We start from the raw sequence: 274691 nt of genomic DNA, 5'->3' as shown, positions 1-274691 counted from the left end.
CAACAATAAATTGTTAATAAGTATGTGAAATCCGTTGGGCGATAAACATCAAGAGTGTAACTGATAATGTGATGCACAGTCATCGCGTAATACAAGTTACATAATAAAAGATTCTCGCGTAAATCTATATAGAATTGGTGTTGCCTCCTTTGTATAAGATATTATACATCTCCATGTATTTTAGTAGTCATACGAGTATTATTGTGATACCTAATAATTTCTTTACCGTAGCAGAATTCCGCTTAGCCTCATTTGGCCATATATCATAGGTACCTATGTTTTTGTTTCTGTCGTCATTTATTGTAGGTAGCTTTAGGATGTGTGCTTTTATTAAAAGTCGCCTAGAATAATTAGCCTACTTATAGAAATGTACTGTTGTGGAAGTTCTACTAAAATATAGCCATCTAATAGATGATTTATATTTATTGAGAATCTCTATAGTATAAGTACTACCATATTTCAGTACATAATGTAGGTCTTTCAATCGTGATATTATTGTACGTAGTTAATAATTATTTAGAACTACCTAGAGAGATCGTTTATTTTTTCTTTCTAGTGATAAATTATCTTCCTGTGATTTGTGACTATTAATAATTTTATACATATTTTAGCTCAATCAACTAATAAGGTTGAACCTCTCGTGGCTATAATTTTATTAAATAAAGCAATATCTATGAATGTTCAACTTATTTCTTTTTGTCATTAATTGATTACCGTAAAACGAGGTGACTTTAGGAAATTTTGGGGATACTTTGATAGTTTTAAAACTGCCACTAAATTATCATTATTCATTATTTTCTCGAACTGTTCGTGTAACAAGTTAGATTATTATACATACTTGTTTACCTACTACTAAAAAATCCGAATAAAAATATGTAACGGCTGAAAAACTGAAATATCGAAGTCGCCCCTGCATTTGAAAGTCACCCCGGTTTACCGTACCTATTATGTGTCAGCCGGTGTTCATCGGGAATAGGTACTTACGTCACTGATATTCGGAATTAGATAAAGTGAACTGACGTTTGCCTGTTCAGAAAAGCATTTTTTAGGGTTCCGTCTCCAAGGGATAAAAACGGGACCCTATTATTAAGACTTCACTGTCCCAGGCTGTATTTCACGAACCGTGGTAGCTACTATTAGCTAAACAGTTGAAATTTTCACAAATGATCTATTTCTGTTTCCACTATAACAACAAATACTAAAAACAAATTAAAATAAATATTTAAATGGGGCTCACATACAAAAAACGTGATTTTTTCCGTTTTTTGCGTAACGGTACGGAACACTTTATGTGCGAGTCCGACTCGCACTTGGCCGGTTTTATTTCCAACTGTTGTTAGTTTACTTGGTCTAATATAATAATATACAGGCTGTAAGAAAAATAGTGGGGATCCGTGTAAGGGCATATTGGGCATCGTGTTCTGATTAGAAAAAAACCGGCCAAGTGCGAGTCGGATTCGCGTTCCAAGGCACATTAAGTCCCACTCACTCTTGACTGCACATTTATAATAGGTTTTCTTGTCTTCTATAGGTAAAGAACTATTTTGTGTATTTTAACTTTATAAAGAAATGATATTTGAAATTCTCAAAATGAGCTCTTTCATTTGATATTTAATACAATATAGGTACTTAGTTTAAAAAACTTTATTTTGTAACTCTCTCAAGCTTCGGGGCCTAAACAGGGCTCTCTATTATATCATAATACATAAAATCCTATTGTATACTCCCAAGGAATTATTAGATAACCGAACTGAAGAAATAACCGTCAAAGGACAGTCTATGCGCCGAGAAGAACGCAAGGTGCCGGGCATAAAGAAACCCCAAAGAAACTCCCGACTGACATGGTTTGACTAAACTTTACGAGTTTTGTACACTAATCGTATGGACCACAAAATTATTTATAAAAAAATCTTATCTTTTTGAAGTGAAAACTTCTTTAGCGGCGCTGGGCACTTTTTGAGGTGGGGAAAAAATGATAAACTCAAGACAGCGTAAGGCGATCACGTGACCGTAAGGGGCGTAAGGCGATCATGTGACCGTAAGCCCCGTAAGGTAGCCACTCATAATTTAGATGGCATTTAAATCAATAAAGAAAAACTCAATGTTATTTGACATTTATGTTGCGGACTCATTTTCAAGACTCTTTACCTATGTTCAAATTTGACGTTGTCATGGCAGTATGTCAATGAAAAAGTGTGATCTTATTTGAGAATGATAATAATATATAATAAATAAATAGAATACCTCCGCTAAACGTATGTATCGTGTTACCGGGCGTCGGTAACATAGTGAGGTGAGTTTTCACTTCTATCGGCACTCCCGGAGTGCAACCGTTGTTACTTGTTTTAGTAATTTTTCAACATCATACTCGTATGTATCTTATTCAATGGAAATCATACAAATTATTTATTGAACACGCGTTATGTTGGTTTAGATACCTACTAAAACCTAGTTAATATGAAACTGTTTCATTCGACTAAGCAGACCAAATAATTATATCTTGACCACTAAGATTAAACAGAATTATACGTTATTGAGTACAGGGTACTATTAAGTTTAATAGGTCTAGAGTTAGCGTAGAGAATGTCTATATTTACAACTATAAACATATGCACCGCCTTAGTATTTTTTTATGTATTTAAAGATATTAGATACACTATAACTAGACAGAAATACATGCATACAACATACAAGGTGTAACAAAAAACAAATCCAATCAACCTTTTACAAGCGGTTTACATTCTCGCGCGAGCCGAGCCGCGAGCCGCGCCACGAGACGTGAGTGTAAACGGTGGGCTCGTGGCTCGTCTCGCGGCTCGTAAGCTCGTCGAGCTAATATAATTTAAACACTAACGACATGGTATAAGGTTTATAACCGAATGACAAGCCGAACGCGAGTGTGTCGAGGCGAGCCACGAGACGCGCCGCGAGCCGAGCCGCGAGCCGCGAGTCTAAACTAAACCGGCTATTACATTACATTACAATTTTAGATTTCATTCACACACATTTCACTCCTCTCAACAAGCTTAGACACATTACAAGTTCATTGCTTATGCTTAATCCATACTTCCAGACGCTAGGGCTGTGCCAAAGAGAAGAGTCGTGGAATGTATGGGACCCAATACTTTCCACGACTCTTCTCTTTCCGAACAGACTGTGTGTCTGTCTGTCTGTTACCTCTTCACGCTTAAACCGCTGAACCAATTTACTTGAAATTTAATACAGATATAGTTTGAGTCCCGGGGAAGGACAAAGGGTAGTTTTTATACTAGAAGTCATCCTTTAAGCGAGTGAAAAGGGAGGTGGTAGTTTTAATAACAAAACTTCCGTGAGACACAGACATGCGCGGAGAGGTGCAGCCCGCAGTCTGCAAACCGGGGAATCGAAAACCGCTGAACCAATTTACATAGATGAAATTTAGTATGGAGATAGTTTGAGTTGTGGGGAAAGATATAGAATAGTTTTTATCCCCGAAATTATCCCTTAAGGGTGTAAAAAATGGGGTGGAAATATACATAACCATTTACGTTGCTAGAGCCTTGAGTTAAAAATAATAGAAAATAATCGGGCGAAAAATGCACAAAGATAAAATAAATCTTTAAATAAAATAAAAAGTGAAATCGACTTCAAAAAGTATAAAATAAAATATTATCCTAGCTAGCGCATATGAAACGCTAGGCTATTGAAACCTTTGAAGTCGCACTGCCCCTTTTTTTAGGAGATTTCCACGGCACGGGCCCAATCAGCTTATTTTTACCTAAGGAACAATCGTGCCAAGCGGCGTCGCCCGAGAAAAAAACGCATACTTTATGCACTTACATTGACAAGTGTTAGGTAATTAAGAAGATTTTTCTATAATTCAATGTTTTACATTTCCTATTCCCGTGACACTGACCACTGACTATAGTTAGTTGTTTTAAAAGGCAGCAAAGTTGTTGTTTTACCGTCGTTCTAATAATGAGACCCGAGCAAGGGAAAAGTGGAATATTAGCGTTGCGAGGGTTCCAATACAGAAAATTGTTATACACTTTGCTGCCGAGTGAAACACAACTATTTCACCTCACCACCGCGGAGAAAATACTACAGAACATTACAAATCAAATCCAAATTAAAGTCGTTAATGTTACCATTCAAACTGACCCCTTCAAAATATAATATATAAAGGAAAAAACTTGCACCAAATTACTTTGGAAGGATATATGTATTAAAGGATAAAATGCAAATTTGCACAGTGATTTTAAGGAATAAACAGTGTTTTTCCGGGCTGGTGTGCAGTGAAAAGGAATATTTACATCAAGAAGGATTAACGAACGAACGCACGAAGTGTCAGGATGAAATCAAGGGTAAGGAAGGGCGGGTGGAGCCAGAGCTGCAGGGTCCAGACGCCTGCTCGAGGAGTGCAGTCGGTGCTGCGCCGGCGCCGGGCACCGCGAAGCGCACCGTGGGCGAGCGGGGCGCGCGGGGCGCTTATTGAGGCCACTATTTAACCGCGCGACGGCCGCGCAGCGACCTGTTGTGATCCCGTCATGGCGCGCTCCGCCCGTGTCGCTACTCTGGCCGCGTGCCTCTTGTTCGCCTGCGGTGAGTCCTAACCTTTATACCTTTCGCCTCCACACGCCGCCCATCTCGCGACGTCACGGGTACGCGACGTCACACTCAATCAGTGCTTGCGTCAGTGTCGCACAAGTGAACAGTGAAATTGACCCCAACTCGTCGCGAGGTAGGCTGTGTTTCCGCAGAGTTTACTGGCGAATGCAGCCGTGCATCGCGCGGTTAAAGGACATCAACGCGTCGCGAGCGCTTCAAGGATATTCACACTCGACTCACATCTGCAAGTACCTATCGTGCTAGTCTCATGTAGGTATGCCGATGCCGGTGTGATTAACCAGTGAACTTAATTACTTAGCAACATTATTAAATGGGCTATTTGGGAAAACGTTATGAAATCAAAACATATAATTAGTTGAGCATTCAGTACATTAGATAATCACGATAACTCGACATCTATGCTGGTAGATACAACATCAGTGGACCTTTTACAGTTGCGTATGAAAGGTCACAAATGCAAAAAATTACTTCGGAATGTACGCGTCAAAACAGGGTATTAGTTGGGTAATGTTAGATATTTTGCAATAGTAAGTGTTTGGTAAAACAACTGTTTAGCACCTGGCGTGGCGTGCGCTTGCGCCGGACTGCGGGAACTTTCACATTCGTTCCGCGTTGGGTTGCGCCCGCGCGCGCGCCGCTGACGTCACGCGCGCGCCACGCAGCCGCATCGCCGGCAACCCTCGCGCCCGCACGAGCGGATTACACCATCAACAGCGTTCTTATCTTATTTATCAAATTCTATTGTAAAGCTCCGACTACTACTATTGACAGTGCTCACCAAAACACACGTACTTTTATTTTATACTAGGTGGGGCCTGATGACCTGGAACAAGGGCAAACATTTTGCTTGTACTTATTGCAGGGCATAATCTGAATTGAAATCAAAATATGAAACTAAAAGTGAGAAACTTAATCATACATTCAGGTTGTCGGTATCTTTTTATTATGTAACTTATTAGAAAAAGTTGATATTTATTTATACAGAGGGACATAAAAATGTACATTTTATTCTTAGGTCAAAACTATACACTATATCACGTTTAGAATTTAACTTGATCGTTTATTGTTTGCGTAATTATAAACCTGTTATCAACTTAGTGCAAAACAACCTAAAGTTGACTTACTAATCAACCTTGGTATAATGTAACTACCTACTTAACTAGGTAAGTAGGTAAATGTCAACCTAATTAGAAATTAAACTTTGAGTACAAATGTTGACATGACAACATTGATTGTCAATATAGATTCTTAAATCAAAAACGTTTTCCATGAACAGTACCTACTTGTAGAAATATTCACTACGTTTTACTATAATGGATACCTATATAACTAGGGTAAAATAAACTCCATTGATCTCCGGTAACAATAACATCTTACTTTACCCTGCAACTCAAGTTTAATAAATAAGTTTTTGGCAAAAATTTCATTTTTGGCACAAGCTTTTATCGCTGACTGTACTTTTCTTACGACAGACAACTAATACTCATCGAGACAATTCTAAAAGCCCCTAACACAATTAGGTTGCGTTGTTTCATCACAGAGTTCCTATGGCCACCTCCTGTCTCCATCATCAGATCAGTTAAACAGTACCATATTATTGTATTGTCATCAGAACTACATACAGCTGCCAATTTTCATGACGCTACGATCCTTGGAAGATGGTTAAATTAGTTACCTTAGATTCCATTACATAGTTACATACAGGTCGACCTAATAAAAGATTGTTAAAAATGTTTTCCATGAACAGTACCTACTTGTAGAAATATTCACTACGTTTTACCATAATGGATACCTAACTAGGGAAAAATAAACTCCATTGATCTCCGGTAACAATAACATCTTACTTTACCCGGCAACTCAAGTTTAAAAAGGGTTGATGCTACACGCGTAGTAACGTGCTACGACGTAGGCGTTTATGGCTCTACGGCTGATCGGGATGATATGAGCATCGCGTGTAGAAAAAAACTGCAATGTTATTCCGCCAGAGTGCAGCACTAGTGACTTAAGTATACCAGAGTAACTTATACATACTGTACCTTAAACTGTTTTTTGACAAGTTTTCACAGAAAATCAAATATGACATTGATACATCAAGGCGGTTTGTTTACAATGGGCCTACTGGAAAACGCGAAATCGAAACTCAGCTATCTGCCTCTTTATCGCTCGAATATGCAAGTGTCACTCTTGCATATTCGAGCTCTTGAGAGGTTAGATAACAAAATTTCGACTCTCTCGTTTGCGGTAGACCCTTAGATTGTCACTTATTGTCTTGGAGGATACAACTAAACGGAGTAGCCATTAACAGGCTTTCCCCTCTGTCGAAAATAGGCGGCCAACGGTCATACACAATGTATGGACTGACGTTTATCTGACATGGCTATTTTTATGTTACGCATACATTTGACGTTCCCCTCCCCCGCAAAAATCGGCAGACTGTTTTGTACAGAAAATTACAGACATGGCGTCTCCGTTTGATTATATCCTCCAAGCTTATTGTGGGAGTGGCGCCCCCTACGCACACATTCGCGTAATATTCCCTATTCGAACAATGATTATAAAATGTCACACTGATACGATACCGATATGTCACTTTTGACACTGACTGATCAGTATCCACTCGGTGTGTCATCTTTTAAGCATTGTTCGTATATTGGGCCATAGAGAAAAAAATACATAGAGTGCTTACTCCATACCATATCAGTTTTAGTACCAAAAAGACTATTAGCATCTAGCATCGAGTAGCGGAACTATCAGTACTGCTACTTGACAATAGATGTAGCCACCGACCGGAAAGTCTTATGCTGTTGAGATAAGACTTTCCGGTCGGTGCTACATCTATTGTCAAGTAGCGGTACTGATAGTTCCGCTACTCGATGCTAGATGTAGACACTGAAATTGTATGGAGTGAGCACTCTATGTATTTTTTTCTCTATGATTGGGCCGATAGTCAACTTTAGACATATGTATTCAAAAAACGTATTTATTCGATAGGTCATTGAACTATATTTGTATAGGGACAATATGGGGAGTAGAGGCTTTAGTTGTTTCTTGTTGTTGTTGTCTAGCTTCACCATGGTCCTCTGAGAACCTTTAAGTATGATAATATTGATAATATGTGACCGTGGACCATCTATGACGTTTCTACTCTTTATTAATATGGGGCATTATCTATGAAAAGGGACCTTATTGTCGATGGCGCTTACGCTGCACAGCGTCGCGCGGCATTGTATTTATATCGGAGCAATGGCGTAAGCGCCATCGACAATAAGGTCCCTTTTCACAGATAACGTCACATATTAGGTTCATTCATACTTTTATAACTACCACGGGACTTAATCGCGTAAGACTTACGTTTATTTATGGCCTGACGTTTCGAACGTGACGTTACGTTCGTGGTGGTAGGTTTGTTATAAAAGTATGAGTGATAATCGTGTTAATTTAAATCAATATATTAGGTTCATTATTTATAATACCTTACTTATCAGCCACTGAACCTAATCAAATAATTTTTTTACCACACCAGCTCGGAAAGGCTTACTTTGCACTTCAAAAACTGATAGCAAAGTTGCATTTTATTCACATGTGAGGCAAAGTAATCAAATGAAAATTTTGAGTTGTTTTCTTATGTTTTCTGGTAGAATTGACTTTTAAATGATGATTTTGGATGATAAATATTCAATAACATTCATTTGGATTTGATTTGGTTTGATTTTGTTTGATATTTTACATTTAATATTTGCTTCGGGTTGGTGTGGTGAAAAATTTTGTGTTTCACTCGGGGGAAATTTTGTTTAACCCTTGTGCTTTGAAACCCTCGCAACACTCAAGATTCCATTTTTCGAACCACTCGCTACGCCTGTGGTTCAATTTTGGAATCTTTCGCTTGCTCGGGTATCAATATTAGCACGGGTGGTTAAACAACAACTTTGCCCCCTTGTAAAACAAATAACTATTACTTGTAAGTTTACACCTGAAGATGAAGCAAGCCTACATATTTCTTTAGATAAAATGTTAAGGCACTTTAATTGTACCTATGTTTGCAAAATAACACAGCCGACTATTATACTTCGTCGATTAAATTAAATTGTAGCCTCCCTATACATTAATCTACAATTTACTGCAACGATTAATTATCTTAACCGTTACCAACGAACGACTAGTATAATCATAGCTTCCTAATAGGGATGTACCGACTAGTCGCCGCGCCGACTAGTCGGGAAAGCCGACTATCCGGCTTCATTTGTAGTCGGCGATTAGTCCGCGACTAGTCGGCAAAAATGGCCGATTAGTCGGCACTTTATAAGTGACAGACAATCAGGACAAAAAGAAATAAGCAGCAAATATTTACCATAAAGTTTCCCGTATTTTACGCAAATTCCTATTTAGGGTGCTTACGAAAACTTTTGTTCGAATTATTGACCGTGTGGTCGCTTTATTATGTCCGATTGTCCAGTTGTCGTATGAATAGCCTTAGTATTTTTTTATTTTTCTTTATTTAATTTTTTTAGCGTTACTATAATATGATGAATAGCGCGACGAAGGGGGAAAAAACGATTATTTTAGGTGATCTGAATCGAACATAGACGAAACTAATGATCCGGCCGACTAGCCGACTAGTCGGTCGACTAATCGGCCATCCGTGCGCCGATTAGTCGGCTAGTCGGCTAGTCGACCAAATCAATAGTCGGTACATCACTACTTCCTAGCAATCACAACCCAGCCAGGTTATTTGTGATTGTATTTTATTTTATGTCCTTAGTTATATTAGTCATACTCATACGTGATTTGTAGTCATAGTTTATGTATAGAGATACCACAACGCCGGGATGCATAGGTAGAGGGTATTCGAGAAGTGACTTGTTTATACTAAGGATTTTTTCGTAAAAAATATTTTCGTAATGTCGCATTCATTATGTTATATGTTTAACTTGATTAGCACCGTGTGTTATCTCAATCTTTTTTTAATTTCTCTAAATACAACTTTCTTTACAAGTGGCACTCCCCGCACGCGTTTGAAAGTCAAGTTTCTCGCGAGCACGTGTTTCTACTGACTGTTTGAAAGCTTCCGTCACGTATTCTAATGTGTCGATTTGTTTGCGTCATTTTCCTGTTATCAGTGAAATGCTCGAGTTCGAAGGGAGAACCTTTGAAAGGAAAGTAGAGAGGCACTAAATATTCATAAGGTCGACTGCGGTATGCTAGCCACGCACTCGGTCGACGTCCGCGCCTGTCGCATAACATAACTGTCTATTTGTACTCACTTGGTTCTGGAAGGTGCGCTGTCAACACTCGCTACTCACAACACGTGCGCGCGAGCAGCGGCCCGGCAGCGAGGCTAGGGTTACCAGACGTCAGGAATTTTCCTGACATGTCAGGAATTTTGGCCGTTTGTCAGGAATGCGGCCGGAATACGAAAATGTCAGGAATTTTAGTGAATTAACAATATGTGCCTAAAAAGGTAATTTATTCAAATTGACTTATCAAGAATACATAGATATCGCATACGGCTAGACACCCCCGTCGCCCGCCGATACGAGTGTCAGGAAAAAAATTCGCAAATCAGGAATTTTGTCAGGAAATTCCAAATTTGGATCTGGTAACCCTAAGCGAGGCGCGCCCGCGCCGCCCTATCACGACCCGAGACCCGCCATTAAAACATCTATTTAACTGCTAAAGGTCTCATCACGCCTATCTCTAAAGTGCAACTCAACCATTGCAGCGATATACCTATGACTTATCAATCTCTATTAACTAACTCTTTGACCTGCAACATTATGTTGATGAGGCGAAACTAGAAATATTCCGCTATCATTATTTATACCGTGTCTAAGTCAAATGTCAAACCTTTTTAGGATTACCTTATATTCATACATTATTAATTAAGTAACATGTTAATGTGTGTTATCGTCAACGTGATTAACCCTTTAACCGCCAGAGTCTGATATATAAGACATTACATATCCAGCTCATTTCGCCACAGTCTGATAAATAAGACAAAGATCTGATTTGGTTTTTACAGCACATTTATAACTCCCGTAACTATGCCGACCTTACTCTGCGTGGTACAATAACTGTGTCGGTGGCGACACGAGCACGCTCGATCAAAAATTGCTGGCGGTTAAAAGGTTAAACAGATGATACTTACCTTGGAATTCATTTTGAATTCACACAAAAGTTTTAAATACAGTCAACAATTCATATTTACGTCAAGACAAAGTATCTAAACATCTTTAGATCATTACCACTTGCTAACTAAATCAACGCAAGTGGACAAGTGCGCGGGTGCTGCCCTGGCAGTCGAGACTCTACACGATGGGCCAGCGCCGGCCACTCCAAGGGACGCATTTATGCGTTAAAGGGAGCAAGTGATATTGCTATCTCATTCTGCCGTATGGCTGCGTCCCTTGGAGTGGCCGGCGCTGCTGGCCCATCGTGTAGAGGAGCCATAATAGAGACGATATACGCGTTTAGGGTTGTGACCCCGAGCGGTTATTTATTTGTGTACATATACCATTTGTCTCTTAAACGTTACAGGGATGGTATATGTGATGTCCTACAGATGTAGTTTCAACTCGCATGAAGGCTTTGCTATGCTAAAACAAATATTCTTATTTGCGGTGTGCAGCAAAATAAATTAGTCAAAGATAAAAGTAGCAAACCACAAATTTGGATAGCCTAAAACTAAAACTCGTGGGTCAATTTCACCAAACGAGCATTTTTGTCTAATTCCCATGGAATTTTGAAATACTAACATTACACAAAAAAAAATATGCTGATAATTTGATCAAAAATATAATAAACATTAATTTTCTTATGGGGTAAAAATATTCATAAAACTATAAAAGTTATTTCAATTTAAAATTTTGGTCAGGGCACGGGAATTAGTGTGTCCATGGGAATTAGATTTTACTAGCACGGAAATTAGAACATGGCACAGGAATTGTTTTCTTAACTTATTTTGGTAGTTAAAACTATTATTTATGTATATTTTAATCTACAATAATATACTTTAACCATACTGAAGCGGCATCGAACATATTTACCTTCTTTAATTTTAGTTTCGGACGACTAATCTACGAAAGTATGATACACTAAAAACTACGTATTTGACTAATCGTTTCCTTGATTTTAATGGCAACTAATCTCTCTTTCTTAGTAAAATGTACATATTTCAAAACAATACCTACTTACATACATACATACATACATACAAAACTATTCATTAAATTAAAAAGTGTCATTATGTATCTGCATGTAAATAGGTACAAGGTGTATGATCTGGTATATGGCCGTATAGGAAATGATACTAAGAAATAAGTAAATAGGTGCACAGTGAGAAGAAGTTATTGTGTAAGTTAATCTGAAGAAATCGAATATGCTGCCTTCATAAATTCATAACACAAAAAATTGTTTGACCACATATGAGGTAAGGTGGGGTAAGACTATCACAGACAGACAGACATGACGAATCCATAAGGATTCCGTTTTTTGCCATTTGGCTACGGACCCCTAATAAGGTATCTAATAGTATTACGATTTTAATACCCCCTGGCACTGACTAAAATAACCGACTTGGTTTCCCATTACATCTCAAAACTTTTTTGTAGTAGAAGAACTGCGTTGCGAGACTTGCATCTTTTTACATGTAATGTTTTTGATACGATCCCATCTCTTTTTGTAGGCTGTCCTTCTTTTCAGGTAATCATACCCATACCATACTGATACTATGTATACACATATCATAACTATACACATCTTTATTCATACTCACATCGTACATTATAGTGTACCTTTACTTTCCCTACTAATTGTAAGAACTAAAAGGTAACGTTGTTATCGCATATATTTCTATGGGATTACAAACTTATTTATGCAGTTATTAGATCTTTAGAACTTGACTAATATTGCAGTATTATTAGATTTTTATTGGCTTAAAAAGCTAAAACCAAATTACGTTTCAAATTTGGGTATGCTAGAAGTACCTTAGAATAATGATGATCGTGAGTGATTGTGTCAGTGACAAAACTAAGGGATTGTAAAGTGCATTAAATGTTATTTTGATAGAATGTTATTGAGATTTGATGGTACGGCCGTGCCACTTTGTTTTGCTCGACTTGGCGGCGGCACTGCCGTGCCCCCAGATCCTTTGTCCTTCCCCGGGCCTCAAACTAACTCCATGCCAAATATCATCAAGATGATATTGGTTCAGCGGTTTAAGCGTGACGAGATAACAGACAGACAGACAGATACTTTCGCATTTATAATATAGTAAGAATAGGATATATATTTAATTTTTCTTGTATTAGAAAAGCTAATTTATAACAACTAATCTATTAAACGAGCAATTCTTGTATATATTTCGGGGATCTCGGAAACGGCTCTAACGATTTCGAATGAAATTTGATCATATATGAGGGTTTTCTGGGGTGAAAAATCGATCTAGCTAGGTGTTATCTCTGGGAAAACGCGCATTTTTGAGTTTTTAGGTAGGTATATGTTTTCCAATCAAAGCTCGGTCTCCCAGATATTTAAACTTTATACGGTATACGCTGTCAGCTGTCAAATTTACAAAAAAAAAACATTGCAAATTTGATTCATTTTGTTTCATGTAACCTTAGGTACAGGTATTATAATATGTAATAATTCCAGAAATAGTTTTATGTTTATATAATATTTTAATGTTATAATATGATCAATGAATAAGGTAAGGTGGGGCAAGACTAACAGTACAAGGATTCCATACAAGTGATAGTCTTACCCCGGTGTCGTCTTACCCCACCTTACCTTACGTATTAAAATTGCCCGGGTTATTCGGGTCCACCTTGTATGTACATAGTACTTATACTAAAAAACCGTTCACAGATTATTGTGCATTCTTTAAGATTTCCTTAAATGCAAAATAGAAAGATATACGTCATATTATTATTACATATAATATATATTCAATGCCAATATATATAAATGTAATAATAATATGACGTAAACATTGCCAATTAACTTAAAGTGCCCCCAATAAAAGATTTGTTGACAATAAATGTAATACTTTCTAATTCCCGTGCCACTTAATCAGCTGTTTTAGGTAAATTTGCTATGGGAATTAGGGCACGGAAATTAGAATTCGTAATAAAAAAATTCGCCAAAAATTTAAATCGTGTTTGACCAAACTGTTATGTTATCGCTTACATAAAGATACATACAGGGCTCCTAAATATGACAATTGTTATTGAAAAGCTATGTGGAAAATAAAATTTATAAGGGGCATCGAAATTAGAAAAAAATTGTCGCCCACCCGGATTCCGAAATACTTACGCGATTTGCTCGAACACGCCACGGCTTGACGTACATCCGTTTGCTTTGAAAGACAGCCGAATACTGCCAGTACAGGTGAGGCGGGACACGAGGCGGTTCAAATACAGACGTCGGCTGTCAGAGCCCTTTGAGTTTTGCCGACGAAATTGTACTCGCGCGCTCGGACAAAATTTAAACATCGATCACGAGTTATTTACCACAATGAAGTTAATAGTGTATGTGCTCAGTGATAGTAAATATCATCTAGTTTAAGTATTTGACACTAAATTAGTGATACTAATGTAGAATTTTTCGTAGGATTTTTCATTATGCTCAAAAGTAGATTCCGGACAGGGCACGGGAGCAGTAATTTGAGCCTTTAGGTATTTTTAAGTGTACTCTAAAAACCCATTAATCAGTGAATTCATATGGAACTCGGTGTGAAAGTGTGACTTCTTTATGTAAAAAAAAAATGGTAAGTATTATCTGATGCTAACCCGCGATTTTCATCACGGACAGAAAAAAAATCGTGTTCAGAAATTGACCCTCGTACTCCTGTAAAACTATGTAATCTAACAACAACAGAAACGTTATTATATTGTTATTGTTTGTAGGGCGAACGAAGCGCTGGTGGCCTAGCGGTAAGAGCGTGCGACTTGCAATCCGGAGGTCGCGGGTTCGAACCCCGGCTCGTACCAATGAGTTTTTCGGAACTTATGTACGAAATATCATTTGATGTTTACCAGTCGCTTTTCGGTGAAGGAAAACATCGTGAGGAAACCGGACTAATCCCAATACGGGCCTAGTTTACCCTCTGGGTTGGAAGGTCAGATGGCAGTCGCTTTCGTAAAAAACTAGTGCCCACGCCAATTACTGGGATTAGTTGCCAAGCGGACCCCAGGCTCCCATGAGCCGTGGCAAAAATGCCGGGACAACGCGAGGAAGATGATGATTGTTATTGTTTGTAGGGGATTATTCATTTTAAAATTATACTTATACATGTTATGTATTTTTCGAAGTTTGAGTACAGTGACAGCTGTCATCTCAGTACATATTTTAAGTCTGAAGGTTATAAATTGTATGCAGATGACAGCTGCAACTGAAAAAAACTGCTATGTTAAAAATACTATGAATTTGCAATAATTATCTAAACATGGTAAATCTGAAGCAATTTACCTAAATGTATGGATAAACCGGTGCTATTAGATCAATCTTGGCTATTTATAGTATTTACATAATTCGTGGCACCTTGTTCGGGCCGGGCCTGCTCATTGACAAATAACACAGATTTGTTTTAAATAAGCGACATTTCAGTTTAATTCCTGGTTTTGAGGTTTCTGGACTATGTGTTTATGTGAAATTTATCTACCGACTTCTTGTAAGTCACTAACAGAATAAGAACAATTACCTATTATTATATTATAAAAAAATATTGCTATTTATTCGCAAAGAAATTAACATTTTTGTTTAATAAACATAGAAACAATATACACTAAGTAAGTAAATAAATAAAAAGTAGTTTTAAAATCCTAAGTAAGTATACCTATAGGTACGGAAACAAGAGAAGCGCGGTGCGCGTGATAGCGCCCGCGCAGCGCCGCGCCCATTCTTCTTCTCCTAAGCTTTTTTCCCATCATCTGGGGTCCGCTCTCCTTGTCTGTCTTTTCCATTGACATAGATATCTAGGGATTGGCTTTACGGGCAACAATAATGAGGCATGACAGGGGCCAGTACAGCGGTGTGAAATTGCTACAACGCGATTGGTTGATGAGTTCGCATCACGCGCGCGATTGGTTGACGAGTTCGCATTACGCGCGCTATTGGTCGCAACTAGTCGCGTTAGACTGCACGATTGGCTATTCGTGGGTAGCACCGCTGAACTAGTACGATGTTTAGTGCCCCATTAGCCCGTCCTTAGATATTATATGGCCAATGGCCGCGCCGCGCTCGTTCGCTCGCGACCACGAGAAACCTAACCCTCCGTTTTTTTACGCTCTACATATTACACATTGCGCAACGTAATCAAGCCACTCAGTTATACGAACCTACATATATTATCTACTTTTTCTACTTCAGCGCTTCGATTCTTGTTAGTGACTTGCGGAATGAATGAAAATACAGTAATTATTGATCGACTGCCTCTCGTGTTACGTGTTATGCGAAGGGACGCAATGGGTGTATCACACATAATTTGTTTACTGTTGTTGTTTGCCTTTTTTTTTAACTTTGATATTATAATAAAGGTGATATTTTCAGTACTTAATTAAGTACAAAGTAAATTTGTCTTGCAAGATGATATTTCACATTTGTGAACATGTGTAAACATATACAACCACCACAACCATATAATGACAATAAAAACTTAATATCTGGGAGACAAAACATATAAAAACTCAAAATGCGCGTTTTCTCAGAGATAAGACCTAGCTAGATCGATTGTTCGCCCTCGAAAACCCCCATATAGTAAATCTCATCGAAATCGTTAGAGCCGTTTCCGAGATCCCCGAAATATATAAATAAACAAGAATAGCTCGTTTAAAGGTATTAGATTAGATAGATTACTAGTTATCACTATGAATTTTACTAAAGACACAATCACCGTTTCGTTTGCATAACTGTGCATAAAAAAACTTATAGAATAAAAGACTTCAACGCGCGTGCTGTTTCTATGCGGACGCTATTCTACATTAATTATTTGCTCATTGGTTCTTCATTGTTGAGTTTAAAGCGTAGATGAATATCCCATAGGATATGATAGGATGATTTTCCGTTTAAAATACTATTTTTCATTGATAGATTCCCTTTTTATAAGATTATATACTTTCCTGCTCAAGACATTTTTTTTTTTAATACTCTATAGTTTTGATAATAATATGGTATAATATCATTTTGAAATTTTCAACTAATAGCTACAGAATTAAATTTATTATTCATTAATATTAAAGGGTGAATGTCAAGAGATCATAATCAACAAGTCAAAGTTGCTTAGCACGTGGTAGATCCGGGTCAAAGAAAACAAGTTTTTTTTATCACATTTCGGACGGCAACTCATAACCTATGCAGTTTTAACTATGTGTATAAAATTATGTAAACATATTTATACAATCTGATGGATGTTAGCTCAAATTTACCTACATGTTTACCTACCTACATATCATTATGATTAAAAAAAATCTCATAAGTAGCGTGTTCATTTGACACGATTATCGTGTCGTGAATTTTAAATTCCTCAGATATAGGTAATTACATAAATATGTAATTATATAACGTTTTCTCAAGTTCTCTAATTTGTGTTCGAAATTTATTGAAGAAATATGATTGGGACAGCGAACTGCAGTTACTACCTACTTACTACAGGTTATGGGCACAAGAAAACTGACATAACTACACACATTGCAACATGAACCAGCAATAAATATAGGAACAAAGAGATATTAAGCATGCAAGAATAAAGCCTCATGTACTAATCGAGTGAGCAATCGAGCTGTGCTAGGGTCGGGGGGCAACCTACACAATGCTGCGCGAGCGCGGAGCAACACTGTTCTATGCCCGCTACTAATGAAGATGTAGGTACACGAAATTTATTCAATTACCTTTATTTACCGACGTTTCGACACAGGTTTCACTGGTCATGGTCGCGGCTAACTGATGTCCCAGCAAAATGTCAAAACAGAGATTTGTGCAACTACCCGACGAAAAGTGTGAAGTTTGGGGTAGACATCCCCAAGAAAGGTTTGGGCGTTAGACCCGTCTATAAATGTGAGTTAATATGTGTTCAAAACGCGAAGGTTTTAAATATTATAAGATGTAGGTATCCGGAATTCGGTGCTCGAAAGAATACTCGCGGCGGACAATGCTATATGTTGTTAAGCCCCGTCTCCATATCGCGCGGCAAACCATCGAACATTGGCTCGCGCAGCAGCCGCGCGCAATGGATACCGGGCTGCCGCGCGAGCCAACTCGATGCGCCCGGTATCCATTGCGCGCGGCTGCCGCGCGAGCCAATGTTCGATGGTTTGCCGCGCGATATGGAGACGGGGCTTAACATCTATCGCTGGAGCTTACTGAAATCACGTAACAGTTGATAAACGATATGGCTGAAGACTCAGTAAATAATTCACATATATAGGTAAAGGTTTGCTGGCTGCAACAAAATTATACGCTGAGTTAGTTATGTGGTCCGGGTCGGGAATAGTCCGTTTAAGATTGACAAAGTCAGCGGTCGTAAAATCATAAATAGAATACGTCACTTATCATTACGACGACTATTTTGTAAGGAAAGCTACATGTACTTAAAAAAGTACGAAGCAAATTTTGTGTTTAGAGCTGGCTTCTGGGTGTCGCTAGGGCTGGGCTGGGCTGCGGGCGCAGCGCGACGCGGCTAGACGCTCTCGCAAGCGAGACAGTTAGATAATATTGCGAGAGCGTAGTTTCCTCGTGTTACGTGCACGCACGCCCCATATCGATTTTTCTTATTGCCTATTAGCAAACGCCTCGGTGAGTTTTAATTGATAAAAACTGCGTCTCTTAGTAGAATAAAATGGAATGTGGGAACAAGGTTTTATTGGTTTTGCATAGTGCTGTTGTGTAAATAGTACCAATTTGTTTTTGCGGTAAGCAAATAATTAAATCAATTTGATAGACATTAATTGTGCTCCACGCTACAGACTTTAATCTTTTCCTAGATAATTAATATTAACTGATGAAAAGCTCAAGGATATCAACTAATCTATTGATTTTTAAACAGCATTCTCAACATTTCGTCAGTCGACAACCGCACAAAGGCACCAAATGTCATACATAATCTTACCATTTGTTATAACGAGAAGAACTCAGAAAGAGTCGTCCTTGTCGCTTGCCCAAGCGCTGACATTTCGATGCCAGTCAAAGGTCACGTACGCTCACTACCTTTGACATTTTACGCTTCCAAGTGACATTTTAGTTCTAAAACGAATAAAAACAGTAAATGAAATGTCAATACTCGCTTTGTTCAAGCTGCATTATTCGTGTGTAATAGTAATTTGCAATCGATTGCAACTAGGTATGCAACGTAAGTGTGTTAGGAAGGAGGTATTCGGTAATGGTGACCAATGCGCCTAACATGCATGCACGCTACGGACACGAAATCATCTAAAGCGAAACTGGAACAAATCGTGTTTCAATGTGATTTTAATGTGATTTATTTTGTTGGACAGCGGTTGCCGACGGGCACCGATGGAAGCGACAGGCAGACGAGACGGTCAAGAAAGACGAAAGCCTGGAGCAGGAGCTATGCAAGGACAAGGACGCCGGCGAGTGGTTCCGGCTGGTGGCCGGCGAGGGCGACAACTGTCGCGACGTCATCCAGTGCACCGCCTCGGTGAGTACCTATATATACATATACCGCCAACAGTAAAATACTACTTTTACACGCACACTCCACTCCCTCACGCACGACGATGACCTAGCTTAGACAGTTCAATAGTTTTATTTAATCCAATCATAGTTTTAAACGTTGTTATAGTTTATTTTCACTCAAAGACTTTTTATTCATTTATACTTAGAATTCTCTTGCCCTTGACATGCGTAACATTCTCAGTTACGCATCCGTTCACATTCCGCAAGTGTTTATCGAAACGATTTACTATACTTACTTATTGAAAATGTTATGCTTCATTAATCGATCAATTATATTTATAAATAATAACTTGCAATGTTATAGAGCCTTAATGATAATTATATTTAATCGTAGGGCATTCAAGCTATCCGTTGCCCGGCTGGTCTATTCTTCGATATCGAGAAGCAAACTTGTGACTGGAAGGATGCCGTTAAGAATTGCAAACTGAAGAACAAGGAGCGCAAAATCAAGCCTTTGTTGTACACAGAGGAGCCTCTCTGCCAGGACGGATTTCTGGCCTGCGGAGATGGCACCTGCATTGAACGCGGTCTATTCTGCAATGGCGAGAAAGACTGCGCCGATGGATCCGACGAAAACAGTTGTGGTAAGTTTAAACACAGTCTACCCGTCCAAGCGGCGCCAGTCATATTCAGGATGCAGCCAACTAGCCATATATATCAATGTGATATCAACATAAGCTCCAGCTACTTCCATATATGAATTAGTATAATAACCGTGATGACCTTACGACTCTCATTTCCTGCAGCTGCCGGCTGTTACAACAGCCCGCTATTATAATTTTAGGTAAGTACCTACCTACGTGTAGAAATCAATTACATATTGTAGGTTTCTAAAAACCCTGTTACAAATCCAGCTGGTTTTTAAGTCATGTCATGACACAGCACAGTTCACTGTGTTGATAAGTTTTCATAAAGTAGGAGAACACCTTCGTTTCAGCACCTATTTTATACCACATATTTAGTTAAGATTATGACTGTGCTGTGCAATACATATATGCAATATGTAGTGTAGTTCTAGAGTGCATAAGTACGTATACTTACCTATCTATTCAACAACATTTTGCCAAGTTTTGTTCTAAATAGGTATACATAACATAACATAGCGGTCTAATAACGGACCCGGTTTGCTTTTACTAAAATAAGCAAAATATTTTATTGTAAGTTAATATCTTTTACCGTACATTAATTTTATGCAAACAAATCTAAAACAAACATAGCTACTTTACAAATACATAAAAACTAGCCCGTAAGGCGTGACGACCGACCTGCCCGGAATGCCAATCACTTGGCCTAAAAAAACATCTCACTGCCATGTCGTAATATACCTTAAGCAAATGGGGTGTTATTTTATTCATATTGGATTTAAGATGTTAACGGGCGGTTTATTATCAGCCAATGATTCACGTGTTTCATTTTACCCCACGAGTTTTTGGAATGAGTATCCTTCGCTTCAGCATGACCGCAATACATTTAAATGCAGGCGTTCTGGGAAAAGCAGGTTCTACTTAAACGGGCTTACATCACAACAAAGCGCTGACTCTTGTCGCGCTCCAAGGTTGCTGGAACCAGTCCGCGCGATCTCTTTCTTTTGTATTTTAATAAAAGAATTAAACAAATCGCTTGTGTAAAAATTGTTAACTAAATCAAACACGAATTATTGTTCAACCTCTATTTTGCACAAATCACACAAGACTGTGTGTCACCGTTATTCCGATAGATTTTTGGACGAGTTTAGACTAATATTTTGGATTCGGAACTCGGAAGTTATTATTTTTTCTTAAAACCTATGCGGCAATTGTTTTTTAATTAGATTTATTGATAAACGTTTTATGAAATTACTGTACTTTTTAAAAATAGTGATCATAGTGACCATGGCGTAAACACTGTCTTAGAAGATTTTGAAGAGGTTTTGAAATCTTGGAACTATTCCGATTATGGAATAACCCCAATACACCTTAAACTTAGACAGTATTTAAATTTTATTGCAATTAATCAACTAGCATATAACCGAATCAAAAAGTGAAATCCAATCGGGTGTCAGCGAGTGATTTGATCAAGCGAAAGTACCCATACTGGTTCCGACTCTCGATCCGATACTCATACAAGTTTACACTAGGTACGCTCACGCCGACTGCATCTTTAAATGTTAAATGATGACTGCATCTTTAAATGTTAAAAAATTTAAATGTTATGTCTAAACCAACTGAACTCACATTTATATAGGCAAATACTTTATTTACTTACTTAGGTATATTAGTTATATGTAAATTAACAGTGGATTAACATGGCCTATAATTCTTAAGCCAATTAAACAGTCTAAACCTAAATCTGTAAAATATGATCTTGTATAACATACCGGTTTAATTAAGATCTGACTTGCAAATTGACCGTTGCGACTGCGTTGAAATAAAATTACAAAACAGTGTAAGTAGGTACCTAACAGTTATATGTTTTGTTGTAGATATCGACAACGATCCGAACAGGGCTCCGCCTTGCGACCCGAGCCAGTGCCAGCTGCCCGACTGTTTCTGTTCGGAGGACGGCACCACAATCCCCGGCGACCTGCCGTCCCGTGATGTCCCCCAGATGATCACGATCACCTTTGATGACGCCATTAACAACAACAACATCGAACTGTACAAAGAAATATTTAATGGCAAGCGCAAGAACCCCAACGGTTGCGATATCAAAGCCACGTTCTTCGTTTCCCACAAGTACACCAACTACTCTGCAGTACATGAGACTCACCGCAAGGGACACGAGATTGCCGTGCACTCAATCACGTAAGTTCACTTAGTTTTTTTAGTTTGTTTAGTTTAATCGAACTAAGATTATTTCAAAAACTAAATTTTCGTCGCTAGATTACCTCCATTGATATTTCCATTAGATTAGCCGCTATATCATATTATTTTTTCCTAGGCATAACGATGATGAGCGTTTCTGGAGCAATGCCACGGTCGATGACTGGGGCAAGGAAATGGCTGGCATGAGGGTCATCATTGAGAAGTACGCCAACGTGACAGACAACAGCGTAGTCGGTGTCCGCGCCCCCTACCTCCGCGTCGGCGGTAACAACCAATTTACCATGATGGAAGAACAAGCTTTCTTGTACGACAGTACGATCACTGCGCCACTCTCCAACCCACCTCTATGGCCGTACACCATGTACTTCCGCATGCCTCACCGCTGCCATGGTAACCTACAGAGCTGCCCTACCAGAAGCCACGCCGTCTGGGAAATGGTCATGAACGAATTGGACCGTCGCGAAGACCCCACCAACGACGAATACCTACCTGGTTGCGCTATGGTAGACTCCTGTTCCAATATTCTAACCGGAGATCAGTTCTACAACTTCCTCAATCACAACTTTGACCGCCATTACGACCAAAACCGTGCTCCGTTGGGTCTTTATTTCCACGCTGCGTGGTTGAAGAATAATCCCGAATTTTTGGAAGCTTTCCTCTACTGGATCGACGAAGTTCTCCAAAGTCATAGTGACGTATACTTCGTTACCATGACTCAAGTTATCCAATGGATCCAGAATCCTAGGACGGTCACCGAAGCTAAGAACTTCGAGCCGTGGAGGGAAAAGTGTGCGGTGGAGGGCATCCCCTCATGCTGGGTGCCACACTCGTGCAAGCTAACGTCAAAGGAGGTACCCGGCGAGACCATCAACCTGCAGACGTGCGTGCGGTGCCCCGTCAACTACCCCTGGCTCAATGACCCCACGGGAGACGGCCATTACTAGAGTTGAGACGATCTCGAGCCCACGCGCTCTAAATTAGTTCATATTCAATTGAAAGTGGAAATTGCATGGATAACATATTCTAAGTCAGAGCCAAAATGACAACATAATTTTCACGGAATGGTACTCCAATATGTTTAAGCTTTGAGTATGTTTTCATGTAAAGTCGAAGTGTACCGGGTCATAATCCCGTTCGTAGTGTAAGTGTACCTACTACCTAACTATATGTAATATAGCTCACATGAATATTTAATAGGACCGTTTAATACTTATGTGATTTTTCTTATGTAAGTATGTTTGATAAAAAATTAAAATATAAAATACAAAATAAAATTCTATTTCATTTTTCCTCTTAGATTATGTTCAAAATTGAATTTATGACTACGAAGCTACTTACAAAAACAAAACAAGAATTGATACCCGAGCTTACGAAAGATTCCAAAATTGGGAAAAGTGGAATGTCGAGTGTTGCGAAGGTTTCAGCAAACTTTACTTCTAAGTGAAACACAAAAAAAATTACCACACAAACGCGCGGGAAATACTAGTTGTGAAACATTACTAATTTAATCCATATTAATGCCAATAAATATTTAAAACCATTCAAAACCATCCAACCAGCCAACAGGCTGGAGGAAACAAATCAAAAGCATCAAAGTACTTTTCCACTCTTGTGGAGAATATTTATACAACGTAGATGTTTTTGAAGAATAAAGAGAGCCTTTCCGAGCTGATGTGATGAAAATAACTATTTTCCAGTAAGAAGGTAATTTTGGAATTTCTGTAATTGGTCTTGAATTTTGCCAATTGCCTACCAGCATATGTAATATTAACAGCAGTTTTCCTCGTCTGACTATTAAGTATTAGGTTCATAAAAACACACCTGCTTAAATGGACTCATCATCATTAATTTAAATAACCTACTTAATTATATGAAACACCATTAAGTCTGTGTAAAGTTGTACGCAACCTTGACATTCCCATTTGTAGAATTATATTAGTAAGCTAATAGTAATTATACAAGTTCTCGCCAAACATTTGCAACAACCTATTCCTTAACTGATCCGCAGCTTCTTTTTAATTGGGGTAGATAGTAGCTACTTTCCAAAACAGCCCGAAAAGACTGTATTTATTATTATCGTCTCAGTGACAAAAACTCCAAAATCAGCGATGGCGATAATATAGTAAAGCTGAACTTTAACATTCGTTCCCAGCGCTACTTAATCAAGATATTCAAGTTGTATATGACTGGCATGACTTAGTCAACAGTAACTTAACTATACAAACCATCAAACAAGTTCCGTTCAACTCAAACAATGTGAGTATTTATATGTTTTGACTAACTGTCGCTACCTATCTTAATTTTAAAATAACAACTGTACGTGGAAGTTTAAAGATATCTAGATAATTCTTTACCAGTGTCAAATTTAATAAGCAATATGGCTTCAAATAAAACACGAATCTAAAACAGCATTCCTTCTTTAAACGTAGGTATGCGAGGAGTAGGTATACCAGCACAAATACAAATAAGTATGTACCTACTTCGTAAGTATTCACAGCACATACCTATAGCATATTGAGGTAGTATAATACAACCTTCCAGCTACGTAGGTAGTATGGCAGTGTTAGTGAAGGAGGAAAACAAATTTATCTTTCAAAGGGTAATGACCATAAAACTTACTCGTGTGGTTTGGGGACATTGGGACATTAACTATACATAAGAGCAATGAAAATCTGTTCCCTTGCGTGGTAATTTCCATTAACAGTAACCCATTTTATTGCTCTAGAGTATATTTCCAGGTAAAAAAACCGGTATAACAAATTATGTAGGTACTGTTGCAACCTGTATTATGTTTGTTTTGTGACGAGACCACATTTTTTCGAAGGATATAAACCAAATATAACCACTTGACTGGTTATTTCGAGCCTTTCATTGTCACTTTTAATGTAATATTCCCGCGGTATAATAAGTTTATGGTAAATTGTATGTCTCTCTGACGCATTACAATGACACGCATGACAAGCCAAGCGGCAGACGCAGACAATAGTCGCGGGCGCCACCAACACGCCATTATGCACGACACTTTAGTGGGCGTGAGTTGCACATCATCACATTACAGCCATCTGCATACCTAGCACCAGCACTGACTAACTTTCCATCTGTTTTGCAACCCCGCGATGTAAATCTCAGCGAATAAGGACAAGTCGCGATATTAGAATGTTTAGCATCATCTAAACAAATAGAGAGTTGCAATCATTTAGTGCAATGACGTTGTACCTATTTAGTGGGTAGTGCGATGCAGACTGCTGCGTCTCCGAGAGTGAAAGCAGTGAAAGTCATCTGAAGGCGAACTGCGTCTTCGCAGTGGCAATGGCTTTCTTTTATTACCCATCTCTGAACAATTGTCAACTTTAGCTTGGATTTAATCAAACTCATAAATTACTTATACTGTGCTTCATTCAAAACAGACCCTAGCCCACTGAAGAATTCAATGCAATTCTCAGGGCACAATGGCTACCCACGAACCTAATTAACTGATAGCTAACTTTAGGAAGGTTCAATGTCAGCTCGCAAGGTTAACCTGTGTTTCTCATTCAAAGACATTTTTCTTGCGATTATTGGGACAGAGTAAATAACTTTAGGGCATTACCTATTATTTTCTCATTAAATATAGGTACTTATACAGGAAGTGTACATAGAGCCATGCGATATTGCAACTAAAATTTGAATATTAGAGGAATACGTATAGGTGACATATAACTTTTGTGAAGTTTGTATTAAGTACCTTTTCAAAGATCTATTCCGAGATGTTACTAACAGCAAATGTAGTACTTAAGTACTAGTTCACCTAGTTATTTAACCGTTGTTAGTGTTGTTATCGGTGGCAAAAAGTTGGGTGTAGAAAACTAGGTTTTTCTAAGATCAGAGTGTTGTTTGTTCATGTTAGGTACTTACCTAAAGATATCAAAGTATTTATATGCATTGTCGACGCCGCCAGTGAAAGGAAATGTTGTGAATGATTGTGAAGGATCTGAGTTGCGCGCGCCTGCGCTGTACGTGTGCTTCTCCACTAGGGTTGCCAACCGTACTATATTATATAGTATTGTACTATATTTTGGCTCTCTGTACTATATATTTTTGGAAAAATATATAGTACGCTAAAATACTATATTTCTGATTAAACGTATATTACACTTATGTTTAGTATTTTATCTAAAAGTACTATATTTTTTGAAATGTACTATATTTTTGATACGTTATTCTGGAAAATACTATATTCCACCAAAAAATAGTTGGCAACCCTATTCCCCACTGCGCTTCAGAAAGATCGTGGGTATGTACGGATCTATTCAATTGTATTCGTCGTATGACGTGACTATATTTTTTTTAATTTAATAAATCTTACAGCTAGCTTTACAGTTTCCCAATGCTATAGTTTAGGCTATTAACATTAAAAGATAATTACTATAACTACACTACTACTATAACGAGGTATATAGGTACTATAAGTACTATAACTAAGAATAACACAACACAATCTAACTTAATTCACTCTTTTTTTCACTCTCGGAACTATAAAATACGTCATTATAGGTACTGGCACTGTTTAAGAGCTTATTAAACACGGAATAGGGTTAACATCGTGAACCAATACTTAACCAATTTAATTCAGCAGCTATGCTGCCAGCCGCCATTATGGGCATCCGGGTACAATAAAACAAATAAATTTGATTTTCCTTTACCTATGTATTTATGCAAAGAAGCAATAACCTCGATATGTTTACAGTATGAGAAACAGCAATGCATCTACCCAGTCAGTGTCATTGCATAGTAAAGGAAGTTGATTCAAGACAGAATAGAAAGAGCTCCTACGTAATTCAAGGGCATTTTACAACTACCAATGCTTGAATGGTGTTTATAATTATCTGACGGGTGATAGCCTCGAGACGACTGCTAAGTTTTGTTTTTTCCGTGCTTGTTTTGGTCAGGCAGGGCACACCTGCTACAAAGTTGAAAATTACATTAATTTACATATGTAGGTATAGTATACTGTTGTGACTGTTGTATACAGGATGAATTCTTTATCGTGAATGGACATATTTTTATCCGAGTCCATACTCGATTAACAATGGCTTGCACCCTTAATTAACCCGATTGAAACATGTTTATTTTTTTTTTTCACTTTTAATTAAATTATCCCTACTTGTCCTAAATTCTTTGTCACCCTACATTACAATTCATAGCTGTCACGAAATTGAAGGAGGAGATATTCAAACTTCTTGCAAATTGCTGGCTGGGTACCCTTTTGGCATTAATTGTCAATCATGTCAACAATGTAAACATTGTCATTTATCAAAAGTTTTTAGTCACGTGGTCCGAGTAGGATGACCATAAAAGATGATAAGTGGGGATCAAAATTATTTTTTTAGCGCTAGTTAATTAAGTAGGTAGCTCGTTAATTACAGTAAGCCCTGGTGCATCGTCTTTGTCTTCAGAAACAGTTTCGGAAAATTTGATTACGTTAGGTACCAATTTAAAGCGATGAGGAATTATGGGGCAAAATTTAATCTTATGCCTTTTATATATATTTCGGAGATCTCGGAAACGGCTCTTACGATTTTAATGAAATTTGCTATATATAGGGGTTTTCGGGGGCAAAAAATCGATCTAGCTTGGTCTTATCTCTGGGAAAACGCGCATTTTTGTGTTTAATATGTTTTCCGAGCAAAGCTCGGTCTCCCAGATATTGTCTATTAAATGGTACACTCCTATTTAAGCATAAGCTCAATGCGTTTGTGTTTTTTTCATCGAGGAGTAGGTATATACCAGCCCTTATTTCCGACTCCATCATCAGATCAGCTACATATAAGCACGCCAAATTTTACCTCAAACACAGTGGTTCAAATGTAAGCTAACGTTTACTCATCTGAATCATTCGGCAGATACACAGCATGCAAGCGTAATTATTCCATGCTGATTTAAGTAAAACTATAGAACAAATTCTTGACGATCTGCAAGAGGTTGGCAAGAGGACCTTTGAGGTGTAATTATTAATCTCGATTTATGTTTTTCGGCATTTTATACCAGATGAAGAGCGAGAGGTCACGCAGTAGCGGTCGGTAGGTCGGCCGGTGCCTCGGGCCACGCCACGAGTCGCGACCCCGGCGGCGCCGCGGCGGCGCGGGCGCTCCGACTCCGCGTCGCTCGCCGCCCCGTCGCCCGCACCGCCCCAGCCGCGAACTCAGAGCCTCATTCTTGGAACACGGTTACATAACCAAATATACCCGGATATGCCGCAAGGCCACCCATCTTCCAAGTAACATTCGTAGACATGTTATATGTATATTTAAAACACTATACTATACCTAACCTAACAATAAGGTAAATTAAATAATAATAATTCTGTTTATTTTTCGTTTTCCTGCGTAGGTACCGTTAACTGATGATTCCGTTATCAAATTAGCTATTTATTTATATGCAAGATAAACCTATATTTTTTCAAGAGCGAAAAGTAAAGTGCTTCTGAAAAAAATACCTAATACTTAGTCATGTGCATTTCTCGGGATGTTTCCGATTTATATATGCTACTATTTTAATAAATTCCTGACATAAGTACATAAATAAAATACTAAATGGTAGGTACATATGTACTCATATAAGTACAGCAGCAGCAGCAGAGCGGGGTTCGCTAGGATTCCAGCGTCAGAGCTACCTAGCTGTACCTGTACCTACTTAACTTTTTTTATTCACCTTTTTAATTATTATAGGTATTATGTAGGTACCAATTTCATTCTATTAAGGATGACTCACGGGCCCGTGACAAGGCGTCCGACATGCCATTTTCTATGACGGCTGATCGGTGATCACGTGGACCTTTCCATAGAAAAAGAAGCGCCGGAAGCTCTAGCCCTGGCCCATCCCGGGCCCGGCCCGGTCTAGCTTGAGTCATCCTTTATTCTGTTAATGTTAACCGTACTTATTGTACCTACTTAAGTTATATCAGCATCGGGAAAGCAATTCCTACTCCAAAACATCAAAAACGTTTTGGTAAAGGATTCCTTCCCTTGAAAAAAAAACTCAGAAGATGTAAATGATAAGTACTGCAATCATTATTCCTACTACTTAACCCGGTTGATGCGGGCAGGTGTTAGTGTGAAATAGATGTCGACCTCGTGATATTACGAATATATTAACATTTTGCTCTGTACTGGAAATAGCACCGTCAATATTAATGTTATTAAAATCCTTTACTTCTTGTAAATAATATATATTTAGTTAAATTATATTAAAGATAGGTCACCGGGTCGTCCTTTGTCTTTGTCAAACGCGAAACTAGTTTTTGCTAAGGCAATTAAATTGTTAAACAAACGATGAATATTTTTCAAATATTTTTCATTTCTCATTCTCTGAACGTGTATGAAGTGTGCAGAAAGTTACACGTTTCTGCTCTAGGTCGTTTTTCTTACGAAGTACGTTTCTTTTCATTTCGTCGTTCTTTTACGATAACGATAAGCAATAAAAATTTGATTTTAATGGATTTTTGGTACAATTTATATTCTGATATTTAACTCCCCATTCCATAACGATACTTTACCTTTAAATTGTTAATTGAAAGTACCGTCAATTAAGGCAAGAAATTCTACAAAAGTTTATATCTAGCCATGTTTTTCTTTCAAATATACCTACCTACATGTATTTTACTTTCCTCGTATTCGAAATGAAAAGTACAGTGTTTAACTCGAGTGAAAGGCATAATTTCATCCCTTGGTTAACACCTTACCCTATAGGTAGTAATACCCTACCCTATATCATGAAAACCTGAATCATATCAACTTTTTTATTTTATTCCCGAAATATATTGTTCGATTTTTATTTTACTCTTTTGTATTCGAAGGAACACAGGAAGCTATACGGATATAATAGATTTCAACAATTCCACTACTGCTCAGCAGCAGTTAAGCATCATGAATCTCGTCGTAGCTATAAGAGGGTTTTGGAGTACAGTCCTAGCCCAATGCCGATTTGACCCCTGTGCCCCTGGTAAATATCAAATGACATTACGTATACTTAGGTACGTAAGTTCTGAGAAACTCAACCGAACGAGCCAGGGTCCTTGTCACGTCCTCAAGTTTGAAAGTCGCATGCTATATATATGTATACCTACCACTCGGGTATGACGCCCTTAATGAGTAGATAAAATTCCTAATTATAAATAAGCATTTATAAATAAAACACCTAATGCTAAAAAAATATTTTGTACCTAAGATCGTACTTAGGTAGAAAATCAATTAGGTCGTGGATAGAGTGTATCGAAAGCTGTCATTGTGAAATCGTATGAATAATTTTTGTTACTTATGAAATCATTACCTAATTTTAAACTAATTAGGTAACTATGTAGGTACATTATATAGTATTTTCATCATTGTCTGTAATAAATGAAAGAAAGTGTACCTATAGATCGTTAATAAAAGTAATAATCATTAGAGTCTGAGTATTTAGTTCACGGTAGCGTCTCCGACTGCTTATTAAAGCTTGCATGTCATGCAGGGGCGTATATCGCCGGGAGTAGCAGTGCGTCTAGGACGGGGCTGCGCCTATCAGCCTGTAGTGTAGAGACTCATGCCTAAGGTTATATAAATAGGTGAAGAGGGGCAGCGGAGAGCTCTTGCACTTTCCTGAGCGAACAGCGCGACTCGGCGGCCAGTCCTCGGCGAGCGTCATGGCTCGACACGCGTACTTGTGCCTCGTGCTATTGTTGCTTGCTTGCTTCGGTGAGTACCAACCTAACATATACGTACAAAAAAATAGCACAATTTATGATTGATCAGTGATTACACAATTTATATCCCTTTTGTTATAATTATTATTGTAGTTATTATCAGATTTTATTTATTGAATATTATCTTTATAGAGATTAAATTAATTTCATTCCCGGGTATAGGTACTGTTCCTGTTTAGTGAACTGATAAACTTATTTATTTCTAACTGGATTTATTATATATAAAAAAAGAATTAAATTCAGCTTAATTTAAATAGATTCGTTTTAATATTTAACTATTAACTAAGTTACCAAATTATAGATATTGTCTAGTAGTTTTTGCATAGTAAAAGTATTATAATAAAGTTCGCCAAATACTGAATACTGTAGGTTCACCCGCTACGTGGCCGGTTACTGGCGCTGACCTCGATTTCTTTTCGTTTCAACTTTCAACAACCATATCAACTTATTTATGGAATCGAATTGCAATTCTTGGGCTTACTTAAATATTTCACGATTGTTAACAAATTGCTCGTGAAGTATAGTTTCCTTCAGAGTCGAATACAGAACCACTTTCATTATCATGCTTACGTTTCACATCGCTGGCTGTATTACCAAAGGAACAGTACCTTCAAAACTAGTTTAAATTTAACTAGTCGTAACGACAACATAACGCTGCAGTGAAACGGTACCTACATTCCTTTACACGCGGTGTTGTAATCGCGCGCTGAGCTGCGTAGCGTTACCTAATAGGCGTTAAAGACTCAGCAGCCTTAACTTATGATATTTTAGTAGGCAATAAATATTTAAATACTTTTTCATCATGTACGTAAGCAATCACTTATATGTGTACCATCGTTCAAGATTCAGGAAAACTATAGGTATAACATCGCATCGACACATCATATACAGTATGTAAGATTAGCAGAAATTTATATTATACGTAGCTGAATAATTTTTGGGGAGATGTTAGCCGGGAACACGTGAATATAACGTTTTTCAATCAACCAATCGTTTATTGCACCATGGTAAAAACAAAAGTTTTCTCATATGTGTGTTGGTTGCAGTTAGCGGCGAGCGTGTGAAGCGACAGGAGGAAGACAACCCGGCGGACGATGCGACAGCCGAGCAGCTGTGCGACGGCCGCCCCGCCGACGAATACTTCCGGCTCACCGTCGAGGGCGACTGCCGCGATGTCGTCAGGTCAGGCCGACACCAATCACACCATATATAGTAGAGTGCAGGGGGCCGATTTTTGAATTTCGACCGCTCGATTTCATGTATTTCGTTAAATAATATCTCCACTGCTAGGCATCTAAATTCTACTAATAGAATTGAAATCGAGTGGTCAATACCACTAGATTCCCAATTTCTATGCCTCGTATTTCAAAAATTATCATTTCGCCGTTTTCCACAGAATTTCGAGTGGCGAAATCGAGCGATCGAAATTCAAAAATCGGCCCCCAGACGAGCTGGGCAAATCGACCGATTTAATCAGGAAAATAATTGGCGCCAATCTAATCTAGCGTCAACACGTACACAAATTTAATCACCAATTTGCATTCCATAGATACTAACTTCGAAAATTGCCATTTATGTGTCCGCACGGCCTGATTCGATCGTACAATTTCATCAGATTGGCGAAAAATTGTCTCGTCTGGACTCCACTTATCTCCGCACAGGTCAAACGACGCGACGTGGCGCTCAACTTTAATAATAGCGTTTCAGTAAAGCTGTTCAACAAAGAAGCAACTCGCACAGGGCGCACTGTGGCCAACCTTACTACATATTTTATTAATTAGGTTCTATCTTAAATCTTAAAAGTTAATTAATTATTTGCACACACATACTTGTTTTTCAACTCTAAACATAGAAGAGAAAACAAGTATGTAACCAAACGAGTTTCCATGGCCGGTATCTAAGCAAACCGGCGTTCAATCATCGGTGGGTATTAACTACGGCTATTAAGCCCTACTTACCTCATTAATTAAATTGCAAGTATTTATTACGCAATTTGGAAGATATACTTGGTCAACCAGATCTTGACAGTAGAAAAAGGCGGCAAATTTGAAAATGTAGGCGCGAAGGGATATCGTCCCATAGAAAATTTGAATTTCGCGCCTTTTTTTACTGTCAAGATTTGGTTGACCAGCTATACATATTACCCGCCCTATAGTTCGTTTTTTTTAGCATTAGAAATAAGGTAAACAATCTTGATGTGTCTTTTAATTGAAAAACACATTTTAAAAATAAGTTACGGCAAATATGTAACTATTATGAATCTAATACGATCATTTATATTCTTCTGCTTTCATAAGTAATAGTTACTGATTTTTAAAAAGCGTTTTTCAATTAAAAGACATGTCAAGATCGCTTACCTTCTTTCAAGTTTTTTCTAATGCAAAAAAACCGGCCAAGTGCGAGTTGGACTCGCGCACGGAGGGTTCCGCACCATCAACCAAAAATAGAGTAAAAAAATCGTGTTTGTTGTATGGGAGCCCCCCTTAAATATATATATTTTAATTTATTTTTAGTATGTGTTGTTATAGCGGCAACAGAGATACATCATTTGTGAAAAGTTCAACTGTCTAGCTATCGCGGTTCATGAGATACAGCCTGGTGACAGACGGACGGACGAACGGACAGCGAAGTCTTAGTAATAGGGTCCCGTTTTTCACCCTTTGGGTACGGAACCCTGAAAAAACGAACTATAGTCAAAAGTGGGAATTCCTGTTAGATTTTTTATAGCCACTTGTCTACTTGTATTGATTTATTTATGTGCACTTTTTAGTATGCAAGACCTTGATATAGCAGGCTTGTGAACGGAACGCTCACCATCGTGCCATGAATATAATTGGTTCGTGTATCTGACTCACACAAATAAGTGACTAAAAGTAACTCATTCCATCGTATCGTACCTAAATACATATATAAAAAATGTCTCTTGTGAGAAAGACCTTAATGTACATATATATACGTAAGTAGGTAGGTATCTATACAATATTTTTTTCATAAAATACGTTACGCTATTATTATGTTTTTCTCATAGAGTTGTTGATCATATTTCACAGTTTTAACGCGACTATGCAATTTATGGAAAATGCACACTACTGTACCTACATTACAGTGTGATTCAGTAAGAAACGTGAGCAGGATCAACCCTGCGAATTCATTAAATTATAAGCAACTGTTTCGTACCAGGGGGCCTAGCTAAGGTGAAAATCACCGATCTCACCACACAACATCTCAACTCGACAACCAACCATCGAATCGCTTTGTCTCTCTATCACTCTTCCATATTAGTGCGACAGTGACAATTTCGTTTATAATTGCGTACTTTTCATGTATGGGCTCCCAACAGTCCCAACTCAACTAGAATATTCATTTCGATACGCTGTAGTCAACTTTAAAAAAATACCAATCACTCGACGCCGCGCTTCCATATAAAAGACATAAACGGGCAACTATTTCATATGCTCATGAAATAGTCACGCGTTTAAGTCTTATGTACTACGTTTTGGCCTACTGAGATACTTACCTATTTTCATTAATTATTTAGATTTTATAGTAAAAAATATATTATTTTAGATAACTCGTAGAAAAAATATTGTATACTATAGTGATATCAAGGTTTCCAACCTCTCTTCTTCATAAATCAAAGTGCTGTCATAACGGTTAAAGAGGTTTTATATGTACTTATTAATTAATTAAGTAATGTAGGGTGACCATAGAAATACTAAAAACCGGACAAAGGTGTGATTATTTTACTTAAATATGATGATCAACGATCCATTAACATTTACTGATTGTGTAGAGTTGGTCCTGCTTACGTCTCGTGAATCAGTATATTATACAGATATATTATCCCCCTTATTCATAAACGCGCTACGAACCTCAATTAGCTAATAATAGTTTGTCCTTATCTGTCATTAAAAGGGGTAAAACATAATTTCACTAAATCAGGCCCGTAAAGTTTTATGAATAAGGGGGTATAGGTATAAGTATATACAGGCTTAATTTTATAGGTACCTTTAATATTAATACATGTAAATAGTTATTTGTTTTAATGACTGCTAGGTATCTGGGGTCACTCAATAGTTTCAACTCTAGTGTTTCGATTTTGATTCCGTTTACCTTGAGCTGGGCGGGTCCCACCTGGCCTGGGCCACGCACTGGGCCTCTGCGTTCACCGAAACCGCTAGAGTTGATATATTGGGGGTGACACCGGAAGGTGCCAGGCGGCCTAGCCAAGGGGACAATCGCTATCGCTTCGCCATCGAATCGCTTCGTGTCTCTCTATCACTCTTCTATATTAGTGCGACAGTGACAGTTGCGTTTCGATCGCTACGGAGCGTAAGCGATTGGCACGTTGGCTACGCGGCCAGGACTGAGAGCCTCGCTGTGTACAGGTGCGACAAGGGCGGCGAGAACGGCGTCACCAGGCTCGCCTCGGTGCGCTGCCCCGGAGGCCTCGCCTTCGATATCGACCGCCAAACCTGTGATTGGAAAACACATGTTAAGAATTGTGACAAATTAGAAAGTAAGTTCTGACGAATGTAGGAAGTGGTCTCGCGGAGGGCTAGGCTTCCGTCCCGTCGATTCCGGATTATACGCATCGCAGCCAGACATGGTAGCCTTCCGCATTTCCACTTCCTAGCTATTTATGTTGAATTTAATCGCGAATTTCTTGTCAACGCAGGTGCACTAGGTCAGGTCTTAAACAGATCACTTGCCCATCCGGACTGGCCTTTGATCTCGATAAACAAACCTGCGACTGGAAGGGTAAAGTGACCAACTGTGACAAACTCGAGAGTAAGTGCAGAAACAGATGCTATTGGCACATAGCGAGCAATCGGGCTTGGGTAGAGGACCGCTGCACAGTAGATTAGGTGTTCTGCATGAGGCCCCGGATGGAGGGCCGGCCCGGACGGACCGACCCGCTATACACGTGTCAACATTTCTCATAATGTTTTAACTGTTTTATAATCTGTGTTGATTCAAGAGAAGTCCCGCTTAATCAAATTGTCTACGTCAGTTTAATACTTATGAGATAATGTTGATGCATAAACTTGTAATTACAAAAATAATAATGTAAAAATTACACTAGCGAAGTGATTAGTAACGAATGATTTAAAAAAAAACTAACTTGAAACACTTTGCCAGTAGATCTGACAACAGTCCCCCGCACACGACAGGCGTGTGCCTCCTTACCACAGCAACACAACTCCCCCACACCTCGCCTACGAGAATCTTTCTGACACTAACCCCACGCTTTAAGCTTCATTATGTACTCTTCATAGATTCACCAAACTACCAACCTAATTCCACTTTTTCTAGTTTTCGCATTGAACTTTTTAATACCGATGGATGGGATACACTAAACTTAATTTAAGCTTATTGGCACTGATATGTATGATACACGCTTGAAGTATTAATAGATACCTACTAGCTTCGTTGTACATAACTATCACTTTATCCGAGTCCCTTTATGAATAAAATGTTATGAACAAATAGACGACTTAGAAAATAGCAATCTTTATTACTTATGGTATTGTGCATGCCTGTTTCAAATGTATAACTATTCGATACATAATATACTTATAATATGATTTTCATGTTTGACAACTTTATTCATAAACGGACAACCTAATTGCCACGTATTTCTCAAATAAAATATTCGAAGCACGTATAGTATAAATATGTATACCTAAAGCTCTACCACCTATAGGAGGTTCTTTCAACATCCTTCTTTCTTACAAGTATATGTTACCATTATCATCTTACAACTTTTCCCTCTTAATAAAATTCCTCGTGACTTAAATACTTAAGCATTAAAATGTCTCACCTATTAGACTATTACTTATTATTTTCTTGTTCACAATGAACCTGTACGTCCCACCTTTAAACAATGGTCACTTTCATGCTTTGCCAAGTCTCTCCCCCTTTCTTACTTTATCCCATATTATCCTTAAAACACATAGCGACAATATTATGAGCACCACAGACAATTTATAATGAATTATTTTACACTTGCACAATATGAGTAGGTACCTATGTAGTTATTAGGTAGTTACCCACTTCTACTACCGCTACTACGTAGGTACCTAACACCTAACGTATTCACATGAAAAGACCCTTACACACCGTCAAGATTTCGCTCAAATTTAAGTTTTGATTTATGATTTTCAGAACCAAGGAAAATTTTACCAATCTTAAAAACCGATGAGCCTATTTGCCCAGAAGGAAAATTGGCCTGTGGAAGTGGAGACTGTATAGAAAAGGAATTGTTCTGCAATGGGAAACCCGACTGCAAAGACGAATCTGACGAAAACGCCTGCAGTAAGTAGTGTACTAGTCAATTATAGAATTCCATCCATAATCAATACAGTTAATTGACTAAATTATTGTAGGAAGTGGATACAAAAGAAAACTCACTTTTAAACTGAACTTGCTATATTTAAAAGCATTAAAAGAAATTGGCAAACAAATTAACACAACGGCATATCTTTCTGCTGTATGTCATAACGCCGTATAACATTATCTTATTTACTTCTTGATCCTTGATTCCTTCTATTAGGTATGTATTTAGCACTAGTGGTTCGCCAAAAACGCTGCAAATGGTGTTAAAAGTCTGAAAATTGGTACGATTGATCGTTAGGACATTTGAATCGATTTGACCCGAAGCACCAACAAAAAAAAGGAGAGGAGTTATGACGTCATCTTTTTTTTGTATGGAAATAATTAAAAAAATGTTTAGAAACCTATCGTGTGTGATATTAAAAGAAGGGACTTTCTGAGCCGATTCTAAAAATATATCACATCATTACATTTCAGTATTTTATTTTAATTATATTAAAAATATTCTTCAAAACATACCAAGTTTAGGCTTCTCCAGATATAATACCATTCAACATTTTTTTGTTAATTATACCTCAAATTATACCTAATATCCTCATATCTAATCCTGATAAAGCAATTTTGAAAATATTGACATTTAGTATTTTTTTTAATTTTTCAATTTTACAAAGTGTGATAATACCCCGCTGTCGAATTACTCAATACGAGTATAATGTCATTTGGATAAAATAAGAGTATTGAAACTTGGTTTACATGTTCCTTTGGTTATATCTAAGCTTTAAGTAAGAAAAAGTTCTGATGAGTGGGGGGTGGCGAACTCGGGGAATGGGGGGGCGTTAAAGGTGAGTTTTATTCCGTTAATTCTTACATAGTCAATTGTTACTACGACATAGATTCCGAGATATAAGCGACTTTCTGAAAAAAAAATCGTTATATATTAATTTAATGCTTCCTTTTTAAATATTTTATTGATAGATCACATTTTGTAAAATTGAAACATTAAAAAAAACTAAATGTAAATATTTTCAAAATTGCTTTATTATGGTTAGATATGAGAATATTAGGTATAATTTGAGGTATAATTTTCAAAAAAATGTTGAACGGTATTGTATCTGGAGAAGTCTAAACTTAGTACCTATGTTATGAAAATTATTTTTATTATAATTTAAAAAAAAAATGACTGAAATGTAATGATGTGATATATTTTTAGAATCGGGTCAGAAAGCCCTTTCGTTTAATACCACACACGATAGGTTTCTAAACAATTTTTTTATATGTATATAAAAAAATGACGTCATAACTCCTCTCCTTTTTTTTTGTTAGTGCTTCGGGTCAAACTGATTCAAATGTCCTAAAGATCAATCGTACCAATTTTCATACCTTTAACACCATTTGCAGCATTTTACTGAATTTCCCGGTGTACCGCCAGCGCTAATTTAACAGCTAAGTAGTCTGCCATTTTCCCTCGTTTACCCAACTCTTTCATGGTAAATAAGTACTCTAAACGTGACGGTTAAGTGTCATTTTGTATGGGATTTTAAGTTTCAAAAACGTCCCGCTTGGCGCGCTGTTCAAATTCCCATACAAAATGAGACATAACGCAAACGCAAACGCATGTCACGCTATCTAATGAAAAGTACACTAGGTGTTCTGCTCTGTTAAAATGGTCAATTTAATGTATTAATGTTAATGCAGCAAATAACATTATTGTCCTTTGTATCACAGCTGTCGACGTAGATCCCAACAGAGCGCCCGATTGTGACCCTAATCAGTGCACACTGCCTGATTGTTTCTGCTCAGCTGATGGGACGCGTATTCCTGGCGGAATCGAGCCCAATCAAGTTCCTCAGATGATTACCATTACCTTCAACGGAGCCGTGAATGTTGATAACATTGACTTGTACGAACAAATATTCAACGGGAACCGCCACAACTCCAATGGCTGCCAAATACGCGGTACTTTCTTCGTCTCACATAAGTACACAAACTACGCCGCCGTTCAAGAGTTGCATCGTAAGGGACACGAAATCTCCGTTTTCTCGCTTACACACAAAGATGACCCTCAATACTGGACTAGCGGTAGCTACGACGACTGGCTCGCTGAAATGGCTGGCGCACGTCTTATTATTGAGCGTTTCGCTAACATCACTGATGCTTCCATTATCGGTGTTCGTGCTCCTTACCTCCGCGTCGGAGGCAACAAGCAATTCGAAATGATGGCTGACCAATACTTCGTGTATGATGCTTCTATCACTGCTCCTCTTAATCGCGTTCCAATCTGGCCCTACACACTGTATTTCCGCATGCCGCACAAGTGCAACGGCAACGCACATAATTGCCCATCCAGGAGTCACCCCGTTTGGGAAATGGTTATGAACGAGTTGGACCGCAGAGACGACCCCACCTTTGACGAATCTCTTCCCGGTTGTCACGTTGTCGATTCTTGCTCTAACATACAGACCGGTGAACAGTTCGCCCGTCTCCTGAGACACAATTTCAACCGCCACTACAGTACCAACCGTGCCCCGCTAGGTCTGCATTTCCACGCATCATGGCTTAAATCTAAAAAGGAATTCAGAGACGAATTGATCAAGTTCATTGAAGAAATGCTGGAGAAAAACGACGTCTACTTTACTTCACTCATTCAAGTCATTCAATGGATGCAAAATCCCACAGAGTTATCATCTCTCAGAGACTTCCAAGAATGGAAGCAAGATAAGTGCGATGTGAAAGGTCAGCCTTTCTGCTCTTTGCCCAACGCCTGCCCTTTGACTACCAGAGAGTTGCCAGGAGAGACACTGCGCCTGTTCACCTGCATGGAATGCCCGAACAACTACCCGTGGATTTTGGATCCTACGGGAGAAGGTTTCAATGTTAAGAAGTGATCTCTTAAATTAAATTAAAAGACTGTACACATAATGTAAATAATACTCAATACCTAATGTTAATAATAATTACATGTTTATTATGAATGTGTCAAAGGCCGATAACATTATGATCGTTTATTATATCTCTCAACTTGTAACATCTGACCCACAAGATAATATTTGAATAGAACTGATAACTTCATATCCGATTTTGGAATGCCTTTTGCGTGGGCACTAAGTTGACGTCAAACCACTGCCTTACACTGTCCTCAGCCAGGATGGATGGGCGTTAATATATATGTAATATTAGGCTTACTTATTACCTACATAAAAAATAAAGAAAGGAAATTTGGACATTGGTACATTTAATTACCTACCCTTCTTCCCTATATGTTAGATGGCAGATCACCACAACTACAAGCTGGAGCATTTAAGGTGCTAATATAAGTGCAGAGGCAGTAACAGTGCGTTATGAGCGCAAAGTCCCGCACATAGGCACAATATTAGCATTGTAAAATTTTAAGCCGCGCGAGCAGCGCTATTGAGTTGCATCCTAGCCAAAGAGTACCTAGTATATAATATAATCATAGAGAAAAAAATACATAGGTAGATTGCTCACTTCATACATCAGTTTTGGTACCAAAAAACTATTAATTTCAGTGTCTACATCTAGCATCGAGTAGCGGAACTATCGGTAATCCTACATCTATTGTCAAGTAGCAGTACCTACTGATATATAGAACTGTATATAGATGGTCAAGCAAATCTTGTCAGTAGAAAAAGACGCGAAATTCAAATTTTCTATGGGATTATATCCCATCGCGCCTACATTTTTCAAATTTGCCGCCTTTTTCTACTAACAAGATCTGCTTGACCAGCTTTAGCTAGTCAACCAAATCTTGTCTGTAGAAAAAGTCTTGTGTTGTCTTCGCGCCTTCCGGTCAACCAGATCTTGACAGTAGAAAAAGGTGGCAAATTTAAAAAATGTAGGTACGAAGGGATATCGTCCCATAAAAAATTTGAATTTCGCGCCTTTTTTTACTGACAAGATTTGGTTGACCAGCTATAATTAATTATATAGCTGCTTCAGCTGCTTGACCAAATATAGTTTGGCAAAGGACTGTCTCATTTCAAACATAGACAGAGAGAATCATACTATCTTTGTCTTACACTAGTACTAGCGCCCAAAAGAAAAGTATGAGTATAGTTTTCCTGGTTCTTACTGACTGACAATTTGGTTTGAACAACTATATGTTTGAGCTGATGGCCAAGTTGCCAATGCTCGTAATAAATATTTTTAAAAAAAGTTAGCTGTCATTGTTGTCATTCTGGTTGACAGCCGGATAAAGTGACACTGACACCATACCATGATGCCATGATGCCATAGTGATAGTGACAGTGAGGTGTTTTGACTGTTTTGTGATAATACTAACTTTTGGAGCTAGTACCAATAGTTATTGTTTTCGAATGTATAATTCACATTCAGTTAAAAGAACTGTATGATTCTCATAACACCTCTACACAATAATAAAATTAAGTGATCGTTAATAAAATATATGTTTAGACACAGGCGTAAATAACACGTCTAAAATGTCTACACCGCTAATTGATAGATTTAAACAACTTGATGCTTACGCAAAAACATTAGAAGACTTCAGAGTCAAAACTGCAACGGGAGCCGCAAGTAATTGTATAAATAATTTACACAATTTTAATTTATAACTTACCTTCGATTAAGTGACGTGGTTTTTCTTTGTAGTAACTGTTACCGGCGCTCTTGTAATGATTCTTCTCTTCCTGTCCGAGTTGCACACGTACATGTCCCCAAATGTGTCGGAAGAGCTGTTCGTAGATACCTCAAGAGGCCATAAGTTGAGAATCAACTTGGATATTGTTGTTCCCTCCATTTCATGCAGCTGTAAGTATACATTGATTTATTTTAAAATGACATTGATGTATTTTCCTTAAAACTTAAAATCTACTCACATTGTGCGAGTAAATCAATAAGCATACAATCACCCAAAAGCTCTCTCTAAGACCTATCTCTGTTAACACATTTGATGTCATCCTAATAGTGTCCCATCCAGAAGGAGCACAAAATGTGGTGTTTTCCCATTTGTCCCCTCCCCATGCTGCCATACATGAGGCCGGGATAAATTAGAATGATTTATATGAAAACACTTATCTGTGCCTGGCAGGGATATGTTTCTGTGTTAATAATTAACTTGTCTGGTACTGCTAGCATAGGTCCTAATGTATAAAATAAAATTTGGGAAAGCCAGATATGGCCAAGATAATGTTTAAGTAAGCAAAGCAATTTTTTGTTGTTATTCTGAGTTCTGACCTATGAAGGTAATCAATGACTGAATACTGAATATCATTAAAATCAGAAACTTAAGATGGTAGCACTTACATTTGACTGCTACAACACTTGGGATGCATCTTATTGCAGCTCCAAAAACAACTTTATTATTTAACATCTTTAAAACACACATTTTAGATTTAGTTCTGGATGCAATGGATTCTTCTGGTGAGCAACACCTGCAGATGGATCACAACATACATAAGAGAAGACTAGATTTAAACGGAACACCCATAGAAGAGCCACAGAAAGAAGAATTCATATCTTCCACAAGTGCTGTGCGTATTTTGAATGTGCTGTGTGATAATTTTGAAAATTGGCTTTTAACTGAATAACAGCAACACAAGAATAGATTTTAATCAAATTAATAAGTTTAGGCTTTTATGTCTTTAATTTAGTTATTTTTGTGTCTATTTTATTGCTATAGTGCCTTAATGACAATCAATTTAAAATAAGCTTTTGCCAAAAGCCTGTATCAGAGGTATATTATTAATTCTAGGATTATCTGAAACTCTAGCAAACTACCTACCAGGGTACCTAGATAGAACTACACTCAGCAACAATGATTGAATAGGTTCCTATGTGTTTGTATATTTTTTCCAGGTAAAGAAAAATGCCTCGGAAGTGGCCATAGTCACATGTGGAAGTTGCTATGGAGCTGCATTAAAGGAAAATCAGTATGTAACTATTTACCTCGAGTCAAAGCATATAATAACCAACATGTCTGATCTGAGGTCATCTCCTTTTATCCCAAGACAGTTAATGAAATTAGATGCAAATAATATTTTAAGACGAAAGTGGGCAACCACTTTTCCATACAAACATAGTCCCCATTTTCCTTTCTACACAATTTGATGTATATTAACTACAGCTATGTCCCTTTGTTTTGCTTTTTTTGGTTATTTAATTATTTTAAAAGTTAGGAGCTTCCAAAAATATAGGTTATCACTTTTTTTTCTAAACTTTTATAATAATTAAAAAATCAAATATGTCTATTGTTGTATATATAGCTATTGTTAAATACATCAAATTGTATAAAATAAAAATATTTTCCATAATGTCTATATATATCCCAGTCCAGAGAAGACAATACACTTCTTTTTTTGGGCAGTCATGTAAAAATTAGAAGTGGTTGTCCATTTTCCTCTTAACAGTTGGAACATCCCCACTACAGAATATCAGCATTACCTATCTTTATTTTGTCCTCCATGGTTGTATTGTATATCCATGTTTTATGATGTACTCTTGACTTTATCTTAATATTGATCTAATTTTGAATGGTTAGTATTTTCACGCAGGTATGTATGTATGTATTATGTATCCATATGAGCATAAGACTAATTTAGTGCATTACAAAAATACAAAGCTTTATTCTGTTTTGACATTGACTGTCAGCTCAAGCTCATTAAAACATCGATTTGCAGATGCTGCAACACCTGTGATGATGTTAAAGAAGCATATAAGTTAAGAAGATGGGCTTTGCCTGATTTATCTACTATTGAGCAATGTAAAGATGATGAATCTGTTGAAAAAACCAATATGGCTCTTAAAGAAGGATGTCAGATTTATGGCTACATGGAAGTAAACAGGGTATGTTTTCAATCTTAGCACTGTAAAATAATGCCTATATATTTTGCAATGAGATAAAAACCCATAGATTATAATGGTTCCATCTGTCTTGGAACCAAAGACATAGTTTGTTTCTTTAGATTTGGCATTTCTAAAAACATGTTTTTAAACTATTGCAGCGCCATCTGCGTCAAGCTTTGCGTGTTTATCCTCCTCATTGTGCGGCTATCAGACTCATACGTATGACGTATCTGCATACCGCACCAGTGTGAGCAAGATTTTACTATGTAATAAAATGCACGCCCACAACTGTCAATATACTTTATGTTATGTCTATCTGAAATACCTACCGCATTTTATATATTTTTCTTTTCTTTTCTAGGTTGGTGGGAGTTTCCACATAGCTCCAGGAAAAAGTTTCACAATCAATCATGTCCATGTCCATGATGTACAACCATATTCTTCTTCAGTATTCAATACAACCCACATCATTGAACATCTGTCTTTTGGAACAGATATTAAAAGTGCTAATACTGCCCCATTAGATGGTGTCATAGGTTTGGCAAAGGAAGGTAAGCATATGAATTGTAATCACTAGTGATAGAGATCCAACACAATAAAAAAAGATTTTAAACTAGTCAAAGTCCTAGTAGTTTGGCTTAAAATATTTATCTGTTTTCTAGCCACCACAGTCTCTGTTCGAACATGTCATGAATATGATGCATTTATTTAGAAAAACTAAATGATTTTTTCATAGAGTACTTTTTGTACCTAGGTACCTAGTGACTATACATAGTTTACATAGGCAAGTGTAAATTGACACACTAATGTCAAAGCCCCTCACCCTCAGATACATTGTTACCGAAGTCTTTCTTTACTACAAGAAAGTTTCTAATAATCAATTGCTAATTATTTTAGTGCATCTGTTACTATTGATAAAAGTTTTACCTGCATCATATTATACTGGAGAACAGTTATTTATCTCTTTGTTCTCTTTAACACATTCACTACCAGACCAAAAACGGCGCACTACTCCAGAAACCGGTTGTCTATAGCTGTGTATAAAACAACCCGCCCAGCGGGTTGTCCGGCATCTGAGCAAAGTTTACGAGCGCCCACCAGGTGGGTTCCTGGTAGTGAATGTGTTAATCCTTAGAGGCATGAAGTAAGTAAAGCAACCATCATAACAAACCTCTAATTTCAAGAGAACTTGGTTGGCATTTGTCTTGTTTCAGTATCAATATTGATACTTCATGCACCTAAAATAGTAGAATCCAATTTGATTGTTACTATTAGGTATCTTCAAAATTGCAGCAAGATTATAGGCTTTGTAAAATATGAAATCTGGCAGGAACCTTTTATTTGATTCCACTACTTTAAATTAAAGAAAGCAAAACTTTTAACATTTATATATATTCATTCTATTCTTATAGTATGTTAAACATTAATAAATTGCTTATATTGCTGTTAATTAAATTCAACATAACATGTTGCATCAAAATACCATACTTAGACACAGTGCCAGCCTGAGCCCTTGACCAGGGTAGAGCGAAATCGAGTTTTGGCGCCCTTCATTGAAGTTTCAAGCGTATTTTCCACTCCCCTCGCCACACTCGCGTCTTTTAAAACTTTTTGTTTGTCGTTTGCCATTTTGGCGCCCCCCTTGCCATCCGGCGCCTAGAGCGGCCGCTCCAATCGCTCTACCCTAGATCCAGCCCTGCTTAGACAGTATAGATAACATAAGATCACAAGGTTCTGCCAGAAAAGTTTCTATGTGATGATTATAAGTCACTCTAAAAATCCAAGAGTTCAAATCAATAAAAAAGGAGTCTTATTCTAGTTATGTATTAAAACAAATTTAACAATAAACTACAATACACTAGGTGTTCTCCGGATCAACAACGAATTCCAGTTCCAATTGCCATAAATGTACCAAATGTTCCACCTCCTTGCAGCATTACTTTTCCCACTGAGTGCACTAATTCTCGCCCTCTTGCACCATACCTACAAAAGTAAAATAATCATCAGGAATACGGAACATACCATTTTCAAGTATGTTCAGAAATCGATTGTAACTGCAAATAGTTAAAGGTGTAACGGAGAATTGTGTAATTTGTGTAAATAAATACAAACTTCTAACCTTAACGCCGTAAATCCACCAAAGAGTCCGCCGCTAGCCATACCAACGCAAAATCCGATCATGAAACCCATTTTCATTTTGTCGAAACAAGAAGGCCCTTGGTGTCCGTACATACCCCCGGGTACAGCAGGCATCGTTAATGAGTTTTATACGCCGGAATATCAAATATCAGTTTTATTCAGAAATAAAATAAGCTATTTTTTATAATGAATTCCTAATCAATTCATTTGACAATGACAAGTGACTGACAGGTGAGGTGACAGCGGATTTTTTTACATGCCACATTTGTGTTGCCAACTAAAAAAATAATGACGAATAGTTGGTCAAACCAATTTGTCAATAAATAAGAACCAGAAAAACTATACTCATCCTATTCTTTTGGGTGCTAGTACTAGTGTAAGACATAGTATGATTATCTCTGTCTTGTCTATGTTTGAAATAAGACAGTCCTTTGACAAACTATATAAATATACAGCTTGGCAAAAAAGAGTAGAAAATAAAAAGTGGCAACACTGTAGTGTCGTCCCGTTTTCTTATAGGCGGATTAGCCGGATTAGACTCTCGCGCGTGCCGCGCCACGAGACGCGAGTGTAAGCGGTGGGCTCGCGGCTCGTCTCGTGGCTCGCAAGCTCGTCGAGCTAATGTAATTTAAACACTAACGGCACGGCATAAGGTTTATAACCGAATGACAAGCCGAACGCGAGTGTAAGCGGTGGACTCGCGTCTCGTGGCGCGGCTCGCGGCTTGTCTCGTGGCTCGCGCGAGAGTCTAATCCGCGTATTATATAGCTGGTCAACCAAATCTTGTCAGTAAAAAAAGACGCGAAATTCAAATTTTCTATGGGTCGCTATCCCTTTGCGCCTACATTTTTCAAATTTGCCGCCTTTTTCTACTGTCAAGATCTGGTTGACCAAGTATATAAATCGGTTTGAAAGGGACGACACTACAGTGTTGCCACTTTTTAATTTCTACTCTTTTTAGGGTTCTGTACCCAAAGGGTAAAAACGGGACCCTATTACTAAGACTCCGCTGTCCGTCCGTCTGTCACCAGGCTGTATCTCACGAACCGTAATAACTAGATAGTTGAAATTTTCACAGATAATGTATTTCTGTTGCCGCTATAACAACAAATACTAAAAACAGAATAAAATAAAGATTTAAGTGGGGCTCCCATACAACAAACGTGATTTTTGACCGAAGTTAAGCAACGTCGGGGGGGTCAGTACTGTTAGCAGGGCGTGATTCTGGGTTGCTAACACAGCAGAAGGAAGTGGCGCGATAGCGAACAAAACTACTTCGTCCTTTAAACAATCAATGTATTTTCAAAATCCACAAATGTTTAAGTCGTCAGTAATTACATTATAACTTAAGATATTGTATGATAAATCTAATGCATATCTAATGAGATGTTAACAGTTCGATCCGTGAAAGCAAAGAGAAGGAATGACAGGGCATAGGTTGCCAGAGTCAATATTATAATAAAGACACCCATACATGTGCATGTCAATTAATAAAGTGTGCCATTGATTTTCCAACAAGTACTTGGATGGGTGACCGTTTTTTTGCTTGTTTTGCTCTATTTTTTGTTGATGGTGCGGAACCCTCCGTGCGCGAGTCCGACTCGCACTTGGCCGGTTTTTTTGCCAAGCTGTAGTTAAACCAAATTGTAAGCAAATAAGAACAAAAAAAACTATACTCATCCTTTTCTTTCGGGTGCTAGTACTAGTGTAAGACGAAGATAGCATGGTTCTCTGTCTATGTTTGAAATGAGACAGTCCTTTGATAAACTAGTACATATGCACTGGGTGTGCTATCAAAATCGTTGCAGACTTATCTTGGTCTAACTTCTACGCACATTCTTCGGTTTCATCTCTCTTGTGCCTTCTCCGCGAAGTAGCGCTGCGATTCACGCAAATAGTCTGGAGGGGGCTATTTAATAGTGTCCGACCGAAGGTTCGGTTTCGGCCAGTTTCGGCCGTAGTTTCGGTTTCGGCCAAAAAACGGCCGAACCTTTCGGCCGGGTCGAAACATACGCAATGGTACTTCGTTCTATGAAACTAAACTATGTGACAAAGACCAACAGTTGTGGAACTGTTGTCCTACTTGTTCCAAAGACCAAAAGACCAAACACTAAAAGTTGTGGAACAAGTAGGACAACAATATTAATACATATACTGATTTATGTATACAGAAATTAATCGGTTTATTATTAAACACAATTCCAATAATGATGGGGCCACTGAACGGTCGACGCAGTCTTCGAGGATAGCACTGTCGCATGTTACTGGGCCTGGGCAAGGGAATAATAAGAAAACTCATCATCTTCCTCGCGTTATCCCAGCATTTTGGCCACGGCTCATGGGAGCATGGGGTCCACTTGACAACTAATCCCAAGAAATAAAGACATTAGAACCGTTTAATGGTGATTTTAAGACCAATCTTTGCAATTATTTTCTATCGAGCCGATGTCGTTCAATCATGTATCGAGTGCGGCCACGGTCTTTAAATATAATAAATATTAACATAGGTATATAGTTATTTGTACAACAAGAGATCAAAGTTTGATATTTCTTCGAGTGCTTATTTTGAGTCCCGTGCAAGCGAAAGATTCTATAGTAATTTAGAATCTTGAGCGTAGTAAGGGACTCAAAAGCGCACGAGATGTAAATAACTTTGATCTCGTGTAGTTCACAAAACTTTTCACCTCAGCAGTGAGAACATAATTAGAGAACCCGAAAAATGTATTCCTTCTTCATCACTTACCTCTATTCACTCATGTTTTCTTAAGATATACCAACAATTAAGTTTTCACCCCAGCAGCTCGAACAAGGGTACTTTGCTACTTAAAAACAGTGAGCAAAATCGCAATTTGAATGAATGAATGAAATTAATTTATTCCAGAAATATTCCATATGTGATTAAAATATCTAACATATTTAAAACTAATAACATAATAAAATATAATATGATTAAATGAAATTAAGACGTACACAAACACAAAAATTAATTACTAAGGACCTGAGTTTCGGGTCACCCCGACCCCGATACGACAGGCTTGTGGTAGGCCCTCCATCGCTCGTGCAGCGGACTGGCGTCCCACTCTCTGACCGCCGACCGTAGCGTGTTGGAGGAGAAGTAGATCGCCTTTCTGGCGGTGCTCATTTTGTCTCACTCAGTGAGCAAAATGCGATTTTGCTCACTGTTTTTAAGTAGCAAAGTACCCTTGTTCGAGCGGCTGAGGTGAAAAATATATTTTATGCTTTACTAAATCAAATCGTTTTTCTTAAAAGGAGCTACCTGCGGTTTTCATCGATTTTTGACAAGTTTTGAATCGTATCTCCTACTTTTGCACTACAGATAGATTTTTATAAGACAAACTGCTATCGGTTCTTCAATCTCTTTATCTCCATTATTGTCTACCGGATTTTGAAAGAAATTAATACCATTTTATCATTTTTTTAAACATTGTCTAAAAGAACACTTTTTTTCGTATCTAGATTGCTGTGAAGGATATTATAGGTACTTATACGAAATCTACATATTTGGGTTCGTCTTTGACGTATCGTAAAACGTGGCTAGTTTTATTTTAAACGAATTAACACAAAAGTTATGGCCAGAAAACCAGTTTTTTGGCCTTAATGTTCAACTTTGATGCCAAATATCTCGAAGACAATGAACTTTGACGTAAATATGGAATACTATATTGCTTAAAGCCGTTGCTGTTAATATGACAAGCTACAAAAAACATAAGAAAACTAAGGGATTCAGATCGAAGGTCATTAGCGTGGCGGAGCCCCTTTAAGTAACATAAATTTCAAGGACATTGGGTGTTGACAGCCCCTTAATATAAGTTTAAAAGCGGTTTTATGACATTATTTTAACGATTTTAACAAGTCTTCAAAAGTTTCGGTTTCGGCCGAAACTAGACCCAAAGCCGAACATTCGGTTTCGGTTTCGGCAAAAAAACATGTTTCGGTCGGACACTACTATTTAATAGGTGTCAGAAATTACGCAAAGGAGGGTAATGTGTTTATCATCGGACCGAGACAACTAGGGAAATAATGTATACTTTTCTCTGTATCTCTCAACACTCTCAACAGAAAATATCCGACGAAATGGTAAGGCCTCAGTACACAGTGGCCAGTGGTGGGCCATGCTTGGCAATGCGCAACTGTAGGCCATCATCACGTACGTGGTCGCACAATGATGAACCATTGCTCATTGCTGCCTGGTGAAACATTTGCGATAGACGTGAAAGTAATTACGGCCGCGGTTATTTATTTGTGTACTGCTTACAACTAGGTACTATAAAAGTGTGCGCATCAAAGTAATTAACTAGTGGCTATGTGAGCCGTAGACCTCGCGAGCATAACTTCAAACTGAATGCATTTATGGCTCTGCCATTATCAAAATTTTCCAAAAACGGAATCGACAAAAGAATTCTGTTTAATCATTGAACCTGCTCACAAAATTTAACGAGAATCGGCTGAGAATGCGACCTGTAGAGAACATACGGACGTACGAAAGTATTTTGCCCGAAAAAACGGAGACCTTAGCTAACGCTCGGTCAAAAATGGCGCAAAAGACTGTGGTGGATGCTAACAATCCACATCAAACGTGTGGCACTGAAATGACTGTGACGACTGTGTGAACACCACAGGCTCGCGACGCCACGATTCCTTAAATTCCTTTGAAGTGTGCCAATAAAACCGACAACTTCCCGATTGCGCGCCACGATGGCCAATCGTCCGCCATTGTAAACCGTTGCCATTACTCTTACACAGCGATGGCTTGTGGTGGATCATTATGGGCCATTGTGTACTGGGGCCTGTAGATGTAATAAGCCTTTAAGTAGTATAGTCTGTCCGATTTCTAAGATCAAGTTCGCCAGACATTTACAATGGCGTACTTAATCTTAGAAAAACGGACAGACTATACAAGGTGTAATTTTGTTACAGGTGCTGTGATGTTCCAATATTACATAAAAATTGTTCCAACAGTGTATGTAAAATTAGATGGTACAGTTTTGTACACCAATCAGTTTTCAGTGACTAGACACCAGAAGTCTAGTCAAGTGCATTCAGAATCTGGAATGCCGGGGGCATTTTTCACTTATGAACTGTCACCATTGATGGTCAAATATACAGAAAAAGAAAGGTGATTAATACATCAGATTGTTATTGCATATTTAATAGTTTTATTTATATGACAGTTAATGTAATACAATGTTTGTTTCTTTCAGGTCTATTGGTCATTTTGCAACTAACATCTGTGCAATAGTTGGAGGAGTGTTTACTGTGGCAGGAATATTTGATACACTTTTGTACCATTCAGTAAATGCATTTCAAAACAAGATATTACTAGGGAAAACTGGTTAAACTGTGTATTTTATAATGTTTTAAGAAATAAATTATAATCTAAAATATTGCATTTTGCATACTGTTTACAAAACTCTGTATCGGAACCTTCAACCAGTTTTATAATTGGAACATAGTTTTCTTTTTTTGGGTCATACTGAGCTCTTCCAAGTTTCTGTAAGAATAGATGGCGCTGCTTGATTCTGAAGTTCCTACTTAACAGTACCGCTGGTTCTTCCAATATCCTTTGGTGAGATATTTGCATTGTGTTGTGTATGTAATTAAATCTTTCTAGAAGTGTCTTCTGACCTGAAACAATAAATATGTTAAAAGTCTATAACTCAATAACTAATGGATGAGAAGAGTGATTTAACCTCTCGTGTGCCATGATTATTTTTTTCTAATATTTTCCTCGTACGCGGATCCGCGCTCCGGCATATGACGGCTTAATAATGGTTAAGTTTAATATATTAAAGCCAAAAATTTGGTAGAGGTTTTATACTTACTGATCATATAAAGCCTTGGTTTCTTTAAAAGTAACTGCTTGAGTTCATGTTGTTCAAAACCCATCTCCTCTTTCAAGGCAAACTTATTAGTCCTAACATTGTGAAGACTATAGGTAATTAGTTTTGGCTGCTTGGATGCCACTAATCTCACTTCCTTTCCATGTAATAAAAATTGGTCTTGAAAAAACCCTAATCTTCTGTCTATTCTCGTTGTCCTGTAAAAATCCATGAAACATCTTTTAAATCATGTTTTCTAAAAACTAATTGAACAATCTCGTAATAAGCTAAATATATTTTTAAATTTACAGTAAAAAATACTAGTACTTACGTGAACATAAGCCAAAATGGGTTTCTTGTGATAATTTGCTTTATTTGATCCTCCGAAAAACATTTGGATTGTAAGTAATTTATCCTTATTTTAAGGTCTTCTAAAGGCTCACTAAGAATAAGTGAATTCTTTGTAATAAAGCTGCCGAGCTCTTCGAAATCAATAAAATCTTTAAGGAATAAAAGGTGTCCTTTGATATTTCTATCAAAGTCTAATTTAAGAAGCTTTTCTGCTAGGTGAGGTTTTTTTTCAATTTTGCTTAGATTGACATTTAATTGAATTAATTTCTGCAATGTTTCAGAACTATTTACATATCCGGCTAGGTTAAAAGACTTTGGATAGTATGGAGTTAATTCAGACAAATCTTGTGACGCCTTTTCTAAAGCACTTGGTTCTGTATCACAGTCATTAGGCACCTTATATCTTGTTTGTATTAAACTGCTAAAATGCTTAATTTGAACACATTGGCAAGCAAAACGATATAACAACACATTTTCAACTACTCTAAACATCTCGATATTTATAAAAAACACACTTATTGGGAGTCCCCTACATACATAAGTATTGTATTAACTAAATATAAACACTTTTCCGAAATCTTCAAGCAAAAACAAGAAGTGGTAGATGGTAATAAGAGTAAGAACATAGAATAGCGAAAATGACAAGTCTGTGGGTAAGACGTAGACCATAGATGGGACGAATGAAGGGAACTCAAAAGTCAAAATATTTCGGACTGACACTTCATTGACATGACTAGTGTTGCTAGTGACAGCGAAGTTAAAGCCATAACACACTATCGCACCGCACGCGAAAATACTGGCGTCACAAATTAATTGGTATTCTTGCGTCCGCACCCCATTTTATCGGTCATAATCGGCGTAATCGGTGGTTGAATTCGGCGAGCCAAATTGGCGTTTGCGTCCGCACGTCAAAGAATATAATACTCACTAGGAGCCGCACGTCCTGATTTGATCGGACAATTTCATCAGACTGGCGAAAAATTGTCTCGCCACTCTACTTAAGTTTCGCGCACGAGTGTGTCCCTTACGGAGGCACGCGTATACCACTTCTATAGGATCCTACCTTCTATGTACTATACATAGGTACACACATGGTGAGACAGAAGTGGGGTTCTACGAGTGTTGCCAACTTGGCATAATTGATGCCAGATCTGGCATATTTTCACACTCTTCGGCATCAAAAATTTCCATTTAGCATCTGGCACATATTTTAGCATAATTAGTGAATTGTGTCCCTAAGCCAAGTTTGATGCCTACTTGGCAGTGTAATCCATGGCACAACCGTCAAAGGAAATTTTATACATACGAGGATTTTATAAGCGGTAACAGACTACCTCGGTAATAGACGAGAGTACTGATCAGGGATGTTGCGATCATCCGCATCCGCAACCGCGGAACTTCCGCATAAAATCGATGCGGATGTCAAACAAGTCGGTACAGGAACGTCTTAGCGGCGGCGTAAGTGCTAGGTAATTTGGTCATTACCTATAACGAAATCGTCTAGATCCAGAAAAGTCGGCCAAGTTACTGTTTTTAAATATAACGCACCTATATTCTTGCTCAAATACTAAACTTTTCGTTTTTTTTTAAATGAAATAATACTAAAAATGTAATATTTGACGTTTTCTAAGTACCTAATCTTGACATCCGCATCCGCGGATGTCAAAAAATCTGCATCCGCAACATCTCCGGTTCCGGCATAAGAAATGTTGAGGCGAAAGTTGAATTCCCGAAGAAAATTGAGTGTGCCAGCCAGAGTGTAACTATATTTTTTGTTGTGTCTATTTTACATTAGCCACATCACATTAATTGGACAGCACAAAGGCTTGTCTTAAATTGTTTCCAAATTTTCCAATATATGCCATTCTTGTCACAATTAAATCGAGAGAATCGGACTATGCCTTCTCTGCATCAACAGCCGCAAAGTGTGGGGAGCCACTATGAACGCACGTTTCAAAGAAATGTATAGCTAACAAAATCAGTGCAAAGTTAGCTTGGTCTGACTCTATAAAATTTTCAGAAACAGCATTGTTTGATTTATGTAGAAGACCCTCATTTTTAGTTGCATATAGTGTTTTTAGCACATTACAAAATTACTTAATACAGTAGCATATTTCTGGCATAAACTAGACCAAATCTAGGCATACGTCTGGCATTTTTTCAAATTCCGAGTTGGCAACATTGGGTTCAACGAATACGAATACGTAGCATATCGAATCGGTGTGGTGCTGGTGCTGGTGCCGTGCTGTCGTTTATATCACTGGAAAGCCTAGCCTTCCGGACTCGGGAGTTACTTTCGCGCAAACCATATTGTGTGACGTTATCGGAGGTAAAATTTAATCATTTTAGTATTTTTACATTTTATTACCCTTATATGGCCGGCAGCTGTCATTCGAATACGGTAGTCCACTGCACTTTTTCAATTTGTCATACTTTTCCCTTTATTGACTTAAGTTAACTTAGTACCGCCCATATGGTATGATGTTAATCATTTATATAGATTCTCTAGTAAAGTTTTGAATTGAAACCTTAATTATTTCAACCCAAGTAAATTACAGTATAACCTTTCTAATACTAAGTTTTATCTGCATTACCTGCGTAAGCTGATGCAACATTACGTTTCCGTATGTTACTTATTATTGTTGTCTTTGATATGAATAGGTCGTATTATAATCATACCCTAGGGTTTTGGTTGCGGAATATTTTATACTGGCCATAAAATAGGTAAAAACTGTAATAACAGAAACTATTTTATAATTTATAAACACATTTCGACATTACTACCTGTTTTTAATTCATAGTTTGGTTACTATTTTACACTAAAAAAAGTTGTAAATACCTACATGAGGGCGTTCCCTGACCCAAAACCCCAGGAGGGTATGATAATAATTAATATACATTATATAATATAGGATATAATTTAAAAAATTACCTACCTTTGGCTTCTAACTACGACAAGGCTTAGCAGCATAATTTGTTCAGCTATTAAGCTGCCCACTCTGTTTCTGCTGCTTATTTAATGATGAAGTTGTGTACTAATAATTATGAACACTTGTTCCATCTAGTTAATTCTGCTGCTGACTACACCTACTAGGCGCTAGCCACTAAATATATTTGTTCAATTTACTATCAGATGGATTTATTAAAGTCCTGATATTTATCATTATTTACAATGTAATTCATCTATTTTCTCATTTTAGAAAAAAGCATCAACATGGACACTTCAATGACAGGAAGCCAAATTCGTGAGAAATACCTGCAGTTCTTTAAAGAAAGAGGTCATCGATATGTCCACTCTTCATCTACCATACCACTTGATGACCCAACCTTGCTGTTTACTAATTCTGGAATGTGTCAGTATAAGCCAATCTTCTTAGGATCCGTTGATCCTAATTCTGATATGGCTACTTATGTCCGAGCTGTTAACACACAAAAGTGTATCAGAGCAGGAGGAAAACATAATGACTTGGATGATGTAGGGAAAGATGTTTATCATCATACTTTTTTTGAAATGATGGGCAATTGGTCATTTGGTGATTATTTTAAAAAAGAAGTTTGTGCCTGGGCCTGGGAACTTTTGACTAAGGAATACAAATTGTCTGGGGACAGACTTTATGTAACTTATTTTGGAGGAGATGCAGCATCTGGACTGGCAGCAGATTTGGAATGTAAGAATATTTGGTTGCAGCTGGGAATTCCTGAATCCCACATATTGCCAGGAAGTATGAAAGATAACTTTTGGGAAATGGGAGAGACTGGTCCATGTGGTCCTTGTTCAGAACTGCACTATGATCGAATTGGGGGACGTGATGCAGCTCATCTTGTCAATATGGATGATCCAGATGTTTTGGAAATTTGGAATCTAGTCTTTATTCAATTCAATCGAGAAACAGACGGGTCACTGAAACCCCTACCAAAAAAACATATTGATTGTGGGCTGGGTCTGGAGCGATTGGTTTCAGTGATTCAAAATAAAAGAGCTAATTATGACACTGATCTTTTCATGCCCTTATTCAAAGCAATTGAAGTTGGCACTGGCTCTAGACCTTATTCTGGGAAAGTTGGGGATGAAGATGTAGATGGCATTGACATGGCTTACCGTGTCTTAGCAGATCATGCAAGAACTCTTACAATTGCTTTGTCTGATGGTGGTTGCCCCGACAACACTGGCAGAGGCTACGTGTTGCGTAGAATTTTAAGGAGAGCCGTACGTTATGCAACTGAAAAGCTCAATGCTAAACCTGGATTTTTTGCTACACTGGTGCACACAGTTATAGAAATTCTTGGAGATGTTTTCCCTGAGATAAAAAAAGACCCTGAATCGGTTAAACAAATTATCAATGAAGAAGAAGTTCAATTTCTGAAAACATTGACCAGAGGAAGAAATTTGTTGAACAGAACTATAGAAAAACTGGGTGACTCAAAAACAATTCCTGGTGATGTTGCCTGGCGCCTTTATGACACGTATGGCTTTCCAATTGATCTCACGCAGCTGATGTGTGAAGAAAAAGGTCTTAACATTGACATGGATGCTTATGAAAAAGCTAAGAAGGAATCGCTTCTTGCATCCCAAGGTAAAACTGCTGGACAAGAGGACCTAATAGGTTTGGACATTCATGCCATTAGTCACCTCCAAGAAAGTGGGGTGCCAGTAACTGATGACTCGCCCAAGTACAATTATGTAGCTTCTTCTCCTGGCAAAGATGCTCAATACACATTTGCACCATGCTCTGCTAAAATTTTAGCTTTAAGAAGAAATAAACAATTTGTAGAAGAAGTGTCGTCTGGACAAGAGTGTGGTATAATATTAGACAAAACTAATTTTTATGCTGAACAAGGAGGTCAAATATTTGATGAAGGATATATGCTAAAAGTTGATGATGATAGTAATGAATTTACTGTTAAAAATGTTCAAGTGAAGGGTGGTTATGTTTTACACATTGGTAAAGTAGAGGGAGTACTCAAAGTAGGTGATTCCCTGTCCCTACACATTGACACAGAGAGAAGACGCCTAGTAATGAATAATCACACTGGCACACATGTACTTAACAATGTGTTAAGAAAAGTACTTGGAAATGATTCTGACCAAAGAGGTTCTCTTGTAATGCCTGATCGTTTAAGATTCGATTTTACTAACAAGGGCCCTATGACCACTAAACAAATTAAGGATGCTGAAGATCAAATTAAAGCAATTATAGAAGATAATAAAACAGTTTATGCCAAACATACAAAATTAAACGACGCGAAAAAAATCAAGGGCTTAAGAGCTATGTTTGATGAGCATTATCCTGACCCTGTACGTGTTGTGTCAGTTGGCATACCAGTTGAAGAATTAGAGAAAAACCCAGATGGACCTAATGGCTATGAAACTTCTGTAGAGTTTTGTGGCGGTTCCCATCTTCACCAAACTGGCCATATTGGAGAATACGTCATAGTCAGTGAGGAAGGAATTGCAAAAGGTATTCGAAGAATTGTTGCTTTGACTGGTCCTGAAGCCATTAAAGCAGTGAGTAAATTAGGTGCCTTAGAAAATGATGTCAACAATCTTGCTAATGTAATTAAAGAAGAAGGCAATGGGTTTAACCAAAAAGATATATCCAAGCTAATTGTAGACCTTACAAATGATATATCGCAAGCTCAAATATCTTATTGGAAGAAGGATGAACTGAGGAATACCCTCAAAAACTTGAAAAAACAACTGGATGATAAAGAGAGAGCTGCAAAAGCCATTATTATCACTCAAGTGACAGAGAAAGCTAAAGAGATGTGCCTTGATGAAAAGACTACGGAAGTAATTGTCGCGGAGCTCCAGGCTCAGGGAAACACGAAAGCTCTTGATGGTGCACTGAAGCAAGTGAAGCAACTGCGTCCGACTACGTCGGCAATATTCTTTTCGGTCGATGAAGATGCCAATAAGATATATTGCCTTGCTGCTGTACCTAAAACTGCAAACGCAAAGGGATTGCTTGCGTCAGAATGGGTTCAATCAGTAGTTGAAGTTATTGGAGGTAAAGGCGGCGGTAAAGCCGAATCCGCCCAGGCTTCTGGAAACAACCCACAAGCCCTTGAAAATGCAATGAAAATTGCCAAGGACTTCGCTACTTCGAAATTGTTCTAGTTTAAAAAATTTATGAAAATTGCATATTTATTATTTACTACGGTTTTTCATTATAAATATAAGCAATAAATACCAGAGCATGGATGTTTTATTTAACCGTGGTATGTGCCATCCTATCCTATCCTATCCCGTCCCTCTCGTCAAACGCAACGGAGTATGGATTTTAAATAAATAAAGAAAATATTTTGGATGTTAAAGTCTGTGCGGAAAGAGGAGTCGTGGAATGTATGGAGCCCAATACATTTCATGACTCTCTTTCGGAACAGACTATCAAGAAAATAAAGCTGTGTCCAGACGAGCCAATTTTTCGCCAATATGATGAAATTGTCCGATCGAATCAGGATCAAATCAACAGGTGTCGACACAAAAATGCCAATTTTTGAAGTTAGTATCTATGGAATGCTAGGACAGTTTGTCGAGTGTGTACCCGGGGTACCCGGGCGCCATTTATTTTCCTGATCAAATCGGTCGATTTGCCCAGCCCAGCCCGTCTGGACACAGCTTATTATCGCTACATGCAAAGAAAAGTTGTTTCAAATTTAAACGATAATTGTTCGCGCCAAAAAGGCAGACGTCATAATAGCAGACGAGTGCAGGAAAGATTGTACATTCACGCCGACAAAGTGCTAAAATTAAAACTAGAAAAAAAAATGAATTTTGATCAAACTGAGCCGTAACGCAAATCCTACGTTTGACAGAAAAAGATTCAAATCTTGAGTACTCTCTTGTCCCTTGTGCGCTTTCAGACTTTCTTCTCGCTATTGTAATCCACTATGAAATAGTTACTCTCACATCTAGTAATCACACTGGGAGTTCTCTTTAGAGTACCTACAAGTAAAAAATCAAAGTGGTTTCAAAATTATTTAATTAACTTTATAGACGACTTTTGCTAGGTATAATTCAAACAAAATATACTTATATAACCGACATAATACATTAACGATATCTACATAATGCATAAGTAATTAATATAGTTTAAACAAAATATTCATACAAGTATTTGGTTGGTCTTTTTACGAAATTAAGCACCAATTCCATTGGTGAACAATAAAATTCCTCCCGTTGAGGTGGTGCAATATTATTATTGTGGTAATATTGTACATTATTTTATTTCGCTAATAGTAAATATAGGGATAAATAACCCCTACCACGGCAATGCCGATCACAGTAATAGCATTGACGTATAATATCTAAGGACGGGCTAATGGGGCACTAAAAATCGTACTATAATAGTTCAGCGGTGTTACTCACGAATTCCAGCCAATCGTGCAGTCTAACGCAACTGGTTGCGAATGCGCCCAATAGCGCGCGTAATGCGAACTCGTCAAACAATCGCGCGCGTGATGCGAACTCATCAACTAATCGCGTTGTAGCGGTTTCACACCGCTGTACTGGCCCCTGTCATGCCTCATTTTTATTGCCCGTAAAGCCAGTCCCTAGATATCTATGTCAATGAGTAATAGTGTTTTATTCTTGCCCGAAGCCCTCGGTTTCTTCGATGGCATAGTTCAGCTTTTCGCATAATTGTTCGTAACTCTTGTAAGGCGGCAAATCCAGTCTGTTGAAGCACGTGTGGGATCTAGGTAACCAAGTATCTTTCCCAACCTGTGAACAATATGCACGTAAATTATTAATTAGTGAATGTGGTGGAATGAGGAGTTTAGGAAATTTTACGCGAAACTCTGCGTAGGGGGCGCCACTTCCACAATCTAAGGGTAAGGGCAAACGAGAGTCGAAATTTTGTTATCTAACCTCTCTGCCACACTTGCATATTCGAGCGATAAAGAGGCAGATAGGTAGCTGAGTTTCGATTTTCGCGTTTCCCGATAGGCCCTTTGTAAAAAAACCGCCTCGATATATCAATGTCATATTTTATTCTGTGAAAACTTGTCAAAAAACAGTTTAAGGCACAGTATGTACAAGTTACTCTATCTATTGTTTACGATGGGAATGTGGTAACTACTGGGAAAAAAATTCCCGCTTAACTAGTGGGAATAACCCGTATTTAAGCTAACTTTGCACCAACTTGAATATAAGGGAGTGTCATTATTTTTCATAGATATTTGACAGTAATGATGATTGATGACATCACCACACTCTGTCATTACAAATGGCATACGGAGTTGGCTTTGGTACTAACCTTCTTGGCGAGGTTGCGGAAGAGTACTTCGGCGTTCCTGGGACCTCGCCTTATAGCAGCGAGGCGGCAACAGAGGGGTTTTAGTGGGTAAACCTGGGGTCTCATTAGCCCACAACAGGGAGTCCCACATAACCATCCCGGCCCGTCCCCGCGCCGGGTGGTATGCGTAAAGCATTTCCCCTCTTAAAAAAAAAAAAAAAAAATGGTACTAACCTTCTCTATACAAAACCGTTGCGGTCCGTTGGAGCCCATCAGCTCGGCGAACCCCCCCACCGGCACGCGGCACGTGCCCGTCACGAACTGGAGCAATCTCGCCCGCTTCTCGTTATCCATTTGACGAACAAACTGAAATAGTGGATTAGGATAAGTTACTAACTTATTTTCAATCATAATGGAACGCTACGACTATCTTCATAATAATGTATTACTTGCAATAATTATAAAAAAAAAGAAATAAACCTAATGAAAAAATATGGACCCTATATAATCAATGATTTATAACTCAAGATAGGTTATAGGCGTTCCAAAATTGTGACAAATTGGACAAGTTTCCTTTAGTCGCGGCTGGACAAGCGAGGAATGTGCATGTGCTAACGAGCTCCCGCACACCGAAAGAGAAAGGGTCGACCTTATGTTTAACAACGAGTGTGACAAAGATGGATGGAATGAGAAAATTAATCAAAAATAACAGATTTCTTCGTAGGCACAAATAAATATGGAAGTATTTTTTGTGCTCCTCAAGTATGAGTATAACCTATCTATGGTTATATAATATCATTGTATATAATGAAGAACCAGAGGCCCGTTTCTCATAAGCTTGTAAATTGTAATACAAGTGGAAGTCCCTTTCTAACAATAGCTGTCAAAAAGTGACATCCGCTTGTAATACAAGTTACAAGCTTTTGAGAAATGGACCCCAGATGGCATAATTTTTGACCAATAGATTTGGATTTATCTTTAGGACTCTCATATCTATTAAAAACGTAGAAAACAAAGATGGCGCCTATGTTTTCCGATACCGATTCACGATATTAGATTTCACAGCAGTTGATTTATATCTGCCAGTTAATTTAGGCGGTTAGTACAATTGTTGCACGGTGGTTACCCAGAAGTCAGCTAAGAATTATAATGTCGCAGAAATAAAGTAGTTATGTAACTATGTAGACAATGATACTAGTTAGTTTATGTATTTATTTTTATCGTAACAGTAATTTGGATCTTCCCACATATCTATATAAACTATATTTGAAGTATGCTGCCTTTGATGGTCCATAGTTGGTTACAATTGCTATAACTTCTGTAATGAAGTTGGTGGTATTGGGAAAACTACCTTAGTTAATAACTACACAAGTACATTTACATTTGTATACAAAAATATAATTTGCAGTTGCACGAAACGATTTAATATGGCGCAACAATTATATTATATAACTATAGATAGGTTTAGAATAAATTTTAAGTGGAAAAAATTACTGTCTTGGTTGAGACTTGAACTCACGGCCTCTGGATCGATACTCCAGCGCATAATCATCGCATCGGTCGCAGACGTTTCTGCTTGTTAAAAATTAAATTATAGGTAGGTTATACTAATACATAAGGAGCACAAAAATACTTGATTAATTTTCGCAACTCTTTGTCATACTCGTAGTTAAACATACGTTTGTCTCTTTCTCTTTTGCCTACGCGCGACTAAAGGTACAATTTGTACAAGGTAAGCACTTCAATTTTGGAAGGCCTAAAACCTATCTGGAGTAAAGGCTGGCGTCCACTAGACTCGCCGAGGCGAATCGAATCGCAATAATTCGCCTCCTATATTTTCTATGCAACTGCGTCCATTGACGAATAGCCGTGGCGCGCCGATTCGATTCGATCGAATTTCTGCGGCTACGCGTTTCGACTCGACTCGGCGAGTCTAGTGGACGCCAGCCTATAATATCATTGGCGCGCATTGACTAAATCACCAAGTGAGTCATTTGGCTATGTCGATAGCTAGATAAATCAGAAATAGTAGTGTTTACCTGCCAGAACCAGGCGACCTGCTTGCTGGTGCGCGTGTAATGGCGGTAGATGGTGTTGCGCTGCCAGTCGTCCACGTCCACCTCCTGCATGCCGCACAGCATCAGCTCCAGCTCGCGCTCGTCGAAGTACTTCAGCCACTCCAGCGGCACCACCTGGTACGAGCAAACGCTTATTTATCACTACATAGTATTCAAACAAGTCGCTTATATCCGCACCGTAGCAGGCGTGTCTCACTCCGCGATTTCGTCGCTTTGCTACAGGTAGCTAAAAGTACATCCGTTCGGCCCCAATTTTGGGGAAAGCCATAAGTCGCGCGTGGCGCTGTCGCCACCTAGCGGCCATGTGTGCTGATCGTAACAGACGCGTTTTGTTAGAGAGTGAGTCTTCTGTACTTAGTACTATTATTTATTCTGTGACCGTAGGTTCAACGCCAAAAACCGATTAATCGGTCACATATCACAGAGCAACATAGACCTACGTGCATATGCATAAAGTTCAATTTCAGTTTTGACACTTCGGTGACGTGGCGTCAGCGTGACAGCTTTTGTGTTTGACACGGCGTCGAAAAGGTTAAAACTACGCAACGGATTTTGATGCGGTTTTTTTATAGAGTGGTTCAAGAGGAAGGTTTATGTATAATTTATTAAGCCGGGGTGAGTCACTAGTAACATCATAAAGTAAAGTACGATAGCTACGACATAATCAGGGCGTGGAGATCATGATCAGAGCGTATTTCTAGCACTCAGGACAACAGAAACTTTTTATAATTAATAAGTATGTTTGATTTATAGATGATACATTCAACAATGGCTTGCAAACAATATTACCTCGTTAAATCCGTCAAGGAATGCAGTCGTCTGTTCTTCAATGCCTCGTGTCATGCGCCACTGCGTGACCAGTTGCAGGTACTGCTCTTTATTTGACTGTAAATTAAAAATTACATGGTCCGGTCAACATGCAGAGAAGTGTTCTACTTTGAAACGGTCACATTTATTTAAATGGTAGCAAATATTATACATGCCCAAATAGCACACAATCAGTATCCTACACCGCCTACATTTTTAACAAAACCAAGGCTGAATAAACCCTTATAAAACTTATATGCTATTTGGCATTATACCAGGCTATAGAAAGAATAATCAACTCACTTCAGATACGCGTTCCTTGTCTCCGCTGGGCTTGAGTTCGTGGTGTATCACCTGGCCCAACACTTCGAAATCCACGCTGAACCACATTTCAAGGCCACATTCGTCAATATTGTTATCCCTAATCCAGACCAGCGAATTGTAGAACTCCGGATCGATCGATTCTATGTCTTTCATCGTCAGTTTCTTATTTAACATTCTCTTGTAGAAAGGCATCGTGAAACCGGAATAAATAAATCTGCCGTGGTACAGGGCCATGGCAATAAATCTGCCTATGAATTTGAAGTAGAGGAGGTGGTCGGGGTTGACGTAGCTGGCGGGGTTTATCTGCAGGCTGTAGTTGTTCTTGTTGGCGTACTCGAACAGGCAGTACATGGGGTTGAGCACCTCGTGCGAGAGCAGGAAGAACCACTCCCGACTGACGCCGCCGTAGTCGAGCCCCTCCTCGCCGCGGAATATTATGTACAGGCGTCGGCGGAGCTCGTACGCGGGGAGCCTCATTATCTGGAAGATAAATACTTATTTTACTAACCTTATAACGTAGCAAATCTCGAGAACCCCTGAATAATGATTTCTTTGCTTAAACCTTCCACGCTAAGTGAGATGTTGACCATGAAGGCGCATACCTTCGATTGGCTTATATAAATAGTACATTTTTTACAAAAGCGTCCCCCCACAAGGCATGCCGTCATTTATACTTATAGGTACTGAAAAGCTTTTATACTGAGATCCTTCTTAATTTTTTTTTAAATAATAATATATTGTCTTGTAGATGTAAACTATCCCAGACCAGGTTAAAGAATGCACCCAGCTGTACATACACTTAACGTGTACCTACTTATTTCGAGAAAAGAGTTACGTATACGCTACACCTGGAGTACTTTTTTGAAAGGAACCATAATTAAGGATGACTCACGCTAGACCGGGCCGTGCCCGGGCCGAGGCGTCCGACACGTAATTTTCTATGACGGCTGATCGGTGATCACGTCGTGCTTTCCATAGAAAACGAAGCTCCGGAAGCTCCGGCCCGGTCTAACGTGAGTCATCCTTTAATCGGTCGGAACGGAACGCTCGCGTCACCTGGTGATAGGAGTCCTCGAAGAGCGTCTGCCTCGAGAGCGTGATCTTGATGTGGCTGGGCAGCGCGTTGCTCTGGCAGAGGTAGCGGAACTGGCTGAGCTTCCAGCGGAAGGAGCGCTCGTAGGCGCGCGGCACGCCGTAGGCGCCCTGCGGGCCCTTGGGCGCGCCCGGCCGCGGGTCCTGGAACGTGGTGGTGCGCGTGTTGTGGTCCACGAAGTACCGCGTGCCCTCCTCCGTGAAGCGGATCTCCCAGCCGCCCGGCAGCGCCTCCTCCAGCGCGCTCACCTCCTGACCCTGCGACCACGATATTATATAATCAAGTCGCTAATGAACTCTTTGCAAAAACAATAGGGATGATGACACATGTTGAATTTTATAACAAAATCTAGTAAAATAGATAGCAAACTAGCAATTTATCACAATAATGTGGATATTAGAATAAAATATTGAAAAATTACAAAATTACAGGACCGGAAAGTTTCAAAATTTAAGTTTTTTTTAACTTCCAAAAACGATAAAAGGGTACCATTCGATTCCTTACATTTCATCCAAAAAAATATTGTATCGCAAATATATACATAAACGCAATATTTCACAGACAAAAACGCAATTTTTTTGTTTTGTCCATACTACAAGATGGGCGATGACGTCACGGCCTCTGGCCGTTTTGTATAGGGCGTTTCGCGAGTGAAGTGCGACTGTCGGACTTTGACTACAATTTCTGACTTTTGTGTTACTTTAATGCAATGGGTCCCATATAGACATTTGATCCTAAAAACAAACCCGATCGATTGATATAAAAAAAAAATTAGTCATGTAGCCTATTCGGTGTGCAACAACTCCGGTCCGAATATAATAAGTAGGGTGTCACCTGCGTCCTGGGGTCCTCCCACTGCGTGGTGCGGTTCTTGTGGTTGACGTAGTAGACGCGGCCGTCGGGCTGCACTCGGCGCTCCCAGCCGGCCGGCAGCGCGCCGAGCGCGTCGTCGGGCGGCGCGGGCTGGGCCGGGCCGGCCGCTGGCCCGGCTGCCGGCCCGGCCGCCGGCCCGGCCGCCGGCCCGGCCGCCGGCCCGGCCGCCGGGCGCGCCGCCGCCGCGAGGCTCTCCGGCGGGGGGCCCGGGAGGCTGGCTCGACCTTCAGATTAAATTACCACTAGTAGTTCGCCCCGAACTGAGAACTCGCGGTTCGCCAAAATGTTACATTATTATTTTAAAATTGTAAATTTAAAAACTATATTATAAATGTGTAAGCCGAGCACTTTCGTTTGATACCAAACTCGACCATACTTTCTTGCTAAAAAGATGACCAGAATAGCAAGACTCCTCACAAATAGCTTTTTAGCCTTCTAAGCTCTTCTAGCTCAATAACCCCTTGATCGAGCCTGCTCATAATTTAATGACTAAAATACAATGCCCTCAACTACACGTTTACCCAATTTCATTTAAATTAGAACAAATTTACTTAAGCTATTGTGTATCAAACTATCCTCTGATAGTTCAGCTTAAAAACATAGAAATGCCGGGACGTGCCCCTAGCCAGCCGTGTGCTCCAAGTTGAATGTAAGAACTTCACTTCGCTTCGCTCGCTCGTTCGAAAATTGGTCAAATCTATAGGGTCATGATAAATGGGCGTTTTCTAAAATAAATATTGAAAACCCGATTCTCACAGATCCTGGTGTTTTTGGGTTATTTCAACTCAGAATCACTAGCATATTCAATCCTGATGATAAAAAAACTTGTCCCAAAAATTTGTATGAAAATTGTACATTCCATTCCACTACGCCACGTCCATGGGCGTTTTTTAAAATAGATATTGAAAACCCGATTCTCACGGATCCTGGTGTTTTTGGGTTCTTTCCAGAATCACTAGCATATTCAATCATGATGATAAAAAAAATGTCCCAAAAATTTGTATGAAAATTGTACATTCCACTACGTCACGTCCATATAAGTGAAATATTTTCTCATAATAAAACGTGACGTAATGGAGTGGACATTTTGGGACATCTTTTTTTAATGGAAGGGTGGAGACTGCTGTTGATTCTGAGTAGAATGAGCCCAAGAATGTCCAGATTTGAAAGAATCAGGTTTTCGATATTTACTTTAGAAAACGCCCAAATACGTCCTATTCGATGCGCGGTATTTACCATGTATATTTCAGTGCATGTAAATCCTCAAACATTTACGTAATGAATATGCAGAATATGCAAATCGATTTCACACCCATTTTTCCACACACAGGGTTAATGGCGCTAATTATAATAATACAATCCGCTGCTGCTCAAAAACAGCGAATGCGATGTGGCACAGTTCTGGACGCAACTACTTGGATGTGTCCAAATCATGCTGTTAAAATACTTGCTTACTTTGTACATAGCACGACATGTAAGCAAGTATTATATGCTTAAATGTCGGGCTATGTACAAAGTAAGCAAGTAGGTATTTTAACAGCATGATTTAGACAAAGAGTGGTGACATGAGAGCTTATAATGACTAAGGCGGCTGCGCGCAGCAATACCCCAAGTGTCAATGTTCGATGGGTACAAAATCAGGGTTCGTGATTTAGCCGTCCGTGAGTATTGCGGAACCGGGTCAACAAAAAATGCGAAAAGTATAGGCGTACCGGCTTGCGGCTCGTGTGTTTCGTCCTGTTGCTGGTGCGGCGGATGCGGCGGCTGCGGGTGCGGGTACAGGAACCGCTGGTTGCCCTGCGCCACCACGTGCCGGCGCTCGCCGCGCCAGTGCTGCAACGATAACAAATGCAAGTATTAATAATTTTAGTAAATTTACTTTTCTCAAAAATGGACGGCAAAGTCGACGTTGCCGGTTAAAAAATTGGTCGCGAAGTGCGTAGTTTATGGTCATTCAAAAAATTAAAAAGTTAAAAACATTGCAGTCTCGATTTCGGGACTGCAATGTCGCATACAAATCCCATTATTTAACGAGTTCCAAACTTTTTAAAACTTTAAATGGCCATATCAAATGAAGGCATAGGTCCCTTAAACAGCCAAACAGATGATCAGCACTTATTATTATAAAGCCTATAACAGACTATCGCACCGCACCGCGACCTTGGAGCGTCGCACCCATAAGTGAGAGCGAGAAAGAGATATCTGTTTCTCGCTCTCACTTATGGGTGCGACGCTCCAAGGTCGCGGTGCGGTGCGATAGTCTGTTACAGGCTTAATGTTGGTACCGCCACTATTTAGGTGTCTCAAATAGGTTGGCGTATTTTAAGCAGAAAAATACACTTCTTTTTTTTTTAAAGGTGGCAAGCAATTTTTTTTAATGGTTGTATTTTTTTCTGTGAAAATTAAAACGTTGCTTCTGTAAGTTCTGTAAAATATTTCTATTTCTTGCACCATTTTTGAGAAAAGCACTATATATGACTCGGCTGGAAGGCTACTTGCTGGCTTCGGATTCAATTAAACGGACTCCCAAGGTCGTCCGTTTAAAACGAATCCTCAGCCTGCAAGTAGCTACTTCCGAACCTCGACAATAATGTACTATTTCACACCTATTCAGAAAAGAGCTTTTTCTTCCCTGCTAGGATGGATCAAAGTGGCATAGTTAAGGTTTTAAGTAACAAAAAAAGGTCGAACCTTTTTTTGCTTGATTAAAGCATGAAACTTGGCACAGTTGTTCCTTATATCAAAATAAGCCGATTAAGATCGGTAGCCCGAGGGACCCCCCGCTTAAGCCCGAGAGGGGGGGGGGTCAAGTAGCGCCCCGCCCGGCTTCATTCTAAAAATTCTAACAGGCCCCGTTTAGCTAATAGGTCATATTTGGTATCAATTTCGGATAAATCAATAACGTAGAATTCATTTCTGGTATAAAAAATTGCAATTTGTTGAAAAAAATAATAAAAAAAACACAAAAAATCTAATTTTTCAAGTGTAACTTTTGTTTTTTATTTATTGTCAAAATTAAACTGCTTGGTTTTTCTACATACAAAAAATATGACGATAAAGACTATTTAATGTAGATTTTAAAAACATAACTTTTACTTACCTTTATGAAAAAGAAATTGCATTAAAAAAACATATATCGTCCCGCGCCGGTGAATATCTTGTTACCGACATAGGCATCGATATAGACAACATCCGAAGTACACACTCTGGAGACCGACTAAATGTGTTGTTTATTATTGTAGATCATATATTAAAGATAGAAAGCCGTACATAATATTTTATTAGAAAAAAATGTGTCGTTCAGTGAAAAAAGGGACCTTGGAAAAATTTATCATAGAGCCTCTCTTTTGTATAGAAGCATAGTTAATTTCAACCACTCCATGGACTCCATGGTCCCTGTTCTCAATGAATAAGAAGTAAACTGTAAGTATTATTTAATCTACTTACTTATTACATTATAGAATAATTTGCCAGTAACTGGCCGCTTTAATAACTAGCCGCTCTAAACTAAAAATGAATTATATTCACCTATAAACAGAATTCATTTTAGTATAAGGTTCCAAAAACTGGCCAGCTTTCAATAACTGGCCACTGGCTAGCCTAAAATGAATTTTTGGTTTTGGGTGGCCAGTTACTAAAAGTGGCCAGTTACTGGCGAATTACCCTACCACACTTTAATTTTGCGTCTTGTGTCGTAATAGAGTTCCTTCCCCAGACACATAAATGCGTACATTTCATCATTCATGTAGTTGCATCGCGTTTTTTATTCCGGTTTGCATTTACTTCTGGTCAGTTTCAACCATATTCTGACCAAAGCAGGTGTCAGACCAGTGTGGAACCCGTCGTCTGCTTCTTGCTTCCATTCCCAAGAAGTCTGACGGACTGAGCAAGTTTGACGACGAACTAACGTCTGAACCTAAACATCAACCCCTTGGTACACTGCGCGTAATAGGGCATTTATATGGCTCCCTTTTGTTAGAAGTAGGTATACATTATGGAATTTAATAATAAAATAATTTAGCAGTGACTTAATCTCATAGAACAGGTATAACATTATACAACTCTTCATTTCAATATCCCGGTATAACTTGCCTTCTTCAATATTGCACTTATTACCGATCATATAATAACATTTTAGTATTTTAGGGGAATGCTTTTAGCCACTGCTATTGCTCCATCTTGTAAGAGCTTGAATCCTTGTAGTGGTTTGGTTGAACTCTGAACAGATTCTATGCTTCGAATTCACTTTTTCTCCCCTTTCCACTGAATGCTCGAAACAGGGGTAAGACTTCCGCTCTTTTAGGGTAAATAAAAGATAGTTTACTTAGCTTATAGAATAGATAATTTTATTAGCTTAAAATATAATTCCCTGACCTGGATGCAATGGTGTGTCATGTGATATAATTGTGTTTTCCACTGTGTCAACGTGAGCCCACAATTCCTGTAGTTGGGGAAATATTCGTACGCATGAATCTAGTCTAGCTGCTATGACTACGTTCGTGTCTACTGTGCGTATCAATACCTTGCAATGACTGTTTTACAGCATCTGCAACTAGGGCCATCATATTAAATGAATCGGACTTTTCATGGTTCTTGGAGTATTCGGAATCTCACGAGGAACATTACTTGTGACATGTTTCTCTACACAATTTCGCGATGGCATAAATAAGGACTTTTAACTCTTCGAAGTTTTGTCAACACAGTGTCTCAAAATGATTTACCTAGTGGTAAAGAAATGAGTTTCACTAAAAGATCAGTGGTTATAAGTGAAGCTTACCGTCATGGTAAATTAAACTCTAATTTATTTCTATCGGGCCCTGAAAAACCAGGAGTCGTACTCGTATTCCAAGCATTCTCTCGATCGACCTTGTAATACTGTAAGCTCAATAAGACTTGTGATGTGGGTACTACATGATATATATCATATATATTTGATACATACACTCAAAACATCCATAGGTAATTCAGGAACAAGTATTCACGATAAACAGACAAATAAATGCCTTCTAGAATTTGAACCCGGGTTCCCCATTTAATATAAGGTGTATAAAAGTGAGATCTAAGCATGGACCCTTTTTAGCCTGGCCGATACAAGGATTCAAGCTCCTACAGGATGGAGCAATAGCAGTAAATAAATAGCATTCGCCAAAACTTTATTATACCTTTATATGATGATAGGTGAAATAACCTTGTAAAGCAAAGTAAAGTGATACTTACAGATAAAGCCGTTGCTAAATAATGAAAAAATGCCCGAAATAATTATTTACATGAATCGACTACTGAAATAGAAGCAGCCTTATCAGGATAGGATTATATGTTTGGGGTCAGACTTTAGTTCCTCTTTAAACTTGCTCAGTCCATCTTCTTGGGAATGAAAGCAAGGAGCAGACGACTGTTTCCAAACTGTTCTGACAACCCTGCTGTGGCCAGAATATGGTTGAAACTGACATATATACGTGAATGACGAAATGTACCCATTCATGTGTCGGGGGAAGGAACTGTATTAATACACAAGACGCAAAATTAAAGTGTGGTATAATGTAATAAGCAAGTATATTAAAGAATACTTACAGTTTACTTCTTATTAATTGAGAACAGGGACCATGGAGTCCATGGAGTGGTTGGCACTAACTAAATACGAGTATGCTTCTATACAAACACGAGGCTGGCTGTGATAATTTTTTTTAAGGTCCCTTTTTCACTGAACGACACATTAAAAAAAATTGTACGCTTTTCTATCTTTATAATAGAATCTACAACAATAAACAATACATTTAATCGGTCTCCAGAGTGTGCACTTCGGATGTTGTCTATATCGATGCCGATGTCGGTAAAAAGATATTCACCGGCGCGAGACGATATAAGTTTTTTTATGCAATTTCCTTTTAATAAAGGTTAGTAAAAGTTATGTTTTTAAAATCTGCATTAAATAGGCTTTATTGTCATATTTTTTGTATGTAGAAAAACCAAGCAGTTTAATTTTGACAATAAATAAAAAACAAAAATTACACTTGAAAAATTAGATTTTTTGTGTTTTTTTATTATTTTTTTCAACAAATTGCAATTTTTTATACCAGAAATGAATTCTACGTTATTTATTTATCCGAAATTGATACCAAATATGACCTATTAGCTAAACGGGGCCTGTTAGAATTTTTAGAATGAAGCCGGGCGGGGCGCTACTTGACCCCCCCCCCTCTCGGGCTTAAGCGGGGGCTCCCTCGGGCTACCGATCTTAATCGGCTTATTTTGATATAAGGAACAACTGTGCCAAGTTTCATGCTTTAATCAAGCAAAAAAAGGTCATTTCACTTAACACCCTCACTAGCACTTTTCCTCCCTGCTAGGAGGGATCAAAGTGGCACTTTTCTGTTCAAGCACGCTATTTTTACATTTTTTTGCACTAATCGAATTTAAACTGTTGTGAGACAAGTATTATATGCGTGCGACGCGGCGTGCCGCAGTACGCGATACACGGCCGTCGTGAACGCTGCTCGCACTGTTAGTGCTTGAGAAAGGAGACCTAGGCTCTCCGAAACATGTCGCGCGAGTGACTTAAAACAAGTGAGTCTAAACCGTAAAATTATTCAAATTTTTTTTGCACATTTTTTTTAGCTTAAATAATCTGTATAAGCATCAGATTGTGTCAACACTAAGATTTTTTTTTCCTCATAGTTGATGTGAAAAGCAGTATGTGTCACACGGTATCAAAATTATTTCGTCTTGGGCGTTAACACTTGAATCCCTCATCACGCTCAGGATTCAATTTACGCCCTTGACGGAAATATATCATTTTGATCCCTTGTAACACAAACTACTATGTAATCCTGTTTCCTTAAATAATTTAGTAATTATTAGTTAGCATTAGTATGCGGTTTACCCATTTTCTATTTTGCATAGCTTAAAACCTAATAAATACTTACGAGGGGTATTCAAAATATTCTCGGTATGAGAATGAAAACAAACAAGTACGAAAAGTTTGATATTTTTATTTTTCAATATACTCCCCCCCTATGTTCATACACTTAAAAGATCGATCAATTATTTTTTTTAATCCCTCGTAAAAATATTTTTTATCTTTCGTGTAAAAATGCTCCTCCACTGCCGCCTTCAATGCTTCATCGTCAGAAAATTTATTTCCACGCAGATCCTTTTTAAGATTGGGGAGCAAAAAGAAGTCGCTGAGGGCTAAGTCCGGACTATACGGTGGGTGAGTAACAGTTTTAAACCCACATTCAACAATAGCTGCCTTGGCAATATGAGCAGTATGGACGGGGGCGTTGTCATGCAGAAGCAGAATACCTTTGGTTAACTTTCCTCGCCTCTTTTCTTTAATTACATCCTTTAATTGACGTAGAATGTTAGCGTAGTACTGTCCTGTGATATTTACACCTTTTTCTTTATAATCGATTAGTAATACTCCTTCACAATCCCAAAATATCGTGGCCATGACCTTGCCAGCTGAAGGGATGACCTTGAACTTCTTGGGATGAGCTGAACCCTTAATGTGCCACTGCATGGACTCTTGTTTACTCTCTGGGTCATAATGATGAACCCAGGTTTCATCTCCAGTAACTATTCTTTGCAGCACCTCATCAGGATTTTCACCGCACAGGTCAATAAAATCGGAACAACAAGCTACACGCATGTCTTTTTGAAGCCGAGTCAGCATTCGCGGAACCCATCTTGCACTTACTTTTGACATATTAAGATGGTCATGTATAATATCATGTACGGTACCAATAGAGAGATTGGTTACTTGTGCTATAGATTTTACCTTCACTCGACCATCTTCCAATATAAGTTTTTCCACTTTATCAATATTTTCTTGTGAAGTAGCTACTACAGGCCGGCCAGGTCTAGGGTCATCTTCAATATTCTCCCTTCCGCGTTTAAACTCGCTTGACCACTTTTGAATGGTAGATAAAGAAGGAGCAGACTCACGGTAAACACAATCCATTTCCTCTTTTATGGTTTTTTGATTTTTACCCTGTTTTGTCAAGAATTTTATCACGCATCGATGTTCTAATTTAGTTAACATTGTCAATTCGCACATGATGTTCATGTTTGTTCAGCAATTGCAGAAAAACAAAAGACCATCTCGGTTCGAATTATACTTTTTTTTAATGTCAATGAATAAACCTTAGCGGCCAGTAACGAAAGAAATTTTAGAAGAGGTCGTAAGATATCAATACCGAGAATATTTTGAACGCCCCTCGTATATGAATCCCGAATTTAAATGTTATTTCTGAATTTGAATGCACAAAAAAAACATATTTTCGAACCGGCACCCAAAATTTTACGACGGTTGGTTGAGAAGTGCGCCGACCTGTAGAGGAGAACAGCCGGACGGAAATACGAATGAATTTTTGCCCTAGCTGAAACCGAGACACAGATCGGTCTCCCGATCAACCATAAACTTTACTATCAGTCAACATCCCATATCTGAGTAAAGTATCATAAACATTAGAGAGTCGAGCAATCTTCACATTGGATGCGGATCCGCATGGAGCTCCGGTGTGCAAGCGGGATATCGCTATGCACGTGCATAGCGCAGTCTCGCACACTCGCTGCAGCGGTGTCGAAACTCGAAACTGGCGTCTTTTGTTACCTGGAAGCGCGCGAGCCGCTCGGTGTCGGGGCGCTGCCAGGTGGTGGTGCGCGTGTTGTGGTCGACGTAGTACACGCGGCCGCGAGCGTCGCGCCGCACCTCCCAGCCCGGCGGCAGCGGCTGCGGCCGCTCCCAAGACGTCGACCGCGTGTTGTGGTCCACGTAGTATCTGTATCACATGACCAATTACATTAGTCAGCCAGTGAAGCCGGCCACACACACTAGGTTATAACCGATGGTTATGCCTGCACAGTTCACTTGTGCAGGCATAACTGAACGTGTGTATGACACGACTCCTTGCCTGCGCAAGCAAACTCCTTGCCTGCGCAAGCAAAATTGAAAATATCAAAATTTATATTTTTTGCCTGTCGGTTGTGCTTGCGCACCTCGCTTGCGCAGGCATAACTGAACGTGTGTGGCTGGCAGGCTTGATAGGCTTCAGTTATCCAGTGATTGCCGAGGGGATAGGTCGCACGTCGCACGTCACTGTGCAACAATGTCGTCTCGCAAACGAAATGCAATTGTACAGGATTTTTAGTAGATATTTAGGGTTCCGTACCCAAAGGGTAAAACGGAACCCTATTACTAAGACTCCACTGTCCGTCCGTCCGTCTGTCACTCTGTATCTCATCAACTATGCTAGTTAGACAGTTGAAATGTTCACAAATGATCTATTTCTGTTGCCTCTAGTACAACAAATACTAAAAAACCGGCCAAGTGCGAGTCGGAGTGGGGCTCCCATGATTTTTTTTCCGTTTTTATAGATAATGGTACGGTACCCTTCGTGCGCGAGTCCTACTCGCACTTGGCCAGTTTTATTATTTTTTAAGTGTGGAGTGGATTCATGGTTTGTATGCGTGTATGGCTGACGAAATATAAACCTAATAGCGCTATTGCGTCGACGTCAACCACCACTACCGGCGGTGCCATGATGGTTTGAACTGAGAGTTTGTGCAGGTTTGTCGTTACGTGTGTGTGCCCTATGGAACTCGGTCGTGCCTGTTGGTTTTGCTTGCACAAGCAAAACCGACACGCAAAACCTAGTGTGTGTGGCCAGCTTGAGATTCCTCTTGTTGTGCAGTTGCGTGGCCGCGAACTCCAGCGGGTAGCGGGACGGCGATCGGGGCTGTGCGAGCAGCGGGAGCGCGCCACCGCTGTCTTCTTTAGACGCCACTAGCGACGCCCCGATGCCCGCTGGTGTAGAGTCCGCGGTCTAATACTATTCTACACAATTTTCTAGCATTCGCGTTTGTGGTAAAGCGCTAGATTTTAACAATAAATCTTGTGGTGTAGTGACACCATTTGACACTTTCTTATTTACCTACACGCCACTCTTATTCTCTAAGGAACAAAGTTGTGTTAAACGCATTATTAATGCCTCTCCCGCTTAGCTATTTCTGCAGCTGACGCTAACGTCCCATATAGTTGGGATATTAATTACAACTTTATATTGAATACTTATACCTAGATTTGAGGTCGTAAAAAATTTAGTAAATAACAAACATGCGGCTCCGCGAGCGACGAACCCTCGCCGTCCGCAACCGCCAGGTGCAATACACCGATGCTCATAGCAGGCAGTGAGGACCCACCTTCGACCGTAGACGTCGTATCGCATCTCCCAGCCGCCAGGCAGCGGCTCCTCGGGCGCGGCGGCGGGCGCGGGTGTAGGCGGAGTGTCGGCGGCGGGCGGCTCGGCGTGCGACGGCCCCGCGCCGTCTGTCGCCGCCGCCGGGTGCAATGCACCGTTGCTCATAGGAGGCGGCCCGGGTGGCGGCTATAACAATACCCACATGTACTACTTAACCTTTTCAACGCTTTTCGTCCCATGCTAAAATGTGGCTTATACGCCAAATGGTTGCAATATGAAGAGCGAAAATAAACCTTATCTGTCAGCAGGAAAATTGCTTTGACAGCGTCCGTCATAGCCTTTTTAGTGGCTGTTGGCGTCATGGGCACGACAGCACTCGACCACTTTAGTGGCTCTTGGCGTTGAAAAGGTTAAGCAATGACCCTGCCTACGAAGCTGGAGACTCATTAGGTTCAAATCCCGGTAAGGCCATTTATTTGTCTGTTATGATTACGCTCCTTAAGTTATGGTTGTTTTCTATTATGTATTTGAGTGTTTATCTATAATGTTATAGATGTTATCTATCTATTTACGGTGTATCTTATCATATCATCTAGTAGGTAGGTACCCAGAACACGAGTACTATTTTGCTTAGGTACTATAGGACTAAGTATATGCCGATTAGATTATAGCATATTTATATCCATACAAAATATGCAATTATTTCACGTGTGTATGTCTGTGGCATCGTAGTTTCCCAACGGATGAACCAATTTGAGTGCAGCTTTTTTGTATCGAAGGTGTTGTCTGTCATTATCGAGTCGAGATGGTTCTTAATTACGTTTCAACTCCCTAGATGCCGCTGTTTTAATTTGAGTTATTTTTGGATTATTTGGGAAGTGGATTAAAACCAGCTGTCTATTACATTTAAATAGGTACCTGTAGTAAGTAGTTGTAGAATATGGAAATAGTAGGTAAAATATTCGTTTCAATAAATCGAGTCAAACAACTCCCTAATCAGAAATGTTTCTCTAATTAAGAACTTCTAAAAACAGCATATAATAATATTATGTACTTATTATGTTAATAAAATTATCATCATGATGAATTGTGTGATACGTCATATCAACATATTCAAGATACCTACTAGCTCTTTACAGTCGTCAGTGACTTACTAAATCCCGTCATTATTATAGGTATGTACTTACCTACCTATTCAAATCTCGTATCTTATCTACCTACCCATTGCAAAACCAAACTAAAACTCAGAATACAATAATAAAGGCCGTGAAGGAAAGTGTATGTAGCTAATTAGGTTGTTACCTGTGCGTCACATTTCACGTTATTTATTGAACGCTATTGACCTTGACGTTTTCAAGGTTGACTAACGCAAAAGGTTACTTATTATGAAACGCGCTAGTTGCATTAAATAACTACTAAAAACCTCTTTAGCGTTTCGTACTTCAAAAGGAAAAAACGGACCCCTTAAAATAGTAAATAAATATTTTTTAAGTTATTTCATAAGTGTATCCCCCCCCATTATCTCCGAAATAGCCAGCTAGGCCTAAAATAATAAAAAAAAGCAGAATTTCTTTCTTTAGATTCAAACAAATCAATATTAAAGTAAAGCTGAGCCATTTTAGAAAAAAAAAAATTGGAGCACTCCGAGTCCCACCCGCAATTGGCCGGCAATGATGGCAAACAAGCATTGATTTGCTGAAACAAGATTTGATGTCGACCGGTCACCAATAGTCCCACATTACTTACCCCATTCTTTGTAATATACGTCATTGAGTAACAATTTTTTTTTTTAATTAATCACATCCCCACGTATTTAAAAAAAAGCTTCTATATCAGTTCTGAGATAATTATGATGCTTATGACAATAGTAACACATTATCTAATTAGTTTCGTTTTCAACTGGGAAGATCATCTACATTCAATGATGGACTCACCCTTAAGGTTTGGTTTCGTGGGCCAGTTCTTGCAGACTCTGAGTTGGGGTTGTTGCGTGCTCTGATCCTGCCTCGCACTCCGTCATTAAGCGGACTACGTGCATTGCCACTGTTTGTTTCACCTAGCACCTCTTGACACTGGCTTAGGACAGAACTATCAATTTTTAAACCATCCAAATGTATTACTAAATCTGCCGCTTTTACTTCAGAATTACTATTTGCTGTGTTCTCCTGTGACGATACAGTTTTCATCAAGTCTAAAAACAATACAAAAAGCATAGGTAGTTTATATTTCATTGTTATACAAAACATAAAGTCAAGGGCAGCTACTCTATAAATACATGGAGAGAGTAAGGGTTGTCCCCATAACACACTTTCCCCAGTTAGGAAAAGAAAGCCACTCACATTGGAAGTGTCCAAGTGTTACCCTTTACTAATATAAAATGTATTACTTAGTATGCAGGTGCACTTGCCCCACCAGACAGGTTGACAAAATTAGATGAAATTTTCTTACCCATTGACAGCTCTACATTTTCTAATTTTCCATTGAAGGAAAGGAGAACCTTAAGAAGACTTATCCTTTTCTCCCCAATAATATTATCTTTTCTAAAGCTGTGGTGATCAGCAAGCCGAAATAGCAGTTGTGACTGTGCAGTCACAAGCACTGTGAATTCCTCTTTCCATTTTGGATGCAAAGTATTCTTAATGACCTCAGTTCTCCTTGAAATCTTGTCATCTACAATGACTTGCAAGTAAGGGTTTGGTTTAAAGAGTCCAGAACTTCTTATGGTTGCAGTTTCAACTGAAATTGACATGTAAATTATAAGCATCTTTACATATTAGTAATTTTTACAGTACAGTATACAGTAGTGTGGAAGGAAAGAAAATTGATGAAAAAGAAGAAAACAATTCCAACTAATGGTGATACTGTAAACCACAAATTTATGTGTGTGTTTTACAACAACACAGTTTGGAAATGCATATATTTCATGCAAATGTTCAACAATGCATTTTATATTAAAAATCTGTAAATAAGAATAGCTATTTATGAGGACCAGAATTTACCCACCACTGTGATGGTGGCCCTTGACCATGCCACGCTACCACAATGGAAGAAAAATTTCTGTGCCTATGTCCAGATAAAGAAACAATAAATAATGTTATCAGTACCTGTTAGACTGAGTTGGTGATAAGTTGTTAAAGAAGTGGGAATAGTGAGTGGTGTTGTGCCTTCAGACATTTTGATTTGTTGGTCAGTTCATATTCACTGCACTACATCATTTAATTCCATAGGCCACCTGCACAAATTAAAACATAACATAAAATTATACCCTACTTTATTCCTATCTGCATACTTAGCATGTTAAAAAACAGACATTCTACTGTCTCTTTGTTTAGTAAACACTGTTTGTTTGTTATTGTTTCACTAACATGAATAGCTCAGAGTAGAAACATTATTGTGTTCTGTGTTAATCATAAGAGAATGATTCATTTTTATATAATGTATCTATTGTGTATTGCTGCTTTTGCTGACATAATAATAATAAGCTATCAAGACTTCTGATATCCATATTCATCAATAGGCAAATTATAAAGTTCAAATATTGTATACAGAAAAATCAAGTATTGAATCATACTCTAAATAAAGTCATAGATATAACAAAATACAAAACACAAGATATATATTACTATATCTGTATATCTCAATACTATCCCTATGAAGTGTTTTTAAGGTTCTGTACCCGAAGAGTGACAATCGGGACCCTGTAATGAATATGTTATATCTCTCTATAAAATAATAAAAAATATTATTAACAAAGATAAATAATATTTTTGGATAGTGGTGGATAAATAGGTAAAGACAAATTGGCTAAAAATGTTATACAGGAAATTTAACAGATTGTACAGACGTGGATTTTCCTGTAGGTACCGAATATTATATGAATTCATTGTAATTAATACCTATTTCAATATGTTTCTTGTATTTTGCAATATGGTTTTAAGTTTTATTTAGGAATCAAACAATAGCAAATGACAAATTCCTGTAATAATTTTTATGCTATCTTTTATTTTGAATTCTGGCTCATAATTATAAAAATGTTTTTTAGTTTTTACACACTTAGCTTCACTCTGTTTAATATACATATATGTGTCTATAAATATTTCCAAAGTTGTATCTTCAATTTGAACTACTACCCGGTGTCTGACTCAGATGAAATTTGGTGTAATTCTGACAACAATGAAATAAATGAAGCTGATATGATAATGCATTCAGAACTTAGACAAAGGAACTCCTTGGTGGAAAATCACAAACATTGAATTTAGGCTCATAACAAGACCTTGAGAAGTATTTGGTAGACATGCAAAGGAGAAGAATACAGTCAGCAATAAAAGAGGTAACAAAAAAATTGTTACACTTGTTATTTGGATGTATCAAAACAAATGTTGACTGTAAATAAATATATGTAATAGCTTTATAACATAGTGATTCAATTTACCTTAAACATTAAGATACTGCATGTTTTTCCTGATTTTTGATGCAAAGTTCATTAAAAGAATACTCTAGATAAAATTATAAAAATCACTCTTATCTAATCGTATCTCCGATTAGAAATACAAAAACGTGAGGAAAGCCTAAGCAGTTGATTCAGTGACAGTAACATCACCTTTAATTACTTTACAACTTGAGTTGCATTGGGTATGCACCTGACAGTAAATTAGTCACAATGGAATCATGTCAAGAAGATAAACAAATAATTTAAACCAATTACCTTGTGGTTGTTGGTTTGGTTTCCAGATTTCTTTAGATTAGCTTACTTATTATCATTGTTCCTTTCCTTATCGCACTGAAAGTCGCACTGCAAGGAAACAGACACGAAATCGACATTATACTGATTCATCAAAACGCACTAATAAAATCAGTTATAAGGATAATAAAGCCACGTATACCGAAAAACACATCTCATAAATCACAATTAACTTACTTGGTTAAATAACTATTTACGAAAACTAAGTAAATAATAATGATCTGAAGAAAACTAGTCAGTCAAGTTGAGCGATTCGCTAGTGCACAGATAATAGACAAAAAGAAAAGTGTGGATGGTGAGGATAAACATCAGCAAAATGCCTGCCGATACAATCCTCCAGTTCTTCGTCTCTATGGAAGAATCATCATAGACAACAGGATATGCATCACGATGTTTTGTACCATATGAGACAAAATGTAGGTTTTTGTCATGTAGTGTAACATAACAAAAAAAATAAACAAGATATCAAAGATCTTCGAAGTGTAAGCTAGGATCGGAAAATCTGTGACTCTATCTGTATTCATATTCAAGCTGTCAAAAAAATATTTGGAGTGGAATAGGAAATCGATCGATTGTTATTCGTAAATAATTAAATATGCATATGAAGGTATAGCACTGTTCTATTTTAAACAAGCTTAAAATTCCTAAACACAAAGCGTGGAGAGCCTTACTTACCAGTGCACCCTTGCCCTTGGTGAGTAATCTTCAATTATATGAACAAAAATACAAACAGCTGATGATCTAAAATCTGAATTCATTACCTAAATATGAGGTTTAGTAACTTTTATATTTGTTTTTCCTTGTTTTAATAACTAGCTAACGTTTTTATTGTATATGTATCACGAAGTTACTGCACCATATTATTATGTCCTTCATGGGCTCATGGCACTTGTGCAGAAGATGTAGGTGTATGGTTTTATTGTTTATAATGTATAATGTTTGCTTAATTTTTAAGTTACTTTTAAGTTTAAATATCTCAAGTACGTAGAATTTGTTTCAAGTGTAGGCATACATAGGTATGTCACATTGAAATTACAATGTCTTGTAAAAACTCAACTATAATAACTCAGTAATCAATTATGACCTTGCAATATACGACCTACGGCAAATTACAACCAATCTTCCTTATTAGGGAACATTTTGATTATCAGATAAAAAATAGCTATATTTTTATATACTTATATATTTTTCTTTCAGGAAATATAGTACAATGAGTCCTGTTGAAAGTGTACCAGTGGCCGTCCTCAACAATGTTGATGATTATGTGGAGTTACTATATGATGACATCCCCGAGAAAATCAAAGGATCTGCACTAATATTACAACTTGCTAGAAACCCAGACAATTTGATTGAACTGGCCCGTAATGGTATAGTTGTTTAACTTACTAAATAGGTTTAAAACCATGTAGTGTTTTAGCTGGTGCCTGCTTATATAATATAAATAAATAAAAAATATTAATAATCATTATAATTTTATATGACAAAGGACTTGGCTAGAATGCTTAAAATTTGGTGCAACTAACTATATCATTCTTAAACAGGGCTCCCATTATTTTATAAACATTGTCGACCCTGAACAAAAAGTTGACCATGGACAAGAAAATTTTAGTTTGATTGCATTTTGTGTCAGTAAAAGTATCACAGGAAATTTTTACACTAAAAATAAAATTGTAGGAATACTCCTGACAATAAATGTCTGAATTGACCAGGGGTTGACACTCCCAGGTTGGAGTTTAGACAAACCCAGGGAACGTGGCAGCTCTATTCTTAGAGAAATGGGGACCTTGAAGCAGCAGGCACAGCATAATGTTTTAAGAAGTGATCATGCACGATTCTTTTCCTCTTCCCCTGATTGATGTCTTGACGTATTTCCAGAGGCTTTACTGAGTGCCCTGTCTCGGGTACTCAGAGAAGAGTGGAAAAGAAGCATAGAGTTAAGCACCAATATTGTGTACTCATTCTTCTGCTTTTCTACCTACAATGATTTCCATCCAATCATCATTCAATACAAAATTGGCTCACTCTGCATGGATGTCATTGATTACGAACTAAAAAGGTATGACCAATGGAAAGAGAAAGTTGAAGGGAAGAAACAGATACTTACTCCTGACAAGGTAAGAGTTCAACTATATATCTAATTAATTGCAAAGATCTTGCCAGTAAACTGCTGTCATTTAAATCATTGAGATTTATTTTGATCCAGGTTCATAATGCGGTGGGTTGGGGTGGTCAAAAGGTTACCCTTTACGAGATTACATTCATATTTTTAGGGTTCCATAGTCAAAATGGCTAAGCAGAACGATTATAAGTTCGTCATGTAAGTCTGTCGGTCCGTATGTCAAAGCTATTTTAATCGGAAAGTAATAGATATTTTTTAATCAAATTTGGAATGTAGGTGTATCTTGGTGAACCTCTACTTAGTTTATTAGTATTAGTAAACATTTATGAAAATGTGTTTTTAGTGCCCCCTGCACTTCATGCAAAATTTCCAGTAAAATAACTTGGGTGGGGTACACACCGTGGGGGTGGGGAGCTGCATACAAACTTAGTTCGCTGACTGTATATCAGGTGATAGATTAAAAAAAAAATAACATTAAGGTTGATAAGAACATGTTTTGATTTGTCAGCAAACACTTTCCACGAAAATTGTTTTGAATATGATTTTTAGGGTTCCGTACCCAAAGGGTAAAAAACGGGACCCTATTACTAAGACTTCGCTGTCCGTCCGTTCGTCCGTCTGTCACCAGGCTGTATATCATGAACCGCGATAGCTAGACAGTTGAAATTTTCACAAATGATGTATCTTTGTTGCCACTATAACAACAAATACTAAAAATAAAATAAATATTTATGGGGGGGCTCCCATACAACAAACACGATTTTTTTGCTCTATTTTTTGTTAATGGTGCGGAACCCTTTGTGCGCGAGTCCGACTCGCACTTGGCCGGTTTTTGAGTTACTAATGAGTTTTTATTAAATATATTAAAAATGGGTCACTCACGTATTTTAAGTCGAAAAACACTCGACATGTTTCACTCCGTACCGAGTAGTGTCGTCAGGAACTCGCGTTGGCGGACCGGCGCAGCCTGCTTGCCGCAGCCCTCCGCGCCCGATGTCTCGGCCCGAGCACCGGTGCGACAGGGAGGGCAAGAAACTACCCTCGTTTACGGCATTTGATTGTGACCCGTTTTTAAAGAAGTCTGTTTCTCACTGAAGGTTGCGAGTTAAAAAAAAAGTTTTCTTAAAATCAAACGCCGTAAGTACCGCAAAGCAAAGATACGCCCTTTTGCGTGTATAGTATTGTATCAAGGTACGGAAACCTCCATTATGCGTTGTCTTACACGCATTTGACCGGTTTTTTGTTTTATAATAGTATATTCAGCATTTACAAATTGATTTCTTGAAAATGCATAAGACACTGAATATTTTTTTTTTTGTTTTTAGTGTGAATTACCAAAGAGCCGTATTCCAGAGCCGAAGCGCCGTCCGAAGTCAGGCACGTGGGCCGTGGCTGATGTAAACCTGCAGAAGAGTCGCTCGTTAGTCTCCAGCTACCATGAAGACCTGTGCAATGCCTCAGATGACTGTCTCTCCAAAAACGACGAGGAACAAATGAGAAGAAAGCTTAAAACTCTTTCTAAACGGCAAGAACAGCTTCTGAGAGTAGCTTTCTACATGTTACTGAATGTCGCTGACAATGTCAAAGTTGAGGAGAAGATGCACAAGAAAGATATTGTTGGTCTGCTCATCGGCGCCATGGAGAGGCATTCTAATATTGACCTACTTATCCTCATTGTTTCATTCTTGCAAAAACTTTCAGTTTTCATAGAAAATAAAAATAGCATGGCATCGAAAGGCATTGTTGAAAAGTTGGCACCATTATTGGAGTCACCTAATGCGGATTTAGTTAATGTGACGCTAAAACTATTATTCAATCTTACATTTGATACTAAACTACGCAACAAAATGATTAAAATGGGCTTACTCCAGAAGTTTATCAACTTTACAAGTAAGTGAACAGCTAATAAATTACTGCTAAAGAAATGTAATTATCATATTAAATTAACCTTTTGAACGCCAAGAACACCTAAAGTCGTCGTTACTAGACGTGCCCACCGCGCCTTGGACAACTTATAAGTGTTAGAGTTAGACCACGATAAGTCTGCAACGAGTTTGATAGCACACGCAGTGCAAGTGTTATTTTAAACGTCAAATGTACCTAAACTTAAATGTTCCAGGTGACGACAAGCACATTAATTTGGCAATGAAAATCCTGTATCATCTGAGTATGGACGATAGAGTCAAGTTAATGTTTACGCAGTCGGATTGCGTTAAACTGGTAAGACTTTCATACACATTAACTATTAACCTAAATAACTAAACATTGTAATAAAATCTTGCAAGCCGATTTTAATCTTCTACTTCTTATAACTATATTGATTTAAAATTTTGCAAGTATTCATAATACAGTTGACAATACAATAAATTGGTACTATTTAGCTGCTCTGATGATGGAGCTATCCCTTATAGTTCGTTTTTTTTTAGCATCAGAAAGAAGGTAAGCGATTTTGACATGTCTTTTAATTGAAAACCGCTTTTTAAAAATCAGTAACTTATACTTATGAAAGCAGAAGAATATAAATGATCGTATTAGATTCATAATTGTTACATATTTGCCGTGACTTATTTTTAAAACATGTTTTTCAATTAAAAGACACATCAAGATTGTTTACCTTTTTTCTAATGCTAAAAAAACGAACTATAGTGGCGCGAAATTGTGCGCATATGATTCATATTTAGGTGTCGAATTCATTAGAGGGGTAAAGTATATTCGACAATAAGTGTTTTAAAAATAATTCTTTAATCGAATTTAAACTGTTGTGAGACATACTAACATTGAATAATTTTACGGTTTAGACTCACTTGTTTTAAGTCACTCGCGCGACATGTTTCGGAGAGCCTAGGTCTCCTTTCTCAAGCACTAACAGTGCGAGCAGCGTTCACGACGGACGTCGCGCGAGTGACTTAAAACAAGTGAGTCTAAACCGTAAAATTATTCAATAATTCTTTAATTTATTAACAGACATTTCGACTTTCAGTTGACGGACATGCTTCTATTGAACGTGAACGGCGAGAGCGGACTCGGCGGCGGCGCGAGCACCGACGTACTCCTAGCTTTGTGTGTGAACCTCGCGTGGTGCGAGCGCGCGGCGCAGCAGATGGCGGCCGAGGGGCGGCTCAGGGAGCTGCTCACCCGCGCCTTTCGCCATCGCAACACGATGCTCATGAAGCTGGTCAGGAACCTGTCGCACCACGCGCAGAATAAACCGCTATTTGTAGTGAGTACTGTACTAAGCTGTACAGATGGTTGCATATTTAAGAGCCCATCAACGTGCACACTAGCGCCACTGCTAAATAATCGTGATTATTTAAATTTAACGAAATATATTTAAAAAAGGGGGCCGCTACGTACTGTCTTGTATTAAAGTACCTTTTGAATACATCAAACTAGTTTCTTATGTTGCTGGATTCGTCAATCTATGCGTCCAAAGTTAAAACGGTCGTTTTTGTTTTGAGTTTATAGATTGACGAATCCAGCAACATAGAAACTAGTTTGATGTATTCAAAAGGTACTTTAATACAAGATACAGACGATGCGGCCCCCTTTTTTTTAAATATCTTTTGTTAACTTAAAATAATCACGATTATTTAGCAGTGGCGCTAGTGTGTACGTTGATGGGCTCTTAATCACACAAACGGGTCTACCGCGATATAGTCGAAATTACGTCGGAATTTAAGGTAAAAACAATGAAACGGTGTCGCGGTAGACCATTTGTGATTGATATTTATGACATGAGTAGGTACAAAACGCGAGAGTTTAAAGTGTTATAAGTTGCCGAGGGTCGTCTAAGAGAGCTGCTTATTAACGCCTACGGCCATTGAGACAATGCTCTGAATTATCAGAATGTGAATTGATAAAGAGTCATAATCCAAAGTACACCGACTAAGAAGATCTTGTATCCTTATTCACAGGGCCGGATCTAGGGTAGAGCGAGTGGAGCGGCCGCTCTAGGCGCCGGATGGCAAGGGGGGCGCCAAAATGGCAAATGAGAAAAAAAAAGTTTTAAAAGACGCGAGTGTAGCGAGGTGGGGGTGGAAAATACGCTTGAAATTTCAACGAAGGGCGCCAAAACACGATTTTGCTCTACCCTGATCAAGGGCTCGGGCCGGCACTGCTTATCCAGTATTGTTATTTTAGGAATTCGTAGGAGACATTGCCGGGGCCGTGACCAGCAGCGACGCCGCCGAAGAGTTCGTGATCGAGTGCATCGGCACACTCAGCAACATACTCGACTTCAACGGCGCCCTAGACATCTTCGCCGTTGTCGAACGATACAACCTGATTCCGTGCATCATGAAGATATTGGACCCCGGTAAGATAAATACCCACAAAACGTTAAAACTTGTAGGTTTCGCTAATGTGGCCTAGTGTTTCGCCAGGTGCGCGCAGGTATGGTGAACGCGTGTTCTACGTTCTAACTGCTCGCCAGCATTACATACGTGCAGTGCGGGAGTGGGTCGCGGACACGCGCTACCGGTTCATTCGCCAAATCAAGATGGACGCGCGATTTTTGTTGTGTTAATTTTAACGTTCAGAATTTGGTTTTATTTATTTTTGCTCATTAGGACTAAAATAGGGAAATCATATTAATAGATTGCATGAATTGCATATCGTCTATACTAAACTATTTTGCTGTCGGGGTCGCCCATCCCGGCATTCCAAGTTAATCCCATAGAAATAGGTATATATATATATATAGTATAGGTCCTTTGGAAGAGTAAGGTACCTGTTAAGCCTGTGGCAGCATTAAGATTGGCTGCACTCATTTTTACCACAGAGTGTTGTCAGTTCGTCCGCTACGACGCTTAAGTGTAAGGCCTGAGTAGACGCTCGAGTTGGGCGTGCAGCGGGGCGGGGCGTGCGGCGTGCATGTTAAACAAATGCAAGCGTATAGGAGCGGCCTTAGTACACGCTGCTCAAATTACTTGTGAGCCCGACGCCACGCTGCACGCCCCGCCGAACGCTCCGCTTCGAGCGTCCACTCAGGCCTTACACTAACTGTCTAATTAACCCGTTTTAAATCCCAAAAATGCTGTATTGCTCTGTTTTGGAGTACAGAAACACTAGAGGCATTTCATACCATCAGTAAATCTTATTTCATTAATTTTTTAATATTTTTTACATCTTTGTATTTCTGCAACAGGTTTTTATACTGCTGAATACAAAAATGTACTTTATACAAACACGATAAGGTCGATATCAATTTAACATAAAACTGCAGAATGTTCTCGAATAACTATTTCACGCTCCTCACTGGAGCGACAAAAATAGAAAGAAAATAAAGCGTAAAAGCGATAGCCAGAGCATAGACGCTAGTCGCTAGTGTTGCTACATTTATTGTGGAGTAGCTGAAATTCTGATGCGGTATGGCCCCTTCCCTCGGTCGTTTGTTCCTCGAGTTAAGACGTAGTGTGTGTGTGCGGTACAGACAGCAGCAGCGACCCGGAGCTGGTGCTGGAGGGCGTGGTGCTGGCGGGCGCGCTGGGCGCGGAGGCGCGGTGCGCGGGCGCGCTGGCCCGCGCGGGCGCGCCCGACGCGCTGGTGGCGCTGCTGCGCCTGCGCCAGGCCGACGACGACCACGTGCTGCAGACCGTGTTCGCCTTCCGCCAGCTGCTCGCGCACCGCCCCACCGCCGAGTACCTCGTCGAGCGCACAGGTCCGTACCCGAGGCACAAAACAGATACAGTACAGAAATCAATCTACATACAAAGTGCGCTCGAGCAACGCACACATAGACACTGCTCACAGACACGATATCTCGGACCGGTTGGGACCAGTGCGAGCGCGAGTGTCAACCGCTTGAGACACGCGTCTGTAAACTTTTTTGTGCAATTATGGAGAAACAAAAAAAAGTTATTATGACTATTCAGTGGACGGTTGTTTAAATTCAACATTAAACGGTGAATTGTCGTTTTTTAAGCTACCAGTGGTTTCAGAGAGGTGAGTAGGTATCTGCTTGTATTTCAATGGTTCGTTTTAACGTTAAACAGAACAGTTAGGTAGGTAGGTAAGCACCCCGCCCCGGCCACTACCAGATACGAGTGCCACTACCGCGATAGTTTTTTGTGCATAAATCATAGTTGACAACCCTAGAGCGACCGCCGAGCGTAGGTATGAAAAGTGAAGTACATACATGTGATTGACTTCTGTACTGTATCTATTTTGTGCCCGAGGCCTTTAGTGTAAGGCCTGAGTGGACGCTCGAAGCGGAGCGTTCGGCGAGGCGTGCAGCGTGGCGTCGAGCTCCCAAGGGATTTCAGCAGCGTGCACTACGGCCGCTCCTATACTTTTGCATTTGTTTAACATGCACGCCGCACGCTCCGCCCCGCTGCACGCCCAACTCGAGCGTCCACTCAGGCCTTACACTTACTTTTCGAGCCGAACTCGACGGAGATTCCGTTGTTATATTGGGAACCGCGAACCGGAGACGCCGTACGAAAAGGTTTAGAACGATATTTAATGTTCATATCTATGACTCTGGCCGGTACAATAGTAGATATATAATGACCTGTCCTGGACTGAACTGGCGGGCACGCGCTACCTTGGCGCTAGCTCGAAACGAGCTCTCATACGGACATCAGTCGAGTAAAAAGTTTCAAAATACTTACAGCAGGATTTGGTTGATTATAATATAAATATAGCCTATGTCACCGGGGACCCTAAAAACGAATCGATAGACGCCTCATTCCTCCGATTTGTTATTCGACGATGGAATACACGGGAAGTGACTCCACCTTTTTAGGACTTACCTGGAGCATAAAAAATTGGATGGTATAGATTTGTGTTAATTTCTAATATCCTTTACTATTATTTTGTTTTACAGAAGCTCCCGCTTATCTCATCGACCTCATGCAAGATAAAAATGTGGAGATCAGGAAGATGTGCGACTCGTGTCTTGATATTATTTCTCAAATGCAAAACGACTGGGCAGCTAGAATTAAGGTAAGTAATTTGAGGCATGATTAACATATACTTTAACTACAATAAGTACTAACAGGGCAAGTTAAAAGTTGAAGCTTGTAAAAATGTATGCCGTTTTTCGCATCAATAGATTCGTATTTAATTTGAAGATCAATGAACGCCCATGGCTATGTAATAGGGTATTTGACATTTTTTAATGAATGGTATCAGTCGATCAGGTTTGTTTTGAGGACCAAATGTCTGTATGGGACCCATTGTTTTAAAGCAATACAAAAGTCACAAATGATGGTCAAAGTCTGGCACCCGCACTTTACTGACGAAACGCTTCATAGAAAATGGCAATACATCGTGACGTCACCATGTAACGTTAGAAGCCGTTTCTATGTATGGAAAACAAGGAAATTGCGATTTTGTCGGTGAAATATTGTGTTTATGTATATTGTTGCTATACAATATATTTTTTTAATAAAATGTAAGGAATCGAATGGTACCATTATTTTATTCCTATTTGGAAGTAAACATTTTTTTTTTAACTTAAGGTCTTGTATATTTTTTTATTCCCATATATTTGAGAGAAATTGCTCATTTTCTATCTATTTAACTAGATTTAGTTATAAAATTCAACATGTGTCAACAACCCTACGGCAATAGTTTACAAGTTTACGCTTGTTGCACAAATCCACGCAAAAATATGTAACTAATATACGCAACTATAGCCGGTCAACCAAATCTTGTCAGTAAAAAAAGGCGCGAAATTCAAATCTTCTATAAGACGATATCCCTTCGCGCCTACATTTTTCAAATTTGCCGCCTTTTTCTACTGTCAAGATCTGGTTGGTCAACGTATATATGTACTGAATGTAAATGCATGTTTATGGTGACAGGTGGAGCGTTTCCGCTGCCACAACGGGCAGTGGCTGTCAGTGGTGGAGAGCCTGGGAGCGGAGGGCGCGGGCGCGGGGGACGCGGCCGACGAGCTGCCCCCATACCTTTCCGCCGAGTACCTCACCACGCACCGCCTCGCCACCTCCGGTACTGTCCCTACGACTCTGTTATAGCACAGAATAACTAATAGTACTACCTTACAGAAAATTCACTCCTTCACAAAAGTCAGATTTAGGTATAAAATTACACCTATATCGCCGCCTGCAAGCAAAATTGAAACTTATAACCGCGCACGAACCGTGAATCTCCTTTGCGCGCCGCAGTTTTATGACCGAGCTGTGAGTGTCGGCACGGGGTTATCACTTGACAAGTTTTTATACCTAAAGTCTATTTTTTTATTCGGTAGACTAAAATTACATTTCATAGTATGAACATCATGTGTCATTTCATACTATGAAATGTCATTTTAGTCTACCGAATAAAAAAATAGACTTTATACCCACTGATTTATTATTTTTAAGATAAATATGTAGGAATTACAAACGTTGATTATGTAAACGTACATTTTTTATCCGGAGATACATAGTATAGTATGTCTGATTCTCACGGAAGTAAGTTTCGAAGCCATTGTGTATTTTCAATTTTGCGCGAGCGCCACGTGACACGACTATCGTGCACGCCGAGCGGCAGCCCACTGCCATACGCCTGTCCGATGGGCGCGCCGGCCAAATGTACCTAAACTGCGGAGTGACACCCGCCTGGTTATAGTTTGTAGCTTTCTAATAGACCCCGACGGCTAATCCTATTGTCTATTATTAGTAAAACCGCTCTTGCCACGTGCCACAACCACCTGCATAAAAAATCGCTCGTTCACTTTACCCAGGTAATTGAATTATAACTCCTATGGAAATTGCAATAAGATTCAAAATGAACTAATGGATAAATATTTTGTACCGATGTGTGTGGTCATTACTTCGGTTACTGAGTGCCGGCGAGTCGAACGTTACAGAACCAGTCTAAAATGTGTCATTGAGATGCGTAACAAAGGCCCGTTATCGGAGAGCGCATCTACACTGGTTTTTTGAGCGTTGGACTAGCCCGCGCTCAGGTGCCAATTAGAATAAATAAGACCCATTTTTGCAGGTAAGTAGCAAGTGCGGTTTTACTGAACAATAGACAATAGGATAAGCCTTCGGGCTCTACTAGAAAGCTACAAACTATACTGTACAGATTCATCATTCAATACCATATGCTGCCCTTCGTGGACCTTGCATTATTAAGACTCGCGATCATTACAGGTCTCTCTAAACGAAATTGCTAAGGCGATATGATCCTAAGAAAAGATTGTATTCCATGAACAAACTGGCGGCACTAGAACATAAAATCGATTCAATATTTCTATCATTTTAATTTTTTATTATTTATTTCAGATTCCCAGATATCGCTTAACGACGATTCGGACAGTTTGTCGGGTGAAGTTGATATTAATCGCACTAATGGAAGGTAATAATTTTCTCTTGTCCATAAAGCCCTGTAACCTGTATTTAAGCACTCACTGCTTGAATTACAGGTTATCTGCCAAACTAAGACTAAAAAAATCAGATAGACATCGGTTACACGCTAATTCTGGCGACAGTTCTGTCATAAGTCTTATTCGAGTTTTGAATGCCAGAATGCTCGAAAATGGACACGGATACACGATCAGTCCAGACTGACAAAATTGCGACACAGTCAACCACCAATTTTCTCCTCGTGCTATGGAATCTAAGAGTGGCATCTATAATAAGTCATATTTATTTTGACAGAAACACCACGGAAAGACAAGCGGAGGAAATGTACGGAACAAATACCCTGGCTGAGAAGGCTGTTGAAAACGATGGATTGTATACAAATAACCTCAAAGTATTTTCGTAAAATAACAGATCTGTTTACTTATTCTATAGTACGGAGTACCACTAGAATTTAACCACACTAAAAAGGATCTATATCCCATATAAGTACCGCATGTACTCTAGAGCAATGAAAAGTAGTCACTTTATATAGAAATTCTAAATATGTAATGTGATAGCATTTAATCACTTGTATGTGTATATGTGCAAATCAGATTTAAATATGTAGTCATGTTAATGTTTAATAGAGTCTGCGCGGAAAGAGAAGAGTCGTGAAATGTATTGGATCCAATATATTCTACGACTTTTCTCTTTCCGCACAGAGGGGCTACCGCGAAAACCGTTTTTCGCAAATTGCGGGGATCTTTCTCTTTTACTCCAATGAAGGCGTAATTAGAGTGACAGAGAAAAATGCCCGCAAGGTGCGAACTTCGATTTTCGCGGTTATAGCCCAGACTCTACCAGGTTAAGCTTTGGTTTCCTCCGAAAGCGGTGCCGTCATATAGCGGCCGTAATATAGCGGTGAATGACGTCACTAGAACAGTGTATATGTAAACCAGTAGTATTTAATTCCTTCAATACTTGCCGTATTTGCTGCGTAACAAATTCGGCAAAAACCGGAATTGTACCTACGTTAACCTGTTGGATTTGAGTACCTTGTCATATATAGCGTACCTATAGAAAAAAAAGTATTAAAATATAGTCGGGCTATCCAACCATATCGTTATAAATGCTGGAAAACCTTATTTTACCACTATACCTACTCTAGCCAGGAAAGAAACTAGTAGGTAAGTGGTATATTATGTTTTCAACTAAATTGCTATAGTAACACGTATAGATTGTACTATGATCTCAATAAGAATGGATATATATTATTACTATGTTGCTCGATTTGCTTGTTTATAACTCCTAATATAATTTTACACTAGAATTAGCTGCACATCTAATAGTATATCCACTGCAATTGATAACCTAGTCCTTATTTTGTTAATGATTTTTAATATTATGTATTAAATAAAATATCGCTAATAATGATTGCTTTTTATTTTTTATTCAAATGATTTCTAAGATATCTTATCTTGTAAGTTCATCCACGCGTGCTCCTGAATGGGTTATTCCCACTAGTTACCACCAAGTTGTTACCAGTGGTAACTACTGGGAATTATTTTCCCACCTTTTACCACTGGTAACTACTGGGAAAAATTATTCCCAGTAGTTACCACCAACTCGGTTTAGTGGTAAGTACTGGGAATTTTTATTCCCAGTAGTTACCACCAAAATTTTGTTAGTTTAGAGTTAAATACTAATAAAAACAGTATAAATAGTATAAATATCAAGTGATTTAATAAATAATTGAATGAATTAATAAATAATTGTTGAACTTGGTGGTAACTAGTGGGAATAACCTCCTGAATAGGAGCCAGCCCCTGTTATAGGCGAATTAGACTCTCGCGCGAGCCACGAGACGAGCCGCGAGCCGCGCCACGAGACGCGAGTCCACCGCTTACACTCTCGTTCGGCTTGTCATTCGGTTATAAACCTTATGCCGTGCCGTTAGTGTTTAAATTATATTAGCTCGACGAGCTTGCGAGCCACGAGACGAGCCGCGAGCCCACCGCTTACACTCGCGTTTCGTGGCGCGGCTCGTCTCGTGGCTCGCGCGAGAGTCTAAATTGGGGGTCAAATACATATAGTCCGTCAACCAAATCTTGTCAGTAGCAATGTAAAGCAAACTAAAGTAGGGCAACACTCAAAGAGCAGTATTGCGCTAAGAAAAGCAGCAATGTACATCGAACCAACAGATTTTTTTTTCCGCTGAGCGCGCCCTGCGTACGTCAATTCAAATTGTCACTCGCGGTTTATTGAAAAAAATTGAAACATGGACGGACAATTTAAAAGCGATGTTAAAACAATGTTAATCAAAATGATGAACAAATTTGAAGATATCAAAAACAACTGCTTATATTCTCTTTGTTCCCTATCTATGTCTTCTAAGTTTACTAAAATAAAATCATATCAAAATGCAGATAATTAGATAGTGCATATATTTGTTATTTACAATATAATATGCCACTTGTTAATGTAAATTAGTGTACTGTTCTGGATGAATATGACATACCTGTGTAATTTTTTTGATTGGTATATATTGTACAATATACATATTAAAAATAAAACAACTGATATTTGGGTGTTTATTTAATTTAAAGGTAAATAAGATAAGGGTCACTTTTCGACTTGGTTGCGTTGTACACGTACATAAACCGCCATAGGTAAGTATTGTCTGAAAAGATACTACCTACTACGAACGCCTTATATTGGGCAAGATTTAATCCTGCAACAAACATGTATGGATTAGGTAGATATTGCGAAAGAACGGCGATATAATCAAGGCTCTTAATACTGTTTAAAAGGTTTACCTTTGTAAATAGTCACAACTGATTGCTGAAAATATTAGACATGTGGGCCTATGGACGGTTTCCAGGACACAATTTATGGTCTTGTTGGATAGATTTAGGCATACGTTTTAATTTTATTTATGCCTTTTAACCCTAAAACAAAAAAACTGAACATAATCTTAAAAGTTCGAAAGAGTTCTTCCAGTATGTACTTGTCATAACCTCAATTTTTAGTAATGTTTACCATCAACGAGCATGATTGTACATTGTAGGCCCCTTAGCTTTGCTTATTCTTATTTAATGTATTGGTATTTAATGGTGACAGCAGAAATATCTCTTGAAACAGAAACGATTCAGAATGAAAACCAAATGAAAACAAATAAGGTGACGGCTGTCGTTCACGATCCACATTCCACAGATAAAACACAGATGACACGCGTTTTGGAATTATTTGAACACAGTGTTGCTAACCCGCGATTTTTCAAATTTGCCGCCTTTTACTACTGACAAGATTTGGTTGACGGACTTTAGATATCGCATACGGCTAGACCCCCCCGTCGCCCGCCGATACGAGTGTCAGGAAAAAAATTCACAAATTAATCAGGAATTTTGTCAGGAAATTCCAAAATTTGAACTGGTAACCCTAGGTGAAAGGATAGATGGGCTTAAGGGCTTGTCATCTACCTTTTTGTCAGATACCTTCTGATGGGAGGAGCTAATATTTCCTTGTCCTCATCAAATAGATGGTAGGTACCTACCTAAGAAAGTTTGTGAAAGTCCAATGGAAAGGAATAAGCACTACCGCGAACCACATTGCCTCCCTGTCACATTTACGTACGAATTTACAAGTGCGACAGAGAGGTAACACGACGAACGTGGTTCGCGGTAGGCTCTACTTTCAGCCCCCTCCACACTCGTGCGCGAAACCGCCAACGCGAATGTGTAGTCGATTTTCGCAGACAGCGAAATCGACTCCACACTCTCGTTCGCGGCTTCGCTCGCGATTCACGCACATAGTCTGGAAGGGCCTTTCGGTAGGATGTTCATTCCACAGCCGTTAAGCCCCATCCAGACCATGCGGCTTCGCGCCGCGATTCGCGCACGAGTGTGGAGGGACCTTAACTACAAGAAGTACTTGTCCGTGTCAGCTACACGCGCCACGTGCAAGTAACTTATATCGATTAGTAACTTCAAAAGAATTAATATCTTACCGTATTTGAACGCTCCCTAATTTGACATTTTTATGACACAAGCATTGACATTTTACTTCACTCCATCGCTTGCATCTTCCAAAACTGTAAAAGGAAAGAAAAATAGATTTTCACCTTTAGATCTTTCACTTCGAGAAATTTCAAAATGAGTGTCAACAGACTTCCTTTTGTATTGAGCAAAATCCCAGCTGTTAGAGTGAACCCAGCCGTTTGCCGCTTTATGACTACAAATAAGGAAGACATAGAAACTCATACAGGCCAAGTAATCAATGCATCTTTTTACTTATCTTTTAACGGAATTAGCTAAAATCACATCAGCATGTCGGTTTAAATAAAAATAGTGGGTAAGGGATCCTTGATTTTGACAACAACACATCAATATTATATAACAAGCTAACCACAGATACATCCAACTTATTCACAACATTGCCTAAAAAATTATAAGCTGTCTGATCATTTTAATAAAACTTTAATTGCTTTTTAGAAATGGAGTTCAGATGACTACAGACTTGCTAGATTCGAAAACGCTCCAAAGCAAGTTAATCCCAATTGGGCTATAAAACTCATAGCAGGAGTCCCTACAAAGCAAGTGACCCAAAGAGTAGTTTGGTGTGATGGAGGAAGTGGACCGGAAGGACATCCCAGGGTTTACATTAACTTGGTAACTATTGTATATATATTTTGTCTTGACAAGACCATTTTGTGGACAGGAAATTGTTTATAATTTGTCCAGTAGTTTCCTAGTCAATGGGCGGGTCCACACAGAACGAGGAAATTTCTGCTCAGCTCAGATTGGTGTAGAAATGCCTCGAGATGAATAGAACGTAGATTAGAAACTAGTGGCTCTGTGATCTATAGACCTCAGGAACCCCCATTATTCCGCCAGTTTCTAAGGTGACTAATATTTTCTTCACATGTTATTGATGAATTCTTTATTTTTTAGGACAAGCCTGGCAACCATTCCTGTGGATACTGTGGATTGCGTTTTGAAAAAAAGGATCATCATTAACATTGACTAATGGAAATTGGCAAACTGTTTCTATCACCCTTATTTGAAAATACTAGTGGTCTATTATTTTGTTATTGCTTAGTAATTAAATAAAATGTAGGTGAAATAAATAATTTATTGAATTTATTAACCTTGTCTTTTCAGTTTACATTTTATATACACAGAGGCGGTTAGGGATGTTGAGACTAAATAAAATTTTGAGAGAAGTGAGTAATCTCTGTTTTGTTAAGTCACAATTTAAAAAATCTTTAATAATCTCTCACCACCTTTACACAAAATCTGATTATAGCTTTTAAAAAAACAACAATCAAAGGTCTAATACCTAAATATAATACAAGTTATTCAAGTAACATTTCTATCACAGTAAGCATCTTGATTGAGACTTTGAAGTAATATGTTGTTTTAATTGTAATAGCAAAAGACCCATAATACCTTGGCTGGGTATGAAAGTAGAATAACAGTCATTATGATAACAAATTATTACTTAAATGGATTGAAATAAATTAACAAACTCAGCATACAACACACAGCTTTGGTACTATTAAAGATCATACACAAACTTCAGAACACAAATGAATGTGTGTTGCCAGCAAAAAACAAACTGAAAATTGTGTTGCATACTTGCATGGGATATTTTCCTTAACGCCACTTGCAACATCCCACTAACTTGAGGTTAAACCACTAACCCAGGGTCAAATTGTACAGGTAACCATGGTAACTCAAGGTTTAACTGGTTAACACCGGGTTAGTAGGATGGTGCAAATGGCGCTGTCACACACTAACAATCAATAAATGTATTTGGAATTTACTTTCATAGTCTAGGTCATCATTACAATCATGCCCTATAACAATAATAATTGTAATATACTTATAAAATGATTTAATAATTTAATTTATGGCAAATTATCAACAAATATTTCTGAAATTATTACTTATTAAATAACAACTATTTGAGTGAAAGTTCAAAAAGCACTTACTATGTGTAAAAGTAAAAACAAGAAGTTTTGAATGCCTAATGCAGTTTGTAATCAGGATGCAAATATATATGTAATATATGTATATGATATTGTCTAAATATGGACTATAAGATATAATTAATATAAATATAACATCCTTTAATTATTCACATTTAATTTACTTGTCAGGAGAGGTGGAGTTCTCATTTTGCAGTTGTTGTCTAATGTCAATGTTAGACTGAAGAAGTTCCTTCAATTTCTTGTGAATATCATCATTCTTTTGTTCCAGAAAATCAAGTGCAGTATTTAGCTCATCCAATTTTGAATCCAACATTTCGTACTCTGTAAAGGTGAATTTGATTAAGTGATGATTATATTATTAAGCACAGCATTTTACTGAACGAGAATATATGTAGAATAGATACAACATACTTAAAAAATGGGATAGGGCACATTATTAAGTTGTAACATAGTAAATACTTGTAGTACCTATATTTTTACTATAATAAGTGACCAGCTGGTCTAATAAGCACTCTTTGTGTAATGTACAGTACTGGTAACATGACAAAATGTTGGAAAATGTATACTGCCTTCTTATTCCGTATGGGCTAGATACATATCAAATCTCATTTATTTTCGGGCAACTAAGGCTCATAGATACATACTTTAAAAAAACCGGCCATGTGCGAGTCGGACTCGCGCACGGAGGGTTCCGCACCATCAGCAAAAAAATTGTGTTTGTTGTATGGGAGCCCCCCTTAAATATTTATATTATTTAATTTTTAGTATTTGTTGTTATAGCGGCAACAGAGATACATCATTTGTGAAAATTTCAACTGTCTAGCTATCGCGGTTCATGAGATACAGCCTGGTGACAGACGGACGGACGGACGGACTAGACTAGTAATAGGGTCCCGTCTTTTACCCTTTGGGTACGGAACCCTAAAAATTATCATACATTTTCTGTTACAAAGCATAGAGAGAGCATAGAGATCGGACAGAGGATGTTTTCGTGAACAAACGGTTGAATGATAGATTTGTCATACTTTATTGAGTAGATATTTAGAGTCTATGCGGAAAGAGAAGAGTCGTAGAATGTATTGGATCTCATACGTTTTACGATTCTTCTCTTTCCGCACGGGCCCTAACAATACGAACTGTTATTCTGAAAAACCTTTACCTTCACAAATATTATTATCGTCGTTGTTTTCATCGCTCGGCGCAATTTCACTATCAGCCTCAGCTTTATCCTGATTGGGCTTGTTGTTCTCTTGACCAGCCATTTGTATTACAGAAATATTACCAAAAGGTAAATAAAATAATATTTTTATTTGTTTTTTGAAAACAGTAGAACGTAATGTATCGCAAAATCGTTTAAGATGTCAAAAATGATAGACAAGATAGACCTCGTGTCAAGTGACTACTTTCATAGATCATTATAAATATATTTTCAAGGGTATGATAAAAGACCTATAGCTGGTCAACCAAATCTTGTCAGTAAAAAAAGGCGCGAAATTCAAATTTTCTATGGGACGATATCCCTTCGCGCCTACATTTTTCAAATGTGCCGCGTTTTTCTACTGTCAAGATCTGGTTGACCAAGTATAGCAGATTACCCCACTTATGGGTTTGGCGCACAAAAGTCGCGGTGCGGTGAGGTAGTCTGTTACGGATTTAAAGCCCCTCCACACTCGTACCGAATCGATCGCTCGCTCGCTGATCTTCGAAATCTACTCGACACTCGAAGTGGTGCCAACCCTAATAATTGCTTATTTTGTCGTGAACGCAGCTATTTATTATCTATGCTCTACTGTCAAAGTGTTGAGTGATGACGTTTTTTTGAGGCAGTGGTGAAAACATCGATTTATAAAAAATAGAAAATTACGGCAATCACCAAAGGAAGTCTTTGTTTTAATTATTGACACTTTCTTTTAATAATTGAAAAATGTAAGTACGATTTGAAAGTAAGATATTCCTAGGCTACAGGTAGCATTTAGTAACTTATATTTGTTTTACTAAATCAATCACTGTGACAAGCCTTGTATACGCCTTTTATTGTCTAGTAAACCTATCCTCCTTTTGTGTTAGTGCTTTAAGTTTTTCAGGAAATACGACTTAACTAATCATTTTATATGCAACACTTCAGTAAGTTTTATGCACAAAATGCAGTATATGTCGAAGTAAATGTGTTTTATATAACGACTTACAATACAATACCACAGAATAAGTAATAGTATTATCAACAATACAACAAAAATTGGTTATGAAATCCCATTAAGCGACTAGAACTTAGGATATTTCATACTTACATCTTCTTACTTTATATTTACATGATGGGTAATAAGTGTAATACTTATTACACTTATCATCATCCTCATCTTGTGCTTCATTAAGTTCGGCCTGCCAGACTTTACTGCTTGATAACTTATGATATTTCTTCTTATAATTAACTGTTGAAATGTACAATAAACTAGTTTTTTTTGACTGAGTAGTGTTATGAACAAACAAAATTTAAAAACTTCTGATCATAACACAGGTTTGTTGGAACCATTTTAAGGTATTCAGTGGGATGTTGTATTACTGGCTTAGTACACTTTTGATGGTATAAAACTTTTTGGTCATTGCTTGCTTAGTTCCAGAACATCTCATGAGTAGGAACATAATTAATGATGAAAAGCATACATATTGTTTAAAAGAAAATGTGAATATAAAACACATTATAATTAATTGTGAGTTACTCATAATAATTTCAATGGTCATGTAAAAAAAAGAGATATTGACCTTGAAACCAGCAGATCCATTAAATTTTCTGTCTTTTCTGCTTGATAATTAATTCAAAGTCTTCTTTGTTCTTCTGTTATTGCTATTTAGATGGAATACTTCTGTTTTCAGCAAGATGACATCAGGACCGTACAATTATTCTTATATATTCAAATATATAATAATTGGAGATATGGGAGTTGGCAAATCATGCCTGTTGCATCAGTTCACAGAGAAAAAATGTAAGTATAGTTTAGGATTACAGTGCTAATAATATATTATCTTATATGCTATGTTTCTTATCAAAATGTATATGCTTATAATATACCTGTGTTGATTTCTTTTAGCCTTCCTAACCATGTTAACTGCAAAGGCATATGTATACTCTTTATCAAGTTTTTTTTGTTGCAGTTATGGCTGACTGCCCTCATACAATTGGTGTTGAGTTTGGAACCCGGATAATTGAAGTTGCGGGGCAAAAAATCAAATTACAAATTTGGGACACAGCTGGACAAGAGAGGTTCAGAGCTGTCACTCGCTCTTATTACAGAGGTGCTGCTGGGGCACTAATGGTGTATGATATAACAAGAAGGTAAGAAAGACCCACTTTTTAAGCATTGCTACAGTGGCAACTATTTGCAGAAACACTTGCTATACAGAGTGCACAGTAGTGTGCGTGCTTGCATAACTGCATATACATATATTTGTCTACTTGTCTAGTGTATGTGTATGTGTGAGCAATGTTTCCAAACCATTGTCTATAATGGCTCTTAACAATTTCAATGAAGTTTAAGATTTAAGGGCTTACAAAGACAAGAAATTAACTTGATTAGCTTTCATTCTCTCTTAGACAGCAAAATAAACTTGTCTTGTTGTTGTTGTGAGTAATTTTGAGAATAACGTCGAAATTGGTCAAACTGACGTGACACGTGACGTTAGCTATTAACTCCCTGTTTAAAAATCTTATGTGGTAGGCAGAGCTGGGCACCGTTAATCAAAAAGTTAACTTCGTTAATCATTAATCCGTTAAATAAAAAGTTAACTTCGTTAAACGTTAAAACGTTACTTTTCAAAAGTTTTAACGGAAGTTAAAGTTAATCGTTAACTCGAAATCGTAAATATACGCAATAGGAAATAATCGGTCTCGAATAGTAAGTTGTTAAATTTGTCTCGCTCGCACCCGTGTATCTTATATGGCAACTGCTCAAGTTGCCGCTATGACTCTGTCATACTCTCGTAATAACAAAATTGATACGGCGCACGGGGTAAGCAATATCAGACTCTTAGTCAGTAGTACGATTCGCGCTATGTAAAGTTGCACTGCATACAAACCTAACGCAAAGTAGTCGGTACTTGATCGGCGCGGCGCGGCAGCGCGCGGCCTCGTTGTGAGTAGGTACTTAGGTATAACGATTAACGGACTTAAGGAAAGTTAACAAGGCGGTTACAGGTTTTTAAAGTTAACTTAAAAGTTAATCCGTTACTCGAAAACTTAACTTCGTTAATTAACGATTAACGGATTAACGGACTTCTGCCCAGCTATGGTGGTAGGTAGGCTCCCAACTTGTTTGCAACTGGCACTTGTTCCTTCTGATATCAATACATGATATTCGGTTAAATACTGGAAAGGCACTCAGCAAACCTTGCCATTTTGCTATGTATTAGACATTTAGGAGGATATACTTACTATAGGAGGCGCCTTGAGAAGGTTGAGGGCCTAGCACCCTTCTCTCCTTCCACTTGCACAGTAGGTACCTACTGATCCACCAGTTTCCATCTAAGGTTTCATCTCCCCACGGTCACACACGCCATACTGCAAATGGTCGCTGTGTGGGATTTACTAAATCAATACCTAATTATGTTACGCACACTTTTCGACACGTGAAATCAAACGTTAGGAATCACTGAACCCTGGCTAAAGGGCCTGAAGGATATGGCTCATATTTGGTCTGTGTATGGCGCATTCCACAGGGTCTGAAAATAAGAATTGTAATTTCCATTGTTACGGAATAAAAGAGGGTTATGAATATTGTCTAGTCTCCGATTCCTCCACGGATTTGTACCTAAAAAAGGAGGTACCTACGTTTTTTTGCTAAAAGTAAGTTGTCACTGTTGCCAGTAAAGTAAGTAAATCAGTAAATTAAACCTTATCATCGAGCAAGACAGGTGATCATACTTGATTTAAAACACGCTTACACACTTTCAAATCAGAAATTAAGCAGGAAAAAATTTCAAACACCAGTAAAAACTCCAAAAACAGACAAGGAAATACAAACTTACATGAGACACTTAGAAAACTAACTTAGATTATGAAATGGAACCCAAATATGTCCAACCCTATTACAACATGCTTGAAACTGCCATTAAAACAAGTCTAAAAATAGCCAGAAATACCCAAATAGCAAAATGGAAAACATTGGATGGAGACAGGAGAAGATAGAGAAAGTTGGAAACAACTGGAGGTGGAGAAGGCCTTCACCCAGAGACGGATCCATACAAACAAACAAAACAACTAAGATAAACTAAAAGAATGAGTATGGAAGAAAAGGCTATAATATAATATAAGTACACGTACAAACATTCTGACAGTCGCAGGCAGAGGATAATAACTATATACTTAATACAATTGTCACGGCCCTGTTGTGCTCTTACGTATGGACGTAAGAGCACGCCACGATGAGATTGTTTCTCTCATACTAGCTTTAGCTAGGACTTTAGCTTTTAATGATCGCTCTTGGCAGTCGTCAGCCGGGCATGCCCGAACAATTGTGTGGAATACCACTGCTCACGCTCGCAACGCTCGCTTTCGCCGGCCACACCACGGCGTGAATAGAATACACTTCTTATTTTTATTTATTTTACTTTCAGGTCCACTTATAATCATTTGAGCAGCTGGCTAACGGACACACGTAATTTGACCAACCCGAGCACTGTGATATTCCTGATCGGCAATAAGTCCGACTTAGACGGCCAGAGAGACGTAACATATGAGGAAGCCAAACAATTTGCTGATGAAAATGGCCTGATGTTTGTAGAAGCAAGTGCTAAAACGTAAGTACACATTAATTTCTGATTATTTTTCTTTTTTAGACTAGTAGTTCGTCCCGAACTGAGAACTACGGCGAACTTTGTCCATTATTGACCCCCATTTTGTATTAAAAGTCCTATGGGACATGGGTCGGTATCGGCGACCGCCGGAGTCGGAGCCGCACGTATTTACGCAGCGGTTAGAGGGAGATAGGGCGTGCTACTCTCCCATGTGTAGTAGTAATCTCTACGGTAGGGTAATCCTGGATTGCTGCATTCTCAACTACTCGTTTTAGGTATCCGGCGATTGAGAGCGAGATGGCAGACACGCTATCGCGATCACTAGAAGTTCAACTCCAGACTTGTTAAAAACAGAAAGACAGCCATTTTTTTCTATATATCATAGTCGCGAAATAAAACATCTTTATTAGAAATGAGTCGGGGTGTACCTATAGGGGCCTCCCCTAGCGGATCTTTCTACTAGCTTCTAGCGGAGGTACCTACACCAAGCTCTATCTTGGAATCTTTATGCAAACTGTTGGTTATATATAATACTTAATATCTGGCTGATCGATCTTCGCTCGGAAAACATATAAAAACTCGAAAATGCGCGTTTTCCCAGAGATAAGACCTAGCTAGATCGATTTTTCGCCCCCGAAAACCCCCATATAGCAAATTTCATCGAAATCGTTAGAGCCGTTTCCGAGATCCCCGAAATATATATATAAATAAATAAATATATATAAATAAACAAGAATTGCTCGTTTAAAGGTATTAGATTAGATAATAGATAATAGGTATCAACTGCATTTTGCTAATGTTGTCTACAGTGGCCAGAACGTGGAGGAGGCATTCTTGGAGACCGCCAAAAAGATATATCAGAGTATTCAAGACGGCAGGCTGGACCTGAACGCCGCGGAGTCGGGCGTGCAGCACAAGCCCGCGTCGCCGGGCCGCCCGCTGGCCGCGCCGCCCGCCGCCAAGGACAACTGCGCCTGCTAACTGGCCACGGGCGGCTGGGTCAGAAACGTTCGGGAAAACCGGCGTCTTTTCTGCGGACATTACCAAAGTTAACGGTTCGCGTACCTACATTTTTTCTAAGACATTCACCATACAAATTTTAAAAATAGAAGGTATAACAGTCGATAAAATTAGGCTTTAAAGTCCGTTTATTTTTGATATCTACAGGAAAGACGCTTAACCTCGAGTCATACTAAAAGTTTTTGACCCGTGTACTCGTGACACGGCCCGGAGCCCACTCTTCGACCATCCCGACAAGGCCAGTTTGCTTGGTGTCAAATCGACTTCTCTTTATGAAACGAGCCCATCAACGTGCACACTAGCGCCACTGCTAAATAATCGTGATTATTTCAATTTAACGAAAGATATTTAAAAAAAGGAGGCCTCTACGTACTGTATCTTGTATTGAAGTACCTTTTGAATACATCAAACTAGTTTATATGTTGCTGGATTCGTCAATCTATGAACTCAAAACAAAAACGGCCGTTTTTACTTTGGACGCATAGATTGACGAATCCAGCAACATAGAAACTAGTTTGATGTACTCAAAAAGTACTTTAATACAAGATACAGTACGTAGCGGCCCCCTTTTTTAAATGTATTTCGTAAAATTAAAATAATTACGATTATTTAGCAGTGGCGCTAGTGTGCACGTTGATGGGCTCTTAAGGCGCCACTAGAAACAAAAATCAAACCGCTTTCTAAAAGTTTTAGCTAGTATATAGTCAGTGGATGCGTAAAGTATGCGACCATGTATTTTTGTGAAATAAATTTCAAATTGGCTAGCCTATTTTTAAAGATTACCATAAGGTAAATGTGGCTAATTCCGTCATAGGGGCTATTCCGTCTACGAGCGCATTTTCAATCGTAGGAAAAAAAAAACATCTGTTTTTGATTGCTGAAACTAAAAGCAATCGCTGCTTTGTCGATGAACGTATTTTGTTCGTTGTTCGAGAAAAACGCTAGTAGACGGAATAGCCACATTGACCTTAATCATTTGGTACTGACACTGACAATACTTTTATTAGTCAGAAATCTGATTTTAATAATTATTTTAATTGAAGTTCATTTCAAAAGGAAATATTGTGGTAGAATACTAGTTTCGGTTTTTGTATGGGAGTGGCGTATGTGTTCTAGTATTATGTAATATGTGTCACGAGTGGCGGCCAGTGGGCACGTCTCCACACATCAGTGTGCACTAATGCTTTCGGGATATCATTTTTAATCGATAAGTTAACTAGAGTATTTAAAATAATATATAAGATCTTAAATAAGAGTATTAACGAGTCCCATTCTGTTTCTACTTATTTACATTCCAAATCAATCACTGGTTTATGGTGCATTACTTTAGAACAAAAGGGGTTTTCATATTTTTTCATTCATCTGAAGCCAGAAGGCAAAGTTGTCAGAAAGTGATTTATATAGGTTGATAATTTTAACCGATTTTTTTTTATTGTGTATAATACTTGTGTGCTGTATTAATTTATTTATTAAACCATGTTTATAAACAGAAGTAAGAAACTCAAATTATTAAACATAACATTGTTTATTTTAAATGTCAGTTTTCATTTATCTTACAGAGTTGACAAAAAGTTAGCCAATGGTGTGATTTGTCCGAACCACAATCATAATATTCATGAAATTGTTTTAAGGCTGAGAAAGGAGTAAAATACTGTTGGTGTTAGGGATCATCGGAATGTTGTATTTGTTATGGAAGACTAATTGTTATGTCGAAACAAAATTATAACAATATTTTTGTTCCCTTTTGTAGTTTATCGAGAGAACTGGATGGTATATAGCTAAGAAAACTTCACTGTTAAGGTTCCTCTTCTCCGGCGAAAGATATGGGGACCTATCACGAACTCCGAAATTCTAAGTACCTACTCTATCACTCTTACGATGCACGAGTGACATAATAATATGTAGAAACACTGAAACTCCGAATTTCAAAGTCCGCGGTAGAGTAGACCACTAGAGGGCGGAATAGTACATACGATACAAGTGCGAAAATTAGGAAATTACCTCTATTCGCACGCATGTATCGTACAACGTTTTACAGTACATAATTAATTATGGCCCTTTAAATAAATTTTCGACATAGGCACGTAAAGTGTAAGGGACCTTATTGTCGATGGCGCTTACGCCGCACAGCGCCGCGCGGCATTGTACCCATCGGAGCATCGTTAATAATGGCGTAACCGCCATCGACAATAAGGTCCCTTTTCATAGATAACGTCACATATGTACTTAATGTAAAATTTCATACGATTCGCGAGAAAATTACTGACTGCCTATGTTATTCATCTTATCGCTGAATGTTTCTATGAAGAAGCTTCTAACGCCGCCTCGCCCTCTAGGAGGAAATGTATCATTAGGTATACCAAGCTGTTGAAATTTAACCAAGTGTGCAATATTCACAAGTGTACGTTTAATAATTTGAATGATAAATGAAAATTATCACAAATATTTTAGATACCTAACGATAGATTTCTGATCGAATTACAAAGTACCAAACACACGTGTGTTTTGTGTGTGTAAGTTGAGGTAATACTAGCTAATACTGTTGTAATGTTTGTGAACCATGTATACTGATTATTTTCAAATCCGTTACAGGATACATTATCCAAAATCTAAAAATGCGTGCAAAATAAAAATAAATGCAAACTAAACCAGGGACCTAATTTGTAAAAAAGAACCATTTCAGATGCTTTAGAAAAATGTCACGTGCAAGTTGTCACGTCCCAAAATTGCATTTAAAATACTTAGTGCGTTATGTCCATGGCACTTATATGAAGGGTCACGGAAAGAACTTGTCGAGTCACTTTAGTAACATTTTGAGTAAGTAATAGCGGTTTTAAAATTTGGAACAATATCAAAATGTATGGTAATTCCGTGACCAGAGGCGGTAGCCGGTCGCATTTTTATCGCTTGTTACCATGCATGCCCGTCACGTTCTAACAGGTATGTAAGTGCGAAAGTAACGGGCATATAGTGACAAGCTATAAAAATGGAAACATACTGCGCCCGCAGCCCGCAGGTCTTCTATATTATACAGTGGTAGCAAAAAATTAACTAATAGTTCATTAAAAGCTCTACATTTTGAGATAAAAATCACATTTTCCGAAAAAAGTGACTAGACATAGACATGTTCTTTCCGTGTACCCTTCATATCTAATACCTTTAAACGAGAAATTCTTGCATATTTATTTATTTATATATTTATTTATATATATTATTTCAATGATCTCGGAAACGGCTCTAACGATTTCGATGAAATTTGGTATATGGGGGTTTTCGGGGGCGATAAATCGATCTAGCTAGGTCTTATCTCTGGAAAACGCTAATTTTTGAGATTTTATATGTTTTCCGAGCAAAGCTCGGTCTCCCAGATATTATTAATTATATACCTACTGCTACCTAAGTGAAATTGGAAACAATTTAATGAGTTGTTATGGGTGGTGGTGCAGTATATCAGTCAAGAGTCAACGGTCGCGTTTAAATTTCTAAATAAATAAATAAATTATGTATTAACGTTACGTCACGTTATAAACCTAAATGTATCAAATTGCATGCAGTCGATCGCTTCTACAATTTCATACATGTAGGTTACTTGCTTTATCGTGGAGGTAGACGTGTTATGGAAAAAATTACCAATCAAAAGAAAAGTTAGCAAAGGTTTCATATTATTTTGAATAAAGTCGCATTTTAGATTTATGTTATGTATGTACCTACACTAATGGTTTTTCGCCCTATAATATGCACGTATTTTGTTCATCAAAATGGTATTAGGTACACTAGTTAATCAGTTATTTTCATCTAATACAATAAATTTCATAGAATAGTTGTTTAGGTACTACCTACGATATATTATGTGTAACTAACGTGTTAAATAAATATTATTTGTACAGTGTATACTTTGTTCTTTTCCTAAGCTGTTTCTTATATTGACACAGAATAAATAATAGTACTCAGTACAGAAGACTCACTCACTAACAAAACACGTCTGTTACGATCAGCACAGATATGGCCGCTAGGTGGCGACAGCGCCACGCGCGGCTTATGGCTTTCCCCAAAATTGGGGCGGAACGGAACGGATGTACTTTTAGCTACGAGCAAAGCGACGAAATCGCGGAGTGAGCCACGCCTGATATTGATATCAGGGAAATGGGATACGTAATTCCGTAATATTTAAATACCTAATCCTCCTTAATATTTCCGTACTAGCTTTCAACTTCGTGGAGGAGCTAAAAATTTTATTTTCATCACACTTTCATCTTTTTCTAAGATCTTGTTTCATGCAGGTGTACTGAAGGTCAAATGCCTATGTTGTTTCCGCGGGAGTTATAGATTGTGAAAAAAGCTGTAACTCCCATAGGCAGTTATAGCCGGATGGATCTGTGCCTCTGATGCCTAACTTGTCCAAAAGTGACAATATGGCGGACAAGTGTGATGAAAAACTTTGTGTGTGACTCCTGGGGTAATATTATTGCAAACTCGGGTCTTTCATTCACTCCAGGCTGCGGCTGTCGTGAATTAACCCCCTACTCGTTTCCGATATTTCACTTATCGCCCTCGTTGCACATTATACAATTCTGATTCTTATTGCTTATACCTAGGCATACCTAAGTACCTAGTAGCAGGCGTGGCTCACTCCGCGATTTCGTCGCTTTGCTACAGTAGCTAAAAGTACATCCGTTCCACACCAATTTTGGGGAAAGCCATAAGCCGCGCGTGGCGCTGTCGCCACCTAGCGCTATTGATCCTTTTGAAATAATATATACCTTTAATAGAGTCTGTGCGGAAAGAGAAGAGTCGTGAAATGTATGGGGCCCAATACATTCCACGACTCTTAAATTCTCTTTCCGCGCAGACTATATAATGTTGGAGTTTCATAGCTGTTTCATAGTAAGTAACTAGACTTTGAAAGTTTTATGGCAGATTTTGGACTTTATTAATAAGTTAATAAGGGTCGTAATAGATGATTTTACTTTATGCTCTCTGGGGTATAAAAAGCAAGTATATGCCGCTTACGCGACTTAAATACCTCCTTTACTTGGAGGATATAATCAAACGGAGACGCCATGTCTGTAATTTTCTGTACAAAACAGTCTGCCGATTTTTGCGGGGGAGGGGAACGTCAAATGTATGCGTAACGTAAAAATGGCCATGTCAGATAAACGTCAGTCCATACATTGTGTACACAAACAACATACATTGTGTTTACATTGTGTGTGTAAAAAGCTGTAGGTACATCTGAGTGTTCAATTAGATTTAAATATGAATCACTTAGATGTACCTACAGCTTTTTTGAACGGTTTCATTAAAGAAAATGTATACAAAGTGCACTGAAAGATTTCAGTTCCTCTTTCATTTGCATTAATATGGCCTAAACGTCTATGCCAAACTTAATCCACACGGATTTGTGCGGCTAATTTGAGTGAACTTTGACTATCACTGTATAAGCATATTGGTGTACTCTCACATGGTTTTAAGATATCATTTAACAAATTCTTTAAATAAATTGCCTCTTTACAAGCTTCGCTTAATCCCATGTATTCCGATTCACAGCTCGACAAAGCAATAGTTCTTTGCTTTCTGGATTCATAAGATATTACACATCCCGACATTATGAAGCAATAACCTGTGTAAGATCTTCTATCTATAGCAGGGATGTTGCGGATGCAGATTTTTTGACATCCGCGGATGCGGATGCGGATGCGGATATTTAGAGGCTCACATCCGCGGATGCGGATGCGGATGCGGATGTCAAGATTAGGTACTCAGAAAACGTCAAATATTACATTTTTATTATTTTTTTATTAAAAAAAAAACGAAACTTTTAGTATTTGAGCAAGAATATAGGTGCGTTATATTTATTAAACAGTTACTTGGCCGACTTTTCTGGATCTAGACGATTTCGTTATAGGTAATGACGAAATTACCTAGCACTTACGCCGCCGCTAAGACGTTCCTGTACCGACTTGTTCGACATCCGCATCCGCATAAGCTCCGCATCGATTTTATGCGGATGCGGATGCAGATGCGGATGTTGAAAATAATGCGGAAGTTCCGCGGTTGCGGATGCGGATGCGGATGTTCGCAACATCCCTGATCTATAGTACATGCTGCCCAATCAGCATCCACAAAACCATGCAAAGAACTATTACACTTTCTATACACTAAACCATAGCTTTTAGTTTTCTGTAAATATCTTAACAGTCTTTTTAAATGTTTCCAATGAGTTTCATTATAACTATTGTTATACTGGCTAAGAAAACTACGACGACTGGGCCCATAACCTAATGAAACTTCAAGTTCATTTGCAACCCAACTTGAAGTTTCATTATGACCGTTGGCCGCCTATTTTCGACAGAGGGGAAAGCCTGTTAATGGCTACTCCGTTTAGTTGTATCCTCCAAGCTCCTTTACGAGCATGAGAATTGTAAATATCACTCATGCCGGCAAAGAGGTATAATATAAAATAAAAAAGCGGCCAAGTGCGAGTCGGACTCGCCCATGAAGGGTTCCGTATTTAGGCGATTTATGACGTATTAAAAAAAAACTACTTGCTAGATCTCGTTCAAACCAATTTTCGGTGGAAGTTTACATGGTAATGTACATCATATATTTTTTTTAGTTTTATCATTCTCTTATTTTAGAAGTTACAGGGGGGGGGACACACATTTTACCACTTTGGAAGTGTCTCTCGCGCAAACTATTCAGTTTAGAAAAAAATGATATTAGAAACCTCAATATCATTTTTGAAGACCTATCCATAGATACCCCACACGTATGGGTTTGATGAAAAAAAAAATTTTGAGTTTCAGTTCGAAGTATGGGGAACCCCAAAAATTTATTGTTTTTTTTCTATTTTTGTGTGAAAATCTTAATGCGGTTCACAGAATACATCTACTTACCAAGTTTCAACAGTATAGTTCTTATAGTTTCGGAGAAAAGTGGCTGTGACATACGGACGGACAGACAGACGGACAGACAGACAGACAGACAGACATGACGAATCTATAAGGGTTCCGTTTTTTGCCATTTGGCTACGGAACCCTAAAAATCGGCCAAGGGCATGTCGGACCATGCTCAGTATACCTACGTTGTACTTTGTTAAATAATTTAAAAAAAGCGGCCAAGTGCGAGTCGGACTCGCCCATGAAGGGTTCCGTATTTAGGCGATTTATGACGTATAAAAAAAAACTACTTACTAGATCTCGTTCAAACCAATTTTCGGTGGAAGTTTACATGGTAATGTACATCATATATTTTTTTTAGTTTTATCATTCTATTATTTTAGAAGTTACAGGGGGGGGGACACACATTTTACCACTTTGGAAGTGTCTCTCGCGCAAACTATTTAGTTTAGAAAAAAATGATATTAGAAACCTCAATATCATTTTTGAAGACCTATCCATAGACACCCCACACGTATGGGTTTGATGAAAAAAAAATTTTTGACTTTCAGTTCGAAGTATGGGGAACCCCAAAAATTTATTGTTTTTTTCTATTTTTGTGTGAAAATCTTAATGCGGTTCACAGAATACATCTACTTACCAAGTTTCAACAGTATAGTTCTTATAGTTTCGGAGAAAAGTGGCTGTGACATACGGACGGACAGACAGACGGACAGACATGACGAATCTATAAGGGTTCCGTTTTTTGCCATTTGGCTACGGAACCCTAAAAATGACACTGACCATGGCCCGACTTGCTCTTGGCCGGTTTTAGTGCATTTTAGCTTTATGCGTAGGTATGAAAACTCCCAGGCTTGTCATTGACCGGTGGCTGATAACGGGTCGTGGTTATTAAGTGGACACTTTTGGTAAGGCAATATGAGTCTTAAAAGATTTTTAACTTCATGCACCAGACTAGACTAGAGCATGAACTGCATGAAAGATGCCGTCGCCTCGTTGGGTACCACATAGGTACAGTCAGCAGCAGAAGTTACTAAGCGGGCGAGGTTTTCAAAATTACCTTGACACGTTCTTATTCTCTTAAAAATAAAATCGCGTCAAGATCATTTTGAACACCTCGCCCGCTTAGCAACTTCTGCTGCTGACTGTACACAATAATATTTACCTGTGTTTGGAAGGCTGCAATTAATTTACCTATGTATCATTGGATTCAATTGACTTATATTTTACTTCGTAAAGACGGGACGAACACTTAAGTACAAAGTGGGCCAGTGCATTGGTGCGCAAATGGCTTTGGGCACATTTTCGTTGGTTTGAGCATGTTCGCTCAGCATTATATGAAAGTGCCTATCCTTATTTTTGAAATCTTTTTGGGTTCTCCCCCTAGCTGCTGGTACCGTACCTATTTCTCTTCTATCTCAATACGTGCCTTATCACATATACCTACGGTTTACAGCGCAGCGATAGCGCAACGTGGCAGGCCACGTGTGCACATCGAGGTGGGCCTACCGCGAAAACCGAAATCCGCAAATTGCGGGAATCCTTCTCCTTCACTCCAATGAAGGCATAATTAGGGCGCGCAATATAGCCTTAAGTAAGGGTTATAATTATAATTGTGCCAATCTCTGTGTGATGGTATGTTTTGTGACATAGTACTTTTTTACCATAGCGCCAACATTACTTAGCAGATTTTGATGAACTAGGCTTCAACCAATTAGTTTTAACATTTTAAGTTTTAACCCACTTCCAAAAAGGTGGAACTTCTATACGAAAAAAAAAAACTAATCAGGTTTTTACTATAAATTCTTTTGAGGTGTCCTGTACTGTAAAATTATTCTCGTCAGTAAGTATATATTTGTAATAGGATGTTGAATAAAATCACAGCTATAGTGTCGAAATTGTATTTCTATAAAAGAGAAATCGGGGACTCTGCATTTCAGTATATCCATTTCATTTCAGTATACTCAATATTTTGGTAAATTTAGAACTTACATAATAGTTAAAATACAAATTATATGTTTACATGGAATGAAAACTAAATGCATGTACTAAGTAGTTATGTTCTAAATACCACTCCCACTTACAATACTGTATTTAAAACATTGAAGTAATGCATGTAGCTTATATTATTTAACTTCACAATTTTGTATTGTAACACATTGCTATTACATATTATCCTTACAGTATGACGCAATTTTGCTCAATTCATTAATTACTTAATTAAATAATTGATATCAAACTACACCTATTCAAACATCATCTATAGTGGGCAACCAAAATGCCATATTAGTACATGCGGATGCTAGCATCATAAATTTGGGGTTAAACTGAACACACTGAATAGGTGCTGGATGATCGCCATTCAGGACACACACCTTGTACCCTGTGTCTGCATTCCACACATGAACTCGCCCATCGGTAGACCCACTGAATATGTACTGGGAGTCAGGGCTGAAGGATGCTTCAATGGGAATACCTTTGTTGTTTAGATGGCCCGTAAATGTTTGTAGTGGTGTGCCATGATAAGCATCCACTAGTCTAATAATTGATCCATTTGTGCTTATCAGCATAGTCTTTCCATCCCGGGAAAATTTTAATCCTGTCCAGTCACATTCTTTTTCTTGGTTTAATTTGAATGTCACAAAAGGACCCTTGTCAAATGATCTCAGGTCATATAACTTAATGCTCTCTGAATTGACTCCAGCTGCAAATATTAGACCTTCAGGATCATAGGCAGCCACAGGTCGCCCTGACAAGTGCATCAGTCCTTGACAATTTGGTGAACGCAGATCCCATAAACGCAATGTTTTGTCTAAAGAGCCTGATAAGAATGTGTCTTCCACTGGTGACAAACATAGGGTCACAACTTTTTTGGTGTGACCTGGGAAGTATCTGATGTACTTGTTGTCGTGAAGAGAAAGATATCGGATGGTGTCGTCAACTTTAGTGGAACTGTGGATTGCAGTATTTTTAGCGTGTGTGAAGTGTATTAAGTCAACTCCATATTTTTTACTGTTTACCGTAATCATTTGTGTGCCTTTTTCACAATCATAAATAACAATCTGATCATCTTCACTGCACGATATTAACGTCTCTCCACTCGGTGAAAAATCTATACTGTTTATTTTGTCTGTATTTTCCCTGAACACCTTAGCGACCTTAAAACTCCGTACGACTGGATCGACTAGTTTCATCATTTGTAACAGATTCTCGTAACCAGGTTTTGTTAAAACGCCTTCTTTAAAAGAATGTAATAATTGCAAAAGCTTCTGTTTTGAGAATTCAATACAAATTTTAAAGCATCTTTGTAGCGCACACCACTTTTGATTGACACTTATGTTTCCACAGGTAAAGTAACTTAAACAGTTAGGATATGTTCTTTGTACAAAACAAAATTTTTCAAGCACATTATCAGCTTAACCAACGTAGCAAACAAAACTCTCAGTACGCCTGGGTCTATGGCTGCTATCTCCTCAATATGGCCGAATGAGATGTAGTTCAATCACAGGCGCTCACGGAAAAAAAAAACACTTGGGAATCAAAATGGACGGAGTGTAATGGCGTTCGTAATTGTTACATAGTGGTGCGAGTTTTACTGCAGTTTTAAAGAGTTGAATCTCATTATTACGTTAGTAAACAGTTAAAGGCTTTGCCCTTGTAGTATTACACAGTAGCTGGCTTTATTCTATAGGCATTTTAATTGATCCCAGTTTCTTAGAATATGGTATCCATTTTGTGATCACAGATCAACCTTGTTGTGTGGCGTTTTCGGTAAGTACTAGCTTAGTAAATTATGTTATTTTATGAGAATTATCGAAAATTATAAAGTATAGATACTTTTGGGCTATAATATTATGCAGTCGGCTTTTGCTTATAAGAAGCATCATCTTACACTATATCTATCTACGTATAACTAGCTTTCCTTACCTTTGTTACCTTTCTAATGCACTCATTTCTGGACATATAGAATTAATATACATCTCCATGTTCTTGCCACACAAGTGATTGAAGTTGAAGCTACTTAAATTATATAATGCTAGTTATTCGAATATATATTTTATATATGTACATATAAAATAATTACATGCCCATATAATTTCAGGAATTATGAAAGGATTAAGCCAACTTGTATTTTGTTCTTCTTCCTTGTTGTATCCTCAGCCATGAGGATATGACACACAATCACTCCCCCTCAATGTAATCTAGGCTAAAGTAATATCAGCCTTAATCTATACAAAGAAGGTGTCTAGAGTAATTTTGTTTTAATACAATATACGTCTGCTTTTTTGTCGTTTATGTGTTTTTTATACAGGATATACTTGAAAAGTAAAAATAAGAATTATAAATAAGTTAACTTACTGATTATTCTTAATAAATAAGGTTTATTAAGTTTACATTTACGGTTCCCTGCTTATACATTCAAGATCCAGGAACATGCTGTATACCCGGAGGAAAAAGTTATATCGCTATATGTTTTTTACTTCATAAGCGTATAGCTTTTCCCCTTGGTCATACAAGCTAGGATGCATCTATGAAGACCAAATCAAGAACTTAATCATCGTCAGATGTTTACTGGTATTAGCAAGTAGTGTTAACAGGAGGTAAGTAATATTAATAAAAAACATAGGAATTTTGACATCAACAAATCAGTTTATGAAAATTTTCACATTGTGCTTTATTAACTTGGTTTATGAATTTTATGATATTTAAAAATATATATATATAATTCTGTTGTCATGTATGGGAAAATATGGCAATATTACCCAGCACAGTTACAATTAAAATATAATTGCCCTCATTGGAATTAAAATGAGAAAATGTAAAAATAAATTATTTTATGCCATATACAAAAAAAATTTCACTCCCAGGGGGTAACAGAGGGATGAAACTTTGTGCAGGGTATTACCTCTTCGAAAGGCATCGTTTGATTATAGTTTCGACCCAAAAACGCTGGGGAAAATTTTTCAAAGGCTATCCTGCCCTTTACAAATAACAAAATTGTAATGGAAATTTTATACAAATATGTAAATTGTTGCGACAAATCTACAATTACGCGTATCACAAAATATTACAATTTACAAGCAATTTTCCGGAAAATATGTCAATTTGTAATTGACATTGTCAATAGAAGATTTGTGTTACAACTGATTGTAGAAGAAGGTATACATATTTGTGGAAATGTAAATACAAGTTGACATTTCTCTCGGCGTGTGTCAAGAGCATAATACAATGATTGTAGATGCATTCTACCGGAGTATTTTTTATATCTAAACTTTTCAATTGACTTGCTATTTTTTTCCATTTATTATCGTGAGTCAATTTACTACTAAACTTCCCGAATAATATTTCCTTGTTCCAAATTTAATTTAAAACTGTAATCGGTCTTGCATAAACATTTGTATATGCTATTTCTGCTCGTAAGGTATTTTTAACGATATAAATGAAATACCCTCAAGTGAGGAATATTAATACATATTTGTCAAATTGTAATAACAACAATTTTACATATGTCACTATATCATTACATATTTGTCAAAAAACTAAATTGTAATAAATACAATTTTACATTTGTCATAATTATGTACCTATGTTATCTTGACATACCCTCTATTTTTTGTGTTACGGGTCCTCAAATGCAAAATATTTGTAAATTGTAGAATTATATATGTGACATATGTAAAATTATTGTGGTACATATTTTTGTTTACAATTTAAAAATATTGTCGAATTGTACACTTGTAAAGTTTCATGGATAGGCCCCAGCTTTATATCTTTTTACATCATGGTGAAAAAAAAAAACATTACTACAAATAAGTAAAGTGTTTTTTTAACAGATAAAGGCCATGGCAGGATAAGCTAAGTGAATCTGCCCCCAGCGAGTTTTGGTTTGTAATTTTTTCGATGATGTGGCTTTGTATTGGTAACAAGTATGCAAAATTTTATAGTAAAAAAAAAAATACGAAACATGATCTTTTTGCAATATTTTTTTTTCTAGCCAGCCGATTTTGACGTGCGTCACGTATAATGTGCATATAGTAAAGACAATTATATGACATTCATTATAGGATATATTGCCATACAAAAAAGAAAAAAAAATACAATTACTTTTTTCAAAAAACATTTTTTACTACTTTCACGTCAGCGACACCTCCACATTTTTCACCAAAGCTAGCCTCTTTAATAAGTTACAAAATAAATGCATTTACATACTTAATTTTATCTGTGGTAGAACATGGTGTTTTTTTTTAATTAAATACATCACTATACATTTTCTACAGGTTGGATTTTCTTTTTGGGTCAGTGAGGGCAGCTACCAGATCCCGTGCTGCTACGAGAAAACGGTCTTCGAAGACCTTCCCTCGATTTTAAATTAATGAAGATTGGCTTTTACAGATTTTGAAAAAAACATACAGGGTGCGAGAAAAAGGTAATTTTAGACAAACTTTTTTTTTTATGCCAATCGATCCCATTCCTATTGAAGATCAAAAACTTGTATGGAACCAAAAAAAATTTTCCGGCTAGAAAAGCCACAAATCGAGGAAAACTTTTCCCATACAATTTGTATGAAAATGAAGACTTATTTTTCACGTGCTATTTTTGTATGCCAATCGATTCCATTCCTATCCAGTATCAATAGTTTCCTTGGGGTCAACTTACGGTAATGTACTAAAAAGCCACAAATTAAAAAAAACTTTTTCCATACATTTACTATGGAGAAAACGTAAAATTTAATTCACATTTTTCTATCTGCTCAATCAGTCCTGTTACATTTAAGGATCATAATACTGTATGAAGACATTGCTGTAAGTCTGATGGGCGAGATAGAAAATTGTTAATAAAATTTCACGTTTTCTCCATAGTAATTATATGAGAAAGTTTTTATTAATTTGTGGCTTTTTAATAATACATTATCGAAAGTTGACCCCTAGGAAACTATTGATACTGGATAGGAATGGAATCGATTGGCATACAAAAATAGCATGTGAAAAATAAGTTTTCATTTTCGGGTTATTCCCACTAGTTACCACCAAGTTGTTCCCAGTAGTTACCACCAATTCGGCTTGGTGGTAACTACTGGGAATTTGTATTCCCAGTAGTTACCACCAAAATTTTGTTAGAGTTAAATACTAATAAAAACAGTATAAAAATAGTAAGTATAGTATAAATAAAGAGTGATTTAATATATAATTATAAGTCGATTAAAGTTTTAGTAAACTGCCTTAAAAGTGACCTAACCTATTGAAACAGTATAACCAGTACTAGTACAAAAACTATAATATATGTAAGGAAAAATGTAATAATCCATTTAGATTATCTTTCAAGTGATTGTATTAGGTAATTCAAAATCACTCTATATTTATACTATACTATTTATACTGTTTTTATTAGTATTTAACTCTTAACAAAATTTTGGTGGTAACTACTGTGAATTATTTTTCCCAGTAGTTATCAGTGGTAAAAGGTGGGAAAAAAATTCCCAGTAGTTACCACTGGTAACAACTTGGTGGTAACTAATGGGAATAACACTCATTTTCATACAAATTGTATGGGAAAAGTTTTCCTCGATTTGTGACTTTACTAGCCGGAATTTTTTTTTGTTCCATACAAGTTTTTGATCCTCAATAGGAATGGGATCGATTGTCATCAAAAAAAAAGTTTGTCAAAAATAACCTTTTTCTCGCACCCTGTATGTTTTTTTCAAAATGTGTAAAAGCCAATCTTCATTAATTTAAAATCGAGGGAAAGTCTTCGAAGACCGTTTTCTCGTAGCAGCACGGGATCTGGTAGCTGCCCTCACTGACCCAAAAAGAAAATCCAACCTGTAGAAAATGTATAGTATGTATTTCATTAAAAAAAACACCCTGTTCTACCACAGATAAAATTAAGTATGTAAATGCATTTATTTTGTAACTTATTAAAGAGGCTAGCTTTGGTGAAAAATGTGGAGGTGTCGCTGACGTGAAAGTAGTAAAAAATGTTTTTTGAAAAAAGTAGTAGTATTTTTTTTTTCTTTTTTGTATCGCAATATATCCTATAATTAATGTCATATAATTGGCTTTACTATATGCACATTATATGTGACGCACGTCAAAATCGGCTGGCTAGAAAAAAAATATTGCAAAAAGATCATATTTCGTTTTTTTTTTAAACTATAAACTTTTGGGGGCTCAAATTTTGCATACTTGTTACCAATACAAAGCCACATCATCGAAAAAAATTACAAGCCAAAACTCGCTGGGGGCAGATTCACTTAGCTTATCCTGCCATGGCCTTTTGCGAGTTTCCTGTAAAACTTTAATGTCTGTTAATAGGTAGATATGTATAAACCAAATCACATATTGTATAGGTATGGAAATAAATAGAACTTCACTTATCTTTTAATTTTACACATAATTATAATTAAAATTGTGATAAAGATAGTATGTCTTATAAATTAAAACATTAGAAATAAAGGAATAGTGGAAAAACTCAATGTCTCGACTGAGACTCGAACTCGCAACTCTGGATCACTAGCCTAGCTACTGAACTTCATATGCGCCTTAGTTACTTTTCCTTTATTTCATTCAAAGCATTGTTGCTTGGAAATCATTCATAAAATGATTATGCACTTTTGTAGCTGGGTAATTTAGAGGTCGGCGGGGGTGAGCTATTTACCTTATAATTTGACATGTCTTACGTCATATTATCATAAGTCATCTTCTGCCCAGTTCTCTCTAACGTTATAAAAAACTAAACTTATCCTGGTTTCTGCCAAGTTCTTTCCAAATCTGAAACAACGAAGTATAGCGGAAGCAACCGTGTCGGCGCGACGCGATTCAGGACAATCAGGACTGATTTTCATTTTTAATATCCAAATACGCGCATGGTCGTAGGTACACTAAATACAAACAAAAAATAACTGGAGCAGTTGGTGGGCGTTTTCTAATATAAATATCGAAAACCTGATTCTTTCAAATCTGGACATTCTTGGGCTCATTCTACTCAGAATCGACAGCATTCTCCATCCTTCCATTAAAAAAAGATGTCCCAAAATGTCCATTCCATTACGTCACGTTTTATTATGAGAAAATTTTTCACTTGTATGGACGTGACGTGTTGACCAAAAATTTGTATGAAAAGTGAACATTCCACGTTCACTTTTCATACAAATTTTTGGGACAAGTTTTTTTATCATCAGGATTGAATATGCTAGTGATTCTGAGTTGAAAGAACCCAAAAACACCAGGATCTGTGAGAATCGGGTTTTCAATATTTATTTTAGAAAACGCCCTGGTACAGAGCCGGCGCCCTCCATGTTGGTCGAACGCATTAGGCGGCTGCGGTACAATAGAGTAGCCCACCTGATTAGAGCTCGTTCCCACTATGTCGGATGTCGTGGCGATTTTTAATCGTGTGTCGTTGCCGCTATTCTCACTATGTCGGATGTCGGATCCGGATTTCAATCGGGTGTCGGCGGTACTGTTCCCACTAGTCGTCTGTCGTGCACGATCGCAGCTGGCGTGTATTTTTCGAGTGGGTAGTACAAGATGAACGTCGACGAAATGTTTGTGGTTTTGTATTGCGAAAGAAACGATTAGAGGCAGTTAAAAAAAGGAGATATTGGGTACACCCAATTCTCAGGGAAAGATTTACCTTAGGAATATTTCAGAATTTGATAGCTGAATTAAGAAGTGATGAAGTGAAATTTTTCAATTATTTTAGAATGTCTAAAAGTACATTCAACGATCTACTATCTCGGATCGCAACGACGCGGCAGCGACGCGCGGGTGTATGAGGGGGTGCCGCGCGGGCGGCGCGGGCGAAATCGTTCCGACATCCGACAAAATGTGAACAGCGCAGCGCTATATTCACTCGTACGCGAGCGAGACACGACACGATTTTTTTCCGGGCTGGGAGGGCTGGCAAAACGCACGACATTTTATGTCATATCCGACACAAAATCGTTGTCGGACGAGTGTGAACAGCTTCATATAAAATGTTCTGCCAGTGGAACGTACGATTAAAAATCGCCACGACATCCGACATAGTGGGAACGAGCTCTTAGGCGGTTCGTGGACGACGTGCCGCCATTGCCATAAAATTTCCATCAGCCGGATATTTGAACAGAATCTATCTAACAGGCGTGTCGCGGTTGCTAACGCAAGTGCGTCCCAATTAAGTTCTTAGCCATAACAGTAAACAATTATGTGATGCATATTATAACACTAAACTGTAATTTTACCCGTCTGACCGCCACGATCGGCAGTAGCAGACAATTAAAAATGAACCTTAATGCTTTCCAATACGGTTCACTATTATGTTAAGTAAATCAAAAAGGAAGTGTATAAAACAGTACTGTAGTAAATTTGTTTAAATTAAGTGTTAGTTGTCTTAAGATTTGTACCTATTATTAAATCTTTATAAGTAATCATATAAATACAAGAAATAAACCAAATGAGTGCAAAGAACATGAATGAAATTATTCAGAATTATATTAGCTTATATTACAATTTTTGATATTGCATATGTATGAAATGTAATTAAAAAGAAAGATAATACTAGTATTCCTTTCAGATTAAGATGGGCACATCAGATAATGATAGTACTCTTCAACACCAAATTATTATAATTCACTCTTAAAAGAGTGATGGACTCATACAATTTATTTGGTGACGATGGAAGCGGTATGTTGGAAGGACTCACTGATCTCGGTGGAACAGACAGCTTTGCTGGTAGCTCAACATCGGGTGTAACCGGAGACAATAAGGATTCCACTGACAATAGGTTAATAGAGTGTTATACATAACCAATGATGTAGACATATAAATAAACGGAGTAGTTATTTTACCATTATATTACACAGTTACAGGCAACCTTATAGTCAAGGAAGTGTAGGCCAAGAGAGTTCTATTCAGAAACTGGCTTCGTTTGGTGGCGGAAGTGCTGGGGGGCTAAGCAGCAGCGCGCAACCTGTACCGAACCCTGGGGCGGCACCGTCTGCCCCGGAATACCATGGCTATGGAGAGTACCCGCCCCGTCCGCGCATGCCGCAGCCGCCCCACGCCCCGCTCCATCCGACTCACCACGTACACCCGTCGCACCAGTACCCGGGGTACCACCCGGGGCCTGACCCCATGTATGGCATGCCAGAGCATCCAGGTATGAATTGGTGTAGTGAGATAACCTTTCCCATAATAATATGAAAAACAAATTTGGCTTTTTTCTTTAAAAAATTAAAAATGTGAAATGTGTATCATTATTTTTAGGTATTGGAGACATGGGAGTTTGGTCGAATGCCCCAGCTCCTAACAGATACGCACCGATTACGCCGCCGTACAGAAATTACGAACATCAGCAAAAAATGCACCAATATCCTACTCAACAGGTAACGGTCAAATAAAACATAATAAAGTATAATTTGTTTTTTATAGCTATATTTACTTGTGTATTAAACTGATGAATTATGTTTAATAGGCTTCTGCAATAGGAGGAATACAAGCCCAAAATGGTGCATACTTGCCCAGACAACCACATTTTTCACAACCAACATCACAACAAGTTTATGGACAACAGCAGGTGAAAACTTCTTTCCATTTGAATTCTGTGAGTGCGATTTTTTTTATTTAGTTTTTTATTATATATAATATAGATTATACTTATTTATATTATAATGCTAATATAATTATAATTCATACTCGGTGTTTTTTTTAGTCCTATAATTTCAAGGGTGCATTCCTGAGCATTTTCAATAGTTTGGTGGACTTAAATATAATGTCCATATTACAACAAGGCCATTATCTATTAATTACTTTTTTATGAAAAATAAATATTAATTAAATAGGCCATTCAGTTTCTTTAAATGTACATAGCCTAGCTATACCTCGAAACTAACGGAGTTTAAAAAAACACCGTGTATAACGATTATGATGAAGTTATGATCCAAGTCTATTTTTTTGTGGATGTTGTATGCTTGTTTTTTTTTTTTAATTTTTTTTTGCATTTGTCATACGAACCATAAAATATATTTTTTTTGTTTAATTTTACAGAATTACCCAAACTACACGCAGATGCATCCACCGGCGGCATCTAGAATTAGTCAACATCCCTCTTATCACCAGCAGATGGATGTCAATCCTCATCAATATGGGTTACCCCTTGGTCAGCAAAATCATGGGACTGTGCCACAACATCAACCACACCAAAACATGTCAAGCCACTCAAGTGGCATAGCTCCTGGCATTCAAGGACATCCAAATGTTCATCTTCATCACGGAGGAGCGCCACCGCTTCATCATGTGGCGCGCCAACCTTCGGGACCTCCATCCTCGGCTGCACCTTCGCATCCAGTTCCATCACAAATGCCTTACGGCTCACCCCATCATTCCATTTCTATGAATTACCAATCACATCAGGTGCAGCATCCTCTAGATGTGAATGTCACTAACCAGTACAATGCGCCTAAACCTCCGGGCATGGATGCTGGAGCTGCTCAGTACCGCCCCCCCTTTCCTCCTCAACTATCTCCACAAATGTCGCCACGAGCACAAATGTCTCCACGGCAACAGCAGCAGCAGCAACAACAGCAGCAGCCACCTCAACTATCACCCCGTCCTGTGATGTCTCCAGTGAAAGGGCCGAGTTCGTCGCCTCATGGTCCTAGAAACGTGGTTCAATCACCGAGTTCGGGCGGACCACCACCACCAACATCTACGTCATTTACAACTCAAAATACCCTTCAAGCACTTGAGCAAATGGTTTTACCAGCAGGTTCAGAGTACTCATACCAACGCAACCCGGCGTCACCGGCTGTCCCACATGTTGTTTCGTCACCTACGCAGTGGACTCAAAACAAGATTCTTCCTCAACCTATGAACAACGTAGTGCCGGTTGAAACTGAGCAACCTGCAAAACCTGGAGATCCGCCAACGACGCAACCGCCAGTATTAGCAGAATTGCATAAGACTAAACCTGTCGCCAACATCGACAAGGATATGGAAAAGAAAAGCACTCTCGGTCAAAATTTGGCGGAGAATGATAACTCTCCGCATATATTTATGCCGCCGTCAAGCATAAGTAATGTCCCTAAAGAGAGTGTACCTGTTAATACATCTAATCCCAGCCATAATATCACTTCAAACATAGTTAATTCGCCAAGTGTGTCTGAAAAACCAGAACCACGTGAAAGTAATCAGTTAGGACCGCACCTGTCTAGCGATAACAAAACTGAATCTATTGTTGCTCCAAAACAAGAAGAAAAGCCAGACGCGGTATTAGGCTCATTTGACACAGAACAAAAATTGGATACAAGTTCAAAACCAGTAGAAAACAATGTTAGAAAAATTAATAACGAGCAATCGATAGGTCAAAACCCGCAATTGACCCAGGTCACAAATATGAACAATAAACCTATTGAACACTCGCAGATACCTTCACAAGTAAATAATTTATCAAATACTTTGAGTCACCCCCCCAATATGGCTACACCTACAACAAATCAGTATTTGCCAGACAATCTACCTCCGCTAAATATAAACAGACAACAAGGGTTTCCACCAAGCAGTCTTCAAAATGTTCCTGGTAATATGCCAAATATATTGCCACCAGGCATTCCACCTAATTTACCATCTAACGTGACAACTAGTATGCAGAGTAATACCCCCCATAGTATTACCGCGAATTATCAAAGTGGACCCAGTGCGCTACCTCCTGGAGCACAAGCAGCTTCTAATGGGCAAACCAGCGTAACAACTAACCACTCATTGCAACATGTGAATATGACATCAAGCACTATGTCACCCAGCTTACCACCACATAATACTCAGGGTAATTTACCTTGTATGCCACCCGTTCATCCGAATTTACCAGGCAATATACCACAAATTTTGCCTGGTGCTACCAGTAATAGTATTCCTAATATGCCACCAAACACACCTGCAAATATTCCTAACGTGCCAGGATTGCCTATGGGAGTACAAAATATGCATCCAAACATGGGCCCCAATATGCAGCAATCTAATCAACCAAACATGATTAGTAATTTGCCTCACAACGTTAATCCTAATATGATGATGTTGGGCCCAAATCCTATGCCGCCCCATCATATGCCAAGTATGTATCCATCATCACATCATCAAGAAAGGGCATCACTGCAGCAGCAAATACAGGAGATATATTGTTTACCTCCTTCAGCTGAAAACCAAGAAAAAGTAAGGTGTCTTCAGGAAAGATTAGCCTTTTTGCAGCAACATGAAACAAATGATAAATGTAACGGTGGACCAAATTGTGCTATACAAAATCCTGTATATGGATCTAAAATGGTGGAGAGCCCTCAAGTCACCAGTACAACAGGACGAGGAAGAGGTAAAGGTCCAGCTAAACCTAGAAAACCTAGAGCCAAAAAAGAGAAATTGATTGGTACACTGCAACCTCTTGATCAACTTCCAGTATCTGAAGATTGTGTCACAGCAGGTACTGGGCTGAAAAATAACTCTGAGATGGATATTGATTTAACTGAAGATGTTACAAATTTAGACAGTAGTGCCATGATGATAGATGATCTTAATGGGGGCAAAGTGAAAAAAATAAGAGGTCCTCGTAAAAACAAAGAAAGAAAGCCGCGAACTCCTAAAGAACCGAAACCAGAAATGGGACAAAAACCAGTTAAAGAACGCAAAAAACGTCAACCTAAAGATCCAAATGCTCCCCCTAAAAGACGCAGAAATGCTAAAAAAGACGGCTCTGATATTCAAGCAGACACTACTACTAATTACGATTTATTGGAGAAAGACCCCAACGATAGTAAATCAATGGATGCTTCAATGAACCAAAGTTTCATGAGTGTCGATTCCCTTAAAAATCCACAAGATGCATCAACTGCTGATGAAACAAACGTCACTGATTTCGACGATATTCCTGTATCAAAGATAGCAATAAAAGATCTATTGGAAGAAGCAGAGGCTAAAAGAGATCTAGAAGATAAAGACGATGATTTAGATGCTTTTAATCCTAAGAAGAGGACAGCGAAAAAACGGTCATCTGGAAGCGGAAGTTGTAAGAAAATTGCGCTAAAAAGAACTCCCGGTGGCGGAAGAAGAAAGAAACGAGGTGGATTGATACCGGATTCCGATGGTGAACCTGATGATTTAATGTCTACACCTCCACCTTCCCCACCACCTGAAGGTGATGATAGTTTGAAAAGAAGATCAGCAAGAAATACTCAACGTAAAAAATACACTGATGATGTTATGTTGCGTTTGTCAGACGATGAATGTTTGGGAATACCTAATACGAAACAAGAGAAGAAATTTGATTCAGATGATCTACTTATTAATACCAAAGATAATAGCAGATTGGAAGGCACTCCTAAGCCAAACTATATTTATATCAATACATCTGAGGAAGACAATATGATTGTACAACACGTACTCGCTTGTCGTATGGGCAAAAGAGAACTTAAAAAGGAACCTCCGCCACCTGTCGAAGCTGATCCGAAACCGGATCCGGAGAAATTAGAAGAGACTGCTGTCAATGACATCCCTGAGGAAGTCAAATCAGAGACTGTACAGTCTGACGCGACTGAATCAAAGAATGAGTCTCAAGATGAAGATAAACCTGAAGAAAAACAAGACACTGAAACGACACCAGAAACAGTGGCAAAAGAAGAAGAGCCTAAAGAAGATACTAACGAACCTGAAATTCAAAAAGAAGACAATGAAGTAAAGGATGAAAAGCCTGTAATTGTTGATGTTGAAGAATATTATGTCAAATATAGAAATTTCTCTTATTTACATTGCGAGTGGAAAACAGAAGAGGAGTTGTACAAGGGCGACAAACGCATATTTTCTAAAATAAAGAGGTTTAAGCAAAAACAAGCCCAACAACTGAACATTTTTGAACTACTGGACGAGGAGCCCTTTAATCCTGACTATATAGAAGTTGAGAGACTCCTAGATATGTCAGAGCATGAAGATCCTGCAACGAATAGTAAACTGAAGTACTATTTAGTTAAGTGGAAAAGTTTGCAATATGAAGATAGCACTTGGGAGCTTGAAGAAAACATTGATGTTGACAAAATTAAACAATATAAAATTTTCAACGAAATTCCACCTAAAGAGAAATGGAAATTTAAGAAACGCCCATCTACAGATAATTGGGTCCAGTTGAAGGAATCTCCGTTATATAAAGGAGGTAATACTTTGAGACCATATCAGTTAGAAGGTCTGAATTGGCTTCTATTTTCATGGCATAATAATCGAAACTGCATTTTAGCAGACGAAATGGGACTTGGCAAAACTATTCAAAGTTTGACATTTGTTAATGCCATTTGGGAGTATGGGATTCGAGGCCCCTTCCTTATAATTGCTCCACTATCTACCATTCCTAATTGGCAAAGAGAGTTTGAAGGCTGGACAGATATGAACGTAGTGGTTTATCATGGTTCACAACAAAGTAAAAGCATGCTACAAGAGTATGAATTTTACTACAAAAATGATAAAGGTGAACCAATTCCAGAAATAACAAAGTTTAATGTGTTAATCACGACTTTTGAGATAATAGTAACAGATTTTCAAGAACTCAAAACATTTAATTGGAGAGTATGCGTCATTGATGAAGCACATCGATTAAAGAATCGTAACTGCAAACTATTGGAGGGATTACGACAGCTGCATTTGGAGCACAGAGTACTATTGTCAGGTACTCCACTGCAAAATAATGTTAATGAGTTATTTTCCCTATTGAACTTCTTAGAACCCTCTCAATTTGCTAGTAATGATGCATTTTTGAACGAATTCGGGCAACTAAAAACTGAGTCAGAAGTGCTCAAGCTACAAGCTCTATTAAAACCTATGATGCTAAGAAGATTAAAGGAAGATGTTGAAAAAACACTGGCCCCTAAAGAAGAGACTATAATTGAGGTGGAATTGACGAACATACAAAAGAAATACTACAGAGCTATTTTAGAAAGAAATTTCAGTTTCTTACAAAAGGGCACTGCTTCTGCGCAAAATATACCTAACTTGATGAATACTATGATGGAACTTAGAAAATGCTGCATTCATCCGTATTTATTAAATGGTGCTGAGGATCAAATACAATTTGACTACAAGCAGACTTATGGCGAAGACGATGAGGCCTACTACAAAGCCCTCATTCAGTCATCTGGTAAAATGGTCTTGGTTGACAAGTTACTTCCTAAACTGAAGGCAGGCGGACACCGTGTTTTAATTTTTAGTCAGATGGTAAGATGTCTTAATATATTAGAAGATTACCTTGTCTTTAGACGTTATCCATATGAGAGAATTGATGGTAGAATCAGAGGAAATCTTAGGCAAGAAGCAATTGATAGATTCTCAAAACCTGACTCTGATAGATTTGTATTTTTACTCTGTACTAAAGCGGGAGGACTCGGTATCAATTTAACAGCTGCCGACACTGTTATTATTTACGACAGTGACTGGAATCCACAGAACGATCTGCAAGCTCAAGCTCGTTGCCATCGTATTGGACAACAAAAAATGGTTAAGATCTATAGATTGATTTGTCGCAATACATATGAAAGGGAAATGTTTGATAAAGCGTCGATGAAACTTGGATTGGATAAAGCAATTTTGCAAAGTATGAACACTACCCAAGGAAAAGAGACAGGGCTTAAACAATTGTCGAAGAAGGAAATTGAAGATCTCCTAAAGAAAGGCGCGTACGGGGCAGTAATGGATGAAGACAACGCTGGTGACAAGTTCTGTGAAGAAGACATTGAGATGATCCTGGCGCGGAGAACACAAGTCATTCAAATGGAATCCGAAAAAGGATCAACGTTTTCGAAAGCTAGTTTCGCGTCTACTGGTCAGCGATCTGATATCGATATCAGAGATCCAGACTTTTGGAACAAATGGGCGAAGAAGGCTGAAATTGATACAACAGAAAAGAAAGAAGATGAAGATTTAATTGTTACAGAGCCCAGGAAACGTACTGTTATCAAGCGATATGGACAAGATGACGGCAATGTAGAAATGTCAGATATGGAAGTGACGCCAGATTCCGAGGAAGATGAAGAAGGTAAGCTTTACTCCACAAATTGACAGTTTCTTTATTTAATAGGAGGAATATTTCTTGCAAACATTTATTCAGTAGTCTTTTTTAAGCGCAATAAGCTTAAAAAACAGTATTATGAATTACCTACATTCCAAATTTCATAAACATTCACTCGTACTAGAGGACTACTTTCCTGAATTTACCTTTCGTTGTTTATTTTTAACAGGTATCAGCTTACGAAGTAAAAGAAAGAAAGAAAAACTTGGCAGAAAGGGTAGACGTGCAAGCGAGGATTATATACCTCGTCACGAGGGCGTGCCGGTGGACGAGGAGGTCAACTACGGATCTTGGACTAGATCTGAGTGTTTCAAGATTGAAAGAGGCTTACTTACATTCGGGTACGTTTATTGAAACTATTTTTTAATTTTTTAATAAGACATGTGTCCTTCTTAATAATAAGATCATTTTGACTTTACAGATGGGCGCGGTGGGACGAAATTATTGACAAAAATCAATTTAGAAAAGGTTGGACTCTTCCTGTGATAGAAGATTGTGCCCGTATTATCGTACGTATATAAAATTAATTAATTTACTATAGAGTTATTAGTTTAGTAAATATTAAAACTGATTTATTCGTTATTTTTAAATTACATAATTAATAGTTATTATTTTCCAAGTTACACTTCTCAATGATGACTTGCCATGCTAATACCGAGAAAGTTTTAGACTTTCGCTGAGTTCAATGTGCTTTTCTGATTATACAACTCGTAATTAAAGCTCCACATTTACATGTTGTATATAATATTATAATGATTTTGTAATAATTGTTATAACCATTATTTATGACCTTCATTCAAACTTATAGGTTCTGTATTGCCTGCGGCACTACAAAGGAGATGAAAAGATTAGAAATTTTATTTGGGATTTAATTGAACCCTGTGAAAATGGAGAAGTAACAATATCTCGAAATCATAGTGGCCTTCATAATCCTGTCCCACGAGGCAGAAATGCTAAAAAGAAAAACCGGCCCAAAGACTTACCAAAACCCAATGATGTTCCAAGGTGGGAAGATCCTAACCATTGGAGTTCAATTGAAAAATATGACTGTGAGGCATATTTGGAATCTAGTTATAAGAAGCATTTGTTTAGACATGCAAACAAGTAAGTCAAATTTTCTACGTTTATTTTAACCATAATCATTGTGATACAAGTGTGCTCAGTTGGTCATCAACTCATCAGACACGAGGCGATAATAAGAAAGCCGATGTGTGTAATGAACAATGCACACGCGTTTCATACGACGTTTTCAACACTCTTGCGAAGATAAAACCAATTTAAGAAGGCTCCGTTTCCATACATATTATTAGCAATCAGTTACCTTATTATTCATTAACTAACAAGTGCTATAATATAATGAAAAAGCACGCGTGCTAATATTTCGGATTATGACCCTAAAAGCGGTTCAATAAGTTCCACATTACGAGCAAGTTTGTTGAAAATTTAATAATCCAATAATGTTTTGCCACTAGATTTATGTAATGTTTGAAATAATTTTGATACCTCCCAAGACTACCTCCCTATACCTCGTTTTTTTAGCATTAGAAAAAGGGTAAACAATCTTGATGTGTCTTTTTATAAAAACACATTTGAAAAATATGTAACAATTATATAACAAGGACACATGCTTCATAACTTCATAAGTAATAGTTACAGTTTTTAGAAGCGTTTTTCAATAATTGCGTCAAGATTGTTTAGTCTTTCTCTAATAATAAAAAAAAACGAGGTATAAACAAAAAAAAAACATGTGAATATATTCTTTTCCCCAGATCCTTATATAATAGACCAATAACACCTAGTTGAGTAATATTTATTTTTTGTTTTAGGGTTTTGCTGAGGGTTCGCATGATGTATTATATCAAACATGAAGTTATTGGTGATTATGCCACCCAAATTGAGAGTGGAATACATGCCAGGTGAGTTAAAATGATCATATTTGTTTGAGCTTAGATTTCTGAAGCAGATTTCGTGTCTTGAATAATGCAACTTGTGACATGCTATGCTTGTGCTAGCTCTGCAGAATATGGGAGACAGAGCTTGCTTAAAAAGCTTGCTTAAATTGTGTACCTACAAATTTCAACGATAATCTGTAATTGATTAGATATCGGAATGATAACTTTTTGTCTTTAAAATGAATTTAAGTATATGTAATTAAAATAATCTTATTAAAATTAAAACGTGTTTAGGTTGTGTGACCGTTGATAAAATTAGACGAATACAAGATTTTCTCCCGCTAAAAGTTTTTGAGATTTCGCTAAGTCGCTGCATTACGGACAGTAAATTATTTCTAACTAACTAACTATTACGGCTCAGCGACCCAAAGAGGATCTTGGCCTCCGAAACGAGAGCACACCATTTTTCCCGATCCTGCGCCGTTTCCTGCCAATTATCGGCAAATTATTTCTATAAATGTTATATGTTAGCTCGCTGGGCATGCGCGTGCCGCGGGGCGTGGACAGCGCGCCGCCGCGCGTGTGGTGGGACACGGAGTGCGACGTGTCGCTGCTGGTGGGCACGTACGTGCACGGCTACGAGAACTACCTCGCCATGCGCTCCGACCCGCAGCTGTGCTACGTCGACAAGCTCGGCCCGCCCGACGACGCCGAGTGCACCGATATCAAGTGAGTACGATACGAAGGAGTGCGACGTGTCGCTGCTGGTGGGCACGTACGTGCACGGCTACGAGAGAATTCGACTGTACAATCTTTGCTTAGTTTGGGGCCTGGTCGATTTGTGTAAGATTGTCTTCAAATATTTATTTTGAAGCGGTGGTGGCCGAGTGGATATGACGTCCGACTTTCAATCTGGAGGTCGCGGGTTCAAATCCTGGCTCGTACCAATGAGTTTTTCGGAACTTGTGTACGAAATATCATTTGATATTTACCACTAGCTTTTCGGTGAAGGAAAACATCGTGAGGAAACCTGCAATACATCTGCGAAGAAATTCAAAGGTGTATGTGAAGTCCCCAATCCGCATTGGGCTAGCGTGGGGACTATAGCCCAAGCCCTCTCGCGCATGAGAGGAGGCCTGTGCCCAGCAGTGGGACGTATATAGGCTCACATTATTATTATTATTATTTATTTATTTTATTTAAACAGCACCACACCTCAATTTAAAACCGGCATTGCCATTTGTGACGTTAAAGTTCGTGCGGATTTTCGTATCTGAATATCTCGTTCGGTCCATAACGGAGACGACCTTCTATACTTCTGAAAATAAATCCTACGTTAGCATCCTTAATATCTCAATCGCTCGTTCAGGAGTGAAGAAAGAAAGGTCCGCGGCAGCGCAGTCGGCGACGAAGACTGCACGGACGACGTGTCGAGCGGCGCCGGCGCCACGTCGCCCGCCGCGTCGCCGCGCCCCGACGACGACGGCGCCAGCGGCCACCAGTGGCCGTCCATGCAGGACCTCAACACACGCCTGCGGCGCCTCATCACGGCCTACCAGCGGAACTACAAGCGCGAGGAGCTCAAGCTGCAACAGAAGGCTAAGGTGCGGAATACATCTAGAGTTTTTTTTTTTACAATATTAGTACATTGTTGTCGAGGCTCGGAAGTAGCTACTTGATAGCTACTTGCTGGCTGAGGATTCGTTTTAAACGGACGACCTTGGGAGTCCGTTTAATTGAATCCGAAGCCAGCAAGTAGCCTTCCAGCCGAGTCATATATAGTGCTTTTCTCAAAAATGGTGCAAGAAATATAAATATTTTACAGGAGCAACGTTCTAATTTTCACAGAAAAAAGTAAAACCATTAAAAAGATTTGCTTTGCCGCCTTTAAAAAAAATAGAAGTGTATTTTTCTGCTGAAAATACGCCAACCTATTTGAGACACCTAAATAGTCGCGATACCAACATTATAATAATAAGTGCTGATGCTGATCATCTGTTTGGCTGTTTAATGGACCTATGCCTTCGTTTGATGTGGCCATTTAAACTTTTAAAAAGTTTGGAACTCGTTAAATAATGGAATTTGTATGCAACATTGCAGTCCCGAAATCGAGACTGCAATGTTTTTAACTTTTTAATTTTTTGACTGACCATAAACTATAAACTACGCACTTCGCGACCTATTTTTTTACCGGCAACGTCGACTTTGCCGTCCATTTTTGAGAAAAACATATTTTGTTAGTACCCAAATTGCGGTCGTACATTTTTTAATCCTTCAATTCCGTCCAGAAGATGGAGCGCCGGGAGCGCATGGAGCAGCTGGCCCGCGACGAGGTGTCGGCGTGGCGCTGGAGCCGCGCCGACGAGGAGGCGTTCCGGCGCACCGTGGCGTCCTACGGCGTCGAGTTCGACCCCGCCACCAAGAGCCTGCGCTGGGGTCGCTTCCGCTCTCTAGCTCGCCTAGACTCCAAGAGTGACGACGCTCTCACCGACTACCTCAAAGCTTTTATGGCTATGTGCAAGCGCCAGTGCGGGCTCTCTGTGGGCGAAGCGGAGCTGCCCACGAGGGCAGATCTCAAAGCGGAGCCTATTGGCGAAGAAAGAGCTATCGCTACTCTTGAAAGGTACGACTAGGTCCGAAATATATCTCTTGCTCTTACCAGATTACGTGAATCATAAAATGAAATTTGCGTAAACACAGGATAAGAAGATACTTGTTTTTATCCGAACTTCAAAAAAGGAGGTTATTAATTATGCAAATAATTTATCCGTGCCGTCGAAATTAACTTCTCTTGCCTAAATCTTAAAGATACATAAATGACTTTTGCATTGTCATTGTTTGCTTCGTGCAAAAAGTAGAGGCCCATTAAAAGTATGTTTTTGTAAACTTGTCCTATAATATTTATTTATTTGTATGTCGGGTCTCTCAAACGAAAGTTTATTACTCAGGATCGACTTGTTGCGTGTGCTGCGCGAGGAGGTGGCGCCGCACGGGGCGCTAGACGCGCGCCTGGCGCTGTGCGAGCGCTCGGCCGACGCGCCGCCCTGGTGGCAGCCCGCCCGCCACGACAAGCTGCTCGTGCTCGGCGTGTGCAAGTGAGTGTTGTTGTCCAGTAGCGAGGTGTTGCGTGTGCTGCGCGAGGAGGTGGCGCCGCACGGGGCGCTGGACGCGCGCCTGGCGCTGTGCGAGCGCTCGGCCGACGCGCCGCCCTGGTGGCAGCCCGCCCGCCACGACAAGCTGCTCGTGCTCGGCGTGTGCAAGTGAGTGTTGTTGTCCAGTAGCGAGGTGTTGCGTGTGCTGCGCGAGGAGGTGGCGCCGCACGGGGCGCTGGACGCGCGCCTGGCGCTGTGCGAGCGCTCGGCCGACGCGCCGCCCTGGTGGCAGCCCGCCCGCCACGACAAGCTGCTCGTGCTCGGCGTGTGCAAGTGAGTGTTGTTGTCCAGTAGCGAGGTGTTGCGTGTGCTGCGCGAGGAGGTGGCGCCGCACGGGGCGCTGGACGCGCGCCTGGCGCTGTGCGAGCGCTCGGCCGACGCGCCGCCCTGGTGGCAGCCCGCCCGCCACGACAAGCTGCTCGTGCTCGGCGTGTGCAAGTGAGTGTTGTTGTCCAGTAGCGAGGTGTTGCGTGTGCTGCGCGAGGAGGTGGCGCCGCACGGGGCGCTGGACGCGCGCCTGGCGCTGTGCGAGCGCTCGGCCGACGCGCCGCCCTGGTGGCAGCCCGCCCGCCACGACAAGCTGCTCGTGCTCGGCGTGTGCAAGTGAGTGTTGTTGTCCAGTAGCGAGGTGTTGCGTGTGCTGCGCGAGGAGGTGGCGCCGCACGGGGCGCTGGACGCGCGCCTGGCGCTGTGCGAGCGCTCGGCCGACGCGCCGCCCTGGTGGCAGCCCGCCCGCCACGACAAGCTGCTCGTGCTCGGCGTGTGCAAGTGAGTGTTGTTGTCCAGTAGCGAGGTGTTGCGTGTGCTGCGCGAGGAGGTGGCGCCGCACGGGGCGCTGGACGCGCGCCTGGCGCTGTGCGAGCGCTCGGCCGACGCGCCGCCCTGGTGGCAGCCCGCCCGCCACGACAAGCTGCTCGTGCTCGGCGTGTGCAAGTGAGTGTTGTTGTCCAGTAGCGAGGTGTTGCGTGTGCTGCGCGAGGAGGTGGCGCCGCACGGGGCGCTGGACGCGCGCCTGGCGCTGTGCGAGCGCTCGGCCGACGCGCCGCCCTGGTGGCAGCCCGCCCGCCACGACAAGCTGCTCGTGCTCGGCGTGTGCAAGTGAGTGTTGTTGTCCAGTAGCGAGGTGTTGCGTGTGCTGCGCGAGGAGGTGGCGCCGCACGGGGCGCTGAACGCGCGCCTGGCGCTGTGCGAGCGCTCGGCCGACGCGCCGCCCTGGTGGCAGCCCGCCCGCCACGACAAGCTGCTCGTGCTCGGCGTGTGCAAGTGAGTGTTGTTGTCCAGTAGCGAGGTGTTGCGTGTGCTGCGCGAGGAGGTGGCGCCGCACGGGGCGCTGGACGCGCGCCTGGCGCTGTGCGAGCGCTCGGCCGACGCGCCGCCCTGGTGGCAGCCCGCCCGCCACGACAAGCTGCTCGTGCTCGGCGTGTGCAAGTGAGTGTTGTTGTCCAGTAGCGAGGTGTTGCGTGTGCTGCGCGAGGAGGTGGCGCCGCACGGGGCGCTGGACGCGCGCCTGGCGCTGTGCGAGCGCTCGGCCGACGCGCCGCCCTGGTGGCAGCCCGCCCGCCACGACAAGCTGCTCGTGCTCGGCGTGTGCAAGTGAGTGTTGTTGTCCAGTAGCGAGGTGTTGCGTGTGCTGCGCGAGGAGGTGGCGCCGCACGGGGCGCTGGACGCGCGCCTGGCGCTGTGCGAGCGCTCGGCCGACGCGCCGCCCTGGTGGCAGCCCGCCCGCCACGACAAGCTGCTCGTGCTCGGCGTGTGCAAGTGTCTTTCCACACTTTCCTCTTAATTAATATGGATTTGCGCAAAGTAGTACCGCCTGTATCTATATTAATAATTTATGAAGACATTTATCTCGAACGGTTACTGAGATACCAACATACATAATGTATAATAGGCATTTCCAGGTTACCTAGAATTTTAAAACTTGGGGTCCAGGTAATTTTATGTGAAACCTTTTGTGAAATACGAGCCAAATTCAATAATACTTTAAGTTGAGATCTAAATGGACTGCAAGTGCAATGTCAAGCCGAGCCAAGTTTCAGTCCAAGGTAGCAACACTATTTTTTTATTGTAATATTTAATTACATATTAATGTTATATTTAATTACATGTTTCATAAACACGAAAATGTGATGTGTTTGTGTCGTTCTTGTTGTTGTATATAAATTTCCATGCAGTTTATTTACAAAATAATCTATTCATGATTCTATTTCTTTTCTACAGGCACGGATTGGGCGACACTTACCATAAACTGTGTTGCGATCCTAAACTACCATTCGCCGACTGTGCCAGCAAATGGTACAACAGTAATAAAAGCGGAGCAAAGAAGGCGGAGGAGAAAGAAAAAGCGTCGTCCGACGAGGACGAGAAGGGGTCAGATGGCTCGGTGTCCGAGACGCGGATGTCGCTCCGGCGCAGCAAGCGCACGACCAACGTGGACCGCGACGACGACGACACCGACGCGCTCTCCGAGCTGGAGACTCTGGCCAAGCTGGGCCGCGCCGACGAGGCGCTCAGCCCCGACATGTGGTTCACCGAGCGCGCGCTCGAGACCCGCCTGCATCACATCGCCCACGCCGTGCAGAACTGCGAGTGGCCCTCCGCCTCCGGCTCCAAGAGCGACACCCGCAGCCTCCAGGCGGAGCTCCAGGAGGAGCGCAAGCAGAGCCAGAAGCGGCACATCGCCATCGACGTGGAGACGGAGCGCGCCAAGCTGCACGCGCTGCTGTCGTCGCCGGCGGCGGCGCACTCGGGCGCGACGCGCGACGACGCGTCTAGCGACTCGGGCTCGCGCCGCTCCACGCCCGCGCCGCCGCCCGCGCACCAGCGCGTGGCGCCCTCGCCCGCGCCCGCGCCCGCGCCCGCGCCCGTCGACCTGTCCGCGCCGAGGGACCTCGGCGAGGCGCAGGACTTCAGCCGCGGCCGCCGCACGCCGCAAGCCACCGACCCCCCTGCCGCCGCCGCCGCCGCCCCGAGGGGCAGGCTGGACGACACGCTGACCAAATTGATGAAAAGGAAAAATGTGGTTAGTAATCGTATTAATGCTTTATCGATGTCTTTCCTCGGCTGATTTTTTTTGAAGTAGGTATGTCTCCAACGTATTCTCGGTGACCTACGAACGTTATTTTTGCAGGCCGCCCCGGAGCAGATTGTCGGCAAGGAGAAGAAGAGGAAGAAACTAGACGAAATAGTATTAGGCTTATCGGCGGCCAGAGGCCGGGGGCCGAGCGCGTCGACGCCGGAGCCGCCGCGCGGCCGCGGCTCCGTCCTGCCCGACGTGACCGTGACGCCGGCGGCTCCCCCCTCTTCCGCGGCGCCCCCCGCTCAGAAACCTTTCTCGGTCACCGTCACCAACGTGCCTTCGCCGCAGACGTCGAAGGATCTCTCGTCATTTTTACAACAGTCGTTGGAGCACAGTAGTAAAGCCCAGAAAGCACCGTCGTCCTCGGCGACGATGAAAGCTTACTCTCACGAAGCTAAAGTGAACAAATGGCTGGCGGAGCAGGCCAGCGTGGAGCCGCGCAGGCGCGGCGCGACGCCGCGGCTGGCGCCGGACGAGCACGTGCCGGTCGTGCACCGCGTCACCGGCAAGCGCATCGTCGGCCACAAGGCGCCGCAGCTCAGGAACCTCGCGCAGTGGATCGCCGAGAACCCTATGTACGATATCGACCCCAAATGGACGGAGGGAATCAAGGAGCACGTCAAACTACCGCAGGACGTGCGGAGTCAGAGACCTTCGCCCATGGCGCCCAGTAGCTCGATGACTGAAAGAAAGAAGGGTCGACCGCCCACTCTGGATTCATCTACGGCAAATGTTTTGTCAGCCGGGTCGCACCTCAATCAAAATGTAGCCGGGTTGAACCCGGCTCTCTTAGCTAGTCTGTCTAGTTTGAGCGCATTCGATCCAAAAACGCTAGCAGCAACACTATCCAATTTGACAGGTTTCGACCCCAAACTACTAAATACATTTGATCCTAAACTATTATCAAGCCTAAGCAGTTTCGACCCGAAAAATAATCCATTGCTTAGCTCATTTAGTAGCATGCCCAATTTATTGGGAAACCTTTCTGGAGGTAATATATTTGCCAATTTAGCTGGTCTGGGACTGCCTGGATTTTCTGGTTTAGACATGAATAGCCTCGGCGCGGCTGCTGCCAGTGATTCTAAGTCAAAATCCCGAAAGTCGACTGAGAGCGGAAGCGCGTCCAGCTCTAAAAATGCTAATTCACAATTTCCATTCGTTTTCCCTAATCCTAACATGTTATATCCGCAATTGGGATTAGGCGGTTTAAATCCATTCGGAATGCATTCGGGGATATCGTCAGCATATGATGCGCTAGGATTGCTTAGTAACAATTTGGCCGCCAGTTCTGGCTCGTCCACAATGCACAGCTCCAGTCATGGATCAGCTCGAGGAAGTTCAATGAAGACTACGACACCCAGATCATCTACTGTCGTAACCAGTTCGGCGACTTCTCGCCAACAGAAGGTTTCAGACCGCCAACAATCGAGTCAATTACCTCAAATACTTTTACCACCGGATCCATATCTGCTAGAATCACTATCTAAGCAGTCTATGAATTATGATGTCAGTCAGTTAAAATCAGATAAAAGAAGCAGAGAGACGGACAGTCATGAATCCATGGCAACAGACTTATCCAAAAGTGACAAGAAGAAAGTTCCATATGATTCATTAAGATCGCAGATGCCACCAGAATTTGCTGCCGTGCAAGAAAAATTGTTAAAGGGTGACAAGAAAGATATTGACATTAGTAAAATGTTATTGGAACAAATGGCATCTGGTGCTCTGAGCGCCAGCCTAGTCAGCTCGGCAGATGCGAAAAAAGTCAAAGACATGGAGAAGGATGCCTATGAAAAACTCAGCAAGAGCTCGTCAGAATATATTGCGAGAGCTCTTGCTTCTGAAGATTCATCTGTACCATTGGGGTTAAAACGGACGCACGATGAAATGAGTAATGAACCGGAAAACTTGGCTATGCAAACACCTGAAATGAATTCCGCTAAAAAGGCAAAGGAATCTGCGTCTTCAGAGTGTATTTCAGCCATAGATAAGCAACAAGATCATCCTACGGGGGAAATGGATCTAGAAGACCTCATTGCTCCTTCGACAGTTATCAAAACTGGTGTTAAAGCCAGTGATTTCGAGAAAAACATTCCGAAATCTACAACAGACTGCCCCCCTCACATTGACAAAGAGGAAAAATCTCAATCCAAAGCCAGTACTTATGACGATTCAATGATGCAGAGAGGTGCCGATACTGCTCTCGGTGCCGAATCTAGCAGTAATATAGCCGAAGAGCAGAGCAAGGACGCCGGCGCCGCGGAGGAGTCTGGTAGCGTCGACGATACGTCAGCCAATGACGGAGGCCGGCGAGGCGGCCGAAAAAAAGGCCGTAAGTCATCTGAAGAAGCAGCAGCGGGGCCGCGACGTGAGTTGCGCTCGAGTGCGGGCCGATCATCGACAGAGTCCAATACAAATCACTGAAAAGGATTATACTGGCGGTACCTAACAATTTGCATCACACTATTTATTAACGCAGTATTGCGAAATGTCTAAAATCGGTCTAGACGTACTAAGTTGCAGCTCTGTTTACGTTTATCTGTTATATACGGAAAGTGACTAGGACATTCTCTTATTTTCACAGGTAATTCTGGCATACATAAAAATAATGGTTAGGTTAGATGTAAGAATACTTTTGTTATTATAACGCAGTGTATGTCGCAGACAAATACAAGGCCACGTGGTCTATAGCATTTGATACTGGTCAGGGTGCTTAGCCAAGATGCTAATCGTCAACGCTCCGTAGCGTAGTGATCTCTCTATATCACTCTTTCATATTAGTGCGACAGAGACCGTTGCGTTTCGTTCGCTACGGAGCGTAAATGATTGGCATCTTGGCTACGCACCCAGTTATCTGAACATCAAGGATAATAGAAATAAACAAAAATGGGACACAAATGGATGGTGTAGTCATTGGTATTTGCTAGCGACATCCATTACTTATAATAAAAAATTATAGAAGACTGGATACTCCACGTACTAATGACTATTGCAATTATGCTATTCATACATTTTGTCGTAAGAAGTAGTTACATTTTATTATATTTATTAATTTATAACTATACAATGCTTTGATGAAAAAAAGATGGTATTGTGTTCTTGTCGCAGGCAGACTCCCTAATATAATATTTTAGGATCAATACGTTTTGAGTTTGACCTATCATCAAATGAAATTACAAAAAAATCATACCTTCATCATTTTGATACTGTTGTGATGTAAAGGTATCACAAGATCTCTTGCAAAAGGCAACACATTTTAGATTAATTCGTGGTCGTCAATATACTATTGGTTTTATTAGGTATTTTATATTTGAACTTAAGATTAAGTTAGACTTGGCGATGCAATTGCAATCACATTTTATTATATTGTTTAATTATTTTATAGATTGTGAAATACGTATCAAGCTATGATTTCGTTTTCTATTTTAAAAGTAAGAGCAACACTGGATGTGATAAAATAATTTATTACATTGTATTCTTATTATCTTATTATTTTGCATTGCTGTATTGATGAACTGTAATATAGATAATTATGTGACAAATCAAAAATAAAAATGAAACGGATATCATTGGTTTTGCTGTCCTACCTCTAGCCTAGCACATCAGACCACGCGACTTGCGTGTTGAAATGCAGAGTTGCCATCACCGGTAGTCTTACCATCCATCATTATTTTACTAAAGCTATACCCCAAAGGGTAAAAACGGGACCCTATTACTAAGACTCATCTGTCTGTCACCAGGCTATATCTCATGGACTAAGTTTCCGAGTAAAAGGGCCGACTGGAGACAGTAAGAAACTTTACTAAAGGTTTCCTTTTTGGCTACTAAACCCTAAAAAAGCGGACAAGTGCGAGTCGGACTCGCCCACCGAGGGTTCCGTACTTTTTAGTTGTTATAGCGCCAACAGAAATACATCTGAAAATTGAAACTGGCTATCACGGTTCATGAGCTCTGAGGAGCTACCGCAAAAACCGAAATTCGCAAATTGCGGGGATCTTTCTCTTTTACTCCAATGAAGGCGTAGTTAGAGTGAAGGAGAAAAATGCCCGCAATTTGCGAACTTCGATTTTCGCGGTTATAGCCCTGAAACTTATAATAGTTATATTATGAAGCCCCCTCCACAGTCGTGCGCGAAGCCGCGAACGCGAGTGCCTAAGGCCCATAGATGGTAGTATTTCTATAGATGTGGCCTACCGCGTGCCCCCGTAAGGGATAGACATAGATGACGTCACAAACCCGGGGATACCATATAGGTAAAAATTACCCCAATATTATCAAATATTGGGGTAATTTTAATCACGTTCGCGAGTTGTTCTCCTACGTAAGACGCAGCGATAAATAAAATATCAATGGGCCAATTTTTTTTTTATTTATTTAGAAAACAAACAGCCTTTTACAAATAAGTCTTACAAAAATGACTAAAAATAGGCCTAAAGTTTCATACGTTACTAAGTTGACTATTACAATGAAAAGTAAATAGGTTACTTAAATTACCCGTAGGTATAGTTCAATAGTTGTGAGTACAACACGCAAATAAAGTAAGAAAACAATGCAAAATATTTACTTCAAACAATTTTTCAATTACTAGTAAACAAAATATGCCGAACTTTGTTCTTGAAAACGGACAAACTATGAACAAAAATGTCTATATCATTAAGCGATTCATTATACATATTACAAGTACGCCTAAAGAAAGAATTTTTAGCATACTGTGTACCACAGGAAGAAATAGAAAAGGTAGGTTTTCGTAAATATGCTTTGAGCATATCCGGCAGTTTTGCGTCGGTGCCCAGTTTCTCCTTCCGGTTGCTAAAATCCATTTAGCACGCGTGCCTGCATCTTGTGGAAATCTGGAGGTAATAAACGAAATATTCATTTTGTAATCTGTCACTCTTATTGCAAAATTAAGAATTAGTGCCTGCAGCATATCAATTAGATTCTCTGAGTCGTGGCAAAACCCCCTATAACGTTAGAAAGAATCCGTAATGCTTAAATACATAATATAATTACATAATATAATTATATAATTTACATTCTAATTTAAACACAGTTCAATTTTATTGTTCGTATATGTCAAGTTCTACAGCAAAATTATTTATAAAAATGTTATTAAAATACAAAATACCCGAATTTTGGGGTAATTGTATGCATCACGGGCTGGTATCCCTCGATTAATAGCAATGCGACTAAATTGAATACACGTTATTAAAAGGGTGACGGCTTACTGTCAATATGCGTACGTAATTTGGTCGGTTAATTTATCAGGAAATATTTATAGGTTAATTTTTTTACCCGAGTTATTATTTACTGTAAATGCTTTTTCTACTCAGATTTTAATTTATATAGATTGTAGGATGCTGTTACTAAGCATGATAATGTGACCGAAGTATAAAATACTGTATTTACCTGTGAAATGTTACGTTGTCCTGTTTTTGCCGGCAGTCACTTGTACAGCGGAAAACTGAGCAATTCACCATATTTGTTGAATTGTTAAGTACTACCACATGCACACGAAACACTGATTTCAATGTTTTTCCTGATAATCTTTGCACTGTTCATATGTTTCACACCAATTTGACGTTTACGCATTGTTTGTATCCCACCATAAACTACGGTGGGGAATAAAAAAATATGAGACTGTGACAAAGCAAACAATAATAGCGCTTTCTCTGCTACTCCTAGTGAAAGATACATAAGACTATCCCGTTCTGTCAGTTATCCCCACCACTCATGCCATGCCCTCGCTAAGGCCTCATAGGCACGAGAGCGCTTTTACAACGCGCGTTAAAAAAGCACTGTTTGAATGACACAAATGGATACATATGTATTTATTCACACGATGGCGGTGGCAGGGATCGGAACCGGTTTTTTGCAAAAACTTAGAAGTAACCATATTTTTCGAATTATTTTATACTCAAAATGTAGGACTCAGTTGTGTTTTTAGGTTACGACTTCGTATTATTAGATTGCCTAATTAGAAATGAAGTAATTAGCAAAGAACGAAAAAATACCGTTTCCGTTCCCATACAAAAAATACCGGTATCCGATCCCTGGGCGGTGGTGCTTTTTATTAAACGTTGGTGGATTTTCAACTTTAACCTTTTCCACGCCGTGTCAAACACAAAAGCTGTCACTCAAACGCCACGCCAGACGCCACATCATTGAAGTGTCAAAACTGAAGTTGAACTTATATATAGCTGGTCAAGCAGATCTTGTCAGTAGAAAAAGACGGCAAATTTGAAAAATGTAGGCGCGAAGGGATATCGTCCTTAGAAAATTTGAATTTCGCGCCTTTTTTTATTGACAAGATTTGGTTGACCAGCTATATATGCACATAGGTCGATGGTGCTCTGTGGCCTGTGACCGATTAATCGGTCTTTGGCGTCGAACCTACGGTGCGGATATATCGGTCATTGGCGTCCAAAAGGTTAAGCGTTGGTCGTTAAATCTAATTTAGGGTGCGAACGGATTCAAGAGCTTTCTTAACGCGCGTTGAAAAAGCGCTCGTTAGTATGAGCCTTTAGTGCCCCAAAACACGAGCGGTTTTCCAACGCGCGTTAAAAAGCCGCTTGAAACTGCCTGCCCGCAAAATTCGATTAAGATCGGTTTTCCTAGGATAGCGGCCGTCTCCATACTAAATAATACGGCTAAATATGGATGTCGTAGTATTTGTATGGAGACGGCCGCTATATGACGGCGCCGCTTTCGGAGGAAACCAAAGCTATACGCTTTTATAACGCGCGTTGAAAAAGCGCTCGTGAGTATGAGGCCTTATGTCCTTAATTTTCCCACTGGTCACAACTTTGACAGTTAAGCCCTTGCTACACGGTCGCCGACAAGCCTTCTAACCGTCTGACCTTGGTCAGTTTTGGTCAAATTTTGTTGGTAACAACTGTCTACACGGTCCGTCCAGACCAAGGCCACGCGGTCTGAGGGGCTTGTCGGCGACCGTGTAGCAAGGGCTTTACCTACATTTTGTTGTGCTGGCGGAAAGTGACACTGTCGACCTGACATTTATGACTGATTGACAGAAATAGTAAACGTAACAACGTTACCTAAATAGTAATAGAACTTCGTGTAATTATATGTATTTATCCGAAAATGGGATCGAAGATTTAAACGATACAAGTTATGAGAAAAGGTATCTAGCAATAGTGGGTTGAATATATTTTATAAAAGTTTATGATAATTCTCAGGCGTGAACTTACAGATTTAGACGAACAATCATTAAAATGGACGCAAGAGCGGCTAAACTGGCTTTAGCTCGCAAAAAGGTACATTGCAACAACGTTATATTTTATGTTACATATGCAAATCTGGTGCTACACATGCTAACCATATAAACCTGGAGTAGCGACTTTTACGAGTCATTTAGATATGAGAACACGATTAAAACTAGATGTTTAGAATTTTAGATTATGGCTGATATTTCTAATATCCAATGAGATAGAAATAGCTGTGAGAACAAGCTTGCCAGACAACATCAACTTTGTCATAAATGTGTTTTAGACAACAGCCAGTGTAGCACTAGACTAGTTGTTTGAAAACATCAAGTAAATTATACTTACTAAACCGTTACAGCATTTAACAACTGGAGACCTCTTGTCTGTAATTTCTTGTACATAACAGTCTGCCGATTCTTGCAGAGGAGGGGCACGTCAAATTTAAAACATAAGTAACGTAACATACAAAGATACCATGCCAGAAGATTTTCGACAGAGGGGTAAGGTCTTAAAGGTGAATCCGGTTGTTAAATGCTCTAAGACTAAACCAATATTTTGTAGTTTATTAATTTAGGGTAAACTTTTTGGTTTATTTGAATGGGAATCTCCATGTTTTTAAAATCTGAACCATTAAATTGTCACCATTAAATGCACTATTAAGATAAAATAATAATCTTTTGTTTATTTTTTCAGTTAAAAGATCATCAAGACAAGAAAGTAGTCCTTAAAGAAGGAAATATAAATCAAGAAGAAACACAATCTAATAAGGAAGCACAGTCAAATAGTGTGCCTGATACCCTTACAGTTATAAATCCTGAGGTTGTAGATGATGGCAAGCAAACAATAAATCAGGTATATCAATATGATAATTATACATTGGAGGCTGAAAATGTAACAGGCCCACAGGTAAATGTAACAGAACTTCTTGTGTCAAGTAAAAGAGATCTGGAACTAAAAGTGAATGAGCTGCAATTGAAGTTATCCCAGACAGAGACTGAGTATGCTGCAGCTGTTGCCAGTCATAACTTATCAAAACAACATATTAACAATTTAGAAAAAAATCTGAAGAACTTGAATGACAAATATGTGGCTGCAACTGAAGATATTTTGTCAAAAGACAGACTTATTGAAAACCTCTATGCAGAAAAAAAATCATTAACTGATGTTAATAACAACATGCAAGACCAATTGGAGTTTACAAAAACTGTTCTTACAGCTAAAGAAATTGAAAATGATTCGCTCAACAGTCAACTTTGTAAACTTCAAAATCAATTGGATGCTACACAATTGCATTTACAGCAAATAACAAATGGTTCAGCTGATTGTGTTACACCTAAAGGTGAAAAAGAAGATAGTCAAATAAATGTGGCATTGCAACAGAAAATGTTGAACCTTGAACAACAATTAAAGAGTTTACAAAAAGAAAGAGACCAAATAAGTTCACACTATGAACATTATGTTAATGATTTAAATTCCCAGCTAAAGGCAGTTTTAACAAAGAATGAAGAATTAACAAAAGAAGTTCAGGACTTGACCAACCGGGAAATTGGTCTTGTTGAGCAAATTGGTGATATGGAAATTCGGTTACAAAACTACCATATACTTAAAGAAGCGGTGGACAATAAAGCAAGGACTAATATTGATATAAATGAATTGCAGCAAAGTTACAAAAATGCCATGGTAATCCAAATTTGCTTTTGTCAATTTCTTGATGTGCATATAATAAAGTTCTAATTATATTAACCTTTAATATTTACTTTGTATTTTTTTAGGAAATGTTAAATGAACTAAACAAAAAGTATGAAGAGCTTCAGAAATGTTATTCAGAGAGTGAAGCTAAAGTGAAGGAGTTAAGCCAAGTGAGAGAGTCCCAGTCATGTACCCATGATGAAATAAGCATCACAAAACTTACAGCAGATATAACCAGCGACAAAATTGCTGCACAAAGAGCTACTGAGCAGAATAGAAAATTGAAAACAAGTGTTCAAGATCTTGAGGAAGCTTTTATAAAACTGGTAAGAATGAGGTTAAACACCCACATGTCTAGTGGGAAATACACATTATAATCTATTTCTAAATAAGTCTCAGGTTCAGTTACCACAAAACATATGGCGCCATACAGCGCCATCTAGTTTGGCTTTGGCTATCAAACTCGGGGACACGATTTTTTTTTAGGCTGTACAGTGTACACTTCTTCTATCAATAACTCTTTGGTAAGATGCTTTTATGACGCTTTGGTGAGATAATTTACAATGCTCAATCATAGATGATTTAAGATCAGGATCGTTTTTCTGACGTAGGGTTAGGGCAGTGATTAAATGTACGATTTCATATGACCTTGTGCAAAAATTTACTTGCTCTAATATTAAATCCTGTTCCACAATCCACATATCACATTTAAATTACTTTAATACTTTCAGAGTCAAGACAAATTGGAACTGGTTGAAAAATTAACAGCAGAAAAGTATTTGAACAGGGAGCTGACGATTAAATTGGCCGAGTTTGAAGAAAAGGCAAAAGATATGCATGTTAAATTAATGGCCAAAGATGAAGAAATGATGAGGCTACAAACAAGGTGCAGGGAATTTGAGAAACAGCTTGAGCAGCTTCCCAGTGACGTGAATGTCATTGAACCCAGTGAAACAACAGAACACGAACACATTCACGAAGCAGAGGGAACTTGCAACCATGACCACCTCCACCATCATCACCATAATAATATTGAACAAGAGGAAAATAAGTATGAAGTTGAAGAAGCAGTGGAAGGTGCTACTAAAGCTTCATCAGAAACATCAAATGATTCTAACATTCCAAAAGAACATGCCATGTTGAAACTTCAAGAAAGATTTCTCAAAATAATGGCAGAAGTTGCAGACCTATCAGATGAAAAACACAGACTCGAACATATAATATTGCAGTTGCAAAATGAGACTGACACGATTTGCGAGTATGTTGCGCTTTATCAACAACAACGGAGCTTACTGAAAAAGAGAGATGAGGAAAGAAGTGCTCAGGTGAAAATATTCCAAGCTGAGTGTGATCGCCTGAGAAAGCAGCTAGAGGAGCTGGGAGCTATACTTATGCGCTTTGCTGGAGATGCCCAACTGTCCTCATATTTCCAAGATGAAGCTAAACAGGCTGATATGGCCAAGGTGATGGATTTGCTCACCAATTTGAAGCATAATACATTAATCGATCCGAAAAAGATAAGTTTAGACCTAAGTAATTTCCATCCTTGTAGTTGTTGCTCTGGTCAACTTATAGAAGTGTGATTTTATTTTATTACATGATATAACGTATATTACAAATATTATAATACCTATATAACGCTGTTTATTTACTTTGTAAAGCAATAAATTACATTTATACAATAAATATTGTTGAAATTAACCATATGCTTAATGACTATAACGAACAACAAACCCCCGCAGTCCCACATCTTCGCAAGCCGCTCACTGTTCGCAAGCGTAAAATCGAGAAATTTGTGTTACCAAACAGTGCAACTTCCTTTCACTACCCGAGTAGGAAAAATTAGCTGCAATGGAAATGCAACCATAGTCTGGCAACCTATTTTTCTCAGGACAAATAGGCGGCAATTATTCAAAAATCTAGGCTTGAAGGGTCCCCATGTATTCAATAGTACCTACGGACTGGCACTTTTAAGCCGTGTTTTAACTTAGGTTTGTTCAATAACAAAGGATTGCTCGCTCAGAACTGTTCAGAATACTAAGTGAAAACGCGGCTTTACCGTAACTGCTCGATATGAGGAAAAAAAGAAACAAAAAATAATTCCACATTATTTTGTATTCTACTTCCGTATTGTAACAATGGGACAAAAAAAACAATAAGCGCAGCGCATCCTTTAAATTGGGTTATTCCCACTAGTTACCACCAAATTGTTACCAGTGGTAACCTGGTAACTGAGATTTTTTTTCTTAACCACTGGGAACAACTGAGGGCCTACCGCGAACCACGTTCGACGTGTTGGCTCTCTGTCGCACTTGTAAATTCGTACGTAAGTGTGACAGGGAGGCAACACGTCGAACGTGGTTCGCGGTAGGCCCTCTGATTATTTTTCTCAGTAGGTAGTTACCCCCAAATTGTTGTTAATGTTCAATACTAATAAAAATGGGGTATTTACATGTCGATTCGTATTTCAGTAAATTTGTCTACAGTTGAACAAAAACATTTAAACAGTTTTACCGGTACAAGCTTAAGATTAAAATAGTCAGTACATATATTATGTAATTACATTTATCTTATTTAGGAATTCTTATAAGGAGTGTATGAATTATAGGGGGCAGAACAGGAGCCGTCAGATTTTTGGCGCGAGGCGTAGTAAATGTGAAGTGTATGCTTCCGATGTAGCCCACAAGGTATTCTAATATGATTAGTATTAAACACTAACAAAATGTTGGTGGTAACTAGTTGGAACAACCCTTTATTACAAATTATTTCAGTGGTAAAATGAGTGCATAAAAAGTGTACAGTGCAATTATTTAAAGTCTACGAAGGCATTAAAATTTAAAACTGTTATTAAATCCATTTTAGGGCAGTACAGTCGTAAAAGGGTTATTTAATTAACAACAGAACGGATAGGTAAGTAAACTGCCCTTAAATATTAGGCATACTAACTATTCAGGCCCGTCGAGAAGTCCTTTTTCGGAAGTCATTATGGAAGATCAAACTAGTTTGAAAGAACAAACGACACGCGTGTTAAACACTATAACTCCGAAATCAGATTTCAGCCACGGCCCTGTGACTAATAAATATTTATAAGTGTTATTAGATACCTATGTCATAAAATTTGCCGATTTCAGGCAAAGGGCACTTGTACCTAATTGTTAATTGTACCTACCTATTGCCTGAAAGCGTCACAATAAATATCCCAAACATCAAGCATTTCTCAGGTCACCATACCAAATGCCTCACTGGCGTGACTTATCCAGTGAGGCATTTGGTTTGGATATAGGTTTGTTTTCATAACCTTTAGCCTAGCCCTTCATTCAAACACTAACAGCGTTATTCATAAACGTCTATGAATAACGCTAAAAGTATATTATATGCCACATACGAGCGATGCATAATCAATCAATAATAAAGACTGCCAATTTCAAAGCTTAATATTTGCAATTCAGAAATATTAAACAAATGACACCAGTGCGGTCTCAGTCCCATACATTTTGTGTGAGACTGGGATCTAGCGATTCTAGCGTAATAATAATATTACAACTCTAACTTGAGAAACTTCCCATAGATGGGGGTAAGCGCCTTACAAAATATATAGATAGTTAAGTGTCTTGAGAGAACGGAGGTCTTCTTATAAAACACCGATGAGGAGGTATTTACTTTATTTGATTTTACAATTACGAGTTTAATTCAATATAGTTTAGAAGCGCGAGGGTGTACCGGTACACCGAGCGATTCGGAGCTCACGTGTAGCCTGGTCGCTGGATGCGAACAAGATGAGGACTCGATGAGAACTCGGTGAGAACTCGATGAGAACTGTCTTCCGCTGGTCGAGATGGCCGCTTATATTCATCCCGAAACCGTGGGGATGCGTTGTCTGGAGTCACGTAGGCCATGAGAAGTTTCTGGAGCGTTTATGCTGTCGCTGCCATTAAGATAATGAAGAGTCGATCCCGTGGGAGCGGCATTAATTGACAACCGCCATAAAATAGGTGATGCATTACATACGCCTGTACTTGTATCAAAGGGTGCGTTTGTTTATCCCATTAGGTGCGTCTGCATTCCTTCTATCGACGTTGAAGATAATCTTTAATGTCTTGCCGTCGGTGTGTTGCTGGAGGTCGGGGATACGTGGGAAGCGTTCCTTAACTCCTCCCCCCTTAAGAGAGAACTAAGGGTGTAGCTTGTTACGCCCGTGTTCTCGAGGCTGCTGCGGCGTTGGGTGCACTTGAGGTATATGGCGCACCCGATGAGGCACATAAATATGCTTATGCTCCACACGCTGGGTATCCAAATATGTTGATGTATGTTTGATTTGATTGTTGATTCTAATGGCTTCAGGTGTATTTGTAAATCTTCATCCGTATATTGGATCTTATCTGTTTTTTGTTCTAAGTGCATCTGTATCTGCTGGACTTCTTCTTTGAATAGATTGTTGGTTTTCGAGATCACTTTAGTATATAGGTTCGCCATCTGTAGTTCACAGCCGGGATTAAGGTGTAGTTTATATGGCCCTTGGATGACTTCGTAAAACGTTTCATTGCAATTGATGGTTACTCGTTGTGGTCCTCTTGAGTATAACAGGAAATTGCCGTCGTTTATTGTTGTGATAGCTTCCTCTTCTTCTAGTTTCGTCGTAAGGCACGTGTGATTGTTTTTGAGAAGCAGAGCTTGATGGATGCAGTCAGGTGTTTTATTGGAGTCCTTCCACCAAACGTGTTTGCAGACCATCATGGTTTTCTTAGCTTTGCATTGTTCAGCACTTGGGTAGGCGTACCATGAGTTTTTAATGAGGATTGAAGGTTTTTGGATTTCGAGGATTAGACCATCATGAGTCGGGAAAGGGATGAGGTTGTATGCATTACCACTTTTGGCTTTAATTTCCGCTATTTTTGCAACAAAGTGTATGACATTACTAACAGTGTAAACCATAATACGATCGACTTCTACATTGTTTGCCTCCTCAAAAATGTCTTTACAAGGTATTCCTGGCTTAGCTAATGTTATGCCTAACTCTAAGATATTAATTATATCTTCCATTAATATAAAAGTAGTTAAAATATCAATATTTGCCTTATTAGTAAAACTTATGTTGTACATAGTGTTTAAACGCTTTGTAATGCTTTTAAGCCTTAAGTCAACTTTGTTAATAGTTTCGTTTAAGTTGTTAAGTAATGTTTCTTGGTTATTTGTAAGGGTTTGAATGTTGTTATTAATTTCTTTTAAATCATTCGCATCAGGGTTTCCAGCTATAAATTTAACTATTGTTCCAAGACCATCAATGAGGCCGCGTTTGGATCGACCAACGTTTTGGTTCATTAATCCTTTTAATCTTCCTAATAAATGCGTATATAGACTGTTAATGTGGTTATTATCAGTTTGAACTCTATTAGACATTAATTTGTTAAGGATATTAAGGATTTCGGTTAGGTTACATCTTTTGGTTAGATATCTGTAGCCTTCTATTTCTGAAATTGGTCCTATTTTTTCGAGGTATACGCCATTGGGATTTTCTAACTTCTTGATTAGGTAGGGTTGACTACCCTGGACTTGGAGGAACCTGTAACAACAACAGGCCTCAATTTATTTGCTGCTCGTCGTTTACCTCGACTATCCAAATATATTTTTGGGGCTTTTGTGTCGCGAATGTAGGTTTTTCGGCGAGTACAAAATACGTTAGCTTGTTTATTAGTGGTTGGGAGTTTTTCGTGAGTTTCGACTATTGGGGCTGGTAATTCGGTATTCTTATTATATTCGTCTGTTCTTTTTATTTGAGCATCCCGTTTTATTTTGTATATATAATCGTAAACCGTTTTTAAATGTTCTCTATGTTTTTCCAATAGAGTATTTAACAACTGTGAATCATGGAGAAAGTTAAACAAAGGTTCCGTTTCAATATGTCCAAATAAGATTTCATGTGGAGTTAATTTTGTGTCTGATTGTATCGAGCTGTTGTATGCTATTAATGCGAGTTTCATTTTGTCATCGTGCGGTAGTTTATTTTTATATTGTTCACTAAGCAATCGACAATGTTCTCTCAACGTTGAGTGGAATCTTTCGACGATTCCGTGTGATGCTGGATTATAAGGCGTAGTGAAATTAATCTTAATGTGATATAAATTAACTAATTCCTTAAGTAGTGCGAATTCTTTTCCTGCGTCAGTCGTTATTTCTGCAGGGACACCATAGTGTGCAAAGTAAGAAAGAAGTTTTGACATAACTGTTGAGCTATTTTTATCTTTTAATCTTTTAACTACTGCGAAACGAGAGAATCCGTCTACTATAGATAAGTAAAGCTTGCCTTCAATATCAACAACATCGCAAAAAATATGATTAAGTGGTCGCAAAGCTATTGGTGGCAATAACATTGGTGGACGCATTGGATGCCGTTCGTATTTGCCTGCCTTACAAATAGAGCAGTTATTAATATATTCGCGGATATCGGACATAATATTTTTCCACCAATATTTCCTACTAATATGCATTAAAGTTTCGGTAATACCGCGATGATTCGTTTTTCCTTCGTGATAACTTTTTATGATATCGATTTGCTTTTCCTTTTCAACTACGGTTTCCACTATTTCAGTACAACGAGTTATACGAATTTGAGGATTATGTTCTTTAGTGAGGATCTTTACCATTTCTTGATATAATTCATCTACGTAAAAGAAAGCGTAATAGTGAATACCTGGTTTTAAATACTCGCGTGCAAGTTTCCTGAGTGCTTCTCCTGGTCGTTTAGATGTATACAGGCTAACTTCTATGATTTCGTTACCGTCTTCCTTTCGCACGTTTATATTATCTAATTTATTGTGTAGTTTAAAATAAATTTGATGTGGCTTTTTATTTATGACATCATTCATAATAGGAATTCCCTGGTGTATGTTGTCATCTTGTGAGTGCTGTGTTTGGATTTCTTCGCGGTTATCATTGTAGTTAATTTGTTCATCCATGTCGCTACCGTTCTGAGCTAATATTGATTCATTATCGTTAAAATTAATTTTTACCCGTGACAAAGCATCTGCGTTCGAGTTAATAGAGCCTTGTTTGTATTTTATTTCGAAGTCGAATTCAGCTAGTCGAAGTCTCCACCTAGTTAACCTAGAATTGGGGTCTTTTAAAGACATTAACCAAGTTAAAGGTTTATGATCGGTGTAAATGATGAACTTACGACCATATAAGTACGGTCTAAAGTGTTTGCAAGCCCAAACTATCGCAAGTAGCTCTTTTTCAGTTGTAGAATATTTAGATTCTGTATCAGATAAAGTTCTAGATGCATAAGCGATTGGTTTTTCGACATTATCTTCTTTCTGAGACAAAACCGCTCCTAACGCTATGTCACTAGCGTCTGTGGTAACAATAAATTGTTGATCAAAATCTGGATACTTTAAAATAGGTTCGTTGGTAATTAATTCTTTTAGCTTCTGTACTGACTTTAAAAACTCATCATCTATTATAATCTTGGCGCGTTTTTTTAAGCATTTAGTCAATGGTTTTGTTATTTGAGCATAGTTATTAATGAATCTCCTATAATAGCCTGTCAATCCCAAAAAGGATCGTATTTCTTTTTCGGTTTTTGGTACTGGGAAATTAACTATGTCTTGTACTTTGCGTTGGTTAGGTGTTAGACCGTTAGGTGTTAACTCGTGTCCTAAGTACTCTACATGTTTTTGAAGAAACTCAGATTTATCTGGTTGTATTTTTAAATTATGTTGTCGCAAGCGTTCAAATACTTTTCGTAATTTTTGTATGTGCTCGTCCAACGAAGTTGAGTAAATGATTATATCGTCTAGATATACGAGGCATGTATTATATAAGAGGTCGCGTAATATTAAATCCATTAATCGTTGAAATGTAGCCGGAGCGTTTTTTAAACCAAAAGGCATGCGTAAAAATTCCCAATGTCCGTGATTAGTTGAAAACGCAGTTTTTTCGATATCTTCCTCGTGCATTTCTATCTGATGGTACCCACTCGCGAGGTCTAGCGTAGTGAAGTACTGAGCTCTACCTAATTTATCCAATATTTCCTCTATATTTGGCAGAGGATATTTATCTTCGATTGTTTTTGCATTTAATTGCCTGTAGTCTATGACCATGCGCCATTTAACCTTACCGGATGCGTCAGGTTTTTTTGGTACAATGTGAACAGGACAACTCCAAGGGGAATTAGACTCACGAATAATGCCATTTTTAAGTAACTCGTTAACTTGTTTGTCTATTTCCTCTTGTTGTTTTGGTGGTTTCCTGTAATTGCGCACATAAATGGGTGTATCATCTGTCAAACGTAATTTATGTTTAACTGTATGGGTAAAGGTAAGTGGCTCTTGACCCGTATGAAACACGTCTTTAAATTCGTGTACTAACTTGGTAATCTTAGCTTTTTCTTCCATATTCATGTGATCCGTTCGAATCGTTAATTTACTAGCTTCCGTTTTGTTTATTTTAACATTGTCTAATACTTCCGATACAGATTTTAATCCATTCGGTATTGGTTGTAAGAAATTATCAAAATTATTTTTGAATTTTTGGGGCCTAGGACTTAGGTTTGTGACACCTAATCTATATTTGCCATCTATCACTGACACTAATGCACAATTAATGAGGACGGTGTTTGTCCCGATTTCAGGGATAAAGTATTCGCCGTCCGGTTTGTTAGATACACATGTAATTAGATTATCCGAGAGCGGATCGATTTTTGAGATTTTCTCCGGATAGTCTATGCTAATTGGAATTATTTTGTTTGGCATGATAAGTTCACACTTTTTTGGATGAATTATTGCGTTAAGCTTTAAAATCAGGTCCCATCCTATCATTCCCGCATATTTGGGGTCAAAGTCATAGATCAAAAATTCATGTTCTATGTCTTCGCCTAACGGGTATAATTTTAAATTAATAGCTCCTCGATGTTTTGTTTTACTATGAGCAGTCGTAATTGTAAACTCTTTATCGATAACTTTATTATTAAAATTCCTATTAGACTTCAATATTGATGATCCAATAAGGCACCTATTACTACCAGAATCTATTAAGATTTTTCCTCCCCATTCATCTATAGTGATATATGGGAGATGATCTTTATCTAAATAATTTAATTTTACGTCAATTCGTTTTGTGGTCCTGTTTCTTGAAAAAAATCATCGCCATCATACGTGTTGGGGTCATAATTATGTTCGTAATTACCATTATGTTCATTGGTATTTATTTGTGTATTAAAAACTTCTACCGGTCGCGGTCTTGGCGGACGATTTATAGGTCGCCTACTAGTCGCGGTTATCATTGAAATATCACTATCTAAATGGTCAGTTAATCTTTGAGGTTGGTGTTTTGGCGGGTATGTTTGTCGCCATTGTTCCGGAGTTGGTCGCGGTTGGTTGGCCCAATGCATTTGATTGTTGTTGTTATTTAACTGCAGATTAGGATAAGATATTTGTGCGAATTGGTTAGATTGGTGTTGATTTACGCGGTTTTGATTGAAATTCGGTTTTTGTATAGTATGTTGATTATAGTTTTTATTATTATAGTTAAATCTTGGATTAGATTTAAATGATTTTTCTTGTTTTCTCTGGAAGTACTCGGGGTGGACTTCTAACTCGTGTTTTAATTGATTATACGCGTCATCAAAAGTGGTGTGTTGCGCGGAACGGATTAATCGATCAGTCGCGATATCCAAGTGTTTACATAATTGGTCGATGCAAACGTTCTCCAAAATGGCTGTTGCTTGCGGTGAATCCGCTTTATTTTTCGCTGCGTACAAAAGTTCTTTTATTTTATCAGCAAATCCTAGAGCACTTTCGTTAGGGAACCGTTTAATGCGAGTGATTTCAGAAAGAATTTGTTCTATACTTCTAGTGTCACCAAATTTAGACCTTAAGGAATTTACAATTTCTTCTACCGTGTTGTTTGGCATGTGAGCAATTGCTTTAATTGCTTCCCCGCGTAACTTGCTTTTTAATATAATTGGAAACAGGGCCCTTGCGTCAGCATCTGCTGCTCTAGCTAACATAGTAACTTGATTTAAAAAGAAATCTAAAGTTTGTCTATCACCTTCATATTTGGGCAAATATTTTTCGATCGTAGTATGATTCAGAGCCATTTTGATATTAAATTAATTAAATCCTATCACAGAATAGAACTGTCTCTTTTTTTTTTTAAGAAAAAAAAAAAATGGTGGAAATGCGTACAAAATAATTAGGAAAATGAAAGGAAAATGTAGGAAAACTCACAGGGTAGCCGCCAGTGCGATGAGTACTGTGGTCTTCATAAGGCAGTGGTCGAATCTCTTCAGGTTGAAACCTTCCAGTTCGCGCCGACGATGTGTAGCCGCTGCTCGCTGGGAGACTCGCCCGTCGCTGTCACCAGTTAAGTGTCTTGAGAGAACGGAGGTCTTCTTATAAAACACCGATGAGGAGGTATTTACTTTATTTGATTTTACAATTACGAGTTTAATTCAATATAGTTTAGAAGCGCGAGGGTGTACCGGTACACCGAGCGATTCGGAGCTCACGTGTAGCCTGGTCGCTGGATGCGAACAAGATGAGGACTCGATGAGAACTCGGTGAGAACTCGATGAGAACTGTCTTCCGCTGGTCGAGATGGCCGCTTATATTCATCCCGAAACCGTGGGGATGCGTTGTCTGGAGTCACGTAGGCCATGAGAAGTTTCTGGAGCGTTTATGCTGTCGCTGCCATTAAGATAATGAAGAGTCGATCCCGTGGGAGCGGCATTAATTGACAACCGCCATAAAATAGGTGATGCATTACATACGCCTGTACTTGTATCAAAGGGTGCGTTTGTTTATCCCATTAGGTGCGTCTGCATTCCTTCTATCGACGTTGAAGATAATCTTTAATGTCTTGCCGTCGGTGTGTTGCTGGAGGTCGGGGATACGTGGGAAGCGTTCCTTAACTAGATAGATATTATTCTCCGTCATAAGCAGTCTTTTTACGGAACAATGGTGTTCCGAACATTTGGGAGGCGTTCGCGGAGTTGAAGCCGCAGGTGTAATAGACCCTTTTGACACTTTAATGAAATGTAACACCGCCGGAAAAACACGCCCATCATGGGACGCACGCAGAGGCAGGCAGGGTGTAAGGACTATTGAGAGTTGATGGAATATAATACGTGTACGACTTATAGGCTATAGGTATTGGGTAAAAGCGTTGGGCTATAGGTAGAGTACAAAACCGGACGCCTGCCTAATAAAGCGGTATCCAATTTTATTTCAGGCAGATGGCAGCGAAAAGCGACATCTAAAATTAGCAGTCTTTATTATTTCTCGTCTAAAGCCAAATATTTTTATAACGTATGCTGCTGTATGCTGTATCACTCGAATGAACCAGGCTTTGGCTTCACACATTATAAATATAACACAGACAGTATACACTCTTACTAATCACAACACACAACGTAATCATAATGAGCAACTAGCAGTGTTTTTGGTATTGTTTTCAACTAATCTATATAGTTATCTATTAGTTTATACACAGAGCTTTTAAGCCAACACTTACTATATACATTTATTGATTTAGGTATGTATGGTTAAGGATTATAAAATATTTAGATTGTATTTTCTTTTTCGGTTTCCGAAAGTAAGAAATTATTGAAAAAATGCCTACAAATTGGGTACAGTTCTAAACCTCGGCTGGTTTTGGACGATATTAGAATTTTAATGTTGTAACCCGACCACAATGACACTTGTTCGAGCAATAATGGAACGACTTTCGGGAACAGAAGAGTAAGTATGATACTTATTATTACCGTCAACTACCTTACACGAAGCCTTATATTGAGGCATGGCCACACTTCTTGCTAACCAAAATCCGAAATCGCAAACTTCAATTATATAGCAATTTTAAGTGGTCGAAACTGGGGTTGATGCCATTACCCATGAAGATAAGTCGTTCAGTTCAGTCTGTATTGAGCTTGCATAATATGCCCACACCTCAAAAACACTGTATAAGTATATCAGGTACTTAGAATTAAAAATATTTGTCATATTTTTAATGTTACGCCGAATTTTAACCCTTTCGACGCCGTGTCAAACACAAAAGCTGCCTCAGACGCCACGTCACCGAAGTGCCAAAACTGAAGTTGAACTTTATGCATATGCACGTAGCTCTATGTTGCTATGTGGTCTGTGACCGAATAATTCGTCTTCGGCGTTGGACCTACGGTGCGCATATATCCGCCATTGGCGTCAAAAACGTTAACGTAATCAGGTAGCAAAGACAAAAACGAACATTGTCCTATAAAAATAAAGACAATTCTAAAACTCAGCATACATCAGACTTGGATAGTCACAGCTAAATTGTTCCGTTCTCCGGACGCATGTTTACTTAGAATAAATAATAAATCTATTATTTGCTACTTAATCATAATTAATATCTAATTCATTCGATATAATGTTCTTTTATATAGTAAACACTTCCGGTAGTGTAGCAATCCTGAAACAATAACAAGTAAGTTTTCTTATACAGTAATTCTAACATGTGGCCAGAGCTAGTCGAGTAAGTCTTAGTCTTACCATCATTAATCATCTTTCCGGGAGCTCTCGGCGGCTGATCCTCTCCGGGGCTGTAAATTAATAGTACATTATTGTCGAGGATCGGAAGTAGCTACTTGCAGGCTGAGGATTCGTTTTAAACGGACGACCTTGGGAGTCCGTTTAATTGAATCCGAAGCCAGCAAGTAGCCTTCCAGCCGAGTCATATATTCGCTAGGTGCACGACTGGTGCTGCCCTCATTTTGGCAGACTTTCTACGTTAAATCTTATGGAGTAAAATTAGTTCAAGCGGCTGCCGCGAGTACTAATGGCGGCCATTCCATAAGATTGCCTGTGTTTGTGACGATCAGCGCCACTTCCCCCTCCACCGACTTCGCACCTTGCCAATAGTGCTTTTCTCAAAAATGGTGCAAGAAATAGAAATATTTTACAGAAGCAACGTTCAAATTTTCACAGAAAAAGGTAAAACCATTAAAAAGATTTTGCTTGCCGCCTTTTAAAAAAAAAGTGTATTTTTCTGCTGAAAATACGCCAACCTATTTGAGACACCTAAATAGTCGCGGTACCAACATTAAGCCTGTAACAGACTATCGCACCGCACCGCGACCTAGGAGCGTCGCACCCATAAGTGAGAGCGAGAAAGAGATATCTGTTTCTCGCTCTCACTTATGAGTGCGACGCTCCAAGGTCGCGGTGCGGTGCGATAGTCTGTTACAGGCTTTATAATAATAAGTGCTGATCATCTGTTTGGCTGTTTAAGGGACCTATGCCTTCATTTGATATGGCCATTTAAAGTTTTAAAAAGTTTGGAACTCGTTAAATAATGGAATTTGTATGCGACATTGCAGTCCCGAAATCGAGACTGCAATGTTTTTAACTTTTTAATTTTTTGAATGACCATAAACTACGCACTTCGTGACCTATTTTTTAACCGGCAACGTCGACTTTGCCGTCCATTTTTGAGAAAAACAATTTGTATCAGCGGAATAAAATCGGAGACCTCTTAACTTATACCCACTGGTGATGGTTGCAATGCCGTACCTACTATTCTGACATACCACAAAACACAATGCTTCAAAAAAAATTATCAATAATGATGAATTGTATAATTGTTATTTGTGCATCTTGTATCAATGGCATATGGTGCACAATGAAAATGTAGCCATAAATTTTGTTACAAAGTTAATTGACCATGTTTTTAACTTGACTTGACGACTTAATTATTAAGCCAATTGCGGCGAAAAGGTTAAATAGAGGAATTAGTAACGACTACAAAAGGCCTAAATGTCATTCGATGTATCTACAGGCCTTAGGAAGTTAACTGTAGGTACACCCAGCTGCAAAATTGCATGGCTACTTTATGAATGGATTAATTTCATAATGTGTCACTGTCAATTGATGTAATATTGAAACTCGTCGTAGGTACATATTATAAAGAGGCATTATTTAACAATAAAATTAAGCATTAATAAAGTTAAGTACCGCAAAATATTGATGGTACGCGACGACTCCATAAACACATCCGACTGAGACTAGTATTTGAATGACCAGCCACACAATGACGTTACACATCTGCGCCTGACCAAACAGCTGCTTTCCATTTTTGATACACAGCATGGATTCTGTTACCATTATGGCGCCGTACACCCAGCACTGCGTGCCAACTCTTTTGCAATTGGGATCTGTTACGTAAATGTAATATTGCCTGAAAATAATAAACGAATAAAATAACTGCAAGGGTAATAGAATCATTTAAATTGAATAATTGGAATTACATAAACATAAACTCGCATTTGCGTGTGTGTATTCAATGGCAATATCACTTCGATGGTTTACACACTTTATATCTAACTCTACTAAGTACATACTTATGATTTGAATATGTTTTATTTTTGACTGAGCGTTAGCGAAGGTCTCTATTTCAGCTTGGATAAAAATGCTTTCGTATGTCCAGATGTTCTCGTCTACGGGTCTCATTTCTCAACCGATTCTCGTGAAATTTCGTGAGCAGGTTCAACAATTAAATATATTTTTTTATCGATTCAGTTTTCGTTTTTTTTTTCAAAATGGCAGAGCCGTAGGCGTTTGTAATGCCTACAGCTCACAGAGCCATTAGTTGCATTGCATAAAGTAAATAAGTATGAAGAATACCAGTTATGGTGAAATTACAGAACCTTTTAGCAGATAAGTACTTTAGGTATGTAATCTCTGCCTACCCTCCCAGGAAACTTTTAGGTTTTGTATCCGGGCTCTACCTTCTACCTTTGCGAAATAGCGTTGAATTAGGATTTTTTTATTCTAATAGCTGAAATTGTAGTCTACGTAAGTTAAAATGCAAGTACAAGTGAACACAGTTAAACTTAATCTAAATTTAAATCCTTGTAACATTATAATGTATGAATATATTTCAATTTCATTTACATTGTTATGAGTAATTAACAGAGATCGGACAAATTTGCGACATTGCTCGTAATAATGTAGACATGACTCCAAAATTGATTAAATAATTAATCATTTAATTAATTTCTTACCTGAGGTAATTTTGATTCCTAATCAATAAAAAACACAAAGATTTCTTATAATGTAAATTTATTAAAGAAATTAATCAGTAGGGGAAACTGGGGAGGGTTGATCACCCCTTTTGTTTTTAGCATACATTTTCTTAACTATTTGTAGTATTGAAAAACTTTATAGACCATACGACTCAGAATTTATCTCTTCATTAGTAGTTTGAATTAGAACAGATTTGTGCAATAAATTAGATCATTATTTAATGAAAACTCATACTGTTGACTTTTACCATGTGTCCCCTATGTAAGGGAGACTTGTTTACCCCTGGTCGGGAGCCTTGATCCTAGGGGGATCAAGTGACCCTGGTTCTTGGGACACATGGTAAACATATTTTTACCATGTCTCCCCATACCAGATTCTCATTGATTATATAACTCGGATCGCTATTAGCAATGCATCCATAATTTGTAAAATACACAGCAAACATATATATATTGCATCTTCCATGCTTTGAAGTTGTATTTCCGGTAATCAGATGTCTAAGCCGAAGGGATCAAGTCTTCCAGATTTGGGGACACTTGGTAAAAAGATTTTAAGTGGCAATGTCATATTTCGAGGGTAGTATCTACATTAATTTATTCACTTTATCTACAGAAAATTAATATATGAAGATATCAAACACATATTGATCCATAATCTTATACTTTTAAAAAACAATGTAATCGTATTATCCATAAAACAACATAAAATAGGGAATCAATATTTGTACCAAAAAAAAGTAAAAAAAAATCAAAAATCTAAGTTATTAACATAACATTTCTTGTAACAAGCTAATTTTTTAAAAGTTCTTATCCTACAGCAGCAGTTCTTATCCTGTGACCTACAGCAATTTTAAATTTTTTACCCATCACGGTCGTTATTGTTTACTATAATAAATAAGTTTAGAAATTTACTGCTCACGTTTCGAGGACGGTGTTTGAGCTGTATAATCCTAAAATCCTTTCTATGGACCGTCGGTTCTATAGTACATAATGTCGGAAAGCCATTGAAATAGCATTTCATCCATAAAAACAAATATCGCCGGTTGAAAACCAAATATCGTTATAAGTGTTTTTTGTCGACCGAATAACATCCCCTGTGTGTAAAACGTTTAACTTGATAAACAAGACCAAGTACGGGTAGTTCGTAAAATGTTGATGTCAACTTTAGTCAGTCTTTTCAAAGGCCACGGGGATAATTCCGTTTTCGGAGTCGGTTGTATAATTAAAAACTGAATTATACGCTGTAATGGTTGTTTACTCAATCTTGGGATAGATGGCGTTATGGGTCTCAGAAATCGCTTATATCTGGCATAGTTTTACGTCGGGTTGACATTTTTACAAAATGAGGGTGGCGAGAGAAAATCCGGTCCGGCGAGTGAATGTCACTGTGTCCGCGGATAAAATTATAACGAAATAATTCAGTTTTTGGTGCAATTTGGTTGTAAACTTATTGAAATATTGTACATTAATTGTTGAAATAAGTGCATAAACGTTATCCAGACAGGGGGTAAGTGTTTTTACCAGCAATTGTTAGTTATAGTATGTGAATGCAACTCGTTCAATTCAAGTGTACCTAACTTGTATTCACATACTGCTATTATGTTGTTCGCAGCCTTTGAGGAACGCCCCTTATGCATACGGTGATCAATCGTGTGGCAAATCATTGAACGGGAATCAAATTTTGATTACAAAGGCTGTTACTAGGAGCTTGTTAATACGGACACAAGATTCGCAGCTACTCACAACGGGCTCATGGTCTAGTGGTTCAGACACTCGATTAAGACGTGCTCTTCACAGAATTTCCGAGTTCGATCCTCACCGCGCGAATACTTTTTGTTTTTTATTTTCTTTTCTTTTATTTATTTTCATTTTCTTTTTTTTTGTGTTTGTCCATCTGTAAAATCTTACATTCTGATTTAAGTGCATTTTTCTATTTTTACATATTTTTTTTGTTCTAAGAATTTTAGACTGCGAAAGAAGAACTGTGTAAGTGGCTTTTCGGAAATATTAAATTTTTACTTTTTTTTCTTTAACTTCTACTTACGCCACCGTTTATTCTACTTACGCCAATTGGTTTGTTAAACAGATATTTTGAATTTATTAAATAAGTATTTGCATTTGTAAGCTCAAGTTTCATTTATCTCTTACCTAAGAACCTGACTCATTACATTGGCGCCCATAGGGTACGGTAAATTGAGAATTGAGCTTGTACTTGTACTGTTAGCCGTGTTTGCGGTGTTTGTTTTAGTAAATAAGCTTTACGACATAAGACTTTGTGTTCCTAAATATTTGTTTTTTTTTTGAGATTTGGTTGGTTTGATCTGTAAGAATGGAGGTTAATTATCTTTTGAAGGATGAGTTGATCTTCGAACTCGCGTGTAGAGGGATATGTGACATACAGACCGTAGAGCCCATGCGGAAGATACTTAGGGAAATATTCAATCGAGAATCTAGGGGCGAGTCCTCAATTGCGCTTAAGGTTCCCCAGTTTTGCGTCGACAATCCCTTGTCCGAAATAACGATTTGCGAGTCTAAATTCAAAGCACTCTCGGCGGCGCTCAGCGAAATTGCGGGTAGTTCTGATCAGTTAAATTTTCGCCGTGTTTTCACTCGCCTCTCTCATTTGTTAGGTCGCGTCAAGATGATCATTCCTACGGAACAAGAGCATACAGAAAGACATTTAGCCATTTTGAAGGATATTCAGGACGCTTTTAATTCGTTAGTAACGTCGGAGAATGTGGATGATGAGGGAGATGGGGAAATCTCTGAAAGGGACAAGGAGATCCTGCAAAGGTCGTTAGGGGCGGAGGCTATGAAGATTATTGAGAAATTGGAAAAGAACAGTGTACAGGGCGTGGGTGGAGCAGCGGCAGGGTCAGGCTCAGGCTTGGCGGCCATGTTAGACTCCGGCGATAGGCAGAATGACGTAAGGTCCGTTCAGCATCCGCCGTTCAGTAGCTGTGAGGTGCGGCGTGCACAATTGCAGCGGACGTCAACTCTCGATATAGAAACCACCAAGAGGAAACTGATACCCCTCAAAGATTGGGGTGTAAAGTTTAATGGCAAGGGTACGTTGAGTGTTAACGCGTTTTTAGAACGTATTGAGGAGTTGAAGGACGCACGCAACGCTACAGACAGTGATTTGTTTCGCTATGCAATAGATTTATTTGAAGATGATGCCCTAATTTGGTTTCGAGCTAATAGGGACCAGGTGTCAAATTGGGATGAGCTGGTGGAACTCTTATTAAGTTCTTTTCAGAGGCCATATTATGAGGAGGAGCTTTTGGATGAAATAAGACAGCGCACGCAGAGCAAGCATGAAAATATTTTGATTTACATATCTGTGATGCAGAATATGTTTAATCGCTTGCCTACCAAATTGTCTGATCGTCAAAAATTGTCAATTTTGCTTAAAAATATCCAACCTGAGTTTCAACGTGCCGTTTGCAGAGATCGTTTTACTACCGTTTCCGAGCTATCAGAAGTCTTAAGGATTGTTGAACATACTAGGGTGAATTGTGAAAACTTTCAAGAACCCAGTCAGAGCCGAGGTTTGGTAGAACCCGATTTGGCGTTTCGTGGAAGGGAAATAAATTCGATTGCACGCAACGCTGTGCAGGCCGGTCGTACCACAGGAACTATGAAATGCTGGAACTGTCGGAATACTGGACATGGGTTTAGGGAATGTCCAGCCGAGAAACAAAGGTTGTTCTGTTACAAATGCGGTAAGTTCGGATTTACGGTAAAGAAATGCACTTGTTCGGGAAACGCCAATTCGGAAGACAAACCTGCCGTTGGGCTTCCGAAATAGATCGTGCTGGTAGTGAATGGCAGAATTGGCTCAAACGTATCAACTCGTTTTTTGTATCTGGAGAAATTAACGTGATCGATACAAAGCCCCATGACAATCGGTATTATGGTTTCTTTAAGATATTGGGAAAGTCATTTTCGGGACTTTTAGATTGTGGCGCGCAATCTTCATTTGTAAGACCAGATTTTTATAATAGGAAATTGTCCACTCTTGGAGTGCAGGCGCAATCTATTTCACAGAAAAAATTCTCCACGGCAGATGGGACACCTCATGGCGTTGACTTTGTTATTTACTTGCCAATTGAATTTTTGGGTAAGTATAGAGTTGTTAAATTTCATATCATGGATCAGCTCAGTCATGAAGTAATTTTAGGCATGAACTTCTTTAAGCAGTTTGGGTTGAGTATTTGTGAAACCGACCGAAGCGATCATCCGGACATTTTAAGCCGTGAAGACTTTGAAGAGGTATGTGAGGTTGAGGCAGTTCGGCCAGTCATTTCTCGGGAAGAACTAACCGCAGAACAGAGAACGTCCTTAGAATCAGTTATCCAAGAAATGCGTGAGCAGCTAGGCACGGGCATCGGCAGGACAAATTTAATTAGACACCATATTGACACTGAAAATAGCTTGCCTGTATGCCAACGCCAGTACCCCTTTGCTCCTCCCATTATGAAGCAATTAGAAGAAGAAATAGATGACATGTTAGCTAATGACATCATTGAACCCTCTAATAGTTCTTGGCGTTCTCCTGTACTGCTAGTAAAAAAAGCTTCGGGTCAGAACCGTTTGTGCCTAGACAGCAGGCAGCTGAATAAAGTTACCAAGAAGGACTCGTATCCTATACCTAGGGTTTCCGCTATTCTAGACAGTTTAAAAAATGCACGTTACTTGTCTACTATTGATCTACGTTCTGCGTTCTGGCAGATCCCTTTAGATGACATAAGTAAAGAAAAAACTGCATTTGGTCTAGCTGGAAAAGGCCTGTTTCAGTTTAAGGTAATGCCGTTCGGTTTATGCAATGCGTCACAAACTCAACAGCGTCTCATGGACAGGTTGTTTCCACCAGAACATGAAGGGAAAATATTCACTTACCTGGATGATATCGTGATCACCAGTAGCACTTTTGAGGAGCATTTGGCGTCGCTAAGATGGGTTATTGATCAGTTGAAGATGGCCGGGTTAACTGTGAACACGGAAAAGTGCGAATTTGCACGACCCTCCTTGAAGTATCTTGGTTATCTCGTGGACAAGGAGGGATTAAGAACTGATCCAGGGAAAGTGGACGCCATACTGAACTATCCGCGACCAACAACGTTCACAGAACTGAAACGTTTCATAGGCATGGCAAGTTGGTATAGGCGTTTCGTTGAAAACTTTGCAATGGTGGCCGCGCCATTACATGAACTTACTAAAGGAGGAAAGAAGGGCAAACGCATTACTTGGAATGATGAGGCAGAGGTAGCCTTCACCAGTTTAAAGACTGCGTTAACATCCACTCCGGTTTTGAGCGTTCCAGACTTCAGTCGCGGATTTTCTGTGCAATGTGACGCTTCAAGTATGGGCACGGGAGCAGTATTGTTTCAAACCGTTGAAGGGGTTGAACGGCCGATCGCCTATACTAGTCGCAAACTTACGGATCGTGAGAGTAAATATTCAGCATCGGAGAGAGAATTACTAAGTGTACTTCATGCTGTAGAACAGTTTAGGCCATATGTAGAGGGCAGTCATTTTAAGGTCATTTCAGATCACAGTGCGTTGCAGTGGCTGCATAAAAACAAAGATCCTCACGGAAGGTTGGCAAGGTGGGCGATGCGTCTGCAACAGTTCGATTATGAAGTCGTTTTTCGAAAGGGAAAGCAAAATATCGTACCAGACGCATTGTCGAGGGCATTGGATACGGAGGATTTAGCCGTGTTAGAAATTAGGCCAGAGAATAAAGACGTGTGGTACATCTCACAGGAGGAAAAGGTCCTCAGCGGTCAACATTCAGATGATTGGCAGCTTAGCCAGGATCGTCTGTGGAAATATCTAAAGTTAAAACAGTTCCCCGATGAGAGGTTCAGTTGGAAGTTGGTAGTTCCCGAAGCGCTCCGCAATCAGGTTTTGAAAGAGTGCCATGATGATCCGTTATCTGGACATTTTGGGGCCAAGAAAACGATTAATAGAGTCAGGCAGCAATATTACTGGCCCTCCCTAATTGGAGATGTGAAGAATTATGTCAGGAAATGTGAGGTCTGCGCCAGTCACAAATCTTCACAGTTGTCACCATGTGGCATGATGGGACGTCAAAGGGAGGTAACGGGTCCATTTCAAATTGTTTCCATGGACTTGATGGGTCCGTTTCCACGTTCTAAACAAGGAAACACAATGTTATTAGTGGTATCATGCTGGTTTAGCAAGTTTTCTTTGCTGTTTCCATTACGCAATGGTAAGGCATCCAATATCGTTAAAATCTTGAAGGAACAGGTAATATTAATCTACGGTCCACCAGATGTCATTATATGTGATAATGGCAAACAATTTGTTTCGAACCAGTTCAAAGAAATGTCCGAAAACTACAGTATAGACTTGTGGTATACACCCTATTACCACCCACAGGCAAATCCCACTGAAAGGGTTAACAAGGTTATTGGGACGGCTATAGCCTGTTATGTAAAGGATAATCATAAAGAATGGGATACGTACATCCACCATATAGGACATGCCATGAGAACTGCAGTTCACGAGGTTACAGGAAGAACGCCTTCGTACTTATTCTTTGGACGGGAAACCTCGGTGCAGCGGGATAAATGTAGACATTTCCAAGAGAAGGCTCCGTTGCAATGCAATAGACAGGGTTATGAGGCATATATCAAAGCAAGGGACGAGATCTACAGAGATGTTCGAGAACGACTCAGGAAAGCCTATGAAGTGAATTCCAGTCACTATAACAAACGGCGTCGTACCTGTGAATACACAGAAGGCGACATGGTGTGGTATCGCAAGAAGCTTCTCTCCAACGCTGCAAAAGACATAATGGCGAAACTGTCGCCTAAATTTGATAAAGCCATAATAGCTCAGAGGTTGTCAACGGACGTTTACAAATTGGTAAGCTTAAGAGGCAAGGACCTGGGAAAATGGCACTCGTCTGACCTTAAGCGTATGGCATGAATCCGGGTCGGATTCTCCCGAGGAGGGAGGATATTGTAATGGTTGTTTACTCAATCTTGGGATAGATGGCGTTATGGGTCTCAGAAATCGCTTATATCTGGCATAGTTTTACGTCGGGTTGACATTTTTACAAAATGAGGGTGGCGAGAGAAAATCCGGTCCGGCGAGTGAATGTCACTGTGTCCGCGGATAAAATTATAACGAAATAATTCAGTTTTTGGTGCAATTTGGTTGTAAACTTATTGAAATATTGTACATTAATTGTTGAAATAAGTGCATAAACGTTATCCAGACAGGGGGTAAGTGTTTTTACCAGCAATTGTTAGTTATAGTATGTGAATGCAACTCGTTCAATTCAAGTGTACCTAACTTGTATTCACATACTGCTATTATGTTGTTCGCAGCCTTTGAGGAACGCCCCTTATGCATACGGTGATCAATCGTGTGGCAAATCATTGAACGGGAATCAAATTTTGATTACAAAGGCTGTTACTAGGAGCTTGTTAATACGGACACAAGATTCGCAGCTACTCACAACGGGCTCATGGTCTAGTGGTTCAGACACTCGATTAAGACGTGCTCTTCACAGAATTTCCGAGTTCGATCCTCACCGCGCGAATACTTTTTGTTTTTTATTTTCTTTTCTTTTATTTATTTTCATTTTCTTTTTTTTTGTGTTTGCCTCCATCTGTAAAATCTTACATTCTGATTTAAGTGCATTTTTCTATTTTTACATATTTTTTTTGTTCTAAGAATTTTAGACTGCGAAAGAAGAACTGTGTAAGTGGCTTTTCGGAAATATTAAATTTTTACTTTTTTTTCTTTAACTTCTACTTACGCCACCGTTTATTCTACTTACGCCAATTGGTTTGTTAAACAGATATTTTGAATTTATTAAATAAGTATTTGCATTTGTAAGCTCAAGTTTCATTTATCTCTTACCTAAGAACCTGACTCATTACAACGCCATTAAATTCCGTTTTAATAAACTAAAATGAGTCAAAAACCTTGAAAGTTTAAATCAGTGTTTCTCTGGTCGTACTTTCGCGGCATGATTTACTAAAGAAAAGAAAATATTTATGATAGCTCTATGAACCATTTTGTAAGTAAATTTATTACAATGTATACTTGATCGCTTTGGGGGTGACATGATCCCGGAATCATGTCTCCCCTGAAGAAAAAGACAAAGTCTCCCCATACATAGTAAGATTATAAAACGTGCCGTACTCGAAACATGTGTTCGCGTATATCAATGTAATCCAAGTTAATCATCACTTCAATAAACAACAAATAAAATAAGCACACTCACTAACATCATTTCCATCTCATATTATAAAATAAATCCAGTTAAAGCTTACCGAAAATTGAATATAGTACGCAGAAAATCTTTCACCGTCCGCCATTTTTGAACCACTGACTTTTCCGATACAGTGCCATGACAGAACGTGAAGTTAGGAACGAATGAATGAGTGTTACCAGCGCAAAAAATTGTATCTCGTTTGGTTTGATTAAAAATGAAGTTTACCAAGTGTCCCCTAGGGATCGACCCTCCCCACCCTCACCTATGTTTTCCAAATTTTCTGTAGGTACTCATTTTTTTATATCAATAATATATTTAAGTGCTATTTATTGTCGAGGGAACAAAATTAAATCTCAAGTAAACAATTAATTAAAATAATTAAATGATTAATTATTTAATCAATTTCGGAGTCTTGTCCACATTATTGCGAGCAATGTCGCAAATTTGTCCGATCTCTGGTAATTAACCACTAATTAACCAAAAAAAATGTACGTAGTTAAGCGCAGTTAAGGACTTGTGTAATTAGTTTTATACTAGCACAAGAGGTGTATTAGAAGAGAGGCCTATGCTAAGCAGTGGGCAATAAAGGGCTGATATGATGATGATGAATTAGTTTTTGTGTTACGAAAATTAAACATGTAAATTGTATTTTATAGTACCTAGGTGTTTTATCGTACTTAAGACAATATTAAGTTCACCTTTAATTTTATATAGCATACGCTAACCCAGTTTCCTGCACGTACCTTAAATAGAAGCGTCAAACTTTATTGTCGTAACACAATGGATTCAATTAACTTAAGACTAATTACAGACCTCCACGAGTTCATAATAAGCATTAAGCATAGTCATTCCACAGCAAGGGTAACGTGAGACACCATTTTCTTAATTGCTCCTTTTATTTGTGATGCAAATTTATATGTTAAGAAATTTTGATTTTAATCCATAGATATATAGAATATTGACGACGATTACTCTTAAAGTGGCGTGATTAATAATCACGCAATGAAATCGTGATTCACGTTACTTTTTCATGGACCTAATTACAAAAGTTTTCCTATGCATTGTGAATTATTATAGATGGAGTGGCAGCAGAATAGTATAAAGCAACTGTTACCTGACAGACGGAGCCACAATGACTCCGATGAGGCACAGCCGAGCGCTGACCAGCGGATGGTTCGGCGGCATTTCGAATATATGTTTCAAGAAGAATGTATTCAGTTCGGATATTTGCCAAAACACAACAAGTTGGGCCAATGCGAAAAACCTCATGTAGGTGCAGGTAGGGTCCAGCCATCGCACTGGGGCCCATTGGACAGGGGTGAATTGGAGAATTGCTCTTTTGATTTTGCCAGTGGTAGATGAAATGTCTCTGGAAATGACAAATTGTATGATAAATATAATGTGTGCAGCCAGTATCGTGCAGTGCAGTAGTATCGCATAAAACGAATCTGATAGACATCCAGCCACAATGTTTTGCACTACTTTACGAGTCCTACCAGCCCTAGGATATTCCTTTTTTTATGGCAAAATTACGTACCGTTTTCGATAATGTTTGTTACCATTGTGACCTCTTATGGAAACTGATTTACAGAAATACATTGTGTGTATAGCAGGTTGTAGCCTACAAGTACAAAGGTCGGATCCTCAGGTTTGCCGTTAAAACGCTGTGATTTCCTTAGGTACAAGAAATATGGTATAATTTTGCCTAATTTAGGAACAGCGTAAAAGTAGCAAACCAATACATGACGTGGAATAAGAGTAAGAAAATAAACCATAGATATTTGCTCACCTTATGCTGACCCATTTGTATTCTCTCATTTCTAAAACTTTACAAATCTTCAGGCCGCACCAAATGCCCAAACCGTTACAGACCAATACATCCAATATAACTGAATCCCACCAACATTCAAGAAAATTTGGCAGCAAATGTGCAAAAGCTATTTCTGTTATTTCCCACATGATAGATATTGCCCACAACAGGCCAGCATGCCGGAATAGTATAGCTTTAAACGTCCATCCTAAGAAATGTCCCCAGGCAAATATATCACAATGAGACCAGACTTTAGCAAAACTAATATCCGAACAATTGACAGCATACTCCTGGAAACAAATAAATTATTCTTTAATGTTAATTAATTAAAGGCATTATTGTGTTTTCTGTGGTTAAAGAAATGCATGCCAAATTAAATATAAACATGCATTAATTACCTTGTCCATGTCTATGTGAAAATTACGAAGGTTAGGATCAATCCAGTACATTATTTCATTCACCGTAGAATAACTTTGGAATAATAAGAACAATAGAGCCAGCAGGTACAGTACGGACATGCCAAACACCATCCTCCACAAAGCAGGGTGAGGTCTTGTAAATGGCCCATTTGGAAATGTAAGGACTGATATTATAAGGAAAAAAAATACAACACAACATATTCCTGACCATATGTTTTCTTGAATACTTGATTCATCCCTGTAAATACAAAAACACTAATAAATTATATTCTGTTAATTTATTTTTAGGAAAGCATGCACACCAACACAAGTCTATGTTAAAGACAATATGAGCTAGGTTTAATCTTCTAAACCCAATCATACTAAGTTTTAAGAAATATACTGCTCTACCCACACATAGTAAAATATCCCTTATTGTTACTGAAGAAACAGAGGAGGTTAAACTGAAATCTATATCATTTGTACTTCAAAATAATGTAAACAGATACACCATGTGATTGGTCATTCAATGGAGATACAGTCAAGTAAAAAAATAAAGTCTTATTGGGATTTGATTCAAAAATTCACTCTATGTGAAATGTTTTAAATTAGTTAAATATTGACTAGTTTTGAAACTTTACATCAGTTATTAAAGTAGCACTTTTAATAAATTTGTTATAATTCACTGTTTAAACATAACTGTGAATGTATACAGCTACCTAACACAATATGGGTTAATGACAAGCAAACAATGTCTACTATCCCATCATTTAGTGTTCGTAATATCCATTTATTGGGTATATCAGATTTAGTTATTATAGAAAAACAAACATAACAATAAGTGACTTCAATAAAGACCAAAAATAAAAAATATACATACATTTGCAACGGTGTAAATAACCTGAGTAAATCTATCCTAAGCCTTTGAACACCATACACAGTGTGTGCGGCGCTTCATCATAATCCTTGTCAGAATGCACTAAGGTGGATATTGGGCTATAGCCATGTGTCAGTTAACATATTTGGCGGGCTAATCTACACAGTATTTCGTTTTATATAGTTAGGTATAGTTGTCAATAGTTACCTGTTACAGTAGCACAACCTAAACTTAACATAACAACTTCTAAACAAGATTATTCTGTTCCAGAAAATAACTAATAATTCTATAAATATATTTTGATATAACATATTTTGTTGGCAATATAACTCGACTTAGTCAGGTTATTGACGCCCAACCTATATTTACATTTATATAAAATCATGCTGAATGAAACATTATGTCAAAAGTTATTTACAAAATCACAGAAATAATATCATGGAGATTACAGTAAATTAGGCACTCTTTTTCAAACTGCCAAAATCAAAACACATGGTGTTAAGTTTGATGAATTAGTTGTCTTATATCCTTTGCAAAATGACATGTTAGGACAGTGTTATTGTTATACTTAATTGTCGGTAGAGAAGACCAGCTGATATATGATAGAAGATAAATTTTCCAGGGTGGGTCGAAAGTTGGATATTAAGTCCTCAAGATAATTATTTCTGCTAGTTACATCAGACAAATTAATTTTAAATTTATAAATGGTAAATTGGATTTACAATGATATAATAACAAAATCACAATACCTGACAAATGCAGTATAAATAACCGAAGCAATAGACACTGCCAATAGGGTTATAGTATGAGGTTTATAGAAAAATTCTATGGATATATCGTCTACCGGTCGTTCGTTAATAGAACTAAAGGCATTCGCATATTCAGAAGACGGTGTCACAGCGGGTCCCGACATTTTTCGCTCCTTCATAGTAGTTATATAATACACTCAATAAAAATATTGCAAAGGGTGAAACCAGCCAATTCTCAACAGACATCGGGCTAATCAAATATTGAAAAAAATCAGATCGTGGTGGCTGTGGCGACTTTTGACATGACATGACAGTGGCATATCAATTGCAATGTTGCCAGTTTATAGCTGTCTAATTAATCTTTGCACATGGCACATGTAACGAGTGCATGTTAAGGGGCTCCCAGAGGGGCTACCGCGAAAAACGAAATTCGCAAATTGCGGGGATCTTTCTCTTTTACTCAAATGAAGGTGTAATTAGATTGACAGAGAAAAATGCCTGCAATTTGCGAACTTCGATTTTCGCGGTAATAGCCCTGGCGCCAATGACCTTCGATCGGAAGCTTCTTATCGGAAGTTTTCTTATGTTTTTTGTAGCTTATCATAAAAAAAAGCAACGGCTTTAAGCAATATAGTATCCCATATAATTTAAAAGCTCATTGTCTTCGAGATATTTGGCATCAAAGTTGGCTGGCATCCAACCAAATCTCATAGCAAAACGGGCAAGCTATGATGGCGCCATCTATAGGTATATCAAGCCTTTGACAGTTGCCAACCCCATTCGGGGGCTGCAAAGCGACAGGGGGCTTAGCCCGTAGGGATTTAATTCTCTTTGGGCTTAGCCAAGGCATGCCAAGGTGACACTCGTTGATAGAAAACGCCAATCAAAACAAAACTTAAATAATGTATGAAACGTGCACTTTTCATAGCATCTGTAATCCCGTAAGTATTAGTTAGGTACCTACATTTTTAGGGTTCCGTAGTCAACTAGGAACCCTAATAGTTTCGCCATGTCCGTCTGTCTGTCCGAGGCTTTCCTCCGTGATCGTTAGTGCTAGGAAGTTGCAATTTGGCATGGATGTGTAAATCAATAAATCCGACAAAGTCGTATAATAAAACCTAGAAAAACAATTTTTTTAGGGTCCTCCTCTACCTACACGTAAAGTGGGGGTGTAATTTTTTTTTCGCTCAAACCTATAGTGTGGCTGTGGGGTATTGTTGGATAGGTCTTTCAATAGTACCTACATACTAATACTGCCCTGCTAAGCCAAAGAGCGCTATCTCAAAAGAAAATTCATTGCTAAACTTGGTCAACCAGATCTAGACAGTAGAAAAAGGCGGCAAATTCGAAAAATGTAGGCGCGAAGGGATATCGTCCCATAGAAAATTTGAATTTCGCGCCTTTTTTTACTGACAAGATTTGGTTGACCAGCAATAACTTATACTTTAGTTTCTATTACTGAGAATTACATTTTCAAAATCATTTGTTTTTATTAGGAGGGCAGAATAGGGGTCTTCAACAAATATTGTTTCACTGTTATACAGTGTATAATATAAAATAAAGTTAAATTAGATATGCATGCATTATAATTGGTATACTCACTAGAATAAAATACATATATATAAGTAGGAAATTGGGTACCTCATAAGTACTAACATTATGCGCCCTACCCGGGTGTCATGTACTGACTACATTCTACTAACATCTTCTGTAATGCACATGACTTTAATGTTAAATAAATGAAATAAATGAAATATATATAGTGTATAATGTGTGTATATAAAGTGGATATTTTAGGATATACCTAATCGCTCCGAAAGAAAAAGTGCCCCCCCTCTAACTTTTGAACCATGGATCCAAAAAATATTTAAAAAATCGTAGAAACACAGCTTATGCTTAAAGATATTAAATGAAAATTATAGCGAACATGATCACTTTAGCCGTTTTTGAGTTATTACAAAGTCTTCTCTAACTTCTCTTAGTAAAAATTCGTACAAAGCGCTGCGAATAAAGTACTCCCTTTTGCTTGTAATGTACATGATACTTACTATAACTATAATAGCCCCCGTTTAGCTTATTCTGACAGAATGGTAACTACGAAACCCTACACTGAGCATGGCCCGAAATGCTCTTGGCCAATTTTTTCCTTTTATATGGCTAGGCATTCATCATTAACCGCTATAGTTAACAACTTTAAAGAAGTGTAAGCTTTATTTCTATGAATGATGCAGGTAATTGAAACTATTTGTTTAGTATCAACTCTTGTTTATTTTTCAGTGTAAAGTATACAATAAAATATTAAAGCGTTGCATTACATTAATTTAATTGCTTCTTTCTCATTTAGTCCTTAATAAATATGCGAAACCCATATTAATTTGTTTCAATCATGTAGAGTTTAAAGTAGGTAGGTAGGTACGCACTACGCACCTATTACATGAGTAATAGTATACCTACCTATTTTGTATATAAATAATATAAAATTGTCCACACAAACATATTAGGTATATTAGATATCCCATTCCATGCTCTGCAAAAGGCGCACAAATTTCCACTTCTAGTAGACTGTAGGTAGATATTACAATATATTTTATTTATACTTATTCTTAATCTTTTTGCCTTTGTTACAGCACTCGTGAAGAGTTATATACTTATGTAATTCTTTAACAACCGATTAAAATTGTAAATACTTTTACTTTAGTACAACAATCACGTCAAAAATATTGGCAAAGCGTGTTAAGCGCTTATTATTACCTACATCTACGCGGTCGCCGGGCGCTTTTGTATGACAGTCGATCGGTCGGGCTACCTACAAAAAGTGCCCGGTGACCGTGTAGATGTAATAAGCTCTTATTGTAGGCACTTATAAGGTGTGAAAACGGGATAATATAGAAAATAGCAAATATCTACCTTCTAAAAACTAGAAGCACATTCTGATAGATAGAGCAACGGTAAAAGCTGCTTACCGTAAGCAAGATGCCTTGGTAAGAAGCGTTGCATTGGGGTAAGTGTTGCCAAATGATGAAGTGCTTCTGGTTTAGTTCGTAATCACCCCGCTTTCGAGTTATTACAATAAATCTTACTAATTAGGTACGTAATAGGCAACTATTTATAACTTGGTTTTTGCTCGGATATAAATGAAATAAGCTGTAGGATGGCTACAGGATGCGACATTGCTGTTTGAATGAAAGCCTTTTGTCACTCTTCTAATAAAGTTATGTATAAAATTTGTGTTACATTACATTATATTATAAAAGTAGCATCTCAGTTTAATAAGGCCCCATTCCCTTATACAAGCTCATAAAAAGCGATAATAACAAAACTATATTAGGCACCTTTTTCCCAATGACAATGAATTAATCAAATAAATATTCACACCACCCATTCGTGAGGTTTGGTTTGCCTCCTGGAACTCCAGGGAGGGACTAAAGTGGCACTCTGTCCTATGACTACTATATCTACTATTTACACAGGGCTGTCTGGCGTCTGGCTGGGTAACGTCACATGCTCACATCATGTGTGCGAGCCGGTCGCTGGTCTTTTATTTTCCTCATAGGTGGTGTGAAAAGAAGTATGTGTCACATGGTAGCAATATTATATCCATCTCGGGCGTTAACACTTGAATACCTCACTACGCTCAGGATTTTATTATATTAGATCCTTTACGTCGTTCAGGATCCAATGTACGCCCTCGCCGTAAATATAACTCCCTTGTGACACAATCTACTAATATACTTTAATAGATTCGCTCGGTTTTCGCCGATACAAATATCAAACAATATTCTGCCAACTATAACAAAGTGTTTACAATACCTCAAACTACTAAAACATCAACTGCCGTATTATACTTTACACCGCCCGCCTTAACTTAGATACTCTTAACTATTTCAACGTTTATGGCCTGCAGTAGCTCATAGCTCTGAAGGCACCACTATCATCTAATGTTCTAAACATAATATTGTATTAGAAATATTAATATTAAAGCAACGCCTATTGCCACAGAATAAAAAACATCTAGTTTCTTTGAAATTCTTTGGTTTTCGCAAGCTACCCCATGAACTAGCCTAGATGTAACGCTAGTAGGTATAGTTCGACATTAAAATAGTAGAAATTAAATAAAATGGAACTAAAAAATCCATACCTACTAAATTGTTGCTATTTTTAAGCATTTTACGTAAAAATGTGACAGTTACGTAGGAAGTGGCGCCCTCATTTATTTTCTACAATTTCTTGTCGGACTATACCTATGGCCGTCTTCCCGTCTAGACCGTGCCTACGGTGCCTCAGTAAGTAGGTACTGTCTTGGTAATCTTGGTATGTAAATAAATAATTATAGATACTGTAAACAGTTGCGCATTATTTTAAGGAAAGGCTATTTGAGCGAGAACGGTATAATAATATTGTAGGAGACAGTCCAAGGACGCGGACCCTAGTCTCCCGAGAGTTAGGTACCGACCATGTTAAAGCGTTATACCTTACTTATTGTTAGTTTTTGTAGTTAAGCACTCGTGTGATAAATAAAACGCGATTCAAACCCTGATTGACCCAACAAATATCTAAATATATCGCAGGAAACTATGCTATGCTCGATCCTTTGCCATTGCCAGTATCATATAAATAGATAAAAAACTTTTTTTAAAGAATGACCGCGCTTGTTCTCAACCACGTGGACGGTGGTTTGCCACAACATTTCATTGCGCCCCACCAAGTTCAGGGTGGTAATAGGGACCTTCAATTCAAAAGCTTGGTTGACCACATCCGTGCGGTCGTCTAATGGCGTATTCACTCGAAGCGAAATAAATAGCTAGCTCTCAACAATAATTGACGTCAAGTTTAGCTCACAATGGCTGAAACTATGATAGGTAATAAAAATTACCTATCGGTTTTTTAAAAGTGCCATAGTGTGACCTATAATATTTGAGATTTAATATTACGTAGTTTATGTGACTGCTACATAATGAAAGGCATTAGAAAACGAGTGTAATATTAATTAATGCCTAATTAATGTACAGCAGTTACATACACTGTTTTATCTACAAACAACATAAGCTCTCTATGATGTGTCCAGGAACTGCATATTACGACCGGCATTTGCAGCGTTGCTCTGTCGCATTTCGCCTATAAAACCTCACCTCGACCAGCCCTAGTAGCACGGTCGCATTTTTATCGTTTATCACCATGCCTGTCACGTTCTAACAAGTATGTAAGTGCGAAAGTGACGGGCATAGTGATAGTCGATAAAAATGGAACCGTGCTGAGCCCGCAGATTTCAATGTTATTATTACGACTACCATAATAACATTTTCACAGATAAGATTTTATTTCTAAGAAAGCGGTAATTAAACGCATCATAGAGGGTTTATGTATGTGTAGATAAAAATATGTACGAATATAATCTACACAACCTTAAAGTCTATCGTTAAATATACATGCAACGGACGACTCTTGCTTGGCTGTTTTATTCCACATTTCGTACAGTCGCCATTAGATATACCGGAGCGGCCAAGGTGTTCACAAATACCTCAACTCCTCTATTATCAAGATATTAAAGGTCATGTTCAGATATTTTTGAGCACCTTAGCTGCTCCGTTAGGTATATCTAATGGCGACTGTACAGTGATTTGTCTGAGGCCTAGAGACCTATCGTTTAAAATTAAAACATTACAATACAGACACAGGAACATGGCAAAAGCTGCTTTAAAATAATTCATTTGTGCTCAAAAATAAATGTGAAATATCAATGTTAAAATTATGTTATTGATAATAGACTTGTTATCTAGGCCATCGTTTCAATAATTATAGGTAGGTACCTAGTTTTAGATGCATATAGTTGTAACGCTTTTAACTAATAAGCAGGGTGCGGCAAATTCGAGCATTAAGTTATAAGTGAATTGCACATTCAAAGTGGTTTGCTCGAGCATGCCCGTTACTGTAATAGCCCCGTTTCTTCGTTTGACACTCAAATAGAATAATAACTAATGATCAAGATATCCATTAAGATCACCCATTTGGATATACAGGCTGATTGCCTAGTATAGTACCATCCTAGTACAAATAAAATAATAATGTGAAACAAGTGAGATAAGATTTGAAACTATACAGGATGTCTCATTTAAATCGGTCAGTATGGGAAAGTCTGAAACTATAAGACATACGAAGATCTGTTCGTAGGAACCATGTCATCGATTTTAATAAGAAGAACCCTGTATATAATATAAACGGGAATGTGTTCGGAGCCATGAGGCAGGTAAGGGAAAATTAAATCTGCATTCTGCAGTCATAAATTTAACAAGTTATATATACAAAAAACAGTTTGGGCTGTAGGGCGTGCCAAAGAAATGGACATACATAGTATACCTACATAAATTCGCTTGAAAAATATTACCCACCTTCTGATTCTGACGCAGTCGGGTAAAAATAAGTCTCATACACGACCGGGAATCGAACCCGGTTAAATGCGACAAAAAAATCGAAGCTATTCATTTATGACTTAGGGAGCGTTCAAGTATTACGTAACGCAATTTTTGGACATTTTTGACCCCCTCTTCCCCTCCATGTAGCGCGCCGTAACGTTTTTCTGTACCCCTCCCCCCCCCCCAGTAAAACGTAACGTAACCACCAAGTGACCATTTTTTTTACCTAAAGGCCACAATTATGTGGCGTAAAGTACCGGAAAGTCGCCAAAATACCTGAGGGCCTACCGCGAACCACGTTCGACGGGTTGCCTCTCTGTCGCGCTTGTAAATTTGGACGTAAGTGTGACAGGGAGGCAACACGTCGAACGTGGTTCGCGGTAGGCCCTCTGTTACGTAACGCGTAGTTCAAACCCCCCTCCCATCCCTGTAACGCATCGTAACGTTTTACAAGACCGCCCCCTCCCCCCAAATTCGTTACGTAATACTTGAACGCTCCCTTAGGAGATTGTCTTTGACATCAATGCAGTTTCAAATCCTTTTACTTTTAAGTAAACAATAACGTTTTATTTATACCGGGTATTTCCAAACTCATAAGTGTAAGGCCTGAGTGGACGCTCGAGTTGGGCGTGCAGCGGGGCGGAGCGTGCGGCGTGCATGTTAAACAAATGCAAACGAATAGTAGCGGCCTTAGTGCACGCTGCTCAAATCACTTGTGAGCCCGACGCCACGCTGCACGCCCCGCCGAACGCTCCGCTTCGAGCGTCCACTCAGGCCTTACACTAAGAAGTATTCCTCCAATAGGCTAAATAGGCTAATGCATATTTTTTTCAAATATACTTATTTATAAATGTTCGTATAGCTTTGATAGCCAACTGGTGTTTTTAATTCATGAAAACAACATCGCTATATCTATATGCAAAGAAAAATGCTCTGAAATTTAAACGATACATATTATGTTCGCGCGAAAAAGGCAGCCGCCATTCGTGTGACTTTGTGGCGTCATCATAGCATCACTCATGAGAAAAAATGGCGGTCGGCGTTCTCATCAACGTGCACACTAGCGCCACTGCTAAATAATCGTAATTATTTAAATATAAAGAAAGATATTAAAAAAAGGGGGGCCGCTACGTACTGTATCTTGTATTAAAGTACCTTTTGAATACATCTAACTAGTTTCTATGTTGCTGGATTCCTCAATCTATGAACTCAAAACAAAAACGGCCGTTTTAACTTTGGACGCACGTAGCGGCCCCCTTTTTAAAATATATATCGTTAAATTTAAATAATCACGATTATTTAGCAGTGGCGCTAGTGTGCACGTTGATGGGCTCTTAACGCATTCCCTGCCAGGCAGGGGGCGTGGCCTAGGAACAAACTTGATAATAAAACAACGTAAAAAGTTAAAATAAAACCTAGCTAAATTACATAGTTTCATAATTCAATTTTGATAGACGAAACTCCCCTATTAACTGTGTGACCCACTTTGGTGATCTCAATGGATATTGTAGTTACTTTACGTTTCTTAAATTAAATTATAGTCTTTAAATGAATCTCAATATCCTTAATCATCTAGGTACATGTATCATTGTGTTAATCCATATTGTGAAAGTAGAAATAGCAAAACGCTCAAAACGTTTCACGGCATATAATACAGTCTCTTATTTTGTTTCTTCATTTATATATTAATATAATTTATGGCTGATATACATAAAAGTATATATGATGCATGAAGTCACCAAAACATGTCTCTGAAATATTTTTTAGATCCATGATGTAGAATATTAAGCTACCTACCTACCTAGGTATTTTTTTTTTTTTGTATTTATAAGGGTTAGGCCCACAGAACATATTAAAGAGGTTAGAATGGCTATCGCGCGCAGTTAGTATCGGAACCGGTGTCGCCGCTCGTTCCTCTCCACATTTACTATCACTCGCGCAACGGTAGTAAAAACTTGTGTGCGTGGTGAATGGATACGCCTCCTTTAGACATATTTGATGTCTGGCTTATTAATCTGAAGGTTATTCTGGCGCAAAAAGGCATGTTTACTTCGTTTTCGGTCAGCGCAGGCGAGTAGCATGCGAGCGTTTGCTCAAAACCGGCGGCGACACGTACCCTGCTCGCATCGCCATTCTAACTTGTTCTGTGGTTAGGCCTTTTACCTATTAGACTGTATAATAACTTAATTACATTTGTAAATGCTTGGTTTATAAAAATAAAACTCTGGAATAACACAAGTAGTGCTTAATTGCTCATGGTACAAAGCTGTCTTGCGAAGTGATGTGCCGTTCCGAGGAATATTCATAATATCCAAAACTTTTAAAAGCATAATCATAATGTACACATTACACACACACATTTGTATGCAGCGGTGCTAAGGTAATAGTTTTGTTGACTGTACATGGACATAGACATACGTTTTTGCATTAAGTATTTAGAAGAACAACTCATAGGTACAGACGTGAGATGCAATATAATCTGATAGTGTTTATCCGTAGGTATATTTCGATGCCTAATTGAAATAAATAAAATTTGTTATCCCGTCAACAATAACGTGCTCAACGTCAAAATTTTGGTATCTTGAGGTCGTGGCCATATCGTGGAATTGGCGATTTATGACCTGCTAATAAACTAATTATCAACGCTTGGCCACACCGATACCGTTACGTAGGAATCATCTAGGATGGCGGACTGGCAATAATAAAAAAATCTTATACTTAAATGAGGAGTACCTATGTAGGTAGGTATATTAGTACGTCCAAAAAATCACTTTCTTATTAAATATTTATAAACTCGAATAAAGAACGAATAGGCATCTGCGCCTCTATATACCTAGTCTACCTGTGTTTAAATAATGTAACCATTTTATGACGTGGTCACTTACGTTTGGCTCTTTCAATGAGTGGGCGTTTGATAAATGTGAACTGTTTTTATCGTTAATCTGAATTAAGTATTAGACTACACCATTTTTTTGGCTATCTTTCGTATATGACGTAATAAAGGGCACTTAAGGAGTACAGATACACGATAAATAGGACCCGGGACATAGTGTAGTCAACTAATAGTCACGTTACGCAGACTACGCTCCACTTTTGACGTGACCGGCCATTTCAACAATAAAATTGATTGCGTTTTATGAAATGACCAGACGGAGATGACATGGCCAATTCTACGAACAGTATGGACTTAAAATACCGTCTCGCGTCAGAAATAGACTACCGACTGTCGGGTTCGGGTTCGAATCGGGTTATTGGGCAACACCCAGAACACCCTGTACAGTTTCTGGAACTTCCTATAGTATAGTAGGCGCCCTTTTTGTGTTTCTGTGATGACATATTTATAGATACATCATTTAGCATATACCTAATGAATGAAACAACAGTGGTGATGCCGAAGTTTCTGTAGAAATTGTTCTCAGGAATATTTCTATTGCCATTAATTATCCCTAATTTCCTAGAACCTAAAAAAACTATCACAGCATTAATTAAAATCGCAATTGATATTTTATTTCTTCAAATGTCACTAAAATAATGTAAGCAATTTTAATTTTGCTTAAATAAAATTACGTAACATATTCTATTTTATATTGTATTAAATCTCCCCTACTTTAGGTAATATCTCTGAGAATAGATAAAATTTCTAAGATATTTCTATGAACAGTACACATCACTAAGGGTCATTCAGTAGTAGAGCATCTGTTGTACTGCAGTTTGCAAATAACTCTGGGGCAATGTAAATATTAGGTATCTATATTCTATGCAGCACGGACAGCTGAGCAGTCATATTCTTATTACATCCTACAGAGCTGAATATGCAATTATCAGCGCAATATAAGTTATTAATTGATTTAGTTGCCGTGGACGTATATTAAACAATATGTAATAAAACCAATTACCATTACGAACGCTTTTGGGCCCACTTCAGGTCATCTGCCCTCGGCTTGCAGCCCGTCAAGGCTTCGATGACGTTTTCTAGAGTGGACCAGAAGCGTAACTTCTCGAGCGGCCAGTTGAGCCAGCCGGTGGTGATGCAGAAGTAAGTCTCGTGCGGCGCCACGTGGTGGATGCGGTGGTGGCGCCGCGGCAGCACCACGTGCCATTCCTGAAGCGCGACCACCCACGGCGGCAGACCGAAGTATGTGTGCGACCATTTGTGGATCTGAAACGATGTCGATACCATGATATTTTCATTTATCTATTAAAGTGCAAGCGTTTTCTAAAGAAAAACTAATTTACTTTTTATCGGTTATCCAAACTTATAACTAACTTAACCTTGCAAATAACGATATTAAGTTGTATTAAGTAGGTAGTGTAGGTACAGTCAGCAGCAGAAGTTGCTAAGCGTGTTCCAATTCCAACCAAACTACCTTAACACGCTCTTATTCTCTTAACAATAAAGTCGCGTCAAGATCATTTCGATCATCTCGCTCGCTTAGCAACTTCTGCTGCTGACTTTACGTCAACAGCGTCAATAAACATGGGGTCGTTAAATACGAAATTTCGCACTTCAAAATATTAAATCGATGATCTCACCTGATTAGTCATTGCAACGAAAATACAACAGAAGTACCAGTACGCAATCCAATGGAACTCTCTCTGGATACTCGTATTGTCAAACGTCAACAGCTGCCACACGATCCGCCCCAGCACGGGTATGGTAATAGCGAAATTGTCGCCATTCGTTTCCACAAAGTCGTGTCGCGTTATTGAAGTGGGATCAATGTGGTGCTCGCGGAACGGTCTCAGGAAATTCTGAAAGTAACAAATAGGTACATTCATTTCTCTAGGTGTATAGAAACGCTTCATGGAAATTTAATTTCGATTTGCACTTTCACTCTGTTGCAGTAAAATAGTGAATCAATCACTACAAATAAGTTTTTATCAAAAATTTAATTTTTGGTACAAGCTTTTATCGCTGACTGTACTTTTCTTACGACAGACAACTAATACTCATCGAGACAATTCTAAAAACCCCTAACACAATTAGGTTGCGTTGTTTCATCACAGAGTTCCTATGGCCACCTCTTGTCTCCATCATCAGATCAGTTCGACAGTACCATATTATTGTATTGTCATCAGAACTACATACAGCTGCCAATTTTCATGACGCTACGATCCTTGGAGGATGGTTAAATTAGTTACCTTAGATTCCATTACATGTTAGTTACATACAGGTCGAGAGTTCCTATGGCCACCTCCTGTCTCCATCATCAGATCAGTTCGACAGTACCATATTATTGTATTGTCATCAGAACTACATACAGCTGCTAATTTTCATGACGCTACGATCCTTGGAAGATGGTTAAATTAGTTACCTTAGATTCCATTACATAGTTACATACAGGTTATATAACTATGTAATGGAATCTAAGGAAACACCTAATAAAAGCTTGTTAAAAAAAATACCTTTACGAATGTATGGAGTAGGAATTTGGGCAATGGTATTGTGCGTTAAGTTTCACTTATGTGTTTCCTTCGTGGTTTCATTTCATAAGTAGTTACCAAGTATAGTTATACCGTACCGGGTAACAGAAAAATATATAAGACTACCTACCTGTTACCCGCGACTTCGTACGCGTGGATTTGTATAATGGTGGTTATATATTCTACATTAGCTTAGAACATTATGCAGCAAAAGATAGCAGTAGGGACGGTTAATCATTTGTTAATTATTTTATTATACAACGCATGAGATTTGTCTTTTACAACCTGACTACGAAGTTTCAAGCCCCAAAATGAAATAAAATTGTTCTCGATATAATCCCTCTCAACCCCCAGAAAATTTTCATAATAAAAACTACTACCTAACTACCAATTTACGAAGTTTGAAGTTCCTACCTTTAAATAAAATTTGAACCCTCTACCAACTTTCAACCACTTTTATACTTTTTAAACCTTTTAGGGGATGAATTTTTAAAAACCCTGAAATTACTTTTCTTGTATGCTAATAATATGGCTTTGACTTCCATACAAATTTTCAACCCCTTTTTCATCACCTTGGGGGATGAATTATCAAAAACTCTGAAATTAGTTTTCTTTTCTTTTAATAAAATACCTTTTTACGAAGTTCAAGTTCCTAGCTTTAAATAAAATTTTAACCCTATACAAACTTTCAACCCCTTTTTAACCCTTTTAAGGGATGATTTTTTTAAAAACGCTGAAATTACTTTTCTTGTGTGCTAAATTGCTAATAATATGGCTTTATACAAAGATTCAAGTCCCGCACTCTCAAAAATATTTGATCTCCACTTTCAACCCCTCTTTGTTTCTAGCTTTACATTAGGTATTCCACTGTTCCGTAGTATGCAAGTATGAATGTATTACCCAACTGTTTATTGTACCTACACATTACACAAAGATACAGAATAGGTAGTAGGCACAAAAGCGAATTTATCAGTCAATGAAAAGCATATACACAAGATAATAAAGGACGTACACATTTTTTTGTACTGTAGGTACCTATTCGTATTTTGACTGCTGAACTAGACAGCGCTGTAGGGCAGCGTTAATGCGGTAACTGGATTGTTAAGCGTTAGAGTCTGACAACTCAGTTACCATAAATAATTTGTACTTCAATTTATTTATATTATTTATGTCTAGTAACTGAAAAAAGAAAAAAGTAAGCAACCTAACTGATGCACATTGTTTATATGCGGTATCCTTTCCATTGGAACTTAGTTCGTTCGGCTAACAAGTCAGTAGGTACAAACAAACATCAAATATTTAAAAATATATAAGGTAATAAGAAATGTGCAGATTTAATGTGTACGTACTAACATTAGCATATTAAGATTAATTTTATTATATTACTAACAAATTATATGGGTGGGGTCTGAAATAAATTGATTGAATTGAATTGAAAAATAGCCAAGAACATATTATTTACGGCAACATTGGTTCAGAAACATATTTGATTTGATAAAATATATTTTTTACCCGGTGAGCAGATCAGTGAAGGTCGATCTTATTTCCGATCCTCTACTATACGGCTAGGGGGCAAGCGACAACGACAGAGATAGGTACAAGTGCAAGACCAGGAATACAGATTTATTAGGTAGTATTTAGACAAAATAACTACCCAAGACAAAAGATTACAGGGTGTTACAGGTAATTTTAAACCTTGATTTTCTATCCCATACACTAATATGACAGTCAGATTATCGCATTTTGGAGATTACAAAGCGAACTTTGTTCTGCAGTTTAATTTGAAAATAATATGTACCTAATGTTAAATCTTCTGTACTACAATTATTGTAACTACATTCTAGAAGACACTATCACAATACTACGCTTAAGCTAAAGCAATAATAAATTGACAAACGCAATAAAGCAGGTGGCACGCTACCGTGTGAATATAAACATCTGGATGAAAGCTAATGCGACAGTGCAATGTGGTAATTCTCAATATATCTGTAAGTGTAGGTAAGTAGTTACAAAACACAGTCTATACTGTCGAATATTTATTAGACTGATACTAAGATAATATAGGTGTATTTAAAACATCGTTTTTGTTGCCCATGTGTTACCTACTTTTATAAGCGTTATAAAAGTAGGTAGATATACGATTTGTAGCGTTGTAGCGGCATCCTTGCCCGAGGAAATTGATCGATGAAATAAGAAGCAAAGTGGCTCAATTGAAATTGTCGCGAATGTCGTAAGTATCAGCCTGGGGTACAATAGGTATCATGCAGTGCTTCAAAAGCAGTAGTAATCCCAGCCTGTATAAAATGCATGTTTTAAAGACCGTACACTTTTTGTCGGGTTTTATGTGTCAACTCAATTGTCCTCGACCGTAACAGTAAATAAAGGGAGTGTACTGAAGGCTTGGTACCTAACTGATTAAAATGTTCGGTCATCCTTCACTCGCTGGAAATTCCCTTGTGCGGTGTTTTTTTTTCACGCAATATTTGCTATTTTTAGACCATGACCAAGACCATATTGACCATACTACCTGTTAGACAGCAGATATTAGTAACCTACTACAGAAGTGTTACTATTACTCTCTCGATAAAGTGTTAATATTACTTACTTGCTAGTCATTGCTAAATATAAATTATCTATCAATACGACATATACTATCTAGAATATCTACATTAGATAAGATAAATAAAAATCTTCAAAGCGATTTATGAATTTTAAAAATTCACAACAATATGTGCTGCCTTTACTCGTTCCAATTGATTACTTATTTATATTTATTGTATCACTAACTTCTTTGTTTTGTTTCTTTATCTATAGATGGAAATTAGATACTAGTATAGATAGATTATATAAATTAGATAGGTCCGTAATTGTTATGGTGTTCTATTGTAAAATTATAGCTACATAACATTTGTGGGCCAGCAAGTCCATCCGGAATGTTAGTCACCTACCTATAGTAAAACACCACGTTCACGTGTGTCGGATAGCATACCTTAATTAGAGAATTCTGAGGGCCTACCGCGAACCACGTTCGACGTGTTGCATCTCTGTCGTACTTGTAAATTCGTACGTAAGTGTGACAGGGATGCAACACGTCGAACGTGGTTCGCGGTAGGCCCTCTTAGGCGGGGGAAGAAAAAATTTTGCTTGCATTAATTCGTACAGTCTCGAAAGCTTTTTCTAATCAATATTTAGGGTTTACAGATGCCCACGATACGATTATCTCGAGTACCGTAATTGAGCTCTTCATGAAATTAATGACCCTAGGGTCAATATCTAGAACACTATACAGACTAAGTCATACAGTCGGGATAATGTATCAATTATATGTCTTAAGTTAGTTCATGATTAATAACAAAGAAATCCCGAGAGTTTCCTGTGAGCTGTGTACAGTAAGCTCAATCTATAGTTATTTTTTAAATAATCGATATAAATGTAACTTAAAAATTCCTACACAATTCGAAAATTTGATGATTAGGTCATAATATTAATCTCAATTGATATGGAAATTTGCACCACTCGGATACCGTGAGATCTATTTATTATGATTTTTTATTTTTTATTTTATGCTTAAAAAATATGTTTATTCATCCTACACTCGAAAATTTTATATTTCTACAATTATCTGTTTATTTAACACGTGTTATCAAAAAAATATTGGAATAATAACAAGTGCTTTGCGAGAAATCAAAATAAATAACAAATAACTTGAGACCAATACTTTTAAAATTGCTACGCTTAAAATAGCTACGTTCAAAAAGCCTAATGACAATACTTTGAAAGTCAATATCAAAAAAAAAAAGTCACCTTTCTCACTTGTTTGACCCTGACATATTCCATCCATACAAGTGTCAAGAGTGACGTTCCTTCAAAAACGTCACTTTTGTCACTTGTTTGACACTGTCATAGCCCATCCATACATGTCAAAAGTGACGTTTCTTCAAAAACGTCACTTTTGTCACTTGTTTGACACTGACATAGCCCATCCATACAAGTGTCGAGAGTGACGTTTCTAAAAAACGTCACTTTTGTGACTTGTTTGACACTGCCATAGCCCATCCATACATGTCAAAAGTGACGTTTCTTCAAAAACGTCACTTTTGTCACTTGTTTGACACTGACATAGCCCATCCATACAAGTGTCAAGAGTAACGTTTCTAAAAAAAACGTTACTTTAGTCACTTGTTTGACACTGACATATCCCATCCATACAAGTGTCAATAGTGACGTTTGTAAAAAACGTCACTTTTGTCACTTGTTTGACACCGACAATCCCATCCATACAAGTGTATTAGTGACGTTTCTTAAAAAAATTTCAGCTTTCTCACTTGTTTGACCCTGACATATCCCATCCATACAAGTGTCAAGAGTGACGTTTCTTCAAAAACGTCACTTTTGTCACTTGTTTGACACTAACATAGCCCATCCATACATGTCAAAAGTGACGTTTCTTTAAAAAAAAGTCACTTTTGTCACTTTTTTGACACTGACATATCCCATCCATACAAGTGTCAAGAGTGACGTTTCTTAAAAAAAGTCACATTTTCACTTGTTTGACCCTGACATATCCAATCCATACATGTCAATAGTGACGTTTCATAAAAAACGTCACTCTTGTCACTTGTTTGACACTGACATAGCCCATCCATATGTCAAAAGTGACGTTTCTTTAAAAAAAGTCACTTTTATCACTGACATATCCCATCCATACAAGTGCCAAGAGTGACGTTCCTACAAAAACGTCACTTTTGTCACTTGTTTGACACTGACATAGCCCATCCATACAAGTGTCAAGAGTAACGTTTCTAAAAAAAAACGTCACTTTAGTCACTTGTTTGACACTGACATATCCCATCCATACAAGTGTCAATAGTGACGTTTCATAAAAAACGTCACTTTTGTCACTTGTTTGACACCGACAATCCCATCCATACAAGTGTCAATAGTGACGTTTCATAAAAAACGTCACTTTTGTCACTTGTTTGACACCGACAATCCCATCCATACAAGTGTATTAGTGACGTTTCTTAAAAAACTTTCAGCTTTCTCACTTGTTTGACCCTGACATATCCCATCCATACAAGTGTCAAGAGTGACGTTTCTTAGAAAAACGTCACATTTTCACTTGTTTGACCCTGACATATCCCATCCATACAAGTGTCAAGAGTGACGTTTCTTCAAAAACGTCACTTTTGTCACTTGTTTGACACTGACATAGCCCATCCATACATGTCAAAAGTAACGTTTTTGAAGAAACGTCACTTTAGTTACTTATTTGACACTGACATATCCCATCCGTACAAGTGTCAAAAGTGACGTTTTTGTTTGAAGAAACGTCACTTTTGATAGTTCATGAACGACCAAAAATCGTGATATTAAATAAAATTATCAGTTTCGTACGGTAGTTCCCACGCTAGCCCAGTGCGGATTGGGGACTTCACATACACCTTTGAATGTCTTCCCGGTACACTAGACTTTTTAAACTTAGGTTAGCTAAACGTGGGACACATGTCGTTAGAAATTTCGCAATTTATACATTTTAAACTTAGGTCAGTTGAGATACGTCAAATGTTAGTTATAGAAACGATATGGATCGGATATATCAGTGTCAACAAGTGTCAAAAGTGACGATTCTTAAAAAAAACGTCACTTTTGCCACTTGTTTGACACTGACATAGCCCATCCATACATGTCAAAAGTGACGTTTCTTTAAATAGAAAAGTCACTTTTGTCACTTGTGTGACACTGACATATCCCATCCATACATGTCATAAGTGACGTTTCTTTAAAAAAAAGTCACTTTTGTCACTTGTTTGACACCGACATATCCCATCCATACAAGTGTCAAAAGTGACGTTTCTTAAAAACAAACGTCACTTTTCTCACTTGTTTGACCCTGACATATCCCATCCATACAAGTGTCAAGAGTGACGTTTCTTCAAAAACGTCACTTTTGTCACTTGTTTGACACTGACATAGCCCATCCATACATGTCAAAAGTGACGTTTCTTTAAAAAAAAGTCACTTTTGTCACTTGTTTGACACCGACATATCCCATCCATACAAGTGTCAAAAGTGACGTTTCTTAAAAACAAACGTCACTTTTCTCACTTGTTTGACACTGACATATCCCATCCATACAAGTGTCAAGAGTGACGTTTCTTCAAAAACGCCACTTTTGTCACTTGTTTGACACTGACATAGCCCATCCATACTTGTCAAAAGTGACGTTTCTTTAAAAAAAGTCACTTTTGTCACTTGTTTGACACTGACATATCCCATCCATACAAGTGTCAAGAGTGACGTTTCTTAAAAACACGTCACCTTTCTCACTTGTTTGACCCTGACATATCCCATCCATACAAGTGTCAAGTGACGTTTCTAAAAAAAAACGTCACTTTAGTCACTTGTTTGACACTGACATATCCCATCCATACAAGTGTCAAAAGTGACGTTTTTATTTGAAGAAACGTCACTTTTGACAGTTCATGAAGGACCAAAAATCGTGATGTTAAATAAAATTATCAGTTTCGTACGGCAGTCCCCACGCTAGCCCAATGCGGATTAGGGACTTCACATACACCTTTGAATTTCTTCGCGGTACGGTAGACTTTTTAAACTTAGGTCAGCTAAACGTGGGACACATGTCGTTACAAGTTTCGCAATTTATACATTTTAAACTTAGGTCAACTGGACGTAGGAAAAAAGGTCGTTAGTATTTTCGTGCACTAGCAGACATTTAATTGCTGGTGACTGTACGCGTACGCTCGTATAAAACGCTACTCTGTAACCGCCCTAAGATACCTTCATCCTATCCAATCCGTTGCTTTGCGGCCGTGCGGCCTTGAGGTATCGCCATCGCTTCCCCTCCCGCCCCGCGCCGATCATTTAAATAATTTAACAATAGCCATTTTTACAATTGTGACAAAAGCTCATTGTATTAATAGGAGATTCTTTGACGTTGTGATAACATTAATTACAGGCTGTATGGTGCATTAAAAAAATATACTGTAGAATTAATGCGCGTGGGGTAAAATACGTTATAATTGTTTAAAAAATAGTAAAAATAAAATCCCCTGGTTTTTTATTTTATTAGATTGAGTAGAATAATTGGCGTAACAATATAGTGGAAAATCACCAAGTGTTTAATTAATGTTGTATTGTAATTATTTATTTCAAACATTTTTATTGCTCGTGACGTATGCACCACTAAAAAAGTGGTGCATATTTTACTTACAGTGTAAAATATTTAGTTATGCCTTTTGAACAAAAAATCGCTACTGTAGAATTTTATGTTTACATCTTTTTAAAAACTAAATTTTTAAAATTTTTTTTTCCAAAAATCTCAATATATTTTTTAGAGATTACTTTACACATACATTCACAAAATAGTGTTCTATTATATTCCAAACACAAATATACTGTAGGATATAATGTGATGCTCTCGAACAATTTAAAGTTTAGTAACCGGCCTATCTGCTCCTTCAAAAGACACGAAAATCGCAAATACAAAAAGTTTCATCTTATTATTAATAGTAGTGGCATAAGCCATAACTCAAAAACAGGAAAAATTCCGCTAAACAATTGTTCGAAGAATTTCTTAAGTTATGTTCTTGTTTTTTTTTTGACACAGAGGTCAACGTCGGTTGGACGGACAGGACGACACATTTTTTTGCGACTACCGGAGCGCTATTAGTCAAAAAACTGTTTCTAAAAAGTTATTTATTAAACACCGTCATCGAAATTTTACAAGCAAAAAAGAGACAAAGTATTATGGACATCCGATGCTCGGGCGTGTTTCTTAAAGCGTGAATGTTTTGACTGGCACAAGCCCCTTTAAATCTACTTTGAGCTTGTGACTTTGAGAAACAAATAGAAACTGGAAATATGTGCACTAGTAATGCATACTGCAGTAGTAATGCCAAGCCATGCGAGTATTGCGATTCAAAGTAGGCAAATCAAACGTAATTTAACGAATTTGCTTTTAGTAGTTTTAGCAGCGTTAGTTATAAATAATGTATTAACACAATAGCAAATTTATGAATAAGTGTTAAAGTGAGACGAATTACATATAATGCTGAATGCATTTACAAAAAATTTAATTACTTTGCCAATAATAGGTAGGTCAACTGCTCCCCAAGTGTCCGCAGCCCAGTGCACAAAACCCGAAGCAAAGTCAGCTGTTAGAACACCAGCTATTGCTGCCAATAATAAGGAGACATCGGCACGAATGTGCCGAGCCATCAGGAGGCCCGCACACACGCATAATGTGCAACAAACCACCACGCACACCCATTCCTGTAGTCTCTTGCCTGTCAAAACAAAAGTTATTATCATCTCATGCATTACAATGGGCTGCTTCTCCACCAGACTTGTGCTGAGCTAAGGATGTGATTGATATCCACCAATTAGGATCGTTTATCTTTATAGCTGGTGGTAACAAGTTCGGGTTAGGTTTATTTTAACAATAGGATGGTAAGGTAAGGATGAGAGCTGAAGGTTTTTACAAGCTGGAAATGTTAACATCACAAATATACATTCGACCCGCGACGCTACAGCAAAATGCAATAGAAGGTGGTGGAATCGGTTTTTTAACAGCTTAGTTTGATATCGATCACAGTTTAGCTACCACTTACATCTCTGATGGAAAAACAGATTTAGTGCCCTAGGTAAGGAACTCGACAAGTGATCCCGTAAAAAATGGACTAATAGCATTACTAAAATTTTAATCAAGGTATTAGTATTTAGTTCAATTAACTAACCTAAAAGGCTTTCTGGTACGTCTAATGTAGGTACCTAACTTATCTTTCAGTCATTCTCATTCCATTTCCTTTTGCACTAAACACTAAACCTTCGAAAAATTACCTACTGCAAAGTTCCTAAACCTCGCCGTCTCAAATGATTTCAAGAGATCTTTAGTAGGTACCTGCTGAGATCATTTAGTACAAATGCAATATAAAAATATTAAGAAGTATTATAATATAATATATAGTATGTATAATTACTTACCTACGAAAACTAGTTGATGGGGAATTGGAGTTCATGTAAAGACATGCTTTTTATAGGTAAACCAGAACTTTGGGAGTATTGTCATGAGGGCGCTCGTTTTGAATTTTATATAGCAACAATTTGTATAGTGGGGACAATGGAAATTGGCAGATGATTTTTGTTTTAGTCCGACAACTTTAATAAGTGCGAAGTTTGATGTTTGGATATTTCTTCGGTTTTTACGCTTAAATGGCTGACTCGATTTAGATAAAATGAATAGCGTAAAGTCAATAAGTAACGCAAGATTTATAAGTAAGAATTTATATAGATAATTTTACAAATAACATTATTACAAGACATCAACCAAATCGTGACGACCTGACTATAGTGACATTTGTCCATAAGTTTGAAACTTACCCGTCAATTCAGATGCTAATTTCGTTATGTTTTTTAATGGAAGAAATTTCTCTCCCGCACGTTTTTTTCCAATAAATAACTATATACACTATTTACAACTTTTTTCTCTGTAAAATCTAAAACTTTTGGCATGATTATTGCAGTCTAATAATAATTCACACGAAACTAGACAAAGCAATGTTTACATTGTCAATATTGACAACTATCATAGAGGGTAGATGTTGTCTATTATTAAAATTGTTGCCATTGCTAGAAATTAGTACCAACAAATTTCCGTAACATGGCGCACCCTCAATAGATCCTGGTTCACCTATAGTAGCTTCTGAGCATGTTTTGTGGCATTAAATTATTCTATAGTTGTGTTAGTCTGATCTGTTCTCACGAAATTGTAATTTAAGCAGGAAATGAACCCGTTTTCTTCGGCTACGCGCCTGAGACAGCGCTTTACCATGCCAACAGAGAGAGTACCAATACGTCTAAGTTTTAAGTGTATCTCGGAAACAATTTTGGACACCCGAACGGTTGCATAACAACTTGTAACTAATAGCGGAAGTCTTTTTCTAATTCCTTTGATTAGATAGAGACTTTCGCTAATATCATTAGTTACAAGCTGTTATGCAATCGGCCCCCGGTTGATAGGAGCCTATTCACTGCAAAATTAATTCTAGTACCTACTCATCAACTATACCTAATAAAAAGGGTAGGTATATATTTATAAAAGAAATTTCAGTTCCAAATCGAACGACTATTATCGCCTAATCGACTGCTCGTTACAAGTTACGAAGTAGACGATAGGTAGGTACTTATAAAGTTGACTCCATTATCTGAATAAACCATTGCCCCCTTGCCGCCTATAGATACCTATTTGACGTTAGCTTCGTTAGGACGGTCATTTGTCATGATTGTAGGCAGGGATAATTAATATAATTATACCTACCTCCTACCTTACCTATCTACTTATATTGATTCAAGCAATACCCGTGACAAAGCCTTACAATGCGAGTAGGTATTACGGTTTAGAAGCCCAATTTTGTCTAATAGTTCGCTGAAACTCCAGTGTTCACGGTCATGTGAAATGTACACAGATCGAAGTTAAGGCAATTACAATGTTTGGTTGGATCACTTTAATAATTTTAATTTCTCATGCTCTGAAAGAGGGTCATTGTTGTTCTAAAAGGTATGCAGAAAATGATACGTTTCTGCACTAGAGCATTTTGCGTTCCAAGTACGATTTTTTGAAGTTTTTTACGATAAGCAACTGAAATTTCAGTTTAAATGGATTTGTTATACAATTTCCATTCTGATATTTAACTCCATAAATAACAATACTTTTGCCTAAATTGTTAATTGAAAGTATCCTCAAGATTTACTATTAAATTTTAAACTTAGTAATGTTTTTAACAAAACGCATGCATTTTACTTTCCTCGTAAGTATTCGAAATGATAAGTAGAGTGTTTAACTCGGGTGAAAGGCATCATTTCAGCCTCGGACTATTGGCGCTCTCACTGCGTTCGAGCACCACCGAACTACCTCGGCAGAAATGAGTGCCTTTCATCCCTTGGTCAATGATATTATATAACCATAGATAGGTTATACTCGTACTTGAGGACCACAAAAATTACTTCCATATTTATTTCTGTGCCTAAGAAGAAATCTATTATTTTTGATTAATTTTCTCATTCCATCCATCTTTGTCACACTCGTTGTTAAACATAAGGTCGTCTCTTTCTCTTTCGGTGTGCCGGAGCTCGTTAGCACGTGCACATTTCTCGCTTGTTTAGCCGCGTCTAAAGGCAACTTGTCCAATTTGTTACAAGTTAAGCGCTTCAATTTTGGAACGCCTATAACCCATCTTGAGTTATAAATCATTGCCCTTGGTTAACAATCTACTATACTTCTGTTTGCCACCTTTCTAATAGGTGTTTTCTTTGAAAATGTTGAAATAACGGATGATTTTTTAAACCAAAATACCTAAGTAATACAGTACATAGCTAAATAACAATAAAAGTGTTTAGAATAGGCTATTTACTTCCCAATTTTAATTGCTATCGTGTTGTTCTTTTTTAATAGGACATACCTCACATACCTATTGTATATTTATTCTTTAGCATTTCTAGAAATGCAGGCCATTTGAAAATGCTGCCTGACCTTGTGATGGAACCTGACTAATTTCTACTGGTACTAATCAGTAGGCCTAGCACAGCACTGGCTTGACAATATCTCGCCCGCGAAATAGACTACCCGTCCCCCTCTAGATAATACAGGGAGAAAGTGTAGAAACACATAAATACCTACTTACTGTATAGTTTGTAATTTTGTATCAATGTTTTATTATATAAATGCGTATGTCCTGACTGTCCTGTACGGATATGATGGTCGTTCTTGTCTACGTGACAGCGTGATAAAACGGTGTCCGTCACTTTCTTTCCCACGGTGTTAAACAGTGACAGTTATTTTATCACGTGGATAAAGATGGATAAAGCTATCCATAATAGGCTGGCTGACTGACTGACTCATCAACGCATAACCGAAACTAAAAAAGCTAGAAAGTTGACTTTTGCGTAGGTATCAAGGTATAAGCAGCGATTTTGAAAATTTAACCCTTAGGGGTTAATAAAAACCGACAAATGCGTGTCGGACTGAGCCCACCGAGGGTTCCCAATGGACTTGAAACTTTGTAAAAAGGCATGTTATTAGAATACAGGAAAAGTAATTTTAGCGTTTTTGAAAATTCATCCCCTAAGGGCGTTAAAAAGAGGTTGGAGATTTGAATCGGGCTCAATAACTTTAAACTTCTAACAGAGACATAATAGGTTAGTATTAAAATAAAAACCGGCCAAGTGCGAGTCGGACTCGCGCACGGAGGGTTCTGCACCATCAACAAAAAATAGCGCAAAACAAGCAAAAAAGCGGTCATCCATCCAAGTACTGACCCCGCCCGACGTTGCTTAACTTCGGTCAAAAATCACGTTTGTTGTATGGGAGCCCCACTTAAATCTTTATTTTATTCTGTTTTTAGTATTTGTTGTTATAGCGGCAACAGAAATACATCATCTGTGAAAATTTCAACTATCTAGCTATCACGGTTCGTGAGATACAGCCTGGTGACAGACGGACGGACGGACGGACAGCGGAGTCTTAGTAATAGGGTCCCGTTTTTACCCTTTGGGTACAGAACCCTAAAAAAGAAAAGTAATTTCAGTGTTTTTGAAAATTCATCCCGAAACGGGGTTATAAAAGGGTTTAATGTTTGTATCAAATAAAAAAAGTTTGAAAATTCCTAGAAAGACATAATAATAGAACAAATGAAAGTAATTTCAGCGTTTTTGAAAATTCATACCCAAAGAGGATGAAAAAGGGGTTGAAATTAAAGTTTGTATTGGAGAGGAATATTTTTTTGAGTGTGGACTAAAAACTTTGTAAAAAATCTTATTATTAAAATACAAGAAACGAATGTCGGCATTTTTTAAAACACATCCCCTAAAGAGGCTAAAAAGGGGTTGAAATTTGTATCGGGTATCAATACGTTAAAACTTTTGAGAAAGGTACAATATAATACGCAAATACAAGAAAACTTATTTCAGCGGTTTGAATATTCATCCATTAAGGTGGTAAAAAAGGGGTTGAACGTGTCAAACATGTTTTGACTTAAACTTTGTCAAAAGGCTTGTTATTAGAATTTAGAATAAAAGAAAAATAATATAAGCGTTTTTTGAAAATGTATCGCCTAAGAGGGTTAACAAGGGGTTGAAAGTTTGAATCAGGTCCATTTATTTTAAAACTTCTTAGAAAAACATACTATTAAAATACAAGAAAAATAATTTCAGCTTTCTTGAAAATTCAACCCCTAACGAGGGTGAAAAGGGGTTGGAAGTTTGACAATCGAGATTGACAATTTTAGTTTCTAATTGTAAAAAAATGAGCCACTACTGAATTGATATGAAAACAGAACAAGTGATGTCACATCACTGTCAATCCACCTCCTATTTTTAGTTCTATCCAATTTATTTAATAGAAATTTAAGTTTATTGAACAGATAATATAAGTTAAATTTGAAATCAATAGATATGGTGGAATACACCTGTGTTATAATCAGAGATCGGACAAATTTGCGACATTGCTCGCAATAATGTGGACATGACTCCAAAATTGATTAAATAATTAATCATTTAATTAATTTCTTACCTGAGGTTTAATTTTGATTCCTAATCAATAAAAAACACAAAGATTTCTTATAATGTAAATTTATTAAAGAAATTAATCAGTATGTTTTCCAAATTTTCTGTAGGTACACATTTTTTTATATCAATAATATATTTAAGTGCTATTTATTGACGAGGGAACAAAATTAAATCTCAAGTAAAAAATAATTAAAATAATTAAATGATTAATTATTTAATCAATTTCGGAGTCTTGTCCACATTATTGCGAGCAATGTCGCAAATTTGTCCGATCTCTGGTTATAATTGACTTTTTTTTAATTAATTTGAAGTAATTAGTCTTATGGAGTAGGACCACGGGCCCTAGGAAGATACAGATGTAGTGCATAATCGTTTTCCTTCATATTTTCTAGGAAACATTCGTATTTGTCATGCTACTTCAATTATTAACCTCAGTACTTTTTGTCCAATAGCAAGACACATTGGAAAATAATTATGCACTACATCTGTACTGTTTTGGATATTCTATGATATGAATTCTCAGTTTTAACCTTGTTCTAACTAGGTATATGGTATATTTCTGCCAAATGAATATAAAAAATTATATCGCACCTTTGTTACCATAAAAATAAGGATGAGTTCGGATATATACTTTGTTAAAGGACTGTCCCATTTCAAACATAGACAGAAAGAATCATACTAGCTTTGTCTTTCACTAGTACTAGCACCTAAAAGAAAAGGATGACTATAGTTTTTTTGTTCCTATTTACTGAGAAATTGGTTTGACCAACTATATTTGGCTATCACTATTTAATGCCGACTGTATTACATACAAAAACATTCAGTTGTTCAGCTTGACCTATTCTCTATTGTGTTCATGTTCAGTCATGTACGTAGCAACATTTTATAATGAATACAAAGCCATTGTTATAAAATCAAATAATATATGAATCATATGCACCAGTTCACCATACAAGTTGTTTCAGAGATCAGTACAAATGATATCATGGTATACAATACACAAGAACTCAAACATGCAGCTTAGTAAGTTTTTATATACTTATCTTTAACTTATCTATCATTCAAAATGATTGAGATATCTCTATTCTGGAATATGCTAAGTGCAGTTTATTACGGGATCACATAATCATTATTATTTTTATATTTAAGTTAGATTAGAATGAGGGTTTAAGTTAATGGTGAGTGTGATGAGAGGTGTGCAAGAGTCACCTGGACTATAGAGTTCAGCGAGTTCCTGCGCCCCTCGGTGCCGCGGGCCCCAGCGCGGCTGCTTGCCCACTTCACTGGAGAGCTGAGTGTTCGCATTCGGGTCATCTTCCGACATCGAGTGCTCCAGGATCTCTCTCTCAGTTTTCACTGGTGCCAGCAATGTTGTAGCCATTGTGCTAGCGTACTCAAATTGTTCACAGCTCAGCCCGCTCAGGCCATCTCTTTTGGCGCAAGGCGGCATCGGCAGAGGGAGAGTCATAGCCCTTTATTTATTTTCAAAGACAGGTCGCTTCATTAAAAATAATGTTCCTAAATATTATCCAATAGGCACAATGCAGTAAACATCACATTAGTTATCGAATAACTAAATTTTAAATTTTACTTAGCTTATTTTCAGGATAAATAAAATAGATTATAATCGCTCATTGCTCATATACGTCCGGTCAACTGAGTGTCACAGTGTCACTTGATCATGTCAAATGTCAGTCAACCATTGTCATATCATACCTGTCATACCGAATTTGACAATAAATGCAGGGTTGCCAGGCAGCTTAAGTGAAGATTCTTGCTAAAGGTCACTCTAGACGGGGCAATCAAATTGGCGTCACTCTCATCTATCGTCCACGCGTACAAAATTTAGATTCATGGTGACGGTCATACTAGCGTAAATAAAGTCCGTCAACCAAATCTTGTCAGTAGTAAAAGGCGGCAAATTTGAAAAATCGCGGGTTAGCAACACTGTGTTCGAATAATTCCAAAATGCGTGTCATCTGTGTTTTATCTGTGGAATGTGGATCGTGATGGGATCGTGAATGACAGCCGTCACCTTATTTGTTTTCATTTGGTTTTCATTCTGAATCGTTTCTGTTTCAAGAGATATTTCTGCTGTCACCATTAAATACCAATACATTAAATAAGAATAAGCAAAGCTAAGGGGCCTACAATGTACAATCATGCTCGTTCATGGTAAACATGACTAAAAATTGAGGTTATGACAAGTACGTACTGGAAGGACTCTTCCGAACTTTTAAGATTATGTTCAGTTTTTTTGTTTTAGGGTTAAAAGGCATAAATAAAATTAAAACGTATGCCTAAATCTATCCAACAAGACCATAAATTGTGTCCTGGAAACCGTCCATAGGCCCACATGTCTAATATTTTCAGCAATCAGTTGTGACTATTTACAAAGATGCAATAGAATACTACAGAGTATTATGCTTGGTTGAAGTGACCCGGTAACATTGGTAACTTCATTATATTTTTTCAATTAATGACCTGAATTATAGTGTAAGCTAAAGTGACCCTTATCTTATTTCTTATTTACCTTTAAATTAAATAAACACCCAAATATCAGTTGTTTTATTTTTAATATGTAATCCTATTGTACAATATATACCAATCAAAAAAATTACACAGGTATGTCATATTCATCCAGAAGAGTACACTAATTTACATTAACAAGTGGCATATTATATTGTAAATAACAAATATATGCACTATCTAATTATCTGCATTTTGATATGATTTTATTTTAGTAAACTTAGAAGTGAGAAGACATAGATAGGGAACAAAGAGAATATAAGCACTACGATAGTTCAAATTTGTTCATCATTTTGATTAACATTGGTTTAACATCGCTTTTAAATTGTCCGTCCATGTTTCAAATTTTTTCAATAAACCGCGAGTGACAATTTGAATTGACGTACGCAGGGCGCGCTCAGCGGAAAAAAAAATCTTTTGGTTCGATGTACATTGCTGCTTTTCTTAGCGCAATACTGCTCTTTGAGTGTTGCCCTACTTTAGTTTGCTTTACATTGCTACTGACAAGATTTGGTTGACGGACTATATATGGTATTTTTGTGCAATGTACTTCCATTTGATCGCTCACATCTTAAAGCCATAACAGACGGGCGTACAGGACCGCGACCTTGGTCCGGTCATAGTGTAATAGTGATAACAGACTATCGGACCGGACCGCGACCTTGAGCGTCGCACCCATAAGTGAGAGCGACAAAGAGATATATGTTTCTCGCTCTCACTTATGGCTGCGACGCTTCAAGGTCGCGGTCCGGTCCGATAGTCTGTTACTAGCTTAAGACGTAAGTAGAGTCCGACGAGCTGTCCAAATCGACCGATTTGATCAGGAAAATAATTGGCGCCAATCTCCACAATCTACACAATTTAATCACCAATTTGTATTCCATAGATACTAACTTCGAATATTGGCATTTTTGTGTCCGCACCTGTCGATTTGATCGGGGAATCAAATTGGCGTTTGCGTCCGCACGGCCTGATTCGATTGGATAATTTCATCAGATTGGCGAAAAATTGTCTCGTCTGGTATGATATTTGCATTGAAAAAAAATTGGCTGATTCATACATTTTGGCTAGGCCATTTTTTATGGGAGGGTAATTTTTTTTCGCGTGTTCGGGGTTGGTCCCATGCTCATAGTAAAAGTTGCTTACATAATCCCAAAACCTCCCTGACAACGGGAAAGCAGTTATATTTTTGCCACCATGTATAATAAAATAACACTTGCAGAGTTGTACATTTTGTGCTGTCAAAGTCATTGCAGAGTTATGTTGGTCTAACTCTACGTACCTGATTTTCCCGAGTCTACTTATTGTTAGGTATATGAGCTCAATATGAGTAACAGAAATAAGATCGCCAGAGCGAACACATTCTATCATCGTTCGTCTAAAAATATACCTCAGCGTTATTTTGATCATTCATGTTTCTGTTCCTTTCAGTTTTGTTCGTAAATACACCAACTTTTGGGAAGTGATTTGAGTGTATTAGAATATAATATTATTTACTTTTTATAACGGCATCGGCCTGCTCTGTAGTTATATGACTAAAGTCTAGGCGCTAATAAAGGTAGGTGCGTAAATTCTAAATCAAGACTTAGACGAAATTGTTTTCTTTTAGGATAAGATTAGATAATAGATTAATATGATGATTCATTGATTATTTACTATCCATTAAATGAATGGACGCTGAAACTTGCTTACCCGCGCTTTAAACAAACGAGGATTATGATTGCTGAAAAATAAACTTGCTTACCCGCGCTTTAAACAAACGAGGATTATGATTGCTGAAAAATAATTTGCCGGTGCAAATTATTTTTCAGCAATCATATTCCTCCAATAACTTAAGTACAGTGTTTGAACGTTTGAACCTAAGGTCCCAAAAATATATATTTTTGAATTTTTTTTCGCTTTATCCCAATGGTGTGGGGTGTCGTTGGATAGATCTCTCAAAATGAATAAGGGTCTTCCACTTTTTTGATAAGTAAATATTTTTTGAAATAATGGCTCCGAAAGAAAAAATATATGTCCCCCCCCCCTCTAACTTTTACACCATGGATCCAAAAATATGAAAAAATCGTAAAACAAAGCGAAAAAGACGTACAGTCAATTTTAAAAATATAGCTGGTCAAGCAGATCTTGACAGTAGACAAATTTGAAAAATGTAGGCGCGAAGAGATATCGTCCCATAGAAAATTTGAATTTCGCGCCTTTTTCTACTGTCAAGATCTGCTTGACCAAGTATATGGGTGCATCAGGTACATAGGTACGACTTACTCAAAAATATGTCCCATAATTCTTAATTCGCCGACATAAGAGCTATGGGACAAATTTTTGAGTAAGATGTGTGCACCCATATTTATTAACCATCAATTAGTTCCACACGTTACAAGCAAGTGTTGAAAACGCATTTTTATATGGCATGAAAACAAAAATAAAAAATTTGGCCAAGCCCGGGTCATAGCTCGTGGCGTATAATAGTATAAAACAAAATCGCTTCCCGCTGTCTGTCTGTATGTATGCTTAGATCTTTTAAACTACGCAACGGATTTTAATGCGGTTTTTTTGAAACCCCGTGAAAAGCCGGGGTGGGTCGCTAGTATAGGAATTATAGGAGTCAAAATGGCAAAACTACAGTGCAACGTTACATCGAACCGTTCAGACTCGATAAGTCCTATATATGTATACAGGGTGCCCAGTAATTAGTGGATAACTTTCTAACCACCGACAGAGCACCTTAGGCTGGTCCAGAAAATGCACTTATAGGTCTAGTAAAAGTTTCGTGGTTTTCGAGATAATCGTACTTTTCTGTCTTTTTTAATGGCTAGCTCCATACTTCACTGTAATCACAATCTAGGCCATATCTTTGTCTGTAAAGATGTAATTAGCGTGTGTGATACCATTTTAGAATCAATATTAGATAACCTATTTTTAAGAAAGTTGGCCATTCTGTTCTCCATACATTTTTTTTTCACCACAAACGATCAAACTTATTGAAATTTTTTAAGAAAAAATTGATTGGAATTTTTTGTGTGGCCACCATAAAGCGACAACCATAGGTGGGAACGAAAGGTCCGATCGCTGTGTCTCGCTCCAACCTATGGTTATCGCTGCCGCCGTCGCAAGTCGCTCAATGTCGTGGCAAGCCGGTATGCGGAGCTCGCGGCCTTCGGCCTCGTCCACATATCGCCATTGGTCAATTCCAAGCTCTGCTTTTTTGCAGCTCGAACTTTGGCCTCATTCGTCGGCGCCTTCAGCCTTATAAAAAGCTCAGCGTTAGACATTGCCTTTAAAAACACTGATAAACTTTTACATTGCTACACATGATTATTTACGAAATCTGGACTTAATCTCGTTTAATTAAGTTTTAAAATTACCTCCAGATGATGATGTAGATTAGGGCTTATTTAGGCTTAGGGCATCAAAATAACTTAATCCGGCATTAAATAAGTTTATGTGCATCTGAAAGAAAAAGGCGATGATCTATCTGCTAAATAAAACAACAAAGTCTCATAAAATAGTTACATCTTAATACCTATTATAACAAATGTTCAAATTGCATGCCCTGTACACGAATACAGGCTCTGCACCTTTTTACAAAATTTCTTTTCAGCATTCGAGAGTACCTTCTTCTGCTAATTTCTCGAGCAGCAACTTGAATATTGTCACGCAATTATTGCAATGTTTTTAAAACTTAATTAAACTCGATTAAGTCCAGATTTCGTAAATAATAATGTGTAGCAATGTAAAAGTTTATCAGTGTTTTTAAAGGCAATACGCGGACGAATGAGGCCAAGGGTCGAGCTGCAAGAAAGCAGAGCTTGGAATTAACCTATGGCGATATGTGGACGAGGCCGAAGGCCACGACATTAAGCGACTTGCGACGGCGGCAGCGATAACCATAGGTTGGAGCGAGACACAGCGATCGGACCTTTCGTTCCCACCTATGGTTGTCGCTTTATGGTGGCCACACAAAAATTTCTTATCAATTTTTTCTTAAAAAATTTCAATAAGTTTGATCGTTTGTGGTGAAGAAAAAATGTATGGAGAACAGAATGGCCAACTTTCTTAAAAATAGTTTATCTAATACTGATTCTAAAATAGTATCACACACGCTAATTACATCTTTACAGACAAAGATATGGCATAGATTGTGATTAAAGTGAAGTATGGAGCTAGCCATTAAAAAAGACAGAAAAGTTCGATTATCTCGAAAACCACGAAACTTTTACTAGACCTATAAGTGCATTTTCTGGACCAGCCTAAGGTGCTCTGTCGGTGGTTAGAAGGTTATCCACTAATTACTGGGCACCCTGTATATTCTACGGTTCACCATTATAGCTCGGTATTCTATACTGCTTCAATTTGAATTAAATTTAGAACTTATTATTTTGATTTGATTTTGTTTCTAGTTCCATACCATATATACATAGACTTAAATATTATATAGAACTGTTAAAAATTCAGAGTTCGTCTAAGCTAATAAAATGAGAGAGTGTAAGCAAAATTAATTTAAATGACATTTTATGGAGTAATCCTTTTCGCTAAACTACGTTCAATTGATACTGAATTCAGTACGAGTTTTTGTAATTTAGTTTTTATAATGTACTTCTAATGCAATATAAACCGCATTAATAGGTTAATATCTGGGAGACTGGGAGAAAACATATAAAAACTCGAAAATGCGCGTTTTCCCAGAGGTAAAACCTAGCTAGATCGATTTTTCGTCCCCAAAAATCCCCATATAGCAAATTTTTTCGAAATCGTTAGAGCCGTTTCCGAGGTCCCCGAAATATATAAATATACAAGAATTGCTCGTTCAAAGGTATTAGATGACTTTGTTATCTCTATACTATATGCCTTACTAACTCTATGTGCTTTATTGTGAAAAACAAAACACAAAAACAGTGAAGACCGGAATTCTTAATTAAATTTTTTACAGATAAACTCCAATAATAAATATGATTCTTACTGAGCACATTGAGATAGTCTTTTGGTTGGAAAGCCCGTTCGAAATTTATTAGCATTTTAACAATGTTGTATTTTGTAGATCTTTTTCTCACTCATATTTATAGTAGGCTATTCAGAAAAATATTAATATCCCACAAAAATAAGCAAGGAGAATTAAACTTTGTTTCAAGCACAAAAGTCATAAATTGTAAATGCCAAAGTTGGAAGTAAGGATCTTTCTCGCTAAAACTACTTCCTTATATGAAATGACCAGTGTTAGCTAGTAACCTTAACCCTAAGCATCCAAAGATCAGGCTGCAGTTGAAAAACTAATAAAGATAAAGTTAAGCTGATAATTTTCCCGCCGTCTCCATGACTGTTTTAGTTGGGTATTGACTGGTCAGCTGCCTGTTAGCTATAGTTTTCGCGAAAATCGCCAAGATAGAGGTGAAATTTTTTGTATGAAAACTTGCAACTTTAATTGCATTTTTTAGCGAAACCACTGCACTCTAAAATGAAGTCTAAATCAGTCCATCGGCTCAATTTTTTGCAAGCTTTCCAATGGTACCCGACACGATTCTTACAAATAAAAAATAATTTCAGCTGACCCCTTTTAACCCCCAAATTTTCCCCTAAAATAATAAGTAAGCGGTTTTGACGTATTAATAATGTTAGTGCTGGTAATTGCTATAACTGTTCCAAATTTTAGCTATCTACGTCAAACGGTTTCTGAGAAAAACACATTTAACTGATTTGAAAAACCGATGTGATCCCATAAGTGTGCCGCGAACAAAGTTTGTGCGGTACACTAATTATATTTCTCACGTTTCTCTCCATAAGGTACCTACATTTAGGTACCTACTCTTTTTTTTTATTTACTGTGATGCACATGTCGCGCGCGCTTTTTGTATCCGGGCGTGTTTACTCGCAGGCCACGCGCCAAATAAGATAGCAGTTTACTAGAAATATTTGAATCTCACGGGTAGTAAAATCGGCTGACATTTTCCAAAAAATTCATAACACAATTACCTGCTAATTGTAAGTTGGCTTCGATCAACACGGAAGGGATGCGGCATTCGCACTATTTCCCCTCTGCCTAGGTACAAGATCAACTGATCTAGCGCGGGTAATAAAACTAGTTGCGCTCGGATTTTTAACTAGACCGAGTCCAGACGCGCGAGTGAACACAGCAGCAGAAAAAATGCCTAATTGCTCGGTTATTTGTTGTAAAAAGAGGTCGAGGACATCAAATTTACAAAAAGAAGGTGTTACATTTCACATGTAATATTTTTTTACATGTCATACGTTTAATTACATTTATACACAATTATTATATTTTAGTCTCATGTAATTGCTGGATTTATCGATTTTGCTCGCCCAGTACAAATTGCGGATCGGTCGAGCGACAAATCCGACTTCTCATCTCTCAGAATACAATAAAATTCTTCGACGTAAATGTGTTAGTGTGCGTGTTGTCACACTTGTGACTCGTCCGTACACAAAAAGAGATCGAGGTTTGCAAGATTTGTCTTTGACGTGTGTCATTTTCTATGTATTTGTGTCGTCATTACAGATAGGATTTTGTATGTAAGTGTGTGAGAAGTGCGACTGTGTGCATGTTCCCCCCCGCGAAAAATGGCAGAATGATTTGAATGTCAAGATATCGCTTGGGCCTATCCCTTCCGACGTGTCGGAAGCCCGTGTTGATCGAAGTAAGTTGGGGTAAAGAGGGAGGTTCAATTATCTGAAAAAAAAAAAAAACAAAATTTAGATATATCCATGTATCAGACAAATTTGCATAATCTTCTTCTTCTTCTTCTTTTATTTTATGGCGGTCTGGCCAAACAAGTTGGCACAAATTTGCCAATGTCAAGTATAAAATACTGCGATCTGCACCTGAGAACAGACGACAACACAAACATATACCAACGCCCACACAGAACATGAAAGCACTACACGTTTTGTTATAACTAAGTAAAACAAAGGTGAGTGATTAGTTCAAATGCAGACGACACACACATTATATAGTTATTAGTTATACTATACTACACGGTTACTATAGTACGATGTTATTTTTCTTCAGAAACCTAGCAAGAAACCGGAATACTTTATTATTATCAGTGAGACTTAGTAAGGTCGAAGATTTTATAGGGAGGGGAATTTTTAATTTTGTTAAGACGGAGTATAAATTAAAGAAGGGAGAGTTGCGAGGGCAGTTAAAGAAAATATGATCCAATGATCCCACTTCCACATTACAATCGCACATAGGAGAGTCTCTGCGTTTGAAGCGATGCAGGAGTTCTGGTGAAGAATAGAAGCCCAAGCGGAGTCTAATAATGGTACTGGTGTGCCTTTTCGAGAGAGAACGATTTTTAAAAAACCAAGGGCGAGAGGGTATCGAGGGCTGAATGTACGAGTAAAAACATTTTTTGGAAGATTTCCATCGAGCAGACCATTTTTTTAAAATTGTTTTTGAGGGGATACAAACCAGATCTGAAGGGAAAATCTTAAAGAGGGAATCATTTCCGCGTAGAACAGCATCTTTTGCAGCCTGGTCTGCTAGCTCATTACCTAAAATTCCGCAATGACTCGGGATCCATCCAAAATATATATCCATATTGGCTAAGCGGCAAGAAAAAATAGCTTGTTTGATTTGAGCTATTAGATAATTGCGAGCACAATTTAAAAAAGGCCGAGAGGAAATTGCCTGAAGGGCACTTAAGCAGTCAGTGAAAATAACAGTTTTAGGAAGTCTATTAGATAATATATGTTTAATCGTCGTCCAAATGGCCAAGCATTCACCAGTGAAAACTGAACATTCAGGGGGGAGTTTATATTTGACTGTAAGATAGGATTTAACGTGGGGCACACCACAGCGCAACCTACGCAACCAAGGTCCGTGAGTTTGGAGGCATCCGTATAAAAATATACATAATCTGGAAAATTATCATGCGCAAATTTATTGAATTCCGAGTTTGCATGAAGAGAATTTTTATTAATGCCGCAATCTAGAATTACATTAGGAAGGAGAATAAGGGCTTCAAACGGGACTGAGTATATGGGAAGGGAGGGGTATCTTTGAATGGGGGCTCTAAGGGATGAAATTTTCTCTAAGCTTAGAACTAAATTAGGTTTATTCTTCTTTCGCCAGTATGGTTTAGAGTTGCAGAAATTTTGTAATAATTTTAATTTGGGGATAAGGGGGTGCGATGATAAACAAATTGTGCGAGACAGGAACCGATCAGCTAAAAATTTTCGCCTGAGATCGAGGGGAGGGTCCAAACTTTCCACCTGGATTGCTTTCTTCGGGGAGTTTCTCATGCACCCTAAAACAATTCTAAGAGCCTTTAGTTGTATTTTTTCAAGAATTTTAAGAGCTTCTACACTACAAGGTTCGAATATAAAAGTACCAAAATCTAGATGTGTGATAGAGGGATTAATTCACTGTCGTAAAGAAATAAAGTTTGAGGGGGAGTCCTGCTTCTAGAAAAAATAGTGGCCGAACTTTTTGATGGGGATAGAGAGAGACCATGAGAAGATAGCCAAGTTTGGAGAGAGAGAAGCGCTGTATTAATTTTATTTGTAGCCAATTGTGGGGATTTGTCATTATAATAAATAACTAGGTCGTCCGCATATTGCAGGATTTTACAATGTAAATTTACAGACTTGTCAAGATCCATAGTATATAAGTTATAAAGAAGTGGACTGAGAACCGATCCCTGAGGTAGGCCCTTCCATAGACATCTTTTTCCCAAGGTATTGCCCTGCCATCTTACCATGATAGACCTCTCCAGAAGAAGATTAGAAACAAAACAAACCACCTTTGAAGGAATACCTATCTGTAACGTTTTATTTTTAAGGACTGAAATCATAACATTATCATAGGCAGAGGAAATATCCAAGAACACAGCAGCAACACACTCACCTCTTGAGAAAGCAAGCCTAATGTCCGTTGACAGAATGGCATGACTATCAGACACACTTTTACCTTTACGGAAGCCGAATTGAAAGCGGGATAATAAGTTGTTATTTTCAATATACCAGTCAAGTCGGTTTTTCAAAAGGTGTTCAGTTATTTTGCATAAGGTAGATGATAAAGCTATGGGGCGATATGAAGAGGCAAGATCTGAGTTTTTACCCGGCTTGAGAATAGGAATTATATTCTGTTCCTTCCAGGAGTCTGGGATAACGCCGTTGTCAAAGAAGCAATTAATTAGCGATAGGAAATAGGAAGTAGCCTCAGCGCCAGCCTTAGAAAGAAAAGAGTATACCACACCGTCAGGACCCGGTGAGGAATCCGCTAGACATTCAAGTACGCAACGAAGTTCAGAAATAAAGAAGGGATTTGAAAGAAAATTGACTGATGCAGCGGAAGTAGATAAAAAGTCACAAGATGGAATTTCCAAACAATCTGGAGCTTAAGGAGGAGCCAATTTATTAAGAAAGTCTTCTAGCCAAAGTGGGTTATTAGAAAAAGTTGAAGGAGGCGGGGCAGAGGACCCGGCACATCGAAAAGTCTTAATTTTGTTCCAGACAATGGTAGGATGAGTAGCAGGAGATACAGATTCACAAAACTTATTCCACCCATCTCTTTTTTTCTTTATAAGTGTTTTCTTGCATTTTGCTTGAATTTGTTTATATAAAATAAAATTATCATTATTCATATTATTGCAATAGGTTTTTTCCGCATTTTTACGTTCTTTGACTATAGAGGTGCAGTCAGAGACGTCAGAGTCCCACCAAGGAAGGGAGGGGCGTCTGTTTTTAAAAACATTCTTTTTTAAGGGGATAGATTCTTCAGCCGAAAGAAGTACAATTTTTTTAAAAAGAAGGTAGGCATCGAGACAATTTGATGGAGACACAGTGGGAAGATCAGCAATTTTGTTATCCAATAAAGAAGAATACAGTGACCAGTCAGCTTTTAATAGATTAAATTTTTGAAGAGGAGGACACGAAGATGGCAGGGGGCAATCCATAGAGATGGTAATGGTGATGGGGAGGTGATCACTACCGTAAGACGATTGGGACACTTCCCAAGCAGATATAGAAGCTAAGGCCGGAGAGCAAATAGACAAGTCTACTGGAGAAGGATTCTGAGATGGGGAGATCCGACGAGTTGACCTACCATCATTTAAGACGCAGAGGTTATCATGGTCTAGTAGTTCTACAATTTTGCGACCAGAAGGGTCAGGGATAAGAGAACCCCAGAGGGGGCTATGAGAGTTGAAGTCACCTAAAACAAGAATGGGGGGGGGGGATGTCAGCAAGAAGAGACCAGAAGGACGAAATAATCCTAGGAGAAGGTTGAGGGATATACACGGAAAGGAAGCTAATGTTTAAGACTCGAGCGGCAGTCACGTAGATGTGCGGTTTGTTAATGAGAGTAATTTGTTGATAATCTAATCCGTTTTTAATAAGAAGACAACAGCCAGCGGAGCCTTTAGGGCAATCCTGTCTGAAGCAGGTATAGCCTTGCAAGCGAAATGGGGAGGATGGTTTTAACCAGGTTTCTGAGAGAGCAATGACAGACGGCTTGTGTTTATTACATAAAAATAATAAATCAGATTTATTCTTATTTACACTTCTAATATTCCACTGTAGAATCGAAATAGCCATATTACTCTTTAGGGAGAAGAGAAGAGAGTAGTTTCAAATATTCGGCAACGTTGGACGGTAATAAGTTATTTTTCATCAAATAATCTACAGCTAGAAAAACAATGGAAGAGATTATGTACGACATGTTAGTATCTGCACCAGAGGGGCCAGATGAAGGTGGTTCTTGAGGATGGGGTCCCGATTTATGCATGTTTTCACCAGACAGACAGACACCATTGCCCGGAAGGGGTGTGTTGAAGCCAGAGATAATGTCATTATGGGCAGTGCGGTCATAGCCAGGGGAGAGAGGAGCATGAGGCTTCCTCAGTGTAACAACAGTTTTTTTGTAAGAAGTAGGAGTCTGTACAACAGAGGGGGTCTGAACTGCGGAACTATAAAGAGGTTTAGATCTAGGATACCTTTTTTCAGCCTCAGAGTATGAGATACCTTCCTCTGTCATAGTGACTTTAATGTTTTTCTGTCTATTGAACTTGTAGTTTTTGATATCCAGCAGCGCCATCTATAGTGTTTGTTTAAATAAGGAACTGTGATGTTCCAAATATGTTTTTGATATGAATTGCTGTCATGTCATACTGTCACACAATAAATAGTCTTCGGTTAACATGCACGTATTTTAATTATAGGTCATGGGCGTTTAAAATTGATAAATACGGGGGGTTAGTCCAGTATTAGATTGCTAGTTTATAGTGTATCGTGTGTGATATATTGTGAGTGCGATCTGTGACAGAAATCCGAAGATGTCGTCACCAAACTATTTGACGAATGTGCCCAAGTTACGTGGTCGAGAAAACTATTGTGAATGGGTTTTCGCTGCAGAGAATTTTCTTATCCTAGAGGGCACGCAAAAGTTTATTGCGCGTAAGCCAGAAGCTACGGGTACAGAAGTTGCAGATGACGAAAAAGCCCGTGCGAAATTGATTTTGACTATCGACCCTTCCTTGTATGTCCATGTAAAAGGCGTCAAAACTACGTTTGAATTGTGGACTAAACTCAAAAGCTTATTTGATGACTCCGGTTTCGCCAGAAAAATTACGTTGTTACGAAATTTAATTTCCATAAGACTCGAAAATTCGACTTCGATGACAGAATACGTAACGAAAATGGTGGAAAATGGTCAAAAATTAAGTGGTACGGGTTTTGCAATTAGCGATGAATGGATTGGCTCGCTATTATTAGCAGGTTTGCCTGAGAAATATTCCCCGATGATCATGGCAATAGAGCATTCCGGCATTTCTATCACGACAGACGCCATCAAAACGAAACTTTTAGACATGGAAGAGAAAAATTCAAATTTGACAAGGAATGGGAACGAGACGGAGAGTGTGTTCGCGAGTACGTCAAGTTACCAACATAACAAGAAGAATAAAACAAAGATTGTCTGTGGTAAACAGGATAGCGGCGAAATGACAAAAGTCAGAAATGTCAGTGTCAAATGCTTCAGGTGCAAGGAGCCGGGGCATTATCGAAATCAGTGCCCAAATAACGAAAAAAATAGTACACGTAAACAGTCTAATGCATTCAGTGCCGTGTTTTTAAGTGCCGACTTTAAGAAAAACGATTATTACATTGACAGCGGCGCTAGCACTCATTTTACGGCGAATGAAAGTTGGGTTATGAATGCATCGTACGAGCCGGCTACTCGCGAGATAGTTGCAGCAAATAAGGCATGTATGTCAGTGTTGTGCTCCGGAAACGTACAGATTGCGACTGTGACTCCCGACAGTGAATTCGACATAACTGTTGAAGATGTTTTATGTGTACCGAGTTTAACTACGAACCTGTTATCGGTAAGCCAACTGATAAAGAAAGGTAACAAAGTAGACTTCACTAAAAAAGGTTGTAAGATTTACAATAGAAGTGGACAGCTTGTTGCTACGGCTGCTTTGACAAACGGCGTTTACAAATTAAATATGCCAGGAAATACGACCAACGTTGCTATGGCAGTGTCTGCCGAGACTTGGCATCGTCGTCTCGCCCATGTTAATAGCTCATACATGGCGAAAATGAAGGATGCAGTTGAAGGTTTCAGTATTGGCGACAAGATTGACATCAGTAAATGCAAGGTATGTTGTGAAGGCAAACAATGCAGACTGCCGTTTCCTAATAATTGCCATAGAAGTGATGATTTACTGAATGTTATTCACATGGATATAGCTGGTCCAATGGAAGTGACATCTCTTGGAGGATCACGATATTATTTGCTATTTGTGGATGACTATAGTCGTATGGCATTTATATATTTTTTGAAAGAGAAAAGTCAAGCTCTGGATTGTTTCAAAGAATTTAAAGCCAAAGTTGAAAATGAACTTGACAAAAAGATCAAGATTATAAGGAGTGATAATGGTCTTGAATTTTGCAGCAAGAACTTCAGCGAGTTCCTGAAGGTAAATGGAATACTGCACCAAAGGACAAACCCTTATACGCCTGAACAAAATGGGTTGTGCGAGCGCCAGAATCGCGTGGTGTGTGAGAAAGCTAGATGCTTATTATTTGCTCACTACAATTTTTATCAGTTGCCATGTGTCGCCCTAGGCAGTGGAGGCAGGATACATTTGCTTTTTCTACTTTACACTCAGATGCCTCATGAGGCTGGGCACACTTGGCACAGCGTGGACGGGAGCGGCAATGAGCCTTTACATGGCCAAAACGAAGGCATTTGAAGCATTGGATTGTGGGGAGGTTATAGGGATCCACCTCAAGCGAGCAATGAAATAGGAACACCCTTGAAGAAAGAGCCTGACCATCAAAAGTAACCACCACCTTTTCTGAGGGCAGCCATTGAATGGACCCGTCATTGGGATCCTTAGTTTTATAATTTATGCGACGAGCCTTTACGGCTTTGCCAAATCCTTGAGGAGAGACAATAAGGGAAGGAAGTTCCTCATTTGTGAATTCTTTGGGAATGTATTTAACAACCCCTGTGCGTGATATATGGAAAGTTGGGATAAAGGCTTTGTATCCATCTGCTAGTTGTGCATTCAAAAAGGAGTTGGCACTATCAATTGTTTGAAACTCGACCGACATTTTATTACGTCCTGCTTTCTTAACGCCACCCTCTTTAATGCCATTCACACCGCTCAGATGTAAAAGTTGTCCGAACTTCACTTGATTCAAGTAGGTTTCTGAAGAGTCCTTAGTGACATGTACAACAAATGGACCCGAGTCTGACATTAGGTACTTATTTCTGTGGGGTGTTGGGGGGGGGGTCTCATAGTACTGTTTGAGTCTGAAGAGGGGTTTTGGGAAACGTCCATGTTGGGGGTCGCGAGATTTTGGGAAGGGCCGGGGGACCCATCAGCTGCTACATGGTCAGGTTGAATCGAATCTGGTATATTATGAACCTGTGACAGAGGAAACTGCGATTCCTGACTAGCAAAGAGGGCAGGAGTCATTTTATTTATGCTTTCATCTGGAATGACCATTTGCTTGGCACTGGGGGCCTCATCATCTGACTTGGAGTCAGCGCGATCTCTTTTGAGGGGAGTCGATTCAACCACATCCATGTGAACAGCAGGTGACGGCGGATTTGAAACAACCACGAGCTCATCCGGGGGTCTCCCGGGGTCAAACGGATTTGACGACATTATGTCGTCTTGGATAAGGTGGCAAGTACTTCACATGGAAATAATTGCCACCCTTCCCACGTATTTCCACTTACCAAATGTCAGATAACGGTAACACACAGATTTACAACCAACACAGAACAATCACAACACAAAAAAAACACTAATTCTCCTTATTTTCAAATATTTTCCCAGATCCACAACGTGCTCGGACGATAGCCGGAAGCGGAACCATTTGCATAATCTACTATTTACGTGTACCTACAGTTTTGGCAGGTTAGTAGAGGGGCGTTCTTTATTGGTCGGTTGTCGGTTAGTGGAGGGGCATTTGTTTTTGTGTCGATTAAAAGGCCGTTAATTTTTGGACGGTTAATGGAGAAGTGTTCATTTTTGGGTCCATTGGTAGTGGTGATAAATCATAACCGGTTAGTGAAGGAGCGTTAATATGGGACTAGGGCTTGCAATTCGAATATTCGAATATTCGAATTTGTCGAATATTCGACCTGTTTTGATATTCGAATATTCGGCCGCTCAGGTTTCGAATATTCGAATATACTTTATTACTATAAAAAATCTATGTCATCCGCTGTAGTTACAGTTTCTGTGTGTTTTACGGGTATTTACAGTGAATGAGGAACGGTACTAATGGTAGGTACCCAAATACGAAGGAAATAATATTTTTACTGTATTCCTCTCGATAGACTTCGTGAATACAGTGAAACCTAACTCACTTTAAAAGAAACGAAATCAAAAAGTATGTTATTTTTACGGTGCGTAAGTTTTAAGTTAAAGGGTCATTCTGTTTATTCAGTACAAGCGTACGTTAAGCGAATTTTTGAAGTCTAAACCTTGCCACTTATCGCAATTCTCAAATTTAATCAACCTGCCCAACTTGGTAATCTAACCATGCACCTTTAGCTGACGAATAATCCACCCAGTACTCAACAAACTTTTTCCCTTAAATATTCCAATATTATATAATTAGCCGACCATTAGGAATAATAACTTGCCAAAACAAATAAAGTCAATAAAGATTCAAAATACAATGAAATTAAAGGCCTTTTTACAGGCCTCTGAGTGATTACAAGTTAATTTAAATCGGAAAATGATTACCTACTAAAAAAAATATCTTACATACCTAGGTGTTTGGATGGTTAAAGTTATATTATTTCACGCAACGACGCATTTATAATAAGTTTTATCTAGAAATATTAAATACGTCTAATTTTGGCGTTTTACTTGTTTTTATAAATGTGGGCATCTTATAAATAGTAGGATGATAAAATCTAGTCAATTAAGTGGATTTCTGCCAAATATCCTTAATTTTAGCAATATGTGAAAAAAGCTTTTGAATAAAACGATAATAAACCGATTTCTCATTCCTTTTCTTATTTTTTATAATATTCGAATAATTATTCGAATATTCGAATACGTCGTCAGAAAAAGTCGAATATTCGAATATCTGAAAGTTTCGAATATTTGCAAGCCCTATATGGGACGTTAATTTCCGGAACAATTGCGTAACTTGAGGTAAATGCATCTTTTAAAGATTTCTTCGAAACAGAACATTTTAGAACTATTGCTAGTACGTACCCTCTCTGTTTGAAGTGTGGTCACTGAACTTGTAATGCAGACTGCTATAATATGTTGCGTTTCGAAGATATCTTCAAAAGACGCATTTACTACAAGATACGCATTTATCCCGGTTGACCTTAAATTAGTGGAAAAGTGTTTTTGATCGAGTACTTAATTTCATTTCATTTCATTTCGTTTATTGAATGCCAACCATGGTATTACAAGGTGTTTACATATTTATTATAATATTAACACTATAAAATACAGCATGGACCCTGCTAGGGCGTGACAAATCGTGACAAATAATTAAAAGAGGGCATATAATATTATCAGTTAGGTACGCTCAGATTTCCTAGTAGGTAGTTTCAGGGCCTACTCACTCCGCCTATTCGCTCGTGACCCATCAACGGGTCGCGACCCATAGTTTGGGAAATGCTTTTCTAGATAATACCTGTTTGAAAATATTTACTTAAACATTATATTCCAGGCCAAGGACAATGTCGAGATACAAACAACCAAAACCGCTTGAAAGCTTAGCTTTGAGCAGGCTTGGCGACTGGATTGCAGTACAGGCGGAGCTTCTCATGGCGCCCATTTCAGCACAAGCTCAGCGGGACACAACCATTGCTCAAATATCACTATCGCGGCACATCGACAGTATTCGTAATTACATTGATTACAACGTTCCATGGATGGTTCATGATTTGCTGGTAACTGAAGTTATAAGAGCGCTGTCGACGCTATTGGAAAGCACTAAGAAGGCACACTTCCGAGGATCTATGGGAAAGTTTGTCAGTGAAATGAATGTCATTGTGAGAATGGTCGAGACTTTGTTTACAAGAAATTTGACTTATGTTTCTATCGATATCATACCAAAAATGATGCGTAGCGTTTTCTATTCAAAATTACAAATGCTCTCAGGTCTAGTTTACCTGAACCTGGGGTCCCTCTCTGGAGGTTGGAAAACAGCCGACATGGAAGGATCCATAATTGAAGCACTCAATGAACTTCATAATCTTAAATACTTGACAATAAATTACGATTGCACTGATAATATCTTACATTGTATAATACAAAATTGTAAAAAACTTGAAAAGTTGGATGTATCTAGTTCCAAATGCGTGACAAATGAAAGTATTAACATCTTGGCTAAGTTACAAACTCTGAAAGTCATACAATTATACAGGACATCCGTGACATATGAAGGTTTTGCAAGATTACTCATTAAGAGTAAAAATCTTGAGGACATTGGGCGCTGTGACGATATTGGCAAAGTTTTAGAATACATTGATTTGACAACTTCTTCTGCTAGACCATTAAAGTTGAAAACATATGTTAGTCGATACGCACCGGCAAACCACTTGCAGTTAGCAGTAGATATGTGTCCAGATATACGAAGCATGACTGTCTTCCACAATGCCGTGCATGGCGATTTAATGATGCTCATAGGTCTTAAGGACCTTTGTGAGCTTAAATTACTGTCGTGTGATTTCTACGGGGATCAAGTTAAACAGATACTTCAAGTTAAGGGCTGTAACATCATACATCTACACCTTGAACACGTGGATCAAATAGATTTAAACGCTTTAATGTATATTAGCCAGATGTGCCCTCTTCTAGAACATTTAACTCTCTATAATTGTACGTTGATACAACATACGTCGTTATATACAAAAAAGTTAGAGTTATTGCCATTCCGAAATCTAAAAAAGTTTATTTGTGTAGCAACTTGCAATGATGATCAACTATCTTTTGTTCTTGCTAATTGCTTAAATGTAGAATATGTTCATTTAGGTACGGCCGTTAATATAACAGATGAATTTGTATTCAAACTTTTAGATAAAAATCCCCTGATTCATTTAAAAGAATTTCGGATCATGCATTCCGATTTTTTGACTATAGTATCGATTGAAAGGATTATTCAGAGTTGTATGAGCCTACGAATACTAGTAGAGTTGGAAAGTTGGACTTCACTAACAGAGAGTGAGCGAGAATATGTTAGAAATTATATTAAAGTTAGTAATTTTAATATCGACATGGCTCCTATTAGAAGATATGAGGTCTTGAACAACTAAAGTTTACCTAGTCTAGCTGTAAAGTCTAACCACAGTCTAACACAAACAATGGTTTTCAAGTTATTTAAATAAGTTTTATATAGGTACTTAAGAAAGGGACTAATAACGAATAATAAATTCTAATGATTATTCGATTTTGTCATCCGTCTCCTTTATAGGGTACATGTTTTATAAGGAGTAAGCGAACAGCAGCGAAACGCTAAAATATTAAAAAAAAATGCGGAAATATGATATTCTTGTTCTGAATTTTTTTTATTCAAGTGACCAATGATTGAATGACGACCGGTCTGGCCTAGTGGGTAGTGATCCTGCCTGTTAAGTCGCGGTCCTGGGTTCGAATCCTGGTAAGGGCATTTATTTGTGTGATTAACACAAATATTTGTTCCTGAGTCTTGGGTGTTTTCTATGTATTTATATAGTGGTATATTATATATATCGTTGTCTGAGTACCCTCAACACAAGCCTTCTTGAGCTTACTGTGGGACTTAGTCAATCTGTGTAAGAATGTCCTATAATATTTATTTTTTATTTATTTTTAAAAGAAATTGAAATGTCTACATACAAACCCTATTCCAGATTAAGAATTGGACATTTTTTAAAGCTCGAAAGTGATAAAAAAATTGACTACTGGCTTCCAAACTAGTCGAAAAATAGTCTGCACTTACCCCAATGCCCCTTACAACAGTTTTGTGAATTTGACCTCATGCCTACAAGAAATTGAATAGGTTGCTGTTAGTTTATTTGAATTTTCGTTTTTTTTTTCATTGGGTTCTCCTCCGGAGATGCTGAACCCGAATACAGAATTATCAACCGTAGACCCCAGAAACAGTCCGTAGTCAATACAGCTATTTTCATATAAGATACAGATCCGCATGCCACCCTAGTGTTTTTAAGTGGGACATTGCTATATATGGGCATCGGCTATAGTGCTAACTCACCTGGAGGAACATGTGAACCCGCATCAGTATGTTATCTGTGTAATAAGCGATACTGAGTTTTAAGCATTTTGAAATCATTTGAAAATCGTAAGTTGTTTTCAGTTATATTGATCAAAATCCATTACATTTGTAAACATCACACATTGAATGCAACTATGACTAGATGTATCATAACTTAACATTATTATTATCGCCATCTGATATTAAGTTAGGTATAAGAGCAAACATGTACACCGGATATATACCATTTGGAAAATTCGTTTGTTTACACTGTTTTATCCTTTTCAATTTAGCTTTGCCAAAGATTTTTATGTATTCTTTTAGTGGTCTTGTAACTGATGAATCAGCATCATCTTTTTCTGTTTTCCCAGAAGATGTCACATTTTCTTTAACAATAATAACTCCATTTTCTGACAGGGCATCCCTGAAATCAAATAAGAAAAATCTATTGTAATGTACATATTGTTTACCTATAGAATTTGTGGGGGTGCACAGACCATTACGGATCCCATTGCTATTTTTCTTATTATGTATGTATAATTAAGTTCTCCAGCAAAAGTAACACTAAGATGGTTTTTTAACATGGATGATTGTTGATTTATACATGCATCTGTATAAAACTAGCATTTTATTGACAACTGCACTTATCAACATGACTACTGGTAACAGAATAATTAGTCAATATTAAATAATTTTATAAAGACATTTATTGTATGATGTTAAAATGAAATAAATTTCGTAATTTTATTTTATTTTGTTTTAGTTATAAATTTAGGTAAATAACAGTATTAAAAACACATAATTTGTGGTAACATTCATATAAAACAAAGACTTAAAAATAGTTATGGTTTACATGTGCCTGAACTAGGATTCTCTGTGTTACATTGTACAAGTTAGGATAATTTCTAACTTGGTTAAAAAAAAATTACCAAATGATAAAAAATTACACAAATACCTACTTATATGTGTATAAGTATTACAGATCAAATTCCAGGTTGTGCCCATGATACATATTTTACCTACATAAATGTAAACAAAAAGATTTCTCATATTTACCTGCAATATGTTAAATATGAAAGCAAATCATCATCTTTTAAATATCCTAAAACCCACTGGTTCCAAATTAGGTCATATTTTTTCTCTGGTCTAAATTCTTGTAAACTCACTTTATACAAATTTCCTAATTTGTCTGCATCACTTCCAACATATTCCCTAATGGTGTTTATGAATTTTTCATCTGGTTCAATAACATCCACTGAACTGAAATGAGGTATTAGTAAATACTTAGATATTCTTCCAATGCCGGCTCCACAGTCAAGAGATAAATTAGTAGATGGCGGATTTTCGGACGAGAGAATAGACTGTAGAAACAATCTGGATCCTTGAATATCTACATCCGAAATAAAGCCAAAACCTCCGAGTACACCATCAACCGTAGCCGGGATTTCGGACCAGTACTCTAAAGCTTTTTCATAGCATATACTTTCTTGAGAATCGGTCATGCTTGATAAAATGTGTTATCTCCGAGATACAGGAACACAAGGCAGTCAATCTCGAGTAACCTGTATTTCTGAACACAAACAATTCTTCATACACGTGTATTACAAAATACTTTACGTATTATGTACTATTTATTCACGTTTTCCATGAGCTCCATGCGTTCTTATAAAGTTTCCGATTGATTTGGCTTGGCTATTTTCATTTCAAGCAATTTTCAAGCTGTTTTGGCTTGACTTTGACACTTCTGATTCTGATAGGCGAATTAGATTTAGAGTATTTAGACTCTCGCACGAGCCACGAGACGAGCCGCGAGCCGCGCCACGAGACGCGAGTGTAAGCGGTGGGCTCGCGGCTCGTCTCGTGGCTCGCAAGCTCGTCGAGCTAATATAATTTAAACACTAACGGCACGGCATAAGGTTTATAACCGAATGACAAGCCGAACGCGAGTGTAAGCGGTGGACTCGCGTCTCGTGGCGCGGCTCGCGGCTCGTCTCGTGGCTCGCGCGAGAGTCTAATCCGTGTATGACAGTACATATAGTGCGTCAAGCAAATCTTGTCAGTAGCAATGTACTGCAAATTAAAGTAGGGTAACACCATGTAACACTCAAAGAGCAGAATTGCGCTAAGAAAAGCAGCAATGTACATCGAACCAAAACTGTTTATTTTTCCGCCCTTCATACTAGTATGAAGGGCCGGCTTCATACGTCAGTTCGAGTGAATTATCATAACCTCAAATTTTAGTAATGTTTACCGTCAACGAGCATGATTGTACATTGTAGGCACCTTAGCTTTGCTTGAGGTCATGCATAATCTTGGTATTTAATGGTGACAGCAGAAATTTCTCTTGAAATAGAAACGATACAGAATGTAAACAATAAGATGATGGCTGTCATTCATGATCCGCATTCCACACACAGATGACACGCGATTTTGGAATTATTCGAACACAGTGTTGCTAACCCGCGATTTTTCAAATTTGCCGCCTTTTACTACTGACAAGATTTGGTTGATCCAGTATATTGGGGCATTGGGGCTCTACAGTCCATTACGAATTATCAAGCATCGTGAATGTCAATCGTGAAGCTGCGATTCACGCACATAGTCTGGAGGGGGCTTCAACAAAAGAGCGAGATGTAAACCGATGTCCAGACGGGATAATCGATCAAATAGTGTGATTTAAAATATTAAGGGCCGCGATGAAATTGACAATTTGTTCAGAAAAAAACAATTGGCGCCAATCTTATCTAGCGTCCAGACGTACACAATTTCATATTGTGTCCTTTTTTGCGTCCACGCCGCTCTTAGAGCATACAGTAACTAGAGTAAGTAGCCTTATATGTCGTATGTGCGTTCAAATTGGCGTTTGTATCCGCACTTCCTGATTTGATACGACAATTTAATCAGATTGGCGAAAAATTGTTCTCGTCTGGACAGGCCTTAACTCTACTACTGCTAGTATGTGGATCCCTTTATTAATATTAAGGCGCGTCGTATGGCAACACAATGGCAAACGTTCTTTACGTCAACTTTTATGGTGACAGAGGGAGGAATTTTTTGAAGATTCCAAAATGGTTAGTGAAATATTATCAAATCTCCTTATATTGTGCCGATCTTACAATTGAATAAGATTTTGAACGTCGGATTGTATAATTTGTGTTATATTGTAGATGTAGGAGTGTATATTTTCAGTGACACTACAGTGTGAATGAATGCTGTTTAGAAAATAATTGTTTCTCTAAAGTGCCGTGTTTTGTTTTATTATAATTGAAATGTTCATGCCTAATCATGCAGGAAAGTGCAGGTTTCCCCGTCTAACTAGGGAATTTTTGTCAGTGTAACAGTTTGTTTTGATTCTCATAACCTCAATCTGTCATAGACACTTTAAAACGACTGTAATTCTGAAACTATACTAACGTTTAAAGTTTCCTTGGGCTCGGGGACGACTGTCGCCAGTATACAAGTCGAGTCGTGAGGCGAAACTTCACTTGAAAACCTATAAGATTTAAACGCTCCTGTTTTGCCCAGTTATGTTTTAAGTACACTTAAGGAACACATTTTATTTGTTACAGGGTAAGGTTAAGTGCTCAGAACTGCGTACGAAGGACAAGAAGGAGCTCTTCAAACAACTCGAAGAGCTGAAGACTGAGTTAACAAATCTCAGAGTAGCTAAAGTCACCGGTGGAGCAGCTTCCAAGCTATCTAAAATGTGAGTGTATTTTTAGTTTTTTTTTCTTGGAGTCAAGAATATTATTACAGGATGCATTATAATAATATATCTGGCTTAAAACCAAGTTGGTAACCAATAAGAGATTTTGTCCATCTTTATCCAATAGTTTTACTAACATGTAATGAAGAACAATAAATGTTCATCATATTATAGAGACAGGATACAAAAATCAATGAGTTTTTATTAAATAATTCAATCTTGATCAACCAATACTTTGAGCTCTCTCTTAAGCTCTGGTTCTGTTATAAATTAAAAGGAATCAGTTGTTTGCAGTTAGTATTATTATTAGAGAGCTTGTGTGCCTTGTCTACAGCTACAGAGCTGAATGTTGGATGCATTGTACAGATGATTTCATTCAAGTAAAGAATATGATAATGAAATCTTATTAACTATTTTATTTTCAGTCGAGTGGTAAGGAAAGCGATTGCCCGAGTATACATTGTGTACCACCAGAAGATGAAGGTTAACCTGCGTAACCACTACAAGAACAAGAAGTACAAGCCCCTGGACTTGAGGCCCAAGAAGACCCGTGCTATGCGCAAGGCCCTCACAAAGCATGAAGCCAAGATCAAGACCAGAAAAGAGATCAGAAAGAAGTCTCTCTTCCCCCCAAGGGTTTATGCTGTTAAGGCTTAATAAAATCACTTAAATATTTTGGTTTGTTTTTATTTTTTCCTATTCAAACAAGAGGTCTGTAATTAACACAATTATAAATGGCAATCTAATCAGATCTAGGGAATATGCTGCTTGCATGCTGTGCACATTAGTCAAGGCATCGCGTGAGAATCTTGGCAAATATGCTATTCGCATGCATTCAACCTGTTGCCCTTTGCATGTCTCTTACCCCTTTCTATATTAGTGGCATATTCACTCGATCTTGATGCACCTTTATTCAAAGTAAATTGAGAGCAAAGAATGCAAATTTCTCATATCTCCTCCTACTTGTGAGCAATGAATGTATGCAGTTTGCAGTCTATGCCTCCTTATCCTATTACTTTAATTAGCTTCTTACAGTTCTGGGTCTTTAACCTTTTTGACGCTGTGTCAAACACAAAAGCTGTCACGCTGATACCACGTCACCGAAGTGTCAAAACTGAAATTGAACTTTATTTATATGCACATAGGTCTATGTTGCTCTGTGGTCTGCGACTGATTAATCGGTCTTTGGCGTTGAACCTACGGTTTGGATATATCGGTCATTGGCGTCCAAAAGGTTAAACTGAACCATATTTTATCAAATAGCAGTTAGCCATGATTAGGTAATGTAATATTAGAACTTTGTTAATATGGCTGATTGAAGTTGTATCTCAAACATCTTCATATGATGTAGGTAGTCTGGTACCTACCTATTTTTATATCCAGGATGCCAATATTTGCCAGTGACCCACAAACTGTAGACTGAATATTGTTCTTGCACTTTGCTGATTGTGACTGTTCAGATATGCCAAGCTACTTATTTTATAATTCTTCATGTTTTTGTTTCTTGCGGTGGGGGAATGACCAAAATTCTGAGCCCAATCCTATAATATCCCTTTCTCTTTTAGCAAATGCAGTAAATGATGAGACACAGTTCCCAATGAAATAATTAGCTTTCCCAAGAATTGCCAAATCCATGTGAGGATTTGGAGGCTTTAGGCTTACAATAGATACATCTAATCTGTGCAAGGCATTTGTTAAATCATCAATCATGTGATTGGAATCTGAAGCCACAAAGACATACTTTATGTCATTCAATCTCTTTAGTACTCTCTTTATTTGTCTGAAAAAAAAAAACTAATTAGTTGGATACCTAAGTTATATTTTCATTTATCTCATTCATGTTTCAAAACTGTCGTTTTGCCCACAATCAATCAATATACCTATACATGACAGCTTGTAACATTTCAAATATCTTTCTTTATTATTTCGGATAAGGATTACTCTTCCAAGTTGTAAAATAATTGAGGTATTTAAGTGGCTAATAGAACTATTCAATCTCTATCTAATACCCAAAATGAGACATAAACATTAGACAAGTTCCTTTAAAGAGTAATATACATCTAGATTTAAAGCAGAAATATCAACTAGTGGATATTAAGTTTTCCAATATCATACTTAATTATGTCCGACTTTGATGGCAGGCACATGGATTCTGTCAGAGGCCCTCGTTCATTTTTATAGCCCACACACTGAGGAGCAGCAAACAATAGAGGGCTGTCCTTCACATGTTGACAAGCCCTTGCCCAGTCCTGGCCATTCCGGAGGTGGATACCAAGAAAACCACCCCCACTCATGTTTTTCTTTATGAACTGCCTTGATCTTGTTGCAATGTCATCACTCCATTGCATGTACTTATGCAAAGGTCTATTTTCACTTTGCACAGGAAAACTGGCAGGGGCACCTGAGAAAACAAAATATAAATGGTATTCAAGTATTATAAATTAAAAAAGAAATCCAAAAATTACATGCCAAGCTTGATCATACTAAGTGCTGTAAGGAAATCACCTGTGAAGGCTAACACTGGCCATTTTGAAGTTGGGTATTTCTGCTGCCATTTTTCAATCATAGCAGCATTAGTTGAATCATAATTCAAGGGCCCATAGAATTCTGATGCTGCAAAGTCTATATTAAATGTGTCCCAGAATGGGCCAAACGGGTTACCAGATTTTGCATTGCAACTGTTATCTTGTTCTCCTTGTCGTTGAGTGTAACAGAAAGCTACCCTTTTTTCACTTGGCCAGAGAGTTGGTGCAATTTCAGACATGAAATGTTCCATTGTTATCACCTTATGGTACTGGGCTAAAGCTTCAGGTTTAAAATAAGTGTCAAAAGGAACTTGCCTAGACCTCGGCTCTCCGTACCTGTATTCAACCCATGGAGGTAAAATCAATGTTCTGTTAAGGGCTTTACTGAATGCTAGGGCGCCTAGGAAATGGTCTGCTTGATTACCAAACCTGCCTGTAAATAATTATAAGACTATAATCAGGAAATGTTGCCCTGTACTTATTACGAAGTACTGAATTTGTTTAATAAAATAACAAATGCCGGTAGAACTTGGAAGACAAAGGTGACTCTGCTTACCCATGCAAGGACAGTATGCCAAGTACCCATTACTATCCTGGACATCAGAACAAGCTAATTCTATAGTAAACAAGAAAAATAATACGCATTTTAACATATTGATAAACTAAATACTAATTTTATTCCTTTTACTGTGCAGGTGCACAAGTCGGAATTTCAGTTACACATACACATTTTCATAAAGTTTTTGACATTGACAGGTGACATAACGACTGATATACACAAGGCAATCCTGACGTTCTATTACCTTATTCTACACGCTCGATATTTAAGTGAAGTCGAGATTTCCCGATCAAATCAGTAGGTGCGGACACAAAAGTGCCAATTTTCAAAGTTAGTAGAGTCAAACCAAAGAAAGTCTGCAGCGCAATAATTTGACAGCGAATTAAAAAACTACATATGGCAATGTTTTTTAGCAGTCAGTAAACGTCATGCACTATGGTATATGTTTGTCAAAATCGTTTAAATATTCCTTGTGTTTTGTGATGAACGGAATAAACATGGTGAAACCTTACAAAACCGGCGTGCGGGAGTTACTTTTCCGCATGACGAATAATTTTACACTTGTAAAAAGTCAGCACGAGGCGATTCAAGCTGAAAAACGACAATGTTTACAAAATTTGGAGTTGATGACGGGTAAGTGGAATGAAACATCTTAATACTTCACCATATGTACCTACTTAGATAATATAATATTGGTTTAGACTAAGGTTTCACAGCAAATTGGACACACCTAATAGGTATAGGCATACCTGCTTATGAACTTATTATTATTATTATTATTCTATAAGCAGGCAGGCAGTTGTGACAACTGATATTGCCTGTATCCAGTAATCATTGAGGGCCCGGCCACATGTCAGCGGTGCGGCGCCGCCGCCGCCGCGCGGCGCCGCAAACCGCTCTGCGGCGACGCCCGCCGCAACGCATAATTTTGCGGTGCCGCGCTGCGGCGCCGCAAAGCGGTGCGCGGCGCCGCGCGCGGTGCCGCGAAGCGGTGAGTTTCGCCGCGCGCGGTGCCGCCGAGCGGCGTGCGGCGCCGCAGATTTCTGCGGTGCCGCGCCGGTATTTTCTTTTGAAATGATTTGCATCTTCATTCATTATACGAAGATATGGGTTCACCCAAAATTTTATTTTCAATTGTTTTTTTATTTCTGCGCCTTCTTAATAGCGCTGGCAGTACACCGAGAAATTCAGTAAAATGCTGCAAATGATGTTAAAGGTAAAAAAAAACGAGATGAGTTATCTTTTTTTTGTATGGAATTTTAAAAAAACTGTTTTGAAACCTATTGTTTGTGGTATTAAACGAAAGGGCTTTCTGAGCCGATTCCAAAAATATCATATCATTACATTTCAGTCATTTTTTTAGGGTTCCGTAACTCAAAAGGAAAAACCGGAACCCTTATAGGATCACTCGTGCGTCTGTCTGTCCATCCGTCCGTCTGTCACAGCCTATTTTCTCCGAAACTACTGGACCAATAAAGTTGAAATTTGGCACACATATTATGTAAGTTTGTGGCCCAAAGACGAACATGTAACGTAAATAAATGAATTTTAAATATGAAGGCCACTTTTGGGGGGTAAAAGAGAAATTTAAAAATAAAGTTTTTCAAACTATATCGTGTTACATATTAAATGAAAGAGCTCATTTTGAGAATCTCAAATATATTTTTTTTATAATTTTAAGATAAATAGTTTAGCAGTTATTCAAGAAAATAGGCAAAAAATGACCATTCCCCCCCTTTATCTCTGAAACTACTAGGACTAAAATAATGAAAAAAATACACTAAATAGTTCTTAACCTATAGATGACAAGAAAATCTATTAGAAATGTGCAGTCAAGCGTGAGTCGGACTTAAGTACTAGTTTTTGATCCGACCCCTACGGGTTTTTTAAAGACATTTTACTCACTTTTCAATAAGTTGAAATTTGGCACACATATGTAAGTTTGTGATCCAAAGACGGACATGTAACGTACACAAATGAATTTTAAATATGGAGGCCACTTTTGGGGGGTAAAAGAGCAAATAAAAAAATAAAGTTATTCAAAATATATCGTGTTACATATCAAATGAAAGAGCTCATTTTGAGAATCTCAAATATTTTTTTTTTATAATTTTAAGATAAATAGTTTAGCAGTTATTCAAGAAAATAGGCAAAAAATTACCATTCCTCCCCTTTATCTCTGAAACTACTGGACTAAAATTTTGAAAAAATTACACTAAATAGTTCTTTACCTATAGATGACAGGAAAACCTATTAGAAATGTGCAGTCAAGTGTGAGTCGGACTTAAGTACTTAGATTTTGATCCGACCCCTACGGGGTTTTTAAAGACATTTTACTCACTTTTAATGAAGTTAAAATTTGGCACACATATGTAAGTTTGTGACCCAAAGACGGACATATATGTAACGTAAACAAATAAATTTTAAATATGTAGGCCACTTTAGGGGGGTAAAAGAGCAAATTAAAAAATAAAGTTTTTCAAACTAAGATATCGTGTTACATATCAAATGAAAGAGCTCATTTTGAGAAAAGTTTGTAAATTTCTGTACCCAAAAGTGTTTCAAAGTAAAGTTTATTGATTTAATTATTAATGAAACTTTGGAATGATCATTTTAAGATAAATAGTTTAGCAGTTATTCAAGAAAATAGGCAAAAAATGACCCTTTCCCCCCCTTTATCTCTGAAACTAGGTACTGGGTCCAAAATATTGAAAAAAAATACACTAAATAGTTCTTTACCTATAAATGACAGGAAAACCTATTAGAAATATGCAGTCAAGCGTGAGTCGGACTTAAGTACTTAGTTTTTGATCCGACCCCTACGGGTTTTTTAAAGACATTTTACTGACTTTTCATTAAAAAAAACATATTGTTAAAAATTGTGTAATGTGCGGAACCCTTGGAACGCGAGTCCGACTCGCATTGGCCGGTTTTTTTAATTATAATAAAAATAATTTTCAAAACATACCAAGTTTGGGCTTCTCCAGATACAATACCGTTCAATATTTTTTTTGTAAAATATACCTCAAATTATACCTAATATCCTATTAGGATATGCTTTCACTGCTATTAGGATATTAGGTATCTAACCCTAAGAAAGCAATTTTGAAAATAATTACATGAAGTACTTTTTTTTTATTTTTCAATTTTACAAAGTGTGATCTATGAATCTCTCAATTAAATATTTAAATAGAAAGCATAAAATTAATATAAGTTTAACGGTTTTTCCAGAAAGTCGCTTATATCTCGGAATCTATAAGTCGTAGTAAAAATTATTTATGTAAGAATTAACTGAAAAATCTCTAACAAGTAAATTTAACAAATATTTTTCATTCAACAAAAATAATACTTTAAACAAGTGGAATCATATAGGACATATATGTAGGTAAACAAACCAAAAGTATACAGTTAAGATACGCCACCCGGCCACCGCGCCCTGCGCCTCACGGCCGGATGGTCAGCGACACCTTCTAGTAACTCATGAGGCCCTGGTACTTGCTCTTAGTTAAATTACAATTTTGGATAGTTTTTTTTTCTCGATTTTGGCCACAGTAGCCTATGGAGACTAACAAGCAACGCTAAGCGGTGTTCGTAGTCTATGGATCTTGCTATATTACGGGTGTCACATGCGCGTTTCTGACTTCTGAAGGAATTTTATTCTTTCTACTATAGAACCTAATGAATATTTTGTAAATTGGCAGCAATGCACTTAGTACTCATCAATCAATTAAAATTAAGTTGGCAACAATGTATTTCATACAATATTTTTTAAGTGGTGATTACACGAAGTATCGTAAAAGTACCAAAAAGATACTGCGTGTATGCACAAATACTTTTTTGGGGAATAGACTAAAGACTTGTCTTGACAACTATAACATAGGGGTTTAAAGGTGTGTGTATGATGACCTTTTAAATGACAAATAAAGGTACGGGAGTAGAAAAAATTAAAACAAATATACTAAATGTAAATATTTTCAAAATTACTTTATTAGAATTAGATATGAGGATATTAGGTATAATTTGAGGTATATTTAACTAAAAAAAATTTAACGGTATTGTATCTGGAGAAACCCAAACTTGGTATGTTTTGAAAAATATTTTTATTATAATTTAAAAAAAATGACTCAAATGTAATGATGTGATATAGGTATGTATTTTTGGAATCGGCTCAGAAAGCCCTTTCGTTTAATACTACACACGAGAAGTTTTCTAAACATTTTCTTTTTAATTTCATACAAAAAAAAGATGACGTCATAACTCCTCTCGTTTTTTTTATTTGTTGGTGCTTCGGGTCAAATTGTTTCAAATCTCCTAAAGATATCCCGTTTTTTGGCGAACCGCTATCTCTATAACAACAGCAAGAGCAGAACACGTGTGAAGGGATCCATGTCTGATTAAACAACTGGTAGTCGAATTTTATTCTTTACTATGCAGCGTGGCATCGCACGCGGCGCCGCACGCCGCTTGGCGGCACCGCGCGCGGCGAAACTCACCGCTTTGCGGCACCGCGCGCGGCGAAACTCACCGCTTTGCGGCACCGCGCGCGGCGCCGCGCACCGCTTTGCGGCGCCGCAGCGCGGCACCGCAAAATTTTGCGTTGCGGCGGGCGTCGCCGCAGATTTCTGCGGTGCCGCGCCGCTGACATGTGGCCGGGCCCTGACAGTTGTCATTGACAAGTTGATGTATAGGTGTGCTTGTCTAGTTGATTTTTAAATTGGTTCACATTTTGTGCTGAGACCACATCTTCAGGAAGTTTGTTCCAAGCCCTCACTACTCGGTTGCTCAAAAAGTGTTTGTATGGGTTACTGTGGGACTTATGCCTTTCTAACTTTAAGTGATGACCTCTCAGACGGGTGTTGTTGTTGCGCTTGCACATTTCATGAAAATCCTTGAGGTCATAGTGCCCAGAGAGTATTTTATACGTCTCTATTAGGTCTCCACGTTCTCTGCGGTGCTTAAGAGTAGTGAGCTTCAGTTCCTTCAGTCTCTCCTCATATGGTTTGTTCTTAAGTTGCCTTGGTAATTTCGTGAAACTCCGTTGCACCTTCTCCAGCATATCTATGTCCTTGGCAAAGTAAGGGCTCCAGGCTTGAAAAGCATACTCCAGTATGGGTCTGACGTACATTTTGTAAATTTTTAACATCATTTCTGGTGTCAAGGTTTTGAAAGCTTTTCTAATGAGGTAAATGAGGCTTCTGGCTTTTTTTACCATTGTAGAGATGTGCTCTTCCCACTTTAAATCCTCTGAGATCCTAACGCCTAGGTCAGTTTGTGTTTTTACAGCCGTTAGTGGGGTGCCATCCAAGTTGTAAGTCAGGCGGGGGTTCCGATTTCCTATGTGAAGTATAGTACATTTGGCAGAGTTCAGATTGATTAGCCATTCTTTAGACCAGCTTGCTAATGCATCCAAATCATCTTGTAGATGGCTGTAGTCTACGAGTGGGTTAGCAAATAACTTGGTGTCATCCGCAAAGGCACTAATACTGCATTTTAGGCGACATGGAAGATCAACAGTATACAGTATATAAAGCACGGGGCCCAAAACTTCCTCTAACATTTCGAGAAACTCATAGGTACTAGCCGGGTTTTGAGCTCGAACCCACAAACTCCATGCTTATGCTCACGGCATGGGTACCTACTAGTTAAAGCTAAAATTTATTTTTAATATATGTTTATTGTTTTAATGGTTTATTTCGTTTTTCCGAAAACTTTTGTTCGCAAATTGCGGGCAATTTCTCTGTCAATCTAATTACGCCTTAATGGTAGTAAAAGAGAAAGATACCCGCATATTGAGAACTTCGGTGTTCGCGGTAGGCCCTCTGTACCTATTTACCGCCGTCGCGGATATTACAAAAGCTTATTAATTTTGATGAAGCCAAATGTCACATTATCCCAATATTATTTATCAATATTAGTATATGTCTACATATTAATAGTGACATCTATTGTTGGAATGAAATTTATTTTACCATAAAAATTAAGCTGTGCGTATGCTATGCTATTAAGCTGTATAGCTTAATTTTTTCATAGACGGTAAATATGGTAGAAATTTCACAAGTATCAAGACTATTTAATCCATTTTCTGTGGTGTTGTCGCATACTGATTTTTAAAAACTACTTTTAATCTAGCGCTGCAGACTTTCTTTGGTCTTACTCTATCTATGGAATGCAAATTGGTGATTAAATTGTGTACGTGTGGACGCTATAGCTGGTCAACCAAATCTTGTCAGTAAAAAAAGGCGCGAAATTAAAATTTTCTATGGGACCTACATTTTTCAAATTTGCCGCCTTTTTCTACTGAAAAGATTTGGTTGACCCAGTATAGATGAGATTGGCGCCAATTATTTTCCTGATCAAATCAGTTCATTTGCCCAGCTCGTCTGGACTCTACTTATCGCACCGCACCGCGACCTTGGTGCGGTACGGCGCACGTATCGAGTGTGTAATAGCTGTAACACACTACCGCACCGTTCCAGGTTACGGTGCGAGAAAAAGTATCTCTTTCTCGCTTTCACTTATGGGTGCGGTGCGATAGTGTGTTATGTCTATAAAAGTCTGCTGGTGCAATCTTTTCGCAATGATTTATAACTCAAGATAGGTTATAGGCTTTCCAAAATTGAAGCGCTTACCTTGTGACAAATTGTACAAGTTGCCTTTAGTCGCGGCTGGACAAGCGAGAAATGTGCGCGTGCTAACGAGCTCCCGCACACCAAAAGAGAAAGAGACGAGCTTATGTTTAACAACGAGTGTGACAAAGTTGGATGGAATGAGAAAATTAATCAAAAATAAAAGATTTCTTCGTAGGCACAGAAACAAATATGGAAGTATTTTTTGTGCTCCTCAAGTATGAGTTAACCTTTCCGACCGATGGCGCCACAACACATCATATCATTGAAATAATAAGGATCAAAGTCAAATGGCGTTCTAAAAGTTTTAATATTCTGTCGAAAGACGGCAGTAAATGTACAGAGTAGAACCTACTACGTTATCCTCATTTGAGAACTATAGTTCTAGGAGTAATCCAGTCTGGTAAATAAAGTCTGGTGTCGCAGAAGGGCCCTGGAATATCCCCACCTACCTTTAACCTTCCTCCACACAGCTCAATAAGCGCGCTACCGCTCGAGAAGTAATAGAGCCTGAGGCACGTCGGAAGTAGTCTGAACGGAACACAAGGGGTATTCTCACTACTTACCACAAAGTTGTTACCAGTGGTAACTACTGGTTTTTGTTTCCCGTAGTTACCGCTAGTAAAAGGTGGGATTTTTTTCCCGAGTACTCAGTAGTCACCACTAACATTTTGTTTGCAGTGCAATTCTACACAAAATATGCATAGTGAAATAAAAAAATATTTTGTTAATATAATTTATATTCTTACTTCTTATCATATTAGGCTAGTCCAGAGAAAAAATCAGATGCATTTTTAACACTACTAGACGGCAAATTATTACTCATGTCTTTTTTCTTGTTCTGTTTCTGACTAACATCAATAATGGAGTCAATAGTTTCAAAGTATGAAATATTCCAAAACTTGACATCATTGTCATGTGAGCATGAAGCTATATAGCAGCCGTCATGACTTATGTCTAAGCACTCTACAGGTAGGCGATGCTGCCCTACAATGCCTAATTGTCTCTGAGGAAACATATGCGCTGCTCTTAGTACTCCATCTTCACCAGAGGTCACTACAATGTTTTGAGTAATAGGTATCATACAAGATATTGAGTGCTTTTGACCAATATACTCATCACTGTGCAAGCCAAACTCCTTCCAGTTAAACAAATACATTTTTCCTTTAGAAGAGCCCACTAGCAGCTTTGTGTCTGAACGAAACAGTCCCATGCATGTTAGCTCTGAATCATAATCTTCAGATGTTGAGTAAATTTTGCTGAAACAAAAATAAAAATAAAATATGGGAATCCTACTGATATTAAGTACAAATGTGATATATGTATGATGTGTGGATAATTAGTCTTTGTTCCTCCATCACGCAAGAACGGCTGGAACGAATTTCGATGAAATTTGGACTATTTGTGCAACAAGGCAGTAAACCTTAAGGCCCGTCTCCATATTGCGCGGCAAACTATCGAACATTGGCTCGCGAGGCAGCCGCGCGCAATGGATACCGGGTTGGCTCGCGAGCCAACGCGATTTGATCGAGTTGGCTCGCGAGAAAACCCGGTATCCATTGCGCGCGGCTGCCTCGCGAGCCAATGTTCGATAGTTTGCCGCGCAATATGGAGACGGGCCTTTAAAGAGGTTTTTATATTTGTTAGGTTCTATATAGACTTGAATGTTTATCTATATATATAAATGCAAGTGTCCTGACTGACTGACTGACTGACTGACTGACTGACTGATTCATCAACGCAGAGCCGAAACTACAAAAGCTAGAAAGTTGAAATTTGCACACTAGGTTGAATTTATAAAGTGTACAAGAGATAAGAAGCGATTTTGAAAAATTCAGCCCCTAAGGGGGTTAAAAAGGGGATGAAAGGTTGTATGGGGTGCAAGTTTTATTTTAAGCTAGGAATTTGAAACTTTGTAACAATGTACTATATTAAAAAACAAGAAAACTAATTTCTGCGTTTTTGAAAATTCATCCCCCAAGGTGGTGAAAAAGGGGTTGAAAGTTTGTATGGAGATCAAATATTTTTGTGAGTGTTGGACTTGAAACTTTGTATATGGGGATATTATTATAAGACGGGAAAAGTAATTTCAGCGTTTTTGAAAATTCATCCCCTAACAGGGTTAAAAAGGGGTTGAAAGTTTGATCCATTACAAATGCTTTGAAACTTCTTAGAAATACATAATAGCCGATGACAAAAAACAGGAATTGCGACGTTTTAGGTAATTCAACCCCTAAAGGGGTAAAAAAGGGGATGAAACTTTGTCCTGGGGTGCAAATTTTATTTTAAGCTAGGACCTTGAAACTTCGTAAAAAGGTATTAAACTAAAAAACAAGAAAACTGATTTCAGCGTTTTTAAAACTTCATCCCCCGAGGTGGTAAAAAAGGGGTTGAAAGTTTGTACGGAGATCAAATACTTTTGAGAGTGCGGGACTTGAATCTTTGTATTTGGGGATATTATTAGAAGACAGGAAAAGTTATTTCAGCGTTTTGTAAAATTCATCCCCTAACAGGGTTAAAAAGGGGTTGAAAGTTTGATCCATTACAAATGCTTTGAAACTTCTTAGAAATACATAATAGCCGATGACAAAAAACAGGAATTGCGACGTTTTAGGTAATTCAACCCCTAAGGGGGTAAAAAAGGGGATGAAACTTTGTCCTGGGGTGCAAATTTTATTTTAAGCTAGGACCTTGAAACTTCGTAAAAAGGTATTAAACTAAAAAACAAGAAAACTGATTTCAGCGTTTTTAAAACTTCATCCCCCGAGGTGGTAAAAAAGGGGTTGAAAGTTTGTACGGAGATCAAATACTTTTGAGAGTGCGGGACTTGAATCTTTGTATTTGGGGATATTATTAGAAGACAGGAAAAGTTATTTCAGCGTTTTGTAAAATTCATCCCCTAACAGGGTTAAATAGGGGTTGAAAATTTGAATCCATTACAAATGCTTTGAAACTTCTTAGAAAGGCATAATAGCCGATTACAAAAAAAAGTAATTGCAACGTTTTTGGAAATTCAACCCCTAATTTAAATATAATATAAAAATTAAAAAGGGGATGAAAGTTCGTCATGGGGTGCAAATTTTATTTTAATCTAGGAGTTTGAAACTTTGCAGAAAGGTATTAAATTAAAATACAAGAAAACTAATTTTAGCGTTTTTGAAAATTCATCCCCTAAGGTGGTGAAAAAGGGGTTGAAAGTTTGTATGGATATCAAACATTTTTACGAGCGCGGGACTTGAATCTTTGGATTTGGGGATATTATTAGAAGACAGGAAAAGTAATTTCAGCGTTTTGTTAAATTCATCCCCTAACAGGGTTAAAAAGGGGTTGAAAATGTGTATAGGGTTCAAATTTTATTTTAAGCTAGGAACTTGAAACTTTGTAAAAAGATATTAAATTAAAACACAAGAAAACTAATTTCAGCGTTTTTGAAAATTCATCCTCTAAGGTGGTGAAAAAGGGGTTGAAAATTTGTATGGATATCAAACATTTATTCGAGCGCGGGACTTGAATCTTTGGATTTGGGGATATTATTAGAAGACAGGAAAAGTAATTTTAGTGTTTTGTAAAATTCATCCCCTAACAGGGTTAAAAAGGGGTTGAAAGTTTGTATGGGGTTCAAATTTTATTTTAAGCTAGGAACTTGAAACTTCGTAAAAAGGTATTATTTTAAAACAACAAAAACTAATTTCAGCGTTTTTGCAAATTCATATCTCAAGGTGGTGAAAAAGGAGTTCAAAAGTTTGTATGGAGATGGAGATCAAACATTTTTGTGAGTGCGGGGCTTGAATTTTTGTACAGAGGCATATTATTAAAATACAAGAAAACTAATTTCAGCATTTTCTAAAATTCATCCCCTAACAGGGTTAAAAAGGGGTTGAAAATTTGTATCGGGTTCAAATTTTATTTACGCTAGGAACTTGAAACTTCGTAAAAAGGTATTATTTTAAACGGCAAAAAACTAAGTTCAGCGTTTTTGAAAATTCATATCTCAAGATGGTGAAAAAGGGGTTGAAAGTTTGTATTGAGATAAATATTTTTGTGAGTGTGGGGCTTGAATTTTTGTACATAGGCATATTATTAGAATGCAAGAAAAGTTGTTTCAGCGTTTTTAAAAATTCATCCCTTAAAAGGGTTAAAAAGGGGTTGAAAGTTTGTATGGGGTTCAAATTTTATTTTAAGCTAGGAATTCGAGACTTCGTAAAAAGGTATTTCATCACAAGAGAAGAAAACTAATTTCAGAGTTTTTGATAATTCATCCCCATGGTGGTGAAAAAGGGGTTGAAGATTTGTATGGAGGTCAAACATTTATTTGAGTGCGGGACTTGAATCGTTGTATAAAGGCATATAAGTATTAAAATACAAGAAAAGTAATTTCAGCATTTTTAAAAATTCATCCCCTAAAATGGTTAAAAAGGTGTTGAAAGTTTGTATAGGGTTCAAATTTTATTTAAAGCTAGGAACTTCAAACTTCGTAAATAGGTAGTTAAGTAGTAGGTTTTATTAAATAGAGGACATGAAAATCTTCTAAGGGGGTTGAGATGAGAGAGTATATCGAGAACAATTTTATTCAGTTAGGGGCTTGAAACTTCGTAGGTTGTGAAAGACAAGTCTCATGCGTTGTATAATATTAATAATTAACAAATGATTAACCGTCCTACTGCGATCTTTTGCTGTATAATGTTCTAAGCTAATGTAGAATATATAACCACCAATATACAAATCCACGCGTACGAAGTCGCGGGCAACAGCTAGTGATTGATAAATGACCATACTGTCAGTCTTACCTTCCTTTTAGATCAATAGATGTCAATACACCGTCTCCACCGGCACACACCAAATGTTTCCGTGCATCAGTGGTGATCATGTCTGCTACATGTTCCTCACCAATTTTTATACTAAATATGGGATCAGGCTTTCTCATGTCCCAAAGTTTGACAGTACCTCCATCATCCCCTGTAAATTTTAATGAGTTTTTACATGTATGACCTATTTTAACCTGTTTTTAGGATTTCGTACCTCAAAAGGAAAAAAAAACGGAACCCTAATAGGATCACTCGTGTGTCTGTCTGTCAGTCCGTCTGTCACAGCCTATTTTCTTCGAAACTACTGGACCAATTATTAAGTTGAAATTTGGCACACATATGTAAGATTGCAACCCAAAGATGGACGTGTAAATATGGAGGCCATGTTTGGGGGGTAAATGAGAAAATTAAATAATAAAGTTTTTCAAACTATATCGTGTTGCATATCAAATGAAAGAGCTTGTAAGGATCTCAAATATATATTTTTTATAATTTTAGGATTAATAGTTTAGCAGTTATTCAAGAAAACAGGCAAAAAAATTACCATTCCCCCCCCTTATCTCCCAAACTACTGGGTCTAAAATTTTGAAAAAAATACACAAAATAGTTCTTTACCTATAGATGACAGGAAAACCTAAGCCCCGTCTCCATATCGCGCGGCAAACTATCGAACATTGGCTCGCGCGGCAGCCGCGCGGGCTTTTGAAATGTGCAGTCAAGCGTGAGTCGGACTTAATGTACGGAACCCTTGGAACGCGAGTCCGACTCGCACTTGGCCGGTTTTTTTATCTTCTAGGTTTTCTGATTTATTTTATGTACTTATTCAGGGAGCGACCTAGGAATGGAGTAAGGAGTGGAGTAAGCAGTGAAATGGTACAAGGTGCCGAATCGAGAGGGCCATGGCACGCCATGGGACCCCTTTTTCAGCTTATAGTCCTGAGAAAATAATACAGATAGCAATTACCACATTAGATAGCTGCCTCCTACTCTTGTGTGACAAGTAGGACCATGAGTATTAGATTTTATGATGACTTCCAGATAAGACTAACTTGGAGTTGAAAGTTAACATAGGGTTAAATTGTACTGGTACTGAGGTGTTTGTACTGGCATTAGTGGCTCACCTTGGATGGCACCCTAATTAATTTTAGATCTCTCTTACCTGTTACAATTTTGTTATTGTCTAAACATAGCATAGAATAGACAGGTTCATCATGTACATTTTCATAGTTTTTCTTTAATTTCCCCGTTTCAACATCTGTTACCATTATAGCCTTGTCCTGCAAACACAAATAAAGAATTTAATTTGAGACAAGTGGAGACCGAAACAAAATTATAGTACCTATATGGTGGATATAGCCTAGGAAGTCTATTCTATATAAATATTACAAATCAAATGCAAATAAATGTATGGATGTATTAAATATTTATCATTCATAATCATCACTACACTAAAATTTAATTACACCAGCCCACATGTGGAAACCACTCAAAATTTGCACCAAATTACTTTGCCACTCTTGAGGATAAATTGCAACTTCCTTATCAGTTTTTGATGAATAAAGAGAGCCTTTACGAGTTAGTGTGGTGAAAATAATTATATTTACCTGAAATACTTACTTTTGCAGTGGTGTACATAGTTGTACCTTCAGAATCAAATTCTACATCTCTGCATGCTTTCAGATGCAATTCCAACGTATTAACAAGTTTTGTTTCATCATCATTGTACTCATACAATAAGACATCTCCCATAATATTGGCTAGAGCAATCAAATTTTTTGCAGGATTAAATGAAATGTCTACAATGAAGTCCTCAGAAGTTATGGTAGGAGGATGATCTCGTGGTTTATTTTTCTCAGCTTTTATCGCCTTAACCACTTCATCCTCCTCATCATCATCATCATCTTCCACTTCTTGTGTTTCCAGCTCACAAGCTTCATTACCACTCATGTCTTGGTCATTGTTGCCAGTGCTATCTGGAAACCAAACATCTGTCAAGTTAATTCATGTAGAACTCAAGTTGGAGTGTTGAAAAGGGAGGGCTATTTTGAGTCTTAAAAAATGTTGATCAAAACACACCCTAGCCTCAATATTATGAAATGTAATCCCAGTGTATATGTATGCATAATGCGTTTATGAAAATGAATATATTTATTTCAGACATCAGGTATCCATATTTTTGTCTACCAAGACTATATTAGTAAGTAACAAAGAAAAAAAAAAAACAATAAAAGTAAATGGTAATGTTAGTGGAACATAATTATATAATGCTCATTGGATTGAACATGTGTTGACATCCAGTGAGTTAGAGGGCTATCAACCATTTGTGCAATCACCTTCAGGAGAGTTTTAGTGCTGCCCCAGACGCGCTGTTGTCCACTCTGCGAACATTCCCGACGCGCTGCATCGTCAGGGCAGCCCCAACAAACCCCTGAAGGCGTTGTTGTACTGGACACGCAGAGCACTGACTTTTTTGGTGTAGTTGCTCCAGAAGTTGCACTGTACACGTGAAACTTGTGGCAGTAAATTTTAAATAATGTAATTTAGACCTTACGGGAACAGCGTGCAAACCTGTGTGACAACATGTTTAGTGATGGGTAGGACATAAATTTAAAATGAGTTTGTATGAGTACCTCATTTTCTAAAATGAGGTGTTACAATGTCTTACTTCAAATGAGGTGAGGTACTAGCATATTTTTAGCGTCGACTATTCCATTAATTCCAACGGCGACAAAAATATTTAATGTATATACATATTTATGTATTCATCACTTCCTTTATAAATAAATAAATAGTAACATTTAATTGGAGTGCAATTCTGGAGGTTAAGAATAGAACTTTTAGGAGAAAGATAATTTTAGAATCAAGTAAAATGAATAGAGGAGTGAAGTGAGACATTTTTGCGGTACGAAGTACTGCGACAAATTAACAAAATGAGTGGTACAAATGAGGTGCCTCACGGGTGAGCGACTCAACACTAAACATGTTACCTCTAACAGAGTGCTTTTCCCTTTCTACGTCTTCATGATCTTGGACTTTGGAGTTTCTGTGACCCAATTGGCCCATTAAATATATAAATTTTATATATGACACAATGTGTTTTGTACACAGGTGCGTAATAAAACATACTTCAGAAGTACTTGTAGTGTAGGTTATATTAAAATTACGTGCTGTACCATGTACCGTTATCATCATCCGTAGCATAATCTTCGCTAGAGTCACTGCCGCTTTCATCTGAAGAATTCTTTTCAAAACCTCGAAACTCAATAGTCATTTTGAATTTGAGTATTATAAAAATATTTAATATATTTATTTACAAATGCGTGCGTACGACACGGACAAAGGACCACACTTTTTTGACATTTCTTTTTTTTTGTCCTTGGACAAATGTTAATAAACGTAACACACTACCGCACCGCACCAAGGAGCGAAAAAGAGATCTGGGGGCACGGCAGTGCCCCCGCCAAGTCAAGCAAAACAAAGAGGTACGGCCGTATAGGTGAACCAGGATCTATTGTGGGTGCGCCATGTTGCGGAATTTCACTGGAACTAATTTTTTCATACTACACTGAATTGTCACCCTATACATGAGAATAACAGCGCCCTCTTGACAATTATCATATATTACTGGTCAGGCTATACCATCCTTTCGACGCCAAGGCCATTTTCGACGTCCTGTAATTTTGTGCTGGCTGAATATATTTTTCTCGCTGTCACTAGGGCAAAGAGTAGTATAATATATATAATGTATATATATATATATGAGAGTGCAGCACTAGTGACTTAAGTATACCATAGAGTATCTTATACATACTGTACCTTAAACATACTGTACCTTAAAAAATCGAAACTCAGCTATCTGCCTCTTTATCGCTCGAATATGCAAGAGTGATAGAGAGGTTAGTTAACAAAATGTCGACTCTCTCGTTTGCGGTAGACCCTTAGATTGTTTACTTGTTGTTGATGTGGCGCCCCCTATGCAGACTTTTGCGTAATATTCCCTCTTATTGGTGCGGCGTACTGTGACCTTGGTGATGTGCGTAGGTTGTCAGGTAGTGTGTTATGGCTTTAAAATTACGGGGAATAAATTTTTTTTGCAAAGAATACAAATATAGTTGGTCAAACCAGTCAGTAAATAAGAACAAAAAAAACTATACTCATCCTTTTCTTTTGGGTGCTAGTACTAGTGTAAAACAAAGATAGTATGATTATCTCTGTCTATGTTTGAAATGAGACAGTCCTTTGACAAACTATAATAGCGCTTTCTCTGCAACTCCTACTGAAAAATACATAAGACTATCCCGTTCGGTCATTTCCCCCGACCCCTCATGCCTGATCCAGTTATTATTCATACTAGATTGATGGTACCAACCCACCTCACCTGCCAAGCTGTCAACAGTGTCAACTTCAAATTCAACTAAACTAACTTCATTAACTTCAACTTGTACTACTTGTAGTCTTGTTTGGAACTTGCTGTCTGTATGTTGTGATAATTTAATTCTCAGTGTTGTTGGACTGTTGGTATTTGCCGAGATTATTAGATTAACCGTAGAAGGTACCTTACGCACTTACATATATAACAAATATCTAAGCCGATAATGATTAGAAAGATTAATTAGATTTTGCAGTAGATAATGTGGTTATAATATTACATGATGAACTACCTTGTATCGTGAGTTGTTGTGTTTGTTACAGTGCAAAGGAAAATTTTATAAGGAGTGTTAGTGAACTTAAACAATCCTGAGTTATTCCTACTGCGATTAACGTGTAAAGGAAAAAGTTTTGGTTTTAAATGATAATCCTTGCAGATAATTTAAAGGGTAAGATATTTTATTTAATATTCTGTTCAATGTACTGTACCAGACCAGGTGTTTCTTTTTGCCTTTTAATACAAGAATAGATTGATAACTGATAATACCCTGTAGTTTATGCATATTTATCCGGTTTATCCCCCCTTCACCTCACCTTCGGTTTGGGCCAGAAACACCTGCGATCTGGAGCATTCACGAATTCACCTCCCTAGGTATGTAATGTACTATTGTCTCGTAAATTTTTCGAACAAATGAAAATCAACTTAATTAAAAATACAACTAGATTCAAACTTCCACCTACAATTTGGCGGTATGAGGCCGGAATTCTGATATTAAAGCCAATATCTCATTTCAGTATCAGTACCAATTTATGAACCCTCATTACTTGGGTTTGGATTATATCAGACAAACAAAATTCTCCGGATATGATCTCAATAGAGGACTAATTAAATATAAAAGTTTCGATTGCATAGATTGAATGCTTTAGATTTTATTGATATCTAAAAAACCCCAATTTCGTCACTCACTCACTCACTGATGATCATCAAAATTCTAGGGTACTTCCTAAAGACCTAGTAGAAAGCTGAAATTTGGTATATAAGCTAGTATTAGTACACAAAAACAAAAACAAAACTAAAACTTTTACCCCCCAAACCCTAGTTCTAACTAAGTTTCTATGAGACTTCCGCAAATTTTGACGCTAGAGGTCTGAAAATTGATATAGGGAAAATTGTATAATAAAATTCATATTTTAGAATTTTTAGTAAATCATCCCCAGCCCTTTAAATTAAGGGATGGAAAATTCTCATAAGTAACTTACAAAAAGAAGTGAAATCCCACCATAATAATTTTCATTGCCAAGACAAAACCATGGACCTATAATTCTAGGTCCATGGACAATACCATAAGCTTCCAACTTCCAACTCTACAAGCCCTAACTTGACAAACTCTATACCTTGTAAAAATATGTGGTTTGGGGTTTCGCTACCGTCACATGGGTGTAAGGGGAAAAATGTATTCACTATTCATTAAGTTTTTGTTGTGGTACAGTAGTAAAGACGGCCAAGCCACATATTTTTTACTAATTAAATAGTAGAGTTATAGTTCGTTTTTTTTAGCATTAGAAAGAACTTGAAAGAAGGTAAGCAATTTTGACATGTCTTTTTTATTACTTATGAAAGCAGAAGACTATAAAAGATCGTATTAGATTCATAATTGTTACATATTTTTAAATTGTGTTTTTCAATTAAAAGACACATCAAGATTGTTTACCTTATTTCTAATGCTAAAAAAAACGAAGTATAGAAGCTTCGCTCTACATGAGATCTGATAACTTTTTGACAATGAAAGCTTCATAGTTTCGTCTTGGCAACATTTTACTTGAAAATGTTTTAGATGGGATATCTATTTCAGTTTAAAATAATCCGATGTTGCATGGAGTCGGACCAAGCTAACTCTGCATGGCATTTGCAATGCCAAAGATGGCAATGTCACCATGAATGTCACATTTCTATGAAAATCTGACGTTTTATAATAAGGGATTTAGAAAGCAAACTTTACAATTGTCATGTTTGGGCATACTATAATTTATAACGTTGAAACATGTTGGTAGAATACGTTACGTAAAAGTGTTATAATTAGGATATGGGAATATTATTCTCAACAATACTCGACCCCAGCTACATAATCGTCCAAACTGCGTCATGAGAGCACGTTCCGTTCTCCGTCTCCGTTCGTCAACGTTCGTTCATAACATAACGCGGGCCGCGCACGTTATAGCTGGGCACGTTAACTGGGCACGTGCGCCGGCCACGCGACTCGTGACCTACAATTGGCCCGCCCGCGCTCGCTAGCGTCACGTGTACAGGGTATTCTCTTCTCAAATCTTCGTAGTACTTAGTCTTCGAGAGGGCGGATTCCCCTTAGTTTTTAATTAAAAAAAAATCTTTATTCGGATTCCGATTCGCTCGACAGGACTTGGAATTTGGATGGAATTGCAATTGTAAAATTGTATGATGTTAAATGTTTATACGGTTCGGTTTTTCCGTATCCGTATCCGTATACAACGCTGACAAACAGAACTAAAAACGTGACGGTTGAAATTTACACCGAATAATGTATTTGTAAATATTGTATCTGTAAGCTGTAAGTAACAAGTAATCACATTCAATGAAAGAACAATTGCATGGGCTAAGAAAGGAGGCCGATTTTTATTTAACAATTTGTTAAAGTTTTGATCCTGCTATGATACTACCTAGCCTAGATAATACTCATTGCATCTAACGCACACCAATAAGTGCGAGCAAGATGCCTAATTACATGATCTCTCCCCTGTGCATTTCGTGCGCACTAATCAGCGTGAGCCATCATCAAGGTCGTGTCAAAACATCAACATCTTAACAAATTTTATATCAGAATCCGCCTCATGCCAGTAGCTTTTTTAGGGTTCCGTAGCCAAATGGCAAAAAACGGAACCCTTATAGATTCGTCATGTCTGTCTGTCTGTCTGTCTGTCCGTCTGTCCGTCTGTCTGTCCGTCCGTATGTCACAGCCACTTTTCTCCGAAACTATAAGAACTATACTGTTGAAACTAGGTAAGTAGATGTATTCTGTGAACCGCATTAAGATTTTCACACAAAAATAGAAAAAAAAACAATCAATTTTTGGGGTTCCCCATACTTCGAACTGAAACTCAAAAATTTTTTTTTCATCAAACCCATACGTGTGGGGTATCTATGGATAGGTCTTCAAAAATGATATTGAGGTTTCTAATATCATTTTTTTCTAAACTGAATAGTTTGCGCGAGAGACACTTCCAAAGTGGTAAAATGTGTGTCCCCCCTGTAACTTCTAAAATAAGAGAATGATAATACTAAAAAAAATATATGATGTACATTACCATGTAAACTTCCACCGAAAATTGGTTTGAACGAGATCTAGTAAGTAGTTTTTTTTTATACGTCATAAATCGCCTAAATACGGAACCCTTCATGGGCGAGTCCGACTCGCACTTGGCCGCTTTTTAAATACAGGACACAGAGAGAATACAATAAATTGAATAGGTACGTATGTATAAAGGCGAACGTGTCTCTATTGTCTCTAACATCTCTATATCGTATATCTTCCAACAGTTAGTTTTAGCTAAACTTTACAGTTTTGTATCGAAACAATGAAACGATTTAAGCAATGCTCTCCCAATCGTATCCCTCGTTATTGTGTTGTTACTCAGGCATGTGTATAAACACGAGACACGTCGAGTAAGCGTCATCCGAGTGTAGGTTAGGTATGTAAGAGGTATGTATGTACGCCTCTACTTGTAGAGAGATAGGTGCAATGCACGTCATTACTTTATCAGTTATGTTTTCATTATGTAAACTTTATTATACCTTATACAGTGCAAAATGTATAGGTACCTATTTTTGCAGCTCAGGATTTCGAACATAGCGCGTAGTTAATAGGACTATTGCTAGTTTGCTACCTTGCGCACTTCATTATGTGCCCCTTGTCTCTTATGAGGTGTCGCACACCAAAAACATAAAAGTAAATTTCCGTCCATCATTAAAAATAGAGGAAGCTACCGGGCCAATCTGTGCAAGATACCAGCAGGCTTAAACGAATAACGCAATCTATGCCAGCAGGCTGTTAAATTGCTTAACAAACTACCTGTGGAAATTGAAATGCAATACAGGTCTTCAAACAAAAAAAATCATAGTTTTTGTTGAGAAATACGTATTCTTCCATAATTTTGTTAATCTGTATAAGAGATTTTAAAAAAAATGTTAAGCACCTAAATATGATATCGGACAATAACGGATAAGGAGAATAGGGCCACTTTATATTTTAATGTAATAGACAGTCGACAGGAATAGTGATCAAACACATTTCAACAGATTTTTCAAAGTTATATATCTGTCGCTGTCGGATCGTATAATCCGCCGTATTACATTACGGCTAACCGTTTTACAAAACAGGGGCGTTTTGAAATGCGGCGGTTCGACGATTAGACGGATTGAATGCGGCTGAATGAAAATCCGCCGGAATGTATTCGGCGCCATACGTTCTTCAACACGGCTAGCCGTAATGTAATACAGCGAGTCATTAGCCGCCGCTTTGACAGTTTTTAGTTCCCATTTTTAACACTCGTGGCGCTGCCTGACATAACAACAACAAACTATGAAAAACGCTGGGGTGTCCATCAAATCTGGAGTTCGTCGGACTGTTTCTTTTCAAAAACATTTCCTTTGCAACTTAACTAGACGGAGCCCCGCTTCGCGGGGCTCCTATTTCTGAGCGGTTTGCCCTTCGGGCATCTGAAGCTACCTAACGAACCTAACCTACCTACCTATTGATTTAGTGAGACGTCCGTGAAAACATTACACTTTGGGGAAAAAAGCGTAGGTAGGTAAGTAGGTTAGGTTCGTTAGGTAGCTTCAGATGCCCGAAGGGCAAACCACCCAGAAATAGGGGCCCCGTCTGTTTAAGTTGTGAAGGAAATGTTTTGGAAAACAAACACATGTAGTGCGGTGGGACCATGATAAAAATAAACTAAATTGCAAACATTGTCAAACTCCGGTTACGTAGGCGACCGAAAGAACTGGTTACTCTACAATCTAAATAGTAGATATGATGCGGCTAAACGTAGGCCGCCTTATTGAAGAACGTATCGCAATGACAATCCGGCTAATCGTCGAACCGCCGCATTTCAAAACGCCCCTGTTTTGTAAAACGGCGGATTATACGATCTGAATACGACATATCTACCAACGTTCGTGCAGAACTACGTACGTAATTTAGACACGTATATACTTACTATAAGGTCTATAAGGTACTTCTAGCACTCTTCGGAATCTTACCTATAATTTTTTGTTGCAGATAAAATATGGAGTGGGTTCTTAGGAGTCCACAGATTCATAGCATATTCAGCAATCTTGGCTTTATGCACACAGATGGATATCACGTAAATGACAACTGTAATGGTGAGTTCAATTCGTTAGATAGTACATTATCCTAAAATTGGAAACAGACAAAGACAATAATATTGTTTTAATGATTTGTAATTTTGTAGTAGGTATACAAGCAACATACAACTAAAGGATTCGTTTCTGGTATTACCAGCCCATTGTTGGTATTAAAATTTACAGTCGTCTCGTCAGTCTCTATTCCTAAACCCTAGCTCGAAACGAATCCCTTAACGATTCCTTTAGTTAAGTATAGGTACATTAGGTACGTTATTTGTATACTACAAGATAATCAAGTGTTGAAATACAACAATTGTATTATGTGACTGGTTTAAAAGTGATTGAGAAACCTACTGTAACAGATACGAGTATCCAATGTAATTCTCAGTAAACTAAACAGTGTCTGATTAGAAGGATGTGCGATATTAGGTCAAAATTAGATATCAAGTAATTAATAACTTAAAAATATATTTTCAGCTGCCCTCGAAACTATTTTACACAATATTATAACTGAAGACAAGTATCTACGAACATACCGCAGGAGCATCAGTTTCGGGCAAAACATAAAAAAAGACTTAATACCTCTTTTGATACACGCAAAGGAAGATAAAACTATAGAATTACTAGTGAGAATACTAGTCAATTTGTCTATACCCATAGAGTGCTTGCTATCGGTTGAAGTAACATCGCAATCAGATTTTGGTTTGCATATAGTATTTGAAATAAACCAGTTACTCACAGCCACTAAAGCGGCCTTTACTGGTCCACGGGCAACAAAAGTCGTTGTAGACTTTTTAAAGAAAAATGTGGACCCTGGTCAACCAGAAGTGTCACCTGAACAATGTACAAACATAAGTAACAGTCTTTTGTTATTGAGAAACATACTGCATATACCAGAGGACGTTAAAAGTCCTATTTCAGGCAACAATGGATCTGGTCATGCCGTGCAAAATCAGATTCTCTGGAACATGTTTAGCCAAAGTGTCGAGAAAGTACTGATTAAGCTAATGATTATACCGGAAGCGGTAAGTGATCAGCTCTCCAATGTTAACATTTGCTTTTGAATCTCGCAAAGTGAATGTTTGCTAATGTCAATTAAAAGCAATTCCCGGTCGTAAGATTCGATTTCTTGAGTAACAGTACCATACAAAGTTAGTATATAATTACGATAAACTTTCGAATTCGAATCGTGCAATATGGTAGGTGCTTCTAATGACAAAAAAGCAATATCCGAATGTAAGATTCGATTTCTAGCAATGCAACAGTTAAACAAAGTTAAAAATACAGTTGAACAGCTAAGTATTGTCAAATATAGTTTAAATTAAAACGAAACTAAATTGATTAATTAAAACTGAATCGGGGTGCCCACGCGGATATTTTCCAAGTGATTAGTGACCACAGACCTTCGGTGATCGCTCCGTGCTTTGTGTTACGTGATGGGGTTAACGTAACGACGCCTCCCGCGCCTGCGCTGGCGGGTCCCGTGCTCCAGCGCCGCGCTGACGTCTCTCTGCTCTTCCGTTCAACGCCCTTTTGGTCTGTACGATGGCTTTTACACACGACTGCCTGCCAGAATGTATATTCTCCAGGTGGTTCTTTAAACTTCTCACTAACAAATATCGGTGACAATGTCAACAAACTAAACCTATGCGTAATATGCTGTTACAATTTTTTTTTAAAGTTGGAGATCATTATTTTTCATTTATTTTAACACTTAAAGAGCTCTTACATTTTGTACAATATGAACTATATATAATCCTTAGTAGCGCTGCGATTTTTTTTCCTGTTGATTGCTTTAAATTCTCAAAAACAATAGATTCTTTAATATATATATATAATGCGATGTTGAATGAGATTAGGTTTGTGTTTTGTACTTATTTTATATTCCAGACTAATTGGGGAGTTACAATGGTACAACTTATAGCACTGATGTATAAAGATCAGCATGTGGTTACGTTGCACAAACTTCTCAATATGTGGCTGGAGTCGTGTAATTCTGAGAGTTCAGAAGACAATGAAAGTAACACTTCTCCACCGGATAGAGGTACTTAATAAATATAGTCAAATTATATATTATATATATAGACGTGTTATACATATAAGATTTATTAAATAGGAGATACCAACATATATAAACATATAACATGTTTTAGGTAGTGAAGATTCGTCACCTATGCTGACATCAGATCCGACGTCAGATTCGTCAGATACGGGTGGTAGCGGAAAAAGTAACGATGAACCAAATTCGGAGACCAATGGGTGGGGAACTTCCGAAAACATTACAATGAAAGATGAGAATCAACAGTTTCTACCTCTGTTACCTGATGAGAGTGACATTCACATGAGAGATCAAGACGCTTCGACTGGCGATGAAAATATGAAGTCTGATAATGTATGATACGTTTTTACTTTTGAAATTAAGTGTTTATTACATATTTATAAATTTAATCATGATTGTAGATGTAACTTAAATATTACAGGAAGAAAAACTGATGTCAGAAGATTTACCAACCGAGACAAGTAATAGTCAACAGCCAGCAAAGGCTGAGAAGAAGGGGAAGGGAATAATATCTGAAAATTCTGATTGCGGATATGGAACGCAAATCGAAAATCAAGAGTCAATTTCTACTTCAAGCAACGATGACGAGATACCTTTCAAAAAACCAGTTCATCAAAAACCACACAATCCTAAACAAAGAGTGAACACCAAGGCACGGACTGGTATTACATTACAAGAGAGAAAGCGTAAGAAGATAACTAAGAGGGGTAAAGCGAATATGTAAGTATTCTAACGTGATTTTTTAAATTTACATGAAATAATTAAAGATTTTCACAATTAATTGCATTTCAGTGAAAATCTAATTCGTTATTTCAGCATAAACGTACAAGGTCTCACTCATCAAACTCCAACAGATGATGACATATCCTATGTGCTTAAAGAATTTACTGTTGACTTTTTACTCAAAGGTTACAATTCTTTAGTACAAACACTACATAGTCAAATCCTCACAAACGTATTATTGGAAATCGACACGTCACATTTTTTCTGGTTAGTGACTTATTTTCTGAAGTTTGCTACCCAAATCGAATTGGATTTAAAACAAATTTCCGGTGTAATATCTTTTGATATAGTATCATATTTGACCGCTGAGGGTGTCAATTTATGTGAACAATTTGAATTGGCTGTTAAGCTAGACAGAAATAACTTGAAGCCAAGTAGCCGGCGTCTTCATCTGGTAAGTGTTAAGATGTCATATGTTCTGTTCGTATAGTTGTTGATGTATTTTTTTTTCTGCTTGTACCTATGTAAATTCAATGTTGACGTGTAAAAGTACCCTTGTGGGTCGTATTCCTGTTTCGTCGGATTCCTGATTCGTCGTATTATTGTTTCGTGGGAATTATATACATATAATTAAATATGTCGTGCAGTAAACCAGTATTTACTACCTAAATATGAAGATTTAATGTAATCACCAGTGATCGTACTTTTTCTAGCATTTTTAGCACATTTCGACGAATCAGGAATCCGACGAAACAGGAATACGACGAAACAGGAATACGACGAACCAGGAACAAACCCCTTGTGGCCTATTAGCTGAATAAATGTTGAAGTTTGAAGTTTGCAGTAGTCCTGTTCTTGTATGATGAACCCTTAAATAACCTTGACTTTTCAGGTTGTTACAGCCATCAGAGAGTTTGTACAAGCCATTGAAGTGTACAAAAAATGTCCGCATATTTGTACCGTTGATAAAGACGCCCTTATAACATTACAAAACAAAATGTGTGAAACCGATGAATTGAGGTCACTTTTAGTGCTGCTGCTACGTCACTATAATCCGAAATACCATTCCAAGCAGTATTTACAGGTATAAATTTAGAGCTTTTTACTCACGGTTTTCTAACTCTAGTTGTGTTTTTCGTCTATTACTTATGTAGTGCTCCGTGCATGATCACGGAGCACTTCGGTCTTGCTTGCGGTTAAACGCGTTCTTTTGTCCCTTTTTTATTGACAATGGGGAAACAATGTAAAATGAAACGATTGCTCGCATTTAATGTTCTTAATTCTAATTGTTTCATATGTTTTACAGGACCTCGTTGTTACAAACCACATACTGCTGACATTTTTGGATAGTGCCATGAGGAACCCGAACTACACCGGTTCTACCGACATTGCAGAACACATTAGACAGTACGTACACATATTCCCTATCTCCTGTAGTATATCGGCAATTCGGTAGGTTAGGTATCAGACACAATATTGATATATTTTGTAGACGCATGCCGTGCCACGTGACGTACTAGGTTTTATGTTGTATGTATGTTAACATTTTTTGTCGTTCCTTATTCACTACGGTCACGGTAAACAAACTACCTCAAGTTACCGACATCATGAAATATTGATGTACCTACTTGCTTACTGTTTTGGTTAGACTGCCCACGGATGGATCAGTTTGTTGCGTTCTTACTTTATGTAACAGATTGTGACTGGTGGCACAGAATAAATAATAGTACTAAGTACAGAAGACTCACTCTCTAACAAAACGCGTCTGTTACGATCAGCACAGATATGGCCGCTAGGTGGCGACAGCGCCACGCGCGGCTTATGGCTTTCCCCAAAATTGGGGCCGAACAGATGTACTTTTAGCTACCTGTAGCAAAGCGACGAAATCGCGGAGTGAGACATGCCTGCTGGTGGGCGGATATTTAATAAAATATAGGGTATGGTTAACGAAAATTGAACGTATTAAATTCAATTACGCGGAAATGCTTTGTTCATAGCGTGAGACATTACTATGTTCCTCTTCTTCCCACGAACTAAGCTAATCTATCTTTATCTTCCTAAGAACCATCAATACCATCATACTAGAAAAATTTGCTGTTGAATGTCTTTCACTTTAAAGCCGATCGAAACAAAAGAAATGTGACTCTGTCCCAATTGAAAATGGTGGAAATTGTATTGAAGTCATTGGTGCAGTCACCTGCAATAATATGTTACTCTTCGAAGGCCGCAAAAATATGTGGCCCGCTCGGGGTCCCTTTGTTTCCCATAAAGCTTTAAGTCATAATGTATTGTTTGTTTTTATTTTATTTATTAAGGTAATTACAACACAATATCTAAACTTAATTACAAAAGTATCGTTAAACCAGTAAGGTTTGTCTCGAATGTCTCGATACTCCTTCCGCGATAGATTTTCATATTATCAAGAGTCATAAAACTGAAACCGTTAACTTTTCAGGGTTTTCGTAAGATTATCCTATAGTTAAATAAAACAAACCTAACCTAGTCAGGTTAGGTTTGTTTTATGGCAATCCTGAAAAGTGACGCGTTTCTGAACGAACTGAATTATGACTAACGCGAAAATGCGGGCAAACAATACATTATGACTTCTAACTTTTTGGGAAACAATAGAGACCCGGCACGCTCTTATGGATCTACAAATAAGATCGTGTCAGATATTTTTTGCGGCCTTCGTTGTGTACCTACCTAACATATTATTGCAGTTACCACGGGCAACAAAAACAATGATTAGGTACACAAGCTGTAATTATTAATTGTTTAACAAAAGAAAACGCCAATTCGTAACTTCATAGGAGAAACTTGTCCCTTTACGGAAACTCTTCGAGTCAACACCAACGAAGTGTTATCGCGAAAATAAGTTTAAACAATCACCTTTCGTTATCCAGCGCTATTGATTCGTGTTGAGCATCTTTATTGATTCGCGCACTCAAAGGAGTTTTGTCTGATACAGGTTCGCGACCCCTGAAATAATGTACCAATACGGGCTATTGCTAGAAGAGTACGCGGTGAACGGGGAGTTCGTCAACGACTGCGTGTTCACGATCATGCACCACGTGGGAGGGGAGCTGGACAGTTTGATCAGTTTATATCAACCTAAGATATTGAAGACGTTCACTTCTATTTGGAGGTCTGAATTTGAAATTTGCGACGTAAGTGAAAAATTCATTTCGTCTAAACATAATTGGCATCGCGTTTTTTTTTTCAAATTGATTTTTTACGCTTATTGCAAGGATACCGCAAATAAGTTGCTTACATTACATTATTAGGCACAAACATTTTAATAATTGCATGTTCATGTTCAAGTTTAGTGAACAAAGCTTAATAATATTGACATTTACAAATTAACTTAATTGCTTTTACAGGATTGGTCTGATTTAATAGAATATGTGATAAACACGTTTATAAAGAAGCCGCACGCGCTGTTAACTACTGACAACTTTAGAATGGATACACAGATATTTGACGATAAGAAAGTCGTAACCGAACAGCAAGCAGTAGTTGCGTCTGCAAAGAAAGATCCCCAGCCTGCGGCCGAAGGGGGGGAGAACAACTCTGTGCACAGTAGTGCAAGTCACTCATCTAAAGAAAGGTATTACATTACACTTTAGGCATTTAAAATATACGAGTTTTGTCTTAAAAAATACAAGCAATAAATTTAATTAACAATTTTATCTCATTTCAATAAAAAAATCAAAATCAAAATGTTTATTTACATTTAAGTCTATGTCTGGATCATAGACTGGATAAACTGACAAAAATGTCATCCGTTGCTGGTTATTGGCTACGTACCCTGTACCCTGGGTGACCTGGGTTATTCACTGAAAAACATGGTTCTATAGAATTTGAATTCACCAATTACGCATTTTTGTGGTAGTAGTTATCTATATATATAAATGCAAGTGTCCTGACTGACTGACTGACTGACTGACTGACTGATTCATCAACGCAGAGCCGAAACTACAAAAGCTAGAAAGTTGAAATTTGCACACTAGGTTGAATTTATAAAGTGTACAAGAGATAAGAAGCGATTTTGAAAAATTCAACCCCTAAGGGGGTTAAAAAGGGGATGAAAGGTTGTATGGGGTGCAAGTTTTATTTTAAGCTAGGAATTTGAAACTTTGTAAAAATATACTATATTAAAAAACAAGAAAACTAATTTCTACGTTTTCGAAAATTCATCCCCCAAGGTGGTGAAAAAGGGGTTGAAAGTTTGTATGGATATCAAATATTTTTGGGAGTGTTAGACTTGAAACTTTGTATATGGAGATATTATTATAAGACGGGAAAAGTAATTTCAGCGTTTTTGAAAATTCATCCCCTAACAGGGTTAAAAAGGGGTTGAAAGTTTGAACCCATTACAAATGCTTTGAAACTTCTTAGAAAGACATAATAGCCGATGACAAAAAAAAGGAATTGCGACGTTTTAGGTAATTCAACCCCTAAGGGGGTAAAAAAGGGGATGAAACTTTGTCCTGGGGTGCAAATTTTATTTTAAGCTAGGACCTTGAAACTTCGTAAAAAGGTACTAAATTAAAAAACAAGAAAACTAATTTCTGCGTTTTCGAAAATTCATCCCCCAAGGTGGTGAAAAAGGGGTTGAAAGTTTGTATGGAGATCAAATATTTTTGAGAGTGTTGGACTTGAAACTTTGTACATGGGGATATTATTATAAGACGGGAAAAGTAATTTCAGCGTTTTTGAAAATTCATCCCCCAAGGTGGTGAAAAAGGGGTTGAAAATTTGTATGGAGATCAAATATTTTTGTGAGTGTTGGACTTGAAACTTTGTATATGGGGATATTATTATAAGACGGGAAAAGTAATTTCAGCGTTTTTGAAAATTCATCCCCTAACAGGGTTAAAAAGGGGTTGATAGTTTGAATCCATTACAAATGCTTTGAAACTTCTTAGAAAGACATAATAGCCGATGACAAAAAACAGGACTTGCGACGTTTCAGGTAATTCAACCCCTAAGGGGGTAAAAAAGGGGATGAAACTTTGTCCTGGGGTGCAAATTTTATTTTAAGCTAGGACCTTGAAACTTCGTAAAAAGGTACTAAATTAAAAAACAAGAAAACTGATTTCTGCGTTTTCGAAAATTCATCCCCCAAGGTGGTGAAAAAGGGGTTGAAAGTTTGTATGGAGATCAAATATTTTTGAGAGTGTTGGACTTGAAACTTTGTACATGGGGATATTATTATAAGACGGGAAAAGTAATTTCAGCGTTTTTGAAAATTCATCCCCCAAGGTGGTGAAAAAGGGGTTGAAAATTTGTATGGAGATCAAATATTTTTGTGAGTGTTGGACTTGAAACTTTGTATATGGGGATATTATTATAAGACGGGAAAAGTAATTTCAGCGTTTTTGAAAATTCATCCCCTAACAGGGTTAAAAAGGGGTTGATAGTTTGAATCCATTACAAATGCTTTGAAACTTCTTAGAAAGACATAATAGCCGATGACAAAAAACAGGACTTGCGACGTTTCAGGTAATTCAACCCCTAAGGGGGTAAAAAAGGGGATGAAACTTTGTCCTGGGGTGCAAATTTTATTTTAAGCTAGGACCTTGAAACTTCGTAAAAAGGTACTAAATTTAAAACAAGAAAACTAATTTCTGCGTTTTCGAAAATTCATCCCCCAAGGTGGTGAAAAAGGGGTTGAAAGTTTGTATGGAGATCAAATATTTTTGAGAGTGTTGGACTTGAAACTTTGTATATGGGGATATTATTATAAGACGGGAAAAGTTATTTCAGCGTTTTTGAAAATTCATCCCCCAAGGTGGTGAAAAAGGGGTTGAAAGTTTGTATGGAGATCAAATATTTTTGTGAGTGTTGGACTTGAAACTTTGTATATGGGGATATTATTATAAGACGGGAAAAGTAATTTCAGCGTTTTTGAAAATTCATCCCCTAACAGGGTTAAAAAGGGGTTGATAGTTTAAATCCATTACAAATGCTTTGAAACTTCTTAGAAAGACATAATAGCCGATGACAAAAAACAGGACTTGCGACGTTTCAGGTAATTCAACCCCTAAGGGGGTAAAAAAGGGGATGAAACTTTGTCCTGGGGTGCAAATTTTATTTTAAGCTAGGACCTTAAAACATCGTAAAAAGGTAATTAATTAAAAAAACAAGAAAACTAATTTCAGCGTTTTTAAAACTTCATCCGCCGAGGTGGTAAAAACGGGGTTGAAAGTTTGTACGGAGATCAAATATTTTTGAGAGTGCGGGACTTGAATCTTTGTATTTTGGTATATTATTAGAAGACAGGAAAAGTTATTTCAGCGTTTTGTAAAATTCATCCCCTAACAGGGTTAAAAGGGGGTTGAAAGTTTGTATGGAGTTCAAATTTTATTTTAAGTTAGGAACTGGAAACTTCGTAAAAATATATGTTATTAAAATACAAGAAAACTAATTTCAGCGTTTTTGAATTATCATCCCCTAAGGTGGTAAAAAGGGGGTTGAAAGTTTGTATGGATATCAAACATTTTTTCGAACGCGGGACTTGAATCTTTGTATTTCGGGATATTATTAAAATACAGGAAAAATAATTTCAGCGTTTTATAAAATTCATCCCCCAACAGGGTTAAAAAGGGGTTGAAAGTTTTAATCCATTACAAATGCTTTGAAACTTCTTAGAAAGGCATAATAGCCGATTACAAAAAAAAGTAATTGCTACGTTTTTGGAAATTCAACCCCTAAGGGGGATAAAAGAGGATGAAAGTTCGTCTTAGGGTGCAAATTTTATTTTAAGCTAGGAACTTGAAACTTTGCAAAAAGGTATTAAATTAAGATACAAGAAAACCAATTTCAGCGTTTTTGAAAATTCATCCCCTAAGGTGGTGAAAAAGGGGTTGGAAGTTTGTATGGATATCAAACATTTTTTTCGAACGCGTGACTTGAATCTTTCTATTTGAGGATATTATTAGAAGACATGAAAAGTTATTTTAGCGTTTTGTAAAATTCATCCTCTAACAGGGTTAAAACAGGGGGTTGAAAGTTTGTATAGGGTTCAAATTTTATTTAAAGCTACAAACTTGAAACTTCGTAAAAATGTATTTTATCAAAAGAGAAGAAAACTAATTTCAGAGATTTTGATAATTCATCCCCCGAGGTGGTGAAAAAGGGGTTGAAAATTTGTTTGGAGGCCAAACATTTTTTTGAGTGCGGGACTTGAATCGTTGTATAAAGGCATATTATTAGAATACAAGAAAAATAATTTCAGCTTTTAAAAAATCATCCCCTAAAATGATTAAAAAGGGGTTGAAAGTTTGTATAGGGTTCAAATTTTATTAAAAGCTAGGAACTTCAAACTTCGTAAATAGGTAGTTAGGTAGTAGGTTTTATTAAATAGAGGACATGAAAATCTTCTAAGGGGGTTTAGAGGGATTATATCGAGGACAATTTTATTCAGTTAGGGGCTTGAAACTTCGTAGGTTGTGAAAGACAAAGTCTCATGCGTTGTATAATATTAATAATTAACAAATGATTAACCGTCCTACCGCAATCACTTGCTGCACAATGTTCTAAGCTAATGTAGAATATATAACCACCAATATACAAATCCACGCGTACGAAGTCGCGGGCAACAGCTAGTATATTATAAGCGCACTGGGTATAATGGGTCATCTAAGCATGCTATTAATTATTAGTGGCATGTGTTCACTAACAACATAGACTTTGATCATTAAATTGAATCTTAGAGCGAAGAATTGAATGCATAGCTGTAGGGTTCCTACTTAACCTACTTTATAGTCTACTAGCTTTTGCCCGCGACTTCGTCTGTGTGGAATTAGTACAGTCAGCTGCAGAGAAAAGGTACCATCCCTGCATAGAACTTTTTCTCTGCAGCTGACTGTACCAGCAGTTAGAGTAAGTATAGCGCCTGGATAAAATCTAATGGCAATAGTTTTGAGCATAATATGCTTAATTGCTTACACCAATTAACAGGCAATTCATTAATTTTCTCTTTTCCACCCTCTTTAGAGATGTCTTCCGACATAAAACTATCCTATATCTTTATGCCAAATGTAAACTAAGTCAGTTCAGCGGTTTAAGCGTGAATAGGTAGCAGACGGAAAGACAGACAGACAAACTTTCGCATTTTTAATAATGTATGGATTATTAGGCGCCAGCAATTTTTCTTTTAATAAATTATGTTGTGTCTACTGACTGACGGAACACCGCGGTGTCGCAAACAGACGATCCACCCTTTTCTTACTATGACTGTTTTATTACTATTATTTATTTCCTTTATTTATTTAAATTCTTAGGCTAGGTGATTTATATTATGAATATAAAAGTAAAATATAAAAACACTTACAAAACAATAAAAAAATACATATAAACACATTATAAAAAACCTAACCTAGGGTGCCGCCGGCAGCGGGGCAAGGCCCAAGCTACCGGTGGTCAGGGCTGCAGAGAGAGGAACCGGCGGACTATCCGCGCCGTGTCCAAGATCACCGCCTTCTGCATCTGGCCCTTGATCCAACCACCTAGCGAGAGTCTCTCAAGATGTTGGTCGAGACTTCGCTATTAGACCGTTCGCTGAAACAACTATCGGGACAATGATCGTCGAATCAACATCCCACATGGCGGTTATCTCGTGAGCCAAGTCCAGGTACTTACTGGACTTGTCCTGCTCGGCTTTCACGAGATTCTCATCATGGGGATGGTGATGTCAACGAGCACGGCCCGGCGTTGCGATCGATCTATATCACAATGTCAGGCTATTATTTATTATTATTATTTTCTTTATTTATTTTTTGTCATAAGTTAGGTTATTTATAATATGAATATAAAAGTAAAATATAAAAACACTTACAAAACAATAAAAAATACATATAAACACATTATAAAAAACCTAACCTAGGGTGCCGCCAGCAGCGGGGCAAGGCCCAAGCTACCGGTGGTCAGGGCTGCAGAGAGAGGAACCGGCGGACTATCCGCGCCGTGTCCAAGAAATATTATTATTATTCTTTAATTGATTTTATTTTGCAGGTGGACTGAAGATGAACTTTCATCTTTAAATTGGAATTATTTGCAATGCAACACTCATCCGGATGTCATCGGCGAAATCATAAGATGCTTTAAAGAAAACAGCACAGTTAAGTCTAGAGATTCTGTGATCAGAGAATTATACAAGCAAAATATAATAAACAAAGAGGAATATGAAAAACTGTCTAAGTCTGAAGTTAACACCGAAAAGGGCGCTAAGATGAACAAAGAAATGAGGGATGTTGAGATCGGAAAGTTATGTGAGCAACTAAGAAAAGACGGAAAAACTAAATGTTTAGACTGGGTTCAACAAGTTTTACTTGAAACTTGTTACGCAAAATTGCAAATCGAGAAGAGCGAATGCGGCACGACCGCGGATCCGGGTATCCATCAGTTCAAGTTGTTTAATCAAGGATGTCTAATCAATTCGCCAGTGATGTCTCCTGTGTCCTATCACGCTCTACGTAAGTATTTATGTAGTCTGGTTTTTTATTTTTTCATTTAGTTGTTCTTACATAAAGCCACTCAGCATGATTGATAATGCACTTATACCGATACAAATAAGCGAAACTATTAGTACTTTATAATTAGCTATTATATGACACTAAACACACAGCTCTATAAATTGCACACCTTCAATTGATTTTACAACCCCTTTGTTGCCCAACCACTGTCACACCCACCGCTGAACAGTTGCCAGGCGCCCGGATTAAATAATAATGATAGTATGGCACACTAACTAGAGGGATTTCGTTGCTCTATAAATTGCATACCTATTTCCGTAGCTAGCTCTCCGTCTATAATGTTCTATAACTAATTCTATTTCCATTATCTTTTCAGTTCTTAATCAATCTGTGCCCCTGGTACCGTGGAATTGTGAACAAGCTGCCATGTGCAAGGATTTAAAGTTTTTGCAACTGCTACATAAATTGGGATTCCAAATGCCGGTTGACACCGGCAAAGTATTCATAAGGATACCGCATGTCTGGTCAGCTGATGTCTTGTACGAAGTGGCTGGCAGAGTCGCTGTTATTGACACAAGTAAGTTTACTGCTATTGACGTTACACTGAGGTTGACCTACATTCATTCATAAATAGAACGCGATTTGTAGAGATTTTAGACTTTTAAACTGAGTACTTTTTGGGAGGTTCTTTTCCCTTCAGTGGAATTCTTTCCATATGGATTTGTTTATATTTTATTCTCGTTAAAATTAAGTCTACTCATCTTTAGTTTAGAGCACTACTTAAATGATACGACATGTGCATATAATATCTTGAAATTTTGCTGCCATAACTAAAACTGCTAGAATATTTATTTATTTAAACTTTATTGCACAATACACACAAATAATGTACAAATGGCGGACTTAATGCCTAATAGCATTCTCTACCAGTCGACCATGGGGCCAAACAGAGACATGTAAAATTGGCGCAAGGAGAAAAAGGATTTTACTTATTAGAACTTAGTAAACAACTAAACAATATCTAGTAACGGTAACATTGGAATTTTCCGTTTTCGCCCGACATTGCGGTATTTCCTCTACTGATGTTATGTAACGACCTTGCGTTTGTTTACCTGCGAGAGCTTTATTTATGCATCTATTATATTTATATTATAGTAGTATACTGTGTCTGTTAATATAACTTGGGTACAATGACAGCTGTCACCGTATCAAGCTATGTGAAATAACTATAATTTTAATTTACGGCTTGTGACACTATTTAACATCATTTATTTGTATGACTACTCTATCAAAGACATAATTATGTAACTCCTATTCTCTTTGACTCGATCCACGTTTTTGATCAGAATATCGAATATAAAATACCTAGTATAGTTGGTAAAATTGGTTTCGAAATTATCCCGCAAACAATAATTTGTTCTTAATCGTTTTTTTACGCTAATGAGATATTGTGTTATTGTTTCAAGCAAAACTAAAATTCTCCATCAACGAAGTAACTAGTAGCGGGTGTAAGAACGCCACTCAGCAGTGCAACCCGCCGATGTCGCCGGGTCTCCCCGAGGAAGGCACGTCGATGATCGCCGCGCCAGACAACTTCTATCAGATACAGAAACGGAAACACCTCGCTGCTATTATGAATTTTACGCCTAGGTAAGAAACGCTGCGCCTTCATTATTTTTTCATGGGCACATTTACCCTCCAGACTCCAGCACCCCTAGCACATGATTGGCGCGACAGTATCTCGCGGCGAGATAGACTGGGTAGTCTATCTCGCCGCGAGATACTGTCGCGCCAATCATGTGCTAGCCCGGCAGTACTCTCAACGTGACTTTACCGCACCTGTATTTGCTGTACTTGACGCGGCGAAAGGGGATCCCTATAACAGTTCATTTTTGTATTGAGTAGGGGAACGGGGGGTAATGAGAGCGGTCGGGTAATGAGTGCAGCATTGAGTCGCAGGAGGCGGTTGCTTGTTTTTCGTTCCGTGCTTATAAAAAAAGTTCAGATTGTCAGCGACGAGATAAGCATGGAAATATGATATTGTTGAACAAGTTTGTACTAATTGCATACACAAATTAATCATCTATCAAGTGCCATTCAATCGATTTTGATAGAAAACTGAATAAAATATTTATGTAATTATTTATCAAAATGGAGGTAAGCGGGTAATGGGAGCCTAGGATTTATCTAAAGATCTGAAGGATCTAAAGATTTATCTTTATTAGCAAAGTAAGGTTTTGTTGATTTAGTTATGGTAAAAATCATATCCAGCAAGATTCTAAATTATGGCTCTCTTTACCCTTATGGAAAAAAAGGCTCTCATTTTCCGAAGTGTGAGAGCGAATGACTTTTTTATATTTTGATTTGTTTTCCAAAAAGCATAAATATCTTTAGCAGGTTCAAAACGTGATTATCTGATACTCAAATAAACAAGGTTTATGTTCAATACTTATTATAATTTAAACATATGTCGTTTTTATTAACAATTTTCCTTAGTAGGCTCCAATTACCCCCCGCTCCCCTAACTGTCAATTTCAAATATTTTTTATACTTTTTTGGTAATTTAACACATTTTCTTATTTAGAAATGTAACAATTAAGTACATAATAAAAATATGGTAAAACTCTTTTTCTAATTATTTTTTAACTTAAGTCTATCCAAAAGCGAGTTAGAGTAAGTATACCGATTTCGTAAACTCATTGTAAGGGTACAGGACATAAATGGACGGTTTCACGGTACTTAAGTTACCATAAGGGCTTAACAGACCTTGCAACAAATCGCATGCGATTTGCGAATGAACTCAATCGATCGATCAAATGCCGCAATGTATCGCAAATAACATGCAATTATCGGTGAGGTTTGTAGAGGCTTTATTATACGATTTATACGAAACTCAAGAGGTTTATAAATATGTTTTAATTAAGATTTAAAGTCAATAACAAGGAATAAAGAGTGAGGTGTATATAATATATTATTGATAATGATTATGATGGAATTAACTTACTTATTTTACGAAGATTTAAAAACGTGAAGCATTTTTTGTTATCAAAAATAAGGAAAACTTTATGTGTATGCCTACAAAATACCCGACAGAGGTTTTTAATGTTGTTATACATGGTGGCTACTTTACTCAAAAAGTTGGTAGACTTTTTTACTGTTGCCACAGAATAAGTAATAGTATTATCATACAGAACGGTCACATACCGCCCCGCCCCAACTCGCATTACCTCGCTCCGCGACCATATTATCCCGCGACATGAATCTGGCGTGTTCTCAGTACTGCGACTTACGCACACATACACAATGATGCGTATACAGGCGTGCCGTGCACACATATAAACGCAAATGATTTTTGATGTATGGCGTGTCCGCCCTGTGCTGTTGCTAGTAAAATAATAAAGCACATATTAGCGGCTGGCGACATTCCAGTCACGTTATTAAGTCAACTTGAATGAATTCCAGGCCAGGTTCGTCGTTCAACACGGATGTTCAAACCGAAAACAAGCCTTGTTGGCTGGAGCTAGTGCAACAGTCTCAAGACCTTCAATTGACTTGTACCGTGGAAAGGTAAGCGACCTATACATACGATGTTATTAACTCCATAAGGCCCACTTGCACCATCCCACTAACCCGCGGTTAAGTGGTTAAACCGTTAACCTAGTGTCAAATTGTACTGGTAACCATGGTAACTCCAGGTTTAAAGGGTTAACCCCGGGTTAGTGAAACGGTGCAAGTGGACCTAAGTGTAATAAGGCTTTTTATTAGCATTCTGTAACTACTTTCTAAGTATTTTTATCTTGTATAGTACATAATTATGTATGTTCTATGTAACTCCAGTTAAGGCCGCGTTTCCACCAGAGATAAGCGAGGATGCGTGGCGAGGGATGTGTTTTTATAAAAAAGAATCAGTTCATTTGTTTTCCTCGTTCAGCGTGTAGTGATTCTATTGGTTCTTAACAAAAACATCCCTCGCTACGCATCCTCGCTCATTTCTAGTGAAAACACAGCCTAATAGGCGAATTAGACTCTCGCGCGAGCCACGAGACGAGCCGCGAGCCGCGCCACGAGACGCGAGTGTAAGCGGTGGGCTCGCGGCTCGTCTCGTGGCTCGCAAGCTCGTCGAGCTAATATAATTTAAACACTAACGGCACGGCATAAGGTATATAACCGAATGACAAGCCGAACGCGAGTGTAAGCGGTGGGCTCGCGTCTCGTGGCGCGGCTCGCGGCTCGTCTCGTGGCTCGCGCGAGAGTCTAATCCGCCTATAATAAAAAGGCGGATACTTATCTCTACTAAGTGTATGTCGACTCCTCTTATAATATATGTATGATAGTGTTTTTAATCCTACCTATTCACAGCAACAAATTTTGGCTTCTGTAAAAAAAAATGAATATTGCCGTCGTACGTGGTAATCGTATATTGGATGAAATGAAATGAATGTTACAGCGTTAAATCTACCATACCAAAACCGTCCGCAGTCTAGTCAGTTTAAAATAATTTTAATATGTTCGAGTACACGGTGTACGTACATCATCAGATCATCTCGATATGGTACCATAATTATTGCATTGTCACCCAACTTACATAATTAAAAATGTGAAGTTTCAGCTAAATCGAACAATAGGAAGTGGGTCTAATTTGGTTTGTTATATTTGACCCGGACATACCTACATACAAACAGCAACCCTCCTAACTGTAAATCAGTGGACCTTGTTACTAAAGGCATAAAGGTCCACCGATATAGAGTTAACAGTGTGGGCGATGGTACTAACATTGAAAACTAATAAATAAAAGCGTAAAAGGACTTCCGGTTCGAGCGCCATCTTTATAGTCTGCCTCGTGATTAATTCTTTTGTTTTTTGCTCATTAACATTGTTTAAAAGTTTAAAGTGTAATATCGGTAGCTTTTTATACAGTAAACTAATGTGGTAGTGTGCAGTGAATGGAGAATTAATCTTGAAACGCGTTTAACCACCAATTTGGAGTCAACGGCCGGTAGTCCACGTGCTACTTGTAAAGACCGGCTATCGCTTTACAAGAGCTAATAAAATCACCGTACACTGACTGTCTAATACCTTGATATCAACTTGATACTGGCGAAATAGTCCTACTGGACTGAAGCCATAATTTTGAAAGCCATAAAAATTAAGAACAAATAACAATTTACTAGACGCTACGGGCAACACCGCCCTCAAGTCCATAACAAGAAAAAAAAAGCGTGTAAAATTAACGTTATTATGTAAATTTGTTAAGTGTCCTGGAAGACGTGGAGGCGCTAACAAAGTCGAAGGCACCTTCGACTTCGGCGGTGCAGCAAGCGGCGGCCGCGCCCGCCCTGCCCGAGATCAGGCCTCCCGAGGACTTCATCGCTCAGCTCGAGAGCAACTCCGAGGAGTTGGAGGATAACAACAGGTAAGATGAACTGCTTCTGTGACCACTGCAATTGGCAAGGTGCGAAGTCGGTGGAGGGGGAAGTGGCGCTGATCGTCACAAACACAGGTAATCTTATGGAATGGCCGCCATTAGTACTAGCGGCAGCCGCTTGAACTAATTTTACTCCATAAGATTTAACATAGAAAGTCTGCCAAAATGAGGGCAGCACCAGTCGTGCACCTAGCGAATAGACAATATCCCACTCCAACATACAATCGGGCAATAGTCCCGAGTCGGTTTATATTGATATGCAGATATGTCGAACTATATTTATAAAATGGTTTACGAAAAAGTTTTTAACACATTCAGTGCCGAAAACCCGACTATCGGGTATTTTATGATTTTGTTTCAGGCCGGACGACCCGATAGTCGGGATCGTGGTACTACAGCTTTATATGACGATTTTTTTGTGGCCTGGCACAGATGTATTGTTTGGCTGGGGGGCAATGAATGTGTTAACACCCTTTGTACAGGTCGATTCACGAAAGCTGGAACTAATGGAATGAACGAAACTTTCATTGTACGAGTGTGAGTGACACCTGTATCGGTAAGTAGGCCACCATTGGTTAATATGTCACACACAGATATTATCATTCACTCATTCCATTCGTGCCAGCTCTTGTGAATCGACCTGTACCTAATTAGTGAGAGTAAAAATAAATATTTATCGCCTTTAATCGAAAATGCTGATCAGGGTGGGAGAGCAGACTACGAGATCTCCCCTTTTATGATCCACCACACAAGCAATTCCTCTGTCGCTAACATACATTTTCCTTTACTGTTATAGCGTCAGCGAAACTGCGTCGGTCGCATCAGACCTAACCCGCATGTACGTTTCGGACGAAGAGGAGAAATTGGAGGTAGCGCTACGGCCGAGCGGCACAGCGGACGCGAGCGGCGACGGCGAGCCCGGCCGCGCCGAGCGCTCCGCCGCCGAGCGACCCGGGGTCTACGCTCCCACTTTCTGAAGACAACTTAACGCAATTCTCACATTCTATTCTTACGTCGATGGCTAGCGGTTAGAATAAGTACCTAATGGCTATGTGCACGACATGGACGCCTCAAGATGCGCTTTTCGGAATCCTTTAATACACAGTAGACAGACAGACAGACTTTTAATAGACAGTAGGCTTTTAACAGATTTGGTCATACATATGTATTTGGTAAAAACAATGTCTTAGTAAGTTCGCCTTGAACTACTAATTTTAGTAAATCATGATAAGTACCTACCTAGCCACTTTTAAAATGCTAATTCATCGCCGAATTAAATAGCGTAAGTGTGGTGTAAACGACCTTGCCTAACAGACAGGGTACCTCCTCGGTAAATTAGGTCCTGGTGCTTGGTGCAATATGGCCTTAACTTTAACTCATTTGGGCTTATCTAAATATGTCATCAAAATGACAAATACCAAGCAAGTAAGTATTCCCACAACTTCGTAAAAGATTGTCCTTTAAAAATTTTAAAATCAAGGCAGAGGTTGGCAACTTAATCGGTAAGTAATTTATTTTTAATCTCACAAAGGGTGATATTAGGAGCGGGAGTTATAGCTTAGGTACTTTATTCGCTCGGGACTTATGTTTTTATTATTGTCACTAAGTCATATGAACCAAGAAGGTTATAAGCCTAAATTTGCTAGCCAAAAACCAAGCTTACGTTATTAAATTTTGATAGACTGGCGTGATATCGCCGCCGTACTCAAGGGATTAAAATTAAGCTAAAAATTAGGATTACCTATAACAATGTTGACGTTTCTTTTTTCATTACTTTTGTTTATGTTTAATAGTTAACTTTGAAATATTTATTAATAATTCAAATGTATTGCTTTATAAAATGTTTTTTATCTTTGATGTATACCGAATAGTATCCTTTCTTTACAATGAACAAATGTCGAGCGTTATCTGTTATTTTACCGTAAATTATTTACATTCATTCCATTTATAACTTTTTTGTGTGATGAAAAACATGGTGTGTAACACGGGCGAAGGGTCATAAATCCTCATTGCGTCGGAGGTGAGGTGTATCTTCCTTATTGCACAATGTATGTACATTACATTGTGTAGGTACTATAACATATACTTAAAGTAACTGAATCCTGTTATAAAAGTTTAGACTGGACAATTGTTCGAAAGATACAGAATTACACATAAAGGGACGGACTCACGAATCTACATATTTTGTTGTGTGAATGTTTTGTTATATTATTATATAACACATTAATTATTTGTCCTGGAAAAAAATATAACTTCGATTTGCCCACCTAACATAATATATCACATAGCGGCTATGTCATAGCCTATAAGAATGATAATTTTAAAGTAGCAAGTAAGATTGATAATGTCATTCGATGTGTGGGTATTGTTAAATGTTCTTGTGTTAAATTTATTTTAGAGTTTCAGAATTATATAATTAATAATAATGGTTAATATTAATACTTATAATAAATTTGATGTTATTAGTTTTATAATAATAGCATTTTTTTTACTTCACAATTCCAATTTAAATACAGTAAAATATCACAATAATCAAGTAATTTAAGAGAGGTAGTAGGCTTTAAACATTTTTCTAGTGTCAATTTAACTTGGTCAAATATTACAAGGAAGGGTACCCAACTGTCCGGCACCGATGTTGTTAAATGTTCTGTGTTAAATTTATTTTAGAGTTTCAGAATTATATAATAAATAGGTAATAATAATGTTTAATGTAATAAATTTGATGTAATTAGTTGCATAATAATAGCATTTTTTTACTTCACAATTCCAATTTAAATACAGTAAAATATCACAATAATAAAGTAATTTAAGAGAGGTACTGGCTTGAAACATTTTTCTAGTGTCAATTTAACTTGGTCAAATCAAATATTATAAGGAAGGGTACCCAACTGTCCGGCATCAATGTTGTTAAATGTTCTTGTGTTCAATTTTTTATTTTAGAGTTTCAGAATTATATTAGTATTAGTTTACGGCCTCCGTAGCCTAGTCGGTAGTGACCCTGCCTACGAAGCTGGAGGTCCCGGGTTTGAATCCCGGTAAGGGCATTTATTTGTGTGTTCATCACAAATATTTGTTCCTTAGTTATGGATGTTTTCTATGTATTTAAGTACTTATATGTATCTATATATTATATATATCGTCGTCTAGTACCCACAACACAAGCCTTATGAGCTTACCGTGGGACTAGGTCGGTTTGTGTAAGATTGTCCCATAATATTTATTATTATTTATTTATATAATGAATAGGTAATAATAATGGTTAATGTAATAAATTTGATGTAATTAGTTGCATAATAATAGCATTTTTTTTACTTCACAATTCTAATCTAAATACAGTAAAATATCACAATAATAAAGTAATTTAAGAAAGGTACTGGCTTGAAACATTTTTCTAGTGTCAATTTAACTTGGTCAAATACTTACAAGGAAGGGTACATAACTGTCCGGCACCGATTTGATTTATTTTTTTATATATGTTTTTTCAGCTGCTCAAAGTCAACCTACTGGGAGAAATTGGCCTCCAAAGTACTGAAAAGTGACAATACCTACCCACTAACGAGTTTGTAAGTAACTCTTTCTGTAAAGAGTTTTGTTCAAGCAAATGCTATTTCTGAGAAAGGGATAGTAGTCAGTAAAATAAGTGAAATATCTGAAGCTATTTTCCATAATTTCAATGCCAAAATCCTTATATAGTTTCCCACTTCCACGTTAAACATGGTATAAAATTAAATACAAATCGGTCAAAAAATCAACATTGATTGAGCGGGCTGAGCTTATTGCCAACCGTCTAAAAACGGCGATCTCCTACCAACTAATACCTAATGCAGTGTAGAATGCGGATCATTACGACATTTAACGCCACTTGCACCATCCCACTAACCCAGGGTTAACGGGCTAAACCGTTAACCCAGTGTCAAACGGTACTCCATGGTAACTCCAGGTTTTACCGGTTAACTCCGGGTTAGTGAATGGTGCAAGCGGCCCTTAAGAGGTTAAGTTAAAGTAAAGTTGATGCGATGTTTTTGATTTTTTTTTACCTAAGCTTAATTGAACACAATACGTTTTACTCGTCTATAAATTACATGTAGCTAGAACTGTGGTACAGTCAGCAGCAATAGTTGCTAAGCGGGCGAGGTGTTCAAAATTACCTTGACGCGCTCTTATTCTAGATCTTAACAATAAAGTCGCGTCAAGATCGTTTTGAACGCCTCCCCCGGCGCTTAGCAACTATTGCTGCTGACTATACCTACACATTATTAAATTATACAACGGGACTTTACCTCCGACGTTTCGAGGACGGCGTTGTCCCCGTGGTCTCGGAGAAGACTTCACACAACTAAACTTCTTTCTTCTTAAAACTTAAATATGCGATTAAGTCCCGTTGTATAATTTAATGTGTAAAAATCGTGAAAGTTTAAATCAGTGTATGGTACACATTTAATTAACATTTCTGGTCACAATCATATTTAATGTATAACACTTACACATGTAGCAACAATTATTATTAAATTACACAACATACAAAACAACACTCACAGCAAAACAACATATCGACCTGACTTAAAAAACTGATCTGTGGGAATTATTCATCGCCCTATGAAAAACATTAATTGATTGGCGTTACTAGGTACCTATTTTCTATGATAGGGTTTAACTGCTTTATATTGGTACCGTTTTGATTCGTCATAATTAAGCCCTTCGTCGCCTGCATATGAATGATGACCCGCGTTGGGAGCGCCGTAAGAGTTGCCTAAAGCGCCTTGGTAATAGTCATTTCCGACCGCCGACACATGCTGATTGTTTCCATAGTTGAATCCGTCCCCTACGTGTGTGTGTTCTGTTAATGGTGCGAACGAGTGGTCGTGTCCCGAAGGCGCGTCGTAGGCCGGGGCTTGTTCCGCTTGGTAATCATCATTGGGTTTCGCTTCGCCAGTTTGCTCATGATGCGGCCTGAGTTCTACGGTCCTCTCCTTAGGCAGCTGAATAACATGCGGCACTTGCACGGGATACGGTTTATTGACATGCACTGGGTACGGCACTTTCTCTATCACCTTCACCGGGTATGGCACTGGAATCTTTACCGCGATCGTTTTGGTTATCTTTATTACTTTGACAGGCGTTTCGTGGGTTTCCGTGTATTCTCCCAAGTCCTGTAGTTCTGTTTCGTAGTTTTCCACTGGGATTATATGGCTGTGCTGAGAGGCGAAGGTGTAGTATGTGCAACACAGTAGAATTAAAAGTTTCTGAAAGAAAGGAATGTTTATGATAGGTAACTATTTATCTTTTATTCCTAAATGTGTCAAGAGCGCGAAAGCTTCTAAACGTAGCTTCTAAACAAGCAACCTAATCGCAGAGGTAACTTCTGATTCAAAGCAAAACAAATGAGGTAGATATGTGTTGGAATAAGATCGAATTATTTTTTGCCAAGTTTAAGTATAAGAAGCTTGTAAAGCATCTAGGTCGGCATTTCCCAAACTATGGGTTGCGCGCTAAATTTGAATGGGCTCTGAAACATATATATAACGCCATGCCGACCGATCAGGTTAACAGCCGGTACTAATAATATGTTATGCGCCCTATTTAAGACTGGAAAGAGGTGGGTCCCGAATTTGGTAGTTTTTGTTACTTTGGGAACTACAAAAAGGCAGTGCTTAGTTGCTCCCCACTGGGTAAATTTGCTCCAACAATTCATATATATACCTATATATCAGAAGCTCAGTGTTACAACACAGTGTATATGTATGCACATGCTACTCTATAATTATAATAATTTAAAAAAAATATTTTGAATTTCGCAGGTATTTTAGAGCAAATAAGAGGCACATTTTACGGTACCTACCTACCTATATTGACTGATAACTTCTTTAATTAGGTATATTCTTGAGGTGTAGATACTAACCTCATTCAAAATGCTTATAATCTTATATATAATGTATATTACACATGGAACTTGACTAGTCTGTCATTAAACGATGATATTACATTACAGTAAGTTTAAATAATATACTAACCGTCATTTTGACTCTTCGCAAGCGTACGTCCTAGCTCCTCCGAAACTGCAGAGTGGCAATAAAAGTAATGATTGGCTTATATATTGGCGCGTTCTCCGTGGCGAGCGGCGGACTGCAGCGGCTGCGTCTACTTTCTTCGGCGGGCACTTATTGCTAGTTCCGCAGCGCCGATCGCGGCGCGGTGCACTCATTGTCGCAACTTCCTCGCGCAATTCATAATATCTTTCTTAATTTATTATGTAACGTTAGGTAGTTTATTTTGCTCTAGTTAGACAGGTTTCGTACCATATAAGGCATACTTTGATCATTTGTAGTAAAAGTGCGAACTTTTATCTTTGGTCGTTTACTAAGTCATTCTCCATGCTGCTCAGTAAATAGTAGAATCGTTCTCGACGCTTTTGCCTCTTCCCGCGGCAAGACTTATTTAGGTAGGTATGTAGGTGTTGAAGTTCGTAATGAAGATGTCATGGCATTCAATTACCGCAGGTTAAAACTTATAATTCGACACCTGGAACATGGTCACTAAAGGTGACTAATTGGTATTCAAGGAAGTCCACAAGAAATAAATACTTGCGGCTTCCAACGCGGCTTGCGGGTCACCGCGTATCAGGATTAGCCAACTAAACCCGAGTTAACAAATGTTTTAGTGCAGCAGGCTATTAGGTAGGGATCCTGGGGTTGCATAACGGCCGGTAGCGATAAAGTTGCCCGGATCAGTCATCCACACTAAGACGACGGAAGAACACCGCCCCACAAGGATGGAGCGCGAACAGAGACAGTATCGTCTTGGGTCGTCCCATTCGTTTTTCGTCAAGTTCTTAAATTAGTCCTATTCTGCTTTCGTCACGCATTCTACATTGAAAGCCACCTACGATTGTGACGAATATATACCACAGAGACGGTCTCCAAAACACGAATGCGGTGGAGACCCCTCGCACCCTCCTAAAGGAGTGTCGAACGATCATCCATCCATCCATCACATCCATGTTTTAGTACCTATGGAGAAGTCCGAAACTTTAGACTGATAGACAAATAAAATCATCACCACGGTCATTAAGACTTAAGAATTTTCTCATTTTAAACTACCCATGGCTCTACTGATAAAGGATTTTGAGAGCCCTTGTTCTTTCTGTGCCTAAGCATACGAGGAATTAGTAACATTAGGAAGTAGGTATGTTATTTAGTCCGCGGCCTGGCAGGGTTACCTATCTGCTTATCCTGTGCCTACCTCTCATAAAGTTATTGGACGCTTTCATGTTTAAAAACTTCATTCTCACTTAACCATCAGAAATTTCAAACTTAGGTCTAAAATAAACAACGGGTTGCACTCCGGGAGTGCCGACAGAAGTGAAAACTCAATGACTAGTCCAAAATGTCTGCAGCACTATGTATAATTGACCCATCATCCTTTCTATTGAAAAACTTAAGTTCCGAAATTGCTGGCCAGTGAGCTTAAATTTGTAGCGTTAGTTTAAAATTCGAATAGAAATTGTAAAGTTACCTTGCAGACCTCGCATCTAAATATATTTGGTCATGATATTTTGAGTTTTATTCACCAGTACTAGAGTTCACTTTTATTGGCGATTTAATCAAGATGTAGCTTTATTGAATTATATTGGAGCAGTGTTGGCCGAAACGTTAATGCAATTGAAAATGTTGGCCATTAACCATTATAAATTGAACCGTAAACTGTAATCGTCCGTTACGGTTTAAAGTTCAATTTATAATGGTTAATGGCCAACATTTTCAATTGGATTAACGTTTCGGCCAACACTGTATTGGAGTGATATAAAGTTAGAATTTAACTGTGAGATCCTCGTATTTCAGCCCGTACAAGATTAGAACATTGAGCTTTATTGCTTAATATAAAAATCCAGTTTTAAATAATTGACCTGATTATAATACGTTATGACTAAAGTTCTTTCGTGAATAAAAACGAAACAGCAGGCTCAGGCATACATTTTCGCCGCGCCTTAAGGCCCCAGTACACAATGGGCCATCGCCGGCCACTCCAAGGGACGCATTTGCGTTAGAGGGAGCAAGTGATATTGCTATCTCATTCTACCGCATGGCTGCGTCCTTTGGAGTGGCCGGCGATGGCCCATTGTGTACTGGGGCCTTTACGCTGTCTCGAGTTTAACATTTTTTCCCTACCTTAAAAAGTGCACAGCGCCGCTAAAGAAGTTTTCACTTCAAAAATAGACTGCCGAACACTTCGGACGTGTCGGAAGCCGGTGTTGCTCGAAAGCTGAACATGCTTACATTAGGTAATCTGTTTATAACCGATTGTTTTTTCTATAGGTTGTGGTCAATGACGTAATGTCACCACTCAT

The 274691-nt window shown here is 38.1% G+C and overlaps 23 protein-coding genes across 26 annotated transcripts; 12 read left to right on the top strand and 11 right to left on the bottom strand.

Moving 5' to 3' along the window:
• The first annotated feature begins 4423 nt into the window (after positions 1-4423).
• On the top strand, positions 4424-23371 carry LOC134648051 (chitin deacetylase 1). Its single transcript, XM_063502489.1, has 5 exons — positions 4424-4581; positions 19092-19255; positions 19628-19877; positions 21755-22076; positions 22213-23371. The coding sequence occupies exons 1-5, from the start codon at positions 4527-4529 to the stop codon at positions 23039-23041; spliced, it is 1620 nt and encodes a 539-aa protein (XP_063358559.1). The 5' UTR covers positions 4424-4526; the 3' UTR covers positions 23042-23371.
• Positions 23372-30618: 7247 nt separating this feature from the next.
• On the top strand, positions 30619-40373 carry LOC134648039 (chitin deacetylase 1). Of its 2 annotated transcripts, none has more exons than XM_063502473.1 (5): positions 30619-30808; positions 31863-31998; positions 35205-35335; positions 36985-37134; positions 38878-40373. In XM_063502473.1, exons 1-5 carry the CDS (start codon positions 30757-30759, stop codon positions 40035-40037), a joined length of 1629 nt encoding a protein of 542 aa, XP_063358543.1. In that variant the 5' UTR covers positions 30619-30756; the 3' UTR covers positions 40038-40373. The 2 variants fall into 2 exon arrangements, with proteins under 2 accessions (XP_063358543.1, XP_063358544.1); XM_063502474.1 differs by lacking the exon at positions 35205-35335 and adding an exon at positions 35495-35607 and having other exon boundaries at positions 30620-30808.
• A 1163-nt stretch (positions 40374-41536) lies between these two features.
• On the top strand, positions 41537-51513 carry LOC134648054 (endoplasmic reticulum-Golgi intermediate compartment protein 3). The gene is made up of 8 exons (XM_063502497.1): positions 41537-41703; positions 41779-41937; positions 42520-42659; positions 42985-43058; positions 43806-43971; positions 44333-44522; positions 51049-51247; positions 51333-51513. Exons 1-8 carry the CDS (start codon positions 41610-41612, stop codon positions 51466-51468), a joined length of 1158 nt encoding a protein of 385 aa, XP_063358567.1. The 5' UTR covers positions 41537-41609; the 3' UTR covers positions 51469-51513.
• On the bottom strand, positions 45832-46315 carry LOC134648489 (reactive oxygen species modulator 1). Its single transcript, XM_063503008.1, has 2 exons — positions 46091-46315; positions 45832-45954 (listed from the first exon to the last, which is right to left on the bottom strand). Exons 1-2 carry the CDS (start codon positions 46222-46224, stop codon positions 45846-45848), a joined length of 243 nt encoding a protein of 80 aa, XP_063359078.1. The 5' UTR covers positions 46225-46315; the 3' UTR covers positions 45832-45845.
• LOC134648055 (transcription termination factor 3, mitochondrial) lies at positions 51460-52806 on the bottom strand. The gene is made up of 3 exons (XM_063502498.1): positions 52282-52806; positions 51954-52168; positions 51460-51756 (listed from the first exon to the last, which is right to left on the bottom strand). The coding sequence occupies exons 1-3, from the start codon at positions 52791-52793 to the stop codon at positions 51479-51481; spliced, it is 1005 nt and encodes a 334-aa protein (XP_063358568.1). The 5' UTR covers positions 52794-52806; the 3' UTR covers positions 51460-51478.
• Positions 52807-54526: 1720 nt separating this feature from the next.
• LOC134648038 (alanine--tRNA ligase, cytoplasmic) lies at positions 54527-58496 on the top strand. The gene is made up of 2 exons (XM_063502471.1): positions 54527-54630; positions 55502-58496. Exon 2 carries the CDS (start codon positions 55516-55518, stop codon positions 58417-58419), a length of 2904 nt encoding a protein of 967 aa, XP_063358541.1. The 5' UTR covers positions 54527-54630; positions 55502-55515; the 3' UTR covers positions 58420-58496.
• Positions 58497-59883: 1387 nt separating this feature from the next.
• Positions 59884-79173, bottom strand: LOC134648048 (E3 ubiquitin-protein ligase Su(dx)). The gene is made up of 13 exons (XM_063502483.1): positions 79017-79173; positions 78361-78648; positions 77847-78103; positions 75914-76098; positions 74325-74493; positions 67426-67546; positions 65675-65937; positions 64804-65097; positions 63727-64227; positions 63406-63501; positions 62578-62730; positions 60773-60904; positions 59884-60024 (listed from the first exon to the last, which is right to left on the bottom strand). The coding sequence occupies exons 1-13, from the start codon at positions 79084-79086 to the stop codon at positions 59887-59889; spliced, it is 2667 nt and encodes an 888-aa protein (XP_063358553.1). The 5' UTR covers positions 79087-79173; the 3' UTR covers positions 59884-59886.
• On the top strand, positions 71109-97212 carry LOC134648059 (probable NADH dehydrogenase [ubiquinone] iron-sulfur protein 6, mitochondrial). The gene is made up of 4 exons (XM_063502501.1): positions 71109-71121; positions 96163-96339; positions 96562-96738; positions 97021-97212. The coding sequence occupies exons 2-4, from the start codon at positions 96223-96225 to the stop codon at positions 97084-97086; spliced, it is 360 nt and encodes a 119-aa protein (XP_063358571.1). The 5' UTR covers positions 71109-71121; positions 96163-96222; the 3' UTR covers positions 97087-97212.
• On the top strand, positions 81183-92525 carry LOC134648037 (kinesin-associated protein 3). The gene is made up of 12 exons (XM_063502470.1): positions 81183-81347; positions 81851-82020; positions 82529-82767; positions 84098-84662; positions 84892-84992; positions 85753-85992; positions 86913-87087; positions 88204-88431; positions 89599-89717; positions 90581-90728; positions 92012-92084; positions 92387-92525. Exons 2-12 carry the CDS (start codon positions 81864-81866, stop codon positions 92493-92495), a joined length of 2154 nt encoding a protein of 717 aa, XP_063358540.1. The 5' UTR covers positions 81183-81347; positions 81851-81863; the 3' UTR covers positions 92496-92525.
• Positions 97213-98197: 985 nt separating the features above from the next.
• Positions 98198-168626, bottom strand: LOC134648060 (UPF0184 protein AAEL002161). Its single transcript, XM_063502502.1, has 3 exons — positions 168617-168626; positions 99223-99414; positions 98198-98384 (listed from the first exon to the last, which is right to left on the bottom strand). Exons 2-3 carry the CDS (start codon positions 99323-99325, stop codon positions 98221-98223), a joined length of 267 nt encoding a protein of 88 aa, XP_063358572.1. The 5' UTR covers positions 99326-99414; positions 168617-168626; the 3' UTR covers positions 98198-98220.
• LOC134648488 (ras-related protein Rab-14) lies at positions 99840-104950 on the top strand. Its single transcript, XM_063503007.1, has 5 exons — positions 99840-99989; positions 100935-101044; positions 101214-101394; positions 103671-103853; positions 104660-104950. Exons 2-5 carry the CDS (start codon positions 100939-100941, stop codon positions 104829-104831), a joined length of 642 nt encoding a protein of 213 aa, XP_063359077.1. The 5' UTR covers positions 99840-99989; positions 100935-100938; the 3' UTR covers positions 104832-104950.
• Positions 113657-115120, bottom strand: LOC134648056 (WD repeat-containing protein 82). The gene has a single exon (XM_063502499.1). It carries the CDS (start codon positions 114964-114966, stop codon positions 114019-114021), a length of 948 nt encoding a protein of 315 aa, XP_063358569.1. The 5' UTR covers positions 114967-115120; the 3' UTR covers positions 113657-114018.
• Positions 115282-141525, top strand: LOC134648061 (chromodomain-helicase-DNA-binding protein 7). The gene is made up of 16 exons (XM_063502503.1): positions 115282-115540; positions 122324-122533; positions 122613-122908; positions 123016-123134; positions 123224-123325; positions 123796-129805; positions 130008-130179; positions 130260-130347; positions 130647-130942; positions 131665-131754; positions 132262-132459; positions 133100-133334; positions 134022-134353; positions 134679-134825; positions 137103-137904; positions 138013-141525. The coding sequence occupies exons 2-16, from the start codon at positions 122397-122399 to the stop codon at positions 140383-140385; spliced, it is 11397 nt and encodes a 3798-aa protein (XP_063358573.1). The 5' UTR covers positions 115282-115540; positions 122324-122396; the 3' UTR covers positions 140386-141525.
• On the top strand, positions 144999-148476 carry LOC134648036 (golgin subfamily A member 2). The gene is made up of 5 exons (XM_063502469.1): positions 144999-145089; positions 145158-145235; positions 145878-146864; positions 146957-147199; positions 147605-148476. Exons 2-5 carry the CDS (start codon positions 145194-145196, stop codon positions 148454-148456), a joined length of 2124 nt encoding a protein of 707 aa, XP_063358539.1. The 5' UTR covers positions 144999-145089; positions 145158-145193; the 3' UTR covers positions 148457-148476.
• Positions 159163-174343, bottom strand: LOC134648053 (phosphatidylserine synthase). Its single transcript, XM_063502496.1, has 7 exons — positions 174023-174343; positions 172397-172655; positions 171978-172288; positions 171303-171557; positions 160859-161081; positions 159398-159447; positions 159163-159317 (listed from the first exon to the last, which is right to left on the bottom strand). The coding sequence occupies exons 1-6, from the start codon at positions 174199-174201 to the stop codon at positions 159403-159405; spliced, it is 1272 nt and encodes a 423-aa protein (XP_063358566.1). The 5' UTR covers positions 174202-174343; the 3' UTR covers positions 159163-159317; positions 159398-159402.
• A 9851-nt stretch (positions 174344-184194) lies between these two features.
• Positions 184195-201081, bottom strand: LOC134648487 (plasmanylethanolamine desaturase 1). The gene is made up of 4 exons (XM_063503006.1): positions 200650-201081; positions 193960-194165; positions 184966-185184; positions 184195-184591 (listed from the first exon to the last, which is right to left on the bottom strand). The coding sequence occupies exons 1-4, from the start codon at positions 200906-200908 to the stop codon at positions 184331-184333; spliced, it is 945 nt and encodes a 314-aa protein (XP_063359076.1). The 5' UTR covers positions 200909-201081; the 3' UTR covers positions 184195-184330.
• A 2220-nt stretch (positions 201082-203301) lies between these two features.
• Positions 203302-219737, top strand: LOC134648034 (uncharacterized). Of its 2 annotated transcripts, none has more exons than XM_063502468.1 (2): positions 203302-203527; positions 218149-219737. In XM_063502468.1, exon 2 carries the CDS (start codon positions 218159-218161, stop codon positions 219734-219736), a length of 1578 nt encoding a protein of 525 aa, XP_063358538.1. In that variant the 5' UTR covers positions 203302-203527; positions 218149-218158; the 3' UTR covers position 219737. The 2 variants fall into 2 exon arrangements, with proteins under 2 accessions (XP_063358538.1, XP_063358537.1); XM_063502467.1 differs by having other exon boundaries at positions 203486-203531.
• Positions 219738-220762: 1025 nt separating this feature from the next.
• On the bottom strand, positions 220763-222278 carry LOC134648057 (alpha N-terminal protein methyltransferase 1-like). Its single transcript, XM_063502500.1, has 2 exons — positions 221731-222278; positions 220763-221098 (listed from the first exon to the last, which is right to left on the bottom strand). Exons 1-2 carry the CDS (start codon positions 222174-222176, stop codon positions 220843-220845), a joined length of 702 nt encoding a protein of 233 aa, XP_063358570.1. The 5' UTR covers positions 222177-222278; the 3' UTR covers positions 220763-220842.
• Positions 222279-223624: 1346 nt separating this feature from the next.
• On the top strand, positions 223625-225055 carry LOC134648033 (large ribosomal subunit protein uL29). Its single transcript, XM_063502466.1, has 3 exons — positions 223625-223745; positions 224244-224380; positions 224806-225055. The coding sequence occupies exons 1-3, from the start codon at positions 223743-223745 to the stop codon at positions 225035-225037; spliced, it is 372 nt and encodes a 123-aa protein (XP_063358536.1). The 5' UTR covers positions 223625-223742; the 3' UTR covers positions 225038-225055.
• Positions 225056-225781: 726 nt separating this feature from the next.
• Positions 225782-227593, bottom strand: LOC134648032 (GDP-fucose protein O-fucosyltransferase 1). The gene is made up of 4 exons (XM_063502465.1): positions 227462-227593; positions 226886-227338; positions 226496-226781; positions 225782-226160 (listed from the first exon to the last, which is right to left on the bottom strand). Exons 1-4 carry the CDS (start codon positions 227556-227558, stop codon positions 225860-225862), a joined length of 1137 nt encoding a protein of 378 aa, XP_063358535.1. The 5' UTR covers positions 227559-227593; the 3' UTR covers positions 225782-225859.
• Positions 227594-234822: 7229 nt separating this feature from the next.
• On the bottom strand, positions 234823-242194 carry LOC134648031 (WD repeat-containing protein 55 homolog). The gene is made up of 5 exons (XM_063502464.1): positions 242076-242194; positions 240513-240868; positions 240055-240172; positions 238878-239046; positions 234823-235349 (listed from the first exon to the last, which is right to left on the bottom strand). The coding sequence occupies exons 1-5, from the start codon at positions 242164-242166 to the stop codon at positions 234851-234853; spliced, it is 1233 nt and encodes a 410-aa protein (XP_063358534.1). The 5' UTR covers positions 242167-242194; the 3' UTR covers positions 234823-234850.
• A 1414-nt stretch (positions 242195-243608) lies between these two features.
• Positions 243609-267385, top strand: LOC134648030 (protein timeless-like). 2 transcript variants are annotated; one of them, XM_063502463.1, is made up of 17 exons: positions 243609-243712; positions 248576-248679; positions 249139-249686; positions 250552-250705; positions 250815-251053; positions 251142-251440; positions 251537-251897; positions 252336-252527; positions 252750-252850; positions 254412-254610; positions 254824-255050; positions 260462-260922; positions 261299-261499; positions 262389-262572; positions 264385-264489; positions 266177-266335; positions 267144-267385. In XM_063502463.1, exons 2-17 carry the CDS (start codon positions 248583-248585, stop codon positions 267322-267324), a joined length of 3708 nt encoding a protein of 1235 aa, XP_063358533.1. In that variant the 5' UTR covers positions 243609-243712; positions 248576-248582; the 3' UTR covers positions 267325-267385. The 2 variants fall into 2 exon arrangements, with proteins under 2 accessions (XP_063358533.1, XP_063358532.1); XM_063502462.1 differs by having other exon boundaries at positions 251513-251897.
• A 3593-nt stretch (positions 267386-270978) lies between these two features.
• On the bottom strand, positions 270979-272364 carry LOC134648182 (uncharacterized). The gene is made up of 2 exons (XM_063502665.1): positions 272359-272364; positions 270979-271620 (listed from the first exon to the last, which is right to left on the bottom strand). Exons 1-2 carry the CDS (start codon positions 272362-272364, stop codon positions 270979-270981), a joined length of 648 nt encoding a protein of 215 aa, XP_063358735.1.
• Positions 272365-274691: the final 2327 nt, after the last annotated feature.

This window comes from Cydia amplana, chromosome 5 (assembly GCF_948474715.1).
Source record: "Cydia amplana chromosome 5, ilCydAmpl1.1, whole genome shotgun sequence".
NCBI lineage: Eukaryota > Metazoa > Arthropoda > Insecta > Lepidoptera > Tortricidae > Cydia > Cydia amplana.
The sequence above is the reverse complement of the archived record's forward strand: the minus strand, read 5'-3'. Positions and strand labels throughout refer to the sequence as shown.

What these genes read in the sequence shown, in the direction of transcription:
- LOC134648038 (XM_063502471.1), top strand. Translation starts at nt 55,516, where the DNA reads ATGGACACTTCAATGACAGGAAGCCAAATTCGTGAGAAATACCTGCAG.
- LOC134648056 (XM_063502499.1), bottom strand. Translation starts at nt 114,966, where the DNA reads ATGATGAAACTAGTCGATCCAGTCGTACGGAGTTTTAAGGTCGCTAAG.
- LOC134648489 (XM_063503008.1), bottom strand. Translation starts at nt 46,224, where the DNA reads ATGCCTGCTGTACCCGGGGGTATGTACGGACACCAAGGGCCTTCTTGT. An exon ending in GGTGGATTTACGGCGTTAAG is followed by an intron (nt 45,955 to 46,090) that starts GTTAGAAGTTTG and finishes TTACTTTTGTAG; the next exon opens with GTATGGTGCAAGAGGGCGAG.
- LOC134648487 (XM_063503006.1), bottom strand. Translation starts at nt 200,908, where the DNA reads ATGACTCTCCCTCTGCCGATGCCGCCTTGCGCCAAAAGAGATGGCCTG. An exon ending in CGCTGAACTCTATAGTCCAG is followed by an intron (nt 194,166 to 200,649) that starts GTGACTCTTGCA and finishes TTGTTTTGACAG; the next exon opens with GCAAGAGACTACAGGAATGG. An exon ending in ACCTACCTATTATTGGCAAA is followed by an intron (nt 185,185 to 193,959) that starts GTAATTAAATTT and finishes TGTTACTTTCAG; the next exon opens with AATTTCCTGAGACCGTTCCG.
- LOC134648032 (XM_063502465.1), bottom strand. Translation starts at nt 227,558, where the DNA reads ATGTTAAAATGCGTATTATTTTTCTTGTTTACTATAGAATTAGCTTGT. An exon ending in GGCATACTGTCCTTGCATGG is followed by an intron (nt 227,339 to 227,461) that starts GTAAGCAGAGTC and finishes AATTATTTACAG; the next exon opens with GCAGGTTTGGTAATCAAGCA. An exon ending in TCAAAGTCGGACATAATTAA is followed by an intron (nt 226,161 to 226,495) that starts GTATGATATTGG and finishes TTTTTTTTTCAG; the next exon opens with ACAAATAAAGAGAGTACTAA.
- LOC134648057 (XM_063502500.1), bottom strand. Translation starts at nt 222,176, where the DNA reads ATGACCGATTCTCAAGAAAGTATATGCTATGAAAAAGCTTTAGAGTAC. An exon ending in TCATATTTAACATATTGCAG is followed by an intron (nt 221,099 to 221,730) that starts GTAAATATGAGA and finishes ATTTGATTTCAG; the next exon opens with GGATGCCCTGTCAGAAAATG.
- LOC134648051 (XM_063502489.1), top strand. Translation starts at nt 4,527, where the DNA reads ATGGCGCGCTCCGCCCGTGTCGCTACTCTGGCCGCGTGCCTCTTGTTC. An exon ending in TCATCCAGTGCACCGCCTCG is followed by an intron (nt 19,256 to 19,627) that starts GTGAGTACCTAT and finishes ATTTAATCGTAG; the next exon opens with GGCATTCAAGCTATCCGTTG. An exon ending in ATTGCCGTGCACTCAATCAC is followed by an intron (nt 22,077 to 22,212) that starts GTAAGTTCACTT and finishes ATTTTTTCCTAG; the next exon opens with GCATAACGATGATGAGCGTT.
- LOC134648488 (XM_063503007.1), top strand. Translation starts at nt 100,939, where the DNA reads ATGACATCAGGACCGTACAATTATTCTTATATATTCAAATATATAATA. An exon ending in TCAGTTCACAGAGAAAAAAT is followed by an intron (nt 101,045 to 101,213) that starts GTAAGTATAGTT and finishes TTTTTGTTGCAG; the next exon opens with TTATGGCTGACTGCCCTCAT. An exon ending in GTAGAAGCAAGTGCTAAAAC is followed by an intron (nt 103,854 to 104,659) that starts GTAAGTACACAT and finishes TGTTGTCTACAG; the next exon opens with TGGCCAGAACGTGGAGGAGG.
- LOC134648036 (XM_063502469.1), top strand. Translation starts at nt 145,194, where the DNA reads ATGGACGCAAGAGCGGCTAAACTGGCTTTAGCTCGCAAAAAG. An exon ending in TGGCTTTAGCTCGCAAAAAG is followed by an intron (nt 145,236 to 145,877) that starts GTACATTGCAAC and finishes TTATTTTTTCAG; the next exon opens with TTAAAAGATCATCAAGACAA. An exon ending in AGGAAGCTTTTATAAAACTG is followed by an intron (nt 147,200 to 147,604) that starts GTAAGAATGAGG and finishes TAATACTTTCAG; the next exon opens with AGTCAAGACAAATTGGAACT.
- LOC134648039 (XM_063502473.1), top strand. Translation starts at nt 30,757, where the DNA reads ATGGCTCGACACGCGTACTTGTGCCTCGTGCTATTGTTGCTTGCTTGC. An exon ending in GAATTGTGACAAATTAGAAA is followed by an intron (nt 35,336 to 36,984) that starts GTAAGTTCTGAC and finishes TATGATTTTCAG; the next exon opens with AACCAAGGAAAATTTTACCA. An exon ending in ATCTGACGAAAACGCCTGCA is followed by an intron (nt 37,135 to 38,877) that starts GTAAGTAGTGTA and finishes TTTGTATCACAG; the next exon opens with CTGTCGACGTAGATCCCAAC.
- LOC134648053 (XM_063502496.1), bottom strand. Translation starts at nt 174,201, where the DNA reads ATGAAGGAGCGAAAAATGTCGGGACCCGCTGTGACACCGTCTTCTGAA. An exon ending in TACAAATGGGTCAGCATAAG is followed by an intron (nt 171,558 to 171,977) that starts GTGAGCAAATAT and finishes TGTCATTTCCAG; the next exon opens with AGACATTTCATCTACCACTG. An exon ending in ATTGTGGCTCCGTCTGTCAG is followed by an intron (nt 161,082 to 171,302) that starts GTAACAGTTGCT and finishes TATTATTTTCAG; the next exon opens with GCAATATTACATTTACGTAA.
- LOC134648059 (XM_063502501.1), top strand. Translation starts at nt 96,223, where the DNA reads ATGAGTGTCAACAGACTTCCTTTTGTATTGAGCAAAATCCCAGCTGTT. An exon ending in TAGAAACTCATACAGGCCAA is followed by an intron (nt 96,340 to 96,561) that starts GTAATCAATGCA and finishes ATTGCTTTTTAG; the next exon opens with AAATGGAGTTCAGATGACTA. An exon ending in CCAGGGTTTACATTAACTTG is followed by an intron (nt 96,739 to 97,020) that starts GTAACTATTGTA and finishes TTTATTTTTTAG; the next exon opens with GACAAGCCTGGCAACCATTC.
- LOC134648037 (XM_063502470.1), top strand. Translation starts at nt 81,864, where the DNA reads ATGAGTCCTGTTGAAAGTGTACCAGTGGCCGTCCTCAACAATGTTGAT. An exon ending in AGATACTTACTCCTGACAAG is followed by an intron (nt 82,768 to 84,097) that starts GTAAGAGTTCAA and finishes TTTTGTTTTTAG; the next exon opens with TGTGAATTACCAAAGAGCCG. An exon ending in CATGAAGATATTGGACCCCG is followed by an intron (nt 87,088 to 88,203) that starts GTAAGATAAATA and finishes TGTGCGGTACAG; the next exon opens with ACAGCAGCAGCGACCCGGAG.
- LOC134648031 (XM_063502464.1), bottom strand. Translation starts at nt 242,166, where the DNA reads ATGACTATTGAGTTTCGAGGTTTTGAAAAGAATTCTTCAGATGAAAGC. An exon ending in TGCTACGGATGATGATAACG is followed by an intron (nt 240,869 to 242,075) that starts GTACATGGTACA and finishes TTTGGTTTCCAG; the next exon opens with ATAGCACTGGCAACAATGAC. An exon ending in TCTATTGATCTAAAAGGAAG is followed by an intron (nt 235,350 to 238,877) that starts GTAAGACTGACA and finishes TTTTTGTTTCAG; the next exon opens with CAAAATTTACTCAACATCTG.
- LOC134648034 (XM_063502468.1), top strand. Translation starts at nt 218,159, where the DNA reads ATGTCGAGATACAAACAACCAAAACCGCTTGAAAGCTTAGCTTTGAGC.
- LOC134648030 (XM_063502462.1), top strand. Translation starts at nt 248,583, where the DNA reads ATGGAGTGGGTTCTTAGGAGTCCACAGATTCATAGCATATTCAGCAAT. An exon ending in TAATGATTATACCGGAAGCG is followed by an intron (nt 249,687 to 250,551) that starts GTAAGTGATCAG and finishes TTTATATTCCAG; the next exon opens with ACTAATTGGGGAGTTACAAT. An exon ending in CTGAATTTGAAATTTGCGAC is followed by an intron (nt 254,611 to 254,823) that starts GTAAGTGAAAAA and finishes TTGCTTTTACAG; the next exon opens with GATTGGTCTGATTTAATAGA.
- LOC134648055 (XM_063502498.1), bottom strand. Translation starts at nt 52,793, where the DNA reads ATGTTTAGAGTAGTTGAAAATGTGTTGTTATATCGTTTTGCTTGCCAA. An exon ending in CCATTTTGGCTTATGTTCAC is followed by an intron (nt 52,169 to 52,281) that starts GTAAGTACTAGT and finishes GGATTTTTACAG; the next exon opens with GACAACGAGAATAGACAGAA. An exon ending in ACCAAGGCTTTATATGATCA is followed by an intron (nt 51,757 to 51,953) that starts GTAAGTATAAAA and finishes TTATTGTTTCAG; the next exon opens with GTCAGAAGACACTTCTAGAA.
- LOC134648060 (XM_063502502.1), bottom strand. Translation starts at nt 99,325, where the DNA reads ATGGCTGGTCAAGAGAACAACAAGCCCAATCAGGATAAAGCTGAGGCT. An exon ending in CGATAATAATATTTGTGAAG is followed by an intron (nt 98,385 to 99,222) that starts GTAAAGGTTTTT and finishes TCACCTTTACAG; the next exon opens with AGTACGAAATGTTGGATTCA.
- LOC134648033 (XM_063502466.1), top strand. An exon ending in GCTTCCAAGCTATCTAAAAT is followed by an intron (nt 224,381 to 224,805) that starts GTGAGTGTATTT and finishes TTTTATTTTCAG; the next exon opens with TCGAGTGGTAAGGAAAGCGA.
- LOC134648061 (XM_063502503.1), top strand. Translation starts at nt 122,397, where the DNA reads ATGGACTCATACAATTTATTTGGTGACGATGGAAGCGGTATGTTGGAA. An exon ending in ACCAATATCCTACTCAACAG is followed by an intron (nt 123,135 to 123,223) that starts GTAACGGTCAAA and finishes TATGTTTAATAG; the next exon opens with GCTTCTGCAATAGGAGGAAT. An exon ending in GCTATCGCTACTCTTGAAAG is followed by an intron (nt 134,354 to 134,678) that starts GTACGACTAGGT and finishes TTTATTACTCAG; the next exon opens with GATCGACTTGTTGCGTGTGC.
- LOC134648054 (XM_063502497.1), top strand. Translation starts at nt 41,610, where the DNA reads ATGTCTACACCGCTAATTGATAGATTTAAACAACTTGATGCTTACGCA. An exon ending in TCCCTCCATTTCATGCAGCT is followed by an intron (nt 41,938 to 42,519) that starts GTAAGTATACAT and finishes CACACATTTTAG; the next exon opens with ATTTAGTTCTGGATGCAATG. An exon ending in GCTACATGGAAGTAAACAGG is followed by an intron (nt 43,972 to 44,332) that starts GTATGTTTTCAA and finishes TTTCTTTTCTAG; the next exon opens with GTTGGTGGGAGTTTCCACAT.
- LOC134648048 (XM_063502483.1), bottom strand. Translation starts at nt 79,086, where the DNA reads ATGTCTGAAGGCACAACACCACTCACTATTCCCACTTCTTTAACAACT. An exon ending in TCGAGGACTCCTATCACCAG is followed by an intron (nt 64,228 to 64,803) that starts GTGACGCGAGCG and finishes TTTATCTTCCAG; the next exon opens with ATAATGAGGCTCCCCGCGTA. An exon ending in ACAAGGAACGCGTATCTGAA is followed by an intron (nt 63,502 to 63,726) that starts GTGAGTTGATTA and finishes TTTAATTTACAG; the next exon opens with TCAAATAAAGAGCAGTACCT.